Source organism: Dromiciops gliroides, chromosome 6 (genome assembly GCF_019393635.1).
Source record: "Dromiciops gliroides isolate mDroGli1 chromosome 6, mDroGli1.pri, whole genome shotgun sequence".
In the NCBI taxonomy this organism is placed as follows: Eukaryota; Metazoa; Chordata; class Mammalia; order Microbiotheria; family Microbiotheriidae; genus Dromiciops; species Dromiciops gliroides.
The window spans coordinates 259,828,489-260,116,846 of NC_057866.1; the positions used below are offsets into that span (position 1 = coordinate 259,828,489).

The 288,358-nt window shown below is 39.4% G+C and overlaps 1 protein-coding gene across 1 annotated transcript; it reads right to left on the reverse strand.

Annotated features, from left to right (window-relative positions):
- Positions 1-60,333: 60,333 nt before the first annotated feature.
- PARM1 (prostate androgen-regulated mucin-like protein 1) lies at positions 60,334-192,056 on the reverse strand. The gene is made up of 4 exons (XM_043970652.1): positions 191,701-192,056; positions 99,840-100,610; positions 78,936-79,014; positions 60,334-65,909 (listed from the first exon to the last, which is right to left on the reverse strand). Exons 1-4 carry the CDS (start codon positions 191,741-191,743, stop codon positions 65,825-65,827), a joined length of 978 nt encoding a protein of 325 aa, XP_043826587.1. The 5' UTR covers positions 191,744-192,056; the 3' UTR covers positions 60,334-65,824.
- Between the last annotated feature and the right edge of the window lie 96,302 nt (positions 192,057-288,358).

A 288,358-nucleotide genomic window follows, 5' to 3' on the forward strand; every position in this document is an offset into this window, starting at 1 on the left:
TGTTTTGTTTTTTTCAGGGCAATGAGGGTTAAGTGACTTGCCCAGGGTCACACAGCTAGTAAGTGTCAAGTGTCTGAGGCTGGATTTGAACTCAGGTCCTCCTGAATCCAGGGCGGTGCTTTATCCACTGCGCCACCTAGGTGCCCCCTCAATTGAAATTTAAAGGATAATCTCTCCACCTTTTTGGCAACAAACTATGGATTCTTTCAATCAATGCTTTGTTGTTTGAATTCAGAAATTCTAGGCATTTTCTAGTATTTTTTGGGGGGATTTGTAATAGTCATGTGAGATATGTGACCTTCAATCTTTTGGCTTGTAGGGACTTAGTGTGTGGCATGTTAACTTTTATTTTCTTCTGTGATGTTTTCTTCCACTTTCCATATATTTGTGCTCCATATGTTTGTCTCCCTTTCATTTCTTTAGAAGATTCTCCATTCACCAAGAATTGATTTTTTTCAGCCTGATTGTGTTTTGTAATTCTGTATTTTTGGCATTGAGAATACTAATTTTCTGAAATAGATTCATTCCTAACATCTTCTTTTGTGACGTTCATTTTTCTTTTGAGCGCACTGAAGTTTCTTCTTTGTTCCATAGGTTCCATAGGATTCTATCTTTAATTAGGTTCCTTTTCCTTCATATTATAATATTGATTAATGGGATTTTGGTTTCTCTGTAGTTTTGCTCATTTCTCTTTTTGAGTTTTTAGGATCATCTCTGTTTTGTTATTTTATTTTATTTTATTTTTGCATCTGAGCCCTCTTGAAGCTGTTTTCTCTTGATATCTTTGGCGCTTCTGCCTTTTTCTTATATTCCTGGCTGGTCACTTTTTGGTGCTATCTTCTTTACTGGTGCTAAAGAACAGCAAAGGCTGGACTTCTTACCATAGAGGATTCCAGAATGTGTCTGGGCCTTTACCCTTAGTAACCTTTGGTGTAGGGGATCTGGTACCAGTTGGGTTTACGTGTGTGTGTGTGTGTGTGTGTGTGTGTGTGTGTGTGTGTGTGTGTGAGAGAGAGAGAGAGAGACAGAGACAGAGACAGAGACAGAGAAACAGAGAGAGACAGAGAGACAGAGAGAGAGCCCAAGGCAGCATTACACTGCTAAGGGAAAGGATGAAGAAATTCCCTCTTCCGCTTTCCAAACAGACACTAATCTAGAACATTTTCAATCAATCCCATTTATGCCCTTTATTCACTTCCTTTCCTTTGAATTTCTGGGAAGACACTGTCTGCTGCTTCTTGTGGGATGTTAGGTATAGTCATTGAAGCAATAGGGGATGAGGGGGAGTCATACAAATGGTTGAGGTGGATGGGGGAAGAATATTGAATGAATCCTTAACATATTAAAGTTCTCTGGTGTTAATTCATAAGATTTCTATCTTACCTGGGAATATTATATATTCTTATCTTGAGAATTTACCTCTTATTCTATATCTGATGCATAATTCCTTTGTTGCAGAGTCACTAATCCCCCATCTTGCTGGTGACCAGAACCTCATGAATTGAAATGAATTAGCTTATAGAAAGTCATTGGAGAAGCCTGGAAATGCTTCTGCTTAGTGCTAGACCCAGTGCCTAAATTGGAGCTCAGCCCACGTGACAGATTTCCTAAGCAACATAATCAGCAGCTGTCATCCATGAAGAGGTCACAGCTACCACCTGCCTGTGTTTCACATATAAGCTGCAATAATTCATAAACATATAGAATAGAAATAAATAGTAGCCAAAGGGATGCGGATGTTATTCTTACATAATTCAGACTCTCACAACTTCAGTCTTAAGTGCATTGGCAGTTAGAATATTTTTCACTCTCTAGCATTCCTTTCTTGTGTGTGTGTGTGTGTGTTTTCTGCCTTTAAGGCAACCTGAAATCTTTTAATTCCCAAAGGAAATCTACCATCTGGTCATCAAATTTGGGGAAAAAAGGAGCAGCTGTAGTTGCTATATATATCTGCATATGTAAGTGTAGTGAGGGGCCTGATCAGGGGGTCCCTGATTAATTGAGTTCCCCCCAACCCAAGGGGATAGAAGGCACAGGTGACAGGGAAAATGAGGTGTTAGCATCTTTAAGGATGTATAAAGGGGTGTTTTATACTTCATTACTCCTTTAGGATGAAGTTCTCCAATTAACTTTGGATGGAATTATAGGGCAGCTAGCCATTGGCCAGTTGAAGGATTAGCCAGGTCCCCAGTGGCCTCTACAAAAGCAAAATAATCTCTAAGGAATCATAGAGACAGCCAACTCTTAGAAGGGATTCTAGCAGAGTCCAGCAAGTCAGGGAGGGGATTTTTTTCCCTCTCTTATTTCCCCACTTTTCCCTCCCTGTTCCCCATCACTCTTGGCAGTGTTTAGTGGAGGAGATTTGAGCTATGAGTTAAAGCAAGGGACAGCTCTGAGGAGTGACAGCTTTGGCAAGGAAGACTGGCATCAGCAATGGTATCTTATAGGGGAGTTACTCTATCTTTCCTTTTGGTAAACGCCTCTCTCCCCCAATCTATTGTGTCCTTTAGCAGAGTACCACAGGTGAATGCCACACTAGGGGCTTGTACTGTGATTTTAGGAGTGCAGGCCCACAGAGTAGCTTGAATATTGGGTAGGCATCTACCTCCATTAGGCCAAACCATAAGTGCGTGTGTGTGTGTGTGTGTGTGTGTGTGTGTGTGTGTGTGTGTGTGTGTGTGTGTGTGTGTGTGAGAGAGAGAGAGAGAGAGAGAGAGCACCCAAAGGGAGCACTGCACTACCAAGGGGAAGGATAAAGAAATTCCCTCTCCCACTTTCCAAACTCTGCTAGGAAGGAACTCCTAAGAGTTTGCTCTTTTGCCTGGCCCCCTTAGAAAATAGGTGGTTTTAAAAATCCAACAGAAGTATGGCTGATCCTTCAGCCAATCAAGGGCTAGCCATCCTATAATAATATCAAAAAGTTAGTTGAAGAATTTTTCACACTTCCTAAAAGAGTAACTAGAAACATCTAGATGGCACAGTGGATAGAAAGCTGAGCTTGCAGTCAGGAAAACCTGAGTTCAAATCCTGATTCAGATACCTTTATCTGCCTCAGTTTCCTCCACTGTAAAATGAGGATGTTGTTCATCTGGACTAATGGCTCACAGGGGTGATATCTTTTTTTTTTTTTGTGAGGCAATTGGGGTTAAGTGACTTCCCCAAGGTCACATAGCTAGTTAAGTGTCCAAGTGTCTGAGGCCAGATTTGAACTCAGGTCCTCCTGAATCCAGGGCCCGGCGCTCTATCCACTGCACCACCTAGGCTGCCCCAAGGGTGATATCTTGATTTGCTTGTGAATTGGATCTGAGTGGGGCAGAGCTGCACAAAGTCCTCAGTTCTCTCTGCTCCAGAGTCATCCAAGTACAGTGGAAGACAAAGGTCAAGATGACAACAAAATGAGAATAATACTATCACCTATCTCCCGGTGGCATTGTGAAGATACAATGAGCTATATTTATAAAGTACTTTGCAAGCATTTAAGCACTATATAAATGCTAGCTATTATAGTTGTTATTATTATTATTTCTCATTATCTCTCTAACCTGCCCCATACATTTTGCAACAAATCTACATAGGTTGCTTTCTTGGATAATTTTAGGGTGCTGAGCTGAAAGAGAGGCTGTTGGTCTAAAGAGTGCTATTATTTTGAGGGCTTTGACCACAATATTCTGGGATGCCCTCTCTAGGGTCTGGAAGGAGGCATAGTTGATATGGTAGATGTAGTGTAGTCATATTGGCTCAGTATAGATATGTGTTATTCAAAAGAAACAGGTTACATGAAAGGGGAGGGGAGGTAAAATTGTATAGTAAGAAGGTGTATGCATTTGAGGAAATCTGTAAACAAGAGAGGCAAAGAATGGTGTAGAGTATTTGGGTGAAGATCAAAGGAGAGATAAACAAAAGTGATATTGCCATTGAAGTATACCTATAGATTACCTCTACAGAAAGAGGAAATAGATCAGAAATTTGGTTAACAATTCAGACCACGATTCTGAAGATGCATGGAGAATAATGATTGAAGATTTCATTTGCACAGGCCATTTACTGGAGCTTCCAGTCTGCCAAACACAGAGCACCTAAAAACTTCATGACTTGTCATATTTATAATTTAATCCCTCAAAAGGTAAAGAAACCAAAGGGAAAATATTATTTAAAATTGTTTTCCATATAAATATATTATTAATTCCAGTTATCATTTAGAGACAGTTATTCAACAATTGTTTTTTATAAGATTTCTAGTTTCAAATTTTTCTCCCTCCCCTCCCCCCACTCCTTCCCAAGACAGCAAGTAATCTGATATAGATTATATATGTACAATCACATTAAACATATTGGAAAATATTATTTTGAAGTTGATTCTTTATAAAAGGGTAAAATTGGTTGCTCCAGGTGGAAATTATGAGAGCTTAGAGAAAACGATCACTCTGCCTAGAGTTTGTGATAGATGAGAGGAATTTCTGGCATAGATTGACAGCATCCTAGATTTAGGGAAAGCTGATTTCAAGGATTCAGAGAAGAGATAAGCATGAACGCACAGAGTAAAATGCTTCAGGGATGTAAATCTATGAGGAATGGGAAATGCTCAGAGTGAAATTCTGAAGATAACATAAAGGGAAAGAATTCTAGAGAACAATGTAGATGCACAGGGAACTCACTAAACCAGTTTAGGTTTAAAAGAAAAAAATGTACAGAATGAGTGTGTCACAATCCTAAAAATAATAGTGTCAGCACCCTTACTGGTGAGGATAGGATGATAACAACAGAGGGAAAGCTGAGCTGTTCAATTTTTTAATTTGCTTATTTTTTTTTCTGCAAAGGAGAATGGCTTTTTCACTGGAGATAACAGAATAAAATGACTAGCAAGAAATTGCTATCCAAGGAAAAAGAATAGGAAGGGGGGCAGCTAGATACCCTTGATAAATTCAAAAGACTTAGACCCAGATGAATTCCATCCTTAAGTTTACTCAATGAATTGATTGATGGGATTCCTGAGCCACTGTCAGTAATATCTGTATGATCAAGGAAAATAGAAGATGTGCTAGAAGATCAGACAAGGGTAAATGTCCCAATCTTTCAAAAAGTAAGGAGAGCAGGTCCTGAAAAGTATAGATTTGTCTTTGATTCCTGGGAAAAGTATAGAATATCTCATTAAAGAGATGATGGAGTATATCTAGGCAGGAAAGGGATATTTATAAAGTGCTAGAACTATTATCAAGAACAAGTCACACCAGACTAGCCTTGTTTCCTTTTTTGAAGAGTTAAACTAGTGAGAGGAATCATTTTGTTGAAGCATCTTATTTTACTCATGTGAAGAAATATAATTTAAACAATTATACAATCAGATTGCAGCTTGGTGGTACAGTGGTTTGAGTGTTGGAGTTAGAGAGACTTGAGTTCAAATTCTGCACTAGACTGTTCCTAGCTGTGTGACTCTGGGCAAGTCACTTCACTTCTATTTACCTCAGTATCCTCATCTCTAAAATGAAGATAATAATAACACCTAGTTTTCAGGGTTGTCATGAGGATCAAATGAGATAATGTAGGAGAAGTGCTTTGCAAACCTTTAAGTACCATACATATGCTACTTATTATTATACTCATTATTCAGAACTTATTGGATGGCTGAACTCATAGTAAGAATAATAATGATGATGATAGTAATAATACCAGCTAGAATTTTATAGCTCTTAAAAGTCTGCAAAGCACTTAAAATAAATAAAAATACAGTACAACAGATGTTAATTTGTGGTTTTCTAAGTCAATGTGTAGCCCTCAGGGATTAGTTTCTATTAGAGCACTGAGATGTTAAAGGTCTTGCCTCGGATCACTTAGCCAATACGTGTAGTATTTGAAATCAGATCTTCCTGATTTTAATGCTGACCAGTTATTCCCTGTGTGCTGTTGTCTTTCACCAGGTTCAATAGCATGTCTATTTGGGAAAGCTGCCTCAGAGCAGCGAGTCACTTCCTGTATCTCAAGTTTCCATGGAGATACTCAGACTGATGAGTGGGTGGAGTCACACTGGGAACAAAGACGGGGTGTAGCCTAGAGACTCGGGTCTGGGAGGGAAGTACAGAACTTAGAGGTTAGGGAGAGAGATGAAAATGGACATTTGGAGCATAAACAAGTACCGATCTTCTTCACTCATTGGCTACAGCCCATCGTGTTCTCGTTTGGGGGATCTAAGGGCTGACCATACCTCCCTATTCTTTGTAGTAAGATGCAGCTGTGTTGTTGGAGGTGACCCAGGCACCCCGATGGAAATCTACTTCCTGGGACTACCATGGTCACTTCTTCCTGAAGGAGTAAGGAGGGGCCATGGGAGAGGTCTCTAGGGAAGAGATTTTACAATCATCATTCATTCATTCTATGTATTTCTAGGACTTTAAAGGATAGTTCCATCTCCTCATTTTGCATAATAGAAACAACAGCCCAGAGTATCAAATCATTTTACCAATCCAGGTCCTCTAATTACTTTGTAACTACCCACCTTGTATCCAGAACTGTAGGTAGGAGCCCCATGTGAGGTAGTAGGGGTCTTGGCTCCCTTCTTTCAGGGATATTATAGTCTGGTTGGGGAGGCCAGATATGCACCAGTGAAAAACTAATAATACCACAAATTACAAGATGATAATTCCCATATCCTTGGGCCTTCTAGTACAATGTAAACCTCACCAGGGCAGGACCATCTCACTTTTTTGTTTTTGTTTTGTTTGGTTTTTTTTAGTGAGGCAATTGGGGTTAAGTGACTTGTCCAGGGTCACACAGCTAGTAAGTGTTAAGTGTCTGAGGCTGGATTTGAACTCAGGTACTCCTGACTCCAGGGCCGGTGCTCTATCCACTGTGCCACCAGGCTGCCCTCACTTTTTTTTTAAAGTGAGGCAATTGGGGTTGAGTGACTTGCCCAGGGTCACACAGCTAGTAAGTGTTAAGTGTCTGAGGCCAGATTTGAATTCAGGTACTCCTGACTCCAGGGCCAGTGCTCTATCCACTGCACCACCTAGCTGCCCCTCACTTTTTATATTTGTATCCTTAGAGCTTACCCCAGAATGTGGCACCTAGTAAGACCTTAGTAAAAGATTTTTCATTTATTTATTTATTTATTTTCGTGGGGGCAATGAGGGTTAAGTGACTTGCCCAGGGCCACAGTGTCAAGTGTCAGAGGCCAGATTTAAACTCAGGTTCTCTTGAATCCAAGGCCGGCTGCCCTATATATCTTTAGTTAGGGTAATAATTAGTCTGACACAATTGTATACCCCAAAAGCCTTATTCTAAACTTTCACTGCAAATGTGATGGAAACTTGGAAAGTAATAAAGAAAATATTAGGGAAGCATGAAAGGACTCAGCCATTTGGAGAATGATGATGAATGATGGAAACTTTTGCTGCCCATTTGCAGATCTGCCTCTCATTTAAATTGATACCGATTGGAAGGCACTGTGATGATTACTTAATATTTATGTGGTGACATCTGTGTTCAGGACACTGGTTCATAAATAACAATTTTCCTACCCGCTCGGTCTCCTGTAGCTTGGAATTGAAAAAGACATTTCCTTTTATTGAACAGGGTGAAAAATGAAGGATGAGGGCCAGTGTTCATCAACTGGGTGCAGAGATAAGGCATTCAGTAGAAGAATGTGCAAAAGAGGAGCTTTGGGAAAGAAAGGGGAAGACGACCAGCTAGAACTATCTTGAAGGCAGGATAGTTAACCTTGGAGAAAATGGGGGGGGGCAGGGTTGTTTATAGTATCAGAACTTTCCAGCATTAACTGGAGGTTACCATTTTCTCAGTCTTCCCATTGCCTCTTTAAGTCACTGTTCAGTGTTAATAACATGGTCTTTTCAGCAGAACTTTGGATGAGTGGGTCAAGGTGGTCTTGGTGTCATGTCTTAGGACCAAAGGGGCCAGATTAATCCTAGTACTGGCTGCACCGCTGAATACTTCTGGGACCTTACCCAGTCATCTCCTCCTTTGTTTGATACAAAATGGATGGGTTGAGCTGAGCAATGTCTAAGATTCCTTCCACGGCAAAGATTCTGTGATTATTAAATGTTTGGTTCAACATGCCACATTTTAGGAGTAGCATTGAGAAGTTGAAACATAGCCATGATGAGGATGGTGAAGGGACTCGAAGCCATGCCATATACAAAGATCAGTTGATGTAACTAGAGATTTTTAGCCCAGAGCAGACCTGGGGACTTGGGCTGGGAAAGATAGTAGTTATCTGCTAGGATTTGAAGAGAAGAGGGATGTTCTGCTAGGCCCCAGAGGGCAAAATCAAGAATACCACGTGGAAATTTCAGAAGTTTTCAGTAGGATGTAAGGGAAAACTTCCTGATAACTGGAGTTGCTGGAAAGTGGGAAATGCCACTGCAACAGATTGCCTTAGGTTTTCAAGCAGAAACTGAGTAACTACTTATTGGGTAACATATGTTGGAGAGAGGCTCCCTATTCAGGTATGGGTTGGGTTTGTTATGGGGGAAAAAGGGCACGGGGTTGGGGTTAGGGGTTAGGGGTAAGGGGTAAGGGCTTGGGGTTCTTAGGAATTCCTCTTTAAAGAATTACACCCTCTTTCACACAAAAGCAGTTAAAATAAGATGGTAGTTTATTTCAGGGCAAGGGAAAGGAGGGGAAGGGAAACCATGAAAGAAATCCTTGGACTTCTCATGGGGAGAGAGGTATGGCACAAAGCATGTGGCTTTAAGATACCAATCTCCTCGAGCAGGAGGCTGGCAGGTACTTTTATAGAGGACTGATGGTGGGGGGTGGGGTTGGCCATTTGACTGTGGAAAGTTGTTTCAGTGAGGGAGGACCATCCCCCACTGGTGGTGACTGGAGGAATTGGGTGAGGGGTGGCTACAGATTTCTCAAGACATCTCTCTCTTCAGGACACAAAGGCAGCAGCCACACCCAAATTTATCTCCCCAGGGGGTAAGGGAGACCAGAATGAAGGGTGGGGGTCTTGGAGCTAGCTCTGTTCAATCTAGTTCCCCTTATCTCTTTAGGCGTATCTGTCCTCCGGTTTAGTTTCTCAGGGAAGAAGATTCTTTGATGTGCCCCAGAGAACTTCTGGGGTTACTCTGGAACCCCATGACAGGTTAATAGTCTCTGAGGCCGGTTCCAATTCTGAGGTCCTGTGACATTAAATTATGGCTGCTTATTAGGCAGCTTCTCTTTTTCTTTATCCCCAACACATTGCATATAGTGAGTGCTTAATAAATGTTTGTTGAGTGACTATTGGCTTGAAATGTAGCAGAAAAGGAAATACTAAGTGGGTTTTTAAAAGGCCAACATTTGCCTGTATTGTGGCAGTAATAGATCCTAAGCAGGGGTGGGCTGGAGCCAACTCCAACCCACTTATAAAAACCAATTGTCAATTTTTCAGTGTGAACATTTATACCCCAGAAATCAGAAGATAATACAAACCTGGGATTGGTTTTGGGATGAAATAATGGGATTTAGCAGATACTCAAAGACCCCCCTGGAGATTAATCTATACTGATTGAATCAAGTGAGAGTGATTGACTGCTGATTAAGCCTACTTCGAGTTAATTGGATTGTAATCACCCTGGCTATCCCTTAAGAAGGTATTGTTCTCAGGAGCTAGGCTGTGAACTCAACTTGAGAACACCTTCAAACCAATGGATTTGGATGATGCCAACCAATCAGCTTGAAGCAGATGTGTAAGGACCGCCTCTGTTCCAGACCTATAAAAAGCTTCCACAATCAGTTTGCTGGACAGTTGCTGATTAAAGCAGGCTTGTGGAGGAGGACTTCGGGAAGCACCCAACTAGGCTGGAACTCTAGGCTAGGTAGGACTTTTTTTTTTAACTCCTTGTGAATGCCTCTAGGCTTTAATAAATGTTTAATGCCCAAAGATTGGTGCTGAAGCTTCTAAGTTTAAGGCAACCACAATTTAGATTTTAAAACATCACAGTTTATTATTTATTTTTGATTGGGGGGCAGCTAGGTGGTGCAGTGGATAGAGCACCATCCCTGGAGTCAGGAGGACCTGAGTTCAAATCCAGCCTCAGACACTTAACATTAGCTGTGTGACCCTGGGCAAGTCACTTAACCCCAATTGCCTCAAAAAAAAATGAATGAAAGATATTTTTGATTGGGTAGACTTAGGAAAGTGATGGAGAAAGAATTAACGATACAGATTAAACTTAAAGTACATCAGATATACATTTTCCCCCCTGAGAGATCCAGTTGTTAAACATTTACCACCATATTGATGATCCTATGGGAATGGAAAGGTGGTGCAATGGGGGCCTGGTACACACGCAGAGTAACACCATTCATGACATTTGCCCAGGTAATGATCAGGAGGAACCTGCTTCCTGTTTTCAAGTGAGTTGCAATGATGTGGAATCCAAGTGTCTCATTTGTTGTTCCTCTTTGACATCAGGAGGGTGAGATCTTGACTTGCAAGAGAATTGGCTTTAAGTGAGATAGGACTGTGCAAAGTCATCAGCCTTGTTATCTCTTCTAGGGTCATGGGAGCCCACGGATAAGACATAAATCAAGATGATTGGGCTATGGCCCGCCCAAATAGCTTAGAGCGATTGTGAAGCGTGGGCAAACTTTTTGTAACAGGTTCATCAGCTAATCACGTGCTGAACAGGAGGCTCTTTGATTGGCTACAGAGACATTCAAAAACACTTGCCACGTTTAGCCCCTTCCTCTTTGCCTCAGTGCTCTTGGAGTACTCAGTGACTCCTTCAGCTCAAGATGACTAGTGAAAGGAAAGGGTCTAAGAACTTGCCTTCTGAGCTCAAAGGGTGCCCAGGGCGTTCAGGCATTCCAGAGTCCAGGCTTGCCATCGTCGCAGCATTGTTGCTTTGAGGAGCAAGGAGGGATCTTCAGACACCCCCCCCCCCCCCCCCCCCTGCTCCCAGCCCAGCGGGACTCATCTGGTAGCAGTTCTGGCTTTTAAAAAAAGTGTTCAGTTTCCCTTTATGCTGAATTCTTCCAGGAGTGAATTACATCCAGGCTTTGGCTGTGAACTTGTTAGGAATGATGCTTTGGAGGAACTGGGCTGAGCTGTGTTTACTCTCCCTAGAGAAGAAGAGTAGGCCCCTTGAGAGAAAATCATGCCCCCTGAGGTATTAGGGAAATATTTGTCCTTTGCTCTTACTAAATCCTCAGAGTAAATATTGCTTTGGAAAGCTATCCATTGTTAATGGACCAAGGGCACCAGTTTTTTGTCCTTTAATTACGAGATGGGGGCTTGAGTTGATGATAGTTAAGGGCCACCCCACTAGTCACTCAGTGCATCCTAGAACCCTGAAAGGCAGATAGCCCTGGGTCATAGTCAAGAGCTATCCCCTTCTAGTAGGAAAGAATAAAATAATGCCAGTGGAAAAGACTCCAAGGCAGGAGAGAGAGTTAAAGGGAGAACAAAGTACTATATATGATGGGTTTGGCTAATGGAACTTGGATGGGGCCTAAACTTCATTATAAAACTATTCCCACCAGTGGAAGAGGTGAGACCCTAGACTCCATAAGGAGAAAACTACTGAAGGAACTGCTGCATGCCCTGTGCTATAGGGCTTATCTACTTCAGCCTAGGACATCACGTCCTCCAAATTTATACTTGTGCATTTCCCTTCAGTCCATATTATTGAGTTAGCCAAGAAAATCAATTTTCTTTCCTACTGGCTCTCTATAAATCATTAATGCCTCTAGCACACTGTCTTGTTTCCCAGCTTCCTTAAAGCCCTAGCATCTCTCAATGTTCAGCTCAACTGCTTGCTCCAGTACAAGGCCTTTTCTGCTCCCACTGCACTCCAAACGACTGGATTTACTTTTTCCATATGCTATACTTACTTCTAGGTGGACATGTTGTTTCCCTAGTTAGAATTCAAGGTCTTCAAGGGTAGAGACTGTTTCATCTTTGTATTGTGTTCTTAGAACCCAGTATAATGCTTGGTATATTGTACGCCTTTAATAAATGCTTATTGATTGAAATGGATGCAAAGGAGTGTCCCATATAATTAGCTGTTGGTTGAGCAAGAGGTAGTGTTGTCCAGTGGAAAGAACAGGAAGTTTAGAGTCAGAGAACCTGGGTTCAAATCTCACCTCTGCCCCTTTATAACCTGTGGTATCTTGGGTAAATCATGTAATGACTCAGTTTCCTCACATATAAAATGAGTGAATTGTACTAGATGGTTTGTAAAGTCCCTGAGGGATTCAACCTTAGCCCCACACAGCTAGGCAGTTCCCAAATCTTGACTTTCCCTCCTCTGAGCCATCTCTCATATCCTTTGCATTTTCTCTGGGTGGTATAGTGGATAGAACATGGAGTCAGGAAGTTCAAATCCATCTTCAGAAATTTACTTAGCTGTGTGACCCTGAGCTGGTCACTTAACCTCTGTTTGCCTCAGTTTCCTCAACTGTAATATGGAAATAATAACAACAATTACCTCCCAGGGTCATTGTGAGACTGAAATCAATTAATGTTTGTAAAGTGCTTGTGCTTTACAAACCTTAAAACACTTTATAAATTCTAGCTATTATTATTACCACTACTCACATAGCCATTGTCTTATTTTGGGCCTTTCTCATCACCTCTCACCTGGACTATTGTAATAGACACTTAATCAGTCTCCCTGTCACGAGCCTCCACCTTTCCAATCAATCTTTATTGCTGCTAACGTGCTTTTCCTTAAGTGTAGGATTTCTTTTTTCACTTCCCTACTCAATAAACCCCAGTGGCTTCCCATTATCTTTAGAAGAGAAAACGAACTTCTTTGTTTAGGCTTTAAAGTCCTTTACAACCTGGCCTCAATCTGCATCATATGGTCCTGCAGACCCAAGTGGTCTTGCTGTTGTTTCTTTTTTTTTTCTTTTAAAAAAAATTTTTTTAATAAAGTATTTTTTCCAGTTACATGTAATGATAGTTTTCAACTTTTGTTTATACAAGCTTTCCAATTTCTGATTTTTCCCTCTCCCCCCTCCCCCCCTCCCTCCCCTCTCCCCTAGACAGCAGGTAATCTGATATAGGTTATATATATATATATATATATATATATATATATATATATATATAATAACATTAAACATATTTCTGCATTAGTCATATTATAAGAGAAAAATCAGAGGAATGAGGAAAAACCTCAAAATAGAAAAACAACAGCATCAAAACCAAAAAAAATAGTATGGTTCATTCAGCGTCTATACTCCACAGTTCTTTTTTTTTCCCTGGATTTGGAGATCCTCTTCCATCATGAGTCCCCTGGAACTCTTCTGTACCATTGCATTGGTGAGAAGAATATAGTCCAACACACAATGCTGATGATACTGTGTACAATGTTCGTCTGGTTCTGCTCATCTCACTGATCATCAGCCCACACAAGACCCTCCAGGTTTCTCTGAACTCCTTCTGCTCATTGTTTCTTACAGCACAATAGAATTCCATTACATGCATATACCACAACTTGTCCAGCCATTCCCCAATTGATGGGCATCCCCTCAACTTCCAATTCCTTGCCAGCTATAAATATTTTTGTACATGTGGGTTCCTTTCCCCCTTCCATGATCTCTTTGGGAAAAAGACCCAAAAGTGGTATTGCTGGGTCAAAGGGTATGCACTTGCTGTTGTTTCTTATACAAAGTACTTTATCTCCCATTTCTCTCTCTTTGCCTTGGCTAGCCCCACTTCTGGATTCCTTTCCCTCCTTATTCCTACTTCACAAAAATACTTTCTTCAACACTCAGCCCAAGCTTCACCTTCTACATGAAGACCCTCCTAATCACCCCCAGCTGCTGTGTGTCCATTCACACACATCTTTGTGTGTGTGAATACAAAGAGGAAAGAAGTTGTAAAGGAAAAGAACGACTCAGAGCAGGTCTCTGAGCTTTCTATAATTCTGTAGTCAGTTAATTTCTTACCTGGCCAAAGGATTGTTCTATTGAAATGCTAAATGCTTACTTAAAATATTAGATCACAGATAATCAAAATAAAATATGTGATTATCTAATCAAGAGAAATGAAGGGTGATGAAAGTAAGAGCTTCCATTAACACAGAGCTTTATTACACACACACACACACACACACACACACACACACACACACACACACACACACACACACATATATATATATATTTTTTTTTTGCAAGGCACTTGCTCATATTTCCTCTCATTCACATTGCCTCATGGGATTTTCACAACCATATGAGGTAGAGAAGACATCCGGGATAGCCTTATTTTTTCCGTTCTACAGATTGGGAAAATTGAGGCTATGTGAGGTTAAATAGCTCAAATCTCACCTTCTGCAGCAGTCCTTTCCTTACCTCTCCACTCCATGAGAGGCATCTATAACAAAGAAAAATAATTAAGCAAAATTAATAATACAGTGATATCATCTGAAGGTTCATGTGACATTCTACATCTGTAATACCACCATACCTTGCTATTTCTCTTTTTTCTTTTTTTTTTGTGGGGCAGTGAGGGTTAAGTGACTTGCCCAGGGTCACACAGCTAGTAAGTGTCAAGTGTCTGAGGCTGGATTTGAACTCAGGTCCTCCTGAATCCAGGGCCAGTGTTTTATCCACTGTGCTGCCTAGCTGCCCCCTCTCCCCACCTTGCTATTTAAAAAGAAATTACGGACATCTATTTCTCCTTCTCTTTACCTTTCTTCCTCACTCCATTGGGGTTAAAAAAAGAAAACAAATTCCTTTTAATGAATATGCATAGCCAAGCAAAACAAATTTGCTCAAAGGCTGCATAAAAAATATTTATGTCTCATTCTGCCCCTTAAATCCATCACCTCTCTGTCGAAGATAGCATGTTTCATCACCACTCCTCTGGAATAATGAATAGTCATTATATTGATCATAGTTCTTACAGCTCTCAAAGTAATTTAGCAGTGTTATTTAACAACTCAGACTTATTTAACTCTCAAAGCAATTTAACAGTGTTGTCTTTACAGTGGTATTGTCTAAATTGCTCTCCTGGTTCTGCTCATTTCATTCTTCCTCAGTTTAAAAAAAGTCTTCAGAGTTGTTCATTTTTATGGTACTGATGGTATTTTATAAATTGTTCTCCTGATTCTGTCCATTTCATTCTTTTTCATCTTAAAAAAGTCTTCAGAATTGCTCATTTTTATAATGTGGAGAGTATAAATTATTCTTCTGGATCTGTTCACTTCACTCTGAATCATTTCGCATAAGTCTTTCCATATCTTTTTTTTTTTTTAAGTGAGGCAATTGGGGTTAAGTGACTTGCCCAGGGTCACACAGCTAGTAAGTGTTAAGTGTCTGAGTCTGGATTTGAACTCAGGTCTTCCTGAATCCAGGGCCAATGCTCTATCCACTGCGCCACCTAGCTGCCCCTCCATATCTTTTTGAAATCTCCTATTTCCTCATTTCTTATGGCACAACAGGATTCCATCACTTGTCTTTTTCTTTATGGATGATTATACTCCAACCCTCCAGATTTCAAAGGCTCACATTCCTGAAGTCATTCGAATCTTGTGCATCTCCTTCATCCCTCATATCCAGTTAGGTGATTGACCCTGCTCATTATTTCCTTCAAAATGGCTTTCATATCCACTCTCTCTTCATTAATTTCTATTGCCCTTCTTCTAATATAAGCACTTATGACCTTCAACCTGGCTGCTTCTCTACCTCATGGGCTTCCCAGGTGACAAGTTCTTTTCAATCTATACCCTGCTGTTACTTAAATATTATCTAAATGCCACTGTCACTGTGTTAATACCTAGTTTAAATACCTTTAGTAGCCCCCAATTTCTTACCACAACCGATCATGATAAACTCAGAAATCCGAATTTCAAAGTCTTAGGGGTCAACGGATCATAGAGTTAGACCTGTAAGGGACCTAGATAGCACTTAGTCCAACCTCTTCATTTTACACAAGAGGAAACGGAGGTCAGAAAGTCTCCTGACTCCTAGGAAGCTCGGTAGTGCTGTGGATAGAGCACCAGGTCTGGAGTCAGGAAGACTCATCTTCCTTGAGTTTAAATCCAGCTTGAGATCCTAACTGTTCGACCCTAGGCAAGTCACTTAACTCTGTTTGCCTCAGTTTCCTCCTCTGGAAAACGAGCTGGAGAAGGAAATGACAAACTGCTCCAATATCTTTGCAAACAAAATAAAAAATGGGGTCATGAAGAGTAAGACATGATTGAAAAACTACTGAACAAGAACAGCTTCCATCTTTCTCTTACCCTCCACTCCTTCTTTTCTTTCCCATCTCAATAAGACTGATACCTACAGCAATGTTCTTTCACCTGTTGTATTTAAAAAAAACCCCCAATATTAATCTATGTCAGGTGGCATGCATCTGTTTAGAGTTCTGCTGAAATGAATCTCGACTCCACCCAAATGTGGAGGCCAACACCAACGTCGGCTTTCTATACACTATGACAAATGTGAAGGAGACTAGCAGTCTATGTGCTAATCTTCTGCTAGCCTGAAATTGGAAAGAGGGATGAATAAAGAAAGGACACTGACATTGAATTTGAGTTTTAGGATTTCTTGGACTGTCTCCATCAGAGACAACATTATAATCACTGGAATCATCCAGGCCCTTCGAGGAGTCCATCATGCCATCACTGGTCCTATGTGGTCACTGGAGTCTATATGGCATTGAATGACATGATTTTCTTGGTTATTTGCTGGCAATTATAACAGCAGTATTATTAACCCTGGGTGAAGCAAATGAAACAAAGAGTGTTAACCATCACTTAGTAAGCCATAGTCCACAGAATCACATCCCAATTCAATAATCAATTAACCAATCAACCAATGAGCACGTATTAAGCACCTAAGATATACCTAAGGTATTCTAGGAGCTATGCTATGCGCTAAGAAAATATGCACAGAAGATAAAACAATCCCTGCTTTCAAAGAGCTTCCATTCACATGGGTGGAGATAAGTTTATATGTAAGTATATAAATATATATAAGTAGATGCAGAACACATTTATAGAGAAACCACAAATAAATATGAAGTCGTTTGGGAGGTAGGGCACTCACAGTTGGGTGTATCAAGAAAGGCTTCAAACACAAGGTGGAGTTTGAGCTGAGTCAACTAACCAACTGTTGATGGAGAGAAGATATTTGAGATCAACTCCCAGCATGAGTGGATCTCTTTGTAACCCAAACCACAAACCTCAAGCTCTGCGCTGACCTCCAAATCTCTTGTCTCCAACTGCTTTTCAGACATCTTGAACTGGAATGACCAGTAGACATCTTGAATGTCACCAGAAGGTCCAAAATGGAACTTATCTTTCCCCTAAATCCTCAGCCCCAGGTTTGTATCTTAGGTATCATCCTTGACTCTTCACTTTCACTCACCTCCCATATCCAATCTATTGCCTAGGCATGTTGATTTCACCTTTTTGTTATCTCTTAAATCCATCTGCTTCTCTCCTTAGCACCTCATCACTTCATGCTTAGACTATTGCAATAGCCTGCTGGTGGGTCTGCCTGCTTCAAGTGTCTCCCTACTCCAGCCCACCCTCCATTCAGCCACCAAAGGAATTTTCCTAAACCATAGATCGGACCATGCCATCCACATACTCCATAAACTCTAGCAGCTCCCTACAGCCTTCATGACCATATGTAAAACCCTCTGCTTGGTGTTCAAAGCCCTTCTTAACCTAGTGCCCCTGCCCTTTCAAGTTTTCATACACTTTAAACCCTCTTCCCCCCAACCAGCTGCCATATACTATTTGTCAATCCAGTGACACTGGCCTCTGTTGTTCTTTGAATGACACTCCATATCTTGGCTCCCCCATTGTCTCCCACACCTGGAATACACTACCTTCTCATTTGTGATTCCTGTCTTCCCTTGCTTTATTTAAGTCCCAACTAAAATCCCATCTTCTACAGAGACCCTTTCCTAAACTCTTAATTCATTAGGCCTAACAGGGTGGGTCAAAAGTCATGAAGGGGTCTGATGTTTTAATAACTTAAATTTTTTAAATTTTTCACCATTTATGAGATTTGACTTTTCACATGTAATGTAAATTCATTGCCTATTTATACTGTATATGACACTATGGTATTGTAAATTTTTAAAAAATCAAGGAGTTATTAAATATTTGTGACTTTTGGTCCACCCTGTAGTGGCTTCCTTCTATGAATTATTCCTATTTATATTGCACCCAACTTGTTTGTAGAAATGTGTTTGCTTGTTGTCTCTCCCTTTAGATTGTGGGATCCTCAAGAACAGGGACTGTCTTTTGCATTTCTTTGAATTCCCCATCCTTTGAACAGTGCCTGGTACATAGTAGGTGTTAATTAAATACTTATTGATTGACTGCCTCAGTAAGTGTCTTAGAAAGACATTTCACTTTAGTTTCTGTGATTTGTTCGAGTAATATGCTGGGAGGCTACTTCTATTGATTTCTCTTAAAAGGTACGGGGGATTGAGGGAGAAGGTTGAGTTTTGCAATATGTCCAAAGTTTACCTGCAGATCTCATGCCTCTCTACTTCTATTCAGCAGTATCCATTTTCCAATTAGCCTTGAAATGTCTATTATCCAAAGCAGAGTGGCCAGCTGGCCTCCATCTTATTCTTTTCCCTTGCTTTTTTTGGGTCTCCAAAGGCTTAGTGTTAATAGATTGGATCAATCAGGCCCAGGATAAATGAGGCAATATGAAATTAGACACCTGTATTATAGGATTCTAGTTTTTGGCAGACTGGAGATATACAGTGCAAAGAGGCTAAAGACATACTTCGAGCCTGATGAGCACCTCACCAAAGCTGAAGAAAACTATTTTGGGGGGATATTTGCTGCAAATTGTCTAAATATATACAAAAGCAATGACAAGGGGAGCTATGCCTATACAGACTAAGAGACAGAGAAAGAAGAGAGGGGAGAAAGAGACAGAGAGATAGAGATACACGCAGAGTAAGAGACAAAGACAGAGGCAAAAGAGACAGAGAGACAGAGGACAGAGGACAGAGACAGAGATAGACACACAGAGAGAAAAGAGAGACAGAGATAAGAGAGAGACAGATAGAGATGAGAGAGACAGGGACAGAGAGAGACACACAGAGACATTTAGGATGCATTATTTATTATTGTTGTTGTTCATTGTTTCAGTTGTCTGACTCTTTGTGACCCTATTTGGGTTCTTCTTGACAAAGATACTGAAGTGATTTGCCATTTTCTTCTCCAACTCATTTTCCAGATGAGGAAAATGAGGCAAACAGGGTTAAGTGACTTGCCCAGGGACACACAGCTAGTAAGTGATAGAAAGAGAGGAGAGGAGAGGAGAGGAGAAAAGTAGAGAGACTGAGAGAGAGGCAGAGACAGAAAGACAGAGAGAGAGAAGGGGTGGGGAGGTATAGACAGAGCAATATTAAAATCACAATCATTCTTCTTCAGGAAGTCTGACCTCAAGGAGAAAGCAGAAGGACCTCCAAGGATTCTTCCAGTTCCGATGATCTTGTGCAGATGAACTTAGCATTAGGTTCTGCAGATCCGGTCTAGAAGTTAATTCCTTCTGACCTCCTGTGATTGTTGTCAATCTGGTTCTTATTTATTAAGGGAATTTTAATTATATGCATAATGGCTCATGATATCTTATAAAATGAAGCAGCAAAGGAAACAATTATGCAAATAAAGGAGCTTTGTTGTTTCACTAAAAGGTTCTGAGCTTATCAGGCACAAATAAAAATCAACATTCAAGCTTCACTTCCCTAGCAAAACCCTCTGTTCTTCTCCCCTCTCCTCATCACACTGGCATCTTTCCCTAGGGCAGTGGTCCTCGAATCTCTTTCATCACTTCAGTATGCTAGTGGCTATATACTTACATATGTGCACACACATATATACTATAATATATGTGTATATGTAATAGAATATATATGTATATATATAGACATTCAATCATTTAGTCATTTTTCAGTTGTGCTTGACTCTTCATGACCCCATTTTGGGGGTTTTCTTGGCAAAGATACTGGAGTAGTTTTCCATTTCCCTCTCCAGCTCATTTTACAGATAGGGAAACTGAGGCAAACAGGGTGAAATGGCTTGCCCAGGATCACACAGCTTCTAAGTGTATGAAGCTGGATTTGAGTTCAGGAAGATGAGTCTTCCCGACTGTCCCACTTAGCTGCCTCTCTCTCTCTCTCTCTCATTTTATATATATACATATACATATATATACACATATACATATATACACACACATATACATGCATATACATTTTCTATATATATACTCTATGTGTGTATATACACATATACACACATAATTTACATGTAATATTAATACATTGTGTAAAACACTTCTAAAATAAAAGATGAGATAAAGATCTAAACAGTATTTTGAAATTAAAAATATTATTTATCCATAATTCAAAACTATGATACATTCACTTAATAAAGTTACTTGTATATAGATAGATATTTATATATTGCATATATGCTACTAAAATTATATATATTATAAAACTTACATAAAAGGCAAATAATATAATTTTTAAAAATATTGCTTTAATACATACACTTAATAAATACATTTGTATATGTTTTAATTTATATATTATATGTTTTAGTAATATGTTGTATGCATTATAAAACATAAAAACAGGCATTTTAAAAGATGAAAAACAATGTAAACAACATTTAAAAGTAATTGAAAATTGTGTTTGTTAATCGTTCAAAAAACTGTATTTACTCTCTTATTATTGAAAATACTTTAAGATTTGAGAAAATGGTCATGTCATTTCATGGTACAACAATATATTGCACTATGCTGAAAGAGAACAGAGGAAGACCACTACTGTCAACCGCTCCATACTGGAGAACTTCCACTTGCCCCCCAGAATATCTCAAGTACTGAATTCAACGCCCTGGTTGAGTGAGGACAGTGCCAATACCAACCCATATATTCCATATTGGTAAATTGGATTTCTTATTTAATTTTTTATTTGCAACACCTTTTTAATTTTAAACCAGCATTTGTAAATGAGTTTTCCCCAGATGTGTACAGGCATCAGTCATAGCTTGTTCTTGTCACATCCTGTTAATCAGCAGCTGTTGATTTGCTATAAACAAATGCTGGGGACTCATCAGAACCTGGATATGACCATTGGCAAGTGGTGAGCACACGGTGTGTGACAGACATCATTCCATTTGCTTAAGAAAGTCAGGTTATTAGAATTCTGGTCTAGAAAGACAGGTCGATTTGAATGAGCCTCCTTCATTTATTATATCAGCTGTTGTCTCAAATCCCACCATCTACAGGAAGCCTTTCCCAATCCCTCTTAATTGTAATTCCTTCCCTTTGATGGTTAGTTCCTCCTTGTCCTGAATATAGCTTGTTTGTACATAGTTGTTTGCATGTTAACCTCCCCCCCAACTCCCCCTTAGATCATGACCTCCTTGAAGTCAGGAGCTATCTTTCTTTTGTCTTTCTTTGTATCTTCAGTCTTTGGCACAGTGACTAGCACATAGTATGCACGTAATTAATGCTTATTGATTGAAATATAAATGTAGGAACACTATAATAACCATGCTGGAGCACTGTTTTGGGGTTTGCTCATGTAGCCCAAATGGCTCTGTGACATGGAGAAATGAAAGATGGAAGTTGAACACTTCTGATAGAATGTAATCCATTGAATTGTGGTGATGAGAACTGACCACTAGAATTCCAGGAGGAGGGGTTGAGCTAGGATAGCTATAGCTCAAGGAGAGAGAGAGAGAGAGAGAGAGAGAGAGAGAGAGAGAGAGAGAGAGAGAGAGAGAGAGAGAGAGAGAGAGAGAGAGAGAGAGAGAGAGAGAGAGAGAGCTTCTTCTACTAGGGAGAGATGGGAAATCAGTGATCAGAGTGTGTGAGGCATGCCTGGTGCTGGTGAACTTTTTACCCTGGTTGAGAATTCAAATGACTGATGAATCAGCCTCTTTCTATCACTCATTCTTTCTATCTGATAGCACTAGTGTTTAAATCCAAAGTTCTGTTTTTCTTTTATTTGCTGTTTTCAATAACACTTCAAAGCTGACTGTCTCTAGGTAGGCAGTGCTTCAAGGCTACAGATTTCAGAGCAGGTGCCATCTTGTGTTGTTAGAGGGAAATTCCTCCCCTAGAACAAAGGTTCAGCCCTAACTCAAACCCAATTCAATCTCTAGCTAAAGATTAGATCAATCTTGGTTGCTTTGGAGAAGTCTATGTTTTTAATTTTGTAGAGAATGCAAATGAGGGATGCCTGTGGTCAGCTTAAATACTAAGAATTTAAACAGCTCAGAGATTTACATCTCTGGCCAAATGTTAGGGGTTTAATAGCCTGTATTAGTGAGCTCCCTACAATAGCATCATAGAGAATCCATATTAATCTGAAGGCCATCATCCCTAGGGTAAAGTCATGAGGTCTCCTTTTTTTGAGGGGGGGGCAATGAGAATTAAGTGACTTGCCCAGGGTCACATAGCTAGTAAGTGTCCTGTCTGAGACCAGATTTGAACTCAGGTTCTCCTGAATCCAGGGCTGGTGCTTTATCCACTGCGTCACCTAGTGGCCCCTGAGGTCTCTGACTCTTTGCTGTAGTTAAGTTGCTTTAAACCCTGGTGCCCTTAAATACAGCCTTATACAGCACTGTCTTTCATTGATTACCTTATCGTCCTTGTTCAGCCTACCTCTGCTCCCCACCATTGTAACTATACAGCCCTTGGAATGAGGGAGAGACTGACTGGAGGATCACTGTCCTCTCCTCTCATTCCCTGGATGGCTTTTTGGCCTCCAAAGCTGTTCCAGTCCCAGCTTCCTTGAACCTAGTGCTTCTGTCTCAGTCCCTTCTTTTAGCCTCTGAATTGGGCCAGATGGTTCACCTGTCCCCATTCCCTTGTTCAGTCTGCAAAGGTCTTTTTTACTATTACTGCCCAGCCCTGGAAGGATGTGGGGAAGGAGAGGAAAATCAGCAGCCCACCCCTTTGGTGCCTCCACTGGACAGATGATGGAGGGAGCAGGGAGGCCTACAGCTCTTTTGATAGATTTATACCCCTATACCCCCCATTTTGGAGACCACCAGAGTAAATACTATTAAATAACTAAACAGAGAAAGAAAGTTAAGAGCTGAGACTTGGGTTGGGAGTTAAGATCAAAAAAGGTGCCTGCATTGTCACCAGATTTTTCATAGCCTAGTTCACAAATTAACCAGTGGCGGGGCTTCCCTTGATCAGTGTCTCTCTGAACTTGACTTGACAAATTAAAGATCTTGGATATATTTCCCTCCCTCCTTTCCTTCCTTCCTTCCTTCCTTCCTTCCTTCCTTCCTTCCTTCCTTCCTTCCTTCCTTCCTTCCTTCCTTCCTTCCTTCCTTCCTTCCTTCCTTCCTTCCTTCCCTCCCTCTCTCCCTCCTTCCTTCCTTCCTTTGTTCCTTCCTTCTTTCCTTCCTTCCTTCCCTTCTCTATCTACACAGATTCTTTTTTGCTTGTCCTTGTTTCTCCTAGTCATGTAAAGGTAGAATCCAATTCTGAAAGAGATCTTACTTTAGGAGACATCTAGTCCAACTCTGTTACTGTCTCTCCTTCCTTTCCTCTCTTCTTTTTTCTCATTCCCTGTATCTCTTCTCTTTCTCTTTTGCTCTCTAGGCCCGCTTTTTGCCTAATCCTGTCTCTCTATCTATATAACCATTAAGCACTGACAGCTTTGCTATGCTAGGAAGTATGGTAGACAGAAATTATCTTTCTCTAAGAACTTGGAAAAATAGCAGATCTATTGATTGTCATTAAAAAAACAAATCTACCCTGGAATCTATCCAGCCCCCTAAGAACTCATTCTTTGTTTAAATTTGGGTATTGCTTCCATGTGTTTCTGTTTTATTTTTGAAAACTATTTCTTTGAGGGACTATTGAATTTAGGAGAAGGCAGGGGATTTACTAGATGAGGCACAGCATGGGCAGCTTCTGGCTTGCACACCACTGAGAAATTCCTACGGTCAGCTATATTAAGAGTGGAGCCACCTAATATGCATGTGGTAGAGGGGATTTCTGCATCTGTTAAAAAGGCTGGTTTAGATAATCCTGAGGTCTTTTTGAAATTTAAGATTCTCATGGCTGTTGGATATTCTTGTGGCTAATTATCATGGCTAATTGCTAATGTTTCCTCCTTCTCTCCTATCTCTTCTCCAGTCTTCACCTCTAACAGCTTTCCCTCTTTCATCTTTCTCCCTTCGTCTCCTCCTGTGCTCCTTTCTCCCATTTCTTGAACTCTTTTGTTTCTCCTTTTATCTTTTCCCCAATTTTTCTTCTCCCTTGTTTGGAAGATTTCCTTGATTCTCTGAAGATTTTCTTGATTCTAAGACATCTCACATATGTCTTAGGATGTCAGTGGCCTCTAGATAACACTTTGCTCCATGGATGGCCTACTGAGGCCCTCCTTGTGTCAGTTTGCTGCTTTCCTGCATCGTAGGCAAGGGAGAAAATGTTCAGTTCTTCACCCATGGGGCTCTGTTATCATCTCCTTTGCCCTTTCCCCCTCCTTCCTTAGGAGATTTTCTAGGTAGCAGAATATGATGTTTAATGTCCCTTAATAGAGGATTTTTTAAAGCAGAGACTTTTTTTCTGTGCCGGCCACATTTGCAATTTCAACGTCTATTTTGAAGAGAACAAAGGTACTTTGGGTTATGAATTATTGGTCAAATGGTTATGATGGTCTAGGTTACTGAAAAAAAAAAAAAGGAGCTTAAAATAAAAGGAGCTAAAGCCCAAAACTTCCACACTCAAGTCTACTTTCCCTACAAAAGTGTAATGATTTATTTATGTATTTACTTTTGTTTTTTTGGTAGGGCAATGAGGGTTAAGTGACTTGTCCAGGGTCATACAGCTAATAAGTATCAAGTGTCTGAGGCCGGATTTGAACTCAGGTCCTCCTGAATCCAGGGCCGGTGCTTTATCCACTATGCCACCTAGCTGCCCCCAATGTAATGATTTATTAAGAAAACAGCAGAGACATTACTAGGAATTGTTATGCTTGGGGCAAGTACCATGCACTACACATGGGTCAAGTGGCATGAATTGTTCCTAACTGAGAGGAGAATAGGTGGAAGACAGAGCTTAGTACAGTGCCTAGCACATAGTAGGTGCTTAATAAATGTTAATAGGAATGGATTAGATTGCGATAGAGATGAGGTCAAGGATCACTGGAGACAGTCCCAGTAGTACTGCCATGATGTAGTTATTGGAAAGATGGAGTGGATACACCCTAGCCTAACACTTTGTAGATTCCTATTTTAATGAATTGTTCTTGCTTCCTGGGAGAGAAATTCTGTTATTGCTATATTGCTGAAAAATTACAAGTAGAATCTAAGCTTCTAAATTCAGGAATCTAGGACTTATGGCCCCTGCTAGTGTCTCACTCCCATATTGTTTTTGTTGTTGCTGCTTTCAAGATTATCCCGTTGCCATAAGCACTGGAGATAGCTAGGTGGTGCAGTGGCTAAGAGTTCTGGACTTAGAAAGATCTGAGTTCAAACCCCACCTCAGGCACTTACTAGCTGTGTGACCCTGGGCAAGTTAACCTCTCTCAGTCTCAGTTTCTTTACCTTAAATTTGTTGTGAAGATCCAACAAAATCACATAAAATATGTACAGTGCTTTGAAAACTTTAAAGTAATATATAAATGTATTTGTTGTTATTATTACCATTGGATGCTCTGACATGTCTGTACTGGAATATGAATATTTCACAGGAGAGCTTTCCAGGCTTTATTTAAAAAAATATCTCAAATATAACTATAATGTGTGCAAATTGATTGAGTTAAGTCAGTTTCCTTGTTTGTTGAGTGGGGGTCTGCTGTTAATTGACTCTGGCTACTCCCAGGTCCTTAGAAGCTTTCTTGCTTGATGAAAATAACACAGGCACAAGGGACCCTTTGATTCTAAGAGCTTAAAGCATTTTCTCAGCATAGCATTTTGTCAAATCTCTCAAAATCCATGGTAGGTATGGAGTGTGGCAGAAGCAATGATCTTTAAGGTCTATTTTAAGCAAAAAAAGGAAGAGGATGGAGAGAAGAGAGAAAGGTAAGAGTGAAGATGATAGAACAGGGCCAGAGCAAAATTGTGAAATACCTAGTTTTTTCTGGCATTCACTTTCACTTTTGGGGTCCTCCACACCCTTCATATGGCTCCCCATCCTCCCAGAGGAGATACACAACTTTTGATTTCTCCAGATTATCTCAAGAGGCACCCACATTAACCTATCCCTTAAATGGTTGCTAGGTTAGCAGCAGACTTGGAAACCGAGGTAATGACCATCATCTTCTTCCACCCAAGCCTTGTGACCCAGTTCTTATCCATTCTAGTCACCCACTCTTGTCTTGATGCTAAGACCCCATACCCATCTTTCCGGAAAGTAACTAAGAGTCCTATTTCACTTCGACCCTTGTATCCACTACCCTCTTGTCAAGAGTTATTCATCATGGACCATCTGCCTCAACATTGTTCTCCAAGGGCCTCAGGGCCGTGCCATCTGCTTTGCTACTTTTTCTTTCTTTTTCTTTTCTTTTTTTTTTTTTTTGGCCAGATCCTAAGTACACCCTTGTCTTTCCATCTGCCATGAAATGGAGCCTCCATTTATGCATGATCTCACCCAATTAGAATGAGTTCCTTGAGTCTCACTTTTCTATTTGTATCTCCATCACTTAGCTCAGTGCTTGGCAAATAGTGATTGCCAAAGCATGGTAATAAATGTTTTTTCCAATCCATCCATTTACTTCCATTCCTCTGCTATCAAAATGTGCCTATTCTTTGCTTCTATTCCTTTGGGGCCCTGATTTTTACTCAATAATTAAAGGGATGTTACCCACCCTGAGTGCTCTCTCTGTCTTTCCCTTTATTGTTCTCTTTCTTCATTCACGTTATTTTATATCTACTTATTTATTTTACACATCAGCCCTATAGAATGTGAGCTCCTTGGGGGCAGGAATTGTTTAGGGTTGGGGTTTTGTTTTGTCTTTTTCTTTTCTTTTTTTTTTGGTCTTTGCATTCTCAGAACCTAGCACAATGCCTTGCATTTGTAGGCACTTAATATCTATTTGTTGAATGGAATGCTTGCCAATGAGTTAAAATGTAAATTATGTCACCTCCTCCAGATAACAAATTTGCATTTTAATAAGGACTTCTGGGAATAGTGCCTTCTCCCAAAATAACACCTCCCTGGATTTAGCTATCATTTCTATGCAGATGACTCCCAGCTGTATACTGTATGTGTAGCCCTAGTTTTTTCCCCCTGAGCTCTAGTCCCATATTACCAACTGCCTACCATACATTTCCTCCACCTGGATGTTCTGTAGGCATCTTAAACACAACTTGTTTCAAACTGAACTAATTATCTTTTCCCAATCCACTCTTCCTCTTAACTTCTCTATTTCTTCTAAGGATAACACCATTCTTCTAGTCACTCACATTCACAACCTAGTAGTCATACTTGAGGTATCAGTCTTCTTAATTCCATATATCCAATCAATTACCAAGTTTGTTGATTCTTTTTTTTAAAAAAATAAATTTATAATGATGTATTTTTGAAACATTACCATAGTATTCCTCAATATCACCTCTTCTCACAGAGAACCAACACAAACTATTTTCTTAAAGACAAAAAAGAGGGAAAATCAATATAACTGATCAATAAATTGAATATATACATTCAATATAACACATTGAATCAATACATTGGAAATATGTACAATGTCCAACACCTGTGGTCCTTCTAACTCACAAAGGGGTAGAGTGAGGGTGTCTTCCTATATCTCTTCTTTTGATCCATGCACATTCTTTATAATTTTGCAATATTCACTTTGGATTCTTTTTTTGGTGGTTGTTCTTTTCATTTACATTGTTATAATCATTATGTATATCATTTTCCTGGTTCTGCTTACTTCACTCTGCATCAATTCATCTTTCCATACTTTTCTGTATTTATCACATTTGCCATTTCTTAAAGCACAGTAATATTGCATTACATTTAAGTATTGCCATTTCTTTTGCCATGCTCCAATTGAAGGACATGTTCTTTGTTTCCAATTCTTTGCTATTCAAAAAGTGATTCTATAAATATTTTGGTCTATAAGGGGACTTTTGTCTTATCAATGGTCTCTGGAGATAAAAGTCTAGTAATGGAATCTCTAGGTCAAAAGAAATGAAAATTTTAGTTGCTTTATTTATATAATTCCAAATTGCTTTCCAGAATTGTTGTACTGATTCACAGCTCCACCAACAACGCACTAGTATGCCTCTCTTCTTACTACTCCTCCAACGTAGGCTATTGTTGTCTTTTTGCCTTGTCCCCATTTGCAGAGTGTTTTGATGTGCATTTCTCTTACCATTAGGGATTTATAGTCTTTTTTTATATGGTTGTTAATAGTTTGCATCTCTTTTTTGAGAATCATTTTTTTTCATATTCTTTGACCACTTTTCTGTTGGGGAATGGCTTTTGGTGTACATGTTTTGTTAACTCATAAAGATAGCATCCTTGTTCATGCCCTTATCACCTCTAACCTGAACTGTACAATAGTTCTTTAGTTATTGTAACAATATTTTATTTTAACAATAGTTACAATAGCCTCCTATAATTTTGTCTTCCTACTTCCTATTTCTGCCCTCTCCAATTCTTCCTTCTCATGACTGCCAAACTGATATTCCCTCCTCACCTCCACATTATAGAATTCCTCATTTCCCTCAAGACTTAACTCATGTGCCAGCTCCTGCAGAAGCCTATCCCAATATACCCACTTGTTAATGTCTCTCCTTCCAGGAATTACTTTGTCTACATTTTGCATTTACTTCTTCTTCTTCTTCTTTTTTTTTTTAGTGAGGCTATTGGGGTTAAGTGACTTGCCCAGGGTCACACAGCTAGTAAGTGTTAAGTGTCTGAGGCCGGATTTGAACTCAGGTTCTCCTGACTCCAGGACCTGTGCTCTATCCACTGCGCCATCTAGCTGCCCCTGTATTTACTTCTAAAGGAGGTAGGTGGCAAAATAGGGAAAGGAATAAACATTTATATAGCACCTACTATGGGCCAGGCACTTTACAAATATTATCTCATTTGAACAGTGCTGAGAGGCAGGTATTGCCTGAGGCTGGATTTGAACTCAGATCTTCCTAACTCCAGGTCCAGCACTTTATCCACTGTGCCACACTAGCTGCCTCAGAGGGTGGTTCTGGGTAGAGTTCAGGAAGACCAGAGATCAAATCCTACTTCAGACACTTAATGGCTTTCACATGTCATCCAACCTCTAAGCCTCAGCTTTCTCATCTATAAAATGGGAATAATAATAATAATCATCATACCTATTTCATAGGGTTGTTGTTGTGAATCTCAAATGAGATAATATACGTAAAGTACTTTAGAAACCTTAAAGCAATATGGAAATGCTAGTTGTTATTATTATTATTATTATTATTTGTATTGTTTCCCACCAAAAAAATGTAACTTGCTTGAGGGCAGGAATAGTCTCATTTTAGGGTAGCTAGGTGACACAGTGGACTGAGCACTGGCCTTGAAGTTGGGAGGCCCTGAGTTCAAATATGATCTTACACACTTATTAGCTGTGTGACCCAGGGCAAGTCGCTTAACCCCAATTGCCTCAAACATCCAGAGTCATCTCCATTTGTCCTAATGTATATCTTGCCACTGGACACAGATGGTTCTGTAGGAGAGAGTGATGTTCGTGACCTTGCACAGCCCTCTCTCACTTAAATCTAATTCACTGCAAGTTATGACATCACACCAATGTTGTGGTCCTCTTAGAGAACAAAGAACAAACAAGTCTCATTTTAGTTTGCAAAAAATAGATGCTTAATAAATGCTCTAATATAACAGAAACAGAAAACATTGGATGTTGGAGGGGATGTGAGAGAGCTGGGATGCTAATCCACTATTGATGGAGTTGTGAAAAGATCCAACCATTCTGGAGAGCAATTTGGAACTATGCCCAAAGGGCTATATAACTATGTATAGTCTTTGATCCAGCAATACCACTGGCTAGGATTATATTACAAAGACATCCCCCAAAAGGGAAAAAGACCTAGTTGTACAAAAACATTTATAGCAGCTCTTTTTGTGGTGGCTAAGAATTGGAAATCAAAGAAATGCCCACCAACTGGGGAATTGCTAAACAAGGTGTGGTATATGATGGTGATGGAATATTATTGTGCTATAAGAAATGACAAGCAGGATGACTTCAGAAAGGCCTCGAAAGACTTGTATGAACTGATGTATAGTGAAGTGAGCAGAACCAAGAGAACATTGTGCACAGTGACAGCAGTGTTGTTTCATGAACTGTGAACAACTTAACTATTCTTAGCAATGCAATGATCCAAGACAATCCCAAAGGACTAATGATGAAGCAGACCATCCACCTCCAGAGAAAGAACTGAGATTGATGGGACAGACTGAAGCTTGCTATTTTTCACTTTAATTTTTTTCTCTTATTTAAATTTTCTTGTACAAAATGACTAATATGGTAATGTTTTATATAATCTTACATGTATAACCCATATCTGATTGCTTATCGCCTCAGGGAGTGGGGAGGGATAAAAATTTGAACTCAAAACAATAAATAAAAATGTTTATTACTTAAAAGAAAATCAGTGCTCCTCAAGTAAATGAATCCTGTGTTTGTGTCATGTTTTGGACCACTCACCTTGCTTTATTTATTTATTTTTTGCGGGGCAATGGGCGGGGGGGGGGGGTTAAGTGACTTGTCCAGGGTCACACAGCTAGTAAGTGTCAAGTGTCTGAGGCCAGATTTGAACTCAGGTACTCCTGAATCCAGGGCCAGTGCTTTAATCCACTGTGCTCTCTAGCCACCCTCTCACTCGCCTTGCTTTCTAATCCTTTACCCAGTTTTCAGAGGCAGCTTAAGGCACTACGCTGAACCAGTCAGGAATCCTGGAAGCCCCCAAAGTATTTTGGGGGCATAGGACCTTGGAGCACAGTTCTCAGGCCTCTGAGAGGCTGGATCTTTGGGTCTGAAGTCTCACAGCCAGTTGTGACTTGAGGTGTGCCGTCTGACCTCACTGGTTGGGCCTTAGTTAGAGAGAACAGCTGGGGCCCTGCTCCCCTGACTCTAAGCTCTAGAACGGCTTCAAAATCATGCACGACAGCACAGCTTTGACCCTCATCTCTAGCAGTCATCCTGGGAGCTGGGATTAGAACGAGGCCCTTGAGCACCAAACCCCCTAAAGTACAACTGTTATTCTGTCCAAGGCTAAATCCCCTTTGTTCTGCAGCTGTCTCCTCTGGCTCAATTACTACTGCTCATGTTGCTAACAACCTGAGGAAAGGCAGCTGTGCTTTTCAATATTTCTTAATGAACCCCGAGGGGTTGTTCCTATTTAGAATACAACTGTGTCTATTGCTCCTTATAGGCTGCTAGTCGCCTCCCCCTTCACCCCAACATAATGTTCTTAAAGCAGTATTGGTAGGCCAAAAAAAAAAAAAAAAAAGAAGCATTATCTCCTCTAAGAAGACTGATTTGATTGCTCTTAAATCATCTGTAAAATGTTTTGGGCTTTGCCTGTCCTGTGGTTACATGCCACCTCTTTGCAGGTTTTAGGATACCCTAATACCAAGATTCTGTGAGTCCTAGGTTTCGATGCATTTGGTATCCCTATGGAGATGGAAAGGCAAAGCACCATGCCTTGAGAGTATAACTTGGGGGCTTTGGAACCCACTCCCTCCTTTTAATCCAGTTAACACTCCCAACTGAGATTTTTTTGTTGCAAATATTCTCTCCACCAATACATATCACAAACTTTCCATAAGTATTTCTATCCCAGCATATAAATACTGTATACCCAGTATTTCTATCCCAGCATATAAATACTTTATACTAAGTATTTATATCCAAGTATATAAATACTTTATACTAAGTATAAGTAAAAATATCTATTTAGAGCTAGAAGGGACTTTAGTTCAAACTCCTGAAGCTGAGGCTCAGGGAGATTAAGGGGAAGTCATCAAAGAGTTCGGAATTCATCTTGAAAAGGGACTTTCTTCTGATGGCAAAAAGGACTGGTTCCACTTCACAACCATGAGATTGGCAAAAATGGCCAAAAAAGGAAAGTGATAGATGTTGGAGGGGCTGTGGGAAAACAGGCACGCTGATGCTCTATTCTAGAAAGCAACTATGGAATTGTGCTCCAAAAGTCACTAAGCTAAGATCTGTAGATAGCACTACTAAGTCTATACCCCTAAATGATCAAAGAAAATGGAAGAGGGCCTCTATGTTCAAAAATAATGAAAGCAATGGCAAAGAACTGGAAACTAGAAGGGTGTCTATTAATTGAGCAATGTCTGAATAATGTGAATGTAATGGAATTCTACTGTGCTATTAAAAATGATGAAAAGGACAATTTCAAAGAAACTTGGGAAGATTTATATAAAAGAGTGAAATGAGTAGATCCAGGAGAAATTTAAACAACAGAAAGAACAAGGCTGAAAAACTTACCTGTGATCAATGCAATAACAACCTATGATTCCAGATGATGGATACAGCAAGTTACCCTCTTCCTGATAAATTCTGAATTCAGAATGAGACATATTTTGGACATGTCAAGGTGATCATTTGTTTTGCTTGAATGTGCATATTTGTTATGAGGGGTTTGTTTTTGTTTTCCTTTATTTTCTAATAGTGATGGGAGGTGAGAGAAAAAGGGAGAATGGAAAAATTAGAGAATGGAAGGTTATATTGTGCATAGCTGTGGATGGGGGAGGAAAAGGATACCCCTCTAAAATAAAAATAAGGGAAAACAGAAGAAGTCCAGGGGAAAATACTTAAACAGTAGAAAGAATGAAAGGCAGGCAGGACAAAGTTTTTCCTCTGAATATTACATGTTGAATTTATTATATACTTTTATCATTTAAATCAATACTTAAAAAGAAAAAAATATATCAAAAATTCACTGTTTCATCTGAAAACATCTTCTGTTCCACATTGTATATGGAAATGCATTTCTTATTTGTCAAGTTCAAAATAAAAAGAAAATGAAAGGAAAAAATGTATAAAACATGAGTACTATAGGACTACAGACACAGACATTTTTTGTCTCAATTCACACACACACATGCACACTCACACATCATATACATGGACAGATCTTATTATATCTTTAAAAAGTAAATATTGAAATAATTCGGTATTATGTAAAAGAAAAATTTGAACAGTTAAATAGATTAGATAAACAAGAATTAGAAGAAAATTCATGCAATGATTTAGTTTTCAATAGACACAGGAATGCAAAGTTCTAGGGAAAGAACTCTAACAAAAACATATAGGAAAGTTGCAGAGATTTGGTGGAAAATAAGTTCAGACCGCCATCTTGACCATGTGCTATAGTTGTTGTTTGTCCTTTGTTCTTGAAGAGGACTATGACAGATGCCATGACTTGCAATGAATTGGATTTAAGTGAAGCAAGGCTATGCAAGGTCACCAACCTCACTCTGTCCTCTAGAGCCATTCTGGGTTCAGTAGCAAGATATATGACAGGATGACTGGAGGTGACCCTGGATGTTTGAAGAAATTAGGATTAAGTGACTTGTCCAGGGTCACAGAGATAGTAAGTGTCAAGTGTCAGAGACTGGATTCATATTTAGGTCCTCCTGACTCCAGGGCCAGTGCTCTATCCACTGTGCCACCTAGCTGCCCCTATGTGCTATAATACATTCTAAATGGACAAATGATCTAATTTTCTATTAAGTGGCACTTTTAAAGATTAGAGAACGGAAGGTTATATTGTTCACAGCTGTGGATGGGGGCAGGGACAATTAAATACTCAGTGAATAAAGTGCCAGGCCTGGAGTCAGGATGACTCATCTTCATGAGTTCAAATCTGGTCTTAGATATTTATTAATTGTGCGACCCAGGACAAGTCACTCAATCCTGTTTGCCTCAGTTTCCTCATATGTCAAATGAGCTGGAGAAGGAAATGGCAAATAACTCCAGTATCTTTGCCAAGAAAACCCCAAATGGGGTCACAAAGAGTTGGGCATGATTGAAAAATGACTGAACACCAACAGTGGACAGGGGGTGAATTTGTAACCATCTGTCATGTAGGCAATATTATAAAAGAAAGACTTATATGTGCAAAAATAATTATAGTAGCTCTTTTTGTGAAAGCCAAACATTAGAAAGTAATGCTGTATTTTCCTCCTGGGGAATGACTGAACAAATCATGGTATATGAATGTGATGGAACACTATCATGCTACAAGAAATGATGAAATGGGCAGTTTTAGAGAAAACTGGGAAGAGCAGATGCAGATCAAAATGAGTAGGCCTAGAACAATATAGACCATGATAACAACCTCTTTGAAAGACTTTAGACCACTAATCTGAGCCATGATAAACAAATCTAAAACTATGAAGGTGACACTTCTCTCACCATTCACTTGCTGCCTTCACTTTTTTTGTACAGGCTGCCTAATGAAGGCAGAAAAAAATCACACAATTGTTCTGATTGGGTCCACTGCAAGTTTATGTTACACAATGTTAATTGGGCTTTCACTATTACTAGGAAATCCTTTTATAGTTGCCTTGTCAACACACTATCCCTCAAGGATAAGTCAAGGTATCAACCTTGGGATGTTATTGGTCCTCTTTGAGAACAAAGGATGAACAACAATGATAATGATGATGACAACAACAATAACCCTCTACAGAGGCTCTTCTAAACTTTTTCATCCTTCCTCAAATCTCCCATGGCTCCTCTTTCCCATGCCCTATCAACTGAGTACCTGCTCATATTTTACAGAAAAAAATGAGGACATTCACCATGAACTCCCTTTTATGCCCTCTTCCTCATCTCATATCATGCCTTCTGCCCCTGCATCTCCTTCACCCCTGTCTCACACAAAGAGGTGACCTTTGCCAGGAAAACCCTTCAACCTGCACAATGGATCCCATTCCAAACCATCTCCTCCAATAGATTATTTCCTCTGTCATCCCCATTCTCTCACTTATCTTCAATCTCTCTCTGGCCTCTTCCTGACTGCCTACAAATGTGCCCACATCTCCCTCACCGTCATGTGATTCTTTCATCTCTACTAACAATTGTCATTTATCTCCTCTGCCCTTTGAGGCCAAACTCCTTGAGGAGTTCATCTATGATAAGTAGAAATGCCTCCACTTTCTCTCTTTTCAATCCCTTCTTTAACCCTCCATAATCTGACTTCTGACTTTATCATTTCATTATCAGAAAAATCTGGAAAGACTTACATGAGCTGATGCAAAGTGAAATGTACTGTATACAAAATAAAAGCAATATTGTAAGATGATCTGCTGTGAATGACTTGGTTATTTTCAGCAATGCAATGATCCAAGATAGCTCTGAAGGACTTATGAAAAATGCAATCCATCTACAGAGAAAGAACTGATGGTACCTGAATACAGATGGAAGTAAATTTTGTTGTTATTGTTGTTGCTAGTTCCTTTTTCTAAAGTTTTTTGTCAGCTATGTTTTGCACGACTGCAGATGTATAACTTATATTGAATGGCTTGAGTTTTTAAGGGGGGATAGGGAGGAAAGAAGATAATTTGAAACATAAAACTTTAAAAATAGATGTTACAATTTGTTTCTACAGCTAAATAAATAAAGAAGCAGGGGGAAAGAAATAGGTTGTTTTTTCATTACTTGAATAAATCCTTTTTATCCCTTTATGGAAAAAAAGAAAAATAAATAAAGTCAATGATCTCTTAGTTGCCAAATAGAATATCCTCTTCTTGGTTCTCATTCTTATTGGCCTTTCTGAAGTTTTTGATATTGTTGATCATTTTTCTTCTTTGATACTGTCTTCTTTCTAGGTCGTCGGGACACTATTCTCTCCTGCTCCTCTTACCTATCAGACCACTCTTCCTCAGTATACTTTTCTGGGTCCTCATCCAGATTATGTTCTCTGATTTAGGATTCTTTTCTGGGGCCTCTTCTCTTTTCTCTCTAGACTATTTCACTTGGTGAAACCCATGGATTTAATGACCATCTCTGTGATGATAGTTCTCACACCTCCTTATCCAGCCTTAATCTCTCTGTTGACCTCTAATCTGACATATACAATTGCCTTTCAGACATCTCATACTAGATGTCTAGTAGGCATATGTCTAAGGCTGAACTTATCTTGTTTCTTTTTTTTTGAGAGGCAATGGGGGTTAAGTGACTTGCCCAGGGTCACACAGCTAGTAAGTGTTAAGTGTCTGAGGCTGGCTTTGAACTTGGGTCCTCCTGAATCCAGGGCCAGTGCTCTATCCACTGTACTACCTAGCTGCCCTCCTCATCTTGTTTCCTAATCCTCCCCTCTTCCAAACTTCTCTGTTACTGTTGAGGGCATCTCTGTCCTCCCAGACTCCCAGGCTGATAACTTATATATCAACCTTGACTTTTCACTATCTCTCACTTTCAATATTTCATCTGTTGCCAAGACCTCCTCATTTCACCTTTGTAACATTTCTTGAACATCCCTCCTTTGTCTCCACTGCTACTGCCACCATTCTGGTGCAGGCCTTCATCACATCATGCTTGTATAACTGACATTGCCTTCTAGATGGTCTACCTGCCACAAGTCTCACCCCACTCCAATACATCCTTCATTCAGCCACCAAAGTAATTTTGCTAAAGTATAAGTCTGACCATGTCCCCCTCCATCCTTCCCACATCCCATTCAATAAACTCCATTGTTTCTTTATCATTACTAAAATCAAACACATAATTGTCTGGTGTTCAAAGTTCTTCATAATATAGATCTTCTCCACATTTCCACTCTTCTGACACCTTACACTTCTTCCTTCTTTTGCCACATACTCTTCAGTCCAATGCCACTGGCTTCCTTACAAATGTTCCATCTCTGGACTCCAAGAATTTTCTTTCACTGTTTTCTCTCCCTAGAATACTTTTTCTCTTCATCTCTATCTCCTGGGTTGCCTCATCCCAAATAACATCCTACTGTCTCCAGGAAGTCCTCCCCAATCTCTCTTAATTCTACTACCTTCCCTCTTTAAATTATTTCCTGTTTATCCTGTATATAGCTTGTGTGTACATATTTGTTTAGTTGTGGTCTTCACCATTAGACAGTGAGTTCCTTGAGGACAGAAACTGTCTTTTGCCTCTTTTTGTATGCTCAACATTTGGCACAGTGCCTGGGATATAGTAGTTTCTAATAAATGTTTATTGACTAACTGCTCTCTTGACAGAAAGATTATGAACTTAAAATGCAGAAAGAGTCATACATTTTCAAACATGACAAATGTTAAAATCTGTTTTCCTGGACTATTAAGATACATATTGAGGGCTTTATTTGCTTATTTTAAATTTGCTTACTGGATGAAGAGGGAGTGAGAGGGATCAATTAATTAAAAAAATCCAAAGTATGTGATATGCTATGCCATATTTATTTCAATATAATTTATTGTTGTTGAGTGGTATTGCTCTGAATTAGAACTTAGGCATTCAACTAAGTGCCAAAGAGGAGTAGTGAAAATATACTTCATTATCTGGCTACTAAAAAGAAAAGTACTTCAGTGCATGGACTTAATGAGGTAGGACTGTGCTTGATATGTCCTTTATTGGGAATGAATGGGTAGTATTTATTGAAAATATAATGTATTAAGGACACAAGATTGTAAGTGGACACATTTTGTATAGCATATTATTGCTAAAACATATATGCTGTCTAATAAGATAAGCATTCTAAAAGACAAAATAGACATTAGCTATCTAACAATGAAAAGCCTTTGTATAAATGAAATAAATGGGGGGCAGCTAGGTGGCACAGTGGATAGAGCACTGGCCCTGGATTCAGGAGGACCTGAGTTCAAATCTGACCTCAGACACTTAACACTTACTAGCTGTGTGACCCTGGGCAAGTCACTTAACCCCAATTGCCCCGCAAAACCAAAAAACCAAAATAAATAAATGAAATAAATGTAGCCAAAATGAGAAGAGTAGAAATAGATTGGGAAAATCTTTCTATAAAACACATCAGTAGAAGTCGGGCCTCCAAAAAAAATAATAATAAAATAAAAGAAAGTAGCCAAATCCTAATATAGGAGCATACTAGGTACATTGGAAAACAATGTTCTATGTGTGTTTTTTCTCCCTTCTGAAATAAAGCAGATGATGTTTGAAAAAATGAACTGTAGAAGGACATGGAAAAACTACTCCAGTATCTTTGCCAAGAAAACTCCAAATGGGGCCACAAAGAGTCAGACAACACTGAAGAACAACAACAGTGATAGCAGTTCTTCCTGCCACCTGGTATCTTGGGTGAGTACTATGATTGGTTTGTGATGACATCCTGGACATGAGGAAACCAATTTGGTCAGGGACTAAATCTACCTCATCCCTTAACCTTCTGTATATAAGTATCTAATTTACTAAACATTTTAATAAGTTTTCATTGATTTTAAAATTATCATAATTTTAAATGTAGTAATTATGAAAAGAAACATGATATAAAGGAAAGACAGGGAACAAGAAGAGCAAGTGATTTTTCCTCTTCCTTAGTTTTCTCATCTATAAAGTGGGGATAATAATATTTGCAATAATCACCTCATAGGGTTGTTGTGAACATCAACTGAGATAATACGTGAAGAATATTTTTGAAATCTTAAAGAACCATATAAATATCAAGTAATATCACCAACAAGACAATCTTTACAAGGTAAAGGCATAACTCTCACATTCACAATTCTGGTCAGATTTGAACCATTTTTACATCATGATACTTTTGAAATCTCTCTGATCTTTGAAATCTGTGCTCCAAAAAATCTACTTAATTCTAAGTGCCACACACTGTGCTAGGTCCTAAAAATAAAAATTTTTAAAAAATGGAATAATTCCAAGATGACTCTTTTTAGGAGTGTGGCAATGAAAAAGGGAAGAGTTAAAGGGGAACATTTGAGGGGATGGCAAGATCATATGGAGATATGTATGTAGGCAATGCAGAAGGAGACAATGAATAAGGAGAAATTGAGAATAAGAGAATGGGACAAGTGGGAGAAGGGGAAGCCTCATTAAATGATATACCCCAATATGTCTATGTGTGTGTGTGTGTATCTGTGTGAGTGTGTATATGTGTGTGCACATGCGTGGATGTGTGTGTGAGTGTGTGGATGTGTGTGTGTGTGTGTGTGTGTGCAGGACCATCTTGCCCTGTCCCTGTCCTCAGCCTCAGAAAACTCAATTATCAAAATGATCCTCGACTTCCTTCACCTTACCTTTGTCCCACTCTTACCCTGAATTAGTTCACTTGTGTGTATGGTGAAGATTTTTTAGAACCATTCTTTGCTAACTATTAGACATGCTTCAGTGCCATTCCGGGTTACAGACAGCATCCTGGGAATAGGAGGGGTCAGGCAAAGGGATGGGAAAAAGTACCCAGCATATTGGACTCGTGCATTTATTATAGGTTTTTCTATGGAAGGTGAAAACATGATGGCTTTGATTCAATTTCATGAATTTATTAAGTATGCTACTGTGCTTGGCAGAGGTGGGTTGTTTTCTTGAATGTGCACTCTGTTTCACTGATATCCATGACATTTTAAAGGACTTCCCTGTGAGATCTAAGGGGAATGAAAACTCTTGAAGTGAGCCACATTAGCAAGGTTTTAAAAAGTATTTTAAGGACACCTGGAGACCCTCTCAAATGCCAGAGGCTCTTTATTATAGTCCCAAATGCTACTGGCAGCTCAGAGTCACCTTAGACAAAGAGTTTTTGTATCCGTGGCATCTAATTATCTAACACAGAAGTCAACTATTATTGAGACTTAGGATCTTAGAGGGAATATGAAAGAAGAGCAGTTAATTTAGCGCAGAAAGCAGGTTTGGCCAGAGGTTAGTGGCAGAACTTTATAATGGAAGAGGACCTGGGAGGTCACCTAAAACCATCCATTTCTTTTACAGATGTGGAAATTGTTCAAAGATGAGGAACTGGGAAGACACTTCATCTTTCTCTTACACAGTCTAAGTGGAGAAAACAAAAGGTTGTATTCTCTGCCTCAATTTACATTTAAACTATCTCTCCTTTTTTGGGGGGGGGGCAGGGCAATGAGGGTTAAGTGACTTGCCCAGGGTCACACAGCTAGTAAGTGTCAAGTGGCTGAGGCTGGATTTGAAGTCAGGTCCTCCTGAATCCAGGGCTGGTGCTTTATCCACTGTGCCACCTAGCTGCCCCCAACTATTTCTTATTAACCCCAGGCCTCTTTGTGCTTGAGAGAAAAGTTCAGGTTACTTCCAGATTATATTTAATAGATAGCTATAAAGTGGTGAAATAGCAAGCCTTATCTTATAACTTTTAACTGGTGGACTCAAATCTGAGGCTGCTACTCCTTTCTGGTTCAGTTATGGCTGTCTCCACTCCTTCCTTTCCCATACCAGATCTTTGAAATCTCTCTAATTTAAAATATAAATACAGTAGGAGATTGAATACATTTCTGGCATCTCTACTTATCAATCCACTGAAGACTATACTGGCCTAACTCTCCTGTTGAGTTCTTATTTGTTTGGCATCTTTAAGATGAGAATCATTCAAAGGAATGCAAAGAAAAAGAAAATTCAGATAAAATCGAAATTCTTTCCAACACAGGTTAGGTAAGCTTGGAGGCTATGAGAAGACAAAGCTGTCCCAGGATCTGATTGGCCTCAGTTTCTCAGATGCAGCTTTGTTCTTCACCCTCATCTTTGCTCCCTTCCCCAGCTAGCGTGAGGGAGGCCCAGGTCAAAGATACCACATAGACCTGATTGGTCTTGGCTTTCCTGATGGGGCTTCCTGCTTAGCTAGGAGCATGAAAAGTTCTACTCTTGTAGAATCTGGGCCTCTCATATTTGGTAGATGCCTAAGTCTGGTTGTTGCCTAACAAACTATTGATGACTTATTGACCAGATAGATTTCCAAACGGAAATGATGGGGCTCACATCTAGAGAAGCTAAGTTCCAATGTATCCTTTTTGCATATTCTTGCTGTGTTATGGCAAAGTAAACCTTTGTTAAATGTTCAATGACTTGTGAGTACCTCGTTTTGTACTAACATTGAACCTGAATTAAAAGAGCACTGGCAGTAGAGTTATGCCTCCAGAGAAGGCTAGAGTTGTCAAGATAATCACATAGTAAACTCCTGTTCACTGCTTGTAATGCCCTGTTAGTACTTTAGACAGGCAGGAGTTGGTCCTGATTTGTTCAATCTGGGCATGCCAGAGCTATGGTTTCTACCTCCTAAAGAAGGTGGGATTCGAGCTGAGACTAGAAGGAAGACAGGAAAACCAGGAAGTTGAGATTTGGGACCAGAGCATTCCAATAATGGGGGCAGGTGGGTGGGGAGACAGGAAGTGAAAAGAGATGGAGCTGAGACATGTGGAAGAGAAACAGCAAACTTTTATAGCTGGAATTTGTTAATTCAAGAATCTCTCCTGTCATAGCATTGTTCTTGCCGGCTATGTGCCCCTTGTTAATTTGTTTTGCTTAATACCATGTTTTTGTGGAACTAATTAACAATATTAGGCAGAGCATATCTCTATTTATTGAAGCCCTTGAAACTCTTAAAGCTCAAATTTAAGATTGGAAGCTTGAAATATCTTTATAAATTAGGTATCTTAGGGGCAGCTAGGTGGTGCAGTGGATAAAGCACTGGCCCTAGATTCAAGAGGACCTGAGTTCAAATCTGGCCTCAGACACTTGACACTTTCTAACTGTGTGACCCTGGGCAAGTAACTTAACCCTCATTGTCCCACAAAAAATAATAAAATAAGTAAGTAAATTAGGCATCTTTTATATTGATGTTATTGATGTCCCCTCTTCCCCTGCCCTCCACATGACTATCTCACACAGACCCATAACTAATTCTTGTTGACTTCACTCCCTGGGCTCCCAACCTTCTAACTCTAGAACTTAGTATTTCTTTTTGGCTCACGTGCCCACCCCAGATTTATTTTGCAGAAATTTGAATAAAGCTTGACTTTATTTCCCCACATGTGGGCAACAGAATCCCCTCCCACAAAATATACAATATGGGTCTTGATTTCCTCCCTCACAATTAAACACATGACACAAAGGGCTCATGGTCAAACATAGAATTATAAAACATTTGAAAAGTCCATTAGACTCATTCATCTCCCCTGGGAAGGTAAAGACCCTTGGGGGAAAAACTGCTGAACAAATACTTTCCATTTGCCTCATATTTATACTATCTGAGAAACTCCCTGCAATACTATGGAGGTTTGGCAAGGTTCAGGTTTCCTGGCTCCTTCTAGGTTGGCTTTAATTTTCCAGATGTCAGATCTTCCTCCTTGTGGTCTTCTTCCACCAACTAGCAAGCTTTTTGAAGAATTCTTCTTCCTCTGGGAGGTCAGAATTTGACTTGAACACAGCTTCCCTATGAAGTAATTCCAAAGGCTTAAAACCATCCTAAGGATTCCTATGGAGGAGGCCAAGTTATGAATGATTTTGAATGACTGAGGAATTTATTTTTGATCCTGGCAGTGTTAAGGAGCCATTGGAGTTTATTGAATAGGAGGATAACATGGTTAGACACAGGATTAAGAAAGATCAGTTTGACAGTTGAATAAAGGATGGATGAACTGGAGTCAGGAGACACTTGAAGCAGGGAGATCAACCAAGAAGACCATCTTGACAAGGTAAAGACATAACCCTCACATTCACAATTCTGGTCAGATTTTAACCATTTTTTCAGTAGTTCAGATATAATGTGATGAGGGGTTGCACCAGGGTAATGATTGCATCACATATCCTCTTACTGGCTGAGTCTTTGTAAAATCAGTACCTCTTGTATTTTTTTTCCAGGACTCCCTTTCCCTCCCCCTCAAATATGTTAACATACTTCTCTCACATTAAACCCATTTGTTTAGAGGTAGCTATGTGGTGCAGTAGATAGAGGGCTCGACTTAGACTTAGGAAAATCTAAGACCAAATCTGACCTCAGACATTTACTGGCTATGTGATACTGAGCAAGTCACTTAACCTCTGTCTGCCTCAATTTCCTTATCTGTAAAAATGGGGGAAGTAACAGCACCTACCTCCTTGAGAAATATCTTAGGGCTGTTGGGAGGATCAGTGAGATTATACACACACACACACACACACACACACACACACACACACATTTTTATTTTGGAGGGGGCAGTGCAATTAGGGTTAAGTGACTTGCCCAGGGTCACACAGCTGGTAAGTGACAACTGTCTGAGGTTGGATTTGGTGCTTTATCTACTACAGCCCCACCCATTGTCCCAAGTGAGATAATATTTGTAAAGTGCTTTGCAAACCTTAAAATGTTATATAAATGCTAGTTATTTTGGACTCCCTTTTCTGTTGCCTTTTCAGGTACCAAGATGTCAAAGTGAACTCCCGGCTGTGCTGTGATAGAACATGTCAAGCATGACAACATGTAAGAAAACAGCCAGAAGGCATTCCCGTTCTTCCTAAAAGACCCAGACTAAGAAATGTCAACCAGCCAAGAGAATCCCTTAACAATAGCACACCTATGTAGTGCCCTAGAGAGTCAGGCAGGCAGCAGAGGTTTCTTCTGCTTGCAGGAAATCTAGCCCAAATCTTTGTCATTAGGAAACATAGCAGGATGCAGCAGCAAAATGGAGAAGTATTTCCTGAAGCCTCAGAGTGGTCAGACTGTCTATTCAACTTTCTCAGACACAAAAGCACCAACACATTTGACTATAGTGAGTCAATGAGTCTGAGAATCCTGCCTGAGTCTATGAGGGAGTGAGGTGTGCAGGGGGTTTGGGGAGTGCTGGACTTAGTGGAGACAGGAGATGCCTGGGGTTCAAATCCCATGTGGAGCTCTTACTAGCTGTGTGAACTTGTGCAGATCACTTAAAACTTATTCGAATCCCAATCTAAACAAGACTTAGCTCACAGGGCAATTGTGAGGATCAAACAAGATAATATTTACAAAGCACTTAAACCACATAGCCTTTATATACATCAGCTGTCACTATTTCTCAGAGTGCTCAGCCTTTCTTCTTAAAGGTGATATGCAAATATTAGCACAAGCTATGGATAAGAACAGAGAAAGAAGGGAAGTAAGGTGGGAAAAGTTCTTATGATAAAGAGTAGGAGTTCATGTCCAAATGTCATTGAGTCATTATCAGAGTTGTCTCTTTGTGACCTCATTTGGGGTTTTCTTAGCAAAGACACTGGAGTGGTTTGCCATTTCCTTCTCCAGCTCATTTTACAGATGAGGAAACTGGCAAACAGGGTAAATGACTTGCCCAGGGTCACACAGCTAGGAAATGTCTGAGGCCAGATTTGAACTCAGGAAGATAAATATTCCTGACTCCAGACCCAGGATTCTAGCCACCGTATCATCTAGCTGCCCTATGTCCTCTTGCTCATCAATGTTTCCAACTCCAGAATACGGGGGAGATCAGTTAGGGAAGCCTTTAAGATTTTGTGTTAATAGTTATTGTCCCCATATGAAAAAATGCTCTAAATCTCTAATGATTAGAGAGATGCAAATTAAAACAACTCTGAGGTACCACCTGACACCTATCAGATTGGCTAAAATGACAAAAAAGGAAGATAATAAATGTTGGAGAGGCTGTGGGAAAATTGGAACACTAATGCATTGTTGGTGGAGCTGTGAGCTGATCCAACCATTCTGGAGAGCAATTTGGAATTATGCCCAAAGGGCGATAAAGCTGTGCATACCCTTTGACCCAGCAATCCCACTTTTAGGTCTTTTGCCCAAAGAAATCATGGAAGGGGGAAAGGGACCCACATGTACAAAATTATTTATAGCTGCTCTTTATGTGGTAGCAAGGAATTGGAAGTTGAGGGGGTGCCCATCAATTGGGGAATGGCTGGACAAGTTGTGGTATATGAATACAATGGAATACTATTGTGCTGTAAGAAATGATGAGCAGGAAGAGTTCAGAGAAACCTGGAGGGTCTTACATGAGCTGATGATGAGTGAGATGAGCAGAACCAGAAGAACATTGTACACAGTATTATCAACATTGAGTGTTGACCTACTGTGATGGACTATATTCTTCTCACCAATGCAATGGTACAGAAGAGTTCCAGGGAACTCATGATAGAAGAGGATCTCCAAATCCAAGAAAAAAAAAGAAAGAAAGAACTGTGGAGTATAGATGCTGATTGAACCATATTATTTCTTTTGTTTTGGGTGCTGTTGGTTTTTTTTTTCCTATTTTGAGGTTTTGCATCACTGCTCTGATTCTTTCTCTTGTAACAGGATTAATGCAGAAATAGGATTAATGTTATTATGTGTATATATGTGTGTGTGTATATATATATATATATATATATGTATAGAGATATATAGATATAACCTATATCAGATTACCTGCTGTCTAGGGGAGGGAGGAGGGAGGAGTGGGAGGGAGAAAAATCTGAAATTGTAAAGCATGTATAAACAAAAGTTGAGAACTATCTTTACATGTAATGGAAAAAATAAAATACCTCATACATTAAAAAAATAGTTATTGTCCTGGTTCTCTTACTTTTATATTTTATTTTTATATTATTACCCAAGTTATTCTTCTATTGATCCTTTCCAGAGAAGTATATTCTGTAAACCAGGACTCAAGTCCATTTCCACAAGACTCTCCTTCCTGGTGGAGAGAATATTTACAGATATCTCTGCAACATTGAGGGGGCTCTGGGTAGGGAACCCACATGATCTGGAAAATCCACAGAAATATTTTTGGCCCTCCCTTTGTACCAGAGAAATCTGGGCTTTTTTCTGTTTCTTTTATGGTTGTTTACAGTACCTTATTGTAAAATATGGGTTAAGTATTTGGTCATAGGCTATATGTAGGTCAATGTTAAGTAAAAATACTACATGAAAAACAATTTTTCTGTGCCATCTGCCAGCCTTTGTGTGTTGTCTTTGGCTTCCACAAGACTCCCCCAAAATCCCCATTTAATTTCTTATGCTGACTGGCAATATAATGAAACCACAATGGGGAGATTTTCAATGTGGAAGGAAGAACCATATTTCCATGCTCCAAGCTTATGTAATGGGGTGGAGCTTGGGAGAAGAGAGATCCTTGATCTTATGGCTTCCAATTTTGAGAGAAGTTCCAGATTTTCTTCAGGGAGAGATCTCTGAAGGTTGAGAAAGACTTCTGAAAGAAGCCAGTATGCAGTGACTGAGAGCCAGCACACTGATTTTGCCCCTCTCCTTAGCTTACCACACTGGAGAATTTGAGGAATTTCCTTTGGGGTGAGATGTGGAACTCTCTTTTTCTTATGGTTGAGATGAAATATTTTTCTCCCAATGGGAGAACTCATTTTCTCTGTGTATTGTCTGGTGTATTCTCATCTGTATGGCTTCTCTGATTTCTGTTTGCTATCAGTTTGGATAAATGGCTTTATTTGCTATCTGCTATGTGTGATGGTCATTGTAGAACTGGCATTGGTGAGGAGCTAGTCAAGACTTTGGATATATAGTTTGGATCTCCCCTTTTGCATTAAGGAATAGCAACCAGGAAAATGAAAATGGCTAGAAGCTAAAAATTATTCCCCATAAACTAATGATATTTAGGGGATATGTGGAGAGATAAAGCTCCAGGCCAAAGCTTCTTCCCTAAGGAGGCTGTGTAGCCCCAATTTCCTGCTCCCCTTTTCACAGGAATAAGAGTCTCCCTGGGGAGAGGGTAGTTGGAAGAGTCACTAGAGATATCTATTCATACCTCCCTCTGAGTCACATTTATATAAAATCCATCTGGACACACATAACTTATGTGGGGGATACATACCGTGCAATTCCAAAGAAGAAACAGGTTAGAGATAAAGCTTGGAACAGTGATTTCATTGGTATATAGGGAGCACTCCTGGGGAGGAAGCCTCCCTCACCATAGAATAGTAAGGGGGGAAAAGTTCAGCAAAACTAACCAATACATACATACATCATAAGTAAGAGGGTTCCCTTCTTCATCTCAGTTGATGTTGCTACAGAAAGTCCAGGATGTAATCGTAAGGCATTAATAAGTTGTTAAGTTGACTGGTGACCTGTGCCCTCATCTGTTTTTCAGATGGGAACATCTGTACGATTAAGTTGAAAAGGGACCAATATTATTAGATAAGAAAGAAAATTGCCTAAACCTCTTAGGGAGGTTGGAGAAAGTTAAAACTCAGAGCAATTGTAAAATAGAACACATGTTGGGGAGGGAAGGGATTTCTCTGTCCTTTTCCCTCTTCTCCATCATGGCCTTTGCCTGTGGAACAGAAGTTATACCATCCAGAAGATGTTAAATTCTAGAGAATGGGAGAGATTCCAAATCTGTAGATGCCTATGGAATAGACCCCTCCAGGGATGGGGAGGAAGAAATTTCTCTCTCACCCCTTTCCCTTTCCATACCTATGGTAGTATAGCTTTGAAGGGGAGCTACTGAATCCCCAGAAGACATGGCTTCTACTAGGGAACAGACACATTCTAGACATGGATACATAGAGACTGTCTCCTGAAAAAGGAAGAAACGTCAAGGAGTGTGACCCCTGACAATGAGAGATGGGCTGTGGAGAGGAGCTCATTCTGGAAATTTAAGGCAAGGAATCCAAAAAGAGAGAAAGGAAATAAGGTCATGCCTCTGTGACATGTTTATCCTATGCATGTGCCTTGTTATTATTGTTATTTAATATTGAGCTTACTCTTCCTGTGGATGCTCTGTGTATTTGTGGGAAAGTGATCCCAGTTTTAGGAGGGGATTTTTTTTTAACATCTCTTCTTTTTTTTACTTTATTAAAATTTTTATCATAAAAATATTTTATTATTTTCCAGTTATATGTAAAGATAGTTTTCAACATTTGTTTTCATAAGATTTTTAGTACCAAATTTTTCTCCCTCCCTCCATTCCCTCCCCGCTCCCCAAGACAGAAAGCAATCTAATATCGCTTATATATGTACAATCACATTAAACATATTTCTGGATTAGTCATTAGCACCTCTTCTTGCCATACATTTGACTGAATGGATTTGATAGGAGCCACCTGAGTGTAAGGACATCTAGGTGGCACAGTGGATAGAATGGATAGGGCTTGAAATTAGGAAGACATCTTCCAGAATTAAAATCTTGCCTCAGACATTTACTAGCTGAGTGACCCTGGACAAGTCACTTAACCCTGTTTGCCCCTCATCTGTAAAATGAACTGGAAAAAGAAATGGCAAACCACTCCAGTATCTTTGCCAAGAAAACTCCAAATGGGGTCACAAAGAGTCAAAGATGATTGAAATGTTTGAACAACGACAAATTGAGTCTAATGGCTGATTGATAATGGAAAGCACACTGATCTGGGCTTATGAACTATATATAGTGACCTATAGGAATGCAGACCTACAAAGTTACCCCTAGAATCAAAGCTAGCAGCCACTCTTTAGGGACCCAACCTGTAAATCTTTGAGTATAAGTTGGAGAAAAGCCTAGAGAAAATGAGACAAAATCCCCACATTTTATATATGCATCATAACACCAAAAGAAAGCAAACTAGTTTTGTCTCTTATCTCTGTTTATGCTTTTAGTTAATTTATCCAGTGAAATTGCAATTACTAGCACTTCTAGAACTATGTCAAATAACAGTAGTAAAAGGGAACATCCTTGCTTTACTATTATATTTAGTGGGAAAGCTTTTAGATTTTCCTAGTTATAAAATATTACCTTTAGGTATTAAACATAAGCTTTTTATCTCCTTAAAATGTTCCCTCTATGCTTTTTAGAATTAATAAATGAACTTTGTCAAAGATTTTTCTGCATTTATTGATATAATAATATAGCTTAGGATGTTTTTAATGCAATTAAAATGTTCATTATTTTTCTAATGTTGAATCATCCTTCTCTTCCTGATATGAATCCAACTTAATTATAGTGAGTAATCTCTTGGATATCTTGCTGCAGTTTTTTTTGCCTGGATTTTATTTGAAATCTTTTAATTCATTATTTATTCTTTGAATTTATTATTAATGATATGGATCTATAGTTCTCTTCATGTGTTTTATTTTTCCCTGGCTTAGGTAGTTGAACTATATTTGTCTCCTAAAAGGAGTCTTTTCTCCTTTAGAGGAGAGTGTTTTCTTTTGTATTTTTAAGGATAACTTATATATTTATTATTCTTTAAAATTTAGATGTAATTATGCAAATTCTTCTAGATCAAGCTTTTTTCCCCCTCCATGGTAATTTTTTATAGTTAGTTCAATTTCCTTTTGGATTATTTACACTCTCCATGTGGTGTTCTATTAATTTGCTTATTTTTTATATTTGCAGATAGCCATCAATATCTTTTAAATTATCAGTTATCGTGGCATATAACTATGTAAAGTAGGTTCTGATCATTTTTTAAAAAAATGAATGCTTTATTTCACCTTGTCCATCTTTAATTTTATTGACAAATTATTCTCTTTTAAATTACCCAGTTTTATAATTTTTGCTAATCTTTATAGACTTTTAATTTTGATCAATTCTTTAGACTTTGTTTTCTAATATATATTTTTCTTTTAATTTTATTGTTTATATGCATTAATTTTTTTCAATTAATAAGCATTTATTTTCTTTTCTTCCCACCTTATTGAAGGGAAAACCCAAAAGCTTTTGTCATACTCTTTCTTTCCTTTCAAAGTCCTCTTTATGATCCATGGTTAGTTTATTTTGTTTATGACTGATCTCTGGCAAAATATACCCTTCTTTTATTCTTTCTTTTTTCCTTTTTCCCATTTGCTCCTGTTTCCCTGTTTAGTTGTATATATTTCTGGGGCAGCTAGGTGTCACAGTGGATAGAGCACTGGCCCTGAAGTCAGGAAGACCTGAGTTCAAATCTCATCTCAGACACTAGCTGTATGACCCTGGGCAATTCACTTAACCCCAATTGCCTTACACATCTGGAGCCATCTCCAGTTGTCCTGATATATATCTTACCATTGAACCCAGATGACTCTAGAGGAGAGAGTGAGGTTGGTGACCTTGCATAGCCCTCCTTCACTTAAATCCAATTCATTGCAAGTTGTCCTCTTTGAGAATGAAGGACAAACAACAACAATGTATATATTTCCACACCAAACTCCATGTGTGCCTGTGTGTTCCACCCTTTTTGACATATTACCTCTTTTGTCATCTTGTCAAGTCAGGTCACATCAGTAAGCATTTGTTAAGGGCTTATGATGTGTCTGGCACAGTGCTAAATGCTGGAAACACAAATACAAGCAGAAAAAAGGCAGTCCCTGCCCTCAGGGAGCTTACATTCTAATGGGGAAAGACAGCCCATAAAAGGAAACTAAAAAGGATGTAGGATAAGAAGGAAGAGATGCAGGAGAATCAGAAGTGGAGCCTAGAAGAGAATGAAGATATGGTTGGCTTGGGAATCACCCTTAAAATGGAGCTTTTGAGAGGACATCTTGAATCAAAAGAAGTATCTGGAGCAGAGGGTACTTCAAGTGTGAGAAGTCCATGAATAGAATAAGCTTTCCAAGGTAGATAAGATGGGTGTGAGGTAGAACCTCAGCATTGCTTTAATCTCCATTTCTCTTATTATTAGTGATTTGGAATATTTCTCCATATGGTTTTTGACAGATATTCACTCCACCCTTTGCCCTGTTTTTAGGATGCTTGTATGTTGGGGTTTTAATTAAATTTTTCTCTTGATATTTTGGAGTTTTAGTCTGTTCTCTCTCTCTCTATTTCTCTCTCTCTCTCTCTCTCTCTCTCTCTCTCTCTCTCTCTCTCACACACACACACACACACACACACACACACACACACACACACACACACACACACACACACACACTGGTCCTCTCTCTAAGAGTCAAGTTGATGCATCTGCCTCTCAAGCTTGTATGGTTTGGGGGTGTCTTTATTATCATTACCTTGAGTCCCCACCAGCTGTACTTCCCCATATTTTAAGGCACAATGACCAGCACCCCATTTCCCTTTAACCACATCTAGAGGCACATGGAGATTACATGATTTGTGCAAGATCACCCAGTTTGTACCTTTCTGAAGCTGGACTTGAACTCAGGTATTCCTGATTCCAAGTTCCACATTCTTTCCACTGTATCACATAATGTATTGGTTTCTTTATCACCTACTTGCTTCTAAGCTCACTTTCCATTAACTTTATATGTATCTTGTATTTCTCTCTCTTTCTCTGTCTTCCTCTTTCTCTGTCTTTCTCATTGTCCTATTTCTCTGTCCCTGTGTCTGTCTGTCTATCTCTCTTTCTTTGTAATCTTCATTAGAATGTGAGCTCCTGGAGGCTAAGGACTATTTTTGCCTTTATATCCCTAGTATTTAGTGCAGTGCTTGGCACACATTAAGTCCTTAACAAATGCTGGTTGATTAACAGATAACAGTCGTCTGAATGTCAGAGAGAAGAAGATGAGGATGGTGGGTAACAGTTATCCACGTTATCTGTCTTCAGAAACCTAACTTTGTTTCTGGTGACAAAGAAGAAATAATTATAAATTGTCCTGATACCAAGCTGGCTCTGAATTACAGATGAACCTATCTTTTTTAAAATTAATTTTTATGTCATTGATCGACATAGTAGGACACTTTGAAAGTACTACCAATACTTAAAAAAATACTACCACCAACAACTGGCATTTACATAGCATTAAAGTTTTATCAGAAAGTGGGTTAAAGGGATGGCTATTTGGGGGAACTATATAAACCTTATATGTAGTGTGAGCTAGCAGTCCTCTGAATGCCAGTTCAAAAACAATTATTAAAATCTATTGGCAGTGATAGGGTGGCCACAAGCTGGTCACTGTTGGAGAGATGGTGTTTGGAACGAGCACTAGTCACGGAGTGGATGCACCAGAGACCAGGTGAGAAGCTGGTCACTATTGACCAGCTGAGGAGTGATCAGAAACTTGAAGCAAGAGCAGAAGAAATAGTACATCAGAGAGAGAGAGAGGGAGAGACAGAAAGAGACAGAGAGAGAGAGAGAGACAGAGACAGAAACAGAGAAACAGAGAGACAGAGACACAGAGAGAGAAACAGACAGAGAGATTGAGACAGAGAGACAGAGACAGACAGAGAGACAGAGAGATAGAGACAGAGAGATAGAGAAAGAGAGAAACAGAGACAGATACAGACACAGACAAGACAGATACAGAGACATAAAGACAGAGAGAGAGAGAGAGATTGAGACAGAAGGAGACAGTGACAGAGACAGACAGAGAGACAGAGAGAGATAGAGACAGAGAGATAGAGACAGAAAGAGAGAAACACAGGGACAGATACAGACACAGACACAGACAAGACAATTACAGAGACATAAAGATAGACAGACAGAGAGATAGACAGAGCGACAGAGAAAGAGAGACAGTGACAGACAGAGAGGGAGACAAAGAGAGACAGAGAGACGAAGACACAGAAACAGAAGGAGACAGGCACACAGACACAGACAAAGACACAGACTCTGAAAAAAGGAGCGAGTGAATAAGAGAAATTAAGAGCTAAGAGCTTGTCTGATATCATACTCTTTTTGGAGAATAAGGAGTTAATTGGGAATGAGACTAATGCTTCCCCCAGAGACATTCGTGGAGACATGACAGCATATATTTGGAGATAAATGCTGGGAGATTTAATTCTATGGTATTGCCTCTTATTCTGTTGCCTCAAATGCAATTGCTTTGATTTGGAGTCATCCCTTTTGACTTAGTAAATGAGACATCAGTAGGGTTTGTGAGCAGTGGGCTGATATAAAGTGCTGCTCCAATAGTCCCAAGGACCTGGAGGATAACTGAGAAGGGACTATATTGCGAAAGGGCCCTGGGGGCCACATTTGCAAATACTTTATTTGAAATAACTCTGTGAGATAGGTAGTATAGTAATATTGTTCTAGTTTTACAGATAGGGAAAGTGAAAGGGGAAGGTTATACATGCATGGGCTTACAGCTAGTTCTAGTAAGTATATGAACTGGAATTTGTACCTGGTCTCCTAACTTCAGGTGATTTTACTCCAATTGGGGAAGCTGGCTCTGCTTTTTACTTTACACATTATATCTGGGGGACAATCCTAGGCAATGAATGTGATACCATCTTTGTACTTGCTTCCATTGTGCACATTCAACAAGAAAACCAGAAAGCAGTTTGGCATAAAAATGGATTTAAACTAGTATTTCATACCATATACTATAAGTTTCCAATGGATATGCAACATATCATTTTTTAAATAGAGAAATGTGAATGGAGATAATTTTCACAATTATAGCTAGGGGAAAAATTCTTACCTGAACAAAAGATGGCAGATATCACAAAAGATGAAACAGACAATTTTGATTAAATAGAAGTACAAAGCTTTACATAAACAAAATCAATATAATTAGAATAGGAAAAGAAATAGTTGACTGGAGAAAAAGCAAGCATCAACTTTGATAAAGGATTGATATTTAAAATGTATAAGGAATTAACAAATATGTAAGTCTGCCCCCCAGTAGATAAATGATAAAATAATACATGCAAACAGGTCTCAAAAGAATTGCAAATTATTAACCATATCAGAGTTTATTCCAAATTGCTAATCCTAAAAAAAGCAAATTAAAACAAATCATATCAGGGCAGCTAGGTGGCACAGTGGATAGAGCACTGGCCTTGAATTCAGGAGTACCTGAGTTCAAATCCGGCCTCAGACACTTAACACTTACTAGCTGTGTGACCCTGGCAAGTCACTTAACCCCAATTGCCTCACTAAAAAACAAAACAAAACAAAAAACCCAAATCATATCCAACAAATTGTTAAAGATGACAAAAGACAAAAATAACCACTAATGGAATGGGGGTGTAGGAAGACAATCATGCAACTATACCTATTGAGTTTAATCAATTATTCTGGAAAGCAATTTGGAATCATGCACAAAAAAAAAAATGTCTGTACTACTTAACCAAGAGATTCCACTGCTGGACATATAACCCAAGGAGCGAAAATGCAGAAAAACAGTCTATCCGGCCTCAGACACTTGACACTTATTAGCTATGTGACCCCAGGCAAGTCACTTAACTCTCATTGCCCCACACACAAAAAAAGAAAAAACAGTCTAATATATACTAACCTCTTTATAGCTGCATTTCTTATGGTGACAAAGAACTGGAAACAAAGTAGCTGTTCATTAATTGGAAAATATATATTTTAAAAAATGTGTCAAGACCTATCAGATTGACTAATATGACAAAAACCAAAATAATAAATGTTGGAGAAGCGGTGGAAAAAATGGAACACTAATGTTGTTGGTGTCATTGTTGGTGAAGCTGTGAACTGATCCAACCATTCTGGAGAGCAATTTGGAATTATGCCCAAAGGTCTATAAAGCTGTGCATAGCCTTTGACCCAGCAATACCACTTTTGGGTCTTTTTCCCAAAGAGATAATAAAAAAGGGAAAAGGACCCACATGTACAAAAATATTTATAGCTGCTCTTTTTGTGGTGGCAAAGAATTGGAAATTGAGGGGATTCCCATCAATTGGGGAATGGCTGAACAAATTGTGGTATATGAATGTAATGGAATTCTATTGTGCTGTAAGAAATGATGAGCAGGAGGAGTTCAGAGAAACCTGGAAGGACTTGCATGAATTGATGATGAGTGAGATGAGCAGAACCAGAAGAACATTATACACAGTATCATCAACATCATGTGTTGATCAACTGTGATAGACTAGATTCTTTTCACCAATACAATGGTACAAGAAAGTTCCAAAGGCCTAATGATGGAAAAGGCTCTCCAAATCCAGAAAAAAAAAGAACTGTGGAATATGGATGCTGATTGAACCATACTATTTCTTTTGTTCTTGGTGCTGTTGTTTTTCTTTTTTGAGGTTTTTCCTTTTTGCTCTGATTCTTCTCTTATAACATGACTAATGTAGAAATATGTTTAATGTTATTATCTATATATAACCTATATAAGACTACCTGCTGTCTAGGGGAGGGGGAGGGAGGGGAGGGAGGGAGAAAAATTTGAAATTGGAAATCTTATATAAACAAATGTTGAAAACTATCTCTACATGTAACTGGAAAATAATAAAATACTTATATTTAAAAAATTTTTTAAATGCATCAAGGATACAAAATAATATCATTGTATCATAAGAAATGATGAATTTAAGCAATTTGGAGAAATGCAGGAAGATTTGTGTTGCACCCCATGAAATATGTGTGGGAACATTCCAAGTAGTATGCGCCAAACATACCCAGAAACTTTTTGAGAACTCCAGGGACATGTGTGACTCAGCAATGAAGAACTTGGGTTTTCTGACAACAGAGTAATCTCCCTTTTGGCCAGTGAGCAGTTAGGGCTGACGACCCAGTGGACCTTAAAAAGAAATGACTCTGCCCTTCAGTTTTCTTTTTTTCTTCCTTGGATCCTCTAGGTAGAGTTATGCAACTCTGGGACTCCTCATTAGATAGTTCATTCTCATACATGCTCCATGGGGTATTTTTTTAAACTTAGGTGTGCTTCATTTTCTCCACTGGTACTCTGTTAAATAAAGCACCACATATACCTGTACTGCCAGGCCACAGTTGAAGAGGATTCTTTATAGGGATCAAATTTCCTATGGTTGTTTTGTATACAAGTAAACATGATTTTGATGATAAGAACTACTGCAATCTGAGTCAGTATGCTTCTGTTAAAAGATATGAAACTGACACAGAGGCCACCATATTATACACAGTGAAAATGCCATGAGTTTAAATTACATTCTACAGGGCCATGAAACCCTGATCTGCTAGACAGCCATTAAAGAAAGCCACTGCAGTGGCTCTTAATTCCATAAAATGTATCCTTTATCTGAATGCCCTTAAGAAAAGTGTCCTGGAGATGCAAAATTTCTCCTCTGGAGTTCTACCCGACCAAAAATTAAGCCAATAAACCTATCTGGCCTTTCAAACAGAGAGGTCATGGTCTTTGTATGGCCAATTTCTGCCCACACATGTTCTTGAAGATTATTTCTACTACTTGCTTGCATCATCCCAATTTACCATTTGCAAGTCATCATTGGCAAAATTCTGCAATGTTTAAAGGTGCTTAAAACCACTGTATGTCCCTCAGTTACCCTTTATGTTACCTGTGATTCTCAATTCACTTTAATACTTCAAAGATCTATAACTCTATCACTAAAGACATGCTTTTTTCTTTCTTTCTTTCTTTTTAAAATTACATCGTTATTTTCACTAACTTATTCTTCTTCTCCTTTTTTGGGGGGTGGGACAATGAGGGTTAAGTGATTTTCCCAGGGTCATACAGCTAGTAAGTGTCAAGTGTCTGAGGCTGGATTTGAACTCAGGTCCTCCTGAATCCAGGGCCAGTGCTTTATCCACTGCACTATCTAGCTGCCCCCAAGCATGTTCTTTTCTAGCACAGATCAGAAACCTTCTGTGAATTGGTAGATGGTCTTTGGGAGTTATTATGGCTACAAAATGAATCACCCTGGGGCCAAGTTGGTGATCAATATCCCCAATCTTAGCAAGGCTGGTCATTGGACAGCTGACACATAACCATTATTACCATTTGTCATCAAGACATAGTTAAATTTTATTTTTAATTTGAATATGAAAACATAATTTAAGTTTTTCTTGATGACTCAGGGGCATCATTGTTAATATCAATTATTTTCATGTTCTATAATAACATTAACTGCCATAGAGTGCTTTGAGTTTTACAAAGCAAGTCAAATCAACTCAACTCAAGCATTTGTGAAGTCAAATCAACAAGTGTTTATTAAAGTTTGAATATTTGTATGCGTATTTGGATTTTAAGATAATCCTGTGAGCTATGTACTTTAGCTATTAATATTTCCATTTTTTAGATTGTTTAATTGAGGCTCTGAGAGGTTTGGTGACTTGGCTGTGGTCATCTAACTACTCGATTTCAGAGAAAGATTTTGTACCTAAGTCTTTCTGGACTTCTGGCTGATCTCTTTCCAGCTTCTTTGGTTCCTCACTAGTGTGTTTTACCATACTGCCTATCATAGTTAATTGAAATGCATACAGTTATTGATCCCTAAGCTGTAGCTCCAGACTTCTTCTTTTTTTTTGGATTAGTTTTTTTTTGGGGGAAGGGGTCTCCCATCAACATTATATTTTTGTTTCTATATCACTGTCATTTCAAAATATGTTCCTTCCTCATTCCTTATGCAAAGAGGCAATCTTTCTAACAAAGATTAAAAATGAGGCAGGGTGGGGGCGGGGGGGGGGAAGCAGCATTATAAACCTAACCAACACATTGACATTACAAGTATATGCAACTTTCCATACTCTCATAGCTCCCCTTCCCTCCCAACCCATCTATGCAATGAAAGGATAGAGATATTATTTTTTCACTCTTCTCTCTGACCAGCTTTGGTCATTAGAATTATGCATTGTTGAGTTTCTCTTTGGTGCTATTTCTATTTCTATTTTTGTTTTGTAGTCATTAGAAATATTTACTTTACTCTGCTTTAGTTATCATAAGTTTTCCCATGCTTTTCTGTATTGTTTATATTGTGGTTACTCACAGAGCAATAATATTCCATTAAAGTCGTGGTATTTTTTGCTTAGTTATACTTAATCATTCTTCAATCAGCAGTTACCTGCATCATTTCCAGTTCCTTGCTCCTATGGATATTGTGGTGTACATGGGACCTTCCATTCTGTCTTGACTTCTTTGGGGTATATGGCTCAAAGTGGGGTTGATGAATTTGGACATTTTATACACCTTTTTTAGTGAGGCAATTGGGGTTAAGTGACTTGCCCAGGGTCACACAGCTAGTAAGTGTTAAGTGTCTGAGGCTGGATTTGAACTCAGGTCCTCCTGAATCCAGGGCTGGTGCTTTATCCACTGCGCCACCTAGCCGCCCCCTACCTATCCTTTTTGAATAATCGTCCTTCTATGGCTAAATATACTTCTTTTGTTAACTATAATATTATTTATGCCAATACTTCATTTCATGCCAGTATTGAGCCCAAACTACCAAAGAACTGGCCCAGAATATATGCTTTTAAAAAGTGTATAAAATGGGGGCAGCTAGGTGGCACAGTGGATAGAGCACCAGCCCTGGATTCAGGAGGACCTGAGTTCAAATCCAGCCTCAGACACTTGACACGTACTAGCTGTGTGACCCTGGGCAAGTCACTTAACCCCCATTGCCCCGCAAAAACAAACAAACAAAAAAAGGATAGGCATTGAGGAAATCTGGAGTCAGTTCAGCTGTGACATTTCCTTGACTGTGTTATCAATTGTTTTTCTTTAGCCAAGTACCAGAGACAGCACCTGGGACTCCTTATGTCTACTCTTTTTACTCAGGCTACCAGTAGTGATGTCAACAGTGTAGGGGCCACAGCATATTACAACAGCCTAAGCCTTTGATCCCATGAGCCAACCAAGTCTCTGGGGATGATCTCAGTAACATTATAAGGAGAAACTCTTCCACTTTGGTAGGCTAGGATATGGCTTCTACTCCAGAATAATTCCTAATTTACTTCTAAAATGATTGCATTGATTCATAGCTCTACCAATAGTGCATTAGTGTGCCTGTGTTCCTATAGTCCCTTCAGTACTGATGACTTTCAAGTTTGGGGAATCAACTGTATATGAAATGAAAACCTTAGAGTTGTTTTAATTTGCATTTCTCTTTATGGTGTGTGTGTGTGTGTGTGTGTGTGTGTGTGTGTGTGTGTGTGTAGGTGATTTATTCCCCTCCAGTTTAGTTAATTTAATACCAGAAAATACAGAGCTAACTGAAAGACAAGGTGTTAATGTGTTAGAATGAAGTGTAAAGATGGCTTGACACCCAATTACCCTTTCCAAAGTATGAAGAAATTTCCCCACAGGAACTGGAAGGGAAGCTGATTATTGGTTGGCTAAATATTGAACGTGGCTCTGTAGACCCCTAAAAAGCTAAGCCTGTTGACAGCCAAGATATATTAGAAGCAGTTATTCCTTGAAAATGATGAAGAAGATTCCCTCAAGGAACTAGAAGCACTGAGGCTTAGCTATCAGGGGTAGGTCCAGTCTTCTGCCCTTCTAACCCCATTCCTTCATGAAAGGACCACCCCTATGTTGCTCAGTAACTATTGCCTGCCTGGAGTTCTGGAGTCAGGAAGATCTGACTTCAAATCTTGCCTCAGGAACTTACTAGCTATATGACCCTGGGCAAGTCACTTCACCCTGTTTGCCTTTGTTTCTTTATCTGTAGAATAAGGAAATGGCAAACCACTCTAATCTTTGCCAAGAAAACCCTAAATGGGGTCACTTAGAGTCAAACATGACTGAACCAACTGAACAACATCCACAAATGTTGCCTGAGCACAGCAGAGGCCTCATAAATGAAGCCACCCATTGCCAGTCTAGAGACCTGGGGACTATAGGGTAATAGTAATTAATAATAATAATAATAATAATAGATAATAATAACATATGGCATTTATATAACACTTTAAGATTTGCTAAATGCTATCCATGATCTCATTTGACTCTTACAACACCTTTGAACACATACCATAGTGTTACAAAGTAGTGAAACTGTGTTCCTTTAAAAATATCTTGTGGTTTGTAGTTGTGGAAAAATACAGAATTGTCGACAGCAGCTGTGGAGATAACGCTTGTTATTCCATAAGTTGAAAAAATGCACTCATCTAGGGGCAGGTTATCTTGTTCTGGAAACATTCACATGAGAAAAGCTGTGCCCACCCTTCCTGATATCCAGCTGATCTCAAAATTGACCTTTACTTTGATTGGCTTCAGCTATTCTTGCTAATGCTGCCTAAGGGTGCCTAAAAGCAGTGTATAAAAAGAATACATTGATTCGATTCCCTTAGTATCTACCCAGCTAGCTGAATAAAAAACCATTTTGCCTGATCCTCAGATTCCTGCTTACTCACTGACCGCAACTTCATGGACACACTGAGGTTGACCAGGAATGACCCCTGCGGGTCAACTACAAATTTAATACCACCAGACTTTATCAAGCCATGGTCTTCACCTATAAGGAATTCAAGGCTCTGTGTTCAGTATCCATGAATTCTCAGTGAGTTGTTCTTTATTTTATGCCTTGCTTCTGTATCTAAAATTCTATTTGGACAGCCACCTGAATGAATGCATGGATCAGAGACTAATAGCTTTTGAGCTGGGAGGACCTTCGAGATTATGTAGACTACATCAACTTCCCTGTTTTATAAATGAGGCCTTGAGAGATGAAGTGACTAACCCCAGGTAACACTGGAAGTAAGAGGCATCGATGTGATTAGAACCCAGTTCCTGACTCTAAATCCAAGTTCAAACAGCAAAATACTCAGTTCAGACTCTGTATTGTGGTTCTTGATAATAGCTAGAAGGATCTGCACCCAAGATTCAAAGTCTGATGTGAAATGTAAAGTTAAGACAAGAGGAATCACACCAACCAGACAAGCACTTAAAACAACTTTAATAGGTAAGATAATTGGTATGTGGGATGTCTTATGACAAATGTGGTTACAATGACATTAAATATCCAATCAATTTGCCCACTTGCATTCCCAGCTTGCAAGGACAGTTTTTCCCACCCCCAAGAAAAGTAAACCATTTAAAAAAATTTATTTGGTTCTATCCATCATCCATTACAACCACTACTTTTAAAAGCAAGGTGTGAGTGATACATTCATTTGACAAAGGCAAAGAAGGTGAATTATTGTACAAATTAGCATCTGGTCCAGCTAGGATCTGTGCTCTCTTCCGAGAGAAAAAGGATTGAGTCATGCAACTGTGCAAGAATGATGAAGGACAAACAGGTGACGTGGAATCCAAAGAAATCCCAACAAGGACTAGGCAGAAGATGGGATGTTTGTGTCTGTCTTTGGAATTTAGGCTTCCTTGCTGTACTATTTCAGTATCCCTGGACCCTGAAATACTACCTGACAACCCATGTTGATTATGTTCAATGAGGTTACACTTCCATTTGAAGCTAGAGACTGGAATTCAAGGTTGTAGGCTGTCAGTGCCCAGAAGTGGTACCCCAGCAATCTACTTTATGAGGGTAGGACATAGTCATGATGTCTCTTGGATGATGCCAGGATATAGCTATACTTTTGCATTTGGAAGTAGGAACAAGAGATTCATATATCAGCAATTGAGATACTAAAATCACTTACACGCCTACATAATACTTAATATTTATAGTCATTTTTTCCAGAGGCTACAAACACATTGCAGATGTGACCTCATTCACCTCATAATTTATCTGTGAGAGAGGAGGTGATGGGAGGATTGGAGATGAGCATCACCTCCATTGTATGGATAAATAAGCAAAAATACATTGAGTGTGGTCAACTTATGCAGAGTCACATAGAATGTCTCACAAAATGGCACCCATTTCTCCTATGTCTGTCTCAATGATCTAGGCAGGTCAGCCTGTCTGCCTGTTTAATAAACAGCATGACATTTCATGCAAATTATTTCCTTCATGGTTTGTACTATTTATCACCCAGTTGCACTGGTAATGTTCTCCTGATGGTGAAGAGAAGTTAAAAGTCTGTTTCCCTAAACCAGTCATATCAATTGGCTTCATTTCTTTGGTGAGATGACTTAAGTCACACCAATAGTGATGAAAGTCTTTTCTTTTAAGGGACTGGACTTTTTTTTTTGGCAGGGCAATGACGGTTAAGTGACTTGCCCAGGGTCACACAGCTAGTAAGTGTCAAGTGTCTGAGGCTAGATTTGAACTCAGGTCCTTTATCCAATGCTTTATCCATTGAGCCACCTAGCTGCCCCGATGAGATTCTTTATGATCAAATTATCCTATATTACATATAGGAAAAATTATTATTAGGATTTTTCTGAGTAGTCATTCAGTCTGAGGTCTATGTCTCTACCTCCAGGCCCATTGGTGTAAGATCCTCCCTTGTGATTAGGACATCTCAGTCTGAGCAGCCAATTTCCCTGGCTTCCTTCAAGTCTCAGCTAAAACATCATCTTCTCCAAGAAGTCATTCCCAGTGCTCCTCAATGCTAGTACCTTCCTCTGCTGACTGTCACCAGTTTGCATGTTTTCTCATCCCTTTTTTTCTGTGAGTTTCTTAAAAGCAGGAATTGACTTTCACTTTTCTTTGTATCCCCAATGTTTAGCACATAGTAGGTGCTTAAAAATGATTGACTGATGGACTGACTAATATGGGATACAGTTGGGACCCAGCATAAACAACTCTTTGGTTAAAAAAAAAACAGATGCTTCCTGAATCCTATTGACATGAATTGTTACTGTTCCTATGAATTCAACATTTGTATCTCAACATGTTCAAAAAAGAATTCATTATCCCCTCATAAAACTATCCAGCTTTTGAACTTCTCTATTATTGTGAAGGCCACCATTATCCTTCTGGTCCCTCAGGTTCTCAATCTCAGTGTTATTTTAAATTCCTCCCTCATATCCAATGAATTGCCAAATATAGTCATTTGTTTCTCTCTGCCAGTCACATATATTCCCTTCTCTCCACTAACATAGCCTCCAGAATAAGTTGGACCCTCATTGCCTTTCATCTGGACTTTAGAGTCATTTGTTTCCCTGTTTCAAGTCTCTTCCCATTCCAATCCATTATCCATAACAGCTGCCGGAATGATTTTCTTTAAGTTCAAAATGACTTTCTCATGACTCTGATCAAATATAGACTTCTATTTAAAAATTTTTTTTTAATTAAAAAAAATTTTTTTTGGTGAGGCAAGTGGGGTTAAGTGACTTGCCCAGGGTCACACAGCTAGTAAGTGTTAGGTGTCTGAGGCCGGATTTGAGCTCAGGTCCTCCTGAATCCAGGGCCGGTGCTTTATCCACTACACCATCTAGCTGCCCCTAGACTTCTTTATTTGACGTCCAAACCTCTTTCCAACATGGCCCCTTCCTATTTTTCCAGTCATCTAACACATTACTCCCCTCCATATACTCTATGGTCCAAATATACTGGCCACATATATTCTGTCTCCCATCCTTTTTCAGCCTTTTCACTGGAGGAATCCCATACCTGGGATGCTCTTCTTCCCAACCTCCAACTGTCAGAATCCCTGGCTTTCTTTAAGATGTAATTTAAGTGGGGTCAGCTAGGTGGCGCAGTGGATAGAGCACCGGCCTTGGAGTCAGGAGTACCTGAGTTCAAATCCAGTCTCAGACACTTAACACTTACTAGCTGTGTGACCCTGGGCAAGTCACTTAACCCCAATTGCCTCACATAAAAAAAAAAAAAGATGTCATTTAAGTGCTATTTCCTGTAGGAGATTTTTTTTCTGGTTCTATTAGCTGCTAATACTCTATTCTAAGGCTGCCTTCCATCTCTGGATTTATCTGTGTATATATTGTCTCTCTCCCTAGAATGAAAACAGATACTTTTCACTTTTTAAAGATCTCCTCAGGGCGTAGCCCAGTGCTTGGCATATAGTAAGTGCTTAATAAATGTTTGTTGATTGATTCCTTAGCCAGAGTCTGAACTCTCTGGTGGTTATTTAAAATTTCAGGGGCAGAACCCAACGTCCAGAGGAGCTAACATCTCCTGGCTAAAATGCTATATGAGTATCTTGAATGAATTTCCTTGTTTTTAACATGGTCTTTTGTTTCCCAGAGTGGGCTTCTGGTATTCCTTCCTTGCTCCTCAACTGGACAAGAGCCCTGGGAGTCAATGAATAAAGCAGCTAACTACCAATTTATTAAATACCTACTATGTGCCAGTGCACAGTGCTGCGGAGACATAAAGACAAAGGTGAAACAGGCGCTGTCTTCAAGGAACATGTCACATTTAGAACAATGGGGGTTGCTGGGTAAGGAAGACTGGAGAGGAAGAGGTGGGAGTAGAGAAGTGACTAGGAGGGACTATGGCCAGAGAGGCTGTTTGGTCCTTTCTACCTTTTTCTATTAAAGACTCTACAAAGCACATGCAAGAAGCTTCATGGCTGACAAGTAATGTGAAAACTACTGTTTCTATTGTTCCTGAAAAGATGAGAAGATAAAATGGGAAAAAGGATTTGTATTTTTAAAAAATTGTTAGATAGCTAGAGGATAGAGAAATGTTAAACAGAGGTTCTTTGTCTCCTGTTGCCTTTTTAAAGAGTCATCTATACTCTCTAATAAATGCCTCCTGTCTTCTTTATCCCTACTAAACCCTTGCAGTGAAGGGTTATAGTGGCAGAAAACACTCCATTTTGGCACCTGAGAGGTGAGGGGACAGTTCCATTTTGGGGCAGTGGTGGAAGAAAGGACATAAACTGGGATTGTGCCCATTGTCATTGTTTAAGCGTAGAGTACAACATTTTTGGGAGACCAGAGAGGTGGAGAAGAGCCAACAGCTCAGAGTGACTGTGCACCAACCATGTTATCCATCAGCCACAAGGGTTCGATTGCAAGCTCCTTGAGAGCAGGGGCTGGTTTTTTATTTTTATTGACTTTTGCCTTTCTTTGTATCTTTGGAGCTTAGCACACTGCCTGGCACAAGGCAAGTGCTTTAATAGATGCTTGTTGACTGAGTGAAATAATACCTAACTGGGATTCCTCATCCTCTATGTAATTTAGACTGTGCTCATCACAGGAGAGGGGGTGATGACGTGTTTGAAAACAAGTACAAAGTATATTTGTATCTTACCAGGATACTCAAATGTTGTAAAGGTCAGTGTGATGATTATAGCTGTCAAGGGGCAATAACTGTTGTTAACAACAAACAAACAAATCTATTTATCTACAAGGGCCTCATTTTGTCTGAGTGAGCATTGTTCTAGAATAGTTCCACTTCCTTAAAAGGATGCTGGCATTTAATCAAGTTTCTTTATGCAGGAAATAAAATTCATGCCCTGGCTTGTCCATGCGGTGAATAAGAGAGGACCCAGAGAATGCAGGAACTAGGGGACAAGAAATGAGCTGATCCTGCTGTACACTCCCTATCTGGAGGGATGTGGAGCTGAGAAGTTGAAGAAATGACTTTCAGAAGCATCTGCAGTTGACCTTGGTTTACTGAAAGGCAAGAAGGCTGTGGACAGTGACTTCAGGAACCCATGGAGAGGATTCTGTGGATTCTTTCAGGTAAGGTGTAGGCCACAGCCTACCCAGAGTTCTCTGACACTGCCTTTTCTGCATCCCTGCCCCGACTTTCATACCCAAATATCCAGATACTCTCAGAACGCCATATGGGCTGGCATTCTTACCTGTCTCCCTCTCCTGCCTTGAACTAAGTTCACCTTAAAGGACCCTCACTGGGCCCATCAATGAGCTTGCACGTGCACGGGCTTTTCCAAGGGAAGTTGGATGCCTTTGGCATCCTTAATGGGAGACACCTTGTGAAGCAGACAACCAAGGAACACGTCAGGATCTGAAACTCACTTGTTAATTCTGCCCCTCGGCAGGCTCCCTCCTTTCATGCGCCTTCTATTTTGATCATTCCTTAATTAGGAGACGAAAGAGCCTGCAACCATTTCTGCAAAGCTGCAGCTGGGATCCAGGACCAGATAAACAGAGATTAAAAAGGAATCGGAGAAATATGAGCCCCTGCATATGAAAAGTCCTCCAGTGATCATTTTCTCTGGCTTGCTTTTATGGAGATTTAATATGATTTCCCACATAAAAGCCATCCTTACTCCCCACCAAAGTACATCCCTTCTCCAAAGCAGCCAGGGTGGTCTGAACATCCAAGTTGTCTCATTCAGTTGAGATTTAATTTGGATTCACCTAAAAATGATAGCTCTCTTTGTTTGTTTGTTTGTTTGTTTAAAGAGAAGGGAAGCAGAAACCAGAAGAGAAGAAAAATAAAAAAATTTTAAAAACCAAACAAACAATAAAACCAACAAAACAGGCCACAGGATTGTCATTGAATGCATATCAGGTAATTAGCATTAATGCTACTGGATAAGCACTTTTAAATTAAAGAACATAAATGTCTTGTCCCATTCCATGTTCCTCTGTTAGGAGTCATCATAAAGTGGGTTGTTGTAGTTACCCCAGGATCCATAGTCATGGTCGTCCAGCAGCCTTCCGTAGGAAGAATGCCTGGAAGAAAAGAGAAACAAGTGGGTTTGGTTACTTGGAAGTGGTCCCAATTCTCAACTCATCTGTGTCTGCTATGGGGAAATTACAGTCAAGTTCTTGCTGATATCGCTGTCCCTCTTCCATCCTCAAGATTCTACCCTTCCTTATTCTGGGCATGGCTTTGGGGAAACCCTATTTAGAGAATGTACCCATCACCTCCTTCCTCTGGGCCTTTTAGGCTGCTCCCTGCTATCCATTGCCCTCCCTCTCTACCTGGCTTATTTTCTTTTCTGGTCATATATGCCTCTTATGGGGGGCAGCTAGGTGACACAGTGAATAAAGCACTGACCCTGGAGTCAGGAGGACCTGAGTTCAAATGCAACCTCAGACACTTGACACTTACTAGCTGTGTGACCTTGGGCAAGTCACTTAACCCCAACTGCCTTACCAAAAAACGAAAAAAAACCCCAAACCCCCAAACCAAATAAATAAATAAATGAATGAATGAATGAATAAATGAATGAATGATTGAATGAATAAATAAATAAATTTCTCTTATTCTATGTCTCATGTGAATCTGAAAGCTGAGAAAGCGTAAGCCTCTTAGCCCATTCTTTTCACACTTCTTCCCTTCATGACTTCCACACTTCTTGTCTCTAATTCTAGCACTGGCTGTTCTAATATTAGAAATGAAATCAAGATACTCTAATAGGAAATGGGATCCAATGATATTTTTTTAAAAAAGTTATTGGATAGGGGCAGCTAGGTGGTGCAGTGGATAGAGCACCGGCCCTGGAGTCAGGAGTACCTGAGTTCAAATCCGGCCTCAGACACTTAACACTTACTAGCTGTGTGACCTTGGGCAAGTCACTTAACCCCAATTGCCTCACTAAAAAAAAAAAAGTTACTGGATAGAATTATCAAAGTAAGGTGAAAGCCTACAGCAATAAGGCTTCTCCTGTGTTATAAAAAATGAGAAAATTAGTGTAGTGACAATGTCTTTGATCTGATATCCTTGAGACTCCCTGGTCTCAAGAGTAGGTAGGTGGGCCAGTTGATAAAGAGTGATGGACTTGGAATCAGAAAAACTTTAGTTCAAATTCTGCCTCAGAAATTTCCTAGCTGCAGGGGTTACCAGGTGCCACAGTGGATAAAGCACTGACCCTGGATTCAGTAGGACCTGAGTTTAAATGCAGCCTCAGACACTTGACACGTACTAGCTGTGTGACCTTGGGCAAGTCACTTAACCCTCATTGTCCTGAAAAAAAAATGAACAAATAAATGAATAAATAGAAATTTCCTAGCTGTGTGACCCTGGGCAAGATACTTAACAACTGTCTGCCTCAGTTTTCTCATCTGTTAAATGAGAATAATAATAACCTACCTCCAAGGAGTGTTGTAAGGATCAAATGAAATTACATATATATATATATATATATATATATATATATATATATCTTAAAGTGCTATATAAATGCTAGCTATTATTATTATTATTTAAATACAGAACTATAGTTCTTTTTATTATTATTATTATTTTTTTTTGCAGTGCAATGAGGGTTAAGTGACTTTCCCAGGGTCACACAGCTAGTAAGTGTCAAGTGTCTGAGGCCAGATTTGAACTCAAGTCCTCCTGAATCCAAGGCCAGTGTTTTATCTCCTATGCCACCTACATGCTCCCTATTGTTATCTTTAAAATAAAAAATTATTTTCCCCAACTACATGTTAAAACAATTTTAACATTTTTTAAAAAGTTTTGAGTTCCAAATTCTATCTTTCTCCCCGCCCCCCAACCTGCCCCGATGGTAAGCAATCCAATATAGGTTATACATGTATAGTCATGTAAAATATTTCCCTATTAGTCATTTTGTACAAGAAGACTTGAACAAAGGAAGGAAGGAGGGAGGGAAGGAAGGAAGGATGGAAAGAAGGAAGGATGGAAGGAAGGAAGAAAGGGAAAAATAGTATGCTTCAGCGACAATATCATTTGGAAGAAAATAGCATGTTACATCATGAGTCCTTTGGGATTGTCTTGGATCATTATAGTGCTTAGAATAGCCAAGTAATTCAAAGTTGTTCATCCTTCAATATTGCTGTTACAATCTACAACATTTGCCTGGTTCTGCTCACTTCACTTTGCATCAGTTTATGTAAGCCTTTCCAGGATTTTTTCTGAAATCACCCTGCTTGTCATTTCATATAGCACAATAATATTCTATCACAATCATATGCCACAACTTGTTCAGCCATTCCCCAATTGATGGGTATTCCCTTGATTTCCAATTCTTCACCACCACAAAAGGAACTGCTATAAATATTTTATTCAAATAGGGCCTCCAACCACCCCTCTTTTTTGATTTCTTTGGGATGCTAGATCAAAGGGTATGTAGAATGCTATATAGCCCTTTGAGCAATAGTTCCAAATTGCTCTCCAGAATGGTTGGATCAGTTCACAACTCCACCAAAAGTGCATTAGCATTCCAGTTTTCCCACATCCCCTCCAACATTTACTAATTTCCTTTTTTTGTCATATTAGCCAATCTGATAGGTATGTGTGAGGTGGTACATCAGAGTTGTTTTAATTTGCTAGCTATTATTATTTAATCAAGATAGGGAATGTTTTTCATTCCTTGAGAAATCAGAACTGGTGATTAAGCTAGTAAAGAGGTATACTTGGTAAAACTTAGTTATTTTGTTAATGAAAGGAAGTATTAGTTTTCTGAAAAGACCTGTCTTCCCCAAGGGTGTTCCCATTTACCGCTGTTTTCTTTGAAAAATAAAATCAGAAACAATAACTGAAAATGAAATTCTTTTGTTCTTTAATTGGTGTGGAACATATTTATCTTTTGGCGACAAAAGTGACTTATTGCTTGAGACAATGGGATTTTCTAGTTAGCAGGAAGAATTCTGCCCTTCTTCCTTCCCTTTGACATCACCACTACCCTGGTGCAGGATTACCTCATGCCTACACTTTTGCAATAGCCTACAATTTGATATCCCTGCCTCAAGTCTATCCCCACTACAATTCATCCTTCAACTCAGCTGTCAAATTAATCTTCCTAAAGCACAGACTTGATCATATCACCTTTTACTTCAATAAACTCAATGGCTCACTATCACTTCCTAGATAAAACATGAAATCTGTTTTGACATTTGAAGTCCTTTACAACCTAGCCCCCTCTGACCTTTCCAGTCTTTTTAAACATTACCTCCCCTTCATGTACCACTCTATGATCCAGTGTCACTGCATCTTTCACCTCTGGATATTTTCAGTGTCTGTCCCCCATTCTTGGAGTTCCAACTGTCTCACGTTCTATAAGAAACCTTTCCTGATCCCTCTGTTGAATATTTCCAAATTATCCTGTACATAGCTTGTTTATACATAATTATTAGCATGTTCTCCCTCCAGTTTGGCTGACTCTGGGGAGCAGAGCCTGTCTTTCACCTTTCTTTGTATCAGCAGTGCTTAGCCTGGTGCCTAGCACATAGAAGGCATTTAATGAATGCTAATTGACTGACCCACTAGTCCTGATGGTCAGGATCTCTTTTCAGACTCCCACTCCCAGTGGTTGTGCTTTAATAAAATGTGTTTCTGAAAGGTTTAGCTAAAACTCAGAGTGAAGGTTGTTTTTCTCCACCCCATGATATGTAACTTCTCAAAAGAAACCTTATGTGCCAACATGCCTATAAAACAGGATGTACTCACAAGTAGGCTTACTCATGTGACCCTTTCCCCAGCACCCTTTGGTTGTCTACAAGAAATTCCGTTGGAACGCAAATTCTCACAGAGTTAGAATGAAGGCTTGGAGCAGAATTTGTTATGCTTTGTGCAAATTTTTTAAAAGCAGGGCTAACAGTCATGATCTCAAATAAATCCATCATAAAAATAGCTGTATTTGAAAGAGAACAACAGGGACATGAAAGGTACCATAGATATCAAAACTAAATAGTTGGAGAAATGTGCCCCTTTTACATCTAACAGAAAGGTAAAGCAAGGATGTACATTTTCACCAAATTAGTTTTGGTATCAAGATAAGAAAAGGAAATTCAGAGAATTTGAAAAAAAATTGCATAGGCAAAGAGGAAGTGGGCAGTTAGGTGCATAGAGTACAGGAGTCAGGAAGACTTATCTTTGTGAGTTCAAATCTGGCCTTAGACATTTATTAGCTGTGTGACACTGGGCAAAGCACTTAACCCTGTTTGCCTCTAATCTGTAAAACGAGCTGGAGAAGGAAATGGCAAACCACTGTAGTATCTTTGCCAAGAAAACCCCAAATGAGACCACAAAGAGTTCATATGCAACTGAAAAACACTAAAGAATAAAAACAATCAAATATTTGAAGAGATATTATTTGCTCATGGTTGGGTCATGCCAATATGATAAAAAGGACAATACTACCTAAATTAATTTACTTATTCTGTTCCACAGCAATGAAACTATCAAAGGCTTACTTTATAAAGTTAGAAGAAATAATGAGAAAAAATGAAAGAATATTAAAGAAGAAATAATAAGAAAAAATGAAAGTACCAAGGGGTTACTTTAGAGAGTTAGAAGAAATAATAAGAAAATTCCTTAAGGAACTAAAGATAAAGAATTTCATGGGATCTCAAACTATATTAGAAAATAATAACCATACCGCGCCCCGCAATAACTGTTGGTACTAATTAAAAATTAGAAAAGGTGATGAAACATAGAAAGGGAAACAGTAGAAAATGAAAGGATAGATGAATGAAAGTATTTACTAAGCACTAATTGTGCTCAATGCAGGGCATGTAAATACAAAAACTAAGACATTCTTCGTCTACATGGAGCTTAGAATATAAGAGGGAGACAACACATACAGTTTAGTGTAAGCCAGGAAGTAAGTATTATTTTGGAAAGATACAAAGTGTCTGAATTGAGTTGTAAAGGAGTAGATTGACATACTCTTTCTAGTAGTATTGGTTGTATTGATTGGACAATGGAGAGAGAAGGAGAGAGAGGGAGAGGGGGAGAGACAGAGACAGAGAAACAGAGAGATACAGAAAAACAGGGAGACAGAGAGACAAAGAGAGACAGAGAGAGAAAGAGAGAGAATGGGAAGGTGGTTAAAGGAATATAGGGAAAGGGCAGTGCAGATGGTAAGTATGTGGTTGGCAAGGCCTTTGGCAAGGAGATGGCTAGGGAGTAAGGTGAGGCATTGCTGGAACTGGATTGGCCTGACACAGGGCCATGTGAGGTACTCACTAATGACAATGAGCCTTCTGGGTAAGTGTTGGGAAAACAAGTGTTACAGGACATGGTCTCTGCTCTAGGTGGTAAAATGGTTGTCAAGGAAATGCCCAGAGATTAAATTAACATAATAGCATAATGTTCAATAAACCCAAGGACACAAACTTATGGGTTAAGGATTCACTGTTTGAAAAACAAAACAAAATTACTGGAAAATGTTCTTAGAGACTAACACTTTATATTTTGTACCATGATTACCCCAAATTTATACAAGACATACATACAAAAGTAACCAAATTAGAGGATCAGGGAAGGAAGTGCCTGTCATAATTATGGATAGGGAAAGAATCTTTTTTTTTTTTTGATGAGGCAATTGGGGTTAAGTGACTTGCCCAGGGCCACATAGCTAGTAAGTGTCTAGTGGATGAAGCCGAATTTGAACTCAGGTCCTCCTGAATCCAGGGCTAGTGCTCTATGCACTGCGCCACCTAGCTGCCCCCTGGGAAAGAATTCTTGAAGGAGGAAGGGACAGAATGGATCATTGGAGACAAAAGTGGACAATTAGGATTATATAAAATTGATTCTTTTTAGGCTAAACAAATCTGTACAGTTAACTGGGAAAATCTTTATGATAAATTTATTTGATAAAGATATGATATACAAGTTCTATAGGGAATTTGTACAAGCTTTATTTCTATAATTATATATTTGCATAATTTCACATATTTATACAAATATATAAGAACAAAAGTTATTTTCCGACTGATAAATGATCAAAACATATGAATAGGCAGATCTTAAAACAAAGGAAAACTATCAATAATTATTTAAAATCACCAGTAATAAGAGGAATGCACAGTATAACATTCGATCTTATGCCCATCAGATTTACAAAGAAAAAAGTATAATCACCACTTCTGGAGGAGAAGTGGGAAGACTGACACCCTACAGTTGTTGTAGAGATGTGAAATGGACAACCCATTCTGGAATTCAGTTTACATCTATACCCTTTCTCATTCCTCCCACCCCTAAGTCACTAAACTGTACATATTTGATTTTTTCCTGTTCATTTTATATAAGAGAATGTTCATATTTGTGACTATCAGATTTGTAACAAGATTAAAGAAAAAAATTAAAAGGAAAGAATAGGTATATGTTGTATCTGTTTGGGCTACAATTATACTCAGTTATAGTAGCATCGATACTACTGCTGATAGTAAAGGTACTTTTGTGCCCAAGAAGATGAGGTCCTTGGCAGGACTCTTAAAAGAGAGTGGCCATGACCTAAGTCATCGATCAGTGTTAATTAAGGCACCCTTTACAAGGAGGGATGCTGGTTTCTTCCTAAATTGAAAACAGGTCTCCACGTGCAAAGTATTTCAAGACAATGACTGTGACCATCTAAGGTGGGAGTTCATTCCTTGGCATGAAGGAACAGGGCAATGGAAACTCCTTAAACTGTGAGACTTGTACAACGTCGAATCAAAAACAGAGAACTGCCCAAGCACTGGTCTGCCAGGAATATTACCTCTTATGATTTAATTTGTCTCGTCCTTCTCCTCTTCCCTTCCTTTTTTCCCTTCCTTCCTTCCTTGGTTCTTCAGCTCCTCCTCCTTCCTTCCTTTTCCTCTTCCTCCTCCTTCATCTCTACTTCTTTTTCCTTCTTTCTCTTCCTCCTCTACCTCCTCAGCCTCCTCTTCTTCCTCCTCCACCACCTCCTTCTCCTCTTCTCCCTCTTCCTACTTTGGAATTCTTGCTACCTACTGAGCTGCTTTTCTCAAATACTGAGGTATCTATCCTATGGGACCCAATAATAAGTGAGAACCAGGGTTGTTCTTTTCCATGTGCTTCAACCAAATACAGATCAGATTTCAGCTTGGATTTGTTTCCTAATTTAGAAACAAACACTGATAAAAATGGAGGGCAAGATGTAGAAGTTAGGAATATGAATGGGAATATGACAAGAGATGCCTAATGCTTTCGAAACTGTCTCAAGAGGAAGCTGGTATTTGGGAAGAAATTGGCCATCCAAGAGAAGTCAAAAAGCATTTATTAGGCATCTACTACTAGGTTCCAGGCACTGTGCTAGAAAAGATGAGATGGAATGGGATACCTTGTGGCTATAGAGGGGAAAGAAGGAAAGCTGAAAACAGTGGCTATTCTCAAGGAGCCTACAAGTTAATGGGGGATACTGCATACAAACAACTATGTATAAGCAAGATATAAGATCAATTGAAGATAATGACAGAGCAAAGGCACTACTATCAAGGGGAATCAAAAAAGGGAGATGATCTCTTAATCTTGAACCTGAAGAAAGTCAGGGAAACCAGAGGATGGAGAGAGAATTCCAGGTATGGGGGACTGCCAGTGAAACTCTCTGGAGTTAGGAAATGTAGTATCACATGCAAACAAGGAGGCCATGTCACGGGATTGAAAAGTATGTGTTGGAAAGTAAGGTGTGCTGATAAATATTTAACAACCAGCTCTTCACAAGAGCAAACTTTTAAAGTTAATTTGCATTATTAACATTTTCTCTATCACTTCAATCAACAAAACAATGAATCAAAGTCCTGACTTGTAATATTTGCTGATTTCCAAAATGTAAATGTTCATACTAAAAGTTTAAGAATCAACTCTTGCTAGCTGATTCAGGATGACTCCATCACACCCCTGAGGAAAGTGGACCAGCAGGCTACTGCAATAGGCTAAGAGACAAAAGGTAGATCTGTACCAGGGTACACAAGGGAAAACTGAGGCCGACAAAGGTTAAGTGACTTGCCCAGGGTCATAAATATCTGAGGCTGGGGTTTGGATGTGGGCCTTCCTGACTCTAGATCCCGTGTTCTATACACTGAACCAGGTAACACTCTTAAACGTTATTTTCAAGCTGAGTCAAGGTTGAAGTATGTAACAAATGATAATAGGCTTAGAATGGAAGGGACCTTGGAAGTCTTACCATCCAACTATTTTCCTTTGAGGAAACCAAAGTCTGCAGAGGCCACGATACTTACTTCACATCATACTGATAGAAAACAGCCGAGGCAGAATTTGAAATCACAATCTGGGACTACAAGTCCAGGGTTCTATTTGCTATTCAACCCAGCTGAAAAGGTAATATAGTGCAGTGGATCAAAAGTTGGTCCGGGTTTTAATCTTTGCCTCTGATCCATACTAACTATATTACCTCCTCAGTGTGATATAGATTATCCCAAGAAGTTTTATGGACAAAATGCTCATCTGCATTAAAGCAGAGAATTTCCATACTGAGTTTCTCGCATCAGTGAAATCACATGTGTAAACTTAAAAAAAAATTAAAATATGTAGAGCATTTTGTGCACATTATTTCATTTGATTCTCATAACTCTTATGGCATAATTATGCGAATATTATGACAACCCATTTTTACAGATGAAAAAACTGAGGCCCAGAGAGCACAAGAGACTTGAGCAAGAGAGGCAAGCATCAGTAGAAATTAACAGATTTTTTTCCTTTCTCTTTTATTCCTAGGTCAGCAGTATTTTCACTTGGTTGTGGAACAAAGTCACGTTCATTGATCTTTTTGGTATGGAAAATCAGCCGTCATAAACTAAGAAGCCTCAGAAAATAGACTCTCTGCTATGCTGTAGGTTTGCGGGGGGTTTTTTGTACATTTGGGGAAAAGGTAAAAGGGGACTGAACTTCCAATTGAGGCAAGATCTAACTTTAGGGAAAAATACTACTAATAATTTTCCAAGCATTGGATAAAAGCCTATATGGATGAATATCTTCATCTTGATTGGCGATAGGGAGGAGAGGGATAGGGGAAGTCTGAAAGGCTATTAAAACATCACTTGAAGGGATTTTATTTTGGGCTTAAGATCTGTGAGGGTCATTAACCTATTGCTTCTTTTGCCCAAGTTCTTAATAGAGGAGCAGAAAGGGTTTTTTCTTAGGGGATTTCTGTATGAGAGATCTGTTCATTTTAGTTTTCCATGTCAGAGATCAATAATCATACTGCATTTCCATCTCCATGAGAACTGTTATCATCTGAGAAGGAGGGACTGTGCAAGGGAGACAACCAGGACCCAATTCAGATTGATATTTTATTGACCTTTTCTATCTGGGATAAAGTTGGCTCAGAAAAAAAAAACAAAAAACTATTCTGTTCTCTTGGAAATTTTATAAAAATTTAATCAGACATCAGTAGCAGCGAGAACAAATTTAAGTGGTCTGTTAATGAAACTTGTAGATTTTATTTTATGGCCGTTTCTAGTTGGGGTGGGGGGAGGGGTGGCAAATCAACATAGAAGAGTAGAAGAGAATAGCAATTATTATTGTGCTTTCTTGTAGTCCATCAGTCTGATATCCCTAGTCACTGATTCAATACGTCTTGCATTTATCTTTATCCTTGGCTATAGTTGTTACTAAGAATGTTTCCTCTGGGCTAGACCAACACCATAGATTCTACATCAAGAGTTTTGTGTGTGTGTGTGTGTGTGTGTGTGTGTGTTATGGACGCTGTTAGCAGTTTGGTGAAGCCTGTGAACCCAATTTTTAGAATCATTTCTTCAAATGCATTAAATAAAAGAGATAACAAAGGAAACCAATTATATGGAAACACATATAAATATAAAAAGTTAATGGATAGCAATTTAAGAAGTGCTGAGATACATCCTTGGTGGGGCTGTGTGTGTGTGTTTGGTGGAGGGGCTTGAGGGTTCAATCTTGCTGTAGACTCTCCAGGTATGGAAAGTCCTTTCTGGAGATCTGTAAAGATCATAGATTCAGAACTGGAAGGAAGCTTTGAGGATACTTCCTTTATTTTTGCAGAGTTGGACGCTAAGACCCATTGAGTTTTCAGTGACTTGTCATATAGCTAGGAAGTATCTGAGGCACGATATAGATGCTAGGTCCAGGGCTCTATCTACTGTGCTATGTGTTTAGGTTCAGGAAATTCCCAACTAAAAAGTGAGCTGAAAGTTTTTTCTAAGTCTGATGCTTGAAACTTGGAGAGCAGTTTATTATAGAAACTGTTCTAAATAGTAGTTTGGCTCCTGGGGTATTGTTAGAATCCTATTTGACCCAAGTTGTGGCTGAAATGCACTTTCCATGGAAAATATCAGCACACAATAGTGTTACAATATTAATAAGCAGAAAAACAATAGAAGTGAAAGTGACATAAGTTAATATTTATTTTATTATTTATTATTATTCACTTCATTGGTAAATAGTTAAGGAAAATGTTTTGTTTTGTTTTTAGAATTGGAGGAGAAATATTCTCTGGGCACTTTTTTTGGGGGGGGGCAGGCAATGAGGGTTAAGTGACTTACCCAGGGTCACACAGCTAGTAAGTGTCAAGTGTCTGAGGCCGGATTTGAACTCAGGTCCTCCGGAATCCAGGGCCGGTGCTTTAACCACTGCACCATCTAGCTGCCCCAATCTCTGGGCATTTTTTATTTTTATTTTTCATTCAGGTCTCCCCTATCTTGCCCAGGCTAGAATTGTTGTTGCCTCTCAGCTCTCTGTGATCACTCCGCTTTTGTGTCAGATTTGATGCACATACCTCCTGCATCTCCAGAACTCCTGAATTTAAAGCTATCTACCAGCCTCTGCTTCTCTCATAGCAGGGATTACAGATGTGCACCACCATGCTTGATCCTCTGGATACTTTGAAAGAGTCCATTGTTTTCTTTTTGGACTAGACCATTACCATTTTGTTCTCTGCGTTGCAATACAATTTCTTTCTTTTGCAATCCTCTGGATTTTATTTCATCCCTTGAAAAACATGATTCTGAGAAGGCTCCAAAGGTTTCACCCAGTTGCCAATGGGTCCCCAACATGAAAATAGTCAGGGGCTCCAGTAGAATTCCATGATGCCTCTTTTAAAGATTATTAACACTGTTTATTAATTCCAATACTATTTCAAAACTTGTGTGATTCTCAGACTTATTAATCATGATTCAAGCTGATTTGGGGCTCAGAGATGGGATAAAGCTCAGAGGATTGCCTGGAAAGTGCCTTCGAGATTATTTATTCCCTAAGGATGTGTTGGAGCCAGCTGTAATCAGCAGTTGATTATTAAATTTTCATTGTGAGTGTTTTGGCTTGATGTATTGTTTGAGTGCAGATGTAACAAAGTGATGTAAAAAATGTTAATAATGCAGATTTAAAAAAATTTTTTTGGAGGCAGTTGGGGTTAAGTGACTTGTATAGGGTCACACAGCTGGTAAGTGTTTGAGGTTTGATTGAAACTCAGGCCCTCCTGACTCCAGGGATGGTGCTCTATCCACTGTGCCACTTAGCTTTCCTGTAGATTAAATTTAAAAGTGTGTCATGAGAAGAGGGCAGCTAGGTAGCACAGTGGATAAAGCACAGGCCTTGGATTCAGAAGGACCTGAGTTCAAATCCGGCCTCAGACACTTGACACTTACTAGCTGTGTGACCCTGGGAAAATCACTTAACCTTCATTGCTCCACAAAAAAAACAACAACAAACAAACCCCAAACCAAAACAAAAACCCCCAAAAGAAAAGTGTGTCATGAGCACAATTTTTTTGAGAGCTGGTTGTTATATGTTTACCAGCACACCCTTCCTTTGTTCAAACTTTTCATTTTATAGATGAGAAAACAGACCTGGAAAAGTTAAGTTACTTGCCCGAGGTCACATAGTCTTAAGTGGAAAAGCTGTGATTTGAACCTAACTCTTCTGACCCCAGATCCAATATATGTTCCACATTTTCTGAGGTGAACAAGAGTTGAAATAAGAAGAAAAGGAGGAAAAGTATCAAGGATGATAAGGATGTATTGTGATAATGAGTTTTCTGATATGAATGAGTGAAACACATGTTGTTGTTCAGTTGTTTCAGACTCCTTGTGACTCCATTTGGGGTTTTGTTGGCAAAGATACTGTATGGTTTGCTATTTACTTTCCAGCTCATTTTACAGATGAAGAAACTGAGGCAATCAAGGTTAAGTGACTTGCCCAGGGTCACACAACTAGGAAGTGTCTGAGGCCAGATTTAAAATCAGGGAGATGAGTCTTCCTGACTTTGGGCCCTGTACTCTATCCACTGTGATATCTAACTGCCCTTGAATGAGAAATATCCTGAATACTAAATTGTTGAGGAGGCCTTTGGATTACGCAGAATTAATTCTACACAGTAGATGTTTTGATCAATGTTCCTTTAATTGAACTGGTTCTGGGGGGAAACAATGAATGTGCACAACTTTGTGAGGGAGAGAAAAGATAGTTGTGGGGAAAAAAATCTGTGGGCTAATCCATCAATGGTTAGACAGTGGTTTGGCCAGTAGAACGAATGTCCATGGGGTTCACACTGAGGGCCAGCTAGTGTCTAACCTGTATTGGCAGTGGTAGGAATCCCGTTCCAAGCTGAAACCCAACCTAGAGACATTTCCTTTATCTCCATTAAGACAGAAAGACCCTATCTTTCATCCCTTTGCTATAGTATTATCCTTTTATTCTATGCCTACATGGTAAAAGATGAAATGCTAATTTTGGTTTTATTTTAGCACCCTGCCAATGGTCAATTCCTGCTGACATCTCAGGGATCTGAAAAATAAAGAGACTTTAAAGAAACTTAGCCGATATTAGTGCCTTCCCTTTAAGAGGATCTCTAATGTATTCTGGCTATATTTTGTTTGCACATAGCTGTTCACATGTTGGAATATAAGCCCTTTGAGGGTGGGGGCTTATTTTTTTTTAACTTTCTTTGTATACCATCATACGTGGCACACAATAGGTAGTTAGGAAATTATTTTTGGTTGCTTATTATTGACCAGTGGTTCAGAGGTAGGAAACATGGTTCAAATCGTGAGGGAAAATAAGGTAAATGTTACCTGATTTTCAGATAGGCGGCTATTCCAAACACCAGCAATACCACTGCAATCACTGTCACGGTAATGGCTACGATGCTTCCTGCAAAGAAGGAAAAGGATGGAAGGGGAGAAAAAGACAAGGAGTTAAATGCTTTGGGAAAGTACATGACTCTGAACTTTGCCCAATCTCATCATTTTTTCTAGAGAAGGCTCAAGCCAACCAGGTCATATCTGCCATACTGTCTGATGCATCAAGTACAAGACCATAGTGAAGTATGGGTGCATGTTCCCAGTAATCAAGTTCTTCCAAAAGTTGAATGAGGGGTAGTATATGGGCCATGTGCTATGATTCACTGGCTGCCCCCATGCCTGGAATCTTTTGCCTCCTCATTTCCATCTCTTGGCTTTCCCCTAGGTTCTAGCTCAAATCTTACCTTACTAGCCTCTCTTAATTCTAGTGCCTCTTCACAGTTGTTTGTATATGGTTAAGAGAAATGATTATTGGTAACCAGTGATTTGGGGAGATCCAGAATTCTTTCCTTTTTCTTCCTTCCTTCCTTCCTTCCTTCCTTCCTTCCTTCCTTCCTTCCTTCCTTCCTTCCTTCCTTCCTTCCTTCCTTCCTTCCTTCCTTCCTTCCTTCCTTCCTTCCTTCCTTCCTTCCTTCCTTCCTTCTCTCTCTCTCTCTCTCTCTCTCTCTCTCTCTCTCTCTCTCTCTCTCTCTCTCTTTCTTTCTTTTTCTTCTTTTTTTTTGGTGAGGCCATTGGGGTTAAGCGACTTGCCCAGGGTCATACAGCTAGTAAGTGTCAAGTGTCTGAGGCCGGGTTTGAACTCAGGTCCTCCTGAATCCAGGGCTAGTGCTCTATCCACTGCACCACCTAGCTGCCCCCCTTTTTCTAAAGTGCTCATTTCAAAAGCTTGGTCTTTTAAGGTGGAATTAGGTTTCTCCTTAGTCTTGGTCAGAACCCACTCAACCTTCTCTACACAGATTTCGGTGGGAATAAATTCTTTGGATACATTGCCCAAGGTTGGGCAATTTAGAAGTAAATGACATAATCAAAGTTCATTAGAATAGGTCCAGCCCCTCATTGTAATACTCATTTTCTCACTGATTATTAACTAATCAGAGTTGATTGCCATCCTCTGGAACACCCACTTTTCTTTTTTCTTTTTCTTTTTTTGCAGGGCAATGAGGGTTAAGTGACTTGCCCAGGGTCACACAGCTAGTAAGCGTCAAGTGTCTGAGGCCAGCTTTGAACTCAGGTACTCCTGAATCTAGGGCCAGTGCTTTATCCATTGTACCACCTAGCTACCCCTGGAACACCCACTTTTCCAAGGGCATATAAAGCCTGAATCTGCCACCATGATGGTCTTTGGCATTCAAGAGTGCTACTCACCTTTTTTTTTGGTTAATAACATGTCTAATTATTAAAATGATTCAATTACCCATAAACTATTTCTCTCAAACCTTTTAAACATGGTTGTTTGCATGTTGTCTCTCTCATTGGACTGTGAAGTGAGCTCCTTCTTGAGGGCAGAGACTGTCTATTTATTTGTTTGTTTGTTTATTTGGCCTTTCTTTGCATCCTGAGCACCTAGGACAGCTGCTGGCACAAAGTAGGCAGGCACTTAATGCATACTTGTTTACTAACTGATGATGACTGTCTTCCCTGGCCATTAATTAAATATTAGTGATGAAATCAAGCTGTGTGTATGGTCTGGCCCTGGGAGATTAGGAATTGGGAGTACCAGCTCATGTTTCTAATTGTGGCATTGCCCATGTAATTTTGGATTTGTCATTTAAAGTCTCTGGGTGCCAGTATGGCAGAAACTGGGCATAGACCAATATCTTCTGCCATTTACCAAGATGAGGTCAAAATGGATACATGACCTAGATATAGAGACATATTACAAGAAAATTAGAACATGGATCATATTATTTATCAGACTTATGGATAGGTGAACAATTTATGAATAAGCAAGAGAGAGGGAACAAAAATATTAAATTGATAATTGTGATTGCACTAAATTAAAAAGGGGTTTTTGTAAATAAAACAAATGTAGTCAAGATCAGAAGGAAATCAGAAAATTGGGGAAACATTTTTATAGACAGTTTCTCAGATAAAGGTCTCATATCTCAAATATGTAAAGAACTTTGTCAAATTTATAAGACCATGAGTCATTCCCTGGAAGGGCAAGGTAAGAAAAAAAGGGAAAAATTGACACAATAACTTTATTATATATTTAAATGGAATAGTAAGTTGTACATGATAGATTTATAGTTTTATGTGCAATCTTTTTTATGTACTACGGTATGGAAATGCTTGTTTTCTCCCATAAACTAAAAATAAAATAAATTAAAAATTTAAAAAGAAAGAATATTTATAAAAACATTCCTATTTCAATAGTTTTTCAAAGTTGTATTTCCTCAAGCTATATCATGGGTCTGTCACTATGTAATTTGTGAAAACGAGTGAATGCTTTCCTTGAGTTTTGTAACATAATATATTAAAACTTATTTTGTATTTTAAAAAATCTCTGGGTACCTCATTATCTTCATGCATAGACCTTAGTTTGTACTATGACTTGCATATAAAGCAGCTCCAGTGGAAGAGAGGTGGTCTAATGCCTAGCAAAGTGGTTGGTGCATAGTAGGGGTTTAATGAATGCCTATTGATTGATTAGTTACTTATTACGTATGGCTAAAATAATATAACTATTTATCTTAAAAACTATAAACAAATCAGAACTCTCACATCTAGCTGAGTGGGATCTCCATCAAAGGATAGGTAGATAAAACATTTATTAATCACTTTCTATGTGTCAGACATGGCACTAAGTGTTAGAAATACAAATACACATAAGCAAGGCAGTCCTTGACCTCAAGAGTCAGGACATTTGGGAGACCACATAGAGAGAGAATGGAAAGGCAGTGGTGGTAGTGGATTTGAACTCAGGTCTTCCTGACCCCAGGCTGGGTGTTCTATGGCTGGGTGGTCTATCTACTGCGCCCCCTAGCTGAAGGAGAAAACTAAAAAATGCCCAAACTTAGGTGGCAGGAACTTAATAGAATGTCTTTAACATCTTCTTCTTTTTTTTTTTTTTTTGTGGGGCAATGGGAGTTAAGTGACTTGCCCAGGGTCACACAGCTAGTAAGTGTCAAGTGTCTGAGGTCAGATTTGAACTCAGGTCCTCCTAAATCCAGGGCCTGTGCTTTATCTACTGCGCCACCTAGCTGCCCTTAACATTTACTTCTAAACTCACATTTTGTTTCTAGGGGCTCACACACACACACACACACACACACACACACACACACACACACACACGTGCAATCCTCTCTGATTTCTGGTTAAGCATAATTATAAAATAAAATGATCAGAAATGTTCCTGAGGACTCAGCACAAGGATGATTATTTCTTTAGCCTCAGAGGACTATGTCCCTCATTTTAAACCTCTGGCCCTATTTTGAAATGCTGCTTTCTGCTTTGGGGGCAAGGGGAGAAGTCTCCAAAAACAACTGAGAGTTCACTGGTTGAAAAGATGCAGTGCAGTTTTCTAGGTACTTAATGCTTCCTAATGGTTCTTTTCAAGTGCCCTGGAATTTTCATAAGGACAGGAAAGAATGCCTGTAACTTGGAGGGGAGGGAAAGAGGTGACTTAGAGCATGTTGAGGTTCACTGATTACTACTTAGTAATGTAGTTGGGGGGGGGTTTGTTTTGTTTTATTTTGTTTTGGATTTTTTTGGTGGGGCAATGAGGGTTAAATGACTTGCCCAGGGTCACACAGCTAGTAAATGTCAAGTGTCTGAGGCTAGATTTGAACTCAGGTCCTCCTGAATCCAGGACCGGTGTTTTATCCACTGCACCACCTAGCTGCCCTCAAGAAACATAAATAAAAGCAGGAGAAAGGTAAATAAGTACAACTTATCAAGATGCAGTAACTAAGTAATAAAATAAATTATCTCATGTTTATAGGTTATTTAAGAGAAAGATTGTTTTATGGGATAAAAGAAGAAAGAAGGGCCACCAAGGGATAAAAAAGAAAAAAAAAATTAAAGATTTAAGGGGAACTTAAAAAAAATATCCTGGACTTCCCCTAGTTTATTTTGTAATCTCTTTGGTGTATGTGTGGGGGGAGGGGAGTCGGATGTAGTTGGGAAGAGTATAATTAAATGAACGTTAAAGTTACAACATTCATGACTAAGGTTGAAATTAGCAGGTACATCTCACTAGCAAAACATTATGAAAACTTCTAGATTTTTTTTTTTTTGAAAGGGGAGTGGATCAGGGTGGATGTGAGACATGGAAATGAAAGGCTAAATTTGCCACTTGTTTCTACTCCTTAAAAAAATGGAGAACATTTATCTCAAAGCACCAGGTAAAGGCTCTGTGAAAAAAAAAATTGTTCTTAAAACAATGATTCAGGGGCAGCTAGGTGGCTCAGTGGATAAAGCACCAGACCTGGATTCAGGAGGACCTGAGTTCAAATTCGACTTCAGACACTTAACTAGCTGTGTGACCCTGGGCAAGTCACTTAACCCTCATTGCCCCATAAAAAAACAAACAAATAATAATTAAAAATAAAACAAAAAACAATGATTCTTTTCCACCAGGAGATAATCTTTGGAAAACCTCATTTGGAAGGAAGATTTTTACATGGATTTTACTTTAATATTTACCTTTCCATCTCTCTCTCTCTCTCTCTCTCTCTCTCTCTCTCTCTCCCCAAGAGTATAAGAAGCAGGAAGAAAGTTAATATTTGCAGGAGTCTGGTGATGGACCATCCATCGTGGGAGTGACTATGGGAAGGCTAGATGTATGCCTTGCATATCTTCCTTGCAATGGCTGATCTCTTAGGAGCACTCTACAATGGATAGACTTTCTGTAGGAAGGAGCTTTCTACCAACAAGGATCAAAATCATTCCTTAGACCCTCTAAGAGCATGTACTGAATGCTGTGGAACCAACAGAAACATACCTTTGTGCAATGGCTGAAGCAATTCTGAGTAAAAATCAAAATGAAAGTAATTTCTCCTCAAGCTTTGTTCAAAATAAAATGGAAAGTCCCTCCTTGCTTTTATTTTTAAAAGGTGGAAGTGGGCGGAGGAACAAAGAGGAAAGGAGTTAGAGGGGCAGGAGAAAAGGCATGTTAGCCTAAGAACAAGGAAAAGAACATGTTATTTGACCTTTTTTTTCATGAAGTGGTTTAGCTCTTCAGGCAGCTATTGTAGATGCTTCTCCCAGAGACCTGTATATTGTAGACCAGGAGTGTCAAAAACAAGGCCCATGGAGCCAACAACACTACTGTTGTCTAAACTAGATTAAAATGTAATTGGGGAATTTTTAGCAAAAAAAAAAATGCAATAAAATATAGATAATGTTTTGGTTTTCAAAATTAAAATGTACCCCGCAGGGATCCTTATGTATAGTTTAGTGGCCCCCATTTCTACTTGAGTTTGACACTACGATTGTAAACTACCTTGTGATTTATGCAGTAAATCCAACTAAAATTGAGGAAGAATTGAGATGTTTCTATATCACTTACAAATTGTGGTGCCTGGTAAGTCCCTACTTCTACTCTCCCCACAGCTTCCCGAAAGTGTAAGTTGTCCCCATCAGATTAATAGTTTATTTTCTTTTCTCTATTTTTAACTAATATTTTGTGTCAAAGATTTGTAGCAGAAAGAAAAAAGGTCTTTAAATTGAACCCCCTCCTTTTGTTGATGAGGGAATGGAGTTCAAGAGAGGCAAAGGAAGTTGCCTGAGGTCACATAGTTAATGTCTGATGCAGGATTCATACCAAAAGGTGAAAGGCTCTCACATCAGCAAATATACAACCACTCTACTTCTGAACTGTGCTGAACTAGGCAAAGTTAAATGTATGTACATTATAACTTGGATTATACTTCTCATATGCTTTTCATGAATTATTTTGTATTATGGTTACTGGTGTGAAAAACATTAGGGCATAGTGAATAGAAGACCAGCCTTGGTGTCAGGAAGATGTGGGTTCAATTCTTGCCTCTGACATATATAACCTGTGTCACTATGAATAAGTCTCATAACCACTTAGTGCCCTGAGACAACTTTCTGAGGCTATATATTACAGAAGAGTTGCCAATCCTCAATTAGGCATGGGGTTTCCACACGGGGAGTTCTCTATATGGATAAAATCACAGGTTGGAACCTTATCCTTTCTTCAAAACAAATAGTTATTTGTGTAATGGGCTGTCCCTTTTCTATATGACCATTTGATTTACTGAAAAGGACAGGGAAAATGGCATAAGTATGAGAAACACAGAAAAGCTGTTTGAGAGAAAACATAGACAGGTCTGAGAAAACCTGAGGAAAATTAGCCAGCCAGATATCCATGCTTGAAGTGAGACACAGATAATTCTGGGAGGATCTGAGAAAAAACAGTCTCTTGGAGGTCAACATATTTACTGATGGTAAGATGGCTGTGGTACATTGAGATAAATGTGTGTTGACTATCTGAAAGAAATGCAAATTTGGACCTTCTCAATCCAAGATGGCAGTGGGTAGCTACCCCTGAAGAGACCCTGATTTGAGGCATAAGAAGCATGAGAAGCCAGCTTAAGAGCCAAACTATTACAATTAAGAAGGCAAAACACAGAATCCAGAGGAACTGAGAAGAAAAATGGAGAAGGAAGAAGATAATTAACTGTTAACTTCAAACTGAACTCAATTCACTAAAGAGAAACAGTCTTGATTGCTTGCGGTCTCAGGGAGAGGGTAAGGGAGGGAGGAAGGGATGAAATTTGGAACTCAAAACTTTTGAAAAATGTAAAATATTGTTTTAGCCTGTAATTGGGGAACACTAAACTGTTAAAAAAAATAAAAAGAAAAGAAAAGAAAAAGGCTTGGCAGTTGTACTGGGGAGTGGATCTGATTGGAAGAAAAGCACTGTAGCTTGAGAGAGTGGACTGGAGGAAAGGAGACTTTTCTGTGACTGTTACCAATGATCCCTTAAGTGCCAAATCTTAATATTTTAGCTATCATCCTTCTCAATATTTCTACTGCATTTGATATCATTGACTCCCCTTCTCCTCTTGTATATTCTTCTATCTGGGTTTTCATGATGTTGTTGTTTGTCCTTCATTCTTTTTTTTGTGTGTGTGAGGCAGTTGGGGTTAAGTGACTTGCCCAGAGTCATACAGCTAGTAAGTGTTAAGTGTCTGAGGCCGGATTTGAACTCAGGTCCTCCTGACTTCAGGGCCGGTGCTCTATCCACTGTGCCACCTAGCTGCTCCTGTCCTTCATTCTTGAAGAGGACCTTGATATCTGGAGGTGATGCCATGACTTGCAGTGAATTGGATTTAAATGAGGGAGGGCTGTGCAAAGTCACCAGCCTCACTCTCTCCTTCAGACCCATCTGGGTCCAGTGGCAAGCTATACATCAGGACGACTGGAAACAGCTCTGAATGTTGAAGGCAAATGGGGTTAAGTGACTTGCCCAGGGTCACACAGCTAGTAAGTGTCTGAGGCTGGGTTTGAACTCAGGTCCTCCTGACTCCAAGGCCAGTGCTCTATCCACTGTGCCACCTAGTTGACATTACTCTATCCTGGTTCTACTACTTGTCTAGACACTCTCTTTAGTCTTTTTTGATGCTCATTTAGATCACACATGCATATATACATAGACACATGACACAATCTGGTCACTTTCCTTGTCTTTGTTCTCTTGAATACCGTATCTACCTCTCCTAAAAGCTCATATGGGGCTGTGATATTAGGGTCTATGTACAATGGTTCCATTTTCCTTGATGGAGAAAAGTTTCTCTCTCCCATCCATTTCCTATTTTGTCAGAATTCACTTGTTTTAATTCACATTTTTTCTTATTTTTCTTTCTTCTTGTTTTTTTTTAACTAATTCTGATCTTAGATATGAAAAGTAGATAGTCTGACTTCATGGAAAGTATTAAGTGACTATTATGTGTCGGGTACTGTACTAAGAGTTGGGGATACAAAAAAAAAAAAAGCAAGACACAGTCTCTTCCCTCATGGAGCTCGCTATCTAATGGGTGAGACAATGTACAACATTCTGTACATACAAGGTAAATACAGGATAAATAAGAAATAATCAATAGGAGGAAGGTCCTAGAAATGAGAGATACTGGACAAGGCTTCCTATAGAAGGTTTGATTTAAGCTGGGAACTGAAAGAAGCCAGAGAAGTGAAGTGAGGAGGTAGAAATGAGGAAGGATAGCATTCCAGGTGTGGGAAACAGCCAGAGGAAATGCCTGGAGCTGATAGATGTCCTGTTTGGGAAACAGAAGAGAGGTCGGTGTCACTGGATAGAAGTTGATTCATGGAAAATTCCCAAATAAATAACAAGTCCTTTCCAGTCTGTTAAAATATAACCTATTTGAGGGCAGCTAGGTGGCACAGTGGATAGAGCACTGACCCTGGAGTCAGGAGGACCTGAGTTCAAATACAACCTCAGATACTTGACACTTACTAGTTGTGTGACCCTGGGCAAGTCACTTAACCCCAATTGCCTCACCAAAACAAAATATAACCTATTTCATTTTTGTGTGTGTGATGTTATTTGGTGCTCACCATGACCAGAACCTTATTATTATTTCAAAGAGTGTTTTTCTGACATAGACATAAGAGCACAAGCCAGTGTTGGAGCTAGAATCAAGAAGCTTCAAGTTCTGATTCAGTGTTGGACACTAGCTGTGTGTCTTGCCCAAATCACTCAGTCTCCGAATGTCTTCTTTCTTTATTGGTAAAACGGGGGATAACTATCTGCCAGGGTTGTTATGAGGACCAAGTGAAGCAACATTTGTTAAGTGATTCTTTGTCCTCTCTCATTATTCCTTTATGAACCACAAAGACTGTATGGGGTGTTCAGGGAGGACTAGCACTTCTGGTGTGATGCCTTGCAGTAACCTTTTCAGGGCTGCTCATCCACCTTTGGTATCCACCTTTCACCCAATTCTCATCCATTGGCTCCTAAAAGCTGTGGCACCCACCCTGGTAAAACTGACTTGGCAGACTGGCTAAACCAGGTTAAGGCTAACCAACATGCTTTAAACTCATTAATGAGTCAGGGAGATGTCTACTCAAGCGTGTGAAGACTTCTCCTGGTGGAATGGGCTGATGAGAACAATTTGTTCCAATGGCCATGAAGGTGGCTGAAGTACACTCCATGGAGCACTTAGAGCTTAGTCAGCTATAGAAGACACCAAGGTCATCGACTGCATCCTGGACCATCTCCAATCATCCTGACTTTTATCTTGCCACTGGAATTTGATAACTCCAGAAGAGTAAGTGAGGCTGATGACTCCGTGCAACTCTGCCTCACTTCAATCCAATTCATATGTAGGTCAAGACATCTCTCATCCATAATATCATTGGTCAGATGAAGAATGAACAACAACCACCTTTTCCCATCTTTACATGGATGTAACCAAGTATCAGAATTAATTTGATTTGGAGACTCTTCTCAAGTTCTTTCTAGAACTTCTCTGCCTATTCATTCTTTTTTCTTCCCTTTTAAAATTTTTTTTTTTTGGCGGGGCAATGGGGGTTGACTTGCCCAGGGTCACACAGCTAGTAAGTGTCAAGTGTCTGAGGCTGGATTTGAACTCAGGTCCTCCTGAATCTAGGACTGGTGCTTTATCCACTGCACCACCTAGCTGCTCCCTAGAATTATAATTTGATGGCCAAATATCCTATGAAAAATGATTCTCATTGCCTTTGAGCGTACAATAATATACTCTACCAATCTCCTCCCTTCCCCCCTCCTTTTTTTTTTTGCCTCTCCCAAGAGTACCTGTCAGGCATCCTTCCATATAGCCACAAATTCTTTCTTTTCTTCTGGTTTTCCTTATAGAAAGAATGCAAAGATTAATAGGATCCAGCTCTTCCATCAGTATACTCCCTCGTTGGCCACTAGTCAAGGATCTCACATTTAGTGTATCCATAGTCCAATGAAAGTTTCTGCCTAAAGTTTCTGTTTAAAGTCAGTCCAGAGCACCGGCCCTGGATTCAAGAGGACCTGAGTTCAAATCCAACCTCAGCTACTTAACACTTACTATGTGACCCTGGGCAAGTCACTTAACCCTCATTGTCCTGCAAAATAAATAAATAAATAAATAAGTAGATAGATAGATAAATAAGCAAATAAATAAACAAATAAATAAAATAAAATCAGTCTAAAAAACTGTGATTCTTAGTCTCTCCTGATTCCTTTTTTTTTTTTCCCCTCATCAATCAACAAGCATTTATTAAGTTCTTACTCGGTGCCAGGCAATGGGTCAGGCTACTTCCAAGGATTCTCTCTATGGACAGGATAAGACAAAGAAAATGATTTCTGTAGAGGGGCAGCTCAGTGGTGGAGTGGATGGAGCACCAGCCCCTAGAGTCAAGACGACCTGAGTTAAAATATGGCCTCGGACACTTACTAGCTATATGACCCTGGGTGAGTCACTTCACTCTGCTGTAGTTTCCTCATCTGTAAAATGAGCTGGAGAAGGAAATGGCGAACCGGTATCTTTGCCCAGAAAACCACAAATAGGCTCACAGAGAGTTGGACACAACTGAAATGACTGAACAACAAAATAAGAAACCCACTTCCTCCTAAGGAAGAAGATAAAAATGTTTTTTTTTCTTTACTCCCTTTCTCCCTCCCCCATTTCTTTCTCTTTCTCATGCAGGCATCAGCTAAACTACACTGAGGACAGATTTTAAAGGAATAGAAACCATTTTGAATAAGCCTCTGTGGCTTTTGTTTACCAAGGTTATGAAGTAGATACATTTGATTTACAAGTATAATCTACCAAGAGAATGGATGTCCTCTATCTCAGGCATACTTTTGCATTTCTTTCTTTTTTCTTCTTTTTTTAAAATTTCTTTTAACCTATTATAGTGAGTTAACATTTATATACATTTTCTATGCAATTGTTATGCCCATTTTATAGATGTGGAAGAGGCCCAAAGAGGCTTATTAACAGTGAGATTTGGGGTTAGTTAAATAAACTATTTTGTGTTCTGTTAATCTTTATTTTTATAAATATTTATAAATTTTCTTAAAAATATTTTTTGGGGGAGAGGCTTATTTTCCATTGGGCAAAATAGTCAACAAGCATTTATTAAGCATTAAATACAAACCGGGTTTTGCTGAGCAGTGGGGGATACAAAGAAAGGCAAAAACACTCCCTGACCTCAAAGGGTTTCTATTTAATGGGGGGGGGGCAAACTAAAAATAACTATTTACATCCAAGATCTATAAAGTATAAGTACTTGCAGAGGGAAGACATTAACAGTGAGGAGGAAAGAGAGGATACTGGGGAAAAGTTCTTGCCAAAGAGTGGTGGTATTAGGGCTGGTTTCCTTTAATTCATCTTAATTTGTTATTAATTTTGTTAATTTTTAATACAATTTGGTTTTTTCTTCTCAAAAAAATCAGACTGGTTGACTTCATTTTTTTTTTATTTTCATGCTATTTCAGAGAGAGAGAGAGAGAGAGAGAGAGTTGGATTTGCTGCTTTTTTTGGTTCACTTCAAGGCTCTATACTGGTGTGATTTGAGGCTGGTCACTTTACTGAACTGGGTTTCAGTTTCCTTATCAATAAAATGAAGGGGGTTATATGAGATGGAAGCAAGCTAGGTGATTCAGTGGATAGAATGCTGACCCTGGAGTCCAGAAAACTCCTCTTCCTTAGTTCAAATCAGGCCTCAGACACTAGCTGTGCGACCCTGGGCACTCTGTTTGCCTCAGTTTCCTCATTTGTAAAATGAGCTGGAGAAGGAAGTGGCAAATCACTCCAGGATCTTTGCCAAGGAAATCCAAAAAGAGGTCATGAAGGGTTAGACACGACTGCAAAACAAGGATACTAGATGTTCTCTGCTGTCACTTTCAGCTCTCCAGCTGCTGTCCCATGATCCCCTTGCCTAAACCACTTCTAGCCCACTATCCACCATGCTACACTTCCTTGCTTTTCAGGACTCCTGCATCATGTACAATGAACCTTTACTGGTTTTCTAATAATAGCAAGAGGTTTCCTTTTCCTTTCCTTATAGCAGCTAGCCTCAGTCTGATGGATGACAGCACAGAATGGAGAATTCCTCCATGACCTGAGCTGTGGCTACTTTTGAATGCCGTGACTTAAATCTTTGTAAAGCAAAGAGGGAGACATGAATTCAAAGGAGATGCCAAACCTATAGGAAATCTGGAGGGATTGGTAAGGTCCAAGGACCCCTTTACCTCATGTGAAGGAAGTGGTGTTTTCCCCTAAAGACAAGGTTGTTAGTACAATGAATAGAATATTGGACTTGGAGGCAGGAATATGTGAGTTCAAATCCTGTCTTAGATGCTTACTAGCTGTGTGACCCTGTGAAAGTCACTTACCCTCAATCAGCTCAGTTTCCTTATCTGTAAAATGGGGATAATAATAACATCCACCTCCCAGGATTGTCGTGAAGATTAGATCAGATAATATTTGTCAAGTGCTTGAAATAGAACTTGGCACTTGTTTGTTTCTTCCATGGAGAAGTACATTTTAGCTGGCCATGGGCAAATTTCAACATCAGCTGTGAATCAGTGGATTCTTAAGGACTTATTACTTTAGGGATATTTAAAAGAAGACCTATTGTCTGGTAAACGGCATCTGTGAAGTATGTCCATTTCCTCATTAAGGCCACTAGACCCTAATATCTTCATATCAGTTCTTTCTCTGCTCTCATTCTCCTGCCTTTCTGGTTTGGAGGATATACTTAAGCTTCTATCCAGAGAACTACAGCTTAACCTGGGGTGATCTGTGATTTGGTACTAGGACGCTAATGGCAGACCACTATAGCCAACTCAGAGGCAGGGTAACTTGACTCAGCTGAATCAACTCAGGGTGTCCTTAGTGCATATTTATGTTGAACACTTTCACCTGCTATGGGTAAATTGAAAGACTGGAGAGAGATAAAGGGAACACAAACCACCTCCTTAGGGTTCATTCCACAAGAGACAGAAAACGATTGGAGAAGCTTCTTTGGTAAAGGTCCAGTTGTGTCAGAAATTAAAAGATTAGAGACTGAAGTAATATAATTATGAGCTAAAATGGAATTATGGGATAGAGGTAGAAAATGTCCAAAGTATACAATTGTGCCAGCTGTCCAAGATGGAGGTGAGTTACTCCCCAGGTGGAGAAAATTGATACAGGGCTTTGGGGAAAGGGTGAAGAAGGTAGGGGCAGAGAATAGGAAAATGATCTGGGAGCCTAGAGAGAAGTAACAGAGAAATATACCTGGAGTTGGCAAAGAATAGGGAAAAAACCCCCAAACCAGCATGTCTTCTTTTACCCAAAAAGCAAATCTGCTCCCTTCCTTTAAAGGGCTCCCCAACTGTCAACCACCTGATCCTGAGACTGAAGGGCATAAATATAGCCTGGCCAGTAGCCAACATAAAGGAAAAAATAAACTCCTCATCATCTCAGCCTTTGAGGTGAACTTAATATGTTTATCAAGGAGATTGCTACACTTGAAGAGTGGACTCTGGGTTCCTTCTGTTTTGGGGAGAGATTGTCCACCCTCTTTAGAAACTAGGGTTAGAAGCAGAGAAACAAAGGAGACAATTTTGTTTTACATTTATTTTAATTTACATTAAATTGTTATTAGTTTTATTATAACATTTCTCATGATTCATTCATTATTTTATTTAATATTTAATCTTTGTGTTTCTCTTACTTATAACATTTATTTAATATTTATTATATATTTTATTAGTTTTATTTACATTTATTATTCATTTTATTTTACTTAATATTTATCATTCATTTTTATTTAATATTTATTATTTATTTGTCTAGTATTTCTTTTAATTGATATTTATTTTAGTATTAATTATTTTATTCAGCACATATCCATGTTTTATTATTTATTTATACTGTTTAATATTTATTATTATTTTTGTTTACATTTGTTTATTATTACAATGTATTTTATATATTGCATTGGCATTGGGTGTTTTCAGGTACTTGCTAGTTGTTTCTGTAGCACTTGGGAGATGGTGACTGATAATGGCGAAGTCATCATAGGCCCCCTACTCTCCTCCCTCTATTTTCTCTCTTGGCAACCTTCTCAACTCTCATTGGTTTCATTATCATCTTGGAGATGACTCCCAGAACTATATATTTAGCTTTAGTGTCTCCCATCATTCTCCCGTTGGACATTTTAAATTGTCGGTCCTGAGACCAGATCCTGGCACAGTGCTTGATACATAGTAAGCACTTAATAAATGAATGTTGACTGACATTTCAAACTCAACCTGAACTTATTATCTTTCCCCTCAAACCTGCTCCTCTTCCAAGACACTAGTATGCTTTGAGTCTTCCAAATTTGTAAGTATGGTGTTATCCTTACCTTTTTACCCTCCCTCACCCCACGTATTCAATTGGTTGCCAAATCTTGTTTTATTTGACATCATCATTTCTGACCCCTTCTCTCCACTCATGCAGCTAGCTACCACCTTAGTTCAGGCCCTTGTCACCTCATGCCTTGATTGGTAGAAGAGCCTACTACCTGGGTTCCCTGCCTCCTACACTTCAGTCCATTATCCACAGTGCTGCCAAAGCATTTTAACATAACAAAACATATTATTGACATTCTTAGGTATGTCAATATGTCAATGCCACTTCCCTTCCCAATCAACTCCATTGGCTTCCTATTGCCTCTAAAAATTCTTAACTTGGAGTCCTTGAACTTGTTTTTAAAAGCCATATTTTGATACCCGTATTTTAAGGTTTTCTTTAAAAGATTATGTATTTTATTTTATGTGTCTAAAAACCCTATGTTGAGAAGAGGTCTACAGATTTCACTTGACTATCAAAGGAGTCTATGACATTCAAAAAGGTTAAAAAAAATCTTCTGTTTGTCTTTTACAAAGCCATACTTATCCTAGACTCAACCTATCTTTCCAGCCTTGTTGTATATATTCTTCTTCCCATGCTCAGAGATTTAGTCAAACTAGATTACTCTGTTCCTCAAATGTGATATTGCAACTCTTGTCTCAGTGTTTTTGTAGGGGCAACTAGGTGGTACAGTATATAGAGCACTGACCCTGTAGTTAGGGGGACCTGAGTTCAAATCCAGCCTGAGAAACTTGACACTTACTCATTGTGTGACCCTGGGCAAATTGCTTAACTCTGACTGCCTCAAACATTCAGGCCCATCTCCATTAGTCCTGATGTATATCTTGCCACTGGACCCAGATGGCTCTGGAGAAGAGAGTGAGGCTGGTAACTTTCCACAGCAGTTCCTCACTTAAATCCAATTCATTGCAAGTCATGACATCACCTCCCATTGTCATGGGAGAATGAAGGACAAACAACAACAACAACAACAACAACAGTGTCTTTGTATTGGATATCCCCCATGCCTGGAATCCTAGGACAGCTAGGTGGCATAGTGGATAGAGCACCCTGCTTGGAGTTAGGAAGACTCATCTTTGTGAGTTCAAATCTGCCCTCAGACACTTCCTATCTGTGTGATCCTGGGCAAGTCACTTAACCCTATTTGCCTCAGTTTCCTCATCTGTAAAATGAACTGGAGAAGGCAATGGCAAACCACTCCAGTATCTTTGCCAAGAAAATCCCAAATGGAGTCACAAAGAGTTGGACATGACTGAAAACGATTGAATAACAACATATCCCCTTCCCTCCTTGTCTCCCCTTCATAGAATCTTTTTCTTCCTTTAAGACACATCTGAAGGACCAGTTTTGCTGTGATCTTATTCCTAGTCCTTCAAACAACTCATGGCCTCCCATTGAAACAACTTTGTATTTATTTTCTTTGATATATTGATCCCACAAATAGTTACATAAATCCTTGTTGTCTCCCCATTAGAACCTAAGTTCTTTGTGAGTAGGGATGGTTTCCTCCTTTGTATCACCTATATTTAGAACAGTGTCTGGCACATAGTAGGTGCTTTAAAAGTGTTTCTTGACTGATTGATAGAGGCTCCATCTCTGATTTCTTTGGGGTAGGGAGATCCTAGTGAGATACTTGCTTTACCATTTCCCCTTCTCTGAAAGGTAAAGTCTTAGCAGTATGCCTAGAGCAAAAAAAGGTTTCAGTGACACACCTAAAGTCATACAGCCAATATATGTCAGGGGCAAGATGTGAACCCAGGCCTTTCTGGTTCTGAGGCCAGCTACCTATCTGTTGTGTCGGGGGCCTCTCCGTACCTTGTCATCAATCATAGTTAATTGTTTCTTCACATGGCATCCATGAAGTCTGACTACTGGTAGATGGAATTGGAGTGGCAACTTTGATAGCAAACAATTGGATGCTAGACCTGGGAGGGAACTAGGGCTAAATAGTCCAAACCCATTTTTGAGAGGAGGAAACAGAGGCCTCACAATGAGCACTTTTTCTCTTTCAGACAGGTGGTTGAAATTTGACCTTCATCAGGGAAGCACTAGTACCTGCAGAGCAGTCCTCTCCAATCTCATTCACGACTCAGGACAAGCAGCTGAGCAAAGAGAAGGGCCCTCAGTTCTTTAATCTATCTGGTCTCTGGCATTTTGGGATTCAGTGATTTCAAGGCAAAATAAGGGTTCCAGGGGGTGGAAGAGAGGCATTCCTTGGAAGTCATGGTTCCCAGATCTCCCAGGTCTGGGAAAATATTTCTGAGATCTCTGAAATGTAAGCCCTCCCTTTCTCTCTCCTCCCTCTAAGGTCATCTCAGTCCTCTTTTATAACATGTCAAGGGAAAGCATTTAATCAGCAATGCGTCAGGCACTCTGTTAAACACTGGGATACAAAGAATGGCAAAAAGCAAAAAGGCAGTCCCAGCCTTCAGAAAGGTTACATGCTAATGGAGGAGGCAATATGCAAAAAATTTTGTACAAACCCAGTAGTATATCTAGTACAAATTAGAGATAATACTAGAGGAAGGCACTAGCACTAGTAATTTGAGGTGACACAGGTACTGCTTAGCAGACCCAGGAATCCAACCTCACTGCTTTGAAGATCAATCTCACATCCTTTTCCCATTGTACTTACTGCACCATATTTACAAACTCATTATATATAGACAAATCCCTTTGGGAAACCCAAATTATTAAGAGATGTGCTGAAAAGCTTCCCTCCTCTCCTTGTTTGAATTTATCTTGAGATGCCTCTCCTTTCTTCAACTGGAATGCTTCTGCTTCTCATTTGATTTTCCACATTTTCAGCCAGGACTCTCTGCCCAAACCACAGCATTGAGAAAATTTGCAAAGGGCAAACAAACAAAGCAACTCATCAAAGGAAATATCCCTCCTGGCATCCAGAAGGCACGGATATCCCCAGAAAAATCTGAAGGTCCCAGTCCAAACCTTGTCTAGTATAGCATCTACCTTGCAGTATTATTGTGAGGATCAGATGTTATAATGTTTGTAAAAATACTTAGCACAGTGCCTGACACATAGTAGGTACTATATATTCCCTCCACTCCCTTCCCTTCATTGCTGTCACTCCAATTTCCTTGGGCTACTTATGAAATTGTGTTTCCTAGACTTTATGGGTAGGAAAAGGGAGACCATCTACTTTCCCCTGGAAATTAGCTAGTTTGTGTTATAGTTCCTGAAGATCATGTTCCTCTACTGCCCCTGGCTCAATGGATCAGAGTTGAACCTCCCTCCTCCACCTGTTCTACCAATACAATACCAATATAAGAAGCCTATTTTTCATGTAAGTGATGGCTAAGCTTTACAAAACCATATTGATGAATAAAATTATAAGCAGGAAGTTATCCTTGATGAACATCTTTCAAACAGCCAGGTAAAGGTTAGTATTCTTCTAATTCAGGTAATCTTAACCTTTTCTACAGCATGGACTCTTTTGCAGTCTCATGAAGCCTGTAGATCCATTCTTAGAAAAATATTTTTAAATGCATAAAATAAAATACATATGATTGGAAAAGGCAATGAACTATATTGAAATCATTGTGTATTTTTCCCATTCAAGTTAATGGATCCCTTGAAATATCTTCTTAACTCTTTGGGAGTCCATAGACCCCAGATTAAGAACTCCTACCCAAGGGTATATCAGTTCTAGCAAGGGTGACCTTCCTGTTTGGCATTTTCTACAGTCAAAGACAACATAAAATGCAAATGAGGGAGAGAGAAAGAAAATGTTCTAAGGGCCCCAGGCAGGATGCTGACCCGGTAGTTGTCAAACACAAAGCCGATCTATCATTTTCATCACACAACACAGGAGGAGAGCAAAGAATGGCACCCCAGAGTCACCTGCCCCAAAGCTGCAGAGCAGGAGATAAAGAGGTAAAATAATTAGCACTTTCCAAAGATTCAAGAATCTCAAAGGCACCATTGGTTAAATTGAGCCCGCTGGCTATGAAATGAATCACTTTGGTCCCGCCATATTTATTAATCAGCTTTGCAGATGTCCCAGACATTAAATCACACCAGGATTTGAGAATGGAAAATTAGGGGAAGATAAATTCCAACTTTTGGTGCCTGATGAAGAAAGGGGTAGGGCTCATTTTTATGTTCTCTGTCCCAATGGGGGTTTCTGACCCGAGGTCATCCCTAAAGAGATATGAGACCTGGAGAGCAAGTTTATATATAGGTGAAATAATCAACTTAAAATAAACATTGAGGACAGCTTTTAAGACAGAAAAAAGTCATCAGTCCATCAGCATTTGTTAGGTGTATACCATGAACCAGACACTGTGCTAAGCACTGGGTGTATAAAAAGAGGCAAAAGACAGTCCCTGCCCTCAGTCAAATGGGGGAGACAACAAATAAATATATACAAACAAGTTATATACAGGCTAAATAGGAAATATTTTTGGGGTGGGGCAATGAGGGTTAAGTGACTTGCCCAGGGTCACACAGCTAGTATAGTGTCAAGTGTCTGAGGCCATATTTGAACTCAGGTCCTCCTGAATCCAGGGTTGGTGCACTATCTAGCTGCCCCTTAAATAGGAAATAATTAACAGAGGGAAGCCACTAGACTTAAGTGGAATTGGGAGAGGTTTCCTGTAAAAGATGGGATTTTAGTTGGCAGGGAGCCAGGAGGCCAAGAAGAGGAGTAGAACACTCCAAGGCATGTGGGGCAGCCTGAGGAAATGCCAGGAGTCAAGAAATGGAGAGTCTTCTTTGTGGAACAGCTGGGAGGCCATGTCACTGGACTGAAGAGGACGTGCCAGGTATGGAAGGTATGAAGGAGCAGGTTATAAAGAACTTGGAGTGCCAAACAGGGAAGTGATAGGGAACCACTGGGGTTTAGTGAATGTCAGGCTGACATAGTCAGACCTGTGCTTTCAGAAAATCACTTTGGTGGCTGAGGGTGGAATAGAATGGGGAGAGGGAGAGACTTGAGGCAGGCCGACCCACCGGCAGGTTATTGCAATAAGCCAGCTGAGAGGCTATGTGCATCACAGGTGGAGACAGTATCAGAGAAGAGAAATGTATTCAAAAGATGTTGCAAAGGTAAAATTGACAGGCCTTCACAACAGATTGGATATGAGGGGTGAGAGAGAGAGAGAGGGATCCAGGGTGGCATAGATGGTGAGCATGAGGAACTGGGAGGCTGGTATCATCCTCTATAGTCATAGATGTATGTAAGTATGTATAGTAAGGGGCAGTGGTGGTAGGGGTTAGGAGGAAAGAGAATTAGCTCCATTTTGGAGAAGTTGAGTTTAAGATGTCTCCTGGGGGAAGCTAGGTGGTGCAGTGGATAGAGTACCAGCCCTGGAGTCAGGAGGACCTGAGTTCAAATCCAGCCTCAGACACTTGACACTTACTAGCTGTGTGACCCCGGGCAAGTCACTTAACCCCAATTGTCTGACACCCCCCCCAAAAAAAAAGAAAAGAAAAAGAAAAAACAAATGATGTCTCCTGGACACCCAGTTTGAGATTTTCTGTAAGTTATTTAGAGATGCGAGACTGGACATCAGCAGAGAGGTTGGGGCAGGATAGGTATGTTTGGAAATCTTTAGCATAGGGATGATAATTAAATCCATGGGAGCTGATGAGATCACCAATAAAATAGTATAGAAGAGAACGGCACCCAGAGCAGAGCCCTGTGGGTCATCTACAATTAGGGGGTGTGATCTGAATGAGGACCCAGCAAAGGAGACAGAGAAGGAGTGGTCAGATGGCTAAGATGAGACCTAAAGAGGAGAGGTTTTCAAGGAGGAGAGAGTGATCCATAGTGACAAGGGCTGCAGGGGGATCAAGACAATGAGGATTGAGAAAAGACCATTGCTAACTTTGGAGGGAGCAAATTCAGTGGAATAAGGTTGGAAGCTGTATTGTAGAGGATTAAGAAGAGAGTGAGAGGAGAGAAAGTGGAGGCACCTATTGTAGAAAGATGTTTTGAGTTTAGCCACAAAAGGCAGAAGAGATTTAGTACAATAATTTTTCCTTCCTTCCTTCCTTCCTTCCTTCCTTCCTTCCTTCCTTCCTTCCTTCCTTCCTTCCTTCCTTCCTTCCTTCCTTCCTTCCTTCCTTCCTTCCTTCCTTCCTCCCTCCCTCCCTCCCTCCCTCCCTCCCTCCCTCCCTCCCTCCCTCCCTCCCTCCCTTCCTCCCTCCCTCCCTATATAGATAGATAGATTATAGATATATAGATATAGGTGATGTATGTGTATATATATATATATATATATATACACACACACACACATACCTATACATATATGGGAAAGCACATATCTATTAATAGATATAAGGGTCCATGGGATATTTGCAGAAATGGAATTCTGTGTTTCTATGGCTACAAGTAGAGTGTTTACATCCATTTGTCATCCACACTTGCCTAAGATACATCACTCCAAACTCATCACTAATAATTTGACTTTTAACTGGCAATTGAGTTGTTTCCCCTTGCTTGTTATCTTTAAAACTAATTTTCACTGCTATGTATGGTTATGTTCTAATGTTCTGGACTTATTCAACTCACCTGAACTTAATGCATGTTCAACTTCTTCCATGATTATCCGAGGAGACACCGTATTACCATCAGTCCCTTCCACCTCATATGTTGGCACAGTCCCTTGGGAAGTTGTTTCTTCTGTCACAGGCCCAGATGAAGTAGGAAGTATTGGTGTCTCATTGGGAATGAGGTCAGCTCCAGGGGATGTAGCTGTGGGAGTCCCTAAGGGTCCTTCACTGCTCTCTTGGTGGGTCGTACTCTCAGCTGTAATGGAGTCTGTGACGACATTGGTTGGAGATATCTTTGGTGGCAACCAAGATGGTGATGAAGAAGGTGAGACTGACGCCTGAGCTGAAGTGACTGCTTCTGTGTCTGATGGAGGAGGGGAAACTGTCCTTAGAGTATCTGTATCATTACTGACCTCTGGTATTGCAGAGCTAAGCCCAGCAACGCTGGTTGTAAGCTGGTCTTGGCTGCCTGTTGGCAATGTGCTGGCCAAGGACTGGTTTTGGTCTGTTCCTCCTCCCCCCTGAACAATAGCAGTAACTGTTGACTCTTGAATGGAAATTCTGCTGGTGCTCTCTTGGTCTCTTGGTGTTACTGATATATTTTCAGGAAGTGGAGTTATCTCAGTTGACAATGTCACTGTTAATAATGAGTTACTCTGTGTGTTATTACTGGGGGAGATGGTAACATTAAGAATATTTTGTTGAGGATTGGTCTGGATTGAAGGTGATGTGGTTGCCGGAAGAGAAACAGGAAGGGTGGTTGATATAGGCAGACTCTGTACTCTTAAACCTATGAAAGAATCAATAACAGGTTGTTAACATTAAGGTTGGAAAAGTGAACTTGTTATCCTAATTCAATCAATGGTGTGCTGGTAAATATTTAATAACTGGCTTTCCAAAAAAAAGAAAAATAGAAAAGAATAATAAAAGTGTCTATAATATACTTTTAAGTCTAGGTTACATTATTAACATTTACTGTCATTTTAAGTCTAGACAATTAACAAGACAATCCAACTGTGATTTGTAGTATTAGCTGATTTCTGGGGTGTAAGTGCTTACATTGATAATTTAACAATCAGCTCTCCTGAGTTCATTCAAACTGGCTCCTGCTCATCCCTACATATAGTTATATCTATCTCCTCTCCAGTTTTGAAGTGAACTTCATGCTATCCTCTCTTGAGTTTTGCAGAGGAAGTATTTATTTTTTTCCCAGCTCATTTGTCTCCCTTCATGTAATTGTCAAGAGATGGTCCTCTGAAGACTTGGTAAGAGTAGGTAACAATACATGCAAAGCTCTGAAGTGGATGAATAACCACTTATATTCTGTCTTCTTGTAGCTCTGATTTTTCCTTAAGCCTGAATCATGGAAGTCTGATGTGAGAAACTAATATGTAACCTGGTCTTCAGGAATGACTGTTGAGTGTGTTTGGCAAAAGCATTATTCAGTCCTGATGGGGAGAGCAAATTGACTTGGTATTCTTGGTTACAGTTAGTGGGTTACAGGAGGGTGCTCTGTGCTTTACTGAAGGAGGATTGAGAATTTTCCTCTTTGGACATGGGAAGTTCTTTCTGGTTCCCTCCCCTTGTTCTCATTCCATTGAAGGTCATGCATATGAAAGTCCTATTTAATTCTATAGCTGTGAAACATGAAGAAAAAATATATTGAATGAACATTTAGGGGCAGCTAGGTGGCGCAGTGGATAGAGCACCAGTCCTGGAGTCAGACCCTTGACACTTACTAGCTGTGTGACCCTGGGCAAGTCACTTAACCCCAATTGCCTCACTAAAAAAAAAAGAAAGAAAGAAAGAAAGAAAGAAAGAGAGAAAGAAAGAAAGAAAAGAATGAGCATTTATTTAATTATTAATCAGTTTATCTCCTATGGCATTGGGAATTAGAAACACTTGAGAACATAGGTTTTGGGAGCAGGAGAGAGATCTTCAAGTTCATCTATCCCAATTACTTCAGTTTATAAGGGAAGAAGCTGAAATCCATCTAAGATTGTATCACTACTTGTTTGTATCAGGGTTCATACTTGTTGTTTTTGCATGATTTTGGCATGTCACTAAAACTCATTGAACCTCAGTATCTCTATCTGTGAAATGGGTAACATAGTATTTGAACCACTCGCATTCACATGCTTATTGATCATATTTAGGTGAAAATGAATCATGTCCCTAGTGTTCTATATAAATGCTTATTCTTATTCTTATAGTTAGGATTAGGCCCCAGGTTCAATGGCTCCTACACTATTTGTATAGGTTCTTGGAAGACCTATTCCTATGACATCATATAGGTGCTCTTGATTCTTTGAATTTTACTCACAAAGAGTATTTATGATTTCATTTTCTATGCATCATATCCCTCCAATTTTTCTCAAAAACAATACCAGAAGAAATCAAAACAATCTATATTCATATGAAAAAAATACCTGAAATCGCTGAGTAGAAAAATGCGAATTAAAACAACTGAGATACCACCTTAAACCTATAAGCTTAGCTAATATGATAGAAAAAGAAAATGACAAATATTGTAGGGAATGTGGAAAAATAGAAACTCTAATGCACTACTGGTGAAGTTGTAAACTCATCTATCCATTTTGCAGTTGGAATTATGCCGAAGGACTCGGAAACAGCATACTCTTTGAACCAGCAATACCACTACTAGGTTTTGTATCTCAAAGAGAGCAAAGAAAAAGGAAAATGACTTACATGTACAAAAATCTTTAAAGCAACTCTTTTTGTGGTGGCAAAGAATTAGAAATTGAGGGGATGCCCATTAATTGGGGAATGGCTGAACACGTAGTATATGATTGTGATTGAATATTATTGTGCTATAAGAAATGATAAAAAAGGATACTTTAAGAAAGACTAGAAAGACTTATATGAACTGATGCAAAATGAAGTCAGCAGAGCCAGGAGAAAATTATATATCGTAACAGTAATACTGTACAATGATCAATGATGAATGACTTAGCTCTTCTGAGCCATACAATGATACAAAACAATCTCAAAAGACTTATGATGAAAAATACTATCCATCTCCAGAGAAAGAACTGATGGAGTCTGAATACTGTTTGAAGCATACTTTTTAAACACTCTCTTTCTCTTTGTCTTTCTCTCTCTCCCTTTTCTTCCTTTTGTCTATATTTTCTTTTGCAGCATGGCTAATATGGAAATATGTTTTATATGACTACACATGTATAATCTATATCAAATTGCTTGCCTCCTTAAGAAAGGAGAGGGGATAAAGAGAGGGAGATAATTTGGAACTCAAAATTTTTTAAAATGATAAAAAAAATTTACATGTAATTGAGAAAAAATAAAATAAGAGAAGAAAAAGGTACTAAAATTTTTACTAATCCATTCTTTAAAAACAATTTTTATTGATGTCTTTCATTATTACACAGTCATTTCTTGATTTATTTATTCCTGATTCCATACCCCAGCCCTCTTGTATAATAAAGGAAAACAATTAAGTCAGCCCAACTAACCCCCTCCCACAATCTTCTACCTCTTTACAGAGGAGATAAAAACATGGAGGCCTGTGAAAGGGATTCTTTTGACATGAATGACACATTTAAATCAGATACCATTTCAGAGTAAAATGAACAGTCATATCTGCCTTCCTCTCATTTGGTTTACTTCTGTTCCAATCAGCATGCAAAACCTTTCATTATATATTCTATTATTGTTTTTATCACTGACACATGGTGCATTATTTATATCTCTTGTGTAAGGGGCTAAAATTCTAGCTATGAATGTTTAAAATCTAATGAGTGATCACCTTAAATTAGAAGTTGTAGCAAGAGTTTAGACTTTTAAGCATTTATGAAGGTACATTAGAATCTAGTGATCAGAAAGAAAGGGAGTCAGCATCTCTGCTCCAGAAGCCTCTTGTGAAACAGGAAACAGGGCTGTCCACATACACACAGAGTTCCAAGCTAGTTGGTTGGCAGCCCTGATCTACAGAACTAACAGGTGGCTCTACAGATGCAAGTTCCGGACATCAGGCAGCTTCCAGATGCTGGCCAACTTCCAGATGCTAAAGTCACATGGCTTCCAAATCACATGCTCTCTCCTCATGGCGGAGCCTCCCCATTGGAACGGCACCTCTCCAGCAAGGGGTGCCATTCCAATTCTCACACTTGGCTCGACCTACTCTTTGGACTTCTTCACTTGGCCAACCACCTTCCAATCCTGGAGAAACCTTTTCTATGAATCCCCTTTATCCTGATTAGTGACTCTTGTCTGGATCACTGTTTCAGAAGGGGCTTCATCCATGTTCCTCTCCTAGTTTGATCTCCTTCCCTGACTTTTTTTTTTTTTTAGTTGGGGTTAAGTGACTTGCCCAGGGTCATACAGCTAGTAAGTGTCAAGTGTCAGAGGCTGGATTTGAACTCAGGTCCTCCTGAATCCAGGGCCAGTGCTCTATCCACTGCACCACCTAGCTGCCCCCAGTACCTTCTCCTTCTTTCCAGTTCCTATTTATGTGCCATCTTCCTCCTTAGAATGTGAGCTCCCTGAGGCATAAGGACTATTATATTTGCTTAAGTGTGTCTCCTTAATACTTAAGATCTTGTCTAATACATAGTAAGCAGTTAATTCTGTCTCTTTAAAAAAAAGTTTATTTTATTTGTGATATATAATTATATTTTATACACATATCAAACATAGATATAACAATATACACACATATATGGAATACAATATAAATTTTCTACATTATTACATTTAGGTATACCCAGATATATTCTTTGTGTGTGTGTGTGTGTGTGTGTGTGTGTGTGTGTGTGTGTGTGTGTGAGAATGAGACTCAAGTGACTTGCTCAGGGTCACACAGTTGGTAAGTGTTAAGTATCTGAGGCTAGATTTGAACTCAGCTCCTCCTGAATACAGAGTCGGTGCTTTATCCACTGCACCACCTAGCTGCCCCTACCTATGTATATTCTAACATATATAACTTAATATTTTAAATCCTTAAATAACTGTTTGATAAATAACATATGCATATCAATTTATAGAAATAATTTATGACTAATTTGTTAAAATATAATTACTATGTAAATAAGATCTAATTAACTCAAATACAAAATATATATGTATATATTTATGTGTGCGTATATAAATACATATATACCTCCTGTACCCTTCCCAGCATACCCCTCCCCCACCTTTCCAGATTAAACATTTTTATTTATATTTTTTTGTTCTAATCTCTCTACCTCAAAAACTCTGTTTCTATCTCTCAGAATACTGTTTTCTGAGAAACCGTTTATAATCCAGTGTAAATCTGTTTCTTTTCCCTTCTCCATTTTATACCACATGTAAGAAATGGATCACAATAAGATCCAATTCACCTCATAGAGATACCTTTTTGAGCAAAATGGCTTTTCCTTGGATAGATACCATGGCTTGTAAAAACAATAAAGTTTTATGGAATTGTATACCCTACTATTGTCATCTGCATTATCTTTTTTTCCCCCCAAGAGAGATTTGGCCTGTTGACCAGGAATCCAAAACATGGATTTAGTAAGAAGCCAAAATCTCCACTTCTCAGAATCATTTGTATTCCCACACCCTCCCCCCCTGCTTTTTTTTTTTAAACACATCACTAAGAACCTTTAATCTCACCCTACTTAATTCTGTTTTTTTGTTAAGGTCCAGCTAGTTCACAGAGGCGGAACCTAGTTCTATTGTATTTGATTCAAACTGGTTCCTGAGAGAAGTCCTGGTTTTTGTTGTTTTGTGTGGCCAGATTGCTAGAAGTCATTTCCTGTAAGAGAGACCTTGTTTAGGGGGGCAGCTAGGTGGTGCAGTGGATAAAGCACTGGCCCTGGATTCAGGAGGACTTGAGTTCAAATCCAATCTCAGATACTTGACACTTACTAGCTGTGTGACCCTGGGCAAGTCACTTAACCCTCATTGCCCTGCAAAATAAACAAACAAACAAATAAATAAATAAATAAATAAAATTAAGAGAGACTTTGTTTAATCATTTCCTCTTAACTATCGTGGAAAGGATTCTTTGAATTATCTGTCTCAGAAAAATGATCTGTGAAAAGATCTTCATATAGCTCAGAGAGCCCCAACTGGCTTCCCTAGCCTCTCTTCTCTACCTAACCAGTATTACTTATTAGCTATCCAGCCATCTAGGCTATTTTTCACGAAAGCCAGATAGCCAGTGGTTAAGGCTCAGGTCACGTGCATGTTGCAGATTCATTGTCTTGGTCTATCTCTCTTCATCTCCCTGTTTGTGCCTGGTCTTGTGAGCCATCTGTCAGAACTCACCCAGATGCCCACCCCAGCTGATCTTTTCTAAGGGCAGAGTTATACTTTGGTTGCCAATCTCATGGATCAAGTCTCTCCTTGGTGAAGTTGACAGTAGGCTGAGGTAAAAAGAAACAGAAACCCTGAATTTACCCTGAAGAGAATTTCAATTTGTGCATGAACTAATATTTTCTAGAGATTTGTAGTGCAGTTTAGAGAGAGGGTGGGGGGATGGAGAAAGAGGAAAAGATGCTTGATGCCTGAAGTGCTAAATTAAAATAGGAGATGAAAGAGGGGAAAAAAAGAGGGGAGACCCCTCTTTGATGGAAATACAGTAGCTTCCAAAGAGTTCCTAGATTTTAACTTGAGAGTCTTGCTATGTGTTGTAGCAGTCCACTGAATATATGAATATGTGAATGACAGCCAAAGTGTTTGGTTTTGATAAGAACTGTTCAGAGAGAAGAACAAATAGCTTTAAATGAAATTGAAGCCTGCTTCAAAAAGAGTGAAAGCATTTCAGTAAGAAGTTGTTAAATTTCAGAATTGTCTTCTATTTTAGTCAATTTTAAGGAGTTATTTAAGTTACTCTTTTCATACCAAGCTGGCCCAGATGGAAAAATAAAAGATAGTAGGAAATAAAGAAATCTCTCTCTCTGTCTCTCTGTCTCTCTGTCTCTCTGTCTCTCTCTCTCTCGTCTCTCTGTCTCTGTCTCACATATATACACACCTGATTTATTTCATTGACAATAAGAGATTAAATTTATGACTTCACAAAAATATACATGATCATCCGAATATGACTGTAAATTTTATTGGGTAAAAACATTGCATTTTTCTTGGAATTTATTATAGTTTGTTTAATTAGGAATTAAGAACGTTATGTCTGCGATGAGGCTTTTTGCTGAGCTTCAGAATGGAAGGAGGACTTTGACTATTATTTTGTAAGACAAGTGCATTTAAGGGACACTGCTAGAAACTAGAGGTTGCCAGAGTCTTTCTTCTGGCTAGCTCACTGGACAGATCTTTGCATTTCTGAATAATTTGTAGACACTTTTTTGAGCTAATGTTTCTCTTCTAGGAGCCCAAATCTGATTGAATTCTGAAAATTTCATTTTTGTTTTAAAGAAAAACGTACCTATAAGAATGTTATGTAGAATATGATCAGAGAAAAAGGAAAAGAATGTATATGTTCTAAAATATTTCTAGCAGCTCTCTTTGTGGTGGCAAAGAAGTGGAAGTTGAGGGTTGCCCATCAATTGGGGAATGGCTGAATAAGTTGAGGCATATGATTGTGATGGAATGCTATGTCCTGTAAGAAATGATGAGCAGGTTGGTTTTAGAAAAACACAGAAAGACTTGCATGAAATAATGAAGAATGAAATGAGCAGAAGCAAGAGGACAATGTATACAGTAATATTATCCTAAAAATGATTGTGAATGACCAAGTTCCTTTGAGTATTATAAATACTTGAATCAAGTACAAAGGACCTATGAAGGAAGATGTTATCCACCTTCTGCGAAAGAAGTGATAAATACAAGTGTGCATAGTATAGTTTTATACATATTTATAAATCTGTGACAAATAGTAGCCTTCTCTAGTGTGGGGAGGGAAGCAGGGAGACTTAAAATGTTACTCCCCAAATTAAATTAATAAAAAAATTAACTGTATATGGGACCTGGACAGAATCTTTAATGTTCTGATTAGAAATGCCAAAATTGTCATTTCAAAACTGAAATTCAGGGAGCATATCTCATATGACAATATAGACAGCTAGGTGGCACAATGGATAGAGTGTCGGGGCTCAAGTCACGAAGACTTTTCTCCTTGAGCTCAAATCTGACCTCGGACACAAAGGTTGTGTGACTCTGGGCAAGCCACTTAACCCTGTTTGCCTCAGTTTCCTTATCTATCAAATGAGCTGGAGAAGGAAATGGCAAATTCCTCAGAAAACCCTGATTTGGGTCATGAAGAGTTGGACATAACTGAAAATAAATGAACACATCTCAAATATACAAGAGAGTAGATAATTGTACAATTTAATGCATAGAGGTTCTTATAAGCATTAAAAATGTTTTAGTGCTCAGTATTTAGCATCCTCAAATAAGACATATTTTAAAACATGTTGCCACATTCCAAATATTTAGACAAAATGATTGTTTAAGTATTTAAAATGTATACACACTCCTATGGTGAGAGCCACTTTAGGTTTGTTTTTTTTTTTGTTTTTTTTTGTTTTTTAGTAAGGCAATTGGGGTTAAGTGACTTGGCCAGGGTCACACAGCTAGTAAGTGTTAAGTGTCTGAGGCCGGATTTGAACTCAGGTACTCCTGAATCCAGGGCCAGTGCTTTATCCACTGCGCCATCTAGCTGCCCCCACTTTAGTTTTAATAAAGAGCTCTATTGAAAAGACAAATGATGTTAGAAAGTAAGAAATGCCATCACATCATATTGGAATATTTGTGAGAATAGAAAAAGCTTCATCAATGTTAAGATGAAAAAAAAACCCTGAAACCAAAAATGCCCTAAATCTTAATGACCCTTTTAATGTTTGCTGGTCTGCTACACAAGGATTATCAAATTAGCATCTGTATTTTAGAGTTTCAAACTAGAAGACTACATGGATTTTTAAAATGTATAATTTAAATATGAACTTTGGGGGCAAATTTTCCTCTTTGCAGAAAAATAAAGATGTCCGCGTCTCTTGCCCTAGCTAACAGAGTGGGAGACTGAGAATTCTATATAATAGTTTATTGAAATTTGATTTGATTTTAATTTATTTAGAGTATAACTTGAAAATGGCATAATCCATTAGAACTGAGAATTTTGAGAATATAATAAATTTGTGGCATGGAGTTGTTATAAAAGAAGTTATTGGCACAGTGGCTAGAATACCAGACCTGTAGTCAGGAGGAACTGAGTTCAAATCTGGCCTCACACACTTACTAGTTGTGTGACCTTGGGCAAGTCACTTAACCCTGTTTCCTTGGTTTTCTCATTTGTCAAAGGAACTGAAGAAGTAAGTGGTAAACTTCTCTAGTATCTTTGCCAAAAAAAACCCCAAATGGGGTCATGAAGAGTCAGACACAACTGAAAAACAACTGAACAATAACAACCCTCCCCCTAAGCATCCCAAACCCAACCCAACATGGGTTAGCACTTCAAGAGGGAAAAGATTCATGAATTCCGTGAACTCTGGGGCAATTTTTTTATTGTTAGTTTTGTTACTGCTTTGTTGAACTCTATCCTTTTCTGGATTAAAGAATAGGTATGCAGGGGTCACCTGGAAACCGAGGGATTCTTCCACCAACATCCTCAGCTGGCTCTAGCTAGAACTCAGCCAGGATACTGTCTGCCCCATTACCCAACATGACAATTGTGATGAATTTGTGGTATATGCTTATGCTGTAGTTTACTTTTAAAAGTTCGTTCCCCATAATTTGCTTTGTAAAACCCCACAATGCTATGATTTTATTTTGTGATGGTTTATTTTAACAGTTGATGTTTCATTTGCAATATGATGTGAGGGATCTATAGACCTTGTATATACAGATGTGGGAACTGAAAGCTTAGAAAGATGAAAAATGAGCTGACTTCTGGAAAGACCTGACACAAGCCCAAGGAATATGGAAGATGGATAGTTTTAATGGCTATCATGTATTGTGCTACAGCTATAATCAATTCCAAAAATAATAATTAGCATTTATATAGCCTTTTAAAGCTTTGCAGAGAGCACTTAAAAATATCTGATTTGATCCTTATAATCTGTGATCTAGGTGCAATTATTAATGTCTTTTTGCAGGAGGGGAACCTGAGGCAAACTTAGAATAAGTGACTTGCCCAGGGCCATATTGCTAGTCAATGTCAATTCACTTTTTTCTGAGTACAAGTCCACCATTCTGTGAACTGTGCCACATGGCTACCCCAACATCAGCTAGCATTAATGTTAGCTTGAAAACAATTGCTGTACTTTGCTAAATTGTGGGATTTCCTATTGTCAGCTGGAATATTTTGGGAATGCAAATTTGATTTATTTATAATCTTAGTTCAATTCTGGCAAAAATGTTCATCAAGTTGTTCTAGCAAGAGAAAATACCAAAGGACACCTATGGTGAGTGCTACCTAACAACTCCAAATAACCACCAAGTTCTAGATAGATGCAGATTGATGGGAAGTTCAGGGTTATATCCCTTCAAAGGCAGTGGTGAGATTCCCCCCTTATCAACTGGCCCCATTGTTCCGATTCTCTCAGTTGATCAGGAAAGTATCTTTTATTATTCCTCTTGAATGATGTGAAATTTTAAGTTGGCTATTACCAAAAGAATTTTGACCTTTTTCCTAGGATCAAACAGTTAGGGCACCTTGTCCTTACATACCTACCAAAGGTCAATCTGTAACCTTTTGACTCAGCACTGACTAAACAATCTAGTCTTAATTTTCCATTTCCTTTTCCAGTAAATTCTTCTTTTATAGGAAGTCCTTCAAATGGCTTTATGATAAATTTCAAAGTCATCATGGCATCTCTACATCCACAGGCATGAGAATCCAGGGGTGGGGAATAATTCTCATAAAGAAAGTCATTTTCCTAATTTTTGTATTTACTAAAATTTCAGTAATCTCTATGCTCAAGGATGCTATGCTGATACAGGGTATGGAGTCTATGAAAGGAAAGAGCAGATGACCCTTCATCTGTGAACCATTTTGGAGGGTGTTTAGGGCTCCTGCTGATTATAGGACACTTTGCATCATCCTCCATTCAGAGCCATATTTTATTTATTCATGTGGATTATGAGTGAATCCATAGTGTATGTGTGTTTATGACTGATAGTAGAGGACATCAGTAGATTCCAGTTTCCTTTAGCACTGCAACAGTAATGCTTAAAGCATCATAACTTGGGTATAAAATATTGGGAAGCGTGTAACTGGAAATTTCTTCTACTTAGGATAGATGGCAATTTTCTTTGGCAAGAAAATAATCAATGAACATTTATTTATTTTATTTTTTAATATTTAATGTTTTATTTTTCTGCAATTAACAAACATTTATTTAAGTGCTTACTATTTTCCGTAGCACAGTGGGCCTGAAAATACAAAGAGCAAACAAGACAATCCTTATTTTCAAAGAGCTCATAGTTGAATAGGTAATAAATACTACCATAGTTACTAAAAGACTTATTTTTTTGCCAATTATGTGTAAAAATAATTCTTAACATTAGTTTTTTACAATTTGGGGTTCCACTATTTCTCCTTCCTTTCCTTCCTTGCCTTCTTTGTCGAGGAGGCAAGCAATTTGATACAAAAAGACTTTAAAAATAATATATTCCTAAGATTTTTTTGTACCTCTGCACCCATTTTATAGAAGTAATTGTAAGGGTAATATGCGAGGATTTATAGATTTTAAAGCATTCGTAATACTCTTATCACAATGAGTCTGCAGCAAAGGTAGAATGACAAAGATTTATGCCAAGATGAGGCTTGAATGGCCTGATGTTTTCCTATCATTCTCCTGTACTATGAATAGAAAGCAAGGTTTAATATCACATGAGATTCTTATAGTAGGTCGCTGTAGATTTCAGATAGACCTCTAGTTATCCTAAATGGATCTCCAGCTAATAGATGACATTCCAGTGAACTATGTCCAAGTCATAATGAAGTATATCTGTTCACAAAGTATCAGAAGTTTTCCCCCAATTGGCTATTAGCCTGGGATACAACCCAAATCTGAATGACCAGACCTACCTAAAGTCCCATTAATGAGAAAAATGTGCTTCAGAGTCACTTGGAAGAGCCTGGCCCAGATAATGCTAACCACCAACATTACTAGCCACTGTCGGGGCCATCAGAAGATGACATGAGGGGACACCCCACCCTCGGAACTGGATACCTCTGCCTTCTGTTCCCCATCAGGATCAAGGGGAAAAGAAATAAAAAATATGGACACACCAGTTTGTCTCTACACAATCTGGGACCTTCAGGAAGACTCATCTTTATGAGTTCAAATCTGTCCTCAGACACTTACTAGCTGTGTGACCCAGAAAAAGTCATTTAACCCTGTTTGCCTCAGTTTCCTTATCTGTAAAATGAGCTGGAGAAAGCAATGGCACATCACTCCAGTATCTTAATGGGGTCACAAAGAGTCAGATACAACTGAAAGGATCAAACAGCATCAACAATCAATCCTCTTTAACTGCACAGCAACTGACGACACTGTTCCTTGAATTCCTTGACTCAATAGATACCACGTTCTTAATCTGTAACCTCATCCAAGTATTATGTCCTGTAGTCAATGTTCTATCTTTTCCTTACCTTTCAAACCTCCAGGTGCATGACCAGAGAGCTTTACTGTCCCATTGCTAGTAATACTGTCCAATTTCTTTCTCTAACTTTGCTCCAAGTTCCCCAGGCTCCAAGTTGACTTTCATGGAGACTGGAAGCTATGGAAAGCATATAAGAAGGAGGAAAGGATGAAGCCCCAGAAAGAGTGACATGAACAACTTCACCTTTAGACTTGTTCATTTCAGAGAAAGATGAGAAAGCACGTCTACTTCCCTTATTTGGGTCTATCTCAGAGGTATGCTGATAAATGTTTAACAACCCTAGGGGAGGAACACACACTTTCAAGTTTAACCTCCATTATTAACACTTCCTTAAGCATGTCAGTTTCTGAGAAACTGAACAATTGATTCTCAGGAGCCAGTTTGAGCTGGCTATGACCCACGTCTGGTTTATCTCCTCACAGTATACATGCAAGACCTTTCAGAATATGGTCTTATCATTGCCAGTGTTTCTCTTAACACAGTGAAAAACAATATTCTAAACTGTTACAAAAACATCTATCTGAGAATTTCAAGGTTTGATCCTTTTGTTTCTTTGGAGAGAACTTTGCTTTCTTGTACTTAGAGATAGTACAACTCTCTTTAAGTTCTCAATTTCATTTTCTGTCTGCTCTCTCTCTCTCTCTCTCTCTCTCTCTCTCTCTCTCTCTCTCTCTCTCTCTCTCTCTCTCTCTCTCTTTCTCTCTCTCTTTCCCCCCTACCCTGTCTCTCGATTTTTGTCTGTCTGTCTCTGTCTCATTTATTAAGGCTTGATACTGTACTAAGATTTTTAGGTATATATATATATGTGTGTGTGTATACACACACACATATATAGGTATCATATTGTATCACACCATATCGTACTGCATTGCACTGCATCACATCATTTATAGGTATATATTTATATACATGTATATATGCACAAACATATATATATACACACAGATATGTATGTGTATATGTATATATCTATAAATACATGTGAGTGCATTATAGATGTATGTATACACATTATATGCATTTATAAAGAACTGTGAAATAATGAAGAGCGAAATGAGCAGAACCAAGAGAACATTGTATACAGTAATAGCAAAAATGTTTTAAGAACAACTTTGAGCAAATAAGTCATTTTAACCATTATAAATATCCAAATTAACTATAAAGGACATAGGAAGGAAGATGCTATCTGCATCCAGAGAAAGAACTGATAAATAGAAGTATGTATAGGATAATTTTACAAATATATATACATGCACATACATACATATACATACACACACACACACATATACCTATTTGTGTCTAATGGTAGCCATCTCTAGAGTGAAGGGAGGGGGAAAAAAAGAAAAAAATTTACCTGATAAATTTATTATACATTTAAAAGGAATAGCAAGTTGTACATAATAGACTTGCAGTTTTATGTGCAATCATCTTTTTTATTATGCTACATTATGGAAATGTTTGTTTTATTCCATAAATTAAAATAAATAAATGTGAAAAAACAACAACATTGATTCCTGGTGCATATAGGTGTGTGTGTATGTATATGTATATATTTATTTATCTATATAAACATGTGTGTGGGTGTGTTATACAGTAAGAATTGACTCAAAATGAGAAACCACTTCCCCCACAGAAATTTTTCTCTGTGAGTGAAACAGTCTTGTTATTCTGAATCAGCCACACCCCTGTAAACCTTCTGGGCAGTTGGGCTAAACCAGGTTGAGGATAACTAACAGACCTCAAAGCCCTCGGTGTGTTGGCTGGGGAGTGGAGTGGGATGGGTGTCTACCCCAGCATGTAAAAACTTCCCTTGCTGAAATGGGTGCATGAGAACTAATTGTTCCAAGGCAGCTGGAGCAGACACTGGAGCTTTTAGAGCTTGGTTAGATGTAGAAGCTACCAAGGTCTCCCACTGCCGGCGGGGCCATCACCAGTTGTCCTGAATTGTGCCCACCACTGGACTTTGACGACTGGGGAAGAGAGAGTGAGGCTGACGACCTTGTGCATTGAATCCGATTCCTCATAACCTTATTGCACAGTATGCTTATATACCATTGTATTGACCAAGTCTAACATCCCCCACGCTAGCACAATGGCTAGCTAGATGATGATTCAAAGTGAGGCGATTAACCACCCACTACTCAGTCATTACCCAATTGGCTGATACCCACTTTGCTTCCAGAGTTTTGTGCTCTTATAAGTATTCTGCTACATATTGGAGTCTTTCTATCTTTAACCTCCTAGGAATATATAGTACTGTCTATCTAATCTTGAATCAAGAGTGAAAACCATTCAGAACTCAACATTTTTACATGCCTTTGAACAGCTAGGAGGTTCAGTGGATAGAACACTGGGCTTGGCATCAGGAAGACCTGAGTTCAAATACCATTTCAGACATTTACTAGCTGTGTGACCCTGGGCAAGTCACTTAACCTTTGTCTACCTCAGTTTTTTCAACTCTAAAATGTGGATAACATAGCACCAGCTCCCAGGGTTGTTGTGATGATCAAATGAAATAATACTTATAAAACTTTACTACTCCTCCTACTCCTTCTCCCCCTACTACCACCACCACCACTACCATCACCACTACCACCACCACCACCATCACTACTACCACTACCACCACTACCACCACCACTGCTACTACTACTGACAAAGAAGACTGATCTCAAAATGTAGGATAGATTCTTGACAGCTATATCACTGTGGATCTCTTATCCACTTAGAACTATTGGGACAGGATATGAAACAGATCTGTAAGGCACATATGCAGGCAAGAATCAGACCCTCAATTTCAAAGGAATTTGGAAAATTTCCATGGAAACTCCTTTCATCTAGCTATTTAAAAATAGTTTAGCACTGACTTTGCACTATGTTGACACAACTCCTGGGACTTGATAACAAAATGGTGGTGCTCAGGTGGTGTTTATGGTGCAGGGCAGATGCATGAATGAGCTCAGAATCACCTAAGGAGACAAGAACCCAGTGGTCCCAGGGAAAGTTGTGTTGGTTCTGTGTATGGGAGAATCATCAAGTTGGGATAAAAGACAGTTCCTGTTGGAGTGGCTGAATGTATGTATTATAGATATCACTATGGTGCTAAAGTTGTATATGATTTCATTGGTGTGGGAGCTTTCACCCCTGAAGCAGGTCACAAAACCTAAGAGTCTTACAGAATTGCTGGGGAGTTACAGAGGTCTGGGGACTTGCCCATCATCACACAGCTAGTAAGTATCGGAGGTGGGATTTAATCTCACTCCCCAGCTGTAGATTCTGCACTCTAACCATTGTACCACACTGCTAAGAAATGGAATAATTGTTGTTTGAGATAGTTATTGATATATAGTTGCCCTTTTAAAGGGGCAGCTTGGTAGCACAGTGGATAAAACACTGGCCCTGAAGTTGGGAGGACCTGAGCTCAAATCTCACTTCAGACACATACTAGCTGTGTGACCCTGAAAAAGTCACTTAACCCCAATTACTTTTAACATCTAGGGCCATCTCCAGTCATCCTGATGTATATCTTGCTACTGGACCCAGATGGCTCTGGAGGAGAGAGTGAGACTGGTGACTTTGCACAGCCCTCCCTCACTTAAACCCAGTTCAGTGCAAGTCATGACATTTGTCATAGTCCTCCTTGGGAATGAAGGACGAATAACAACACCCTTTAAAAACATTTTTTTTTTACCAGTCCTGTGATATAGGGATGTTTTGGTGAGGAAATTCTCCCTACTAATGAAGACCAGTACCTATGTGCAAATTTTAGTTTTAGAGAATTTCCTGGGGGGTGGAGGGGTGGGCACTAAGAGGTTAAGTTAATTATCCAGGCTCACCCAGCCAGGATTTGTCACAGGCAGGACCTTAAGCAGCATGATGTAATGGATAGAACTCATGCCTTAGAGTCAGCAAGAGTTGGGTTCAAATAAGGTCTCAGACACTTAATAGCTGAGTGACTTTGGGCAAGTCACTTAACCTCTACCTCCGTTTCCTTATCTCTAAAATGGAAACTTCTAAGGTCTCCTTTAGTTCTAAATCTATGTTCCTATGATTCCTGACTGCAAAGGCAGTTCTATCTTTTTACACACGACTTTATTTATTTGGATCCTGAGTTCAGTAAAATTGGCAGATGGGTGTTTGGTTTGCCACAACAATTAACCCATGGGCCAGTAGGGGCTATTCTGTAATTAAAATAATTTTCCTCAAACCAATAATACATGACATTGTGTCAGAGCTTGCCTGAAAATAGACTTTTTTACATGCACAAAGCATTATGGACTACTCCTTAAAGAGGTAGCAAGGCACAGTATTTAGTGATCATGATGATAGCTTGTAATTACATAGCTCTTTAAGGTGTGCGAAGCACTTTACAATGATCACCTCATTTAATCCTCACAACAGCCCTGTGGGACAAGTGCTATAACTTTGCAAGTGGGGAAACTGAGGCTTAGAGTGGTTGTGACTTGCCCAATGTCTGTCCTGAGTCCAGGCCCAGAGCTCTATCCATTGCACCCCCACCACTTTACCTCTTTGGCTTAGATTTTCTCAACTGTAAAACATGAGGGTTGTGCTAGGTAACGTCAAGGGTTCCTTCCACCTCTAACTCTATGACCTGATTGATAGCACTTCAGAATTTGAAAGCAGATACACCTTGTCTGGATGACCTGTTTCCTTAAATGAGGAGTAGAAGGGATATGTGGGTTACAGCTTCATTGAGACAAGTTCTTTTGAGGGCTGCGAGGATTATGTGGCAGGGTGGGACAGGCAGGCAGAGTCCTGATTATTTTCTTGGCATGAGGAAGTTTCTTGGCTTCCAGGACTGGCCTAGTCTCTGCAAAACTGGTTTGCCTATGAACAATGGGTATGCTGAGTTTGGCGATCTTTTGTTACATTCAGTGGGGAATGAGCTGAAGTTACTCCCTCAGGTTGGCATGGTGAGGGATGGCCTCCTTTGGTTTTTATCTGTCATCCCTTGGGGTCCCCTCAACCTGTCAAGTACCAGAGGTTATCTTGATAGAGACAATAGGAAAGGAATTTCAGTTTCTTTGTGAGATTTTCTAAGACTTCAAAAAAGTCATTACAGATAAGAATCTAAAGATATCCGTACACCATCTTGTCTCTCCAGCTAACGTATATCCTTTGTTGTTGTTGCTGTTCAGTTCTGTCTGACTCTTTGTGACCCTGTTTGGGGTTTTCTTGGCAAAAATACTGGAATGGTTTTCCATTTCCTTCTCCAGCTCATTTTATAGATGAAGAAACTGAGGCAAAAAAGCTTAAGTGACTTGCCCAGGGTCACATAGCTAGTAAGTGTTGGAGGTTGGATTTGAACTCAGGTCTTCCTGATTCCAACCCCCCCCCACTCTTTCCACTGTGCCACCTAGCTGCCCAACAATGTATATGCCCATGTACAACCAAAAAGACCAAGGCTATCCAACTTTTAAATGTTCTTTTTTCGTTAACAATTAAATGCATGGGTGATTTTTTTTCTTCCTGGATACCTACCACTGATTCATCTCCATATTTCATACTATGCTCACTTGAGATAAAGTTGCAGCTATTTTTGTAGGTCTATGGACTGGAATGGCTCTTTTTATTTTTATAGCCAGTGGAAAGGACCTGGTTGTGTTGCTACTTGTTGGTCATTTTGAGAAACAGGACATAAACTTTCAGAAGCAGAGACTTTCATTGCCATATTTTCCCAGAAAGGTGATTAATGTGCCCATGGTATACAGCAATGCCCAAGGAAACCCATCCCTTTTTGTCTGGTTGAAGGCTGGGCTTGGCTGACTTCTGGATCTCCATTGTCTTCAAGCATATTTGGCCATTTTCTTCCTCTGTAGGATGCAATCACGACATCCCCAGAATGACCAAGAATCAAGCCTGAGGAACCCAGAGGCACCTGAAGGGGCCCTGAATTCACTGTGTGCTTGAGACTTGGGATAATCAGAAGAGAGGATTTCTTTCTAACCTACTTTCAGTGAGATTCAAATCTAGCAGATATTTGGCGCACTCAGTTGGCTTATGATGATATTTCTGTTTGCTAATAACCTCATTACAGGCCAGCCATCTGCTTATTATATATTACAGATCCCAATGTTTCCTTTAATATGGGGCTGCCTGAGAAAAGATCTCCGGTAAGGAATTCGGACCTTTCTGGGAGACCAAAGCAGTCGAAAAGACATTTTAGATCAGTATCTGGCAAGCCACCAAAGCAGAAGGTATCTGAAAACCACCATCCAGAGCTTGTGCAAACCCACAAATACTAAAGCTATCTGCTTGTGCTTTTTAAAAAAACAATCTAATATTTATATGGCATATTTAGGTTTCCAAAGTTCTTTCTTGTTTCTCTCCAATCCCTACCCATTAACAATTATAATTGTTAGCAGTTATATAGCACCTACTATGTTCTAGGCACTGTGCTAAATACTTTGCAAATAGCTCATTTTATCATCATGACAACCCTGGGAGGTAGTTTTTTCTATTTTACAGATGGATAAACTGAGGCATAGAGCAGTTAAGTGACTTGCCTAGGGTCATACAACTAGCAGGTGTCTAAGGAAGGACTTAAACTCAAGTCAAGCCCAGATTTCTATCCACTGTGCCAACCTGGCTGCCTTTTTCAAAGTAGTAAAACCTAGTCTTGGAAAACATTTCATTTTGTCGAAATGAGAATTTAATTCTGACCTGCAGAGAAAAATAAAGCTCTTACTTTGACTGTGGTTAGAGGGCTGTAGCTGGGGTGAGGAAGACCTGAGTTAGAATCCTGCCTCCCACATATATTAGCTGTGTGACTTTGGACAAGTCACTTTCCCTCATCTGTAAAATGAAGGGGTGTGACTCAATTGATTTCCAGGTCCAGATTTATGAATCTATGAACTTATATCTTTTATGATGATGTAGCAGCAAAGACTCTAAATTCAGAGTTGGACAATCTGGGTTCAAAGATTTACTTTCCTGCTTCCCACCTGTGGGACCTTAGACTAGACATATAGGTCTCGAGGTCTCAGTTTCTTAATTTCTAAAACAGGGGGAGGAGTATGTGTTGACTAAAGTGATCCCTAAGATACCTTCCAACTAAAAACTCCAAACAGCATTCCACCTAGCCAATGCCTGGGGAACAGAGGCAAAGTAAAATAGAACAATAAGATCATATCCCTCTAGGGTTTTGCGACTTTTGAGAGAGGAGCCTCTATGAGCTCCCCCAAAATAACAGCAAGTTCCCTAGGACTTTCTTTCCATCAGATACTGCCCCAATATTCAATTCCTCTGGGCATGGAGACTGCGGTTGGTCAGCCAAGAGAGATTATGATCACCAGTATAGATAGGCATCTAGTCTAGAGTTGGTATTCTAGGTTTCTACAGGTTGGTGGGGGTTGGAGGAGGGAGAGAGAAGGGAAAATAGAGAGACAAGGAGAGAAGAGATAAAGAGAGGGAAAGGAAGAAAAGGAGAGAGAAGGGGGAGAAAGGGAAAAAGAGGAGAGAAAGTGAGGGAGGGACAGAGAAAGAGAGAGGGAGATGGAGTAAGAAAGAGAGATGGATAGAGAGACAGGAGAGAGATGGAGAAAGAGAAAGAGAGAGGGAGAGAGAGAGAGAGAGAGAGAGAGAGAGAGAGAGAGAGAGAGAGAGAGAGAGATTACAGGAAAGATATCATCAGCCATAACCAGCATACTAGTGTGAGTATGGGATTGGGCTGAGGGGGGCAGGGAGAGACTATTAGGTAGGAAGAGGCAGGAGGAAGAGTCTCTTTTGAGTCCTTGCCTGGGGGATCCTTTGTAGTTGCTTCTTCCTGGAATTAATTCAGGGATTTCATGGGGTAAATCCCTACTGGCTATTCCTCATACATAGCTCTTAGTGGTTCTACCAGAATGAGGTACCTTCTGATCTAATGCTCCCGACCAGCCCCAGCTGGTTCTAACTGCCTCTTAGGCAAGGGTATCTCTTGCCAGATTCCACCAGGTCACAAGCTCCTACCCTTCCTCCCCCCTGCCCCCAGGTCATTTTTGGCATCAGGCCCAAGTAGAGGAAAGGTGATGGCATGAATGCCACTGGTGTCAGGATCAGAGAACAGGCCAGGGTCAAGCCAGCCTGTGGGTTGACAGTACTATATTACTGCAAAAATGAATCTTACCTGGTGACATTGTAAATTACAACAGCGTGCAACCATGGGAACCCACAAGGAGCAAACCAGGAGTCCCCAAACAGTAAAAACACCAGCCTAGCACCAAAGAACCTTCTGGTGTGTCCACCCCATGTCTCTGGATGGCCAGATATGGCTATTACTTTCCCAGGTCTGTAGACAAGCATGTTTTCATTAGCACTGGGCAAAAGATTCCAGTCTTGTATACTTGGCTCATCATTTAATACTTTCCCAAGAAGAATTGTGATCAGCAAAAACTCTGAGGCAAACAACCCCCGAGGCCATCTGGCCTTTGTCAGCACAGACCCCAAACCTAAGTTTTCCATTGGTAAGAAAAATGGATTATGTTTCAACTTCTGGATCAATCGTTGATTGATCTTCTGGGAAAAATCTTTGAGCAGCTGAGTTCAGGCCATGAATCTCCTTCTTAATGAAGTGGCTCACTAGCCTGGAATCAGGAAGACCCAAATTCAAATTTGACTACACACATGCTTACTAGTTGTGTGTGACCCTGGGCAAGTCACTTACTCTCAGTTTCTTCATTTGTAAAATGGGAATAATAATAGCACCTGCCTTCCTAGGGTTGTTATGAGGATAAAATGAGACAATATTTGTAAAGCACGTTAAAAATCTTGAAGTATTATACAAATATTAGCTGTGGCCATAGTCACCATCACACTACCACCACTACACTACTTCTATTGCTGCTTCTGCTACCACCAGCACTCCCACCACTCTCATTACTACAATTAGGAAGACAGGGAGACAGACTTAATAGTTGCCAGAAAGCTAACAGCTGGTGTTTTGTTTTTGAGGTAGACATATCATGGACAAGGCAGATCCTTATCCTGGGAAGACTGGATACCAGCAGTGTTGGTTTGATAGCCTAAGAATCACCAACTTCACATTCACTGTATGTACCAAGATGATGTCAGACTTCAGGATGATATCAAAAGTCAGTATCTGATTCAGAATACAAGTATCAGAAAATTCTAGCAGCAATGGGAATTCTGAGGTATGGCCACTGAACTCATGGGGGTTTTTAATGGATACTGAGACATTTGCTCTCGATTCAACCTTGAGAACTCTGGCTATCCTTGAAAATGGTCAAGTTGGTTTTGTTTGTTTGCGGGACAATGGGGGTTAAGTGACTTGCCTAGGGTCACACAGCTAGTAAGTGTCAAGTGTCTGAGGCCGGATTTGAATTCAAGTCCTCCTCAATCCAGGGCCAGTGCTTTATCCACTGCACCACCTAGCTGCCCCTGAGAAAGGTCAAGTTTTGCAAGCTGTTCCCCAGGGGACAGGAACATGAAGAAGTTGATTGGCTGAAAGTAATGAATGTAGCTGCTGCTTGAGTGGACTTAATTCTCATCTCTACCAATTCATTCTACTGTATAGCCACAGACTGGGCTCCTTACCACTTTAGGGTCATTATGGGAAAGGGTTAAACCAAGTGGAGGACACCTGACAAGCCTCAAACTTGTTGGTGAGTTAAGGGGGTATCTACCCCAAGTATGTGAAGACTTCCCCCAGAGGAATGGGTAGATGAGAACACTGCTGAAGCAGGAGCTGTGGAGTACTTAGAAACATGAAAGACCCCCAAGGTCATCTACTGCATCCTGAGCCATCAACAGTTGTCCTGACTTTTGTCCAGCCACTGGACTTCCACGATTCAGGAAGACAGCCTCCCTGTCAAGCCAAGTCAAGACATCACCCACGATGCCATTGGTCCTCTTCCAAAATGAAGGATGAACAACAATAATCCAACCAACCCCCTTATTTGACAGAGGAGAAAACTGGGGCCAGAGAAGTTAGTGACTTACCTCAGATCATACAACCAGTCAGAATCAAGGGGAAGATGGCTCAGTGCTAATACCTCATGGATTTTTCTGAAATGGCCCAACAGTCATAACAACTCACACGTGCATAGGATATTTGCAACCTTTTTCACTTTGATCCTCTAGGCTTATTACTTCCACTTTATGGGCGAGGAACCTGAAGCTGAGATATGTGAAGTCATTTTGCAGAAGGCCTCACAGTTTGTATCAGAGCTAGAACTCAAATTGAAGCTCTCTTTCCATTGCAAAGTTTTAGTATATAATCATATGATGAGATAGCGTGTCATGTTATGGACTCTTGTCTTTGAAAACCGAAATTTAGTCTATCAAGAGGTACCCTTTCACTCCTCTAGAAATGAATTATTTTCCAGTCAATAATGGAACGAGGTGGGGGGTGGCAGCTAGGTGGCGCAGTGGATAAAGCACCGGCCCTGGATTCAGGAGTACCTGAATTCAAATATGACCTCTGACACTTGACACTTACTAGCTGTGTGACCCTGGGCAAGTCACTTAACCCCCATTGCCCTGTTAAAAAAAAAAAAAATTTAAAAATAATGGAACGAGGGGGTCTTAGTTTTTCTACTCTCTATCCTCTTGTCATTAGCCGCCTGCTTCCTGGGGGAGTATGAATTCACTACCCTTTGCCAAACAGACAAATCAATAGATGGTCAACCTCAAAATGTAGTATCTTGGATCTAAGACTGGAAAGGAATTTAAAGGTCATATAGCCCATTGCTCTCCTTTTATAGATAGGAAAAGTGGGGCCCAAAGAACTTATGACTTCCCTAAGGTGGTATTGGTAGGAAGTAGCAGAGAAAAGATTTGAATTCGGGTCTGGTGAGGCCAAGGTATACCATACCATATTACCTCTAAATCTATATGTATATGACATTCGCGCAAAACTCATTAGAAGAATCTACCGATTAAACTCAATTTGTATATCTATTTTACAGTTAAGGAAGTTCTGGGGTTGTTTTCAATTAGTTTTGAAACATGACACATGCCAGAAGACTGAGTGGCTTAAGTAGGTTCAGGTAAGCCAAAGAAAAACAAATGGACAATCAGGGTCATTGTTTTGAGTTGAGCTGAGCCTGGCCCCAGTCTGTGGTTTTGAGGATTATTCACAAATTCACAAAAATGGCTACGTGTTATTATTTTGGCTTCTAAACACTGGCGGGGAAGAAGATCACCTTTTATAAAAAGCAAATAAAGGGAGATTCTCTTTGCTTTGTGTTTGCTTTAGCTCTATGCAATAAGTAACTTGTGGTATTGTATTCGAGGGCCTCTTGCATGGCCCAGGACACTCAACTGCTGACCCATGAATTTCTTCCTCTCTGCAAAGAAGAAGTATTTTGTTCAATGAGGTCATAGGACTGTACCATGCCAGGGCAGGAAAGGCCTTGGGGGTCATTACCTGGCTCACTTCTTTTGGCTGACAGATAAAGAAACCCAGACTCAGAAGTGAAGCAATCTGTTCAAGGTCACAAAGCTAGATGATGGCTGAGATGGGGCTAGAACCCAGCCTCACAATGGTCAGGCTGGTCCTCTTTCTGAACAGGTTTCCCTCCATTTTCATCTCTTACCACATTAGAAGTTTGTGGGGGCAGCTAGGTGGTGCAGTGGATAAAGCACTGGCCCTGGATTCAGGAGGACCTGAGTTCAAATCTGAGCTCAGTCACTTGACACTTACAATCTGTGTGACCCTTGGCAAGTCATTTAACCCTCATTGCCCTGCCAGGAGGAGAAGGAGGAGGAGGAGGGGGGGGGAGAAGAAGAAGGAGAAGAAGAAGGAGGAGGAGGAGGAGGAGGAGGAGGAGAAGGAGAAGGAGAAGGAGAAGAAGGAGAAGGAGAAGGAGAAGAAGGAGAAGGAGAAGGAGAAGAAGGAGAAGGAGAAGAAGGAGAAGGAGAAGGAGGAGGAGGAGGAGGAGGAGAAGGAGAAGAAGGAGAAGGAGAAGGAGAAGAAGGAGAAGGAGAAGGAGAAGAAGGAGAAGGAGAAGAAGGAGAAGGAGACGGAGAAGAAGGAGAAGGAGAAGGAGAAGAAGGAGAAGGAGAAGGAGGAGGAGGAGGAGGAGGAGAAGGAGAAGGAGAAGGAGAAGAAGGAGAAGGAGAAGGAGAAGAAGGAGAAGGAGAAGGAGAAGGAGAAGGAGGAGGAGGAGAAGAAGAAGGAGAAGGAGGAGAAGGAGAAGGAGAAGGAGGAGGAGGAGGAGGAGGAGGAGGAGGAGGAGGAGGAGGAGGAGGAGGAGGAGGAGGAGGAGGAGGAGGAGTAGGAGGAGGAGAAGGAGAAGGAGAAGGAGAAGGAGAAGGAGAAGGAGAAGGAGAAGTAGTTTGTAAAATTCTGCTTTTAGTTCTTTGGTGAATGGCTTAACCTGTACAGTACTGCATGTATTTTTCGGAATCATCATCTGTGTCGTCTCTGTTTATAAATGAAATTTGGGTTTACCTTTGATTTGAGAAGCTGGGAGAATGCTACATGTGTTAGTAGATCAACACCCTAAGTCTAAGTTTGTCCCTCATCAGGCTGTGACACCTAGGGCAAAACCACTTCAAATCTCTGCACCCCAGTTTCCCTGGCTGTAAAACTGTTGTAGCACCCACTTCACTAGTCTGGGAGAGTTGCCAGGGAGATTCAGTACATGAGAAGTAACCTATGACAACTGAGCAGATTTCTCTAGACTTCCAGGACCTGTGACTTCGGCATTAAAATTCTGGGAAGAAGGATGAAGAGAATCCACATTAGCTGACTAATTGGGGGAGGGGATGGACTGGAGTCAGAACGCTGCCTGGCTCTACCAGGCGCTCAGCCCACCTAAGCCAGCAGCATTGTTTGTGTGAATAAGAGAAGAGGCCTAGGGGCTCGTTATGAGAGTATAATTGTGAAGGTATGTATTCATAAAACAGTAAGGAGGTTAAAATGGTAAACTGGGTCAGGATGCAATTCAGTAAAATGAAACCTTTATTAAGCACGTTTTATGGACATCTAAGTCATGGGACCAGCAATACGGCAGATTGGTCACCTTCTCCAAACAACTCAAACTTCCCCTCCCCAGCTCCACTCCAAGGAATTAAGCACCTGAAGTACAGCAATTTTAGTCAAATCCAGAAAGGAGATGGGATCTCTGACAAGGTGCAATATTTTCTGAACGCTAGAAAACTCTAATAGAGAATATATTCAGGGCCTCTTCCCAGTTAACCTCCATTTTTCAGTGACAGGAATATAAGCAAACATGCAGGATTGGACAGGGTCCAACACCCTAGGGTTTCAGTGTCTTTGCAAGAATACCTCCTATATACATACTCTCCCCCCAAAAGTGGAAGATGTTGGCTCTGCCCACCCGTGACAAGGAAAGGAGGAGAATGGAAGAAAACCCTCTGGTTCCTAAACAGGACCATGCTCTGGGGTAGGGACCCCTCAAGAGCCACAATGACTTTGAATGAATACTCCCTGCCCTGTCCACCATCTTGAAAGAACTGGCAGATGCTGGCTCTGCCCCAGCCACATGACAGAACAAAAAGAGTAGCAGAAACTGGGCTCATCGCCAACCTGGGCAGCTGTGGCCAGGCCTGAGAAAAAAGGGACCCAAAATACAACTGGGGCAATCTTTACCTCTTAGGGAGTACTCGGGGCAGGGTCTCAGTAATTACCTTGAGGAGCCTCTGACTTTCTATTTGGCTTAGAATGAATAGAAGAGACCATAGTGCTAATTTTACCTTTCTTGAAAATCAAGGTAACATAATGCAAAACCAGAACAATAGCACTTTCAGTCAGTCCATGAGACTCCTAGTGCTTTCCCTTGTGGCTCAACCTGGTCTCAATCACTTTTTAGGCCAACTTTGTTTTGTTTTGTTTTGTTTTTGGTGAGGCAATGAGGGTTGAGTGACTTGCCTAGGATCACACAGCCAGTGTCAAGTGTCTGAGGCTGGATTTGAACTCAGGTCCTCCTGAATCCAGGGCTGGAACTTTATCCACTGTGCCACCTAGCTGCTTCCCCACCCCAATCACTTTTTAAAAAAAGTGATATATAGAGACCGCTTTCTTGAAGTTACAGTCAACTTCAGGTCAAAGTTAAAGAAAATTCTTAACATATTTCATGGGAAACAGAAGTAAAATTTCAGTAGTAATGGGAATTAAATAGTCATGTGGGGGTCATCCATTTTATTGGGGCAGCTGGGTGGCACAGTGGATAGAACACTGGCCCTGGATTCAGGAAGACCTGAGTTCAAATCTGGCCTCAGACACTTGACACTTACTAGCTGTATGATCTTGGGCAAGTCACTTAACCCTCAATGCCCTGCAAAAACAAAAACAAAAACAAAACAAAACAAAATTATTATTGGAATAGGAGGGTGGGCAAAATAAGTTGATTGAAGGGTTACAACATAATGTTAATTTTTGTTAGTAATGTGATTTTCTAAGTCAATATACTGCTGGGATCTATTTGAGTTTGACATCACCGATTTAGATTATTTATTGATATATTGTTCAATTGTTCCAGCTATCTGACTCTTGGTGACTCCATCTGGGGTTTTCTTGGCAAAGATACTGAAGTGGTTTGCCATTTCCCTCTCCAATTCATTGTATGGATGAGGAAACTGAGGCAAACAGGGTTAAGTGACTTGCCCAGAGTCACACAGATAGGAAGTTCAGATTTGAACTCACTTCTTCCTGGCTCCAGGCTCAGCACTCTATCCACTTAGCCACCTAGCTGCCCTTCTGTTGATGTAATCTAGATAAGATTTACATATTTCATATACAGAACGATTAAAATAGGAACAAAAAATAACAAGATCCAGTACAAAATATATTGGATGAAGAGTCAGGAAACAGGTTCTATTCCTAGGTCTGTCAAACTCAGACTTAGGCAGGCCATTTAATTCCTGTTGGCCTCAGTTTCCTCTTTTTTACATTGAAAAATAGGGCTACATGATCTCCCTCCATGATTAAAAATCCTATGGGTCTATGATACAGTTTTGTGGTTTCAAGCATTAATTCTATGTCAATGACTCTCAAACCCATATACCTCCAGCCCTGAGCTCTCTCTTGCAGTTGTTTCCTGGGGAAAACTCCTGAGTTAGACCCAAATGAGACTACAGTATAATTAAGAGATGTTTAACAAAATAAGTAAAAATATAATACAGCATAGATGATGTTAATTTGTGATTTAATAAGTCAGTGTGCTCTTGGGATCTATTTCAGTTCGATACCACTGATTATTTGTTTAGATTCTGCTATCAACTCACACTCAACAAGGTAGGTGACATTTTCCATATTATCTGATCTGCACTTTGCAATGACTTTGTGAGGTGGATACTACAGGTGTCATTTCCTCCATTTTATAGCTCATAGGATCATGCACCAAGAACTGGGAGAAATCTTAGGTTCCACAGAGTCCAACCCCCTTTACTTTACAAATAAGAAATTTGAGGTTTTAGAAAGGTCAGGTGACTCACCCAAGATGACACTGATGACAAGTATCACGAGAGGGATTCAGACATAAGTTCTCTTTACTCTGTGCCTAGCACTTTATTAACATTTTTATGATCAAAGCCATCATCTTCCCCTTTCTATCATCATTCTCCCAGTTACTCAGGCTCAAACTTTGGAATTTTCTTTCACTGGTTGTCCCTTACTCCAAAAGTCACCAAATTCTCTTAAGTAGTATTTCTTTACCTCCGATCTCTCCTCTGATCTTCAACCCATTTTACACACTGAAATAGAAATTAATGAACATACAATATTATTTCAACCATACTTCTACTTTTCTGAAAAAAAAAAAGCTTTAAAAAAAAATCCGATTATTTTTGCCTTACATGCAAGGTACTCTGGGATCTAGTCACAACTTTCCTTTTCCGGTGTCCTTCACAGACACCCAAAGCTGCAGCCTTGCCCATTGTTTCCTTCTAATGCTTTGAACATTCTTAACACCATATCATTTAAGTTGTTCCCTCTACCTAGAGAGTTCCCTTTCATCTCCTTCCCTGAATTTATCCTAGCCCAGTTCAAGTTTCCCCTCCTCCCCTTAGTCTTATCTGATTAGGCCAGTCCACAACAATATCTCTTCTATTGAATTGCTCCAGCACTTATTATCTATATTCACTGAATACTGAGAATTCTCTTCTTTGTTTGAATGATCTTATGTGTATATGTGCTGTTTCTTTAAATATAAAATGTGATTCCTATCTAATATTTCTTTAAAAGAACAGGAAAGGAGTAGGGATTATGTCTAATACATCTTTTCGACATTCTCCTCTTCACCCAAGCCCCAATGGTACCTTGCTCATTGTATGTCAATACGTCAGGGTTCTATAATTTTGTTGGCATGGGAAATCTTGTATAATTTTTTTTTTCCTTCGATGAGACTGTGTGCAAATAGTTGATGGTATTGGAGAGCTGTCTGAGGCTCAGAGAGATTTCCCTATCATCTCACAGCTAGTATGAGAGGCAGAGTGTAGAGAGAGAGCAGGCCTCAAAGACAGGAATAACTAGATTCAAATCCTGTCTCTGACCCAGCTCTGGGAAACTTTCTAAGACTAAGTTGAAGAGAAGGTGCCAAACTGAATTGATGGAAAGACTTTCCTCCCCACAGAGTTCCCATGAAATCACAGGTTCAGTCCCCATCCTTTATTCCTATCTCTCACAATTAGAGACAGGATCTGAATCCAGCTCCACTTGATTCCAAGTCCAGCATTCCTTACAACAAGAAAATCTATATCTCTTCTTATACATAATAGGGCTCAACAAAAATTAGTGCATTGACAAGCTGAGCACTTCTCTATATTGAGGTAAAGTTATTAATTACTCTAACTTTATAGGAGGTGTATTTTACATCTAAAATCTCATCATTTTATAGGCTTTACTGATCACAAGTCAATAAATATTATATTCAAGAAAGGTCCTTTGAAGAAAGAAATAAACATTAATGGGAGGGGCAGCTAGGTGGCAGTGGATAAAGCACCAGCCCTGGATTCAGGAGGACCTGAGTTCACATCTGAACTCAGCACTTGACACTTACTAGCTGTGTGACCCTGGGCAAGTCACTTAACCCTCATTGCTCTGCAAAAAAGAAAGAAAGAAAGAAAGAAAGAAAGAAAGAAAGAAAGAAAGAAAGAAAGAAAGAAAGAAAGAAAAAAAGAAAGAAAGAAAGAAAGAGAGAGAAAGAAAGAAAGGAAGGAAGGAAGGAAGGAAGGAAGGAAGGAAGGAAGGAAGGAAGGAAGGAAGGAAGGAAGGAAAAGAAAGAAGAAAAAAGAAGAAAAAAGAAAAAAGAAGAAAAAAATTCACACCAAAGAGAGCATTTTGTATTTGATCCTGGAGACAACACACACATGCACATTTATTTATGCACTCTGTTCTTTGGTTATTAAGTAGGGTTTATTTCCTTATTGATTCTATGCTAAGAGTAAAAAAAATGCTAGATCCAGTATTCCAGCATTTACATCAGCTTCTAGAGAAAATCAATTCCATTATGACAAAGTCATTGCAATAATGCAGTCAAATGCATGGCACTAGCAAGGGGTGAGGGGCAATGAGCTAATTTACATTGGATGGCTCTGAAAATCTATACCCCTCTGGACAACCAATGGTGAAACTCATAAAGAGAGGCGTCTCTGGCAACCTTGGAGAACATCATACTAGGCACTTTCACCCCATTGGGGCATGCATTAACTGCCACAGGGAGCATGGAGTTCCCCAGTGGTGTCTGGTAGTTAGGCTTATACAATCCTTTTGCCTTTCTCCCTGGGTCCTGTACTAAATCAAAAAGACCTAGATCCAAATACGGCCAATGCACTTATTAGCTGGGTGACTGGACACACCATTTAATCTCTGTGAAGGGAATTTCCATGTTAGTATTCAGGGAAACCATGAAGTTCTTTGATGTTCAAACTATAGCAACAAAGAAACGGGTTTTTGTGGTTGACAGTGTTAAGGGCTAAAATTCTAGCGAAACTATCTAAAATATCTCATGAGTGGTTGCCAATAAATTATAAGCTTTAGCAAGAGTTAGACTTTTAAGCATTTATTAAGGAGAATAAGAATTTGGTAAAGAGAGAGAGAAAGGCCTAGATTCCTGTCTATTAAAGGGAGAGCGCATTTCTAGCTCTCCTCTCCACCAGCATCCTCAGGAAAGAGAGTGAGCCCAAGCGCCAGTCTCTTCCTTTCTCCTCCCACTAGCCCACGTCACTTCCTGACGCCAAAGAAAAGACTCCTGGTCTTGCCCTCAAAGACCTTCCCTTTTTGGGTGGAACTCTTCTACAGTAAGTCTCCAGCAGGCAGCGTTATTCCAATCATTACAACAGATATACATAATAATGAGGATGTAAAGTGGGTGGATAAAGAACCTTGACTGTTTAGCTTACTGCCTTTTTTTTTTCTGACTCAAATTCATTTGCATTTTAAGGTAGATATGATCTTGGGAATATCTAACTCTAAGTAACATAGTTATCTGGAATAAAGAAGTACAATTCCTATTTAGACACTGAGGTAAAGTGTGCCTCTGGGTAATCTACTAGTCTTTAGTAGCTTGATGTGGTGGTTATGACTAAAGAAAAGTCAGACTGTCCTCAGAAGTTTTAGCCACTGGAGTTGACAAACTGGAGTTGAAATGAAGAGATGAAGCTTAAAAGCTGACAGCAAACAAACCAAGCCAGTAGAGACTACAAGGTCCAGTAGCCACTGCAAGTTCATCTGAGATGGGCAAAGCAACATTTATGCCAAGTAGCTTTCACTTAGCAGCCGCTACAATATTAGTGGAACAATGCCTCCTTAATGGTAACTGGTGGAGTAACATGCTCAGTAGAAATGCTACATTCAGTAAGGAGCAGGTCCAGTGACCAGACTATGATGACATCACCAGAAGACAGTAATGATTTTGCAGTACTGAAGACATAAATTGAACCTTTACACATGTACTGGTGTTTATTGAGTTCCCTAAAAGTGTGACTCATGTTTAATTCCTATGTATGCCCATTCTCCCCATTGATGGAATATATATTTATGAAGAATGTGTCTGTAGGTTTATGGTACAAATGTTTTATTGTGAGTTTTCTTAGGATTTCATTTCATGAAATGTATTTGCTTTGAACTAATTCTGCATTTTGGCTGATGAGAGAAAAAGCAAAGACATTGGTGGGGGCTTCTGATAGATAATTTTGAATAGCCTGGGACACACAAAGTACCTTGGAGCTAAAATAGATATTCTATGACTTCACATACAGGAGCAGGGTGCCTTATTTGTTACATGCAGATTGGGAATAATACCTATAGTACCTACCTCCCAGGGTTATTTTGAAATGCAAATAATATAGAGTATATAAAGTGCTTTGCAAAATTTAAAGCACTATATAAAAGCTATCAGTTATTTCTTTTAAAATCCTGTCTATTCTTTAAAGCAAGGATCAGCAAATCATGGCTAAGAGCTAAATACAGCCCACTGCCTCTTTTTGTATGGCCCATGAGCTAAGAACAGTTTTTACATTTTTACTAAAATGTAATATTTTATTAAAATTGCATTTACATTTTTTTAAAAATGTAAAAACTATCCTTAGCTTGTGGGCCATATAAAAACAAAGAGCCAGATTTGGCCCTCAGGCTATAATTTGCTTTAAAGACTTTAAAATTTCACTCAAGCTTCCTTACCTCCATGAAGTCTTCCCTGATAATTGTGGTGCACACTGACCTTTCCCCTCTCTGAACATCTTTTGCCCTAACACATCTATTATTTAACAGCTTCAAAGAAATGTTCTCTAATTGTTTCACAATAGTACATCTTGTTCCTCCCAACATGACTGTGCCTTAGAGACCTGTTCTTGGCCTTGTATGATTTGACACTCCTTTCTTAATTGCTTGGATAAAGGGATATACATCACAATTGTCAAATTTGCATATGACATAAAGCTGAGGATAGGTAATGCACTGGATAACACAACCCAAAAGTTTCTTGGTAGGGTGGGACACTACGCCAAACCTAATAAGATGAAATTCAATAGGAATAAATGTAAATATTTATCCCTGAGTACAAAAAAATCAACTTCACAAGTACAGGTTGTGGAGGGGATTGATAGAGAGCAATTGTTTTGAAAAAGAGCTATAGGGAAGGAGGTGTGTGGTGTTGGGTAGTGACCTGAGAGCTTAACATGAGTCAGAAGAGTGATGGATGGGGCAGCCAAGAATGTTAATGCAATCCTGAGCTACATTAAAGGACAGATAATTTCTAGGAATAAGGAGGTGATATTCCCATCGTATTTTATCCTCATTAGACCTCCACTGTGGTATGTTTAATTCTGGTGCCACAGTTTAAAAAGGACAATGAGAGGGCAGAGCGTTCAGGATGGTGGAAGATCTTCAGTCTGTGCGATATGAAGCCTGGTTGAAAGAATTAGAGGTATTTAGCCTGGAGAAGACTTGGGAAGGGGGGTACATGAGAGGTAGATTTAACTATTTAAAGGATCACTATGTAGTCAGAAGCAAAACACATTTAAAGATGGACAGGGTGAAAGGAGGGAGAGAGTAAGATAAACAAGGGGGAAAGAGGATGGAGGAAAATACACAAGAATTATAATTGTGGGGGAAAAAACTTTACAGCAAGTTTCTCTGATAAAGGCCTCATTTCTCAGATGTATAGAGAACTGAATTAGCTTTGTAAAAATATGAGCAATTCCCCAATTGAGAAATGGTCAAAGGATATGAACAGGCAGTTTTTAGATGAAATAATTAAAGCTCTCTATAGTCATGTGAAAAATGCTCTCAATCACTATTGATTAGAGAAATACAAATTAAAACAACTCTAAAGTATCACCCCATACCTATCAGATTGGCTAATATGACAAATGTTGGAGGGGATGTGGGAAAATTGAGACATGAATGTACTGTTGGTGTTATAAACTACACTAGCTATTCTGTAGAGCAATTTGGAACTATGCCCAAAGGGCTATAAAACTGTGCAACCCTTTGACCCAGAAATACCACTATTAGGTCCTTATGCAGAGAGATAAAAAAAGCAAAAAGGAAAATAACCTATATGTATAAAAATATTTATAGCAGCTCTTTCAGTGGTGGCAAAGAGTTGGAAATTCAGGGGATGCTCATCACTTGGGGAATGACTGAATAAGTGGTAGTATATGATTGTGATGGAATACCATTGTACTATAAGAAATGATGAACAGGATGCTCTCAGAAAAACCTGGAAAGACTTACATGAACTGATGCAAAGTGAAGTGAGCAGAACTAGGAGAACATTGTACATTGTAACACCAATACTGCACAATGATCTACTGTGGATGACTTAGCTATTCTTAACAATATGGTGATCCAGGACAATTCCAAAAGACTTATGATGAAAAATGCTATCCACACCCAAGTTATTGGAAAAAAAAATTTCAATAAATATATTAGAAATAATAGGGGGCAGCTAGGTAGCACAGTGGATAAAGCACTGGCCTTAGATTCAGGAGGATCTGAGTTCAAATCCAGCCTCAGACACTTGACACTTACTAGCTGTGTGACCCTGGGCAAGTCATTTAACCCTCATTAGCCCCCCCCCCCAAAAAAAGAAAAAAGAAATAATAATAAAAAGAGGATCAACCCGTAGAGGAGGGGTTAGACTCATTTTCTTTGGCCATGGAGAGCAGGACCAGGCACAATAAGTAGAAGTTACAGAGGACCCAATTTATTTGATATCAGGAAAAAATTCTTAACAATTGGAGGTATTTGAAAGTGGATGGACTGACATGAACAAGATGGTGTACAGAACATTTTCTGCAATCTCCAATAACTCTCAGACTCCATCAAAAGAGGAATTATGCACCAGATGGAGAGCAATCACAACTGAATCCACAGGATAAGAAAGCGAGAAGTCCTGAAAAATCTTATGAATTATCATTAGTGAAGTATCCACTGGGCAACTCCCCCCTGGCTACCTCCCAGAAGCCTCTACACTCCAGTAGGTCCCAATGGCTTGTGCTTAGAACCTACTCAGGAATGTGCTCCTGCTGCAAAAACTTTGCCAGTGCTTCCCATCCCCAGTCTTTTCCCAGGAGAATGGAAATCAGAGTCCTCAGAGGCAAGAGTCACTAAGAGATATGGGTAGACATGGTTCCAGAGATGAAAGTACATGACAAATGGGAAGAAAAATCATGGGGAAGTCAGGAAGTAGAATTGGACTGTATAATTGGGGATGTGGGTTAATGTCTCCCATTGGGCAATGCTACTGTTCTCATTACTTCCCTCATGAATTAATACTTCCAGAAGTGGTGCAGAACAGAAAAAATAGGGATGGTGGGGTAAGATTTAAAAAAACCCCAAAACACAATAATGGAGAAACTGACTAGACGGAGCTAAAACTTGGTGCTTTAGAAGCTTTAATTCCATGAAGAACATGAAGTGATTAAGGTATAAATAAGTACATGGACCATGAATCAAAGGATAAATGCTTACAATAGACAGGAGATAGGAACTGATGAAGAGAACAGGGTAAAAGAATTCTTAGAAAAAGAAGCAAAAAGATTTTTAAAAACAAACAAAAAACCCCCCTTAATGGCAACTTTAAGGTAAGGGGATTTTGGAGGAAAAAACCAACACCAAACCTTCTCAACTTATGGGGGTGGGACGGGGAACATATGAAAATGCGCAAGAAGAATCAAATTGCTAAGTGAAATAAAAAAATCCCATAAATTGTATAAAATTCCAAAATTAGGGAAAGGGTTGACAAGAAGTAAAGAGATCTAAAAGGGAGAGAGCCTGTAGGAATAGAATAGCATCAATGTAGATTAAACAAAACTCAATATAGATATAAAATACTGGTTTAAAAGAGGAAGGGGGATGACAAAAATTCAGTAAAAAAATAACACCAGGGAACTTGATGAAAGAAAATGACTGATTGGATAAGAAAATAAAACCCTACAATCTGTTGCTTACATAAAATACATCTCAAAAATAAATGTACACTTGGAATAAAATGAGAAACTGGAACAAAATTTACTGGGCATCAGATGAATTGAAAAGAACACACATTACAATCATGCTATAAGATAAGGCAAAAAAAAAAATCACGATATGAGCCTAGGAAATTTCATTATTCTTAAAGGATTCAGAGGCAATAATGAAATAACAATTAAACTTAGATGTTCCAAATGGCATAGCATCTAAATTTATAAAGGAAATATTAACTGAATTTCAAAAAGATGTACATGGTAATATAATGGTAGTAGAAGACTTTAATGTTCCTCTGTCAAACTTAGACAGACCTAAAAAAAATAAAACAAAAAAAGGAAAATCTAGACTTGAATGAATTGTTGGAGAATTTAGGGTCTAAAAATTATGGCACCATATCTAAATGGGGATATGAAAGAATATACACATGTCAATTTTATGAATGTAGAACATATAGTAGGTCACAAATTGCAAATAAATGAAGTGGATATATTTAAAAAATTATGTAATCAAAAGATATTTAGGGAGCACATACAAACATATAGAACAAAATGAAGCCAATAATAAAATCCAAAATAGTATGTGAGTCAAATAAGAAATCACAGAAACAATGAACAATTATGTGAAAAATGATGATGATGAGACAATATATAAAATTATGTGTGAAAGAACTAAGAAAGGGGAGAGAAAACCCAGTTCCTGATCTCCTGGTCCTGATTAATTTATAGGAGAATACTATCAAACTTTTATTTTTTCCCCTCCATAGGTCACTGTATCCTTATTTTTTCAAATAAATAAAATTTTTTAAAAATCTCATTTTCATTCTTAATTCTCCCTAACCCTTCTCCCACTCATTGAAGGATGATACCCTTTATGTATATGAAGTCATTCAAAACATATTTCCAATTAGCCACGTTGCAAGAGAAAAGTAAAATCGAGAAAAATAAAGTGAAAGAAAATACACTTCAATCTATACTCAGAGTTTATTAGTTCTCTCTCTGGAGTTGGAGAAAAAATTTTCATCATGAGTCCTTTGGAATTGTCGTAGAGTATTGTATTTATCAGAGTAGCTAAATCTCTCATAGTTAATTATACTTACAATGTTGTTACTGCATACTCAGTTTATTTTGCATCAGCTCATAAGAGTCTTCTCAATTTTTTTCTGAAACCATACCTTTGTCATTTCTTACAGGACAATAGTATTCTATCACATATACCAGGGCTTCTTAAAGTTTTTCCACTTGTGACCCCTTTTTGTCTGAGAAATTTTTATGCTACCCTGGGTATATAGGTATATAAAATAGGTATACATAACCTTTTACTGTTGTCAATTTTTTTGGCGACTCCCCATATGGGGTCACAAGCCACAGTTTAAGAAGCTTTGATGTATACCACAACTAGTTTAGACATTAACCACTTTATGTTCATCCTCTCAGTTTTCAATTCTTTGCCACCACAAAAAAAAAAGTTGCTATAAATATTTTTGTACATATGGGTTTCCCCCCTTTTTCTTTGATATCTTTAAGGCATAGACCTAGCAGTAGTATTGTTGGGTCAAAGGATATGTATGCCCAGTTCTATAGCCCTTTGGGCATAATTCCAAATTGTTCTCCAAAATGGTCGGACCAGTTTACAGCTCCATCAATGGTACATTAGTGTTTCTATTTTTCTCCTTCAGTATTTTTCATTTTCTTTTTCTATCATCTTATCCAATCTGAGAGACATGAGGTAGCACCTCAGAGTTGTTTTAATTTATATTTTGTTTAATCAATAGTGGTTTGGAGCATGTTTTCAAATGACTATTGATAACTTTGCTTTTTTCTTCTCAAAACTGCCTATGCATACCCTTTGATCATTTATCAATTGGGGATTATCAGTCTTTTAAAGAACAATTAAATATCTGCAGTACATAAATTATTTTCAAAAACTGAAAAATAGAGCATTCTACCAAACTCCTTTTGAGACAAATACAATCCGAATACCTAATGTAGGAAAGATAAAGCAAAGAAATAGAATTGTTGTAGAACACGATTAGTGAAAATGAATTTAAAGGTTTCATATGTTGTTGTTTGTCCTTCATTTTTGAAGAGCACCAATGACATCATGGAGTGAAGGCTTGACTTGCATGTGAATTGGATTTAAGTGAGGCCAAATTGCACAAAATTGTCGGCCTCACCCTCCTCAAGTAATAGAATCGAATAGAGTGTAGTGATAGAATAGTAATAGAATAGAGAGGCAGGACAAAAGTCAAGGTGACTGACCATGGCTGGGGATGCAGTGGATGACCTTGGGGTCTTCTATGTCTAACCAAACTCTAAGCGATCCATAGCACTAGATTTGACCACCTTCATGGTCATTGGAACAAATTATTCTCACTGACCCATTACACTGGGGGAAATCTTCACCTGCTTGGGGCACACATCCTCCTACCTCACCAATGAGTTTGGGGCCTGTGGGTTATCCTCAACCTGGTTGAGCCTGTCTGTGGAGATGATTTTACTGGGATGTGGCCAGTGTGCAAGCTACAGCTTCATGGAGGCAGAGAGAGAGAGAGAGAGAGAGAGAGAGAGAGAGAGAGAGAGAGAGAGAGAGAGAGCTGGGTGACCATTTGAACACCAAAAGTGGCTGAACAGCCCTAAAAAGGGCTCAGCAAGCCCTCATACCAGAGGTGCTACTCTTCCCTTTATACCTTATATACCCCCAAAGTTTCACATAACACCTTGGCTTGATAATTTTTTTTTCTATAGTCTTTTACCAAGATGTCATATGAAAAAAAAGCTTCATATAACATTTGGGCAAAAGACTATAGCAATAATTTTTTTCAAAAATCAAGCCAAATTATATTCATGCTAAAGATTATTCAACTTTAGAGAAATAACCTAATTAATCATATTAAAAATAAAAAATCCCAAACTGCACAACTATCTCAATAGATGGAGAAAAAGCCTTTGGTATTATACAGATCTCATGGATGCTAAAAACAACAACAACAACAAAAAAAACAAAAAACAAAACATACAAAATAAAGGTATAAGGCATTATATGTAATGGAGAGCACTAGACATTTTCCTGGTAAACACAGGAATATAGCAAAGATGCCCTACTTCCCTGTTATTATTTCTTTATTTCTAGCAATGTCAGTGATGACAATATGACAAGAGAGAGAAGTTAAAGGCATGAAAACAAAGAGGAGAGAAAATTATTTCTATTTGCTAATGTCATATTAATTTACTTAGAAAATCCTAGGGAATGATCAAAGACACTAATTGAGACAAGGTTGCAATAGAAATAAAATCCACAAGATTCAACATTTGTAAAAAAAATTAACAAGATCTAGAAGATAATAGTAAAAGAAGTCCTTCAAAATTACAACACAATGTATAAGATATTGGGGAGTTTAGCTAGCAAAGCACACTGAATATTTATATAGATTCAATTTTAAAATGTCCCTTGAAACTAATAACAACTTGAAAAGCTGGAGAAATAGTGTTTATGACAATAAAATGACAATTCTACCAAAGCTAATTTACAGATTTACTGATATAGCAATAAAACCACTGAAGCTGTGCCTTACAGAAATTGACAAAAATAATATAAAAATTCATTTGGAGAAATAAAAGATCTAAAAGGCAAGGGGAAGTAATGAAAAATGTTAAGAATAAAAGGGAATAGTACTTTCAAACCACATACTGTATGATATAGTTATATGTGAGTTGTATCAGCTGAGGAGAAGAGGGAGCCTTCAGGAAATGGTCTCAATTTTTTCAGTGAAATATGAGGCAAGATGCTATGGGAAAGTTAAGGAGAGATGAAAAGGTTTATAGTAGTCACTGTTGTGGGTGGGATTGTGAATCAATTAGGGAATTATAAAAAGATGGGCTTGCTGCAGTGATGACATCATTGATATTAAATAAATCTTTAGTAGTCTCGGTCCAGTTTTGTGATTTTTTCCCCAGCTCCATTTAGGAACATCTGAATAGGAGCAAATGTAGCAGAGAGTTGGAGTAATCCTAAATTGGGGCTTTGCAAGGCAGGGTCAGCAATCTACCAAAGTGCTGAGATAAGAAAGGGAGGAGTCTGTAGACAGAGCTGGAGTGATGTCCTAGAAATGAGCTGAGTGGTAGAGAGATTGAAGGTCATGATTAACAGAGAGAACAAGGTCACTGGTCAGAAGCTAAGGGGAAAATGTCATGATAAAAGATTATGATCCGATAAAGAAACTTCAGAGTTCATGAACATGAAAGTAGAACACTTGTGGGTAATGACAAGGTCAAGGATATAGAGATCTCTGTGTGTAGCTGAGCTGGAGTGGAGATGGAGGTCCTGGAGATTTGAGAAGAAGGAAGTTCGGAAAAAGGGGAACACAGAAAATCTGAGAAATTGTATTATTATCATGTTAATTTTAAAAAATTTTTTCGGAATTGACTTTTAAAAATTTGTGATATATAATTAAATTTTATATATATATCAAACATAGATATAGTATATACATACATATGTTAAATTTAGTACAAAATTATGAAACAGACAAAATGTACATAACAAAAATTCACACTTTCAAATGTAATCCTATTTTCTGTTCTCCTTTGTTTCAAAATACCATGCTTGTTAAGTTCATCATACTAAAAATAAGAAACTAGGAGGCAGCTAGGTGGCACAGTGGATAAAGCACCATCCCTGGATTCAGGAGGACCTGAGTTCAAATCCCACCTCAGACACTTGACATTTACTAGCTGTGTGACCCTGGGCAAGTCACTTAACCCTTATTGCCCCCCCCAAAAAAAAAGAAAAGAAAAAAGAAAAAAAAGAAACTAAAGAAAAAAAGATGGTAACTTACAAGGAAGGACCAAGGGAAAGTTTTATGGAAAAGGTGGCATCTAAGTTGAATTTTAAAGGTGCGGTAAAAATTCAATTTACCTGAACCAATTTCCACGAAGTTGCTCATGGAAATGGTAAAATTTTGGGTCATCTGAACTCACTCAATTATTGCCACCATCCAGATCCAACTCATGGTGATTTAGCTGGCTGTGTTATGCATCATGTAAAACCCAAGTTGGTGAACCCTCTATGTACTTGTTTTTTTCTCTCCAACCCCTATCCAATGATAACAACAACAACAACAATAATAATAATAATAACAGACATTTATAGAGTGTCCATTATGTGCCTGGTACTGGGCAAAATGCCAAGCACATGCTGGGCACTCTATAAATGCTTTACAAATATTATCTCATTTGATCCTCACAACAACCCAGGGAGGTAGGTGCTGTTGTTATCCTCATTTCACAGATGAGGAAACTAAGGTGACTTGCCCAAGATCAGACACAGCTAGCAAGTATCTGAGGCTGGATTTGAACTCAGGTCCTCTTGACCTCATGATCCAAGCCACTTAGTAACCATCATTTACATTATTAATAAACCTACAGAGTCATAAGACAGTTCTACATCAGTGTTTGTTTCTCAAGCTTTTCCAGTTGGTTACGTACATGTGAAATTAGTGGAATAAAAAGGGACCCACCCCTTGGCCCTCAACCACTTGTCTTTCCAAAAGTCACCGAAGTAGGGTGACTAATAAGACAGACAAAAACCTCATAGTTGAGATATGATGGTGTTATGCTCAGGCAAATATAGATAACTAGTAGTTTATTACCCAGAATGAAATGCATGAGGGAAGCAGCTCTTGGTTTTACACAGAGCAATATCACCTTTGGAGACTTCACTTTGAAATAACAGCTCTTTGGCTCAGATCCCCACCTAGGGTTTATGGGAGTTAGGGAATATCAGAGTTTGGTTCATGCTAGACCTCCAAATCAATTTCCATTCAGGCACTTAGGATATCCCCTTTTAAAGCCAAATTCAAGGACATATGAGCTGAGCATCAATCAATCAATCAGTCAATAATTCTAAATATGATTTTACATGGACAATGGGACTACCCAGAGTCAGATGAGGTCAGCACCTTATCAAAGAGTTGACTTTGTTAAGGAAATAACACCTTGTTAAGGAAACAGGAGAGGGATTCAGGAAAGATTTATTAGGTTCTTTCTGGGCACACCTTCTATAATCATCTTACATGAATCACACATTTTCAAAGAGCTAGAATATATTTAACACTAAAAATATACCAAGCAACATAACTTAATCTTTCTTGGATGATTCTGAAATTGCCTCAGGATCTTGTAATGCCCAAGAGACATCGTTATGAACATGAGTTACTACAGAAAAGACTAATTAGACATGCTAATACCTATGAAGAGAGATTCCCAATTGATAGGATATGGATGACCGCGAGCTTACTATATGGAAAGAGGGTTGATAACTTTTTAAAATTGGGATGCCAAGGTTGGACCATCGGTATTATTATACGCTCCCCATTGGCTTCCATTAGCAATGTGTGGTCATGAGAGTTGGATGAAAGGAAAGCTGAGCACCATAGAATTGATGCTTTCAAATTGTGGTGCTGGAGAAGACTTTTGAGAGTCCCCTGAACAGCAAGGAGGTCAAATCAGTCAATATTTAATGAAATTAATTCAGGCTCTTCACTGGATGGTCAAATACTGAAACTGAAGCTTAAATACTTTGGCCATATAATAAGAAGATGGGATTCGTTGGATGTTAAGAAAGATTGAAAGGGGCAGCTAGGTTGCACAGTGGATAGAGCAGCGGCCCTGGAGTCAGGAGGACCCGAGTTCAAATCCGGCCTCAGACACTTGACACTAACTGTGTGACCCTGGACAAGTCACTTAATCTCAATTGCCTCACCAAAAAACAAACAAAAAAGCAAAAAAAGAAAATAAAGATTAAATGCAAAAGGAAAAGGAGATGACAGAGAATGAGATGGATATACAGTGTCATGGAAGCACCAAACATGAACTTGGGCAGACTTTGAGAGATAGTGGAGGATAGAAGGGCCTTGTATGCTATGGTGACAAGGAGTTAGACATGAGTGACTCAATGACAAAAATAGCAATGCCTCTTGACTGGTTTTATTCTAGGGAAATAAGGCTTCTTGTATTAATCTGAACCTCTCTATGCACTAAAACACATTTATGTCAAAGGGTATCGAGCACATTCTACATAAGAGAATTGATGCCGTCCAGAGTTTGTTTGTTTGTTTGCTTATTTGTTTCTTTTGACCTGAAAGCCCTGGCGTATGTGAGGCAGGAGCAGGATTTCCTTTTTGCTAGGGGGTCAGAAGAAGGGTCCTAGAACAGTATAGGTAGGAGTCTTCTCTGTGCCCCTCAAAAGCCCACCTTTGCTCTGAAACATGAATGTGGCAGGTTGGATTCCATAGGCAGACAGGCTAACCTTCTAACGACTTGAGCTGTTAAAGAGAAGCCTACTGGACCTCCATAGTTTTGGATGGTTTGATGTCACACCTGGGATTTCTCCCACATTTCTCTTGTGGCTATGAGGACTCATTCAGGGTGGATGGTTAGTCAGATGCCCAGGTTGGTAACTGTTTTCAACATCTAGACTTTCTTTAGGTGTCCAGACTGTCCTAGTTTGAAATAGAGAGAACAGTGGAGGAAGGAATTTCCTTCTTTCCAGTGTTCATTGAGGGCACTTTCTGAGCTCCACTGTCTACCTTCTGTATCTTCCTTTGTGAGTCACTTGGTAGTTTGAGGAAATTGGAAGAATGCTCCAGACACCTGGTCTAGAACACTTACCAACCATGTGGCCATGGGCTGAAGCTTACTCAGCCTCAGTTTTTTCATCTGTAAGATGGGAATAATGATACCTTGGGCTGTTGAGATGATCAAATGAAACTAAATTGGTAAAGTGCTTTGCAATCCTTAAAGCACTGTATAAATGCAAGTTGCTGGCTATATCGTGATGTGAATATGAGCACAGCCCTCTAGAAAAGACTCCAAGGAAAGACAGAAACCACTGGATACAGTAATGCTTTAACTGGCTTTTTATATTTCTGGAACTGTGTGAAAGAGCTAACTGCAAGTAAGTCTAGAATATTTGAATAACCCTACTCATTTGGGGAGAGGGTGATGCCTCAGCTCTTCTCTGTGAGGGACCACGATGGCGTGAGAGCTTGGGAGAAGAGAAACATTCTTCTTCTTCCTTGAGAGAAGGATTTGTGGTTTTAGAATCTTTTCAGAGAAAGGTCAATGGAGAGAGGTGTGTGTGTGTGTGTGTGTGTGTGTGTGTGTGTGTGAGAGAGAGAGAGAGAGAGAGAGAGACAGACAGACAGACAGACAGAGACAGAGACAGAGAGACAGAGAGAGAATGAATAGATTTCCATAGGCAGACATATAGAGGAAAGCTTGCCTCTCTGTAGACTTTGGGGACTTTTCCTTTGGGTGAGATTGGGAACTCTAACCCTAACCCTCCCTCCCTCCCTCTTCTCTGTCTCTCTGTCTCTGTTTCTGTTTCTCTCTTGTCTCTGTCTTCCTGTTTCTATCAATCCTCTCTCATGAGATAAATCACTTTAATTCATTTATTAATTTTATTTCATTTATTCTCTGGTATATTCTAATCTTTATAATTTCTCTGATTTCTGGATAACTGGCATTGCGTGGGAAGGAGTCAGCCTTCAGATATAAGTTTGAGGTAAGCTTTTTTCTTAAAGGGAAAACAAGAGGAAAATGGCTTGAACCTTTAAAAAAAAATCCCCCTAGACTTACAAAATTCGGAAGGATAAATATACACACACACATATATGTATGTATAGCTCTATATCTCTATATGTGTCTGTATGTGTATATATACATATGTGTGCACTTTATAAACATATATAATGCAATACCCCTTTCTCTCAGTGGAGAGCAGAGCATCCATTTTCCGGGTCCCTCCTCCTGCTTCCCTCCAGGCAAGAGTCAAAGTCTTCCTGAGAGAGGGGTGGAAAAGAATCCAGAGATATCTTGCGATGTCCCCAAACCCTAAAGTGTGTATCATAGAGAACAGCTTAGACCTGGGAGGATCTCAAGTATAAAGGCAGAGAGAGGGAGATGCTGCTCATCCCAAGGAGGTTTTATACTTGGTAGGAGCATTGAGCTACACAGACTCACAGGATCTCCCCTAGGGGAATTGGAAGAGGCGTACACAAGGGAACAGAAGGTAACTGTGTTTCATCTTCCCCATACCCACCAGACTCCAGAAGGCATAACCTTGCAGGTGTGAGACTGAAACATGGACATAGAAATGTATTGTGGGTTATTTTTGTGCAGCAGTGAGCACTGTCTTTCACTGTGATACAGACCTAGGAGACAGACAGGACTGATCACCCTGCTCACTTTGGCATGAACTGAAGACAGTACCTGTCTGTATGCCCAGGGTGCAAATTACACCCTCCAAGCCAGAAATAGTCCATCAGTCCAGCTCAGTGTCTCTTGCTTGCTGGTTCTTTTAAGAAATTCAGCATTATATTCAGGTTGATTGACAATGAACAGCCACCACCCCAACCTCAACGCCACCCTGCCACCTCTATTCACTGGTCTTTTTTTCATTGTAAATTTCAATAATTCTTCATTTTAGTTTCCATTTTTATCATGACATTCACCACAGTGCATAGCAAAGGCTTCTCTACCCCACCCCACCTCCACACACACACTTTGTAGACTGAGACTTATAAAGGTGATGTAGGAATTGATAATTCCAAAAGTCAAAACCTGGGCTTCCATTTTAATCAATCAACTAATTAACAAGGACTTTCTAGGCACAGTCCTAGGTGCTGGGCATACAAAGACAAAAATAAAATAGTCTCTACCCTCGAGAAGAAGGAATTCTGTCCATCCAAGGAGACACAGATATATGTATATATGTGTATGTGTGTCAATTACTGTGTGACGCTGGGCTGGTCCTTTAATCTCTGGGTGTCTCAGGAAGCTCTCTAGGATATATCTGTTAAGTCCTAGGAAAAGGTGTACTGAAAATAAGTCTTATTACTTTTTTTTTTAAAGATAGTAATAATAAATTTATCAGCTTAGTATGACTGACTCCATTTTGTTCTTTTTGTTTTTGTTTTGTTTTTGCTGGGCAATTGGGGTTAAGTGACTTGCCCAGGGTCACACAGCTAGTAAGTGTTAAGTGTCTGAGGTCGGATTTTAACTCAGGTCCTCCTGAATCCAGGGCCAGTGCTCTATCCACTGCACCACCTAGCTGCTCCTCCATTTTGTTTAAAGTGTCCATTTTGTGTTTGGGCTATTGATTTTTCTTAAGTTGTTTCTGCATAATAAGATAAGTTCTTGTGTGATATGATATAGAAAATGACCTATGCATGTTCTTAACTGATAAACATATGAAGTCCCTCTGACAAGACAGACCACAAATGAAAAAATAAACAACCTTGTCAGTAATTTATGTAGCAAATCACAAATCAAATTATGCAGCAAACAATTTAGGAATGCCCATGGCTATAATAAAAAACCTACTGGAGACCCCAGTCATCAGCCAGTTCCTAAGGGCTGGCCTCTGCATTCCCCAGACTTGAGATTCAAGCTGCCTGTTCAACCGAGAGCAGTGCTCATTGATAGAGACTTGCCAGATGCCCATCTTGGAGGGAGGAGATACACAGCCTCTGGCTGGGCAGAGAGGGAGCCTTGTCATGCATCTGGTATGAAAGAAGCCCATGGGAAGTTTGAAGAGGGCAGGTTAGCAATTAGAGAGTGTCCTTTGTATGTTCTGATGAATAAAGTGTGATTTCAAGCATTGGGAAATGTATGACTAATTAGTGTTCCTGTTGTACTAGTCAACATATATAAGGGTAAATTGTCTATTTGTGTGCTCTATGCATTGTGCAAGGGATCTTAAACTGTGTGTGTGTGTGTATGTGTGTGTGTCTTATACACTTTTTGTATGTTTACCTTATAGACACCCAACAAATTTGGCAGTCTGGTGAAACCTATGAACCTTCCTGCTCAGAATAATGTTTTTAAATATACAGAATAGACAGGGTTATAGAGGGGTCCAATGATATTGAGGCTCACTTAGGTGACATAGTGAATAGAGTATCAGGCCTAGAGTCAGGAAGACCTGAGTTCAAATTTGACCTCAGAGTTTCCTCATCTGTATAATGGTCTAGAGAAGGAAATGACAAACCACTCCAGTAAGGTCATGAAGAGTCAGATATGACTGAAACAACTGAGCAACAATTATATTGAAATATAGTTTTCAAAATATTGGGGGGAAAAGAAGTTCATAAAGCCTGGGATGGGAGACCTTGTCCTAAAAGGCAATAAATTGTAATGTGAATTAGTAAATAAAGTTCTCACACTGGGAGTTCCTGTGCATGACATTGTGCAGTCATTGCATATTCACATGCAATTTTGCATTGCCTACCTTTGCTCAGTCTTTCAAATAATGTCCAGAATAATTTTTTTAAAAGTGCTGAGAGTACTCCACCCTGAAACCACACACACCTGTAGAGACAGTGATAACCTATTTGAACTCCCTCCTTCCCAAACCTTTCCTGCACCCCCAGATCACTCTCAAGTTACTCTCAAGGGCACCATTATTCTCCCAGTCCCTCAGATTAGCACGGGATCTGGTGCTTAATAAATGCTTGTTAACTGACAAACACACTCTTAGTGTGGTATTTTAGGTTCTCTACAACTGTTTTTGCAACCCCATGTTGGCCTAATTTCCTCCTAAAACACTCCAGCCTGCCCCAACTCCACTGCTTGCTGCCCCCTTGTCTCCATGTTTGTGCTTTTGCTAATATTGTCGTTTCCTTTGTCTTGAACGTCCACCCTCACCCTAGCCCCTGCCAGGAAGAATTCTACCCTTTCTTTAAAGCCCAATTCAAATGCTACCTCCTCTGTTAAGTCTTTCCTGGGATCCTTTGCTTAATAATATCTCTCACCCCATCCTCTCCTGCCTCACACCAATCCCACAAAGCATTTTGTTTTCTAGATCTCCTATGCACTTACCATGCATTACCTATTTCTATGATGAAATTATCAAAATTCTATTATGAAAAAAGGACACACACACACATACAACTCTGGGTCCTAAATTTGGACTTTGAGAAAGTAAGTCAGAGAGGGAAAGTGTAAGAGAAAGGAAAGAAAACCCTCTACCAAGACTACAAGCCCCATGAAGTCAGGTACTGTACCTTATAGACACCTAACAAATATTTGTTGAATTGAATGGTCACACCAAGCACCTAGCATAGTGTTCTATATAGAGTAGGTACTTAAAATGTTTCCTTAATTAAACTGAGATGATGTATAAAATGGCTCCAACTCTACTGGGTCTCCTCTAGACATGATCCACAAAAAGGAGGTTTCCCTCCTCCCTCCTTCCCCAACACTGCCCAGAAACTGGCTGAGGATCTCACCCTGCCACAACCAAAGCCCTGCCTGGAGCTTAGGTCATTACTGATTTTTTACATGTGTTAGCAAGTTCCAGGGTTGTTGTGAGGATCAAATGAGATATTTATAAAGCACTTAGTACAGTGTCTGACACATAGTAGGAACTTAATAATTCCCCTTCCCATTCTTCCCTTTACCCCCATAAAGAAACTGAGACTTACTGAGACTTAGAGAGACCAATCAGTTGCCCAATGTCCCACTGAGGTAGTGAGTGTTGGAATCAGGATTCAACACTGAGGTCCTTTCTCTAGCTGAACTGTCAAGCATTACACTTCAGAGTGAAGCTCCAATGGGCTGGCCACGTTGTTTGAATGCTAAACAAACGTTGGTCTAAAAAACTATTCCATGGAAACCTCGCACAAGGTGAGTGCTCACACTGAGGTCAGAAGAAGTGATACAAGGACACTCTCAAGGTCTCTCTGAACAACTTTGGATTCGATGGTGAGACACGGGAGACACTGGCACGGGACTGCCCCACAGGGCAGTCCTGCATCAGAGAAACAAAGCAGAATTGCAACAGCTCAAAAGAAACATAAGATGTACAACTTTAGAGACACCTCCACTCCAACTGTTCATTCGGACTCTTGGGGGGGGGGGGCAGGGAACCTGTGGTAGAGCCTTCTGAGCTCAGATTGGTCGGATCAGCCACAGTCAGATGCACTGTACATTGATCCTGACATAGGGAGGTCATTTTGGTCCTCTTTGAGAATGAGGGAAAACAGCTATTCATTCTTCTGACTGAGTCCAAGGCTCCTTTCTCTCTCTACCAACTGCCCTGTTGACATCTGTCTCCTCTGCCTCCTTACTACATAGACAGGAGAGCTACTTTCAGTCTGTCAATGCCTCTTGTCTTTCAGAGGAAAGGGAGGATCTGATCATTCATATGGAAGGAAGCAAACATTTTCAGCCATGCTCGATGGGATGATTTGTTTTAATTGACTGCGCTTATTTGTTACCAGGGAGGGCTCTATATGTTTGTGATTAGCCTGTGTGTGTACGTGTGTGTGGGGAGTCATTGGGAAGTGTCAGTGATTTAATTTTTTTCTTGGTGGGGCAATGGGGGTTAAGTGACTTGCCCAAGGTTACACAGCTAGTAAGTGTCAAGTGTCTGAGGTGGGATTTGAACTCAGGTCCTCCTGAATCCAGGGATGGTGCTTTATCCACTGTGCCACATAGCTGCCGTCTGTGATGTAATTATAAAGATCATCAATCAAACTTGTTTTAATCTAAAAGAAAGTGGCTTTAGACAATCAGCAGATTATTCTCTCTTGGAACAAACTGTTCTACAAGAAAAAGAGATGGAAGTTTTCACTTTCAAGATAAAAGTTTTGGCTGTTAGCCTTTTTCATGGCCCTGGTTCAGCACAAAATGACCACTGGGCAAATATAAGAAGCTGACCATTATGTTAGCATTGGCAGAAACTTTCAGTGTCTTTTTGTGTGTGTGTATTTTTAATTGGGTCAGGTAGACAGTATATCTTGAAGTCTGCTTGGGTGTAACCTTTACCAGGTGCTATCCTGGAGCCATGCTCTTTGCCCCAGTATTTAAAGTGCTTCCTGGTGATGGGTCAGATGCCTAGGGAGGTGCATTTTTTCCCTTCAAGATACTAAAGATGTTCTTGAAGCATCTAATCACAAAAAAAAGAAGGACTCTCAGGGGACAGGGAGAACCTGGCTCACATATCTGGTTAAAGAGACATGTTTAAGCTGTTCAGTTCAGCTATTCCACACAACCCTGCATTTTCCTACTAGCATTAGCCCCTGTTTATAGGATCCATCCACAAAAAGACCAAAAAATATGTCTTCATTGTTCCTGATGGCAAGATAAGAAGAAAATGTAAAAGGGGTTCATTGATCAGGGGGACTACCTGATCAATTAGATGAGTTCCCCAATTTACCTTGATGAAATGACCAGCCCTTTGTCTGAAGGATACTTCCCATGGAGGTCACCATATGCCCAGGTGCCTTGTGAAGAGAGCTCAGAGAAATCCTGAATAATTCCCCATTATTGAGGTTACACTTTCATCATCACTGGTGATTGAGTCTGAAAAGATCATCTTTATTAGAAAAGATACTTCTCAGGGCAGCTAGGTGGTGCAGTGGATAGACCACCGGCCCTGGATTCAGGAGGACCTGAGTTCAAATTTGACCTCAGACACTTGACACTTACTAGCTGTGTGACCCAGGGCAAATCACTTAACCCCCATTGCCCCCCCCCAAAAAAAGATACTTCTCCCTGTGGTCTATAAAAATGTCTTCTTTTTCTGTCTCTCTCTTTCTCTCTTTGTCTTTGTCTGTTTCTGTCTTTCTCCCTTTCTCTGTTTCTCTTGGACTTCTTTTTTTTTCTTCTTCTTCTTAAACCCCATTGGAATAGAAAAGTATGACTCACCGGAAATACATATGACAAGTTGCATAGTTTCAGTTTTCTTTTTTAAGTACAGGTAAGAGACTAGTTCCTGGAAATGGGCATTTCATGCTGAAAATATTGCAGAGTTTGGGGCACTGACAAAGTTTCTGCAGAGGCACATCATGGTGGCAGCATATGTGGAAATAGAGATTCTAAGAAAGGACTTCCCAGTTGTGGGTAAGGGGCAGCTAGGTGATGCAGTGGATAGAGCATTGGCTCTGTAGTCAAGAGGACCTGAGTTCAAATCTCACCTCCGACACTTACTGTGTGACCCTGGGCAAATCACTTCACCCCAATTGCCTTAAAAAACAACCAGGGGGGCAGCTAGGTGGCACAGTGGATAGAGCACTGGCCCTGGAGTCAGGAGTACCTGAGTTCAAATCTGGCCTCAGACACTTAACCCTTACTAGCTGTGTGACCCTAGGCTAGTTGCTTAACCCCAATTGCCTCACTAAAAAAAACCAAAAACCAAAAACCAAAACCAACTAGGGCCATCTCTAGTAGTCCTAATGTATATCTTGCCACTGGACCTGGATGGCTCTGGAGGAGAGCGGAGGAGAGAGTGAGGTTGGTGACCTTGCAAAGCCCTGTCTCACTTAAATCCAATTCACTGCAAGTCATGACATCACCCAATGTCATGGTCCTCTTCGAGAATGAAGGACAAACAGCAGGAAGAGGTTATTACTATTACATTGCTTAGAAACTACCGACAACAATATTGTTTGAAGTCAAGTTGCAAGTTAAAATTTTGGTCTTCTCTAATAGATTTGTAATAGCCCACCTTTATTAAGGCAAAGCAAAAGAAAGGCCATTTAAGAGAGAAGTTGTGCTGTCTGTCCTGAAAGCAATCTTTAAAAATGTTGCAGAAAACAACCACAAAACATGACTGGGAGGAAATGGATTTCCTGTCTGCCCTTGGCAGGTGGGCTATGCTGAATGATTGGTTGTTTGGTGTGAAACAGACTAAATGATTAGCCCTGCTCTCAAAAGTTTTCTACTCGTAACCCCTTTTCACTGGAGGAATTTTTATATGACTCCAGGTATATAGGCATGTAAAATAGGTAGACATATCCCTTTATTGTTGCCAAATTTTTGCCACCCCCCACATTCGATTTTATACACACACACACACACACACACACACATGTTTTTTTTTTGTAAGGCAATTGGGGTTAAGTGACTTGCCCAGGGTCATACAGCTAGTAAGTATCAAGTGTCTGAGGCCGGATTTGAACTCAGGTTTTCCTGACTCAAGGGCTGGTGCTTTATCCACTGTGCCACCTAGCTGCCCTGACCCCCACATTCAATTAAGTGACCTAAAATTTAAGAAGCTAGAATTTAGAAGTCTGGGTGCCTGCTGTAATTTCTGTAGAGCCACCAACATTAGCCGTTAGGTGGCGCCATGATGCACAGAGCGCCAGGCCAGGAGTCAGGATGCATCTTCCTGAGTTCAAATCTAGCTTCAGACACTTACTAGCTGTGTGACCCTGGGTAAGCCACTTAACTCTGCTTCAGTTTCCTCATCTGTAAAATGAGCTGGAGAGGGAAATGGCAAACCACTCCAGTATCTCTGCCAGAAGAGTCGGACACGACTGAAAAATGACTGAACAAGGAAGCCACTATTAGCGCTAGCCATTATTTTGCTCCTCTCCTTCATATAACCAAGAGAATGAGGATAAAGATGAGGATAATGTGCATTCACATTAAACTCGAAGCTTTCTCTGTCTCCTCTCTACTCAGTGAGGTCAGCAGCACAGAGATTATGATCCCGGAGCTGACTAATGCTAGGACCAAAGGTCAAAGAGCTGGGAGCCAAACCCAGATCTCTAGACCTAGAAGATAATAGCTAGCATTTATATAGCAGTTTTAGGTTTGCAAAGCACTTTCCAGATATTGTCTCATTCAATCCTCCCCCATAGCCCCGGGAGGTGGTGCTGTTTTAATGAACCCTACTTTACAAATGAGGTTTAGAGAGATTAAGTGATTTGCTCAGATTAGCCAAGGGAGTGAGGGCCTGAGGCAGGATTCAGAGTCAGGTCATCCTGACTGGGAAGGCTGGTTCTCCATCCACCAGCTAAAGTAAATTACTAAATGAAATTGCTAACAGGGTTTAAACTTCCTCATAGGACCTTAAATTGTAGAGCCTGAATAGACCTCTTCTCACTTTATAAACCAGGAAACTAGATCAAAGAGCTATGAAAGTCTTTAGCCTAAGGTCACACAAATAGCAGAATCCAGATCTGAACTCAGGCCCTCTGACACAAAAAATCCTAACAGTTGGTTGGTAATGCCTTGTCACCTCTCAGAAGCAAGGATCCAGAAATTTGAGAGACTCGTTATAATTACTATCCACATAATGGCTGGGTACTTAAATTGATTTTTATATGTCCAGATCTGTGAAAAGTCGCTTATTTGTGTAAAATTTTGATTTGTAAAATCTGATCTTGCAGTAATTGGATTTTTGGGGGGAAACAATAAGTCCCGCTCTTAAAAAAATGTTTCTTGTTAAGTTAGAGGCTGTACAAATGCTCTTGTTTTATTTTTGGAGTTTGGGTGACTAATGGGTGATTTATGCCTAACTTCTTTGCTATATTTAGAACAGTTTGTCTTTTCTTTTGTAGGAGACAAAATACAAAAATAGGAGTGGAAGAAAGTCTATCAATATATTATGGTTGGTATAATCTTGAATAGGGCAGATAGGTGGTGCAGTGGATAGAGTGTCAGTCCTGGAATCAGGAAGACTCATCTTCATGAGTTTAAATCTGGCCTCAGACATTTACTAGCTGTGGGACCCTGGGCAAGTCACTTAGCCCTGCTGGCCTCAGTTTCCTCTCTGTAAAATGAGCCGAAGATAGAAATGGCAACAGCTTTAGTATCTTTGCCAAAAAAACCCCAAATGGGGTCATGAAGTGTTGGACGTGACTGAAAATGACTCAACAACAACAACAATGTTGAATATTATAAATTACTAGTCAAACAACAACAAGCATTTGCTAACTGCCTACTATGTGTCATGCACTGTGCTAATCACTGGAGATATAAAGAATAGGAAAAAATAACCCTAGCCCTCAGCTCCAAACCTTTTAGGGGAGACAACATGCTAACTGCTAAGTACAGACAAGAGAGAAAGAGAGAATAAATTGGAGGTAATAAACAAAAGGAAGGTACCAACATTAAGTGGGAGGGAGGGGAGAGGGAAGAAGCCTGGACTTGGTTTCTTGTGGAGGGTGGTATTGATCTCAGATATGAAGAAAGCTAGGTAAACCGGGCAGCGCAGATGAGAAGAAAGAGCATTCCAGACATCTTGGGAAAATGCAGGATTAGGAGATGAGTTGACTTGTATAAACTACAGCAAAGAGGTCAGTGTTACTGGATTGGAGTTTATAATGGAAGGGGATAAAGTGTAAGAAAATTGGAAAGGGAAGAAGAGGCCAGGTTGTGAAGAGCTTTAAAAAATCAAACAGGATTATATACTTGATCCTAGCTGGCAGAGTGGATGGAGTGCCTGCTCTGCAGTCAGGAAGACCTGCTTTCAAATCTGGCTTCAGACACTTACTAGCTATATGACCCTGGGCAAGTCTCTTTACCAGGTTTGCCTTGGTTTCTTCATCTGTAAAATGAACTGGAGAAGGAAGTAGCAAACCATGCCTGTATCTTAGCCAAAAAAAAAAAACCAACCCAAATGGGGTCACAAAGAACCAGGGATGGCTGAAACTACTGAACAAGACAAAGAAGTACCTGCACTTGGTTAGGCCTGTGCAATTTAGGGAGATTACTTTGGTAGCCGAATGGAGAATGGACTGGATTGGGGAGAGATTTGAGCCAAGGAGACCAACCAGAAAAGTACTGCAATAGTTTGGGCATGGTGGGGATGAGGGTCTGCCCCAGAGCGGTGGCAGTTTCAGAGGAGAGAATGGATATATATGAGAAATGGTGCCAAGGTGGAGTCGACAGGACTTTGCAACAGAAGGGATATGGGAGGTGAGAACTAAAAAGAATACTAAAAAGAATATTATAAATTACTAAAAATTAGAAAAATACTAGACATATGTTTGCTTTATTTCAGGATTTGGCTAAGAAATGTCATAAAAATAAGAGCCTTTAAAAAAAGAGACAGCCGAGAAATACTGTGACAGCTGAGAAATAATGCAACACCTTTCTGCCATTCCTTCTCAATTTCAAGAAAATTGTGCTCTGTGTTTGCTGCAATCTTCTCACAGTGCTGGTGCTCCTTAGTCCTCTCCTGTGTGGGTGATTGACTGACCATTTGTCTCTGCACTAAGAGTCAACTCCAGTCATGCCCACCTATCTGTCAGTCCAAACCTTGTCCAACTTTTTCTCCTGCATTTAATAATTCCCAAGAAAAATCTCACGATAAGTGCTAGCTGAGTGAAAGGGCCGCTTGGTGATGGTTCTCTCTGTGTGTTATTCTCTTCTTTCAGCTCCTTTCAGAACTCATTTAAGAATATGTGGGTGAAGAACTCCAGGATCTCATCAGCTTAGAAAATTCTGAGTTAAGAGGTAAAATGAAATCTTCCCTTGCCATCTTCACTATGTTCTTGATAGAGCTAATGTTTTCTCCGTTGTCCCCATGACATAAGGCTAGTAGCCCATCAAGATCTACCTGCAAAGCACACCGAGGCTTAAATTTGAAGGAAGAAAGAAAGAAAAAAGAAGGAAAGAAAGGAAGGAAGGAAGGAAGGAAGGAAGGAAGGAAGGAAGGAAGGAAGGAAGGAAGGAAGGAAGGAAGAGAAAAAATAAGGAAAGGAAGAAAGAAAGAAAAAAGAAGAAAAGAAAAAAGGAAGGAAGAAAAAAGAGAGACAAGGAAAGAAAGGAAGAAAAAAGGAAAGAAAGAAAGGAAGGCAGGAGTGACTGAGTGGTGAAGTGGATAAAGCACCGGCTCTGGATTCAGGAGGACCTGAGTTCAAATTTTACTTCAGACTCTTGACAGTAGCTGTGTGACCCTAGGGAAATCACTTAACTGTCATTGCCCCTCAAAACAAAACAAAACAAACCTGGATGTGAAAGAAAGGCAGAAAGAAAACAGAAGGAAATAAAAAAGAAGGAAAGGAAGAAAGAAAAAAGAAGGAAAAGGAGGAAAGAAGGAAGGAAGGAAGGAAGGAAGGAAGGAAGGAAGGAAGGAAGGAAGGAAGGAAGGAAGGAAGGAAGGAAGGAAGGAAGGAAGGAAGGAAGGAAGGAAGGAAGGAAGCATTCAAACTCCCAATGCTATGTGAATGCAGTGGAATGTTACTTTGCTGAAAGAACTGGGGGGAAAAAAAAGACAGTGTCTGAGGAAATTGGGAAGGCCATCATGAAGCAACTGTTGAGCAGAACTAGGACAGCAATGTATATCATAACAACTTTTCAGAGAAAACAACTTTGAAAGACTATATAGAGGGGCAGCTAGATGACGCAGTGGATAAAGCACCAGCCCTGGAGTCAGGAATACCTGAGTTCAAATCCGGCCTCAGACACTTAACACTTACTAGCTGTGTGACCCTGGGCAAGTCACTTAACCCCAACTACCTCACTTAAAAAAAAAAAAAGACTATATAGAACTCTGAACCAGTCAATGATTAAGTAGGATGCCAGAGGACTGAGATGAAGCCCACAACTGCCCTCCTGCCAGAGAGATGATTGACTTAAAATACAGAACAGGATGCACATTTTGGGAGGGTTTGTTCTGCATGACTCTACACACTTTTATCTGTTTAACCATTTTCTGGGGTATTTTTGTTCATTTTGGGGGAGGGAGGGAACATAAATGCTCATGAATTGGGGGAATGTGTTTCTGAATCTACTTCATTACTTCAGTGATATAACACTGCCTGACGTAGCAGGGCTTATCAATGCAAATGAAAGGGTTTGATACTCAGGGCTCCATGCTCCAGCCTCTTTGTGAAGCCAGTTGCTCTTTAACACTTGGACTGGGATTCCGATGATGTACCTCCCTGCATAGCTCAGGTGCAGTTTGTCCCCAGGAAGCATTAGGCCCCAGGACTCAGATCTTTTCAGGTCACAAGAAGCAAAAGCCATCTGAAACACCCAGGTTCTATCATGACTCCACTGATGGAATGCTCAGGCTCCTGGGAAGTGTGCATGCCACCAGCTAATCTGGAGGGTTGCCCAAATACTCGGCTAATTTTGGTTGTGAAGAAACCACTCACATTGAAACTGGGCTACATCTGAGTGAAGGATGTGTGTTCTGAGACAGGAGGGACTAGGCCAGCCCCACCCACTCATGTGCCAAGCTCGCAGAGAACTGGCTCTTTGCTTTCAGGGCTGAAACCTGATTCTTTTGCAGGTTGTCTTTAAAAAAAATGGTTTATTAAAAATTGGATATAGGAATATAGAGGAATGGAATTGACCTCAGGTCAGTGTCCACTCATGCCAAATGAATTAGAGGGCTGAGACAATTATCTGGAAAAGTCGTATCTCTAAAACCCTGGTATTGGGGTCACCAGAACAGGTGAAGGGGATGGATGAGATCAAAATAATTGCCTGAATGGTGTAGATTGGCTTTCTGCCTTCATCAGGTTCAAAGCATCATGGTTTTACTTCGCATTCACCACTTCACTTTGCTAATTTCCCTTCTCCAGTGCTTACCTAGTTAGAATCAACCACACAGAAAAGAACCTAAAGTCTTCTCGGAAAACTAAAAACCAAAAAGTTGTTCAGTCATTTCTGGCTCTCCATGACCCCATTTGGGGTTTTCTTGGCACAGACACTGGATTGTTTTGTCATTTCCTCCTCCAAGTCATTTTGCAGATGAGGAACTGAGGCCAACAGGGTTTAGTGACTTGCCCAGGGTCACATAGCTAGTAAGTGTTTGAGGCTGGATTTGAACCCAGGACTTCCTTACTTCAGGCCCAGCACTCTATTATCCACTCTACCACAAGATCAAAAAATGAAAGAATTTTATTGGATTACCTCTCTTTTCACTTAATCTAAATTATCTCAAGTTCTTTACATTTTTCTCAGAGGTACTATTTTCCAGCCCTGGAGTGATATACATACATATATACATATATATATATATATACATATATAAACATATACATATACCTATACATATCTATTTATCTATCATCTATCTATCTATCTATCTATCTATCTATCTATCTATCTATCTATCTATCTATCTATCTATCTCCTAAACTATTTATTTGCTTTCCTTTTGACAATAAAGAGGCCTTTGCCTCTTCTCTTACCTATCCTTTATCACAGAATGGTTTCCTCAGGGAAACTGAGACCTGTGAAATTCCTTAGCTTAAAAGGCCAATGTCTCCCACTGCATGGGAGCCCTCTCCAGTTATCCTCATGTATATCTTGTCGTTGGATGCCTATGGCTCTGGAGGAGAGAGTGAGGTTGGTGACCTTGCACAGCCCTCCCTCACTTAAATCCAATTCACTGCACGTCATGACATTACCCTGATGTCAGAGTCCTCTTCGAGAATGAAGGACAAACAACAACAACTCTTTGTCTACTCCATCACAGTACTTCAGTATATGACTGGTAGAGAAAGTGAGTGGCCAGGGGTGGAGTAGTAAATACTAAAAATTCTGATTCTCTGCCTCTGTCCCTGTCTCTGTCCCTTCCTCTGTCTCTGTCTCTGTCTCTGTTCCCTGTCTCTCTGTCATTGTTTCTTTCTCTCATTCTCTATCTCCCTCTTTTTCTATTCTCTTCTTTGTCATGATTGATATTGAAAGAGATAATAGCTAACATTTATATATTGCTTTAAGGTTTGCAAAGTGCTTTCCACATATCTGTGTTATATATGGATATATAAATATATTTCCATATATTATAAGAGAAATTATAATTAGTCAACTCCAAGTGTTGGAAAGGGCAGCTAGGTGGCACAGTGCAGAGCCTTAAGGCAGGAAGACTCATCTTCCTGAGTTCAAATCCAGCCTCAGACACTGTATTCGCCATTGACCCTGGGCAAGTCACTTAACCCTGTTCACCTCAGTTTCCCCATGTGTAAAATGTGCTGGAGAAAAAAATGGCAGACCACTCCAGTATCTCTGCCCAGAAAACCCCAAATGGGATTATGAAGAGTAGGACACCACTGAACAACAACAGAGACTGGAAAAACCACCCTGGGATTTTCCTCACCCATAAAATGAGGTGACTGGATGTGAAGATCGCTAAAATGCTAAATCTAAAAGGGACCTATGATTTTATTAATTTCATTTCTTAGTCATGCTGCCATTTGTGTATCATTAGAAGCAGACTGTTTTTGACCTGACTCCCCCCTATCCACCATCTAACCTGCTTTCACTATCTTATTTTTTCTACTTGAATACAACACAATTTCTTAATGAATGGGATTTTTTATGATGTTTCAATTTAGCCTCCAGAGGTATAATGCCAATAGCATGTAAGTCTGGGAATATATAGCCCTTAAAATCTTAGAACTTCGAAAACCACTCACCCACTTCCTTAATGCCATGTACATGTGCCTTGTAGATATATCACTCAGTCTGAGTGCTCTGGGCCCAAGAGTGCTAGTCTCCTTTCAAGGTCAGGAGGGAGTGGACACTGCAGATAAAGTAGGTTTTGGTTTGGGGAACAGGGTAGTTTAGAAAGCACTGAAAGGTTCCTTCCATACTCCAACTGGGTCTTCGTACCTGCATTGTGTGGGCACAGTATTCTGCCAGCCCTTGATGTATGGAGCTGCATTCGCACCATCTTGCTGCCATGCCCCTTACCCTCCATTTCTTGATCACCTCTAAGGAGAACTTCAAAATCCCTTCCTGGGGCCCATGTTTGCCCAACTGGAACCTAGAACCATAGGACCCTAGAGATGGAGCGAGCAGTAACCTTAGAGATCATCTGTAACTTCATCTTTACAACGAGGAAGCCAAGGTCCGGGAAAATTGGATGGTTTGACCAAATTCACACAGACTGTGTTTGAGGTGAGATCTGAACCCAGTTGCACTGACTCCAGAGCCAGAATTAAGCATCTCGATTGGCCCCAGACCCACTAATCTGAACTCTGGCCGTCTTCCCGTTCTGTTGTTACATTCATACACCGCCCCCTACTTCTCCTCTTCCACCTTTCATTCTGAAAAGAGAAATCAAATCAGCATCACCATTGCTGTGTGGGGGCATGTCATTCAATGCCCCTCTGACTCCATTTAGTAGCTATCCATCCCAGACCAAAATTCCCTCCCACACTACTTCTCTCCCTGTTTTGCCTTTCCCCATTAAAATGTAAGCTCTCTGAGGGAAGGGTCTCTGATGGACTTGTATTTGTATGCCCACCACTCAATATTCATTGTTCATTTTGTCCTTCATTCTCAAAAAGGACCATGACATTGGGGTGTTGTCCTGACTTTCAGTGAATTGGATTTAAATGAGGCAGGGCTGTGCAAGGTCACCAACCTCACTCTCCTCCAGAGCCATCTGGGTCCAGTGGGAAGATATAGATCAGGACGACTGGAGATGGCCTTGGATATTTAAGGCAATTGGGGTCAATGACTTGCCCAGGCAGGCTCACACAGCTAGTAAGTATCTGAGGTGAGATTTGAACTCAGGTCCTCCCAACTTCAGGGCTGATGCTCTATCCACTGTATCACCTAGCTGTCCCAATCACTCAGCATAGTGCCTTGCACATAGGAAGGGCTTAATAAATGCCTTTTTATTCATTCATACACAAAAAGCCACCAAGTTTGGTCTCCAAATTTAATTTCTCATTTGATTATAGATGATGTCCAAGTTTTAAGTAAGTTTAAAACTGAGCTAAGCCTTTTGGGGCATTCTATATTAGGAACACGTAGATGTGACTTTAAAAAAAATGTCTATGATTGACCACTCTAAATTCTAGCAAAAGCCATTTTCTTTCTTACCCTTCCAAAATATCTAGATGTTTTCCAATTTTAATTTTTTTTAGCCATTTATTACTGGCAAGAAGCCTTCAAACAGTTGGGATGTAAAGTCTATAAGATATAAATATTTCTAAGGCATGCTGTTCTTGACCTTCATGTAACAAAGGCACAGTCATTCATTACATGTGTCAAGCTTACCACTCTACCTGCCATATAAGACTGTCAATATTATACAATCGCATGAGGTCCCCATAGTATGCTTGGTGACCCTTAGCCAATGTATTGTAAACACATCAGGAAGCACCCGTGTGGGGCTCTCTCCCTGTGCTCATGTTCCCAGATCAAGCCTTTGGACATCAGCTTTCCTTAGCTGATGGAAGTTATATTTTCAGATTGCTAGCCAATGCCTTCATTTAATCAGCAAAGCTTTGTACCAACTAAAATGGACTGAGAGACGCATGATTTATTTATTTGATTCTGAAGGCTAAAAGATATCCATCTGGGCAAGGATAAAAGAACAGATGGCATTTTGCCAATAAAGAAGAGGCAAGCTCTGGTGCTTGGCCAGTTTGATTCTAAACTAAATGTGGCTGGGAATTCTAAAGATATGTCTCATCTCCTTAAGACTCTCCCCATTCCAGTGGCTTGGGTGAGTAGGAAAGTTCCACATACTTCATGTCCACATATATCTGTAGGTCAAGGACTGCAGGCCTAAAGACATAATGAAGATGGGAATAAAATGCAATAGGAGTTTTCCCTAAAGACATCTAGTCATCTGGTAGAGTTGGAATTAGCTAACATACATTTCCTTGAGCATTTTCTTTTTACAAAAAACATTTTATTGACATATTTTATCTTAGCATACATTCTTGCATGGCTCTGAAAGAGAGAGGGAGACTGACAATTTTGTGCAACTCTGCCTTGCTTAAATCCAATTCACACACAAGTTGAGACATCATCTGGTACTATCCTTGCTTCTCTTCAATTGTCTTGCCAAAAAACAAACAAACAAATAACAACAACAACAACAACAACCAAAAACAAAACTAAAAAATGATAATGAGAACCTATTTTTAGAATTTCCCATTACAGTAGGGATATGATCATACTTTCCCTTGTGTTGGAAAAAAAATCTTCTTTCATTTTATATTTCCATGGCTAAATGCATGTCATTTAGCCATCAAAATGAAAATAAATATGTCATGCATCTTTCAGTATATTTAGTGTATTTAGAAGATGAAATAGTAAAGCCTGATGACAAACATGTCTACCAGATGCCAATCAACTGGGGACTGGTTGAACAAGTTGTGGTATATGATTATGGTGGAATAGTATTGTGTTATAAAAAATGATGAACAGGATGGTTTCAGAAAAACCTGGGAAGACTCATATGAACTGATACAAAGTGAAGTTAGCAGAACCAGAATACTGTACACAGTAACAGCAATATTATAAGGATGATCAACTGTGAATGACTTAAATACTCTGAACAGGACAATAACCCAAGACAATTCCAAAGGATGTGTGATGAAAAAGGCTATTGACAGAGAACTGATGAATTCTCAGTGCAGATAGAAGTACACTCTTTTAGACTCTATTTTTAGTTTTATTTTGTTTGTATTTTCTTTTGCAACATGGTTGATATGGAAATATATTTTGCATGACTTTACATGTATAATCAATATTAAACTGTTATCTCAAAGGTGGGGAGGGGACAGAAGAGAATTTGGAACTCATAATTAAAAAAATAATTGTTAAAATTCTCTTTACATATAGTTGGAAAATATTTAATGAAATAAATAAAAATAATTTAAAAAATCTTTTCCAGTTACTTAATGTCACAAAACTACTTAAGAGAAAGTATGAATATTGGCAAAAGATGATAGAATAATTATTATGCTCCAATGTCTCTTCAATTTCTATTTGCAGGAAAGAAGGAAAAAAAATGGAAGAAATATTATCTTATTTTGCTTCAAATCGCACTACTGCCCCTGATGAGAAACGCCATGGTTCCCTTCTCTGAATGATTATTATATTTTATTCTGGAAAGAACACCTGCAAATCTATAGAACTCAGGAAATCAGTTGCAAGAGCTGTTTTTGTTGGGTACAGAATTAAACTGAGTTTTTACAACCTCCCCACAATGTGGAGAAAGACTCTGAACTTAACAAAATACTTCTTTAAACTTTGGTCCCAGACAACATTTTTTTGGTCTTTCCATTACATTTCTTGCATATAATCTGGTTAATGGGGGAGATAACATGAAAATGACTGTGTTCAAAAATAATATATACAGGATGAATTCATTGGAAATAATCAATAGCATCAAGGCACTAGAATTAAGAGGGATTGGGAAAAGCCTCCCGTAGGAGGTAGGATTTTAGCTGGGACTTGAACAAAGCCAGGGAGAGAGGCAGAGTATTTCAGGAATGGGGAATAGCAAATGAAAGTGCCCAGAGTTAAGAGGCAGAGTTTCTTGTTGAAGAAAGGAAGCTGATTACCACTGGATCCCAGAGTACTTGGGGTGTGCGTGTGTGTGTGTGTGTGTGTGTGCTTGTGTGTGAAGTGTAACAAAATTTCAATGGGGAAGGGGCAGGTTATGATGGGTTTTACACATCAGAGGATGTTTTTGTTTGATCCTGGGGGTGACAGGGAACCACTGGCTTTTTCTGAATGAGGGCTAACGTGTGACATGATAAGAACTGCTCTTTAGGAAGATCACTAATAGCTGAATGGAGGATGAGCCAGAGTGAGAGAGAGAGACTTATGGTAGGAAGGGCCAACCAGTGGACAAATGTCATGGTTCAGGTCTGTGGTGATAAGGGCCTATACCAGAATAGTGTCAGCATCAGAGGAGAGAAAGCAGTGTGTGTGAAAGGCAGGTCTTGGCAACAGATTGGATGTGGGGAGTGAGCGAGAGAGAGGAGATGAAGATGAAATCTAGCTTTCAAGTCTGAGTGACTGGGAGGATGATGGTGCCCTCAACAATAATAGAGAAGTTCGAAAAGAGGGGAGGGTTTTGGAGAAAGAGAATAATTTCAATTTTGAACACATTGAGCCCAGGATGACGACAGAACATATAGTTTGAGATGTCCAATAGGCAGTTGAAGATGTGAGACTGGTGGTCAGAAGAGACTATATGGCAGGATGAGTCTATCTGAGAATTGTGAGCATAGAGATGGTGACTGAAAGGAGCTGAAGAGATGACCAAGTGAAGTAGTATAGAGGGAGAAGAGAAGGGGGCCCAAGACAGAGCCCTGTGGGACACCCATGTGCTCTGCGTGGATGAAGATTTGGCAAAGAATACTGGGAAGGAAAGGTCAGACAAATAGGAGAACCAGGAGAGAGTAATGTCAACAAGAACTAGATTATTGGACAGCTAGGTGGCACAGTGGGTAAAGCACCAGCCCTGGATTCAGGAGGACCTGAGTTCCAGGCTCACCTCAGACACTTACTAGCTGTGTGACCCTGGGCAAGTCATTTAACCCTTATTGCTCAGCACGCACGCACACACAAGAACTGGATTATTAAGCAAAGAATGTCAGGGCTGAAAAGGACTCTAAAGACTATGTAAGCCCTTGATCTAGCAGATTAGGAAACTGTCCCAATGTCCAAATCCTTTAAGATAAATGTATTCAAAATTGATTTTATGTGAGCGATCTATGTATGGTCTGATATATCCAACCCCTTATCAGAAGGCTACATTCACCATTCAACTCTGTTAGGGCCCAGGGAATTAGGTTTTCATTCAAAGTCATGAGGCATAGCCCTTGTGAATGGAAATCTTATGCTCTAGGGCTGAAGCTTAAATTCTTCACTGTTTTGATTTGTAAATAAGAGTTTCTGTATTTGCAGAATACAAGCTAGTTACCCATACTTCCCTGCAGTCCTCAAATTAAAAAGAAAGAAGTTTGAATTTAATCTAGTACAAAGATAAGAAAAATATTTTTAATAAAATCTTGGAAAAGGAATGAAAATTAGGGTTAAACAATAAGAATTTTAATTTCCAGATTTATCGGTTCAGTTTGCTACTGGGCACTTGGGGGTCTATTATTTTTCCATTTCCAAGACCAACCTAAATCCCAATACAGAAGATGCAGTGTTAATTAATTTCTTTTCAAGCTAGCAAACACTGCCATGCATGAGATGAGAATCAGTAAGTAGAATTCTAGATTCTTCAGCAAATTCAGATCTACCAATTGCCCTCCATGAAATTGCTGAGGTTGGGCATTTCGATGGGTGGTTAGAAGTCAGTCACTGTTTACAAATGATTAGTATTAAAAATCTCTGGTTATGAAAAAATCTTGAAACATATAGTGCAAGCTGACCAAAAATACCGTCTGTCAAATTTGGGCACCTACCATTAGTAAGAGAAAGACTTTGCTTAACTGGGTTCAAGAAACAAGCTAAAGTATGTTAATTAATTACCAGTCATTTATTGATGCCATATGTAAAGGCCTGTGGGTGAGACAAAGATAAATAAGGCTCAATTTCTGCCACCTGTTAGACTTTGCTCCTAGTGTACATAGGAGATAAATTGTGTGGCCAAGAACTACAAAGCTTGAATGGCAGGTTGGGGGTCAACTTCTATGTTTTCCTTAGTTTTATAGACACCTTTCCCCTTGGATGATGGTTGCTGGTTCTACCGGTCTTCATTGTTTTTGGTTAATGGGGTAGGTGAGCTTCGTTTACCTCACTTTTTGCTGTAGGCAGAGATATCAGTCCATAAAATCATCTGGCACTCTAGTCGTGCCAAGCTACGGCCCAACAAGGCTGCAGTTGGGTGAGTTTCCCCACCTCTTAGGGAACCTCAGATTTCCTGATGGATGGAATTAATGGTAATTGTTAAATATCAAACCTCCTGGGCACCAAATGCTGATTCCAGACTGCTTCAGCACAGTTTTCGTCAAAACAATAGCATTCTCTGGGATTTAAAAAAAATATAATGAGACTGTTGATCTGCTTCCTGGGTCTTTATCTCAGCATGAAGTCAGTTCTCATTAAAAAACAGCAACTCTTTGTTTGTAGGATCAAATCTTTCTAAAATGTTTCTTCTTTTTCTTTGCTTTTTTTAACCAATAGGGCTTTGACACAGAAGTCCTACTTTTCTTGGAAAATTACTCCTATCTATATCAGGGAACTGATCTAAGTAATGATCTCTTCTATCATAGGGATTTTAGGGAATTGATTTCAGGTTGAAAGGAGGCTTTGGGGGGGGCAGGGCAATGAGGGTTAAGTGACTTGCCCAGGGTCACACAGCTAGTAAGTGTCAAGTGTCTGAGGCCAAATTTGAACTCAGGTCCTCCTGACTGGACTGGTACTTGGAAAGAAGGCTTTTTGAACAGGTAACGCTACGTTCTGTTGTTATTCATGAGACAATACGCAATGTCCAATAAATATTAGGTAGCCGTCACATTCTGCACATGTATTTTGTATGTTCTAGCAAATGAAACACTTTGTTATGGGGGGGTAGACATGTACATACATATGCTTATGATGATGATGGTATTTATCTAGCACCTACTATGTGGCAGGTGCTACGCACAGCCCTTTACAATGATGACCTCATTCGATCTTCCCAGTGACCCGTGAGGTGGGCGCTATTATCATCCCCGTTTTATAGATGAGGAAATTGAGGCGGAGGTTAAATGACTTGCCCAAGCTAAGGCAGCTATTAAGTGTCTGAGGCCAGATTTGAATTCAGGTCTTCCTGACTAGCTCCAGCACTCTATCCACTTGCCATCTATCTGTAAGGTATTTGTACACAGACATACTATATATTCCATCTATCTGTTTATCCATACACGCATATGTCTACGGATAGATGGACAGAAACAGAGAAGGCAGGGACAGACACAGACACAGAGACAGAGAGACATACAGAGAGCAGAGACAGAGACAGAGAGACAGACAGAAACAGAGACAGAGACAGAGAGACATACAGAGACAGAGACAGAAACAGAAACAAAAACAGAGACAGAGACAGAGAGACATACAGAGAGCAGAGACAGAGACAGAGACAGAGACAAAGAGACAGAGAGAGGGAGGGAAGGGGAAAGAGGGAGGGAGGGAGAGGCAAAGACACAGACACATAGAGAGAGTGTCTCTGGGCTTCTAAAGATCCTCAGATACATCTAGAGAGGGGGGTTGCTTACACCCCTAGGAGATTACAGAGTAAACTGGCCCTTTATCAAGGAGAAAACTGCAGCGTACTAGTCAGATTTGTGTGATATCTTGTATTGGAGGTGGTAGAGGTCTCTAGACCCAACAGCTGGTAGGTTTAGGACTAGAGCCACCATAGTCATGCTCTAGACTACAAACTTGGCATAATCTGAAAAACACATGCTAAAGCAACTGCTTGGAATATTTTGTGTGGCCTTTAGAAGGCCATTGGGTGGGATGCCATGTTGATGTTGTTGAGGTAAAATTGCCTGATTCTCCCTGGGAGCCCAGAGGCTTTTCTGGCATAAAAGACAGGGACAAATGTGGCAGGAGGACTCCAGTTGGTTTGCTGAGGACAGGGATGTGCTTCACCAGTGTAAAAAGTTCAGAGAGAGAGAGAGACAGCTTCCTCTTTCACTCCTGAATTATCCATATGAACCATAATTCTTTCTGAGCCTTTGTATCTCTATCCCTTTCTCTGGCTTTATCTCTGTCTCTGCCTCAGTCTTTCTCTTTCTGTCCTAGATGGTCAAGACTAGCTTTTTGAGGGCTGGGGCTGTCTTTGACCTCTTTTTGTAGCCCCAGGGCTTAGCACAGTCCCTGAAGCACAAAAGGCACTTTAAAAAGGTTGATTTCTCTCTCTCTCTCTCTCTCTCTCTCTCTCTCTCTCTCTCTCTCTCTCTCTCTCTCTCTCTCTCTCTCTCTGTGCCTCCTGCCTGTCTGTCTCTCTCCTCTTCCCTCCCTTCCCTCCTCTCCTCTCCCCCTCCCTCCCTCTCTCTTTCTCTATGTCCCTTCTTTCCCTCCCTCTTTTTCTCTACTTCACTTCTTTCTATTTCTCTCCTCTTTCTTTCTGTCTACTGTTCTCTTTCCTTTTCTTTCCCTTCTTTTCCTTCCTTCCTTCCATCCTCCCTCCCTCCCCTCCTCCCTTCCTTCCTTCCTCCCTCCCTTCTGTTTATTTGTATATGTCTTTCCAGTACTTAGCCCAGTGCCTGGTACATAGTAAACATTTAATAAATTCTGTCTCTAACTGTATTTCTTATCTCTGAGCTTCACACACTTAGCACTGGGTGATCAAGATGTTAGGAACTCCTGGGTCTCTTGGGGGTGGGGCCAACTGACAGCCGGAGGACTTTTCTGCATTGGACAGGATGACCACTGACATTCAGGAAGAGGGACACAAGCCCTGGCAAGATCAGCTGAAATCCCTTGGAGTTGCCCAAGCTCTCCCACATGGTTGTTGTTGATCTCACCAACTCTGGGGACCAGCCTGGGTCTAGCTGCACTCCCTGGCCTCCAGTGCCAGCCTGGCAGAGGGGGGCAGAGTCAAGTTCCAGCAGTGGCAGTTGTCTTTCCCTGGCACAGGATCTGGAGACATCATTCAGCAAGGGGACTGCCCTTGACTCTGGCCAAGCGGACAGCAGGGTAGGTGACAGAGGGAGCAGTTAGTGGCACAGGCCCCTAAAGCAGTGGCAAATGGCAGAGACTGATGGGAGTGGACTGCTCTGCTGTACAGGCAATTCAGCTAGATTGCAGAATTTGCTTTGCCTTTGATCTTGAAGGGGAAGGAGAAGAAGGAAGCCACAGCTAGTAGGAATTCACCAAACAACCAAACACCACGCATTTTCTTAAGCCCCTCCTATGTGCCAGGAAAGGTAGCTAAATGACCCAATGGATAGAGCACTGGGCATGGAGTCGGGAAGACTTCAATTCAAATCTGGCCTCAGACAGATTGTTGTTATATATCCTTTGTTCTTGAAGAGGATCAATGACATCAGGAGGGGATGTCTTTACTTGCAAGTGAATTGGATTTAAGTGAAGCAGGGCTGTGCAAAGTCATCAGCCTCACTCTCTCCTCTAGAGACATTGGAGTCCAGTGGCAAAACATATGTCAAGATGACTAGACATGACCCTGAATGCAGGAGACCTTGGCCTTTTAAACCTAATGTCTTTCCCAGGTCTCAGTTCGTCTGAGGCAACAGCCCTTTAGTAATTCTTAATTACTGAATTGGCCTCAGACTCTTACTAGCTTGTGTGACCCTGGGCAAGTCACTTAACCTCTGATTGCCTTAATCCATTGGACAAGGAAATGGTAAACCACTCAAGAAAACCTCATGGACAGTATTGGTCTGCCATGGTCCATGGAGAGTCAGATATCACTGAATTACTGAACAACAACAAATGTGCCAGGCAATGTGCAAAACACTGCAGATAAAAAGAAATGGGGAAGGGTGAGGAAAGGTGGGGGGAGGGGGGGGAACCAGTCCTTGCTCTCAAATAGCTCCCAATCTAATTGGAGAGAGAACATACAAAGAGCTATGTACAAACAAGATCTATACGGGAAAAATCAGAAACCATCCCCAGAGAGAAGGCAGTAAGGTTAAGGACCACCAGGAAAGACTTCTTGCCAAAGGGGAGACTTTACCTGAGAAGGCAGAAATGAAGAAGGAGAGATCTCCCGCTCTGGGGGCCAGCCAGTGAAAATACACAGATTTAGAAGATGGAGGGTCTCATCTGAGGAACAAGGAAGCCAGTATCACTGGCTTATGGAGTAATCTGAGGAAAGGAAGGCAGAAAAAGACTGGAAAGGGAGGAGGGGAACAGGTAATGAAGAACTTTGAAAAACAAACCAAGGATTTTATTTTTTATGCTGGAGGTAATAGAGGCCACTGGAGTTTATTCAATGTTTGTGATGTGATGTGATCAGACCTGCTCTTTAGGAAGATCAATTTGACAACTAAGTAGAAGATGGACTAGAAGTGGAGAAGAGAAATTTCCTCCTTCTCATTGAAGATTTGAGGTCTCTGGGCATGGGAGAGGAGAGGGATATATTGGGAAAAAGATGATATGTATGTATATGTGGGTATGTAGTGTATGTGTATGTGGGTATGTGTGTACATGTACTGGACATACATACACACATACATGTGTATGTATATACATGTGTGTGTAAATATTATTTAAAATTATCTAAGGGTTACAAGTGAAGGGGAGGGGAGATGAATATATTGGGAAAAAGATGATTTTAAAAACAAAATATATTAATGCTTTTTAAAGAAAGATTGACTTATAAATCAAGTGTTAAAAGCTATCTTTACATGTAACCGGAAAATAATAAAATACTTTTATGATTAAAAAAAAAAAGAAAAAGAACGAGGCTCTCTAACTTCCCCGGATAGGAAGTGCAGGGGGCAGTATCAGAATGGTGTACTCTGCTCTGGGCAGTCTCAGTATCCCCCTGAAATACAGGGAGCTACTTGGCAGGTTACTGCTGTGACACTGGAGGATGGGCGGTAGGGGAATGGACCAGAGATTACTGGGAACTGACAGGCACGTTGGTAAGATTGTCCTGCTGGGAGCCAGCCACCTGGGTTCTTTGCTCCTTCCTGCTGCCCACTTAAACAGGTGTAGCTCAGAATCCCTAACTGGCAGCTGAACCAAAGGATGATTGATTCCTGGTCTCCCTTCTGCCCAGTGAGGGGAAGAAGAGAGGAAGAAAAGACAGACCTAGTGATCTGTCCACCCTGGGCTGTCAGCCAAAAGAGGCCAGTGCTTACAATTTATTTGCCTTGACAATTCACCTTTTCAATACTGATGTTCTCTCTCTCTCTCTCTCTCTCTCTCTCTCTCTCTCTCTCTCTCTCTCTCTCTCTCTCTCACACACACACACACACACACACACACACACACACACACATCTCTCTGGCTCTCACATATATGTATATATATACATATACATGTACATATACACATACATACACACATATGTTAAGCTGATGGTCACCAAAACCCCCGGTGGTTTGATTTAATGAACAGTAGCTTGGCATAAGACTTGGGAAAAGTTTTGCCTTTAAAGAGACAGGAAACATTTTTACCCTCCAGCAGGAGCTGAGGTGAGGTGGGAAGAGGAGGGAAGCCCATGTATCTTCACAGGAGAGAGATGGTATGTAAGTCACAGTCATCCTGAGGTCAGAGGTATCACAGGAGTACTGCCAGAATTAGATTAAAATGTAATTGAGAAATATTTAGCAACAGAAATAAGATGCAATAGAATACAGATGGTGTTAATATGTGGTTTTCTAGGTCAATATGTACTGGCTTCACTTCTATTTGAATTTGATACCACTGGGGGCTGCTAGGTGGCACCACAGTGGATAGAGCACTGGGCCTGGAATGGGGAAGACTCATTTTTTTTTTAGTTCAAATCCAGCCTCAGACACAGTTACTAGCTGTGTGATCCTGGGCAAGTCACTTAACCCTCTTTGCTTCAGCTTCCTTATCTGTCAAATGAGCCAGAGGAGGAAATGGCAAACTACTCCAGTATCTCTACCAAGAAATCCCCACGTGGGGTCACAAAGAGTCAGACACAATTGAAAAACAAATGAACAAGAACCACTGCCCAAAATGACTAAAAGAAACCCTGGAGACCATTTTACCCTCATTCCTAGGACCAGCATTATTGAAACATTTAGTGTCCCCTACTGCTCTTTTGACTGTGCATATATTTTGCTAAACCCCTATCGTAATCTACTTAGTGATGACTAAGCACCCTGGGAGCATCATGGGACAGTGGAAAGAGCAATGACTTTGGGATCAGAGGGCCTGGGCCAGTATATGATCCTGAGCAAGTCAGTTTTCTCATCTATACAATAAAGGAGCTGGACTAGATGACCCCCCGAAGTGCCTTCCCATTCTAAATCTATGACCCCATGATTAAGTCGTTAATTATTGCTCATATATAGATAAGTGGACTTTCACATGGGCAGTTTAGAAGTAAATGAAAAAAAATCAATACTATTGGTTTCTCTTTGTCCTAGATTTGTTTGATTGGCTTTGTCCAAGACAGACAGCAAGATTTGGGGCACATGGCCTGGTAGGCTATATTTGATGTCAGCAGCAAAGAAAAGGTGGGAAGAGACACATGGGACAACTTATATGAACCAACAGATGCAGAATGAAATAAGGAAAGCAGTATACACAATGACCACAGCAGTTTAAATGGAAAGAATAAACAACAACAAAAACAAAACAAAAATCTGTTTAATAAAAAGGACTATGCCTGTCTCAAACAAACAGATGAAAAAAATGAACCCCCCTTTCAGTGGAGAAGAGGAAGACTATGAGTGTGGAATATAGAATAAATTGTCAGATCCACTTGTGTGCTGGTCTTGTCAAACTACTTTTTTTCTCTTTTTTTTCTTTATATTATTCTTCCTAGGGGTTACAAAGACTCTTTGGGCAGGGGAGAGGAGAGGGATATATTGGAAAAAGATGATTTAAAAAATAATGCCTATTAATAATTTATTTTTTCTGAGGATTATTAGTGATAGTCCTCTGGGAAGGGAAGGGGAGAGGAATATAGTGGGGGAAAGACAATTTTAAGAACAATACACATGCATATATTTTAAAGATCGAGGATCTCTAATTTCCCCAGATGGGAACTCTGATCTGCTCAGTTTGGGATCTGGCCCAGACAGTCTCTCCTTAGGGAAGCTGGTGGCTCCCAGGGTGCCCCTCGGCTCCCAGAGGCTCACTGTTTTATCTCTGAACTTAGTTCAGACATCATATCGCCTTAGTGTCTTGCAGCTCAAAGGTCCCCAGATCAAGAGATGTCAGTGTCAGGCTCTCAGACAGTTGGGATTACAGGTATATGCCACCACGCCCTGCAATAAAGATTTTAAAACTTAGAAGATGGGAGAAAGAGGGTGGGAGGGCCTCCCCTCTCCCATACAACAAGGGCACATCTTATTTTAATGCATTTCTTGGTTCAGTCTGATTCTTTGTGCCCTCCCAGGTTCAAAGGTACCCCAGACACTGCCTTATTGGTACCATTTTTGCCACTCTTTTTTGGGGATTGCTCTTAAGTGATTGCTTGAGGAAAAGAGCCAGGACCAGCTGTTTGAAGACTGTAATTAATTTTTATATGGGAAGTTTGTTAGGAGGAACCCATGTTTATTGGGCTAGTAAACGCTGTATTCTGACAACAAATTTCAAAGGTTAAACTGTGGATTGCAAATGTTAAAATGAGAAAAACTGCAAACAGCCCGTGATGACAGAGGGATAAAAATTCATTCTCAAGTCATCATAATCTAGTAGAATGAAGGTTGGACTTGGAGTCAGGAAGACTTTCCTCAGACATTTACTATGTGACCTTGGTCAAGATGCTAATTTTCTCTGGGATTCAGTTTCCTCATGTGTAAAAACAAGGGAATTGGACCCAATAGACTTTAAGGTTTCAGCTCTAGATTTTCTCAGGGGACTAACTAACCCTCACACTCACCCCTAAAACAGCAGTTCCACTACCACCGAATACCACATTGTGAAACACAACAGGGCAGGATGAGACTATATCCCCGTTTCCCACCAATGTGGTGTTTATACCTTCCTTCGACACCCCACTTCCCAGTATTTGGTTAGTGTTTCAGAACTTGATTTTTTTCAAACAATACAAACATGAACATCCATCTTTGAGAAAGGTAGTATGGAGATGGACAGGGAATAATAATAATAAGCAACAACAACAACAACAATAATAATAACACCTCATATTTATATAGTGCTTTAATGTTTGCCAGTGAAGGTTCTTGAGCAGGTGAGTGACATGTTCAGATCTCTACAAGGAAAGAGGTTGAGGTCTTAGGCTCAGAAGAAATAGATTCAAATCCTGCTGGACATTGGGCATATTATTTGACCTCCATCAACTTTGGTTTCTTTAACTTTAAAATGACAGTAATAATTCTTTCACTACCTACTCCCTTCTTCCCTTCTTTCCTCTCTTCTTCCCTTCCTTCCTTCCTTCCTTCCTTCCTTCCTTCCTTCCTTCCTTCCTTCCTTCCTTCCTTCCTTCCTTCCTTCCTTCCTTCCTTCCTTCCTTCCTTCCTTCCTTCCTTCCTTCCTTCCTTCCTTTCCTTCCTTTCTTCCCTTACATTTGGGAGGGAGGGGTGGGTGATGGTGAAGGTGCTTTTTTCATGAATTTCTCTTTAACATTTAAGAGAGTCGGGGCAGTTAGGTGGTGCTATAGTGGATAAAGCACTGGCCCTGGATTCAGGAGGACCTGAGTTCAAATCCAGCCTCAGACACTTGACTAGCTGTGTGACCCTGGGCCAGTCACTTAACCCTCATTGCCCCACAAAAAAACAAAAACATTTAAGAGAGACCTTCTACATGCCTTTCAGTGAACTGTAAGAACAAACGCTATTGTCATGGCCCTCTTTGAGAATGAAGGACAAAGAACAACAACCCTCCCCATGCCCCCGCCCCAAATTCTCAGGTAATGCAATCATGCAAGTCTAAGAGAAAACCCTTCAAAGTGCTTTAAACACTGATGAGATAACCTGGAACTGCTCAGATGACTTCCATGTTATTATTTTGATCAACAGTCTATGGATCATTTTGGATTTGCAAAATGCTTTATTCCAATTCACCAAATCAATGTCTACACAGAAAACTCATCAGCACTAATGGTGGTGATCTTCTGTGACAGCCTCACTTAGCTGAGCTATACCTAGAGTCAGAAAGGCCCGAGTTTCAGTTCTGCCTCAGGTACTTTATGGCTATGTGACCTTGGACAAGTCACTTCACTTTTGCCTGCCTCAGTTTCCTCATCTGTAAAAATGGGGAAAATAATAGCACCTACCTCCCAGGGTTGTTATGAGGATCAAATGAAATAATATTTACAAAGTGCCATATAAATACTAGCTATTATTATTATTCTTAATTAATATCATCATCATCATTGTTGTTGTTGAAGGTGTAGTTATATGTATATTTTATACATACATAGCTATACACATATGTGTGTATGTATGTATGTATGCATGCATGCATGTATTTTGCAACAAATTCTTTGGATCAAAGTAGCCACCTATCAGTTAACATAACCAAAGTTAATAATGGAGAAAAGGTTAACAAAACTATTTTAAAAGTGCTATTTTATTTTTATGCAAAATATTAGCATCCCTTCAAAATTATATTCAGCCTTTTTTTTGAAGTGACAAAGTACTATATTTTCTCAGGCAAGTATTACCCTGATATATTTTCATTTAGAGTGACATTCTCTTCCTAAAGGTCTCATTGAGAAATCAGAGACATAGGGTATATATGCACACATATATACATATATACATCTATAATATACATCTATATGTATATGTATATTGTGTGTTATGTATGTATAAGACACAGTTATATTGTTATAGTTACATTGCCACATAGTTGTAGTACTTATTATTTCCACCTTTCTTATCCAGTGATAAATCATTCATTGGGCAATGGGAAGGGAATATGGTGTCCCAACACAGGCAGAGGAGAATGGCTTACTATTACACAGCAGAACTTTCTGCTCCATGGCTTGTCATGACGGGGGGCCGTGCACTGATGGCCTCACACAAGCCACCGAATTAGCTTGTTGTTGTTGTTTGTCCCTTGTTCTTGAAGAGGACCATGTCACTGGAGTGATGTCATGACTTGCAGTGAATTGGATTTAAGTGAGGCGGGGCTGTGCAAAGTCACCAGCCTCATTCTCTCCTCTAGAGCCATCTGGGTCCAGTGGCAAGATATACATCAGAACAAGTGGAGATGGTTCTGGATGTTTAAGGCAATTGGGGTTAAGTGACTTGCCCAGGGTCACACAGATAGTATCTGAGATGAGATTTGAACTCAGGTCCTCCCGACTTCAGGGCTAGTACTCTATCCACTACAACATTTAGCTGCCCCTACCAAGCTAACTAACCATTCTCTTGATGTGCTTCCCTAGAGGGAGTACATTAATGTGTCCTTGCTAGCACTTCTCTTCTTAGTCGAACCTATGGCACCTCCAGATGTGCTGCCCACATTCCAACCTGTAAAATGGGTGTCAGATAATCAGTGAGGAGCACATTTTTGATAACAAAGGATAGATCCATTTCCTTTTCTCTGATGGTAACAGGGGTGCCTTGTCCACATTGAAAACTAATTCAAGTCAAGTTGATAACACAAGATTTTTCCATGTTTATAATGGTCTCAAAGATATTGGCTAATTATACTTTTTTTCAGCCCCTAATCTTGTTGGCAGCCACTCAATAATTAAACATGCCTTCATTAAATGAGGTGGAGGTTAACATGAGGACTTTTTGAATGACAGAAACCTGGGAAGAAGCCAGTGACTTTGACACTGGCCATATTCACCAGTGTCAGCACACATCCAAGAATGATAGCCAAGTCCTCCACGACAGGACATAACACTATACCCAGTCATCAATTCATGATTATATAGTCTTCAGGATCAGGAAACCATGCAGGACTTCATGATTCCCCACCAGGTAGGCTCAAACTTTCACACATTCTCATTAAATGTTTTAGCTTAACTGCCAGCCAAATGGCAGTGTGAACAGAGGTAGACCATCCAGTTCCCACACACCTATTTTAGCAAAAGCCTAATAATAGCACTGAACTGAATAATGATCATAAAATCCAATGAGAGATTACAAAAAGTGACTACTTTCACCCCAGAACTACATAAAGTTAGCTAGAAGCCCACAGGAGATTAAAACAAAAGGGATCCTAGCCAGCAAAAGAAGTACCAGCATAGACACTGATTAAGAAAATGAGACTCCCCAAAGGGGAAATGACTTCCCTATCATCCCAAAGGTAGAAAGTAGAGAGACCAGGATTTGACTCCAAATTCAGTCTCCTTTCCCCTTCACTATACTGATAGCTCAACTTTGATTTGGGGTTGCAAACAATTTTGCTATCACTCACTGCTACCGTCAAAGGCTTAAAACTCATTTGATGGAGGAGATGTAATTTATAAGTTAGTAGGTCCTTTGGGCATGTTCCCTTTTGTATGTGAAAATAGCTTACTGACAGGAATTGTGTGAATCTTGTGGCTGGAAAGACTGATGTGTGACCTGGAGCAGCATGTAGAAATAAGTCAATTAAATGGAAGAGTCATTGCAACTTAACTGATATTTAGCAAACAGCAGTAGTGAGACTATACATAATACAATATAACCCTTACACAGGAAAATTATATTAATCAATAAAAAAATTATTAAATACCCTCTATTTTGCTAAGCACAGTCCTAGGGATACAACCCCCCCAATCAAAATAGTCCCTGCCCTCAAGGATCGTATATTCCATTAGATGAGGCAACTACATATAAGTATATATTTACAAAATACATGTAAAATAAAGACAAAGCATGGAGCCTGCAGGGGTGGTCATAATTCTTGCTTCTTCCCATTTCTGCTCTTACTAAAGAATACAACATTGGTGGGGCAGCTAGGTGGCACTGCAGTGGATAAAGCACCGGCCCTGGATTCAGGGGGACCTGATTTAAAATTTGAGCTCAGACACTTGACACTTACTAGCTGTGTAATGCTGGGCAAGTCACTTAACCCTCATTGCCCTGACAAAAAAAAAAAAAAAAAAAGGAACACAACATTGGTACATAGCCAGAACCTTGTTATGGGATCATTAAAACAGGGAACAATCCAGTGGCTTCCTCCTGTCTACTTCTGTGGCTACTTGTTGGCTATTCCAAAGAAAAGTGAATCTATTTTTAAAGGAGATAACAGTTAATACTGAAGTACTGGGGATACAGTGGCAGGTGACCAATGCGATCAGAAATGCAGTTATATTTTGTGAAGGCACAGAGCCCAAGATAATGACGTTGTTCCATATTCAATACTTTGAGCATTTCCATAATGACATGTAAGAAATGTCTAATGCCTCATAATCAGTCGGTAGTCTGAGTGGCATTTATTGAGGTTTACAATGATGGAGGAAAAAGAAAAAAAAACCCACCAGCTTTCCCTGGTGAACTTGATTCCTCTCCATACATATCCATTATACTTTTACATGTTGTTATTTTGATGGTGATGATGATGTACTTTAAGTAGTCACCCTCACACTGTCTTTAAATATTCTGGAGGGAGTCTATCAGGCTATTGGAGTGATTTATACTTCTGAACTTAGTAATGCTTATAAGTTCATTGTGTTTTATGAATTTTTTTGGTGGGTGAAATGGAGGCTGTCCCATACCTAATGCATACCTTATAGTCTGAGTGACTATGCAAGAGTTGGGGATCCCCTTACTGACATTTGGGGGAAAACTACAATTAGTTATACCTAGGTTTTATTTTGGAAATGCCCCTTGAGTTTCAGGGCTGCAGTCAAGAGCTAAAGAGAAAATGACCTTCTTAGAGTCAAGACCCATGACTGAATCTGGTCTTTGTGTTAATAGTATTGGTTGGGTTAGGGGAATGGGAGACTGAGGCCCAAGTGCATATACTTTGTATTTAATTTCCATATAAATAAATGTTGTTTTCTCCCAATAAACCATAAGCTACTTGAAGTCAAAGACTGTTTCATTTTTGTCTATGCATCCCCAGGGACTAGGAAACCGTAGGCTTGTTGGTGAATTAAATTTCAGCTATGTTGACTTTCTCCAGTGACACAGATTGGAACACCATTATATCTTAGCAGATTACCATCATCATGAACACTATTACAGGGGCAGCTAGGTGGTGCAGTGGACAAAGCACCGGCCTTGGATTCAGGAGGACCTGAGTTCAAATCCAGCCTCAGACACCTGACACTTACTAGCTGTGTGACCCTGGGCAAGTCACTTAACCCCAATTTCCCCGCCCCCCTCCAAAAAAAAAAATCATAGTTTAAATAAATAAACACCATCACTGCCACCACTGTCACCACCACCACACTATTACTGCTGTTGCTTCTACTAATAGCTCACCTTTACATAATAAGTCATGGAAAATCTCAGCAACCTAGTAATCTCTCTAAGACTCTAAGTCATAGAACAGATATTGGCCTGCATTAATAGAGTGAGTTTTTTCACTGGGAATTCCCTATACCAATGAAATTGTAGGACCAAGTCAACATTGCTACCAATGTCTTGTGTTTATATGGTGCTTTCACACATTATTTCATGCATTATCTATTCTGATCCATTTAATCCAACATTTATTAAGGAACTGCTACATTTCAGGACCTATGCTAATAGATGGGGAGACATAATAAAAGAAGACTTAATCTGTGCCCACAGAGGGGATTGGCAATGCGGGAGAAGATATAAAAGAGATATGCAGAAAGCCACAAAATTACAAAAGAAAGGTACAGGGTGGTATAAGGGATTCAGAGAGGGAAAGATCATTTCTACTGGGGAAGTTCAGAGAAGGATGCATAAAAAAGGTAGCAGGTGAGGATGCCCTTGAAAAGAAGGCAAGAGTTTCAAAGTGTGTGTGTGTGTGTGGGGGAGGTAACCTATTCCAAATGTGGAGCAGGCACATGTGCAATGTCCTTAAGAGCACCAGGAATTGGTTGGAGTAGGAATTATCTTTCCCCTTTTCCAAAGGAACAAACTGAGGCTCAGCCCATTGTCCCAGTGCCATGAAACAAGGAAATGAAGACTGAAAAACAAGGTCTTTTGTGCTTTCTCCAACAGCCAATCCTCTTTTAGTATTTTTTTTCTAGGTGTTTGACTTAGCACCTTGACTGACAGGAAAGATGCTCCAAAATTATTTAATCATGCATTTTACCTTAGGCATATATTTCATCACAATGTAAGCTCATCGGGATAGGGCCTGTTTCATTTTTTTTGTACCTGTATACCCAAGGTGTAGCCCAGTGCCTGAATGGTAGGCATTCAAGTAATATTTCTTGTCTGGTACTCTCACATGGTTAAAGGTTTCAGGTTGCCAAACAACTGCAACACTCAAGTGATGACAATCTGTGCTTCAAGTATCTCATATAAATCATTCTTATTTAACATTGATGAAGAGTTTTGAAATCTCAGCATTAAAATGAACATAATAGAGTCAAAACAATTCCTCACCATTTTAATTTTCTTTTCTTTTTTTGCAGGGCAATGAGGGTTAAGTGACTTGCCCAGGGTCACACAGCTAGTGTCAAGTGTCTGAGACTGGATTTGAACTAAGGTCCTCCTGAAGCCAGGGCCAGTGCTTTATCCACTGTGCCACCTCGCTGCCCCTTAATTTTCTTCAAAACTGAGAGTTGAGGTCTAGAAGGCTTCTCTTGGTACAAATTCTTAGTACTAAACAGTTAATACCTTTTATTTAACATTTTTTTTGTCAGAAAAAAATGAAGTGTCAAAGGGTACTGGCTGTTTTCAATTTTTTCTCTTTTTTTATTTTCAAAATTTCTATTCTTGTGTTTATTTATTTTTACTTCCCATTTATATTTGTTTAAAAAAGTTGTGTCCCTAACTCATTGATTTGTTTTTTCTCTTCTTTGTTGATGAAAGTGTTTAAAGATAGACATTTTCTCCTAAGGACTATGTGATAGGAACAATGTTCTAACTCCTTCCTCTATGCAAATCAAGTTAGTTCCTCCTTAAAAAAAAGTATTGAAGCCATCCTCCAGACTTAGTTCATTCAGTGGTCTAAAAGCTCACCATGATAAGCTATTATATAAAATACCCATGATGAGCTCCAGGTTACCTTTCATGTTTGGTAGACTATGATGGGGAACTCAGGCTAGGATGCTTCATTCAGCTGCATCAGCTGTATCAACTCAATGCCTATAATTGCTGAATGGCTTTCACCTGCTATGACTTAATAAATCTCAGTTTTTTCTAGTATCCAGTCCCAACTACCAGGAAACTGTCCTTAGGTCCAGCTCAGAAAAGACTGCTTTGATTTTATCCAACAAGTTTGCTATGTTGTCTTATTCATGTCATTTTCTTTAATGAAATTGCTAAGTTTGTGTTATTATTTGAATTACCAATTCTTTAGGATTAAATTATTTAGTCTGCATTTAGGTTTGAAACCTTCCCTCGATTGACTATAATTTTATTGCCTTGTTCTGTAAAAGACATTTATTAGTATTGATTTTTGTATTTGTTTATGAGTTTTTTGTTTTTGTGTGTGTGAGGGAATTGGGGTTAAGTGACTTGCCTAGGGTCACACAGCTAGGAAGTGTTAAGTGTTTGAGACTGCATTTGAACTCAGGTCCTCCTGACTCCAGAGCCTATACTCTATCTACTGAGCCACCTAGCTGCCCCTGCTCATGAAGTTTTACTGCTCTAGCAAATGGTCACTTCTTTGTAGATTTGCCATGCACAGTTAAATAATATTCATATTTCTTTCTGTTTTCATTAGAAATCATCAGAGCGATCATTTTAAATTTTTCTAAAATTCCATTTTGTTCCTTAACTTTTTCTTATTTAACTTTCTATTAAATTCATGTAGTTATGAAAGGGGCAAATTGATTTTCCCAGCTATTATAATAATTTTGCTGTTTCTCCTTCTAATTTAATTTTTACTTCAAAAACTTAGATGCTATTTCATTTAGTATGCATATACAAATATGTATATTTATATATACATCTATGCATTTATGTATATACATGCATATATACAAAGTAATGGGATTATTTCACTAGCTATTGTGTCTTTATTCATAATGTATTTGCTTATCTCTTTCAATCATGATGATTTTCCCTACTGCCTTTCCTGATATCATGATTTCTATCACTCTCAATTCATGATTTTAACTCTTTAAGCTTTAATTTTTAAATCTCTAATTTTAAATGTGTTTTTGGTAAACAACATATCAATGGATTTAGGGTTCTAATCTATGCTTCTATCCTTCTTCATTTTATGGGTGAGTTCATCCCACTCACACTCATTGTTATGATTGTTAATTGTATATTTTTCTCCATTCCATTCCCTTGCACTTTTTCCTTTTTTTCTTCCTAATAGTCCTGTCTTTACAAAGAAGAAGGGGGTAGGAAAAGAGAAGGAATCTCAAAAGACTAGTAATTGAGGATTGAAGTGGCCTGTTCCTATTCTTCTGCCCATCCATTCTTTACTGTGCTCACACCCTTATCTGTGTTTCTTAAACTTTATTCTTTCTTTTAAATTCCTGCTTTATGATCAGTCCTCTGAAGTTGAAGTCTGTTTTGCCACTATTTTTTCCTAACTCTGATTTTCTTCCTGTCACTTATACTTCCCTTTCTCTGTCCTTATTGTAATTCTACAGTAAAGTGTGTATGTGTGTGTGCGTGTGTGTTCAGTCCTCCTTTACCCAGTTCAAATAAGTTAGGTCATGAGAGGACTACATCCCCTCCATATTTGTATACTCATTGTATACACCATTCATGAGAAATGGTTAGTTCTTCTCATTTCTTCTGTAGTATATTTTTTTTATATCCCTTTCCCTTATTTTCTTAAAACTAACAAAACAGGGCAAATTCACACCCAGACCACATGTTTGCTTTAACTCCCCCTGTGATCCTTGACGACATTAGGATTCTGAAAGGATATTTGTCTCTTTTCCCTTCCCCCCATTAGAATAATAGTCCTTTTATCATTGCTTAGCCTCTCCATATTAATCAAATGCATTTTTCTTTTTAGATTTCTCTTGTCTCTTGCATCTGCCATTCAAAATTTATAGTAACCTCTAGTATTTTCATTGGGAATGCTTGAAAGTATTGTATTTGATTGAAGTTATTTCTCATTAGGCACTTCTTACAATACCTTGATTGGGGTGTTTCAGACCATCCCATTGCTTTGTCTAATGGGTCAGATTAGTGTCCTGTTCTTGTCATAATCAGCTCTTTGTCTCAAACTAAACTAGGTGGGAGACCAGAGTTGGTTCAGGAGGGTGAGATCACAGTCTCATCATGCTGCATATCTCAACTGCTAGTCCATCTATGGAACTGCAATGGAGCAAGGTCAGGGCACCTTTGGGAGATCCACCAATTTGTTCCTATATTAGCCTCTTCCTTGAATAACTACCATCCCTGTGTGGCAGTGCTGCTTTGGGAATAGCTCTCTCCCTCTTTGCCCTGCAGATTAGAAGAGATCTGGGCTATTTTCTTTCATGATTTAAAATATGATGTCTTTTTTTTTTTTTTAATAGTCATGGTTTCCAGGGAGTCTGAAGCTTCTTAGATGATGTCTCTTTGGTCTCTTTCTCCTCTTTGCATCGTCCTCAATCAAGAGCATTCTGACCCCTGTGGTATGGCTGCCACTTCCTGTGGGATGGCCGAGGTCACATAAGACTTAGGCATCCTGCACAGCAATTCAGGTGTGGACTAATGATCCTCATTTGGCTTTGTCTCTTGCTGCAATTCCCAGTACTGAAAACAGTGAGCAGCCTGCCTTTTTCAAACGGATGGGGACTGATTAATTCTGTTTGGCTTAAAAATGCCACAGTGCACTGGGGCTGAAGTCAGGAAGACCTGAGTTCAAATCCAGCCTCAGACACTTACTCGTTATGGCACCCTAGGCAAGTCACTGAACCTCTGTTAAATTCAGTTTCCTCAACTGTATAATAGAACCTAGCTCCCAGGTTACTGTGTGAATCAAAAAAGATAATATTTGTAAAGTGCTTAGTACAGTCCCCGGCTCTAGGCTTACTCCGCCCTGTTCCTCCACTCCCCAAAGCAGTATAAATATTTTGAAAATATTTTCCTTGTGAAAACACTGGTCAATTAGGTCAAGTATAGAGAGAAGCTAACACTGGGAGAGGATAAAGAATTTACTGCCTATTAAGGGCAAATCAAGATTTTTACAGGATCTCAAAGCTTGTTTTTGACATGAATCATCTAGACTATTATGGATTTATAGAGATGATCCTAAGATGTAAGATGATGTACACATCTCCATGCTCTGGAAAGATACGATCAGTCTTCAAAAGAAGAAAGAACAAATTTTCAATAACTGGGGAAAAAATGGTCCAAATCACCAAGAGAAAGGAACTGAGGTTTTAACTCACACCAACTAATTTGGAAGGATGTAAATCACTGATGTTGGAGGAGCTATTTCAAGGCAGGCACTCCAATATTCTGTTGATAAAGCTTTGAATTGCTTTGACCATTCGGGAAAATAATTTGGAATTGTTTGAGGAAAAAGTCAATAACTTTTGACCTTGTGATCCAACCGACCGTTCATTTTCACAAAGACAGAAAGTCCCATAAGTACTCTTTGTAGAAAAAAAAAGAAAAAAGTAGACAAAGAAAGTGCCCATGGTGGAGGAAAGGGACAATGGCTAAACAAATTGAGTTTTGTTAATGTAATGGAATTAAATTGGGGTTTAAGAATCGATGCTGAAGAAATTAGAGAAATATAGGAAGATTTTTATGAACTGATAGAAATAAAATACAACCATGAGAATATAGAGGCTGCATGTTTCAAAGGAAAGAGCAGCAGATCTGGAGTTAAGTTCTGGATTCAAATCCCACCTTTGGTATTTAATACCTGGATGACTTTAATCTCTCTCTGTTTTGGTTGCTTAATTTGTAAGTGTGTGTGTGTGTGTGTGTGTGTGTGTGTGTGTGTGTGTGTGTGTGTATGAGAGAGAGAGAGAGAGAGAGAGAGAGAGAGAGAGAGAGAGAGAGAGAGAGAGAGAGAGAGAGAGAACCAGATGGCCCACAAGGTTGGCTCTAAATCTATGGTTTAAAGACTTAAGAGAATGTGCTGACTACAAAAATATAATGACAACAACACTTAAAGACCTTATTCAAATTACATACACTGCCTAATCTCGATCTTAAAGGACTGATGATGAGCTATATAGTGTCAGACATGGCCAATGTGTTGATTTATTTTTTTTCTTTTATATTTTTTCTTTTTTTATATATTTTCTTTTTTTTTTTGCTACAAGGAAGGTGTGGGGAGAAGATTAGTGGGTAGTGTTAGATGTGGAAAAAAAAGGAGAACAGCAACAAGAATATATTTTTTTACAAAGCATAAAAGGAGGGGGAAAAGTGTAGAAGGAGACACAGTTGGAATAATTTTGTTACTACCTTTATAAATTTAATGTATTTAACTGGGTGGGCTTATTGTTGCTGCTGTTCAGTCATGTCTGACTCTGTGATCTCATTTGGGGTTTTCTAGGCAAAAATACTGGAATGGTTTGCCATTCCTTCTCTAGCTTATTTACAGATGGAGGAAACTGAGGCACACAGGGCTAAGTGACTTGCTTAGGGTCACACAGCTGATAAGTGTCTGAAGCTGGATTTAAACTCAGGGAGATGAGTTTCCTGGACTCTAGGCCTGGCGCTCTATCCACTGCACCAATTAGCTGCCCCCAGTGGGATGGTACACCCCTATAATCCCTACTACTAGGGAGCCTGAAGCTGGTGGATAGGTTGAGTTTAGGATTTTTGAGCTGCCCTGGGCTAAGGGGATCAGGTGTCAACAGTAAGTCTAGCACCAAAGTAGTGGTGAGATCCTTGGTGCAGGGAGCCATGAGACTGCCTAAGAGGGGAAACTGCCCAGTTTGGAAATGGAGCAGGTCAAAACTCCCCTGCTAATCAGTGGTGACTTGTGAGTGACCACTGTTCTTCTAGGGTGGGAAAGATATGGAGACCCAGCATTGGTAGTGGTAGTGATGAATGTATATGTTTCTTTAAAATAAACTATATGTAAAAGAAGTTTGTATAAGTCCATATTTTCCTATAGGAACTTCTTTCTTTTTCTTCATTGTATATGAAAAGATTTGTTTTTATTAATGATCAAGTTCACACTGAAAATTTAAAAAAATAGGTCCTTCCTTCTCCCCATAGATGGGTGGTAGATATAGGTGTAGATTTACATGGTGCTAGGTAGAGTATCATGATGCTTCCCTTCATCAGAATTGTCTTTGGTTCTTCCTTTCCCCTAATGCTCCATATCTAATCAGTTGCCATATTGCCAGCACTTAGAAAGACAACTTTCCACTCATATGGCCATTATCTTAGGTCAGACCCTTCTCACCTCTCATCTGCACTATTGTAAAATCCTTCTTCTTCTTCTTCTTCTTCTTCTTCTTCTTCTTCTTCTTCTTCTTCTTCTTCTTCTTCTTCTTCTTCTTCTTCTTCTTCTTCTTCTTCTTCTTCTTCTTCTTCTTCTTCGTGTGGGGCCGTGAGGGTTAAGTGACTTGCCCAGGGTCACACAGCTAGTAAGCATCAAGTGCCTGAGGTCAGATTTGAACTCAGGTCCTCCTGAATCCAGGGCTGGTACTTTATCTACTGCACCACCTAGATGCCCCCTATAATAGCCTCTTAATTGGTTTCCCTGACTCAAGTTTCTCCCCTCCCACACATCCTCTTCCACAGGAAATAACTGACAAAACTTTTGGTAGGATTGTAAAGAATTCTTAACCTTTTTCTTTTCTTTTCTTTAGTAGGGCAATGCGGGTTAAGTAACTTGCCCAGGGTCACACACCTAGTAAGTGTTTGAGGCTGGATTTGAACTGAGGATGTCCTGAATCCAGGGCTGGTCCTTTATCTACTTTGTCACCTAGCTGCCCCCAATTCTTAACTTCTTAGGACAGTTGAAATGTAAACGAGAGTGCCAATACTGTCATATTTCTAGCTCTGTCTATACAGTCCAAGTGAAGAGTTGAGTAACATATACATACATATATGTATGTGTATATATATTATATATTCATACACACAAATATATAGACATATACATGTGTATGTGATAGTAATATTATAGTAACAAATCAGGTTAAAACCACTCCACACTCTGTATTATTAAGGAGGGTGTTTTATAAAAAAATTCTGAGACATTAAGGTTGGCTTCAACATTAATCAAATCTGTGAGAGTTTTTAAATTCTTCAAATACATTAACCAATTTAACAATTCAATCATCAAGAACCTATTATATATAAAGTGTTCTGCTTTGGTTCTTTTGGTGTAGAAACCACACAAGTTTTCTTTCTTTTTTTAAAAGTGAAAAGGAAATGCAAAGGCCCATTTGTGACGTTGTTGAAAATAGATATCTATTTTCAGTGTGTATAAAAATGTCAGCATGAAGAAATGAAGGGGAAATGCTCTAGATATAGAGTTAGGATTGGTTCCCAGTTTTAAAAAAAAAGCCTCTCTATATATCCCTTTCCCTTTTCCTAGAATTTGAATATTCAATCTCATTTTTTTTTTAAAGAGTTGGTTTCCTGAAATTTTCTTAAAACAAACAAAAAAAGGATGGGGAGGTATGGCAGAACTGCAGAGAGAAGAAAAAATAATGGCTGATAAAATAATTCCTTTTTCCATTCTTTACAACTCCCTCCAAATCATTCTCTCCAATGTAAGCATAAATGATTTATGATCCGGTACTTTTCTTTTTTTTTTTCTTTTTTTGGTGGGGCAGTGAGGGTTAAGTGACTTGCCCAGGGTCACACAGCTAGTAAGTGTCAAGTGTCTGAAACTGGATTTGAACTCAGGTCCTCCTGAATCCAGGGCCCATACTTTATCCACTGCACCACCTAGCTGTCCCCCCCCCCCCCTACCCAGTACTTTTCTGATAGAGATAATCACCCAGGATATTTTTTGGTCCTAATGGACATTCCTCTTGGTTGAAAACAATCTTAGGGGATAATTGGATTAATTAAAATTTTTTTCCAGGTGCAATAGACTTAAATTCCAGACAAATTGCACTCCCAACTACCGCCAAAGTACAAACTCAGAACTTTAAAAAAAAATACCCTGTTATTTCCAGTGATTCTACTCAACTCTTACCTATGCTTGTACAAATGAGGTGAGTAACAATAAAAAAACTCATATGTTGATGGCATCTTAAGATTTGTAGCACACTTTATAACAACCTTATGAAGAAAGTATTACAAGCTTTATTATTTATATTTTAGAGAAGAGGGAACTGAGGCTTTGAGAGTTTTAGTGACTTGATCAGGTCCCACAGCTAGTTAATGTTGAATCAGGGATTGTAACCCAGGTCTCTGGCTCCAGACTCAATATTATTTTCTTACTATACCACATTACCTCTCAAAAACAAGCTAGATCCCAGCACTGGTCTTTAAGAATAGAATGGGGGTCAGAACCAGTCCTCAAAGGTCACTATGTAGGGCTGATGTGTGCTGCACCAGCTCTTTCAAGCTATGGCCCATGGAGCATTTACATCTTGGATATCAGTAAAAGCTTCAGACCAAAGCTTCATTCACTCATTCACTCACTCATTTACTCACTCGCTCAAGCATTCATTCATTCATGTCTTAAGAAAATTATTGAGAAAATGTTAATAGTTCAGATTAAATTTAAAAGTATGTCAAATATACATTTTATTTTCCTGGAAAGCCAGCTGTCAAACATTTACTAGCACACCCTTATAGGTCTCACCTGGAAACTGTGAACACAATATGACACAAAGTAAATTTAGCATCTAGACATCTGATACCAGGTCTGATACCAGGGTCTGTACAGGGGGTCTATAATCCCCAACATCCTAGTGGGGTTTGCCAGTGTTAAACCAGGGATTGTAACAAACTCCCATTTGAGAATTGTACAAAGAGGGAAAAGAGACCTGTTGAGGAGAATTTTATGAATCATTGGGATTCTGTTTATTAATCACAGAGGAATTATATAAATAAAGCTATAAACTACAAAAATAAAGGAAGACAGTTGGAAAGGTATGAAATGTTCATGATTGGGCTGTGCTAAAAACATACTCTAAATTAATTTACAAATTTAGTTCCATACCAACTATACCAACAAAGGGTTACTTTCTAGAGCTAGACAAAATGATGAAATTCATCTGGAGGAACAAAAGGTCAAGAACTTTATGAATATAATGAAAAAAATGTAAGGAGAAAGGCAGATCTCAAACTATACCATAAAGTAAAAATCATGACAATAATCTGAAGCATCTGGGTGGTACCATGGCTAGAGTGGCAGACTTGAAGTCAGAAAGGCCTGAGTTTGAATTCTGCTGCATGATCCTAGGAAAGTCCCTTAATTTTTTTTCTCAGTTTCCTCATTGATAAAATGAGGTTAAGAATAGCACTTAACTGGATAGAGCACCGGCCCTGGAGTCAGGAGTACCTGAGTTCAAGTCCAGCCTCAGACACTTAACACTTACTAGCTGTGTGACTCTGGGCAAGTCACTTAACCCCAATTGCCTCACTAAAACAAAAAACAAAAAACAAAAAAAGAATAGCACTTAACTTACAGCATTATTGTATCATAAGAGATAAAATACACAAAGGCTTTGCAAACTTTAAAGTGTTATATACAGGCTAATGCCATTATTATTATTATTATTATTATTATTATCTAGTTAAAAATAGAAAAGCTGATGAATGGAATAGATTAGGTTAACAAGATCCAGGAGCAATTCAACATATTACCATAGTATTCAAGGACATAAATGACTAGGGTTGAGATTCAATATTCAACAGAAACTGCTGGGAAATTGGAAAGCAGTCTGAGAGAAATTAAGCTTAGATCAACAATTCATGCTATACATAATAAACCCCAAAAAGACATATGACCTAGATATAAAAGTCCATATCTTTTCTTAAAGGAGGAAAATGGAAACATCCCTTTCTCATTTATGGACAGGGGAAGAGTTCTTGACATAACAAAGGGTGAACATGATCACAGAAAGTAAAATGAACAGTTTTGATTGCACAAAACTGAAAAGTTTGTGTATAAACAAAATCAATGCAGTTAGAAGGAAAAGTGTTAATGTAAAAAGTTTTGTGGGAAATTTCCCTGATAAAGGTCTGAGATTTAACATATGTGGAATTGATATAAGTATATAAGTATATGTATGTATGTATGTATGTATGTATGTATGTATATAAAGAGCCACACTCCAGGAGATATATGGTCAAAGGATGTGAACAGGCAATTCTCAAGGGAAAAAATGCAAGTTATCAGTAACTTAATAAAAAAGATTCCAAATCATGAATAATTAGAGAAATATCCAGTAAACAAATTCTGGTATCCTGCCTCATGTCTATCAGATGGCAAAGTTAACAAAAGAAGAAAATTACCATTGTCAGAGGGATTGTGGTAGGACAGTCACACTAATGTTCCTTTGGTGGAACTTTGAATTGGTCCAGCCATTCTGGAAAGCAATTTGGAGTTATGGTCTGTCAAATGACTAAATTGTGTATACCCTCTGGCCCCTTGATCCAAAGGGATCAAAATCAGAGGGAAGGATTCCTATATGCAAAAATATTTATAGAAGCACATTTTATGGAAGCAAAGAACTGAAAAGAAAGTGGGTATTCATCAATTGGGAAATGAGTAATTTCTTCTATATGAAGGTAATGAAATACCATTTAACCATAACAAATGAAGAAAAGTGACCAATTCAAAGGAATCTGGGAGTCAGACAGCATGAACTGATATTGAGTATAGTCAACAGAGCCAGGGGAATTATTTATGCAAGGACCAAAATGTTACAAATGAAAAAAATTCTGAAAGACTTAAAAACTAAGCAATGCAATGACCAATTATGATCCCAAACTACTGCTGATAAAATATGTCTCCACCTCTTGGCGGAGGGGTAATGGACTGTAGGCACAGAATAAGCAACATTTTCAGACAATACGGATATGACACAAATGTGTTTTTCTTGACTGCACTTAATAGTTATAAGGAAAGGTTTTTGGGGGTGGTTGGAGGAGAGTCTGGGAGGTAGTGATCATGATGCACAAAAACAAAAGAAAAGAACATTCAATATTTTTTAAATGCACAGAGGAAAGCAGAAGGCAGTTCTGAAGGGGAAACAAACAAGGGCAATTTCAATACCATAATACAAAATATATATGTATGTGTGTGTATATATATGCAGTATGTAATTGATCATATGCCATTGATTTCTTAAATTCTCTTTTTATGATCTGGGATTCTTTTTTTATGGCTTTTGGATAAAGAAATGTTTCTTTTGTGAATGATTTTCCAGTTGCTAATAAAAGAATTAAAGAATCATATGACTCTTACTATTTTTGCTGCTATGGTTCCTTAGAATGGAATCTCTCCCATATTCAGAGAAACCTATGCCTCCTTCCTCCTGTTTTGCTGCAAATGGCTAGCCAACAGAGTGCCCAAATATATATCAATTAACTAGCGATATATAGATACGACTAAGGGCGGAAAAGCAGCCATTGAAGCCTTCCTGAGTGCAGAAGGCACAGGGTTTTGTGGTCTGAAGTCACCTTCAAACGACCATTTTTGTCCTCAGTGAACTAGGAGTTAGGAAACCACTATTTCTGCCCCAAATCTGCTCTGCACTAGTTGTGTGACTTTGGACAAGTCGCTTCAAGTTTCTGGGACTCAGTTTCTTTCTCAGGAAAATGAAAGGGTTGGACAGTTGTTCTCTAAAATCCCTTCTTCCTTTAACAATCTCTGAAAGCCTCCGATTTTAAAATTGGGCCTAAAATTCTACTTGCCAATTTAATAAAAGGCAGGGAATAGAGTACTAGACTCAGAATCGAGAGGCTGTGAGTTCAAATTGGACCTCAGACTCTTACTAGCTGTGAGTCCCTAAGCAGCCATTGAACTTCTGCCTGCCTCAGTTTCCTCATCTGTAAAATAGGATAATAAGAGCACCTCCCTTCCCAGGATTGTGGGTGAGAATCAAATGAGATATTTGCAAATCCTAAAGCACTCTACACGTGCTACCTCTCATTAATAACCGACGAGAAAAGATTGGCCCAAGAATGAAGGAAGTTGAAGTATTATCTAGGCTTGTCCCAAGTTGATCATATCAATCACACCTCTTGGAGGTAGAAGGGACCTAAGAGATCATTAACGCCAACACCCTCCTTTTACAGAGAGGAAGCAGGCAGAAGTCACACAGGGAGTTAAGTGGCTCGGGAGGAATTTGAAAGTTGGTGGGTTGACTCCTGACTCAGCGCTATCCTCTGAAGTCCTCCAGCGCATAACTTTCTGGTTATTGTTTTCGGTTTGGGGTTTTTCCCTCATCTACCCGAAGGTAAGAGACCGGCTTCCTTTGCTATTTCTCAGAGAAGTACGACCCACTCGGCTCTTAATTAGCTGTTATTTTCCTGGGCTTTAGCTTGCCCACCCCGTCCGTATCTAGCGAGCTCTTCTTAGCCGGCAGAGGCAGGTAGGGATGGTGCGGGTGGTTCCCCAGGCTCGGGAGAGGGCGGGGAGTGGGAGGTTGGGCTGGGGGGGGGGGGGAGGCGCTGGGAGGAGGGGGAGAGGGCAATGACTTAGTGCGCTGTCCTGCTTGTACCGAGCCCGTAAGTGGAAGGACCTCTCCCCCTCTGAGATAGGCAACCGCAATTCTCGCTTCCTTCTCTCCTACGGTTCTCAGGGAGCTGCTGCTCGGCTTCAGTATCGGCAGCCCCAAGAGTCAAGGCGGGAGCCGGCAGCCCCTGGGAACGGCGGAGCCTGGCCCTTCGGATCCCATGCCATCGCCCTCCCTGGCCGTCCCATCCCCTCCTATAAGGGAGGAAACTTCTCGCACCCACGCCGTCCCAGGTAGTAGAGGCGCCTCATCTTTGCCCGCTTCGCTCCGCGATGTGACGGCCCATCCCCGCCTCCATGCCCCCCGCTGCCGGCCCCGGGGAGCCCACGCAGTCTCTGGGCTCTGGGAATGGAAGTCGCGCGGGTGAGCGCCCACCTGTTCTTTCTTCCCTGGGCCAGTCTGTCCTAAGTATCCACTATGTCAATGTCACAGCCAGTCCTCAAATACCCAGACTCGGGTACAGACCGAAGTTCAAGTCTACCCCCATTCTGCCTTGGTCGCCCCCCCCCCCTTTCAGGTCCAAGCGTGCACACACACACACACAGACACACAGACACACGCCTCTGTGCACACGCACGCCGAGATCCTAGACACGCGAAGGAAAATAGAAGCGAATTTGTACGTGGCGGAGTTCATTTCACCGCCCCCAAAACCCTAACCCATCTCTTTCCCCAGAGAACTTAAGCCAAAGTACCTGTCGCGAAGACGAGCAGGGTAAAGAAAGTGTGGCAGACCATGGTACCCCTAGAGCTCTGGCCTGGGCTCCTCTCAGAGCTCCAGCTCTTCTTCCTCCGTGGAGTGAGGCGCCCCCTGAGAGAGACTGGCCACGGGAGGCAGGTTGCTTCCCTAGTCCCGAGCGATCTCGTCTGCGCGCACAGTCCAAAAGGCTCGGGGCTCAGGTCCGCGGCAGCGGGCGCACTCAGTGATCTGCCCTCCGGTGCCCGGCGAGCTTCTGCTCCATCCCAGCCCAGCACTGGCTCCGCCGCTGCCTCTGCCGCCGCCGCCGCTCTGCTGCAGTGAAACCCCTCCCACTCGCCAGTCCCTCCCGCTGGCCTGGACTGTGATGACAAAGTCAACCCGATCCTTTCTCTCCTCTCCCGGTCCTGCGCTCCCGTCCCCTCCCCTCCCGAAGACGCCTGGGTCCCGGGAGCTCCGGCCCAGGGCGGCCTCTGCTGGACAGTGAGGATGCAGGTCCCTGGCTGGGCTAGGGACTCCTGTCCGTCCTTGCCCTGTCACTGAGCCTCCACCTGGGGGGCTTCTCTCACGTGGATGTGATCCATTCAACACAAACCTAGCATTCCTTTCTGTACAGTCCCTGTCTCTTGTACACTTTCTTCTTTCGAGCGTCCCAGACCTTTCCATTCACCCAGGTCCCAGGACATTTGTTTGCCTGCTTTGCATTTCACATTTTCTCAGGGTCATCTGGTCAGATGCAGAGTCCTAGGTGCACAGTCCCCAACTCAGCTGATCACCTGCTGTCCACCAATACGCCAAGATCATTGCAGTACTCTATTTATGCATAATAAATGTTCACACAAGCAGCCAGATGCACTACCAGTCATTACTGCTGCAGTGTTTGTCTAGTGAAACGGAGGCACTAAAGGATCTTCCTTCCTGAAGGAGGGAACAAATCGCTGTCCGGAGGAAAATGCAATTACATTGTGCTAGAGGCTTCTCCTTTCCAATGCGGTCTCCCACCAAGGAGCACATGCAGAGTTTGGAGAAAGAGTCTTGGGTCCCAAGGCCCATGCGTGGGCAAGCTGGTGAGGAAAACAGATGACCCTCCGAGCAGATTCATCTTGGCAGGTTGAAGATGCTTCTGGAAATAGGATTCTGCATAGAACTTGGCACATTTTCCTCTATTTCCATTGTAATCCATATTTTCAGGAGGGGCACAGGCTGGCCAGTGTCCACTGCCCTCTTGGCTTTGCTTCTGATTTATTGGACTTGGCGGGCAGTTTTTCAGCTGTTTCAGTACTTGTGATCTCCTCACCCTGAAATATCCCTGCACCATGCTGGTCCCCATTCTCCAACTGGTGAGGTGGGACATGGGGAGCTTCATTTTGTGAGTGCCCTAGGTTATTCATCATTTTTTTTGGTCTGACTTTTCAACTTGGACGCCATGCCCCCGTGGTGGTACGTCCCCACCCCAATCCCTTTAAAGCTCCCTTTTGTGTGCTGTTTTTTTTTCCCCCCATTAGTGCAAGGCTTCTGGAGGACAGTGACATCTTGTATTTGGCATGTCCAATGCTCAGCACAATAAGTCTAAATTCTTAATGCCTTACCTTAAATATCACTTTCATTTCCCAAAATAACTCACCCCTCCCACTTTCAGAGCCATCCTTTATAAAATAAAAGAAAAAAATGAGAAAAAATCAGCAAGTCAATAAAACCATTCAGCTCATCAATCAAGTCCATTGGCATAAGCCATATAGTCCACATCCAGAGTCTCTCCTAGGTAAAGAAAACAGGAAAGTACATTCTCATATTTCTTAACATCATGTAGCATTAAGCTTTGATTTTTGTTGCCTTTTTTTCTGCTTGCATCTTGTAGTTTTTGTTTTTCTAGTTTTGCTGACTTCACCTTCTCTGAGTTCATAAGTCTTCCTATGACTCCTTGTATTCTTCATATTCATAATTTCTTACATCATTTTTATGTACCAGGTTTGCTTAGCCATTCACCGATCAAAGGATACCTACTTTGTTTCCAGTTCTTTGCTTCTATAAAAAGTATTTCTATATTTACTGCAGGACATCTGGGACCTTTCTATGTTGGATCTCCCACGGTCACGTCCAAAGGACTCCTGGACCTTGTCAACTGCCACTACATCTTCAAGACCACATGGCCTTTCCATCTGCCCTGAATCTGAACTCTGCTGTATGCATCGTTTCCCCTAATTAGAATGTGAACTCCCTTAGAGCATGGGCTGTTTCATTTGCATTCCCAGAACCTAGCACTTAATACATGCTTTTCCATTCCATTGGGTATATTATAGCTTCACCTTGAAACCTCTGGGCTAAAGTTTATGAGTACTTTCTTAGCATAATTCCAAATTGCTGTCCAGAATGACTGGACCAATTCAGAGCTCTACAGAATGAATCTGTGTTCTTTTCTCTCTACAGCCCCTCCAATACCTAATATTCTCATTTTGGGGGTAATCTTTGACAATTTGGTAGGTGTGAGCTGAATCCTCAAAGCTATTGTGATTTTCACTTATCATTAGTGATTCAGAGCCATCTTTTATATGGTTATTAGTACTTCACATAATTTTTAAAAATGTTTTTATTCTTTATTCTCTGATAGGGAATGGCTTTTTGGTATTATGTGTTTGTATCACTTTCCTATATATTTTAGTTAGCTGAATTTTATCAGAGATATTTGATGCAGATAAAATGCATTACTTCTATGCTTATCTTAGATAACTGATTTTGTTCTTGTAAAACTTTTACAATTTTATGGTTAGCAGGGGTTTAGGAATTAGTCCTTAGGAACTATATCCACCATCGATTTCACTTTTCAGTCACCTCCTCATTCCAGTTATATTTAATCCCATCATCCTGAGTTATAGAATAATCCAGGACTATGTTTAGATATTTGGTCAATAATTAATATAATTTCAACATCTTTTACAGCTAATAAAATAAGCTCAGAGTCCCACTCTAGCTCACCAAATATTAAGTATTTGGTAATCTGGAGAAAACTTCTTTTCTGTAAGTAGTTACTCCTATCTCTAAACATTAAAATCCTGACTCTTTCAGCATTAAATAATTAAATCAATAGCTTAATAATTAAATATGCAATTTATTAACAATTAAATAGCAAACAAGTACAATATTTTAGCTGTGAGAAAGATGTTATTACAAATTGTATTACTGTAATTGCAGATGTGTTCTCTTCACTTCTGGAAGTAGTCCAACAATATTTTGTTCATTTGACTTACCAAAGAAAATCTCATTGCAAGAATTCTATTCAACCTCTTCAAAAGATAAAGGTTACAATAGTTTGATAAAGAAAGAATGCGCTTATGTTTTCTCTGTCCTCTCCAGATTCTCTCTATTTATCATTCTTAAAAGTCTTTATGAGATTCCCTTTATAATATCTCTTTATCAAAGAACAGTTGACAGTTCTTCTAAGAAAATTTATCTTTACTCTTTTTTCTGTCATTTCCATTGTTTCTCTCTTCTCAGTTGCTATAAAGACTGACAGCTCAAACTGCCCAATCCTACACATTCTATTCAATCAATCAGTCAATCAATCAATCAATGAATGAATCAATCAATCAATCAACACTCTGATGCATGTGCTATGTGTCAGACAATGTGCTCTGCATTGGGGATTCAGAAAGAGGCAAAAGGTAGCCCCAGCCCTCAAGTTGCTTATAATCTAATAGGGGAGACAACGTGCAACTAAATATGTACAACCAGGGTATGTACAGGATAAATAGGACATAATTAAGAGAACAAAAGCACTGGATTTAAGAGGGGTTGGGGAAAGCTTTTGGCAAAAGGTGGGATTTTATGGCTTCTATTGGGGACACTTGAAAAAGAATTTACACATATCAGGTGTGGGGTTTTTTTGGGGGGGTGAGGGGGAGAAGTTACACATATCATCAAAACTATGTTTTCTAATCCTTGTTTGGTTAGGAATTTTTCCCTAGCCATCACTATGTGTGACATGTGATTTGTTCTCTTCCATTTTTTTTTAAGTAGTGTGAACTTATTGTGGTATATGCTGTAAGTTGTTGGTCTAAACCTAGTTTCTGTTAAAATTTTCCATTTTTCCTACTAATTTTAATCAATTAGTAAGTTCATCCTTGAGTGATTTCTATTCTTAAATTTATTGAACACTACTAGGTTAGGTTCGATTGAGTATAAGTCATCATTATCTAGTCTGTTTTACTGATCAACTTTTGTGTTGTTGGTGCTAACTTTTAAACCAATACCAAAGGGTTTTGATGTTTATTGATTTATAAAATTTGAGTTTTGGAAGCAGTAGTCCCTCCTCTAGAACTTTTATTCATTCATGGATTTTATTATTTTATCTAATGCTATGAAATATTCCTTTGACAGTTTAATTAGTATAGCATTAAATCTGAAAGTTAATTTAGGTACATTAAAAAAAAATACTGTTGTAGCTTAGCCATTAGCATTGAATATCTCTCCAGTTATTTATATCATCCTTTATTTCTTTAAGGTGAATTTTAATTGTACCCATGTAGCTTTTTGAGTGTACCTTGGTAGTTTGACTTCCAGATGTTTTATGTATTTTGTAATTAATTTAAATGAAATTTCCATTTTATATAATTTTTTCCTGGGTTTAATTATTGCTATGTAGAAATGTTATCAATGCAGATATTTTCTTAGTCTAATTTCTTTGTTGATTCTCTAGTATTTTCTACATAAACTTCATTGTCTTCAACAAATAGAAATAGTTTTGCCTTCTCTTTGACTACACATATACCTTTATTTTTTAAAAACTATTTCTGGCATCTCAATAACTATGTCAAACAACAACAGGGAAAGGAGTGTCCTTACTTTGCTCCTATATTTATTGAGAAAACTACTGTCTGCCCATTTCATTTGATCCTAGCTTTTGGGTTTGGATATAGTGTTATTATGACTTTAGAAAGGCATTCTTTGTTTATATTTTTGTATTTTTAAAAGCATACATGATTGTTAAAATTTTTATTTGCTTCTGTTGATATAAGTATGTGGGTTTGGAAGATCTTATATGTTTATTTATATTGTTTTCATACTGTTGAACCATCCTTGATTATATGTATAATAAATTCAGTTTTATGATAATGACTATTTTTTGGGTATTTTGCCAAGTCTTTCTGTCAATATTTTATATAAAATCTTTGAATCAATATTAATTAGTGATATTAATCTATATTTCTCTTTCTTTGTTTTATCCTTCCCTTTTTTGTAGGAACAAAACAAACTAAGATCTCTGGCATGTAGACGATACTAGATTCTTACTAAAAAGCAGTGAAGCCATCCTCAAGTTTGATCTGATCCTGGGGACCAAGGCTTAAATAAATCATTAATTTACCTTCCTGGTTGCTTCAGTACAAAAGCACAATGCATGAGTAATTGAGGGCTCCCCAGGATTGACATATATATACTGCTGACTAGATATACTATTGTGACATAGCAGAGGAATTGTGCCTAAGTAAATCAGTGACATATCTTTGCTGGATATCTTTTGCATGCTACTGTTAAGCAAACTTTGTATATATATATGTATATATATATATATATATATTTATATGTGTGTGCATGTATATACATGTATATGTATGTATGTTAGTCTGCTAGAATCTCATTTAAGTCTGATACTGAGCTTAAAACAACAGATTGGCCTCACTCAGGTATGGCTGAGACCACTTGGTTAGTAGGGTTTTAATAGGGGAATTACTCAACAGAGGCCAAGTCCATTGAGCAAATGCTGTTAGCTTTGCCTGGTTTCAAGGCATGTGGTAATTGTTGTAGTGACCTATAGTGAGATGTAGTGACCTGCCCCAATTCAGAACATGTTTAGGTATTCTTCTCTGAATGTTTCTGGTCTGCTTACTGTCTGATGAGGAAAAGTTTTAAAATAGTTACTGAAAGAGAACCCAATGGATATACAAAAGACACTAATTGGCTACATTTCTCTCTCTGCAATAGAGGAAGAAATGGCTACTAACTTGGTGCTGTTGGTTTTGGCATGGTTGTGTCTAATTCTTTTCTCTTCTTAGAATAATGAGTATATGAGATGTAAAGTACCAGGGAATGAAAGTTTACCCTGTTTTATTTTTTTTTTTGGGGGGGGGAAGGGTGGTATTGAACTTCTGTGCTATATCTTTTCAGTAAATGTCCATTTGAAAAAGCTAATTTGAGAGACCAGCCAAGAAAGAAGTATAGCTGAGCTCTCCTCTATAACTAATCCAGAAAACTTCACAAAATGCTGGGAGATCTGAGGAAAAAAAAATCACAGTGAATCATTTTTCCAGCTCAAGTACCATAGGGAGACAGATAGAAAGGTTTATTGACACTGGGATTGAGGGTCTAGCCAGGAGCAAATAGCACCCTCATCTCTAACATGTTCACTCAAGTGCTCTCTCCCCTCACTACCCACCTTGTGGCTACACAAGCCAACTGACCCACAGAGTTGCTACAGAACCCCACCCTACCCACCTCTTCCCAATGCTTTAGAAATAAAAAGGCGGAGGCTTGTTCAGGCTGTGATATCAGTGTATAGTGTGCAGGGCTCTGTGCTACAACAGAGCTCAGTGAGAGAACTGAGATGTAGAGAGAACTGGGGCAATATGGCACTCGACTAAGCCAGAAGGAAAGACTCTAGCATCCAGACAAGACCATTTGTATCTTACTAAAAGTTACTTGGGGGGCGGCTAGATGGCGCAGTGGATAACGCACTGGCCCTGGATTCAGGAGTACCTGAGTTCAAATCCAGCCTCAGACACTTGACACTTACTAGCTGTGTGACCCTGGGCAAGTCACTTAACCCTCATTGCCCTGAAAAAAAAAAAAAGAAGTTACTTGGGTCAGAGACCACAGCTTGCGAACCATGAATAGTCTAGTATGGGAGGAAGCTGACGTAGCTTTGAGGTCAGGACCCTAGTGGAATTATGCTTGAAGGGAAAGGAGTCAGAAAGTGAGCAATAGGAGACTAAAAGGTGAAAAAAGGAAGAAAACTCAATTAAAGACCTTGAATATGAGCAGAAAAACAAACAGGAAAGATATTAATAACAGAAGGGAATATGGCTTCTAGATCCGGTAAAAGATCCCAGAAATCTATGAATAAATATTGCAAGACAAAGGAAAATTACTCAACATGTGATAAGGCAGAAGAACCTGTGAATTCTCAAGATATAATGGAAAGATGTTTCTGAATATGTTTAAAAGAGAAATAAAAATTGTAAAAACAGAACTTATGGCTCACACATCAGAAATAATTGGCAGAATAGAAAGACTTGAATCCATGGTGGCATGTCTCACCAAAGAAACAAAAGAGAAGATAACTGATTGATAATATAAATAAAATAAGTAAGGAATAATCTGGAAGAGAAGCAAAGAGCAATAGCATTGAAAGAAAATATCTCCATAGAAATAAAATATATTGGGGCAGCTAGGTGGCACAGTGGCTGGCTAGCAATCAGTAAATTGACGGTCAGTGGTTTCTCTTGGTAACAAAAGTTACCAAGGGAGATTCTGAAATGCCTTAAACCAGATGTGTACCTTCTCAGAGGAATTCAGGGGCACTAACAAGTGTATTCCAAGTCTGATTGGTGGACATTTAATGAGGAGGTAGGCTAAAAGTCTTTAGCTCCTCCTGCTGAGAATGTGGTTAGATGGTGAGGTTCAGTAGCCTCAAGGCATCTTTCAGAGGAAGCCATTTCTATCTGAACATCTCTGGGTAGTTTTCTCCTTCAAGAGTTGGGTTGACCTAAATGCTAATAGAGGGGATCCAGGACAAAGAGACAAGGAGGCTGGCTTTTGTTTACAAAGTAAAGAAAAAGCAAGGATCTCTAACCAGGTAGATGCCTTGGGGCTGGGAGATTACCTGACTCAGTTACACTCTTCTAAAACTGCCTGACCTATTCAGGAGTTGGGTCTTAACAGAAATAGGAGGAAAAATTAATCACATATTAAAATAATAGTATAATATTAATTTCTCTCAATGGAGAATTTTAAGAAATGTCTTTCTCAATGCACACAAGAAGGCAAAGATGAAAGCAGAAGTCAAATCAAAGTAATGGTGGACATGTGGACCTGAAACAGACCCAAAACACTATGGATTAAGCTTCACATAATTGCCTACATGGGAATAAGTTTCTCTTATGTAAAAAGCTAAAAATAATAAATATGTCACCTAAGGACTATAATGCAATAAAACAAATTTTCGGTTCAGGGAGCACAGACAAAATACCTAGACCCAAATGGAGGCTCAATAATGAAATCCTAAATCATGAGTGGATGAAAGAATAAATCATAGAAGTAATCATAACTGTGAATATAAATGGGGTGAACTCACCTATGAAGCAAATTATTTCCATCTTTTATGAGTATTTTAAATTGGTTTATTTGTTGACTTTCCAGTTATTTTATATGCTTTTCAAGATTACACATACATTATTTTATGTTTTTCACAATAACTTCATAAATTAGGTAGAACAGATGTTATTTTATTTTTAAAAAGAGTCAATCTATTTTAGAAGTGGTTGGGTACCTTGTACCCAGGCAGGAATCTAGATCTTTTGACTCTTGCTTTAATGATGTATGAATTATATAATGTTGTCTACAAAAGCAAGGGATGGTGATGAAAGATCACCCATGGGAGTTCAGACTTTGCCAAGGTTGGTATTGCAAGTATATATGTGCCAAGATATTCTTCAGTCATTTATTACTTTGCTCAGATGGTCATGGACTCTCACCAAGGCTACCAGAAGGCTAAAGGAAGTTGGATATTAGAGTATTGAATGGCTATATCACAATTCATTCTATAGGATTATGTCAAAATGCAGGGGCTCGGGACTCATACTAATACTACTTTTGCCATGAAGCAAATAATTGGATAGTATTTTCTTCTTTTTTGTTTTTGTTTTTAATCTTTTGTTCTTTAATTTAGCAGCTACTTATGCAGGTATATCTCTGATACTTTCCTGTTTCTGTTGATAGAGCTACCCAATTGAAACCTCATAATTGTTTTCCTTCCTCCATTTCACCCTAACTTTTTTTTTTTTTTTTGGTGAGGCAATTGGGGTTAAGTGACTTGCCCAGGGTCACACAGCTAGTACGTGTCAAGTGTCTGAGGCCGGATTTGAACTCAAGTCCTCCTGACTCCAGGGTCGGTGCTCTATCCACTGCCCCACCTAGCTTCCCCTCACCCTAACTTTTTAAGCTCAGTCTCTTCTACCTCCTCAGTATCTTTCACTTTCAGAATCAGGCCCTGAGCTCAAGCCCTAATCACCTATCACCTGGACTCCCAATTTGCTTTCATTTTTTTCTTTCTCCAAAACATCTTGTGCATAGCTGCCAGAATAATTTTCCTGAGTCCTGGATCTCATCACATCTTGTCCCTTCTTCTTTCTTGTTTATGCATTCCATACCCTAATGCCTGAAATATGTTTCCTCCACCTCTCTGCCAATTGAAGTCTTTTGCTTCTTTTATGTCCCAGCTCAGATAATATCCTGACCATGATCCCTTCCGGGATTGGCCCCATTGGAAAGTGATTTCTCCTTCCTTTTATTTTCTTAGAGCACATTATCTTTATCTTTTCTTTCCCTTTATCCCATCCCATCTTGTATCACAGTTATCTCCTTAATGAGATTATGAGCATCTTGAAAGATTATTTTTCATCTTTGTAACTCCAGCACTTTGAGCAATGCCAGGCACATAGTAGATGGTTAATGAATGATAACCGAACCGAACTGATTTAGTTCGTGTGTTTTGTCCTTGCTCAGGAAGAATGGATGGTGTAGGATAAAAAGAATTAGCTTGGGAGTCAGAAGTCCTAGGTTTCAATACTCATTCTCCTTTGTCATTTACTATATCCATAGCTATTTCCCCTATCTCTCTAAGGTCCTTTCTAGCTCTAAATTCCATGATGCTATCTCCCATTCTCAGAAAGCTGTATATACAAATTTTGTTGTTGTTCTTTTGTTTCCATTAATTCCTCATTTTCTTTTGGGAGGGAGAAACAGTACAACCCATAAATGGCAATTCTTCCACTGGCTTCCTGGTGAGACTTTGTAAATTCAATTTGCTAATCAAGTCTCTCCCCCCGCCCCCCAAATGCTTGGACCCTTGTGTCCCTGTGTTTTTTAATCTAATCAGCACGGTGACTGAGGGCCTTAGCATCTCTACTTTGGTTGCCATGGAGGCAGAGACCATATACTTAGGGGATAATTATGGCATTCTTTAATGCAATGTAAGTTTATTTAGGGCAATTTCAAATAGGTTAGTTTATGTCATGAAGTATCTGAAAAGCACTTTGGCACTTGATTTCTTGGAGGATATTTTTTTAGTCTAAGTACAGGTTTTAGAAATCATTTTACCTTGAGGGTTACCCAGACAATGTTTGTAGTTCAGTTGTTAGTGCCAATTAAGTGTCTATACCTTCCACTTTACAGTTGTGACTCTGATATAATGATATGTGTTACTCAAAGTTGACTAGCATATTTTCTTTCTGTCTTTTATCAGGGGTTCTTAACCTGGAGAGTAAGAATTTGTAAATTTGTATGTGTGTTTTTTAAGTATTTAGATAACTGTATTTCAGGATAATTGGTGTCCTTTGTAATCCTATGTGTTTTGTTTTATGCACCTACAAACATTATTCTGAGGTTTCCATAAGCTTGACTAGACTTCCAATGTGGACCATGACCCTAAAAAGGTTATAAACTCCTATTTTAGATGCAAAGCAGTGTTGAAGTGCCCATAAAGGCTGTCACAACTGTATTAGGTGAGAGATAGTTTTATTGGCTGAGTGTAATGAGAACACCTCATATCTTTAGATTCAGAATGACAGTTTAAGTGTGCTGTTTTCACAATATGGAGATATTTATGAACCATGATGATCTCATTGTACTTTTCTATTCCAAAAGAACTTCGAGTTTTGTAGGCTGGATTGAAAGCTATTCCTTTGCTTTAAATGATGATTTAAAAAAAAAAGACTAACATCTCACATTTTTTTTTTTATTAGGGAGGGGGTAGGCTGGAAGAAGTGTGATTTCATCAATATATGGAACTTCATCTTCTGCCAATGCAAATAATCAACTGCTTTGCTACTTCCAGAGTTGTTTAAGAGATTAGGTCATATAGCCAGGATGTATCATTGGAGATTTGAATGTAGGTCTTCCTGAGTCTAAAGCCAACTCTCTTACCACATGGCTGTTGGAGAAAGGGCAGGCATGAGAGTTAGGAACTTAGAGGTGCAAGTTCTGGTTCTAACTCCTATTAGCTATGTGACCCTGAGCAAATCACTTAGCCCCTGGGTGCCCTAGGCAACTCTCTAAAACCATAGATTATACTCAGCTGTCCTCCAATTCCAAACCCAAAGGAGTCAATTCTGACCCGATAAATTCATTGTTGGAATTTACCCAGAAGGCAGTAATCAACAATTTTTTTTTTTGGTGGGGCAATGTGTGACTTGCCCAGGGTCACACAGCTAGTAAGTGTCAAGTGTCTGAGGCTGGATTTGAACTCAGGTCCTCCTGAATCCAAGGCCAGTGCTTTATCCACTGCGCCACCTAGCTGCCCCCTAGTAATCAATGATTTTAAAAAGAGTTACTTGTTCAAAGATTTTCATAGCAGATGAATTTTATGTAATTGAAAATTAAAAAAAGAAAATGGAACCCAAATATGTGGAGGAAGAGAACATGAGGAACGGTTAGATGAATTGTGGTCCCATGATGTAATACAATGCTACAGGGTGGGCCAGAAGTCAGGAAGGGGGTTCAATACTTAATAACTCCTTTATTTTTTGTTTTTAATTTACAATACCATGGCATCATGTACAGTATATGTAGGAAATGAATTTACATTATGTGTGAAAAATCAAATCTTGTAAATGGTGAAAAATAAAGAAAAAATAATTTTCAAAAAGTTATTAAAACATTGTGACTTTTGGCCCACCCTATATAATCCCATTTTGACTGATACATGAAAAGTACAAGATGTTTTGGGCCATGCCTGACTTATTGGTTCAGGTTTGAGGTTAGAACCAGATGGAACATTCATAAGTTACATAATATGCAACTAAAATCGGTTTACTTAACAGTACGGAAAGGATATGCAGCAAGATGCAGCATTAGTTGCATGCGGCTCTCCTGACTCTATAATTAAAAAAAAAAAAGCTCTTCATGCTGACTTTACTGTCCAGGAAATAGTGGCATTATGGGCTCCCAGGACACTTACCACCTTCCATTAGCTGCTGAAGCTGTCAATATCTGGAGTTAGAAGATGCACTTGTCAGAAGATGCACTCAATGTGTCTCATCGCTGAAGCACTGGACCTCTGATTTTGCTGATAAAGGGAATTCCCCTCTATCACTGCAGGTTGGCACTTTCTCTGCAACTTATATTTTTTAGACTTGCCCAAAGTCAGTCAGAGGTGTGGCAAATAAAACTATATATGGTCGCCCTATTTCTGTTCCAAGCGCAGGGAAAATTAACTGGGGTTTATCATATATTTGTTACTTAGAAATTAGAGGCTACTGCACCAGTTTGGGGGCATTAAGCATTTATTAAAATATATTAAATATTAGTAAAGAGATAGAGAACATGGCTCAGAAAGATAAGAAGCCCCACATACCTAGGATAGAGGGGAAAGAGAAAACAGTGTGGGAGAGGGAAGAGTGTGCCCAGAGAGCCCCCTCTCCAGGGTTTTTAACCTGTCCCAGTTAGAGGTGGGTCACTCCACCTTAATCCAAGCTAATTGGCTGATAACATTCAAGTCCATTGATTGACATAACTTGAAGGTGGTCTTTAGTTAACTTCCTTTAGTTAGTTAGGAAGGTCAATCTACATTTCCTTTTGAAATTCTCCTCACTCTGGGCCGGCCCTTCAAAACCAGCCATAGCTTCTCCTTTCTTTCTCTGTCTCTCTCTGTCTCTGTCTCTGTCTCTCTCCTCTCTCTCTGTCTCTCTCTCTCTCTGAATCCCCAAAACCCCATTATTTTCTCACAGAGGTAAGACTTGAACTTGGGTCTTCTCAGCTCCCAGTTCTCTAGCCACTATTCCATCCTGCCTATCTTGCTTTAGAAAGAACCATTTATTTTTTTCTTTAACCATGCGGATAAATAACCTTGATGAAAAATTAAAAAGTTTCTCTGCAAGGCACATCCCTCTGGGAACTCAATGTTTACAAGTCTCTAAGATACGTTTGTAAGGTATTGTTTTTACCAAGAGAAGAAAAACTCTTAGAACATTTTGGAAAGAAAAAAAATCCCTGGTTTACCTCATTGAATAGGGTTAGTTTGTTTCTGGAAGGCAAAAATTGGTCACCCAGGAGATTAGAACTCTTGGTGTGAGCATTCCCTCCTTTAATGTAAATCAACTCTTGGCACAGTGCCTGGCACATAGCAGGCACTTAAATGTTTATTGACTGAATTACTCTCTCTTCTGTTGCAATTTATAATCTTAAAAAGTGGCTTCAGGAACTAAAAGATTAAGTGACATGGGCACATAAGTCAAGAGCAGTATTTGAATCCAGCTCTTTCTGACTCTTCACTATCCATTCTGTCTCAGTGTCACTATAGTTTAATGGAACTGTTTATTTAGCACACTAGCTTCAAAAGCCTCTCCCACAGAGACTAGCTAATGTTGCTGTGTCTTTTAAAGGCAAGGGGATCTTGGAGAGTGAGTTTAACTGTCATTCCATGAAAAGTATGCGAGGAGACTGAGAATTAACTGTCATCCTAGAGAGACTGTTAAATGTGATGGTGGAATAGAGGACAAAGAAAAAAAAACCCAAGAAAATGTGTTTTCTGATATAATCGAGATTAACTCTTATCTCGCAAAGAAGCATTATATCTATGTGAGCAAAAACATTATCCACAAATACATTTAACTGGAGTTAGTCAGTCAGTTGACTAGCATTTATTAAATACCCAATATTTTCCAGGCAATGTGCAGAGAAAGGAAAACAAAAATCCCTCTCTCAATCATAATCTCAATCATAAACATGTATTAAGTGTCTACTATGTGCCAAGCATTCTACTAAGTGCTAGGGATATAAGAGAGGGGAAAAAAGAATCCCTCTCTCACTCAATTCAACATTTATTAAGTGCCTACTATATGACAAGCATTGTACTAAGAGCTAGGGATACAAAAAAAGGGAAAAAAGAATCCCTCTCTCTCTCCCTCTCTCTCTCCCTCTCTCCCTCTCTCTCTCTCTCTCTCTCTCTCTCTCTCTCTCTCTCTCTCCCTCTCTCTCTCTCCAGGGCAATGAGGGTTAAGTGCCTTGCCCAAGGTCACACAGCTAGTAAGTGTCAAGTGTCTGAGGCTGGATTTGAACTCAGGTCCTCTTGAATCCAGGGCTAGTGCTTTATCCACTGCACCACTTAGCTGCCCAAGAATCCCTTTATCAATCAATCAAACAAACAAACAATAAACATTTATTAAGTGTCTACTATGTACCAGGCACTATTCTAAGCACTGAGGATACAAAAAGAAGCCAAAGACAGTCCTTGCCTGCAAGGAGCTTACAACCATTACACATTAGTGTAAGTTCTTTCAAGGAATTTATAGGGACAGCCTACAAATAGTCATGTACAGCTATGTACAAACAAGATATAGACAAAATAAATTGGGGTAGTCAGAGGGAAGGCATTATGGGAAATGCTTCTTGCAAAAGGTTAGACTTTAGCTGAGACTTAAGGGAAGTCAGGAGGTGGAGATGAGGCGGGAGAAGATTCCAGGCATGGGAAGCAGCAAAGGAATAATTTTTTTTTTTTAATTAGAAAGTCTAAAAATTAGTATCCCAAATAAATGTGTCATTGTCTTCTTCCCTGGTATTCCAGTTTATCTCTCCAGGTTCCCACAAGCAAAATTAAGGAAAATAGCTCAATGCCTTGGTGGTCCTGAACCCTGTCACTTATCATACTTGGCCATCACTGTAGCCTGGCTGCCCTGCTCTGCTACCTTCTCTTGTCGTAATTGGTAGCCTGCCCAGAAGTCAATCATTGCTTCTATTCTGCCTGATCATCCAGTCCTCTGTTCCAGCTCTGCTCTGCTCTGTGGGTAGAAACATCTTGCTATCTCCATTGTCTGGGCTGGCTTAGACTTTCTTCTCCAAGCTTGAGCTACCTCTGTGTTGCTGATGACATTCCTCTGGCCAAGTCTTCTCATGAACCTCAGTCCCTTCCCCATCTCTTAAGATTGGAGACATGGTAGCTAGGAAGGGCCTGTGCTTATTGTATGGCTCCTTAGAACCCCTGTCACATGTATATAAGTAATCCCCCTCCTAGAGTATAGGCTCCGTGGGGGCAGGAACTTTCTATCTTCCCCAGGGTCTATCACAGTCCTCTAGACATAAAAGACTGTGTCGTGAGATCTTTCCTCCCTCCCCGTCCTATTTGATTGGCAAAGAAGAATGAATATTGCTCTACTCTGAGGATAGTTGGGGTGATGTATAAGTGTTGGTAACTGCTAAAAACTGAGGGAAGTGGGGTATTGACAAACAGGGAAAAAGGAAAGACTGGAGGCTTGGCTTTCATTTTGCATGGAGGAGATGGTACTGTAAGATGAGATGATATCCAACACTCTCCCTGATCTTGGCCGTGAAACTGGTGAAGCAGTAGTACTTAGAGATGTAGGAGTCAGTGTGAAGCTGAAAAAGGGGAACAAAAGAAATGTCTACTGTCTTCTTCTGGCAGAGGAAAGGAGCTTGCTTCCACCAGACTTATTGGGCGTGGGCTTGGGAAGGGGATCCCATTTTGAGGGTGTACTTCTATCTTTGGGATTAATAGTTTCTGTTTTCTTTTCATCCATCTTTTAATAAATGTGTCTGCTGTCATGGACTTGGAAACAGATTGAATGTGAGGGATAAGGGAAGGGCAAGAGGTAAAGAGAGCTTTGAGGCTTGAGACTTGGGTGACTAAGAAGTTGGTGGTGCCAAGGATGTAGAATAGGGGACTGAGAAAAGGTCAATGAGGTACCAGTTTTTAGAACATGCACAGGATTCTCTTCTATAATATTCACTTGGAGGTTTGGCAGGCAAACTTCTGGGAATTGGTGATGGAGGAAGTCTTTCCCTTCCCTACTTCAGAGTATTCACAGGTGTGAATGTGTGGTGACAAAAAAGGGAGGGGGAGCTCTTTACTTGGCTGTTGAGTGGGAACTGAGGTTATAATAAGGCTCTAGTTGACAAACTCTCCCTCTTCCCTCCTGGCAAGTCAAGGACTATTTATTGCAAGCCTCCGGGTGAAGGGAGATGTAGCATGTGGCCACAAATGCACGGTGCTGGTGTTTCTTTTGTGTCTTTATTCTTTCTTGACTTTAGGTGAATGAGTATCAGAGTTGGAGTAGATCAGGTTATGAGCTTTCAAAGGTCAGGATAGCCTTCAGAGATCCCAAACCTTGGACTGGTGGCTGCTGTGCCTGAGCCTGGTGAGGCACCAACCTTCAGGAGCGAACTGCTTGACCCAGATCAGCAGTGAATGAACCCAGCGTCTGAGACGTCACACTCTATAAGCAAGGGAGAGGCTTGTTCTTCTGTATTACCACTCATAGAATTAAATGTTGTGGGAAGAATATTTTGTTGCAATCTTTTTAAGAGTTTGCTCTTCCTGGGGTTGTACTTTGCTTCTTACTATACCTTCTTACCCTCTGCCTGCCTCAGTTTTCTCAATAGTACAATGGGAATAGTGACAGTATAAGGTTGCTGTGAGTATCAAGTGAGATCATATTTGTAAAAGTGCTTAACCCAGTGCTTGGAACATAGTAGGTGGTTGATAAATGCTTCTTCCCTTCCCCTTGATAAAGATCCTTTTGCAAAAGTTAATTGGCAGGGCAGCTAGGTGGCACAGTGGATAGAGCACTGGCCCTGGAGTCAGGAGGACCTGAGTTCAAATCTGACCTGAGACACTTGACACTTACTAGCTGTGTGATCCTGGGCAAGTCACTTAACCCCAATTGCCTCACAAAAATAAAAAGTTAATTGACATCAATTGGTTAATTGATATTGGGGAGATATTAATTGGAAATTAATATGGGGGAGAACACACTGGATTGGGACCATAAGTAGTAGTAAAAGAAAGCCCCACAAGGTCACCCCAAGAACATTGAGAGGAGAAGCAGCCTATCCCTGGGGACCTGACCTACCAGTCCCACTTTGAGTCTTTTTAATTAAAAAAAATATTCCGTTGCTGCTTTCTTAGGCCTATAACTCTCTCCCTTCTCATCTTTACTTCCTTGATTCCTTAGCTTGCATGCTATAAGCAGACAGAAGGATGTCAGGAGGAATGGCACATTTTGGGGTCAAGTGATGGATATTTTGAGTTGGAGGTACCAGGGGGATCTCTCATGTGGAGCCCACATTAGAAGGTGTTTGCTCAGTGAATACTGCTAAGAATGTAGGAGTCTCTGCTACCTAAACCTTACAAAACAGCTCATCAATGTCTGGGTGAGTCTATCAGTGATTGGCTGAAGCACACAGCCAATCTGTTTTCTGAGGCAGCCTAGCTACAATAAATTAGGTGTGGGTTAGTGAGTGATGAGCATTCTAACATATCTGTAGCAATTAAACAGGATGCCTTGATCTATACCAATGTCTTGGAGCAGCTGAGGTTGTCATAATTGCCCAGGGTCATAGGATCACCATCAACCTGCTTGGATGATAAATGCAACAGATCTGACTCCAGTTTATTGTGGTTCCTTAAGAACATTATCTTGCAAAGACTTTCAGCATGGCTGTATTGAAATAGGAATCAGTACCTTGTTTCCCTACTGATATCTAATGAGAACATGACCCCCAATAAATTCATGTCAAATACTATGGAGAAAGATTCTACTGGTCTATTTTTTGTGTGTTGAAACTTGCTCTTGTTTGAGTCATACTTTATTGCTTGGGAAAACCACCAAAGGAGAATATATCACTAATTTCTTTCTGACATAGAGTTCACTTGCATCAATTAGAGACTCTGGTATAATTTCTTTTCCTTGATTTAAGAGGGAAAGAAAATAAAGCATTAAACTAAGGTTGGAAGAACCAGTGCTTATGTTATTTGAATTATTTATGCTCAGAGAGATGGATTTAGGCTTAGATACCATCTCTAGTTGCTTTCTGCCTGTGTGATCTCAGAGAAGTCCCATCCTCTGTGGACCTCAGTTTCTTCAACTGTAAAGTGAGGACTTTAGACTAAATGGCTTCTGAAGTAGGTTCCTTGCATCTCTATCCTATGGATATTCAGCTAGATAGACCACCTCAAGTTACAGGCTTGGTCATCAATTAAGGTTAGACCTGGAGGTGATATAGGTGGGAGATTTCTCAGCCAATGTAACCTTTTTTTTTTCTTTTTAAAGTATTTTATTATTTTCCAGTTACATGTAAAGATAGTTTTCAACATTTGTTTTCATAAGATTTTTAGTTCCAAAATTTTCTCCCACCCTCCCTTCCCTCCCCCCTCCCCAAGATGAAAAGCAATCTGATATAGCTTATATATTTACAATCACCTTAAACGTATTTCTGCATTAGTCATATTATGAAAGAAGAATCAGAACACAAGGGAAAAGCCTCAAAAAAAAAAAAAAACATCCCAAACAGTAGAAACCATATGGTTAAATCTACATTCAGAATCCATAGTTCTTTTTTCTGCATGTGGAGAACATTTTCTATCATGAGTAGTTTGAAATTGTTTTGGATCATTGCACTGCTAAGAAGAGCTAAGTCTACCACAGCTGATAATCACACAATGTTGATGTTACTGTGTACAATGTTCTTCTGGTTCTGCTCCTCTCACTCAGCATCAGTTCTCGCAAGTCTAGGCTGAGTGGAGGATGGGTTAGAGTCAGAGAGAGACAAGGCAGGAAGATTAACGAGAAGACTTGTAATAGTCCATGTGTAAAGTGATGAACACTGTGAAAATATTTTAAATGACTAGCCTAATTTGGGGGGCTAAACTGTGGAAGACTAATCTGGGGACTGTTGACTAACTGGCTATCTGACTGCATTTAATTTAATATGGGCCATTTATGAAGTTCCACCACACTGCTCTACTCCCAAATTGATAAGCAAAATATTAAGAAGCCTCTTAACCAAATAATCAAAGCAGGGTTTATTTATGAGATACTATTGAAAATTAAGAATACAGGGAAATAAAATGTACAACCTGACTGCTTTCCTGTGGTCTCTTTCCCACCTGCTAGGCTTCCAACTTTTTTGTAATACAATAAGGGCCTTAGCCACCTCTTGCCTCAGGGTATTCAGGTCCTTTATTCTAACTCCGAGCCCCTCTCACTTTGTAAATCCCCTTGCTTCTAACTTTCCTCTCCTTACTGCCACCACTGAACCCCTGTGTTTCTCACCGACCTTCTGTCTGTCTGCTCTGTCAGTCTGCCCTTCGGCCTCTCTTTCCTCTGCTCCTAGTCCTTCTCGTCTTCTCCTGCGTCCTTGTAGACCCGTCTCTAGTCTCCAATCTTTGCCGTCATCTTTGTCCTCAGCAACCTCTTGACCTCTTCTTGTCCGTCCTGTCTCATCCCCCCTCCTGAGTCTAACCCCCAGGTCTCTCTCTCTCTCTCTCTCTCTCTCTCTCTCTCTCTCTCTCTCTCTCTCTCTCTCTCTCTCTCTATATATATATATATATATATATATATATATATATATATATATATCTTTCTTATCTCCACTCAAATCTCGGGGCTTCCTGCGCCCCCACAGACCAAGCTAATCCGCCAGCCAGAGCTGCGGCTGGTGGTGGTGGTGGTGGGGTGCACTACAGCTTCATGTGCCTCAGCACAGGCTACACCAGAGCGCAGTATCTCTCAGATACCTCCGCTCAGGTCGGAGGGAGCTGTGGGCTTTTCCCCCCAGCTGTCTAATCTGGCATTTTGTACAGCCTATGGGGCTTTTTGGCTCAGCTGAAGCTGAGGAGGAGGGGCACCAGCCCCTCCCACACAGAAGAGACCCTGAGGGCCTAAGGCTTTCCAATCTCAGCCCAAAGGTAGGGTCCCCAAATCAAAATAAATTTCCACAACACCTATATTAGGGTGATGGCAGTGTCAGAAGGAAGACATATGAGAGGTATTGCAAAGGTAGAATCACTAGGACTTAGCAACAGATGGGATATGGTGTGTGTGTGTGTGTGTGTGTGTGTGTGTGTGTATCAGAGACAGAGACAGACAAAGAGAAATTGAGGATGACAGGTTACAGTGAATGTACTGAAATCTAAATATGTTATATTAGAAAAACTATAACATAATATAATAAAGTTAGTAAAGTTTTTAGAGAAATTTTAATAAGCTACAGACTTCACTTCTTAATAATTCAAAACATGAGGTAAATCAAAATGAGACCATCTGCTTTCACAACCAAAGGGAAGCAGAGAATTGGGCAATTAGCTGGCAAAAGAAGTAAGTAGAGAAGACCAGATTGGATAATTTCTACCCCAAAGTGGGATTTTTGGCTTGGACTGGTTGATTATACTTCCTTACTTAGATAAATGCTCAGTCCTTTGTGTTTCTTTGGCTGTAGGAACTGTGATTTCTCAAGATAATTTTCAATGTATTTATCCTCTTTTAGATAGATACTATCACTAGCCCTTTCTTAGGACATGTGATATCATTGTAGCACAATTCGTCCAAAGCTGAGGATAATTTGAGTAAATAAGCTTTGACCTTACTATCTTCACACACCAACTAGACCTTTCTAAAGTAAAGTGTTGACTATAATGATTAATATGAAAAATCAGAATTAATTACTTTGCTTATTGCAGTTATAATGAGCTGATTGACATGTGGAATTGTGAGGATGCTCACATGGTTCTTTCTCCCTCCCTTTCTTCCTCCATCCCCCCTAGTGAGTTTTCCTATTAGCCAGAAGCCCCTGGGATATTGGCTGCTAGAAATATTTGTAGGAGAATTTTGACAGCTCACTTGTACCCACCCACACACACACATTCCTTCCCCCATCCCCCAACACATATTCAAAATCATTTGCTTGGAAAAATCCTGGCTGAATCTGTGTAAACATTTCTGAAAATGTGTCTCTTGTGATACTTCCTTTACTGTTAAAATTCCACACTGAACTCCCTTGCCATGTTGCTGTAGGGTTAGCACATCTCAAAGGTAGAGGTAAGGCCAGTGAAATTGTGATATTTTGTGAAAGGATCAAGTTCAAATGAGCTCAGAGGAAAGACTGAATTTTCATTTCTGCCCTCTTCAGATTGATCTGATTCCATAACATCACATAGAAAATGTTTTGGGGCAGCTAAATGGATAGAGCTGCAAGGCTGGAGTCACCAAGACTCATCTCCCTGATCCGGATTCAGGCACTTATGAGCTGTGGGACCCTGGTTAAGTCACTTGTTGGCCTCAGTTCCCTCATCTGTAAAATGAGCTAGAGAAGGAAATGGCAAACCACTCTGGCATCTTTGCCAACACAACCCCAAATAGGGTCATGAAAAGTTGGACATGCCTGAAAACAACTGAACAACAGACATATTGAAAGGTAAGTTTGTAGCACAACCAAACCTGGAATCTCTGTATTCTGATTTCTACTCCAGTATGTTTTCCATGCATTACATTGAATCAATTGATCAATTAATCAATGAGTAAGTTCCAAGCACTAGACACCCCCCTCCTTCCTTCCACTGGATGTACTTTATACTTAAGTAGCAAGCAAGGTCTATGCATGAAGAAAATGAAGCAACTAGAGATTTTAAGTGATGAGTCCAAAATTATGTGGGCAGTGCCATTGTTAGAAATGAGCTAATAATCCTGAGGGTTGTTCTCAGGCTGCCCAGGGCAACCTGTGCATTTCATTGCTAGTACTTAATTAATGGCCAAGAAAGATAATCATAGTCAGTCAATGGACAAGCACGTATTAAATACCTACTATGTGCCACATGCTGTTCTAGGGACTGGGGATATAAAGACATACATCAGACCATCTCTGGCCTCAAGGAATTGATGTGCTCTCAGGGGATAAAACATGAGCATATATAAATATAGATCAAATAAATAAAACATAGTTTGGGGGATGAGGGCCCTTGTAACCATGGGAATAAGGAAAGACTTCATGTCTGAGATGTTTTGAAGGAAATAACCTTTTCTGAAAAGGGAATAGGGAGAAGCACATCTTAGGGATAGGGAACAGACAATGCAAAGACCAGAGATGAGGGATTGAGTAAATGTGGGCTGGACAGCAATGTATAACAAGGCTAAAGTTCAGTTAGGGCCAAGGCTTTCAGAAACAAAAGCAACCCCTCCAAAACAAACCCAAAACAAAACAAAAAAAAACCTCCACCCCATAGAAGTTGATATTGGATCCTTGAGGCAATAGGGAGCCACTGGAGTTTAATGAGCAGGGGAGTGACATAGTTAGAACTGTGCTTTAGGATCATTGGATAATAGGTATAAGGCGAGAAAGAACCTCAGAAGTCATCTTGTACAGCCCTCTCATTTTGCAGGGCTAGCTAAGTGGTGCAGTGGATTGAGCACCAGCCCTGGAGTCAGGAGGACCTGAGTTCAAATCCAGCCACTGACACTCGACACTCACTAGCTATGTGTGGCCCTGGGCAAGTCACTTAACCCTGATTGTCTCTCAAAAAAAAAATCCCAATTGATAAATGGTCAAAGATATGAACAGGCAGTTTTAAGATTAATAAATTAAAGCTACCTATAATCTTATAAAAATGTTCTAGATCACTAATCACTATTTATTAGAGAAATACAAATCAAAACAATTCTGAGGTACCACATCATAGCTATCAGATTGGCTAATATGACATAAAAGGAAAATGATAAATGTTGGAGATGTGGGAAAATTGGAACACTAATGGTTGTGAAGTTGTGAACTGATCCAATCATTCTGGAGAGAAATTTGGAACTATGCCCAAAGGGCTTTAAAAGTCTGTATATCCTTTGATCCAGGAATACCACTGCTACATTTATATCCCAAACATATCCAGAAAAGAGAAAAGGACTTATTTGTACAAAAATATTTATAACTGCTCTTTTTGTGGTGGCAAAGAATTAGAAATTGAGGGGATGCCCATCGATTGGGAAATGGCTGAACAAATTGTAGAATATGAATGTAATAGAATACTATTCTGCAATAAGAAATGATGAGCAGGCATATTTCAGAAAAATCTGGAAAGACTTACATGAACTGATGCTGAGTGAAGTGGACAGAACCAGGAGAAAAGTGTACATAGTAACAACAACATTGTGTGATGATTAACTATGATAGACCTAGCTTTTTTCAGCAATACTATGATTTAAGACAATTCCAAAAGACTCATGATGGAAAATGCTTTCCACATACAGAGAAAGAACTATGGAGTCTGAATGCAGATGGAAGCATATTATTTCACTTTTTTTTCTTTCTCATGTTTTTTGCCTTTTGTTCTGATTCTTTTATCACAGAATGACAAATGGAGAAATTTGTTTAACATGATTGTACATGTGCCTATCAGATTGATTGCTGTCTTGAGGAGGGAGAGAAGGGGGGAGGGAAGGAGAAAAATTTGGAACTCAAAATCTTATAAAAAATGAATATCGAAAACTAAAAAAAAAAAAGAGGAGCAAAAAAGGAAGGATTAGACAGAAGTACAAAGAAGCAGAATAGCTTGGAGACTGATGTGTAGAATTTATTATATAATTTTAAAAAACAAGCAGAATTCAATGGAGATTCATAATTTTATATAGGAACTTTTTTATGTTCTTTTTGTAATTATATAGAAATTCCTTTTACTTTTGGTTTTTGAATTCAGAAAAGAAAACAATTTAAGAACAGAATAGGGTTAGGAGAATAAAGCATAGAGAGAAAGATGGAATTATTAGAGGTTGTAATCTGATAAAGAGGTTGTGGAATTTTTGATCATGAGAATAAAATATGTGGGATCTTGAGATCAAGGGTGTGACTATCCTTATGCATAGCCAAGTTTCAGTGGAAATGAAAGGTCATGGGATTTGAAAATACTGAGAAACTCGGGAGTTAGTATAACATGCAGGTTGAAGTATTCTAGTAGAAGAGCAGAAGCCAGTGTAGAGACTAGTTCTGTGGGCCAGGTACTGATCTCCTTGAGAAAGAAGGGGGAATGACCTGGGGTCAAGTAGATGACTACCATGAAGATATGGATTGGGCGATAAGTTTAGATAGCATGAAGTGTGATGGCCACAAAGAGAGTCAGGAAAGTCACCGAGACAATCAAGGAGTATTATGACTCTTCCCAGGACTACCAATAGGGAGGTATCAGAGAAAGTACAGCCACTGTTGGCAAGAGTAATCTGGGGGGCGGCTAGGTGGTGCAGTGGATAGAGCACCGGCCCTGGAGTCAGGAGGACCTGAGTTCAAATCCGGCCTCAGACACTTGACACTTACTAGCTGTGTGACCCTGGGCAAGTCACTTAACCCCAATTGCCTCACTAAAAAACAAAAACAAAAACAAAAACAAAACAAAACAAAAAAAAAGAGTAATCTGGGATCCAGTGCCATCTGGAGGAAACAATGTGTCTCTGTGAGTGCCAAAAGATGAATTGAATATGAGAGGAAGGGATCTAAAATGAGGGGAAATTCATTAATTATGGAATGGAAATTCTAGAGGACACAATGAAAGGGGCTCGAAGGAGTAGAGTGGAACGTGGGACTGGCAGAGTTGAAGTGGATGGTGCTGAGAGAATGGCAATATGATCTGGGGAGAAGAGTAGCCTATTCCAGAACTTAGGAAGCTGGCGCTTAAGTATCATAGTCAGGCTGCATTCCCTGGAATTTCAAGCTTATGATTTTTCCTAGTGGTCTTTTGTAGGTTTGATTACTCAGTGCTTGTTGTCTCTATTCAAAAACTACACTGTTTTCTTATGGTATTAGCTCATCATGGTATTCAGATTATTGATCTGTGATCTTCTAGGAGACGTAGGATTCTTAAGTATTCTCTGTGTATGCTGTTTTTTGTTTTGTTGTTGTTGTTGTTTTGTTTTTTTTTTTGTTTATTTTTTACATATAACTTATTTTATTTTTTCTGTTACATGTAAAGATAGTTCTCAACTTTTGTTTATACAAGCTTTACAATTTCAGATTTTTCTCCCTCCCCCCTCCCCTAGACAGCAGGTAATCTGATATAGGTTATATCTATATATCTATATACATATATATAGATAGATATCTATACACACACATATATATGTGTATGCTGTTTTAAAGTTGGTTACTTTGACTTGTATAGAATTCATTTTTTATATAAAAATTGTTACCTTTTGTCTTCTGACAAATTTTCTTCCACTCTAGTATTTTTGTTTTCTAAGTCTGCTGTTTTTTTTTTCTCCCAGAGCTTCTAATCATTTGGAGATATTTTCCATCATATCCTCTAAGTTCAGCAACTGCCTATGACAGCAGAAAATGTACCAGATGTAAAATTAGAAGACATGATTCATTATTTATTTAATATTTTATTTTCCCCAAATTACATGTAAAAACAATTTTTAACATTCTTTTTTTTTCCCCCAGGGCAATGAGGGTTAAGTGACTTGCCTAGAATCACACAGCTAGTAAGTGTCCAGTATCTGAGGCTGGATTTGAAGTCAGGTACTCCTGAATCCAGGGCCGGTGCTTTATCCACTGTGTCACCTACCTGCCCCATAACATTCATTTTAATCCTTCGAGTTTCTAATTCTCTCCTTTCTTCCCTCCTCCACCCTCATTGAGAGGGCTAGCAATTCAATATGGGTTATACATTTGTAGTCATACAAAACATATTTCTATATTAGTCATACAGTGAGAGAAAGCATAGACCAAAAAGATCCTCGAGAAAAAAAAAAAGTTTAAAAAGTATGCTTCAATCTGTATTCACACACCATTAGTTCTTTCTCTGGGGATGGATAGCATTTTTCATCATAAGTCCTTCAGAGTTGTCTTGGATCATTCATTGTATTGCTGAGAATAGCTGAGTCCTTCCCAGCTGATTATCTTACAATATTGCTGTTACTTTGTTTTTGTTTTTTGTTTTTCTGTGAGACAATTGGGGTTAAGTGACTTGCCCAGGGTCACACAGCCAGTAAGTGTTAAGTGTCTGAGGCTGGATTTGGACTCAGGTACTCCTGACTCCAGGGCCGGTGCTCTATCCACTGCGCCATCTAGCTGCCCCTACTTTGTACACAGTATGTTTCACTTTGCACCAACTCATGTAAGTCTTCACAGGTTTTTCTGAGAGCATCCTGTTCTTCATTTCTTATAACACAATAGTATTCCATCACAATCACATAGCAGTTTGTTCAGCCATTCCCCAATTGATGGGCATCCCCTCAATTTCCAATTCTTTGCCACCAGAACCTTTCTGTTTTTTTAATCTCTTTTTGGATACAGATCTAGTAGTGGTATTTCTAGGTCAAAGGTTATACATGGTTTTATAGCCCTTTGGGTATAATTCCAAATTACTCTACAAAATAGTTGAATCAGTTTACAACTCCAACAATGCATTCATGGAGACAGGATTTCTAATCTCCTCTCTGACACTTGTTAGCCATGTAGTAAGTCACCTAATTCCTCTGAGCCTCAATTCTCTCATTTATAAAATGAGAATATTAAGACTAGATTGCCTCTAAGGTTACTTTCAGATATAAATCTATGATTCTATACCTTGTTTGTCTTTTAAAATTCTGCATTATAAGCTCTGATTGCTGATCTAATTTAATTTCTATTACTTTCTTTTAAAATTTTATTTCCCTTTAGAGTCATTTTGGAGTTTCTTTATGTGAGTCTATGGTCTCTGGGAAGTCTCCAAAGAACAGAAATTTTGGTTAATTTTTTTTCCTATTATATAGCCAACATAAACTCTGAGAATTCTTATCCCAACTCCCACTCCCACTGATGAATTAAGTCCTCAGAGCATGACTACATCTCCCCGTGAGGGGGAGGGAATACCCTTGAAGGGTCTGGAATGATCTCTGCCACCAGCTCAACCTCCTCATTGGTCTACTTTCCGACACAATTATCAGTTGAGAATCAATTTAGTCAGCCAGTCTTATGTAGCTTTTTGAAAGGGAAGTACAAGTAAGAACAGTTACTAAGAATAATTACAGGCAGTACAGTAAGAACATTTACTACAAAACATCACCCCCCCACCAAAAAAAAAATACACACTTTCCCATAAATATATACAGAGGGGAGGTAGCTAGGTGGGACAGTGGATAAAGCACCAGCCCTGGATTCAGGAGGATCTGAGTTCAAATCTGGCCTCAGACACTTGACACTTGTTGGCTGTGTGACCCTGGGCAAGTCACTTAACCCTCATTGCCCAGCAAAAGAAAAAAAAAAGAAATATATAAAGAGTCTGAAGGAAAGTGGTCTCAATCAAAATCCTTTTATCCTGTTTGTGGTGTGGGGACCAATTTTTAATTGGGGAGTGCTAGCTAAGCGGCTCACTGCAATATTGGGGCAAGGAAGGAGACCGGCAGCCTCCCTCAAAACAGAACAAGATTTATTTTAACAAGAACGAACTTAAAAAAAAAAACCAAAACAAAACAAACAAAAAAAAAAACCACAAACAGGATCAGTAGGATCAAGGGAAAGGAAATAAAATGGGGAAAGGGAAATTATAATACCTGAAAAAATACCACCGCCCAGGAATCAGCAGAATGCCTGTTGATTTCCAACTTCCACCTAGAATGAGCAATTCTCCTCCCCCAAACCACCCCACACAGCCCCAGCCAATGGGATGGCCGCTCTGACAGTCACATGACTGCCCTCACTAGGCTTCCAATCATTATAATTTTGCCAGGCCCATGTAGGCATAGCGTGGTGATGACGTGAGGTACCAGAGCCCTGGCTACAGCTACAACCAATGGGTGGAGCACCGTGCGGTTTACAGAGCCCCAGGCCAGTGCTAAAAACCTCAAATAACAATTAATTCTTTACAGTGGGAATACTCAAGAAGTTCTTAAGCATGAGGAATTTATAACCATCTTTATCTGTATCCATACTGCTGCCAGCCAATCAGGGAACATAACTAGGACACTTCTGGGGCACCAATGGTAAGACGGGAGTTACTGCTGTCTTAAGGGTAAGATGTTTGGACACTAATTGGGAAAATGGAAACATCCTGCAGGCTGAATTTTCTTTTCTTTTCTTTTTTTTTTGGCAGGGCAATGAGAGTTAAGTGACTTGCCCAGGGTCACACAGCTAGTAAGTGTCAAGTATCTGAGGCCGCACTTGAACTCAGGTCCTCCTGAATTCTGGGCTGGTGCTTTATCTACTGTACCACCTAGCTGTCCCCGGTAGGCTGAATTTTCAAAGCTGAGTCATTATCCTCAGTTTAAGGGGGGGTGGGGTGAGGGAAGAGACCTGACCAAGAATGAAGCTGAGATCTCTCTTTATTGTGTCCCCACCTTTCCTCTCCCAGGCAGTTCTTCCTTTGAGATCTAATGGAACACCAAATGTATCAATTTCTGGAGTCTCTTCCCGTTCCATCTAACTGGATGCTTTTATACTGGACCAAGAAGATATAAGGCAATTCCATAGCCAATCAGAAGAAATATCTTGTCTGTTATCATTTTACATCAAATAATTTTTAAGTACTTTTCACAGCAACTCTTTTGATTGAGTGATGTTCTCGCCTAGCTAAGGTATCAGGCTAAAATGAATTGGGGGTGCTTTGGGTTCTAACATTACAATTGCATAATGTGTCTATGTCTGTTTTGACATCTTTTGGAGTTTTACTCACTTTTTTCTTTATTATTCATGGAGCTTTCTACTGAATTATCTTCTTATAAGCTAGTTTTATACTTAGGCTTTCCCCCTGGGACTTTTGGATTTTCTCCTTTTTCTTGTATCCCAGGAAATCTCTGATTTCCTTCCTTGGTCTTTGGTTTCCTCCCCTTTTTATTTATTTATTTTTTATTATTTAAATTTTTTGTGTGTGGGGGGCAATGGGGGTTAAGTGTCCTGCCCAGGGTCACATAACTAGTAAGTGTCAATTGCCTGAGGCCAGATTAGAATTCATATCCTCCTGAATCCAGGGCCAGTGCTTTATCTACTGTGCCACCTAGCTGCCCCCTCCTCCCCTTTTTATTATTGCAAAGGTTCCCTTGACACTAAGCTTCCTCTGACTTGTGCTGGGGAGCTTGGAAGTCTGGCCTGGATGCCTACCCAGAGTGAACTCTGAAGGTAGAGGATGGTTGCAGCTGGGCTCTTCATCCATTTTCCCTGAGTCAGAATGTTTTCTCCCTTCTGATTGACCACAGCTCCTCTCCTTTCCCCTCCCTGACTTTCCTTTCCTACATGCACCTGTTACTTCTTCTGGGGTAAGGGAGAATTCAGGCAGATACAGGAGGAGAGTGGGCTAGTTAAGACCCCCACATGGCTAGACCCAGAAATCCAAACCAGAAACCTTTTTGTTTGACCTACTGTGTGGGTAGGAAGATGGGTTAGTTCTAAGTATTTATAGTCTCTGATATTATTCCACAGTTTTATTTTACTTATTTATCTTTTGATTTATTCTTTCATGTATCTATTTATGGACTCATTTGTTTCTGTTTGCTTCTTTCACCTCGTGTGGTGTTTATATCTTCTTATCTTGTAGAGGTTTTGGGCAGCCAATCAGACATTTTTCAGAAAGCAGCTACTCTACTGAATCGCCCATCCCATTGTTTCCCCTTTATTTTTTATTTTTTTTTAGTGAGGCAATTGGGGTTAAATGACTTGCCCAGGGTCACACAGCTAGTAAGTGTTAAGTGTCTGAGGCTGGATTTGAACTCAGGTCCTCGACTCCAGGGCCAGTGCTCTACCTACTGCGCCAACTAGATGCCCCTTCCCCTTTATTACTAAAAGGAATGTTTTGTAATTATATTTGTGAAATCTCACATATATCTTTAGTTTATCCATCCACTAAATATTGTGTGTGTAGCATGTTGATTCTCTGGCTCTGGTCTCTGAATCCTATAATCTGAGGTCCAGGTCTGTTACATTTTAAACTCCTCTACCAGGGTCCTTAAACCAGCTCCTATAGGGTATCTATAGTCTGAATGTGTGTGTGTGTGTGTGTGTGTGTGTGTGTGTGTGTGTGAGGTTCAGGAAACTCCAGCACCCCTGGTTTGAAGGCTTGCCAAGCCCTTTTCAGGGTTGCTCATCCACCTTTGATGTCCACCTTCACCCAACTCTCACCTGCAGCTCCAAATAGCTGGTGCATGTGCAGCAGGCACACCCTTGGCAGACAGGCTAAACCAGGTTGAGGGTAACTAACAGGTTTCAAACCTGTTGACTAGTTAGGGGGATGGATGTCTGCTCCAAACATGTGAAGACTTCCCCTGGTAAAATGGGCAGATGAAAACAATTTGTTCCAACAACCATAAAGGCAGCAGAAACAGGCTCTGTGGAGCACTAAGAGCTTGGTCAGACATCAAAGATGCTAAGATCAGCTACCGCATCCCGGGCCATCACCGGTTACCTTGACTTTTGTCCTGCAATTGGACTTTGATGACTCAGGAAAAGAGAGTGAAGCTGATGACTCTGTGTAATTCTGTCTCACTTAAATCCAATTCAGGTACAAGGCATTCATCACCTGCCATGTCATTAGTCCTCTTCAAAAATTTAGGATGAACAATAACACCAGGTTTCTCTGATACTCTGAAGGGGTTGAAGATTGGGGAGTCATTTTTCTCTGCTATTGGCTTCATCCTCCAACAATTGTGTCCCCGTATTTTTAGAAGTCCAATGATTCGTTCCCCTAGTTCCATTTAACCACTCAGCACTGTATTAATGTGGACAGACTTCCAAAGATAGTGAAGGATAGAAGAGTTTGCCATGCACTGGTTCATGGAGTCCCAAAAGTTTGGAAAGAACTGAACATCATCTTTGGTATTTACTGAGCCCGTTACAAATATCATATTATTTGACCCTCACGATAATTTTGGAAGGTCCTATTTTTACAGATGAGGAAACTGAGACAGGTTAGATGACTTGCCCAGGGCTACCTAGCTAGTAACTTTCTGAAGTTGGATTTGAACCTAGGTCTTCCTGACTGTAGGGCTAGTGCTTTTTGCACGGTGCTACCTAGCTGCTGTTAAAGAAGGGCCTTTCTGTGGCTATGCTGTTTAAAGTTTTTGATACAAATAAGTGCTATATTTTGTCAAAGGCTTTTTTTCCCTGATTTTATTGAAATAAACGTATAGTTTTTGTTGATTTTATGATTTATTATAGGAATGATTTTTCTATTATTGAATAACCTTAGTATTAGTCCAACTTGGTCAAATCTGAATGTATTGCTGTAGTCTCTTGTCTTACATCTTATTGAAAATTTTCACATCTATGAAAATATATGTCTATATTCACTGGTTCATAGTATCACACATCTTCATGTTGTTTAGTCATGTCCAAATCTTCATGAGCCTATTTGGGTTTTCTTGGCAGAGATACTGGAGTGGTTTGCCATTTCCTTCTCCAGCTCATTTTACAGATGTGAAAACTGAGGCAAACAGTGTTAAGCAATTTCCCTAGGGGTCACATAGATAGTAAGTATCTGAGGCCAGATTTGAATCATATCTTCCTGACTTCAGGCAGGGCACTCTAGTCATTGTGCCACTTAGCTGCCCCCACTATATTTTTAGCTTGCTTTAAAAAATAAATGTCTGTTGTTTAGGATCAAAATTTCTTGTTTTGTTCATTTGTGTATTTTATAGCTATTCATCCAATCCTTTTGAATTTTAAATTTTGTTAGTATGTAATCATTTATATAAATTTCTAATAATTTTCTTGATCTCCATTTGCTATAAACTCAATTTTTCATTATTTTTATCTTGGTAATTTGTTTTTTCTTCTTTATCAAGTTACCTAATGTTTTATTAATTTGTTGGAAAATCAAAAAAGCTCTTATTTTTGTCAACTCTAGCCTTTTTATTTCCATTTCTTTATTTCTCCTCTAATTTTCAAGATTTTCTCTTTTGTACTCATTTAGAATTTTTTAGTCAAAGGATATGAGCAGGCAGTTTTTCAATGAAGAAATCAAAATAATATAGACATATGAAAAAATGATCTTAATCATTATTGATTAGAGATATGCCTAGTTAATTGATCCACTCCCTATTTCTTTCTTTCTTTCTTTCTTTCTTTCTTTCTTTCTTTCTTTCTTTCTTTCTTTCTTTCTTTCTTTCTTTCTTTCTTTCTTTCTTTCTTTCTTTCTTTCTTTCTTTCTTTCTTTCTTCATTTCTTTTTTTGCAGAGCAATGAGAGTTAAGTGACTTCCCTAGGATCACAGAACTAGTAAGTGTCAAGTGTCTGAGGCTGGATTTGAACTCAGGTCCTCCTGAATCCAGGGCTGGTGCTCTATCCACTGCACCACCCAGCTGTCCCACTCCCTATTTCTTATGGAAAAGATAGAGAGGTGGACTAGTTGATAGTACAATGAGAAAGTTTCAGAATTGGTTGAATGGTTGGACCAAAAAAACAGGTATTATAATTAATGGAAGTAAACTTGAAAAAAAGGTCTTCAGCAGAGTGCCCTAGACATTTGTGCTTGACCACTTTACTGTTTGCCATTTTGACCAGTGACCTGCATAAAGGCATGGGTGGCATTATTATTACACTTGTAAATGATCAAAAACTGGAGAGAAAGCTAATATGCTAGATGGTAGGTTGTAAAGATACTATGACAGATAGACTCCATAGAATAAGATTAAATTTAGTAGGGTTCCTATTAAGATGGTCATATGAAAGGCCACTGAGAAGCCCAACTGTCTCATACATAGTCTTGCAAGGATCTAAAAGAGAATGAGATCCAACAGTGATCAAGAAATCAAGAGGAACAACAGTTGAGTGCCTTCATCCAGCCTGGGACTGCATAAGAAGACTTCTAGCATACGCTAATTAGAGGGGTCTTTCCAGGGAAGTGAGTAAGCTCAGGTATAGAGGTTAGAAGCCGGCCAATGTTCAGACCAAGGATGCTCCAGAGCCACCCGAAGCCTGTCCACAGTGCCATTAAGAAGAATCTCCAGAGGGGCAGCTAGGTGGCGCAGTGGATAGAGCACTGGTCCTGGAGTCAGGAGGACATGAGTTCAAATCCAAGCTCAGACACTTGATACTTACTAGCTGTGTGACCCTGGGCAAGTCACTTAACCCCAATTGCCTCACCAAAAACCTCAAACAAATGAACAAACGAAACAAAAGAAGAATCTCTAGGAAGATTGGAAGCCCATGGGGCTTTTCTCTCAGAAGGTGCAGGGGGCATTAGAAGCTGTCAGTCTGCTATACTCCAATGTGTCTGGAAGTCTGCAGCACGCTAATCTGAGACGCTTAAGGGGCCTAATCTGACCAGGACCAGTCCAGTGGGACTTGATGATCATAGCATTCAGGATGGATGAGGGAAAGGAAAGATGAAATGAACATAATTCTAAGCCCATTGAATCAAGGTCAGGACCAATATGCCTGATCTCTCCATCTAAGAATCGAGAGGAGAGGGCGGGCCCTGGCCTCAACACAAAATCCCAAACCAAAAACTGAGGGTGCAAATATTAATAAGTAGAAGACAAGCCTACACAATGAAGAAATACTATGGGTCAAGAGACATGCAAGAAGTAGACCACCCCCACCTCGCTACCCTGAGTGAGAAAACCCACAACTACCCAAAACCCTCAGAAAAAAAGATGTTGTGACCACAAGGACTACAAGAGTAGCTGGGAGAGATGAAGGAAGAGACATAAAACTAAAGAGACTTAAGAAATGAAGTCATTAAGAAATGAAGAAAGAGACTTAGAAAAAATGCAATCACAGCTCTGGAGGCAAAAAGTTGAAATGAGGATAAGAGTTTAGAACAGAAGATAGAAAACCTTCCCAAAATAGGGGACGCCCTGAAAATATGAAATGCAATAAATACAGTTAGGTTCTAACCAGTGCAAATAATGAATCCTATGAAGTAGTTGCATTATCTGAATTTGTTCTATTTGAATTTAAAAATATGTGATAATACCCAATGTAAATATTCAATGAGGGAATTTTAATCAAATTTTTTAAAAAGTCTGTTTATGAATGTTATATAAAAGGAAAGGATAAGAAACATTTTCTTCATACAAGTTTATTATGAGCAAAGTAATAGAGTAGTCAGAGAAAGTAAAATTTAAACAAATTTAAATGACTGAATATTATATTTCAAAATAACCCTCCACTGGCAATATGACAAAACCAATGTTATTGTCATTTAAAATATTTTAGCAGCATAGATTGGACTGTCTTATCTGTATTTAAACTTGCTTTCTTCTGCTGATCAGTGCAAAGAGCTTTACCCACATCTCAGTGTATTTGCAGGCTCACATTCTCACACAATGAATCAAATGAAGTTGGATTACCTGGGGCATTATCTAAAATCAGTAATATATTAAATGGGATATTGTTGTCCTTGCAATAGTTTTCTACAGCTAGGCTAAAATAACTTGAAAACCTGCCTTTTAAAACAGCTTCAGTCACCCAGGCTTTCTTATTTGATCACCAAACAGCTGGAAGAGATCAATGGTTGTAGACTCCCGGAACAAAAGGTGTGTTGTTGCTTGTCTTTCCATCTTGAAGAGGACCATGACATGGGGAGGTGATGTCATGACTTGTTAGTGAATGGGATTTAAGCGAGGGAGGGCTGTGCAAAGTCACCAGCCTCACTCTTCTCCTGAGTCATCTGGATCCAGTGGCAAGATAATGATCAGAATGACTGGAGATGGCCCCTACCACTTTTGGCATAGTGGATAGAGCTCTAGGCCTGGAGTCAAGAAGACCTGAGTTCATTCCAGCCTGAGACATGTACTAGCTGTGTGACCCTGGGCAAGTCATTTAACCCTTCTTGCAAGTCATTTGACCTTGTTTGGAGCATGACTGAACAACAACAAAAGCATTGTGGGGTGTTTTTTTTTCTTTTTTTTGGTGGGGTGATGAGGGTTAAGTGATTTGTCCAGGGTCACTCAGCTAGTAAGTGTCAAGTGTCTGAGGCTGGATTTGAACTCAAGTCCTCCTGAATCCAGGGCTGGGTGCTTTATCTACTGTGCCACCTACCTGCCCCAAAAGCTTTGGTTGTAATTTAAAATCCCCCTTGGTCAAAATGACAAACAGTTAAGTACTCAAATGTCCAGTACACTCAGCTGAAGCTCTTTTGTCAAGTTTACCTCCATTAATTAATGCCTCCTCTTTTGGTCCAACCATTCAACTAATTCTGGAACCTTCTCATTGTATTATCAACTAGTCCACCTCTCTATCTTTTTTAAAAATTAATAAAGTCTTTTATTTTTTTCCCATTACATGTAAAGATAGTTCTCAACTTTTGTTTATACGAGCTTTCCAATTTCAGATTTTTCTCCCTCCTTCCCCTCCCTCCCCCCCTCCCCTAGACAGCAGGTAATCTGATATAGTATATATATATATATACACATAATAACATTAATCCTATTTCTGCATTAGTCATGTTATAAGAGAAAAATCAGAGCAATGATGAAAAACCTCAAAAATAGAAAAAACAACAGCACCAAGAACAAAAGAAATAGTATGGTTCATTCAGCATCTATACTCCACAGTTCTTTTTTTTTTTCTTGGATTTGGAGATCCTCTTCTATCATGAGTTCCCTGGAACTCTTCTGTATCATTGCATTGGTGAGAAGAATATAGTCCATCAAAGTAGATCAACACTCAATGTCGATGATACTGTGTACAATGTTCTTCTGGTTCTGCTCATCTCACTCATCATCAGCCCACACAAGACCCTCCAGGTTTCTCTGAACTCCTGCTCATCGTTTCTTACAGCACAATAGTATTCCATTGTATTCATATACCACAACTTGTCCAGCCATTCCCCAATTGATGGGCACCCCCTCAACTTCCAATTCCTTGCTACCACGTAAAGAGCAGCTATAAATATTTTTGTACATGTGGGTCCCTTTCTCCTTTCCATGATTTCTTTGGGCAAAAGACCCAAAAGTGGTATTGCTGGGTCAAAGGGTATGGACAGCTTTATTGCCCTTTGGGCACAATTCCAAATTGCTCCAATGTTCCAATTTTCCCACAGCCTCTCCAACATTTATTATTTTCCTTTTTTGTCATTTTAGCCAATCTGATAGGTGTCAGGTGGTACCTCAGAGTTGTTTTAATTTGCATCTCTCTAATCATTACAGATTTAGAGCATTTTTTCATATGGGAATGGGTAGCTTTGGTTTCGTCATCAGAAAACTGCCTGTTCATATCCTTTGACCATTTCTCAATTGGGGAATGACTTGGATTCTTATAAATTTGATTTAGTTCCCTATATATTTTAGAGATGAGGCCTTTATCAGAAGTACTGGTGACAAAAATTGTTTCCCAGCTTTCTGCCTCCCTTCTAATTTTGGATGCATTGCTTCTGTTTGTACAAAAATTTTTTAATTTAATGTAACCAAAATCATCCATTTTGCATTTTATAATATACTCTATCTCTTGTTTGGTCATAAACTCTTTTCCTTTCCAAAGATCTGATAGGTAGACTATTCCTTTCTCTCCTAATTTACCTATGGTATCACCTCTTATGTCTAAATCATGTATCCATTTTGACCTTATTTTAGTATAAGGTATAAGATGTTGGTCTATGCCTAATTTCTGCCATACTATCTTCCAGTTTTCCCAGCAGTTTTTGTCAAATACTGAATTCCTATCCCAGAAGCTGGAGTCTTTGGGCTTATCAAACACTACATTACTAGTGTCATTTACTACTGCATTTCTTGTGCCTAGCCTATTCCATTGATCTACCACTCCATTTTTAAGCCAGTACCAGATAGTTTTGATGACTGCTGCTTTATAATAAAGCTCCAAGTTTGGTACCGCTAACCCATCTTCCTGTGAATTTTTTTTCACTATTTCCCTGGATATTCTTGATTTTTTGCTTTTCCAGATGAATTTTGTTATTATTTTTTCTAGCTCTATAAAATAATTTTTAGGTAGTCTGATTGGTATGGCACTGAAGAAGTAAATTAATTTAGGCAGTATTGTCATTTTTACTATATTAGCTCTGCCTATCCATGAGCAATTGATATCTTTCCAATTATTTAGATCTGATTTGATTTGTGTGAAGAGTGTTTGGTAGTTGTGTTCATAGAGTTTCTGGGTTTGTCTTGGCAAATAGACTCCCAAGTATTTTATATTATCTACCGTTACTTTAAATGGAATTTCTCATTCTATCTCTTGCCACTGGATTTTGTTAGTCATGTATAGAAATGCTGATGATTTATGTGGATTTATTTTATATCCTGCTACTTTGCTAATGTTGTTAATTGTTTCAAGCAATTTTTGAGTTGATTCTCTAGGATTCTTTAAGTATACCATCATATCATCTGCAAAGAGTGATAGTTTTGTTTCCTCCTTGCCTATTCTAATTCCTTTAATTCCTTTCTCTTTTCTGATTGCTAAAGCTAACATTTCTAGTACAATATTAAATAATAGGGGTGATAATGGACATCCCTGTTTCATCCCTGATCTTATTGGGAAGGCCTCTAATTTATCTCCATTGCATATAATACTTGCTGATGGCTTTAGGTAGATACTGTTTATTATTTTAAGGAAAGCTCCACCTACTCCTAAACTCTCTAGAGTTTTTATTAGGAATGGGTGTTGTACTTTGTCAAAAGCTTTCTCTGCATCTATTGAGATAATCATATGATTTTGGCTGGTTTTCTTATTGATGTGGTTGATTATGTTAATAGTTTTCCTAATCTCGAACCAGCCCTGCATTCCTGGTATAAATCCCACCTGGTCATAGTGTATTATCCTGGTGATCACTTGCTGTAATCTCCTTGCTAGTATCTTATTTAAGATTTTAGCATCAATATTCACTAGGGAAATTGGTCTATAATTTTCTTTCTCTGTTTTTGCTTTGCCTGGTTTTGGTATCACCACCATATTTGTGTCATAAAACGAATTTGGTAGAACTCCTTCTTCACCTATTTTTCCAAATAATTTGTATAATATTGGAATTAATTGTTCTTTAAATGTTTGGTAAAATTCACCCGTAAACCCATCTGGCCCTGGGGATTTTTTCTTAGGGAGTTCATTAATGGCTTGTTCAATTTCTTGTTCTAATATGGGTTTATTTAAGGATTTTATTTCTTCTTCAGTTAACCTGGGCAGTTTGTGTTTTTGTAAATATTCATCCATTTCATTTAGATTGTCAAATTTATTGGCATACAGTTGGGCAAAATAATTCCTAATTATTGATTTAATTTCCACTTCATTGGTAGTAACATCACCCTTTTCATTTTTGATACTGGTAATTTGGTTTTCTTCTTTCTTTTTTTAAATCAAATTAACCAATATTTTATCTATTTTATTGGTTTTTTCATAAAACCAGCTCTTAGTTTTATTGATTAATTCCATAGTTTTTTTGCTTTCAATCTTGTTAATTTCTCCTTTAATTTTCAGGATCTCTAGTTTATTATCTAATTGGGGATTTCTAATTTGTTCTTTTTCTAGCTTTTTAAGATGCATGCCCAATTCATTAATCTCCTCTTTCTCTTTTTTATTCATGTAAGCATTTAGAGCTATAAATTTTCCCCTAAGTACTGCTTTGGCTACATCCCATAGATTTGGGTATGTTGTCTCATCATTGTCATTCTCTTGGATATAGTTATTGATTGTTTCTATGATTTGTTGTTTGGCCCATTCATTCTTTAGAATGAAATTATTTAGTTTCCAATTGATTTTCATTCTACTTTTCCCTGGCTCTTTCTTACATGTAATTTTTATTGCATCATGATCTGAGAAGGATGCATTTACTATTTTTGCCTTTCTACATTTGACTATGATGTTTTTGTGCCCTAATACATGGTCAATTTTTGAAAATGTGCCATGTACTGCTGAGAAAAAAAGGTATATTCCCTTCTATCCCCATTCAATTTTCTCCAGACATCTATCATGTCTAACTTTTCTAGTAATCTATTCACCTCTTTCACTTCTTTCTTATTTATTTTTTGGCTAGACTTATCTAATTCTGAGAGGGAGAGATTCAGATCCCCCACTAGTATAGTATTACTGTCTAATTCCTCTTGTAATTCATTTAACTTCTCCTCTAAGAATTTGGATGCTACACCACTTGGTGCATACATATTTAATATTGATATTACTTCATTATCTATAGTATCTTTTAGCGAGATGTAATATCCTTCCTTATCTCTTTTAATGAAATCTATTTTTGCCTGTGCTTTGTGTGAGATAAGGATTGCTACCCCTGCTTTTTTTTTACTTTAGTTGAAGCATAATATATTCTGCTCCAGCCTTTTACCTTTACTCTGTGTGTATCTCTCTGCTTCAAATGTGTTTCTTGTAAACAGCATATTGTAAGATTCTGGTTTTTAATCCACTCTGCAATTCGCTTCCGTTTTATAGCAGTGTTCATCCCATTCACATTCACAGTTATTATTACTGATTGTCTATTCCCCTCCATTCTATTTACCCTCTTTGTACTTCCCCCCCCCCTTCTTTCACCCTATTCCTCCTCAGTGATGTTTTACTTCTTACCCCTGCTTCCCCCAATCTGCCCTCCCTTTTTATCACTCCCTCTCTTTTCTTTACCCTTTTCTCCCTTGCTTTTGTCCTCCATTCTATCAGTCCCCCCCATTTCCCTTCCCCTTTTGCTTCCCTAAAGAATGAGCTAAGTTTCTTTATCCCAATGAACGTATATGTTATTCCCTCTTTGAATCAAATCTAATGAGAGTAGGGTTGAAACAATGTTCACCCCTCCTTTCTTTCCCTCTATTGTAATAGGTTTTTTTTTTTACCTCTTCATATGATATAATTCACCCCATTCCACCTCCCCTCTCCTCTCCTCCCCATAGACTCCCTTTTTAACCCCTTAGTTTTCTTTGTATCATCACATCAAAGACAATTTATATTTATACCCTCTGTGTCAAGTCCTTCTCTCTGCCCAAATACATTTACAGTTCTTAAGAGTTATGAGTATTATCTTCCCCGTGTAGGGATATAAACAGTTTAACCTAATTGAGTAACTTTTTTGTTTCCCTCTGTTTACCTTTTTCAACGTCTCTTGAGTCTTGTATGTTAAGATTGAATTTTCTATTCAGTTCTGGTCTTTTCATCAGCAATGATTGAAAGTCCCCAATGTCATTAAATGTCCATCTTTTCCCCTGAAAGAGAATGCACATTTTTGCTGTGTAATAGATTCTTGGCTGCAATCCAACCTCCTTTGTCTTCCAGAATATCATATTCCAAGCCTTGTGGTACTTTAATGTTGAAGCTGCCAGGTCCTGAGCAATTCTGACTGTGGCTCCATGGTATTTAAATTGCTTCTTTCTGGCTGCTTGGAGTATTTTCTCCTTCACCTGATAATTCTGGAATTTGGCTACAATATTCCTTGGAGTTTTCCTTTTGGGGTCTCTTTCAGGAGGTGATCGGTGGATTCTTTCAATGATGATTTTATCCTCTGATTCTATGATATCAGGGCAGTTCTCCTTAATGATTTCCTGGAATATGGTGTCTAGATTCTTTTTCTGGTCATGGCTTTCAGGTAGTCCAATGATTCTCAAATTGTCTCTCCTGGATCTGTTTTCCAGATCAGTTGTCTTTCCAATGAGGTATTTCACATTTTCTTCTATTTTTTCATTCTTTTGATTCTGCTTGACTGATTCCCGGTGTCTCATGGATTCCTTATCTTCCAACTGTCCAATTTTATTTTATTTTATTTTTTGGTGAGGCAATTGGGGTTAAGTGACTTGCCCAGGGTCACACAGCTAGTAAGTGTTAAGTATCTGAGGCTGGATTTGAACCCAGGTACTCCTGACTCCAGGGCCAGTGCTCTATCCACTGTGCCACCTAGCTGCCCCCCAATTTAAATTTTTAAGGCATTGTTTTCTTCAGTGAGATTATGCACCTTTTTTCCATTTGGCCAAATGAATTTTTTAAGGCATTGTTTTCTTCAGTGAAATTATGCACTTTTTTTTTTCCATTTGGCCAGTTGAATTTTTTAAGGAATTGTTTTCTGCAGTCAATCTTTGTGCTTCCTTTTCCAAGCTGCTGATTCTTTTTTCATAGTTTTCTTGTTTTGCTTTCATTTCTCTCCCCATTTTTTCTTCTACCTCTCTCAATTGATTTTTGAAATCCTTTTTGAGCTCTTCCAGGAAGGCTTTTTGTTCTTGAGACCAATTCACCTTCCCTCGTGACACTTCACATGTAGGCAATTTGGGGGTATTGTCTTCATCTGAGTTTGCGTTGGCTTCTTCCCTATTGATACAGAAGCTCTCAATGGAGAGGGCTCTTTTTTGCTTCTTACTCATTATTGCAGCTTATTTATTTATTTTTTAAATTGAGGTCTGCTCTGGGGGCACCAGGGTCCCTGTTTTGGGCTTCTTGTGCAGGGGTATAGGTGCCATGTGACCGGCTTTTTATTCTGAGGCCTTTATAGTGTGTGCAGTTTGCCCCCCTGCACTTCCTGTCTAAGTGGGCTCGGCCAGGTGCCAGATTCCGCCTGTCCTGCTGGCAACCTGCCCTCCTGGACGGTGCAAGTAGGTTTTTTCACTGTCCTTCTTGGCCACCAGATTTTTTGAGCTAGGTTCCAGGGGCCTCAGTTGTTCAGCTGTGGCCCGCAGCTCCTGCTGACTTGCCCCGACTCCCTTGGTGCTGGGCTGCTGCCCTGCGCTGGTCCTCCCTTTTGCCTGAATCAGACCGACCTTTTCCTGAAGTCTTCTAAATTATCTCTGGTTGGAAGACTGTGTCTCTCTGTCTCTTTGCAGGTTCTGTTGTTTCAGAATCTGTCCAGAGGCCTGATTCAATGTTCTTTTTGAGGGAACAGAAGGAGAGCTCAGGAAGCTTGCTGTTTCCTCTCCGCCATCTTGACTCCACCTCCCTATCTTTTCCATAAGAAATAAAGAGTGGATCAATTAACTAAGCATATTGCTAATCAATAATGATTGAGAGCATTTTTTCATATGACTATAAAATATTTTGATTTCTTCATTGGAAAACTGCCCGTTCATAGGAAGTCCTTCATTTAAATCCAGTGTGTCAAGATAATGAACTTTATAGACTGTACCACCTAGCTGCCCCCAGAAATATGAATTCTTGAAGACATCCTTTTCCAGAATAAAGTTGTTTCACCCACATTAAAATTTTGTTGATAAATGTAGCCACCTTTTCCCATTGTTATTTAGTAGTGTCTGACTCTTCATGACCCCATTTGAAGTCTTCATGGTGGAGATACTGGAGTGGTTTGCCATTTTCTTCTCCCACTCATTTTACAGTTGAGGAAACTGAGGCAAACAGGGTTAAGTGACTTGCCCAGGATCACACAGTTTGTAAGTGTCTGAGGCTGGATTTGAGCTTAGGATGTACTGACTCCAGGCCTGGTGCTCTATCTACTCTGCCACCTAGCTGCCCATTATTTTCTTTAAAATATAAGGATATTTAGCAGCTCTGTCCTCATCTGACTAGCCGCCTCTCCCGGAACTTTAATGTTATGGAACTGAACTTAATTTTCAAAACGACTGAGCCAACGAATGCTTTCAGTTAAAGTTTCTGCACTATCTATTTCACTTTCATTTTCTTTCATAGCCTAAAATAAACTTGAAGCTTTTATCTGCTTTGCTCAGAGAAATATATTGATTGCAATCATCAATCCATGCAGCTTAAAGACACTCCATTTCTCTCGTTGTAACATTTCTATTTCTTGCATTGCTTGCAAACCACAAAAGCTGATGTAATTTGGCCTTTTTAAAAATTTCACCTATTTGTTTGATAGTATTACCTGCTGTAGGTTCAGACACTCCGATGGATGAAAGTCCTCCTTTAAAGTCACTAAGATCAGTTGCATGTCGTTCAATTTCTTTCTTTCTTTCTTTTTTTTTTTTTTTGGTGAGGCAATTGGGGTTAAGTGACTCACCCAGTGTCACACAGCTAGTAAGTGTTAAGTTTCTGAGGCTGGATTTGAACTCAGGTCCTCCTGACTCCAGGGCCACCTAGCTGCCCCAATTTCTTTTTTTTAATCATAAAAGTATTTTATTATTTTCCAGTTACATGTAAAGATTGATTTCAACACTTGTTTTCAAAAAAATTTTAGTTCCAAATTTTTCTCCCTCTTTCCCTTCCCTACCCCTTCCCCAAGACAGAAAATAATCTAATATAGGTTACATATGTACAATCACATTAAACATAAATCTGCATTAGTCATGTTGTGAAAGAAGAATCAGAACACAAGGTAAAATCCCCCCCAAAAGAAAAAAAACAGCCAAAAAAGTAGAAACAGTATGGTTCAATCTGCATTCAGAATCCACAGTTCTTTTTTCTGCATATGGACAACATTTTCTATCATGAGTTCTTTGGAATTGTCTTGAATCATTGCACTGCTGAGAAAAGCCAAGTCTATCACAGTTGATCATCACACAATGTTGCTGTTATTGTCTACAATGTTCTCCTGGTTCTGTTCAATTAAGCATCAGTCCACTTAAGTCTTTCCAGGTTTTTTTGAAATCTGCCTGCTCAACATTTCTTACAGCACAATAATATTCCATTACATTGATATGCCACAGCTTGTTCAGTCATTCCCCAGTTGATAGGCATCCCCTCAATTTCCAATTCTTTGCACCACAAAGAGAGCAGCTATAAATATTTTTTGTATACATGGATCCTTTTCCCTTTTCTTCAATTTCACCAAATTTTTGTTCCAACATGCTAACAAGCTTGGGTTTTTTTTTTTTGTTTGCTTGTTTATTTGTTTGTTTGTTTGTTTTGGGTGCTAGCAGGATTTCCATCTGAAGTATCCTTTCTTTGTTTAAATTTATTAAGGGTTCTCTTTAAAAAATTAATAGAATTGATATAAAGCAATTGAATTTTGACTCACATTTAATGTGATCTGATATCATTATATAATGCACATAAAATTGATTCTCACATTATTCAAATTCCCATTAATCACAATGTAGCTTTATAATTCAATGACTCTCAGGAATAATAACAAATACTAGAACAAAGCCTAGTGATTGGGAAAAGTCAAGGAGATGAAAAGTATCTTTTATCAAACACCAAATGACCTCGAAAGAGATACATCAGTACCTTAATGAACCACATGGAGTCAATGTTGTATGGCCTGCTTTTGTCATCATGGGAGTAAGATTTAAAGAGTATTATGACCTTCAAAAAAATCTTTTGGTGTTTAAAGTTATGTCACCATTCTCAATAAACAGGACACTAAATCACAATCTCCCCTCCTCCCATGGTTTTTATAGTGTGTTAAGGCAACAAAAAGAGGGAAAAACACTGAAACTTTCCAATACCCCCATAAAATAATCTATTTATTATTGTAATGATGGTGATGATTATTTGTTATGTGTTGTGTTTTCTTTTCGAATGGTTGTAATTTTCGCAAATTATAACATGCCCTTGTAACTCTCAACGCTTGAACATTTCAGCACCTTATTCAGAGCTAGAAAGATTCCTCTCAATCTCTTGGTACTCCACTGGATTCTGTATTCACAAATGCAGTTCTATAAGATTTCGAAGCAATGAGAATCTTTTTGAATTGACTTCTTCCATTTATTGTCAGTTCCTGACTCACATTTTTGGCTCTAACCAAACAAACCTATAACTTATGTTCCCAACTTGTTACTCACTCTCTCTTCCTGAATATTTTCTATTCCCCTTTTGCTAAATCTCCTTCAAATCTCTTCTCTACATCTTTGTGAATCCTTCCCAGACTAATTGTAGAGATTGTAATCCAATGGGTTGGAAGGGATTCTAGAATAGCAGCAATGACAACGACAACAACAAAATCAGCAACTAGCATTTATATAGAACTTTTAAAGTTTTCAAAGCACTTTTATTTCATCTTATTTATTTAATTTTAATTTAATATTATTTCATTTTATCTCATTTTATCCTGGCAAATAGATGCTATGTTTATCCCCATTTTGTTGCATTTTTTTAGGTTAACAAGTGCCTAATTGCTTTTTTTTGGGTGGGGGCAGAGCAATGAGGGGTAAGTGACTTGCCCAGGGTCAAACAGCTAGTGTTTGAGGCTGGATTTGAACTGAGGACCTCCTGAATCCAGGGCTGGTGCTTTATCCACTGCATCACCTAGCTGCTCCCTCCCATTTTGATGAAAATGAAAATAGTAATTAGAATCTTTTAGAATAATTATTATATTCCAGGTGGAGATACTGGGGCAGCCAGAGGTCAAGTGACTTGCTCAGGGTTACATAGCTAATAAGTGTTTGAGGTGGATTTGAACTCAGATCTTTTTGACTCTAAAGCCAGCACTCCAAACACCTTCTTTGCCATTTATAATTTTCTTTCTTCATCATGTTCCCTATGGGAAACTTGAACTTCATTTTTTTCCAGGTTAGTTCTAAACTGTTTTTTTTTTTTAATTTTGTTACTGTGCCCATGATGTCCAGTATCTTGCCAAGAAAACCCCAAATGGGGGCATGAAGAGCCTGGCATGAATGAAATGACTCAACCACCACCACCACCACCACCTGCCCATTCCCTTGGTTGGCCCTCTTGTCTGTATGCATTTTTAGTCCTGCAAGGCAGTTAATACCTAACTTGGAACAGATATCATCAAAGCCCTGAAGGCAAAGTTCCCTTCCTCTCCCCTCCCCTACCCCCACTCACAGTTCCACAGCCAGATCACATTGTGGTTACTTCATGTATCCCCTTAGGGAATGTGCTCCGTGGTCTGGGGCAGTGGCTGGTGAGTTAGAACATCAATTTTGCATTTTCAATTTTTCTGTGGAAAAGAGTAAGTCACACAGGATGAGCACATATGAATGGTTACTAATGTTCACTGTAGCTCTCATTTTCCCCTCAAATCCACTCCTCTTCTGAACCTTCCATTTCTGTGTAGGGCACCACCATCCTTCTAGTCTTACAGGTTCCTAACCCCCTTGTTAACCCTGACACTTCATTCAGCTGAAACTAGCCTCTTCAAAGTTACCAATGATCTCTTAACAATTTTTTGTTTTGTTTTGTTTTTGGTTAGGCAATTGGCGTTAAGTGACTTGCCCAGGGTCACACAGCTAATAAGTGTCAAGTGTCAGGTTGTGGATTTGAACTCAGGTCCTCCTGACTCCAGAGCCAGTGCTCTATCCACTGCTCCACCTATCTGCCCCCAGTGATCTCTTAATTTCCAGATCTAATGCCTTTTCTTAATCCTCATCCTTCTGTTAGCCTCTGAGACTCCTGAGCAACATCTTCTCTTGGATACTCTTCTTCCTGCATTGCTAAAAATGATTTAGGTTGTCATCTCCAAAAACTCTTATATTTGCACACTTAAATAACTACAGAGGCAGAATTTTCTAGACTGTTAAAATTTTTCCTGAATGAAGAATTTTCAGTTTCTCAAAAATCTATTTGTCATAAAAATAAAAATTCAACACCTTCCAATTAGTTTGTAAAAACAGCTATTTGGTATAAAGGAAGAGGGAAATGTACTGATTGAGTTTCAATAAAACCTTTGTAAAATTATTGGATGTGATAAATAAGAGTCATGGTTTAGTAAATATAGACAATGGTGCTCCCCTTTCCAATTGGATCTAAGTATCTTTTCAAGATGGTTTTTTCAGCAATATCAGCGATGTTGAACTCAATCAAATTTAGAACCAGACCATCAGAATGCTTTCTTACATAGAGTAAAACTAAGATTTAAAAAATAACAAAGCAGATATGTGATAATTCACATTACTTTCATTTGAATTATCATTAATAATAATTTTAAGCAAAAAGGTACTTTCAATGAAATATTTTCACAATATTGTAACACCTTTATCTTATCCTCAAAATTTTCTATTTTTTGCATTTTATAACATATACACTATTAGCACAGTAGTGCATATATCTAATTTATAAAAATGCAAACAAATACATAAACAAAAATTTAAAAACAAACAAATAAATAAATACATATTGAATATTTGTGCTCATTTTTTTTTTTAAGTTTTGCTTCACTGAAAAGTTTGGAGACAATTGTAGAGACTATTAAAGAAAGGGGGAGAAACAGGAAACTGCATGACCTGTCCGGTATCAATCAGCCAGTATGTGTCAAAGGTGGGACTTCGACCTACATCTTCTTCACTTTGAGCCTAGCTTTTTTTATGCTATGTCATGCAGCATCAAAAGTGATTTAGCGTTACTAAATATGGCCTATAATCACATTCTTCTGAAGCAATAAGTCCCTTTGAGCTCTCAAGGAATAATTTCTCTTACATTTGGAAAAGAAATGCTTTTGTATATTCATCATTTATGAAAGGCTAATTTCTATACAAAAACCAGAAAAATAATCTATTCCTGTGTTTTCATGAAGTTCTCAAAATGTTTTCAAAGTTAAATTTGTTTCATTATATAGTTATGTGTGTACATATATATGTATATGTGTGCATATACACACATACACATACATACAAACATACATACACACACATATATACATACATACACACACACACACACACACACACACACACACACACACACATATATATATATTTCTAGCATCTTTGGGGAGTGATTGAGAAAAACCAGGGATTTCTTTAGCACCAGACAAAGCCAGCCTGTCTGGCCAAAGTGCACATACAACCACTCCCTTCTCCCCTGCATTCCCTCCCCCCAAAAAAAAAACAACCAACCAGCATCCCAGGTGAGCAGGCAAAGCAGTCACAGAGCAGTGGAACTAGCAGCCCCAAGATAACCTCAGATGATATAAGCAGTTATTCCCTCTTCCCCACCCCCTAGTGTGCTTGGATTTCTAGCTGTTTTTATTGCTCTCTAGTTCTGGGCTATGATTGGGACTCATACACTCTGGAAGGTTATGAAAATAGTACATACTCTTCTATCAGCTTGGTCCCTTGGTTCTCACCACCCTCCACCCCCACTCACCAAATTGAGAGAGACAGATAGACAGACAGAGACAGACAGAGATACAGAGACAGAGACAAACAGAGACAGAGAGACAGAGACAGAAACAGAGAGACAGAGAGACAAAGAGAGACACAGAAGGACACAGAGAGACAGAAGCAGAGGCAGAGATAGAGAGGCAGAGAGGCAGAAATACAGAGAGACAGAGACAAAGACAAACAGAGAAAGAGAGAAACAGAGGCAGAGACAGAGACAAAGAGAGACAGAGAAAGAAACATACACAGAGACAGGGAGAGACAGAGAGAGACAGACAGACAGAGAGACAGAGACAGAGAGACAGATACAGAGAAAGAGACATGGAGAGACAAAGACCAAGAGACAGACAGAGAGAGAGACAGAGAGACAGGCAGATATAGAGGCAAAAACACACACACACAGATTCTTTCTCTTTCTTGCCCAACATAATCAAATTTATGGTCATCTATTTTAAAAAATTTATTTTATTTTCTCCCAAATTACATGTTAAAACAATTTTCAAACTTTAAAAAAATGTTTTGAGTTCCAAATTCTATCCCTCCGATCTCTCCCCGCCCCCTTCCCTGAGATGGTAAGCAATCAGATATAGGTTATACATGTGCAATCATGTAAAACACTTTCATATTAGTCATTTTGTACAAGAAGACTTGAAAAAAATAATGAAAGAAAGATGGATAAACAAGAAGTGGTCATTTAGGGGTTTTGTGGGTCATTTAGTTTGAACAACTTCAAATAGCATAATAAAATGAGAGACGAGATGTCACAACAAAAATAACAAATAACAAAAATGAGCAATCAGGGAATAATTTAAGTAGGCTCTATGGGATTGTAAAAAAGACCAGAAAAAAACTGGCTATTCTCTCCCTCTCTCTTCTCATACTTGTCATGAGGAAGCAACAAGACTTAATTTGGTAAAAGAGAATGGGGGGAAAGAAGTGGAAAAGTAAGGTCTTAGGAACTAAGATCTAGTCTCAGCAGTTCCTCTATGGATCTGTTGACCCTGCTGTTGTGTGCAATCTCATTTTGTTCTTCAGTCATGCCAGACTCTTCATGATCCCTAGCGAGGTTTTCTTGGCAAAGATATTGGAGTGGTTTGCCATTTTATTTTCCAGCTCATTTTACAGATGAGAAACAGGGTTAAGTGACTTATACAGGGTCACCCATTTAGTCAGTGTCTGAGGCTAGATTTGAACTCAGGAAAGATGAGTCTTGACTTCAGACCCAGCACTCTATTCACTATGCCATTCAATCTCATTTGCTCTCCACCTTTCTCTGCTATATTCTTCTCAGAACTATGGATTCCATGGTCTCTATGCGTTCATTAACTTGTGATGGCTACCAGGCATTATTTGTCCAGAATGAACACCCATCTGAGGCTCTGTTTGGACCTCCAGTCTCTTCAGTATGGACACTACTGCCTTTCCCTGGAAGTTCATTCAAGATCAGTAAAAGACACAGGAACTTGGGGAACACTGGGTAATATCTTGGGGAATACCACATAAAACTTGTTTTTTCATTTCCCTATGGTAATGATACAGATAAGCCCATAGTTACATGTTTAAATGTTATGTAATACATTAAAGAGGAAGTAAATGTATTCAAATACTGACATGGCCTCCAATTAGAGGCTCTGTGGTATGGTGGAATGAGAGCTAGATTTGGGGACAGAGAATCTGGGATCAAAACCCATCTTTCTCACCTGCTTTGGGGATGTCACTTAAACTCTCTGTTTCTTGCTCTATAAAATGTAGAGGATGGATTAGCTATATAAAGTCCCCTCTGGACCATCAGAGAACTTGGATGTTAAACTGAGGACCACATGGAAGTAAGGCTTCTCTATAGGTGTGTGAGGGAAGGATTTTGAACACTTTACAGCTCCCAGGAATGGAATGGACATGTTACAAATACATGTGATGACATATGTAACTGAACACTTTAGGTTCTGGAATATTGCTAATGAAATGATGACTCTTGCTACCTAGGGAACTAGATTTAGACTAAGATCTAGCTTCTGAGTCATGGCAAAAAAAAAAAAAAATGGGATCTACTTCCAGAGAAAGAACTGATGGAGTCTGGATGCAGATTGAAGCAATTTTTTTAAACTTTATTTTTCTTGAGGTTTTTTTTTTTTGGTCTGTGTTTTCTTTTACACTATGACTAATATGGAAATATGTTTTGCATGACTGCACATGTAAAATCTCTATCAAATTGCTTGTCTTCTCAATGAGGGGGAAAGAGAGGGAGGAAGGAAGAGAATTTGACTCAAATTAAAAAAAAAGAATGTTAAAGTTGTTTTTACATGTAAGGGGAAAAAATATATTTTTAAAAGAACTAGCTTCAGGGCAACTAGGTGGCACAGTGGATAGAGCACCGGCCCTGGATTCAGGAGGACATGAGTTCAAATCCAGGCTCAGACACTTGACATTTACTAGCTGTGTGACCCTGGGCAAGTCACTTAACCCCAATTGCTTCACTTAAAAAAAAAAAAAAAGAACTAGCTTCCCAGTGTTGTTGAACTAAAATACTTAAAGCAATGAGGACAATGGAGGATATTTCACCTGCAGAAAAGAAGACATAGGAAGGACATAGAAACGGCCTTCAAGTATTGAAAGGGCTAGGAAGGTAGCATTGGATGGGATTTGTTTGGCCCCAGAGAGAACAACCAGGAACAATGGCTAAAATTGGAAAAAGGTGCATCTAGCCTAAAATGAAGAAGGAAAAATTGATCCAAAGTGAAGGAAGCTTCCTCAAGGGGTGCCAAATTTACTTTCCTTGGAGGTCTTCATGCAGTGACTGGACCCTTTTGTTTATGTTGCAGTGGAATTTCCTTGTGTCTTGGCTGGACTGGATTCCAGCTGATGCAACTTCCAATCATAAACATCTGTGATTCTATGAACTCCAAGGGGTATGAGATGAAGGAATTAGGTCCTGCAAGTGATGTTTTTCCCTTTTCCTCCTTTACCCTCACTGCCTCCCCTGCCTCAGTGGCAATAAAATGAACTAAGACCTCTCAATCCTCATAAAAGTCTCTGAGAGCAGTCTTGGTTTTTTTTTCTTCTTTTTTTTTTCTGGGGCAATGGGGGTTAAGTGACTTTCCCAGGGTCACACAGCTAGTGTCAAGTGTCTGAGGCTGGATTTGAACTCAGGTACTCCTGAATCCAAGGCCAGTTCTTTATCCACTGCGCCACCTAGCCGCCCCGAGCTATTTTTAAAAAAAAATTATTCTTTTTGAACTCAAATACAACCCCCCAAAACATTTTCATATACACAGTATCACCTAAAAAGAGAATTCAATATAAAATCACGAATTTCCATTTTACATGGTTTACTTTTCTTGAAAAACAATGTAATGAATACTACATGTCATTTTCAAAACTACCCTGCTTTTCTGAGCTTCCTTTTAACTTTTCTTTTGTTCTCTGCTGTGCACTTTTAATTTTTTTCTCCTTTCCTCCCCACTCCCCACTTTAGAGAAGACTACCATTAGACACAAATATGCATATGTATATGCATTGTGTATATATACATATGTACATACATGCACCCTCATACACACATGCATACAAGACGCACATAAATATATGTGCAATGCATATACACACTCATACACTTACATACATTTTATACACATGTAGAACCATACATATAACTGTATATTTACACATCTGTACACATAGATACATATTTGCAATACACAAAACCATAAATACACATGTACATACACACATGTGTACACCTGTTGTGCATGTATCCGTGTATATACATTTTTACAATTTATATACATATATACCTTTTTACACACATATATGTAAAACCATACTATATATACTTTTATTAATCAGTTCTTTCTCTAGATGGGGATGGCATCTTACTTCATAGGTCCTTTGTAATTGATTTGAATATTTATAATACTCAAAACAACTTAGTTGTACAAGGCTGTTCTTAGAACAGGATTGCCATTACTGTATACAATGGTATCTTGGTTCTGCTCATTGCACTCTTCATTTTTTGTGTAAGTCTTTCTATGTTTTTCTAAAACCATCAATCTCAGCATTTCTTATGGCACAGTATCCCACAGCCATTCTTAACAGGGAGGGCTTTCCATTGATTAAGACAGTACATGTGCCTCTTGGCTCAGGTATTAACATTACCACTTATTTGCATGCTGATCCTCCCACTCCCCCCCAAAACAAATACATAATGTTCAGGATTCCTCCTATAGAATTACCTTTCTTCAGTTTATCACCTCCTCTCCTGCTCCCTCAGTAAGAGAGAATCTTCCAAGAGGGTCTTAAACCCAATGGTATTATCTATACATTGATATAATAAATCCACAAGTCAATTAACAAGCACTTACTAAATTCCTACTCTGCTCAGTTCTGCAAATACAAACCCCAAAGTGAAGCAGTTCCTCCCCTAAAACAATGGTGATTGCATTCCATCTGGTGAGACAACACGTACAAATTTAAGTATAAATTTTTAAAGCATATCGATGTAAAGATGGAGCTTGGGAGGCAGCTAGGTGGCACAGTGGATAAAGCACAGGCCCTGGATTCAGGAGGACCTGAATTCAAATCTGGCATCTGATACTTGACACTTACTAGCTGTGTGACCCTGGCCAAGTTACTTAATCCTAGTTGCCCTGCCCCAAAACAACAACAACAAAAAAAACACAGGAACAAAGAAATGAATGAATGAATGAATGAATGAATGAATGAATGAATGAATACATAAAAAAGATGGAGCTTGGTTGAGCCCATTAAGCAATTCACTTCAAATAACTGGCAAAAATACCCTGACCCTCTATTATCAGGTGAGGACATCTCTGTGGAATCTATAGCACTGAGTTAACCTATGCTCTATTCCATCCTGTGGGTCTTCTATAAATCGGCAAACAAATTTGGAACCCATCTAGCAGCTTAGAGGAGAGAACAGACATACCCAAGCCTCTAAAAATCAGCTAGCTGGTACAATAGGGAAAGGTAAGTAAGGATGTGCAGTCAAGAAGACCTGAGCTCAAATCCTGCCTGAAACACTTGCTAGCTATATATATGACCATGGGCAAAGTCACTTCACTGCTGTTTGCCTCCATTTCCTCATCTGAAAATGGGGGTGATAATATTAGCATTTGCCTCACAGAGTTGCTGTGAGGATCATATATGGGTAAGATATGTGTGTTGTTCATTCATTTCAGGTGTGCCTGACTCTCCAGGACCCCATTTGGGGTTTTCTTGGCAAAGATATTGGAAGTTTGCCATTTCCTTCTCCAGCTCATTTTATAGATGAGGAAACTGAGGCAAACAGGGTTAGTTGACTTGCCCAGGGTCACATAGCTAGTAAGTGTCTGAGGCTGGATTTGAACTCAAGTCTTCCTGCACTCTATCTACTGCACCACTTAACTGCCCCGACATATGTATAGAGCTTTGCAAACTTTAAAGGACTCTATAAATACTAGTTATCATTTTCATCATCACAGAGTGGGGGTGAGGGGAGGATCATAGACTCTGTCTCCTCCCCTCCCTTGATAAAAGGACGGCCTTGTGAACTTTGGAAAGTCAGAGCATTTGGAGATCTCCTTTGCATGCTAAAAGCACCCTGGGAATAGCTATGACCGGTGGCAGTATCTACACTGAGAACCAAAGCCAAAGCAGATACATGAGAGAAGGCAGCCTCAGAACTCTACAAAGAGCCCAGTCCAAAGCTTCGTCTGCCCCTAGGGGGAACATTGTGAGGACCCCAGAAAAGGCATTTGCAGGAGCTTTGCTACAGCAACTCCAAACTTGATCCCATCATCCCCTGGACTCAGTATGCACTTGTGGGAGGGTACATCATAAACTTTGGGGAGTCAGGATGTTTTGTTTTGTTTTGTTTTATTTTTTTGTGGGGTAATGGGGGTTAAGTGACTTGCCCAGGATCACACAGCTAGTAAGTGTCAAGTGTCTGAGGCCGGATTTGAACTCAGGTCCTCCTGAATCCAGGGCTGGTGCTTTTGTCAGGGTGTTTTATGCCACTTGTTCTTACTATATAACTTTAGTAAATACTTATTTCTAGACACTGGTTGTTTGGCTGACTAATTGACATAGCTGATAATCAATGAGGGGAACATGCCAGTGGGGGGTCATGAGTATTAATTACAAAAACATCCTTAAGCTCCTCAGGAACCCCTAGAATCCTGAGGAGAGCAGTAGTAAAAGATCTCCAAGGATGCAACTTTTCAATTTACTACAGGTTGGGAGAATTAGCCAAGAACATAAGGGGTGGGGATACACAGGGGATGGGGAGGAAACAGTAGCAATGGGAGGGAGCTTCATGGGGAAGTTGGCATCTGAGATGAGCTTGGAAGAAAATTAGGGATTTTAAGAGATGGGAGAAAGGAGAGAGGGCATTTAGGACACAGGAGAAAAGCATTGGAAAGAACTGAGCATTTTTGTATAGCAAAAGCAGATTTATAATGTCAGGATGCTCAGCTTGCCCCATCAACATGATTGCTGAAAGGAGTTGGAGGTTACTATTGGGAAAGGCAGTTCAGAAATGGAGTGAGGACCTCAGGGTCCAGGATATTCCTTGGGAGAGGGGATAGCACACCTCCAAAGTCTCACCTCATTCATTCAGCCACACATTCATTTATTCATTGAATAACCATCAGTACACATTACTGTTCTAGTGTGGTGGTGGAGGGGAAATTGAGATATCATGAAAAGGAAATGCATCTTTCTTAGACCTCTTTCTCTTGTCTTTTTAAGCCCAAACAATACAACAGTTTCCCAACCAGTTTCCACTGGAGACCCAAATCCATGGTGGGGAGGAGATTTACTTACTTATTTATGCCTGGGATTCCTTGTGTTGGTTTATGGGTGGAGAATGGAGAGGGAAAGGCAAGGGTGCATGAATAGAGGAAGATATTGACTTGAAACCAAGTTTGAAGAGATTTTTGTTTCTTTACCAAGAAAGATAGTCAATGAATGGGATCTAAATATTTATAAAAATCACTTAATCCATTTGTTACCTTAAAATCAGAGAAAATATTCATCTTTGTAAAAGCGTTCATCTTATTGTATGCATGGTGACGCCATTCTGATTGTTTATAGAGTACATTTACTCTCTGCTCTCCTATGTTGTTTTTGGTGAGATTTGGTTAGCATTGACATTTGGATCCCAATTCAGCCCTAAATTTTAGCACAAGACTGAAAACTGCTTTGAGGTTGGGGATTCTTTCTATTGAAGATAACTAGATGCTTGCTTAACCATACTGCCTAGGTCAACCATGATGTCTTCCCCTAAGTTGGTGAAAGCTGATTCCTTTTAATTTAATACAATTAAATTCAATAACCATATGCTTGCCTAACATGTGTCAGGCATTTTACTAGGCACTGGAGAAATAAATACAAAAAATAAATTGATCCCTACCCTAAATAAACTTATATTTTACTTGGGGGTGGGGAACAATATATAGATAAGTGTATTTTCTCTCTCTCTTTCTGTCTGTCTATCTCTGTCTTTCTCCATTTTCCCCTCCTCCTTCTCTCTCCCTCACACACTTCCCTAATACACAGGTGCATTATGGAACTTTGTAAAAGTCCTCCTTGGCAGTGATATGATAAACTTGGTCTGACTCTTGCTTCATTATTTTCCTAGGTTACTAATGAACTGTTGGGCTGACATCATACCTGACTTCTTAAAAAATTCCAGTTATTTGGGATGATGTCTCTGGGATAATAATATCTTTACTCTCAAGAAAGTAATGGATCCTTGTCGAGATTGATTTCTCTCTGTTACCCAAGGATCCCTTGTTTATCACTTTGGTTTACTGTTTTTTGAGGAAGGGAGAGGAGTTTTGGTGAAACTCAATTATCTCAATTATTCCTTAAGTTCCTTCTCCCTGCCTGCAGTTTCTCATTTTGGGGGCGGTAGTGGTGGTATTTATATCTCTACATATGCATTCACCCTCACTCAATTTTTATGTACCAAATAAAAACCTGATTTTCTTAAAAAAAAATCCATCCAGAATGAATGTTCTGAGAATTGATAGCCAGAGTTCCATCTCTCTCAATCCAGTTCCCTACAACATTTAGTGAGCTGGCATTCATCAGACAGAAACTGTCAGGGTGACTAATTGTCAAGTCCAGAGTGCTTCTCTTCCCAGCAGTGAACATTTTTCAGATCGTTTCCCTTTGAACAATTTTTGTTTTTCACCTCTCTCCTTAAATTCTAATAGAAATGGAGAGGAGTGGGAAGTGAAGTACATCATAACAAGCAGACAGTTAATTATGAGTCAATTGGGGTAGCTAAATGTTGCATTGGGTAGAGCACTGGCCCTGAAGTTGGGAGGACCTGAGCTCAAATCTCAGCTCAGACACTAGCTGTGTCACCCTGGGCAAGTCACAACCCCAATTTCCTTAAACATCTGGGGCCATCTCCAGTCATCCTGATGTATGTCTTGCCAATGGACCCAGATGACTCTGGAGGAGACAGTGAGGTTGGTGACCTTGCACAGGCCTCCCTCACTTAAATTCAATTCAATGCAAGCCATATCACCTCCTGATGTCATGGTTCTCTCCCAGGACAAAGGACAAAAAACAAGAACAACTACAAGTCAATTGTGATAAGGAACTCCTAGGTGAAGAAATTCCTTCCACTGATGCAAGTTGGCACCTCTGCTAATGTCTTAGTGAGTTGCCTAGAGCAGGGCTTAAACTTTTTCCACTCATGACCCCTTTTTGCCCAAGAAATTTTTATGCAATCCCAGGTATATAGGTATATAAAATAAGTATATATAACCTTTTACTGTTGACAAATTTTCCATGGCCTCCCACATTCAGTTATACATCCCCATATGGGGTGATGACCCACAGTTTAAGAAGCTGGGGCTTAGAGTACTAAGAGGTTAAGGAACTTGCCCAGGGTTACACAGTCAGTGGGCATAAGAAGTAAGACCTGTGTTTCAGGTCTTCCTAGCTCTAAGGTTACCTCTTGACACATTTTCTCTCATAAGTCAATAATGTTCCCTGAACCAGACAGAATACTACTATTTTTAAAATTCTAGGAGGGTGTACTGGCTCATTCTCTCAAAGTCAAGCAGGCTACATTCCCTTTTGGGTTACAAGGTACATTAAAGGATTTGTGGGTGGCTTTTTTCAACTGTCATTGGACTGAGCCCCAACTCATTGTGATCCCCTCATTTGTTAGGGGCCTATGTCTTGCATTCCAGTTCTATTTAACTACTTTATAATGTGTAGCTATTACAAAAATGTATTTGCTTCATGGATATGGTGTGAGATTTAAAATTGGATATTAGATCATAAATCTCCCCTACTTAACCCTTCCCTTAATTTATCTCCCAGACTAGTAAATGGAAGAAGCTTCTGGTTTTCTAGATAGAGCCTTTATTGTATATAAGGTGTTGTTGATTAGAAGGATAGGAAAATAGAAATACAGTACAAATCGTCTTAAATCTAGGCTTAGTCTATATTCCTTATAAAAACTCACCAAACCGATTTAGGCCACCTTTGGAGTGAGTCAGACCGTCTGTCCCGCGCCGCCAGGAGTCCCGCCAAGCCGGCAAAAAAGGCTACTCCCCTTTTCTCCACCCCGGAAGTCAAAAAACCCGGCAGGCAGTCTGACATGCGCAGCAGGCGCACTGTACCTGGCAGGCAGTCTGACATGCGCAGCAGGCGGACTGTACCCGGCAGGCAGTCTGACATGCGCAGCAGGCGGACTGTTCATCTCCTCCCCAAAAGGGTGGTCCTTGAAAAACTGGCGTCTTTCAGTTATCCTAACCGACTGTTAAAAACTTTCATATTTTACCACATTTCCCCCCTTTGCTTCCTCAAGAAACGGAATGTTTCCTTGATGGAACAGTAAAAAGAATATAATAACTTTTGCTGACTAATAATATGCGAACAACAATACAGAAAAGGAAGAGAGGAAAGTTTTGTCCAGAGGGGCGATTTTTTTTTTTTCCTCATGAACCGACGCTTTGACATTAGTCTTGCAAAGGGAGAGCCTCTGCAGAGAGTACATGTTACAGATAGTATATAACAGAAAGGAGATAGTAAAAGCTAATAAAGCAAAACAGTTCATATAAAGTCTCTGAGTTCTCTTGTCTTCTTGAAGTGGTAAGATGTCATCAGGAGGAAACTGGATTCTGGTCTGGAAAACTGGATTCTGGACTCTGGTCTGGATTCTGGATTCTGGTCAGAAGCTCAAGGAACAGCAGGGGAGGTATCCAAAATCCCCTCTGACATTCCTGAGTCTTTATGGGCCTCATCCCCTAATGAGGTGGGGCTCCTTAAGTCTGCCATGCCTGTTACCTTTAAAGTTAAGGGGGGACCACCCCCCTCCATTCCACAGTATCCATTGTCTAGGGAAGCAATAGAAGGGATCACCCCTATAATTGAGGCTTTGAAAAGCCAGGGTATTATTATTCCATGTCATCACTCTCCATGCAATACTCCCATTTTGCCAGTTAAAAAACCCAAGCCTGGGCCAGATGGTAAACCTGTTTATCGTTTTGTGCAAGATCTTAGAGCGATTAATAATTATGTTATTCCTAGACATTCCATAGTTCCAAACCCGGCTACGATAATTTCCTCGATTCCCTATGAATCTACATGTTTCACAGTGGTAGACCTTTGCTCTGCCTTTTTCTCCATACCAGTACATGAGGACTTCCAATATTTATTTGCTTTTACCTGGAAAAATAGACAGTGGACCTGGACTAGACTCCCACAGGGATTTGTAGACAGTCCCACATTATTTTCCCAAATTTTACAGCAGGATCTGGCCTCTATTACCTTTAAGGGCTCTTTCCTGGGGACGCTGGCGGAGAAGGGAGCTAGAAATGTGCTCTCCCTTTAATAGATAGGAATCTAGGCCTTTCTCTCTCTTTACCAAATTCTTATTCTCCTTAATAAATGCTTAAAAGTCTAACTCTTGCTAAAGCTTATAATTTATTGGCGACCACTCATTAGATATTTTAGACAGACTAGCTAGAATTTTAGCCCTTAACAATGGCAAGAACAAATGCACAAGCATTTTCCCCAACATCTCCAGGACATAATCCTCCTTAGACCACCTGGATCTGGGATGGGTGTTGGAGGAGGATTAGACTCACAATTTAGCTCATTTTCTATTGGTCCTACCAAGTTATTGTCCACAGCTGTCACCACAGCTGGATGAATCTGTACTAAGCTTTTTCCTGGGCTACAGTGCTGAAGGTCATTCCCTAAGCTCTCTCCTTTTTCCTCAGGTCATCAATACTTTGCCTATGGAACCCAGACTCTGGAGCAATGGAATGGGGAGAAAAGTTCCATTCCTTACATACATTGATTCTGTGCTAGCTGGACTGCCAAGGAGCCCCCTGGGTCTTTTGAGTTCATGAGATCATAGACTCTACTTTCCCCACTGGTCCATGGACTTCTCCTTCTAAGGGTACTGAGGAAAAGAGACCATAGCTGAATCTGATAGAACATTTTGAATGACTTTATCTCCAATGAAATAGTCTGCTCTTCAACATGTGTTGAGCTGTCTAAAACACAGTCCATAGTTTACTTCTCCAAGATACTTCCTTGCTACTTGATCCTTGGTATTAATTCTTTAGAAAGCAGCTGCCTAACATCTTCCATCTGGAGATATGCCATCTTTTCCCTAGTGTCCTCCATGTGGAAATGCCAAGTGAACTACTCTGGGCATGTGTCAGAGCACCATTCTATATACACATGTGGTAAATTTCAGAAAAGAGGAAACTCAGATGACATAGAAGTGGCAATATCACCTTGTGTGTATGTAAAGGAAGAAGACTGGAGACTTTGGTTCTATGATCAGGGAAATGGTAGAGTCTACACATGCATTCTTAGTACCTTCTCTAAATGGTGCAATGCTTTAGCTTTAAAAGGATTTTATTTGATTTTTTGAATTCATTGATTAGTCTATAGTTCTTCATTGCTTTAGCCTTCATTGGTTTAGCTATTAGTACAATATTCATTTCATAAAAGAAGTTTGGTAATTTTTTTTTCAAATTTTAGACTAATTTTTATAGTTCTGGTGTCAGGGCTGGGATTAATATTAACTGTTCTATAAACTTTTTTTTTTGTGGGGCAATGAGGGTTAAGTGACTTGCCCAGGGTCACACAGCTAGTAAGTGTCAATTGTCTAAGGCTGGATTTGAACTCAGGTCCTCCTGAATCCAGGGCCAGTGCTTTATCCACTATGCCACCTAGCTGCTCCCTCTATAAACATTTGATAGAATTTGTCTGCAAATCCACTTGGACAGGAGCTTTTTTCCTCCTTTTGTAGTTTATAGCTAGTTTTAGTTCCTCTTCTGAGAATGGAATATTTAATATTTCTAGTTAGTTGGTAGCATTTATAATGTAAGGTTACAAAATGTTTTACAAATATAATCTCGGCATAACTCTGGGAGCTAAGTGCTATTATTATACCTCTTACCTTGTCTCTCCTCCCCTTTTTACCTCTCTTCTCTTCTCATTCCTTATGCTCTCCTTTTCTTCTGTCTTTCCCTTCTCTTCTCTTCTCAGCAACACATGGAAGTAGAAAACAAAATTCTTCTACTACTTCTTCTCCTCCTCTTTCTTCCTCTCTTTGAAGTGTATTCTTTTACCTCCCTATCTCCCTGGTTCCTCTTTTGAGAGATTTCAAATTATTCTATCACTAGGCCTTTATCAAGTAAAGTATATTTGTCTAAAAATCATGAAAGTTTTCCTTTTTAAATCATTATTTCTTTTCTTTAATCTTCCTTGATCCGCAATCCTCCTTTATCTTCTTTAACCTTGTCTCATAGCAACCAAAAGCAGAATCTGGATTTGGAGATTGTTTTTCAAATTTTCCTTAATTTATCTCAAAATTTTCTCCCAAATTCTTCCAGTTCTCCCAAATACAATCACTGGACTTTTCCTTATTCATGTCAAGTCCTTTCCTATTCTGATCTCTTCGGTACAACCTCTTCCCATAGAAGGTGGAAACAAAATGATAGCTGTGTCCCAGAGGGATCGCAAACCCAGCATGTCCAAAATCAAATTCATATTTTCCCTAAAAATTACCTGACTTACCTATTCCTTTCTCTCCCCCTCCAATCCATCCTTCACAATCTGTCAAAAGAATTCTCTAAAGCTCCAATTTTACCAGTTCACTTCCCTGCTAAAGAAAAATTAGTGAGCAAAGAAAATCACTTGTCCTTTGCCCCTGTCCAAGGACCAATCTTCCCCATTTTTATTGATGGGACCGCTATTCTTCCAGGAATCCAAATTCATTGCCTTTAAGTCATCCCTGACTCTTCCTTGTCTTTTAACTTCTGAGTCCAATTAGTTGCCAAGTTTTATGGATCCTAACTCTACTGCATATCTTAAGTCTATTCCCCTTCTTTCAACTTACCTACCTTATTCCTACCTTATTTCAAAATCTAGTCATTGTTTGACTGGAGTATTGCAATAATCTCCTAATTGGTTTTCTTGGCTCCACTCTTTCCTCTCTCCAATCCATTTCCCACATATCTGCCAAACTGATATTCTTAAAACACAGAACTATGTCATTTCTTTCCCCCTACCCCTAATTAAAATATTTTATGGCTCTCTATTGCTTCTTGGATAAAAAACAAAATTCTCAGCCTGGCATTCAAAGCACTTCACCATCTGGTCCCCACCTACCTTATAGTATTATTTCATATTATTCCTCTTCATTCTCATTCCATTCCATATCCTGCTAATCAATTTTTGTTGAATTGAACTGAATGTTGATGGACAGTACTAAATTTTGACACAGAAGAGGCTGTTTTTCAAGCCCTCATTTCATAAATCTTTAATTTAACTAAACAGAAATTTATTAAGTGGATACTGCGTGGTGTGTACTATGTTGTACAATGGGAATACAAAGCCATTCCTGTTCTTAGGGAACTTTCAGGTTGAATAATATGCATATAAATAGCTGTCATATAAGGGAAAAAATGAGAAGTGCAAAGGAGAAATCCAGACAAAATACCCTGAAATTTCAAGAGCAAAAGGTTATTTTCGATTGGGTAGATCAGGAATGGTTTAATGCAGAAGATGAATTGCCCTTGAAAGAAGAGAAGGGATGCAACAAAGAAACAGCCATTAAGCACAGTTTCATTGGAGTGCCATATACTTGTAGTATGGCCAGTGGTAGAAGAGGCTGGAAAGAAAGGTTAGATCTGCATTGTGAAAAGACATGAATATAAGTTTAAGGGGTTTCTATTTTATCTTGCAGAGAACTGTTGGAAGTATTGTTGTTTGCTTATTAATGTTTGTCTAGCAGGGCAGTGATCTGGTGAAATTTGAGTTTTAGAGAATTCTTTTGGATGATGTGTGAAGGATGGATGGAAGAGGGGAGAGACTGGAAGTAGATAAATTAGTTTAGGTCTATATGCATACCCTTTGACCCAGTAATACTGCTACTAGGTCTGTATCCCAAAGAGATCATAGAAAAGGGAAAAGGACCCACATGTACAAAAATATTTCTAGCAGCTCTCTTTGTGGTGGCAAAGAATTGGAAATAGAGGAGATGCCCATTAATTGGGGAATGGCTGAACAAGTTGTATATGAATGTAATGGAATGCTATTGTGCTGTAAGAAATGATGAGCAGGCAGATTTCAGAAAAATCTGGAAAGACTTAAGTGGACTGATGTTGAGTGAAGTGAGCAGAACCAGCAGAACATTGTAGACAGTAACAGCAACATTGTGTGATGGTCAACTATGATAGACTTGGTTCTTCTCAGCAGTGCAATGATTCAAGACAATTCCAAAAAACTCAGGGTGGAAAATGTTTTCCACATGCAGAAAAAAGAACTATGGATTCTGAATGAAGATTGAACCATACTGCTTCTACTATTTTTTTCTTTTTTGAGGTTTTACCCTTTTGTTCTGATTCTTCTTTCACAATATGACTAATACAGAAATATTTTTAATGTGATTGCATATATATGTATATATTTCTCTCTCTCTATATAACCTGTATCAGACTGCTTTCTGTCTTGCGGAGAGGGGAGGGAAGGGAGGGGGGGAGAAAAATTTGGAAATAAAAATCTTATGAAAACGAATGTTGAAAACTATCTTTACATGTAACTGGAAAATAATAAAATACTTTTATGATAAAAAAAATCAGGTAAGTCTGACTAACGGTGGTGGCAGTGTATGGAGAGGAGGCAAAGAATATAAGTAGTATTGTGGAGGATGAAATGGAAGAGTTTAGTGAGTGATTGGAAAGAGGGAGTAATTACTCTAATTGCTGTTGTAGCTTCTCACAGTCCTACTTGAGTCACTTGGAACCCAGAATCTTTGGATTTTTTTTTTCCTATGGGCCTAACTTTTTTCCTTCATTTTTTTTTTTTTTTAGTGAGGCAATTGGGGTTAAGTGACTTGCCCAGGGTCACACAGCTAGTAAGTGTGTGTTAAGTGTCTGAGGCTGGATTTGAACTCAGGTACTCCTGACTCCAGGGCCAGTGCTCTATCCACTGAACCACCTAGCTGCCCCCCTTCATTTTTAAAAACACTTTTATTTAAAATTTTGAGTTCCAAATTCTATCTCTTCCTTATTCCTTCCCCTCCCCCCTCCCTGATATGGTAAACAATCAGATATAGGTTATACATATGCAATTGTGTAAAACATTTCCATATTAGTTATTTTGTACAAGGAGATGAATTGAAAAAATGAAAGTAAAAAAAAATAGCATTCTTTAGTCTTTATTCCATCAATATCAATTCTTTTTTTTGGAGGTAGATAGTATGCTTCATCATCAGTTCTTTGGGATTGTCTTGGATCATTGTATTGCTGAAAATAGCTGTCATTCATAGTTCCTTATCAAATAACATTGTTGTTACTATGTACAATTCTCTCCTGGTTCTATTAACTTCACTATGCATCAGTTCATGTAAGTCTTTCCAGGTTTTTCTGAATTCATCCTGCTTGTTATTTCTTATAGCACAATAATATTCCATTACAATTATATACCACCACTTGTTTAGCTATTCCCCAAATGATGGGTATCCTTTTTATTTCCAATTCTTAGCCACCAAAAAAGGAACTGCTATGAATATTTTTGTACAAATATAAGCCTACTTTTAAATAAACCATCTTTTTGACCTCAGAAAGGAGACTTGCTATTTGAATATAGTCATCTCTGACAGTCAGCCTTAAGAGAATTTTAAAAAATAGTATTCTAGCTGGTTTTTAGCTAGAGTATAAAATCTTGTTTCCTTGTTTAAAGCAAATGGATCTGGATGATTTAAGGAGAATCCTTGTGTGATGAACAAAGTCATTTAAAAATGCTTCATTGATGATTAAATTTTTTATACTAGTCACTTTTGTTAATATTTGCCCTCTACCTAAGAAGCAACTCGATTATATTAAAGATAAACAGTTAAGCAAAACCAAAAGATAACCTATAGCAGCTTATAGAACATTCAACATTACCTCTTTACATAGAGGAGGGAAATATCCTCCATTATAAGTCCTCTGAAAAGGTCAATTTTATTAAAATATCTGGGCAGGAGATCTCATGAAATTAACCTAGGAAAGAATTTAACTCTGAGATTGTTGGAAAGGGATGAAGTCCATGAAGCTAAGACACTGAAAAATATCTAAAAGAGAAGTTCCAGAAAAGATGGACAGATTTATCAAGCATTCCACATTGTGGAAGTTAGGGACATAGCACTCCTGCTGTCTGGAACATCCACATAAAAGTTTTCGACCCTCCCTTTGTATCAGAGAAGAAGAAATTATGTATATTTATGATATTAAAAGACAAAATGTGTTGATGTTATATAATATTATACATATATTTTATTAATTTCTGAGTTTCTAAACTTTTTTTGTGTCATCTGCTCACCTTTGGGTGTCATTTGCTGCTTCCACAAAACTGCCCACAAATTCCTATTTAATTTCTTTCTTTTTTAAAAATAATTTTTGTGGGACAATGAGGGTTAAGTGACTTGCCCAGGGTCACACAGCTAATAAGTGTCAAGTGTCTGAGGTCAGATTTGAACTCAGGTCCTCCTGAATCCAAGACCAGTGCTTTATCCACTGCACCACCTAGTTGCCCCCCCCCCCATTTAATTTCTTATGCTGACCCAGGATATATTGAAAATGTTATGGGGAATGTCACAATATGGAAGGCATAACTGTATGAATTATTTATTATATGTCAACATTGTGCTAAGAGCTGGAGACACAAAGATGAAAATGAAATAGTCCCTGACCTCAAGTATCTTAAAATCTATTATGTAAACTAACAAAACAAAACCCCTCAAAAAAAAAAACCACAATGAAATCGTGGGCATAGAAAGTTAATTTTTATTCTTTTGGGATTAGATCTATGATTCTACAGGCAGAAGACAATCCTAATACACAGGTGGTATCTGCTCTTCAATTTAAGAGTCTTAGCAAGTTGCCAGGGGCATTGAAAAGTTAAGAGACTTGCTTACATATCCAGTATGTATCAGGTATAATTTGAACCCAGTTCTTCCTGTCCTGTCACCCTCCTATTTGATGAGAAGTTAAATGATGATATTCAGCATACAAAAATAGGACAAAAGTCATAAAAAGTCACATGGACAGTTTTTAAGCTTTTCACTCTACTAGTAAAATGAAAAAGCAATGTGCATTTTCTCTGGAGAGTCATTTCTTTTTATGAAATAGCCTGATTAATCTTTGAAATGGAGACATCCTGCCTGGAATTCAGCTAATGGTGGCATCTATGGGCTTTCTCAGATGGTCCTTGCATCATTCTGGAAGATAGTTTTACCATTTATTACTCAACCACAGTTGTTTATTTCTGATGATCATTGAGTGAGATTTAAAAATTAGGTCAGTCCTGGGGGCTCTTCTGAAGTTTTATTTAAACTATGAACATGCATTTTTGGATTTTAGAACATGAATTGCTTTTTTCTTAAAGAAAATTTTGTTTAAAAATAAAATTGCTTTTAGTATAGGCAAATGTGTGGCACAGTAAATAGAGCACTGGACTTTAAATCTGAAAGACCTGAGTTCAAATCCAGCCTCAGACACTATTTATGTGGCCTTGGGCAAGTCACTTAACCCTGTTTGCCTTGCTTTCCTCATCTGTAAAATGAACTGGAGAAGGAAATGGCAAACCATTTCGGTATCTTCACCAAGAAAACCACAAATGGGGTCACAAAGAGTTGGACGTGACTGAAACAACTGTACAACAAATATGATAGCTATGTAATGACGTGTCCCCGAGGACTATCCTGGAAGGATGTAAACAAAAGACATTGTTAAATCGAAATCCTCTCTGTTGAGAGGAGGATTCAGAGATATGTAATAGTCATACTTTGTTTACTGCCATACTACTGATAAAGAGGAATGAAAGATCTCAATGAGAGGCCAGGGAGGTCTTTGCTTATAAGTCTCAGAGCTGGGAAAAAATACAAGTTTAGAAGTATGACCAGACCTATGATGTTTGTCTTGGAGAAATGAGAAATTTTTTTAACTTGGGAAAAGTGAGCTGATACACAGAGAATTAAGTAAGAGATTGAGGAAAATGATATTTCAGTGAAAATAAAGTAACATCTTGATGATAGAACATGTAAGGCTAATGTTCTTATGTATTTGAACTTGGTATAAATCTATTATGTTTATTGGGAAACTGTAGAACTTGATCTTTACCACTATAATCCCATACTTGACCTTTTTCAGTAGAGAGGACCATGTTTAACTGAGGGTTTGTTGTTCAGTTGTTTTTCATTGTGTGAATCTTCTTGACCCCTTTTGGGGTTTTCTTGGCAAAGATGCCAGAGTGGTTTGCCTTTTTCTTCTCTAGCTCATTTTACAGATGAGGAAACTGAGGCAAACAGGGTTAAGTGACTTACCCAGGGTTCACACAGCAATAAGTATCTGAGGTCAGATTTGAACTCAGGAAGATGAGTCTTCCTGTCTCCAGACGTGGCACTTTATCCACAGAAGCACCACCTAGCTGCCCTGACTGAGGATTAGTTCACAGGAAAGACTTCATTCAAACAAATAAACAAAACCCCCACTTTATTTTGAAGTGTATGCTAGCTCTGGCAGACCTGGTTGGTCATGAGTCAAAAGTGTTTTAATTCATTTTTACATAAGCAATCATCGTGCCTTCTCATTGGTGAGCTTGCTACTGAAACAAAAGGACATGAGTGGGTGTTACCACAGTCACAGACATCTCCAGTTGTGACTCAAGATACAGTTTTAAAGTTCAATTCTAATTGCAGAGTGTTGTTTTCTGCTTCTGATGGAGCTGTTGTTCTGATAGCTAATATAATTCCCCTGCTTTCTTCATTCTTCTACAAGATGACAGCCTCTTGTTTGGGGACAGCACTGTTGTTAACTGATTGTTAGAACCTCAGTACACAGCAGAATCTCCTAAATGAGATCCATGAGTACTCAAACGACTTTACCAATAATTAAGTTTTAGCTAAAATCTGACCTTTGGCATGAAGCCTCTCCCTAAGCCCCCTTAAAACTATTGCCTTTCCTTTGTTGATGATTTCATTCAATCAACTGATCAACAAGCATTTATTAAGCACTTACTATATATCCGGTACTGTGCTAAGCTCTGTCTCTAATTTAGCACTGTCTTCATTTTTTCCTTCTTACCTAGTTGTTTGCATGTTGTTTTCCCCATTCGATTGTGTGTTTGTTTTTTTTCTTTTCTTTGTTTCTTTTTTTTTTGGTGGGGCAATGGGGGGTTAAGTGACTTGCCCAGGATCACACAGCTAATAAGTGTCAAGTGTCTGAGGCCAGATTTGAACTCAGGTCCTCCTGAATCCGGGGTCAGTGCTTTATCCACTGTACCACCTAGCTGCCCCCAGATTGTTTGTTTCTTGAGGTGATTGTTTCTTTCTAGATCTAGCACTTAGAACTGGAATGTAGTAGGCACTTAATAAATCCTTTTTTTGTTTTCTTTGGTCCTGACAGGGTAGCTAGGTGATACAGCAGATAGAGTGCTGGGCCTGTCAGGAAGACACATCTTCCTGAGTTCAAATCCAGGCTCAGACACTTCCTAGCTGTGTGACTCTGGTCAAGTCATTTAACCCTGTTTGCCTCAGTTTCCTCATCTGTAAAATGAGCTAGAGAAGGAAATGGCAAACCATCCTATTATCTTTGCCAAGAAAACCCCATATGGGGTCACTGGGAGTTGGATATGACTGAAATGATGCAACAACAGTAACAACAAAGTGTTGACTTGACTGATCAGAGATTAAAAGCATCAATTTAAAATTATATGAAATACAAATAAAGCACTACCTTTCTCCTCTAAAGATATAACAGCAAATAGAGAGATCAGGAAGGTAGAGCCCCACATAAACTTCTGACACCAAGTTTCACTTTGGTGGGTCTTTTTATAGTTGGTAAAACAAACAACTTTCCTGGATCCTTGGGTAAGTCAGGGCTAGGGTGAGAAGGGGGCCCTCTCTAGTGAAGGATGGCCCCACCACCCCACCACCCACCCATATCCCTGGCACATCCACCAAAAATAGCCACAATATAAGTGTTGCAACTATAGGGGAAATTTAATTATATTCACATGTGATCAGCCATGCAGAGATATAAATGGATTAAAGTAATAATAGTAAATACAGAAATTCAAGCATTATTGTCCCTATTTTTGGGGAAATGGAGGCCCACAAAAGTTAAGGTGATTTACTCAAGGTTGTCCAGCTAGTAAGACAGCTGGGACTAGAACCCATATTTGTACACATGGGGCTCCCTCCTTCTACTAAGTCATAATTGACTCATTAATTGATTGATGGATGCAAAGCAAAGGAAAAACAGATGCCTAGATAGGATAGGCTATAATTATTCTATTCACTATTCCTCTTCGTATTTAAGTATATGTCTATGCTACATATATACATACACACATTATATATTTAATTTCACCTGTAATTTAATTGGTTTAGAGAACTCCAACTGAGGAAACCCTCTCTACCAATGAAGATCAATATCTGGTCTACAACACAATCTTAGAGAGTAACCTAGGGGCATAAGAAACCTCTTCATGACTTACCCAGGTTTTCACAGCTAGGATGGTGGGACTTGAACCCAGGTATTCTTGATTCCAAAGCTGACTCCCTATCCACTATGCAATACTTTGTCTTCTTCTTGTTCTTCTTAATTTTTTTCTTCTCCTTTTTCTTCTCCTCCTTTTCCTCCTTCTCTTCCTCTTCTTCTCTCCGTCTCTATATTACATATTAAATTTAGTCTTAGACATAATATACATGTTTTGCTTCATATTTTTACCTTAGACATGTGGTAAAAAAAAATATGAAAGTTTTTTAACAGTCGGTTAGGATAACTGAAAGACTCCAGTTTTTGAAGGACCACCCTTTTGGGGAGGAGACCAACAGTCCGCCTGCTGCGCACGTCAGACTGCCTGCTATGCACTCGACTTCCGGGGTGGAGAGAACGGAAGTGGAGCTTTTTCCTGCTCCACTGGTCTCCTGGCTACACTGCACAGACAGACACGGACTGGAGTTTGACTTGGCCCAGCTCTCGGTTAACAGCACGCGCTTGACTCGGTCTCTTTCCCCAAAAGTGGCCTTGGGTTTTGGTGAGTGTTATACAGAATATAGACTAAGCCTAGACGTAAGACAATTTGTATTGTATTTCTACTTTCCTATCCTTCTAATCAACATCACCTTGTGACTACCGTACAATAAAGGCTCTATCTAGAAAACCAGAAGCTTCTTCCATTTACTAGTCTGGGAGATAAATTAAGGGAAAGGTTAAGTAGGGGAGATTTATGATCTAATATCCAATTTTAATCTCACAGACATTTACTAAACATATGATATATATAATATCTCATATATATTTATGCCTTATATATTTTACAAAATTTTAATTTATTTTAAAAAGTCAGTGCTTCCAGGAATCATGATCTCATCAATTTGGGCATTCCCATGAAGGAACCCATCTATGAATATATTCTCCTACCCATCCATCATCCATCCTTCCATCCATCCATCCATCCATCCATCCATCCATCCATCCATCCATCCATCCATCCATCCATCCATCCACCTGTCCATCCATCCATCCCTTCATCCATCCATCCTCTGTGCAGGACTGAAACCATGCCTCGGAAGCCTATTTACTTTGTTCAATGATGCTTTAATGGGGCAGCTAGGTGGTGCAGTGGATAGAACACCGGCCCTGGATTCAGGAGGACCTGAGTTCAAATCCAGCCTCAGACACTTAACACTTACTAGCTTTGTGACCCTGGGCAAGTCACTTAACCCCAATTGCCCCGCAACCCCCCCCCCCAAAAAAACAAACAACAATCCTTTAATGATCACTGTCAAGTGAGGTAACAGGAAGGTGAGCATACCAAAGATATTTTCAATCCATGGAGGGTCTCACATAGAATTCAAGTGGAAAGGGAGTGACATTTTGCTCATTATATCAAATTCCAGAATTCTACTAGGTTTCCTTAATGAGATATTTGAGCACTGGAAACAAATTGCCCAACAATCCATGTAGGAGAAAAGCCAGCTAAGATATATCATTGTATGCCCAGCATATTGTTTAGTCCATCAGTAGTTAAATCCAGGGTAGCTAGGTAGCACAGTGGATAGAGTGCTGGGCCTAGAGTCAGAAAGACCCATCTTCCTGAGTTCAAATCTGGCCTTAGACACTTCATGACTCTGGGCAAGTCACTTAACCCCCTTCACCTCAGTTTCTTCATCTCTAAAATGAGCTGGAGAGAGAAGGCACAGCATTCCATTTTCTTTGTCAAGAAAACCCCAAATTGGGTCATGAAGAGTTGGACACGCCTGAAAAACAACTTAACAACACCATCGGTCCTGCGCAGGAATTTTCTTGCAACTGACCACAAAAGATGTCTCTGACATTTGTCCTGCTGAGATGATAATCTCCCTGTCGACACCAGTTATTTAGAACTCGATAATCTTCCCTGAAAGTGAAGTTAAAAAGAAAGCTGTGAAATGAAGCCCTGCCTTAGTGATAAGTAGCTTTTAGAAGGCATTTTAAGATTTCAAAGAACTTTGGAGACATCATTCTATTTGACCTCAGAACCCTGTTAGATGAGGACTGTTATTATGTAGAAGCATTTTGAGCACCATGCTTCCTCCCCAGCACCTCCCATTTCCCCTCTTTAGACTCTGTAATGTAAAATAACATCTCCAGGAGTGCTCATGGCTGCCTATAATCCCAGCTCCTCAGAAAGCAGAAGATGGCAGATCTCTTGAGCCTGGGGTTTTGAGCTTCGCAGGGATAAGCTGATTTTTATAAAATGCTTCTGTCTGGCTGGTTCCTAAAACAGAGAGTACAGAATTTCCTTCCATAATTAGCTCCATTTCACAAGCTAGGAAACTGAGACTAAAACATTAAATTATGTACAGCAATGAATTGTCTGAAGTAGAATTTAAATTCAGGTCTCCCAGCATTTGTTATGCTATTACAGTTGATTTCAGTCTTTAAGTATTTATTAAGTGCCTACTAAGTGCCAGGCACTGTGCCTGACAGAGAGAGAGAGAGAAGGGGGTGTGTGTACGGTGTAATAAAACTGGAAAGGTTCAGTGTAGGGCAGCATTTTGTATTTGATTGTAGAGTTAATAGGAAGCCACTGGCATTCACTGAGCAAGGGTAGGAGTGGGGAGGAGGGAGTGACCACCTAGTTGCTTATTTCCATGTACTCACTACTTTCCCACACCCCCAAAGGAGTGGCAAGCCTCTTGTAAAAGCTCTTTCTGTATATACCAGCTCCTATGAGCTGGACTTAACAGTTGGGACTAAACCTGTAGCTGCAGTTAAGGCTCCTCATTTTTGGACACTAGGGGGCACCGTTGCCCTTCCTTTACCACAAGTGTCCAAAAGAATACTTGCAGACCAGACTTAACGCCTCATGGAATCCCCTAAGTGATGGCTTTCCTACAGTCTTCTTTTCCTCCCTTTAGTTACAAATTATTAGGGTAGCTTCCTTTCTGTCTTTCTTCAGTCTTAATCCCCAGGCTATTGGACTGGGTAAAATCTGTGGAGTCACCAATCTCTGAGGGAAGGATGGGATGGTGTGGCTCTGTGAAAATGGTTCTCAATTTGGCAGTCCATGCTCTGAGTTCGAGCATCAGCCTTGCTAAAGGCTACCTGTGCGACTTTGGTCAGATCACTTAACTGCCTTGTGCCTCACTTTCTTCATCTGTAAAATGAAGGGGTCAGTCTAAATGATGTCTAAGGACCTGAGCTTAAACCTCTAGAATAATGGTATCATGGCTCTTGGAACCACAATAATCCTCATCATCACCACTGTCATTGTCATCATCACTGTTGTCGTCATCTTCATCATCACCGCCACCACAATAAAAAAAAATAATAATAATAAACATTTATATAAAGTATATATTTGTTAGTTGATTTTATCTTCCCAACAACCCCAAGAGAGGATTATTGACCATATTGTTATTATTTACATGAATATCAATTGATCAATTATTCTACTAATCAATCAAATAATTACTAAAATTCCATCAAAAATTATCAAAGTATAATAAATGATGAATATATCAATGGACAACATTATTGATAGTATTATTATCTCCATTTTAAAGATAAGAGAAATAAGAGCAAGGGGATTGGAGTGATTTATGTGGAATCATACAGCTATTAAGTGTCTGAGGCTGGATTTAAAGTCAAATCTTCGCTCCAAGCCCAGGACTCTTACCTACTATATCCCCTAGAAGCATCACAGTAGTTAATAGATACTGCTAGACTGATTCTGTGAGGTATCTAATTTTATTATCACTTTTTTGGGGGTTTTGTTTTGTTTCGTTTTTGTTTTGTTTTGCAGGGCAATGAGAGTTAAGTGACTTGCCCAGGGTCACACAGTTAGTAAGTGTCAAGTGTCTGAGGTTGGATTTGAACTCAGGTCCTCCTGAATCCAGGGCCAGTGCTTTATCCACTGTACCACCTAGCTGTCCCCTATTATCACTTTTCAATATTTCTTTTCACATTCTAAACACATGAATAATTGAAATAATATAGTAGCTTTTATGCCATGTATGTCAAGGGAATCATAGAAAAATCTCTATTTTTAGTTTCTTTCTCTCCACTAAGCTCACTACTTCTTCATGGGAGACAATAATTATTGCAGTGGCTTACGTACCTGACCCAGAATCAAAGGACCTGAATTCGAGATCTTTAGTATGACTGTGGGTAAGTGATTTAACCACTAGGAACCTCAGTTTCTTCATCTAAAAAAGGGGAGATGATTCTTATAGTATCTGACACAAAGAGTGGTTGTAAATGTGGCATTTCACAAAAATGAGTGTTCAACACTAATTAAAAACAGTATTTTGTAAGAATACCTCCTCATTTCACCTAAAACTGACAAGGTAGCATATGATAACTAATACAGTCTTCATAGGCAGCAAACAACAATGGAATGCATAAATTTTGAGAGAAATGCCATTTGATTCCCCCCCACCCCCACCCCAGAGCCCTGGAACAAAGGTGGGTATGACATCGTCAGCTTCAGTATTCCAGGACACAATGTTCTTGCTTCTTCCAGCAGAAGTCTGAGCATTCCAAACTAAAAGTGGTCAAGCTGTCCTCAAAAGGATAGTGCAATGCTTTATAGCAAGTAAGCTTTTAGAGTTCCTTTGGCAGAACTTCTATAATCAATTTTTAAAAAATGATCTTTTTGAAATGCCTGGCTCCAGATGTCGAACTGAAAGCCACTGAAAATGTGTGGGTGCCACAAGTGACCCTGAGCTCAATAGGTCTTTTATTCAGCAGAGATGTATCACTGTTTTAGACTATATAGGAAATACAAGGCTTGGCCCCTGAGCTTTAGCATCTCACAGTCTAGTTTTTGTGTTGCTCACTTTAAGTCTTCATTACGGTCATTGCCGATTTCATATTCAAGTCAGGCAGCAGATGAACAGGTAGTTTTCAGATGAAGAAATTAAAGCTATCTATATTCATGTTTAAAAAGTGTTCTGAATCACTACTGATTAGAGAAATGCAAATTAAAACAACTCCGAGATACCACCTCACACCTATCAGATTGGCTAATATGTCAAGGTAGGCAGCTCCCTTCTCTCAAAACCAAAAAGAAAAAAGAAAATGGTGTGTTGACTTCTTTATCAGCTCATCTCATTGAGTTCAGTCACCAGAGTTGAGTTGCCAGGCAACTGTGGAAGGATAGTTTTGATGCTGTCCCTAGGAGGACGTATTCCCCAATTGGGGAAAAGACTGAGCAAGAAGAACGGCTAAAGGCACCCCATTATTTCCTTCTGAAATGGTGCCTTGGATTTTTTGTGTGTGTTTGTTTTGTGGGGCCATGAGGGTTAAGTGACTTGCCCAGGGTCACACAGCTAGTGTCTGAAGCCAGATTTGAACTCAGGTCCTCCTGAATCCAGGGCCAATGCTCTATCCACTGCACCACCTAGCTGCCCCTGTGCCTTGGATGGTTTTTTTAAAATTAATAAAGTATTTTATTTTTTTTTCTGTTACATGTAAAGATATTTCTCAACCTTTGTTTATACAAGCTTTACAATTTCAGATTTTTCTCCCTCCCTCCCCTCCCTCCCCCCTCCCCTAGACAGCAGGTAATCTGATATAGGTTATATATATGTATATATATATATACACATATATATATATATATACACACACATAATAACATTAATCCTATTTCTGCATTAGTCATGTTATAAGAGAAAAAAATCAGAGCAATGATGGAAAACCTCAAAATAGAAAAAAAACAACAGCATCAAAAACAAAAGAAATAGTATGGTTCATTTATTATCTATACTCCCCAGTTCTTTTTCTTTTTTTTTTCCTGGGTTTGGAGATCCTCTTCCATCACGAGTTCCCTGGAACTCTTCTGTGCCATTGCATTGGTGAGAAGAATATATATAGTCCATCACAGTAGATCAACACTCAATGTTGATGTTACTGTGTACAATGTTCTTCTAGTTCTGCTCATCTCACTCATCATCAGCCCACGCAAGACCCTCCAGGTTTCCCTGAACTCCTCCTGCTCATCGTTTCTTATAGCACAATAGTATTCCATTGTATTCATATACCACAACTTGTCCAGCCATTCCCCAATTGATGGGCACCCCCTCAACTTCCAATTCCTTGCCACCACGTAAAGAGCAGCTATAAATATTTTTGTACATGTGGGTCCCTTTCCCCTTTCCATGATTTCTTTGGGAAAAAGACCCAAAAGTGGTATTGCTGGATCAAAGAGTATGCACAGCTTTATCGCCCTTTGGGCATAATTCCAAATTGCTCTCCAGAATGGTTGGATCAGTTCACAGCTCCACCAACAATGGATTAGTGTTCCAATTTTCCCACAGCTTCTCCAACATTTATTATTTTCCTTTTTTGTCATTTTAGCCAGTCTGATAGGTGTCAGGTGGTACCTCAGAGTTGTTTTTATTTGCATCTCTCTAATCATTAGAGATTTAGAGCATTTTTTCATATGGGAATAGATAGCTTTGGTTTCTTCATCAGAAAACTGCCTGTTCATATCCTTTGACCATTTCTCAATTGGGGAATGACTTAGGTTCTTATAAATTTGATTTAGTTCCCTATATATTTTAGAGATGAGGCCTTTATCAGAAGTACTGGCCTCAAAAATTGTTTCCCAGCTTTCTGCCTCCCTTCTAATTTTGAATGCATTGCTTCTGTTTGTACAAAATTTTTTTAATTTAATGTAATCAAAATCATATACTTTGCATTTTATAATATACTCTCTTGTTTGGTCAAAAACTGTTTTCCTTTCCAAAGATCTGATAGGTAGACTATTCCTTTCTCTCCTAATTTACCTATGGTATCACCTCTTATGTCTAAATCATGTATCCATTTTGACCTTATTATAAGGTATAATAATAATAATATAATAATATATAATATAATAATAATAAGGTATAAGGTGTAAGATGTTGGTCTATGCCTAATTTCTGCCATACTATCTTCCAGTTTTCCCAGCAGTTTTTGTCAAATACTGAGTTCCTATCCCAGAAGCTGGTTTAACAAACACTACATTACTAGTGTCATTTACTACTGCATTTCCTGAGCCTAGCCTATTCCATTGATCTACCACTCTATTTTTTAGCCAGTACCAGATAGTTTTGATGACTGCCGCTTTATAGTGGAGCTCCAGGTTTGGTACCGCTAACCCATCTTCCTGTGAATTTTTTTTCATTATTTCCCTGGATATTCTTGATTTTTTGTTTTTCCAGATGAATTTTGTTATTATTCTTTCTAGCTCTATAAAATAATGTTTAGGTAGTCTGATTGGTATGCCTGTGCCTTGGATTTTATAAGTGGAGCCTCAGTGTTTGGGCAGCGATTTATTCCAGGGGAAACAACAATGACAATAACAACTAACATTTGTTAGTTAAGTGCTTACTATGTGCTAGGCACTGTGCTATGCACTGGGGGCACAAAGAAAGGGGACAACAGTCCCCTCTCACGAAGCTCATAGCCTAATGGGGGAGACAACATGTAAACAATATGTACAAACAAGAATAAACTGGAAATAATCAACAGAGGGAAGGCACTAGCATTAAGGGAGATCAGACAGGGATTCTTGCAGAAGGTGGAGTTTTAACTAAGATTTGAGGGAAGGGGGCAGCTAGGTGCTACAGTGGATAAAGCACCAGCCCTGGATTCAGGAGGACCTGAGTTCAAATCCAGCCTCAGACACTTGAGACTTACTAGCTGTCTGACCTTTGGCAGGTCACTTAACCCTCATTGCCCCACCACCCAAAAGAGATTTGAGGGGAGCCAAGAGACAAAGATGAGGAGGGAGAGCATTTCAGGCATGGGAGTCACCCAGTAAAAATGTCCAGAGTTGGCAGATGGAGTGTCTTGTGCAAGGAGCCACAAGAAACCAGTGTCATAGGATCTCATAGTATGTGGAGGGGAGTAAGATGCCAGAAGACTGGAAAGGTAGGAAGGGGCAAAGCAGAGGATTTTATATTTCTTCCTGGAAGTAAAAAGGAGCCATGAGGTTTTTTTTTATTGGGGTATGGTTGGTGATGTGGTCAGATTTGGACTTTAGGAAGGTCACTTTGGCAGCTGAATAGAGGATGGTTTGGAGTGGGGAGAGACTTGAGGCAGGTAGATACCCTCCTCCCTCCTGCAGCTATTGCAATAGTCCGGAGGTGAGGTGAGGAAGGCCTTCAATAGGGGAATGGCACTGTCCAAAGAGAGATATTCAAGAGATGTTACAAAGGTAGATCAACAGGCCTTGGGAAATGATTGAATATGGGGGGGGGTGATGAGAAAGAGTGAGGACACAAGGATGACACCTAGGTTTAGAGACTAAGTGACTGGAAAGATGGTGGAGCCCTCAAAAATAATAGGATGAGGGGGGCAGCTAGATGGCACAGTGGATAGAGCACCGGCCCTGGAGTCAGGAGTACCTGAGTTCAAATCCGGCCTCAGACACTTAACACTTACTAGCTGTGTGACCCTGGGCAAGTCACTTAACCCCAATTGCCTCACTAAAAAAAAAAAAAAACCCAACCAAACAAAAAAAAATAGGATGAGGAGAGGGGTTGGGGGACGTGGGGATAACGAGTTCAGTTTTGGTTATTGAGTTCAAGTTGTCTTTAAGATATCCAGTTTGAAATGTGTGACAGGTGACTAGAGGTAAGGAGGTAGGTTAGGGCTGGATAAATACATCTGAGAATGATCTATACAGAGATGATAATTGATTCCACTAGATTAAATAGTATAGAATGAGAAGAGAACAGTGCCCAGGACAGAGCCCTGTGGGACCCCCAAGGTTAGTTAGCATGACCTAGATGAAGATCAGCAAAGGAGATTGAAAAGGAGTAGTCAGGCAGGTAAAAAGAAAAGTAGGAGAGGGCAGTGCTGTGAAAAACTAGAAAGGAGAGATTATCAAAGAGAAGAAGGTGCTTAATGATGTCAAAATCTGTAGAGAAATAAAGAAGGATGAAGACTGAGAATTTGATCTGGCAATTATGGTTGAATGATGAAGTTGGAATCCAGAATATAGAGAATTAAGAAGGGAGTGGAAAAAAAAGTAAATGGAGGCACTCATTGTAGATGACCTTCTCAAGGAGTTGAACTATAAAAGGGAAGAGAAATATGGGATGATATTTAATGGCAAATGACAGATTGAAAGGTTTTTTTTAGGATGGGGAGATAGTAGGCAACTGGGAAGTAGGCAGTAGACAGGGAGGGAATGAAGATTAGTGAGAGAATGGAGACAATGGAGAGAGAAATCTGTTGTAGAAGGTAGGATGGAATGGGAATCTCTGAATATCCCCTCGTTGGAAAAATTCTTTCTCTGACATAAGGAGGTGATCTTCCATAGAGGTTTTTTTTTTTTTTTTTTTTTTTTTTTTTTTTTTTTTTTAGTGAGGCAATTGGGGTTAAGTGACTTGCCCAGGGTCACACAGCTAGTAAGTGTTAAGTGTCTGAGGCCGGATTTGAACTCAGGTACTCCTGACTCCAGGGCTGGTGCTCTATCCACTGCACCACCTAGCTGCCCCTTCCATAGAGTTTTGATGATGAATTTATTCAGAGGGTAGTGATGGACTTTAAAGTTCAAAAATGACGACCAGGGAGGATAGAGATAGGTCTCTAGGTTGGCCTGGGCTCCTCTAGATCAAAAGGCAAGAGAAATTACCTGGCCACTGTGGGAAAAACAATTTCTGTGGCCATTTTCAGTTGCTATGACCCCTTTGGTCCCAGAAAGTTTGGCTAAGTATTGCTGCTTCTCACACACAATACTCAGTTTCCCATCTCCTGACCTTTGCTTTGGCTACATGAAGCCTTTCCTGATCCCCCCCAAACTGTTGCCTCCTTTCTCCCCAAATTCCCTTTTTATTTTGTAAATATAATCTCTCTATATTTATTTATGTACATGCTTTCTCTCTTTGAGAGAAGGGCCTTTGTATTCCCTGTGCCCAATATGGTACCTGATAAATGCCTGATCATTGATTGAACTTTTCGAAGGAAGCTACAAATCCATAAAATCATGGATCTTTGTGCGTATCTGTGAGATTAATTTTTTTTTGTATTAACATCTGCAATATGGGTTAATCTGGTACATCTCTGAATTAATGAAACAAGTCACAGTAAGAGATATGTATGCATATATGCGTGCATGCATACACGTATATGTATATATTGGCAAAAGATGCAAGAGATATGGAATACACTGCAAAATTTTTTTTGCAGCACTCTAAACTCAAGTACTAGATAAAAATGCAAACATTTCACCCTGAAGTATTTATTTGGCAAATTCTAACCAGACGAACAACTTCCAAAGTCCTGTTCTCCCCAAAAGATGCCAACTTTTTTGTGCACACAAAGATGGTCTGGTAATTTCCAGAAAGTGCTTTTTTAAAGAGTGGTCAAATTGTAAGATGGTTATTTTTCTCTGATTGACAAATGACTGAGATTTTCTGACCCCTTTCAATGATGACAAGTAAGATCAGTAGTATTTCACACAACAAGTATTTAAAAATAATCATACTTAACCTGTCTTTTCAAAGGGAAGGAGTTTTAAATCATGTCTTGCAGGCTTAGAATATGGTATATATGTCATGGTATGATATGGTAGGCAAGATATGATAGAAAAATCCATAATTTGTCAGGAAAGAAATAGCCAAAGGTAGAATGGGCTGCCTCTTGGGCTTGTGTATTTTTTTCTTCATTGGAAGTCTTCACTGGAGGCTGGATAAGTACTTTTTGGGTATTTTATATTGAGAATTCTTTTTAGGTATAGGTTGGATGGGATGACCAATGTGGTCCCTAATAACTTTAAATTCTGTGAAGAAAATATCCTCAAGGAGCCATGCTTAGCATCAGCACCAACCAATATTTGTTAAGCACCTACTGTATGCAAGATGCCATGTAATTGACTGGAGATGCTAACTGTATAGATTGTAACTTATCTAGATTTACCTTGGCTTCTTCTGACTTAGGAACATTTGACAGGGTTGCTCTTCATCCTTGACACTGCTCTCTGCTTTCTCAGTCATTCAGTCCATTTCTTGATAAACTCCTTTGCATCATTTCTTTATAAACCCCTTGCTTGTAATGTGTTTATTGAAGTCTATCCAAACCTAAGCTTCTACTTTATCCTTTGAATGATCCTTGACTTCAGTTCTTTGAAGACTGCTGGGTTCTGTTCTATGACTTGCAGCCATTTGGACAATGATGATAAAAAGGTGGGCCTTTGATGCAGGGAGAAACTTTGAGTCACTAAAACAATTTTATAATTTATGAAAAGTATCTTCAACCTGTTCTCTTCCTACTCAGTCCTGGGGATGCTAAAACAAAACAATCCACTCAAAGAATATACATTCTACTTGTGGGAAATCAGAGATACAAGCATTAAGAGAAAAAACCAAAAATAAAAAAAAACAGAGAAAAACCTAAAACTGCCTTACAGATATAGCAGTGCCCTTTAACAGCAGAACTCCCTGACATTTTCCTTTACTGTTTCTTTCCAAGGCACTTAATTAGTTATCCAGACACAAGGTTCCCTGAATAGATGCCTCTTTAGTTGGAGATATGTAAAAAAAGTGTTTCTGAAGCTCTAATCCCAATTAGTGTAATTAACAAGATGCTATATCTCTAATATGCCTTTTTGATTGAATTGCAGAATCAATCAAATGTGTAAACTAGGAGTGAAACAATTTATAGCCACCTTTTCTGAATCAAGCAAACAAACAAACAAAAAAGAGGTTAAACTAGGCTCTAAGAAGGAAGGTAGATGGCACAGTGGATAGGGTACCAGGTTTGAAGTCAGGAAGACTCATCTTCCTGAGTTTAAATCTGGCCTCAGACATTTACTAGTTGTGTGACCCTGAGCAAGTCACTTAACCCTGTTTGCCTCAGTTTTCTCATCTGTAAAATGAGCTGGAGAAAGAAATGTCAAACCACACCAATATTATTGCCAAGAAAACCCCAAATGGCTGAAATAGCTGAACAAGGTACTAAGAGTGACTGCTTCAAGCATTTAGATGAAATTTTATGATGTAATGTATTGGTAATAATAGTATTAGACACATATCTGGACTTTTGTATGTCAGATAAAGATGTACCAGCAGAAACAGTGTTCCGGCAACTGCTTTGAGGGTTAAGCTTTGGGAGTCCTTTGGGGAACCAGACCCTTGTTCCTATAACCAGGGAGCAGCAAGGGAGGGTAAGTAGAATGAACTCAAAGAGAATATCACACTCCCTTCCCCATTCCACTGACCGTCTCATCAGAGATGTTCAGCAACATATAATGAATTCAGCCAGGAGCAGAGAGATGACAACCTCAGGGAGTGTGACTTATTTGGGGAAGAAAGAAATGGAAATGCAAGACTTTATAAGGACTCCAACCTTATGGATCCACCAGGGAGTCACACACACACACACACACACACACACACACACACACACACACACCTACTTCAGAGGATTTTAATGAGGAATCTCGAAAGGGAGAAAAGAAATTAATTCCATCCAAGTATGAAGTATGAATTACCACTTTGCCCAATGGAATCTCTAAGTTTGAGCCCATATTTCCTTGCATTCTGTATATATTTGTAGTAGAATGTGACCTAGACTTTGGGAAGAGGGAAAGATGTTTCATACCAATTCTTCTTATTATATCAATTTAACAATATCCTTAACTAAAGCTAATTACTTCTGGCTGGCTGGCTAAGTGACAGCTAATTAACCAAATAATGAATGGAGAACATACCAGTGGGAACTCATGATGGATAATATTAGAAAACCACTCTACAAGTCTTCAGAGTGACCATTAGAACCCCAAGATGAGAAGTAGTCAGTTACTTTCTGAGGACTGATATAAATGGGAATTATCAAAGTAGCTCTGAAAGGGGTGCTAAAAATTTGATTGTTAACATCTAAGTGTGCAAGGATATCTCTGTGGTTTCTGTGCAGTTGGTGAGGCATGGCAATTTAGAGCTTTTACTTTGGGAAATCACAAATAACCAAAAGCCATGCGAGATCTCTTTGTCTCTGGGTCTGCCCCTTTTTTCAGATTGTCTTTGTTTATGTCTAAATGGGCAGGATTCCTTGGTTGAGGATCTGTCAGTTGTGTTTGTGTATGGACAAGATGGGGACTGGTGTAAAGGAGGGCCCAGGTATCAGCTAGAGCAGACTGTGATCTGACAGTTGTGAGAAAGTGATAAAACCAAGTATGAACTCCACTAATGAGTGTGTGTCTGATGAAGCATTTCTGCAGTTTATTCTTGTTCTACTCTTGTGATACACAAACAGCAAAGTGAGCATTTCCTCACACTTTTTTGCTAGTTAAGGTTCCTGTATCAGTAGAGCTGAAGTAGGTATGTATTTTTAGCACAAAGGTCATTGGTATTCGGGTAAGTAACAAAGCTTTTTCAATTGCCCATCCTGATGATTGGTTATTAAAGACCACAAAACCCCACTTCTCACAGCTGTACAAATCTCACTGTTCCCACTCCTATTTCCAAGGTGACAGATTTGTTTCTTTTTATTTGGTTACCTAGAGCAGCAGCAGCAATTGTGACCTTTCTATCCTTCCTGGAAATTTCTTTGTGAAACACAGATGTCCAGGTAACTTGAGAGATCGGGCAAATTTACACATACCTAACTTGGTTTAATGGTGGTAGGCTGAATTACACTGGGCTTGTCAATGTCCTTTGGGGTCATTGCATTCTTTGCATTCTTGTGAAAGATCACCCAAATTCAGTTCAACATTCCAAGGGAAGGAGCATCTTGGAATAATAGAGCAAAAGAATAGAAATTTGAGCTTTTACCCTTTAACCCTGTGTGCACGAAAGATGACCCACCATACAAAGTCTTACTCAGGTTTTTGTCATAGCGGCCACCTCACCTGGAGACAATACATTGAGGAAGAGATTAAGGCTGGGCTGGATTTCTGGGAACTTCTGTTAGCAGTGGGTCAAAGGGGGGATAATATCATTTATTGTAAATCATTGTATTCTCAACACAGTCCACATAAGAAAGGGATAAAAGGTTATCACATTGTACCCCACCATAGAATTTCTAGCCATCCTTCATGGGCAGCTTAAGAGCTGGGAGACTCAGATCTTTTCCTAGAAGGTTGGGGTAATTGGTGTGTGGAAGGTAACAGCCTGCTCCTCATCTAGGTGAGTCATGAGTACAAATAATCAGCTGTCATTGGTACTTTCCATCGCTGCCATTGCTCTAGGGTGGCTGTTTCATCGTAATCTAATCATTCTTGTCTTGCCTTGTCTTGCAGCAGAGGAAAACCGTAAATTTGTCTGCCTAGGATTTGGCATAGCAGCTCCTTCCACTTCCTAATCGATCCAGACTCATAACTCTATAGTTCTGAAAAAGAACAGGAATAAAATGATTCTTATGACTGAGGAAAAGAGGCTTTATAATTACCATTATAAAAATATTAATTGGACAATGGCACCAGAGAGAACATGAGGAAATGTTTTATGTTGTTCGTACCTGGTCCCTTACTATAAAGAGCCTACAATCTGATTCTTCAATCTATAATCCTATTATTGGGGAAACTGGGTCTGAATACCATCATTCTGTTGCAAGCATAAACATTGCTGCTACTGGAGTCTCCCCCCCACAAAAAGTCAAGGACTTGGGGTTAGAGGGCATCTTAAAAAGGCCAACCCAAAGTCAATAGAGGCTATAGGCTCTGTGTCACAAGAGTCCATAGCTCAATTCACATGAGACAAGGATTTTTTAATCTAAGGTCTGTGAATTTGTTCTCCTTTCTTCACTCCCTCTCCCTCTCTCACTATGTATATGTATGTATGTGTATGTGTATTTGTGTGTATGTGTATATGTGTGTATGTGTATGTGTATTTGTGGTAGCTAGGTATTGCAGTGGATAGACCACTGGGCCTGGAGTCTGGAAGACCTGAGTTCAAATTTGGTCTTAGAAACTTACTACTTCTGTGGCCCTGGCAAGCCAACTGTTTGCCTCAGTTTCTTCATCTGTAAAATGTGTTGGAGAAGGAAATGGGAAACCAAGAAAACCCCAAATGGAGTCACAAAGAGTAACATGACAACACGACTGAAACAATTGAACAACAACATATATGTCTGTCTGTCTGTCTATCTGTCAGCCTCTATACCTCTATCTTAAGGTCTTCCTTCCTTCCCTCCCCCCTTCCTCCTTCTCTTCCCGTAGTCTGGTAAATCCCATGGACCTCATCTCAGAGGAATGTTCTTGAGAAAATAAAGTAAGTGCTCAATTTCTGTTAGAGGTTAGTGAAAATAAAGAAGTAATGTTTTCTTCATCCAAATTCATGCCCCCCTCTCCTGAAATCTATCTAGGGACCCCAGGTTACACCTCTGCTCCAAATGGATTTCAGGGTATGGGTTATGCCTCAGACTTCTTTGGCATTTTTATGGTAAATAGTACCACAAACATACTAGACACAAATAGATGCTTGATTATTGAGCAATATTCATACATGAGCATTAATTCTATCCTAAATGCATTGTAGTCTTATCTTTTTTCAGGATTGTAGGAGAAGAAGGCAGTGAAGAGCAGAAAGCTCCAGTTGATAGCTGGTTCATCCTAATGGCACCTTTCTGGGTCTACACCAGCTTATTTGATCCACTGCGCACACCTCCTTGTTATGAAGCTTTATCCACCAAACTCCAAGCCAACTATTGCTACTGATGGATGATTGCCAGCCCTGCATCCTTCTGACCTAAATCAATAATTTTTACACTATTCTCCATACCCTATATGCTTGAGAATATTAATCTTTGGGGAAATCAAGAAAAGGTTGCTAGGTGATGCAGTTAAGTTCTCTAATAACCTATGACACGGTGTCCTGAATTAGACTTAATTCAACTCATGTTGGAGTTTAAAAAGTTGACAATGTTTTTGGAACATGGCTAAGATCTGAACTTGTATTCATATATGTGGAAGCATATGGAGGCTACCTCAGGGGTACAGTAAATGCCAGCGAATCAGATACATGGGAAAGGAGGGTCAATATGGCTGTGCACATGTATTGGCTTTCATAGGGAATGCTGGTGCCAGATTTTAGTTTGTTAATAGTGATGGAAAGGTATGCTTTCAGACTTGTACTTGTCATTTGTGAAGTGACATTAAGACATAAATCAGATGTGAATGAGCTTGCTTGAAAGTTGGAACAATGATGACTTTTTTGGGTAGTATTTCCTTGATCAATAATCAAATTTCCTTTGAAATTCTCAAATTAATGCCAGTCAATTCAAACCCTTCAAAGACAGTCCATAGAACAAAAGCAAAATGTGCTTAAAGTGGATTTCCATTATACTGGGATAGGACAGCAAGCAAAACCATAGAATTTACAAAATAATAGAAGTAGCTAGAGCACCAGGCCTGGAGTCAGGAACTCTTTTTCCTGAGTTCAAATCTGGCCTCAAACACCTACTAGGTGTGTGATCCTGAGCAAGTCACTTAAGCCTATTTGTCTCAGTGTCTTCATCCATAAAATGAGCTAGAGAAGGAAATGGCAAACCATTCCAGTATCTTTGCCAAGAAAACTCCAAATAGGCTCACAAAGAGTCAGACACAGGTGTAATGACTGAACAATGACAACAAAGAGAGGAATCAGTCTTGATTGAGCTCTTTTTTTTGGCAGGGGTGGGGGGGTTAGTTGGTGGCTCAATGAATAGCATACAAGGCTAAGAGTCAGGAAGACTTGAGTTCAAAGCTGGCCTCAGACACCTATTAGCTGTGTGATGTTGGGCAAGTCACTTAACCTTTATTTGCCTTAATCAACTGGAAGAGGGAACTAAACCCCTTCAGTATCTTTGCCAACAAAACCCCATGAACAATATAATACACAGGATCATTACGAGATGGACGCAAAAGAAAGATAAGAAACAGTTCTTAAAGAGGCAGATGATCACCCTTAGGACAAGAGATGGGAGAGGTCTCAAAGTGAAAAGATTTTGGTCCTCATGAGATGAATTGTATGGGTTCTCAACATTTGCTCTCTCCTTAATGCCCCACTGATCTTAATAAGAAAATTTGCTTTTGTCTTTTTTTTCCTTAAATTTTTTTGAATAGTACCTAGGATGTTTTCTTGATCTGTTAACTTTTCACTTTCTCTTGTTACTCTGGTGACTAATGGTGACTTCCTTCCTTTCTTTTTCCAAAATTCTGTGGCAGCTGCTACGGAAGCTTTCACCTGTGAGTCAGCCTCCGAAAGGGGTAATGGTGCCAAGAGGCTGATTCACTACCCTGAACTTAGAGAAAAGGACAAGCTCTGCTCTGCATAGTCAAAGAGGAAATTCATGACTGTATCTTGGGAGAGTGGGATTGGGGGGTGGAGGTGGTGTTACAGCATGTAAACTCACTCACTACTTCTGACAGGAAATTTGCCCCTTTTTGCGGTGGGGTTGGGGGGTGGGTGGACACTTCAAAAAGTGCATACTTTCTCTTGCTCATACAAGTTTGGATCTAAATCTTATCTGATTGGGGATGGAGGTGAAAGGGAAAAGTGATTTGTATGCTGACCTTTTTAGTTCTTTCTAGATGAGGCACAAAATTGGGGGATATGGAAAACTACCCTAAAACTGATTACCACCCCCATGCCCCTCAGAGCAAGTCCGACTGCCATAGGAACAGGCCATGCGTGAAGAGAATTAGGATGGTCAAACCATAGTGTCTTTAACCACCAGATATTCTGAGGACTGCATATTTCTCTGGGTCTCAACATGTGATTTAATCAATGTAGGGAACTCTAAGTAAGGTAACTTATGAAATTTAAAAGAGTTGCCTAGGTAGAGGTATCAAATACATGGTCTGTGCAGCTCATAATATTCCCAAGTATGGCTTGAACCAGATTAAAATGTAATTCCTATCTGATTTTAATGTGTTGATGTATTAATACAAATATATGTTTATATATATCATATAATCATAAATGTTATATTATAGAATACACACACACACACAATATGTGATTTTCTAAGTCAAGATATGGCCTATGGGGTTTAGTGGCTCCTATTCCTTTCTTTTTAAAACCATTTAAAAAACCATTTTAAAATAAAATTTTGAGTTACAAATTTTCTACTTTCTTCCCTACCCTTTCTCCTTTCTAAGACAGTAAGCAATTTCATATAGGTTATATATGTGCAATCATGTAAAACATTTCCATATTAATCATGTTGTGAAAGAAAAAACAACAAAAGGAAAAAAACTATGAAAAAATAAAATGAAAATAGTATTTTTATGTGCATTCAGAGGCTGTCAATTCTTTCTCTGGATGTGGAGAGCATTTTCATCAAACTAGAATTATCTTGGATCATTGTACTGTTGAGAAGAAGTCAATTATAGACAATCATTGTACAATGTTGCTGTTATTGTATACAATGTTCTTCTGGTTCTGATCACTTCACTTTGCATCAGTTCATATAAGTCTTTCTATGTTTTTCTGAAATCTGCCTGCTTGTCATTTCTTATTGCACAATAGTATTCCATTACATTCATATACTACAACTTGTTCAGCCATTCCCCAATTGATAGACACCATTGAGTTGACTGAAGAACTTCTTCATACCTTCCTTATACTTCCTTATACTCCTTTACAAACGTTGTCTACTTATTGCCAATGCTATTTCACAGTATTATGAAATTTACACCAACTTTACAAATTATTATGGATTTGCATTAACTGATTGGATGGATCTATCCTTGTGCCATGAAATACAGTGGAAGAAGGACTGTTGGCTCATTCTTCTACATATTTGCCAAATTCTTTTTTTTTTTTTTGGTGAGGCAATTGGGGCTGAGTGACTTGCCCAGGGTCACACAACTAGTAAGTGTTAAGTGTCTGAGGACGGATTTGAACTCAGGTCCTCCTAAATCTAGGGCTGGTGCTTTATCCACTGCACCACCTAGCTGCCCCTATATTTGCCAAATTCTAAACAGATTTACCTGAGATCTCAGAGTACATACTAAGTCCAACTGTATGTAGTAAAATAGAGGTGTCAAACTCCTTGTCTTCAAAACTCTGTATTACTGAGAACCAGAATAAAATGTAATTGAGAAATAAATGTTCAACAAAATAAATATACAACATAGATATTGCTATTTTTTGGTGTTCTAGGTTAATTTGCAGTCATCCATTTCTATTTGAGTTTGGTATCACTATAGAAAAGTATCTTCCTATTGTGATGAGTAAAACTAAATATGTGGTCACCTTATTCCTGTCCCCAGTGTAGGCAAAGCTGGCTAGGGTTTACTTATAAATTAGAAGCTTTAGCACCAGTTTATGCATTAAGCATTTATTAAAATGTAAAGAGAGAACACGCAGAGTTCAGAAAGATAGGGAGATAAAGGTTCAGCCTGGCCTGGTTCTTCTCCAAGTATTCTGCTACCACCATGAGGTTGTCCAAGCAATGAACTGAGAGAGAGGAAGCACCTCCTGCGTCTCCTGGAAGAGGCCATCCTTATACACTGCTTCAAGCTGATTGGTTAGCATCACCCAAATCCATTGGTTCATTGTACTTGAGGGTGGTCTCATTTTGATGTCATAGTCTACAGCCTCTGTGAACACTCCCTCTTGGGAGTCAGGCAGATGTGGTTTTGATCAAGTCAACTTTAAGTGAGTTAATCAGTAGAGTCAGTCAGTCTCAATTCAATCAATCCAAATCAATCTCCTCTGGTTGGGGCCTTTGGGCATTGGCAAAAACCCATTATTTTTTTCACTATTCAATAGAAGTGGAAATATACCATCATTTATTGCCTAATAGGATCATAGGGAAAGCCCATTCCTGATGACTGATACAAGAGAGAAAGAAGATAAATGAAAAAATATGTAGAAATGGAAATAGCGAATAGTGACACCTCAAGGTAATAAGCCTAGAGACAAGCTCCTGGGGAATAAGAATAGAAAACATTTAAGAAGAAAAGTTTGGGCCTACTTCCCATACAAATAAAGCAACAGTGAGGAGCATAAAAACAAAAGGGAAAATGAGCATTTGGGTCTTAAACAAGGACACAACACAATGAAGAAATATAATGAGTTAAAAGTAGTAAAAAATTCTACCAAAATCATTTTATGAGACAAATATAGTTCTGTCTCTGAACCAAGCAAGGACAAAAGAAAGAAAGAGAACAAGAGATCAATAACAATGTATATTGATTTAAAATTATGAATAAAATTCGGAGAAAAAGCTATGGCAACATACCAGAAAATTCACCATGATAAATTCGGATTATTAAAATTTGGAGAGGAAAACCTTAGGAAAATAAATGACAATCATATTAAAATATAAATATTCCAAACTACATAACTTTATCAAAACATTCAGAAAAAACCATTGCCAACCCCCAACACTCATTTATGCTAAGAACACTACAAAAGACAGGCACAGAAGGATACTTTTTAATGCCAAAAGCAATCATTCTATATGCAAGATTTGGACTTCCCAGGTAGGTTACGTATGGTCACATGGTTTGTTTAAGTGCAGCTTAAGGCAAGGAATTATTAGATATCTGTGGAATCTTGCCTATCCTTCTCCAAGTGAAACTGCAATTCTTGTTTTAAGGGCTGCAAAAGAAGTCATGAGATAGACCACTCAATTATAGACCATTCTGTTTTCTAGTCAATAATGGGATATTAGATTAGAATTCTCTCTACCTGCCTCCCTGCACAATAATGATCTAGATACACAATTTATTCATGGCAAAAAAGTCACTTTCTGGGTTGTCTCTTAAGTGGAGCATTCCAAGTTTATATCCATATATTTTTATATATATCCTTCCTACTAAATGCTAGCCGCACAAAAGACCATCATAATAGTGAATAGAAAGAAACTGCATTTATCCAAATAAATAACAAACCCAAAATGAAAAAAGTTAGAAAAGATTATATCAGAAAATACATTAGTGGGCAGTTTTCTGATGAAGAAATCAAAGCTATCTATTCCCATATGAAAAAATGCTCTAAATCTCTAATGATTAGAGAAATGCAAATTGAAACAACTCTGAGGTACTACCTGACACCTATCAGATTGGCTAATATGACAAAAAAGGAAAATAATAAATGTTGGAGAAGCTGTGGAAAAATTGGAACACTAATGCATTGTTGGTGGAGTCGTGAACTGATCCAACCATTCTGGAGAGCAATTTGGAACTATGCCCAAAGGGCTATAACGCTGTGTATAACCTTTGGCCCAGTAAAACCACTATTAGATCTTTTCCCCAAAGAGATCATAAAAAAGGGAAAAGTACCCGCATGTACAAAAATATTTATAGCTGCTCTTTTTGTGGTGGCAAGGAATTGGAAATTGAGTGAAAGTCCATCAATTGGGGAATGGCTGAACAAGTTGTGGTATATGAATGTAATGGAATACTATTGTGCAGTAAAAAACGATGAGCAGGCAGATTTCAGAGACACTTGGAAGAACTTACGTGAACTGATGCTAAGTGAGATGAGAAGAACCAGGAGAACATTGTACACAGTATCAACAACATTGTGTGTTGATCAACTGTGATAGACTTGACTCTTCTCAGCAATACAGTGGTCCAAGAGAGTTCCAAAGGACTCATGGTGGAAAATGCTCTCCAAATCCAGAAAAAAAAGAACTATGGAATCTAGAGGCAGATTGAACCATACTATTTCTATTTTTTCATTTTTATTTTTTGAGGTTTTTCCTTTTTGCTCTGATTCTTCTTTCACAGCACGACTAATGCTGAAATGTTTAATGTGATTATACATATATAACCTATATCAGATTGCTTGCTGTCTTGGGGAGGGGGGAGGGGGGAGGGAGAAGAGGGAGGGAGAAAAATCTGAAAGTAGAAATCTTATAAAAACAAATGTTGAAAACTATTTCTACATGTAAGGAAAATAATAAAATACTTTTAGGGAAAAAAAAGAAAATACATGAGTGAACAAACTCTTTAAAGGGGAGTGATATCATCCCATTAAACCAAGAGAGAGGCTCTGATCTCTCCTAAGGGGAAATTCCCTGAAGTTTGTAGGGAAGCAAGCTAGAATTCAAGACATGTTGAGGCTCCAACTTTCTTGTAAGTTCTGCCTTCCAATTATTCTCTCTTTCTTTATACATTTTGAATCAGTTCCCAAGAAAGTATAAAACTCAAAAAGACTCTGCTGCTTCAAAGAATGGATGATGAATGTCTTTCCTCTCCAAATCTCTTATACCAACTCCACCCCTCGTGTAGTCATTAGGGTCAACCCAACATTCTCTCCATCAGTCTGAAATTGAGTTATATGGTCAGAGTGTACCACAAGACTGTCCCTCTCCCACCAAGCTTAGTTAGTAGTTGGGTTACATATACAATGAGAAAACCAAAAATCTTTCCCAATAAATATAAGAGGGAAAAAGAATAAGTATTTACATAGTGCTTGCCATATATGATCCCTGCAAATATTATCTTATTTGACCTTCATAATATCCTGGGAGGTAGGTGCTATTCTTGTCCCTGGGGAAACAAGCAAACAGAAATTAAGTGATTTGCCCAGGGACACACAGCTAGTAAGTGTCTGAGGGGAGATTTGAACTCAGGTCTTCCTGACTCCAGGCCCAGTACCTTATCCACCGTGCCACCTAGCTACACACAAAGCATGGATTCCTTTTCCTCTGATATTATTGAACATAGTTCTAGAAACGCTAGCATTTAAAAAGATGCCAAGAGAAAGAAATCAAACATTTAAAGCTAGGCAAAGAGGTGACAAACTATCCCTATTTGCTGATGACATGCTAGTTTACATAGAAAATCCTAGTCATTCACCGGGACTTTAGACATACCTTCTATTCTGGACCTGACTTGACTAAGGCTAGTCTGGTGAGTCAGACTAAGGAATGGAACAAAATGACTTACTTGTAAACCACATTACATTGTGGGGGAAAGAAAGGAATTTACTAAACAATAGCAAGGAAAAGATATTTGACAAGGCTTTAGCATTAATTCAGTTAGGTTTAGCTCCCATTACCTCCATATTTGCTACAGGTGGTATACCAGCTCATGAAGGGGTGTCAAATCTGAGGAATTCTGATGTCAGGCTTTAATTCTAACCAGGAAGTTCCATCCAGGGTTTGAGGTTTTGTCCCTTGTAATAATCAAGTCTTAATCTCAAGACTTTTTTTATTGTCTTTTAGGGGGAAAAACGCAACCTGACTTATATGGGGTAGATGTTATCCTATCCTATAACTAACAAAACTTTGGGCCTATTTACTCTTGGTCTGCATTAGTCAATAAGCATTTATTAAGACCCTAAAAAAGAAAAGAAAATCCTAGTCAATCAGCAAATGAATTGTGAGAAAATAACAGCTTTAGTTATAGTAACAGGATAAAATATAAACCCACAAATTCAATAGCATTTCTATATAGCAAAATCCAAAAGGTAAGTCCCAACATTTGGGAGTGGGGAAGAGACAGGGACTTCAAAATATTTTTCTCCAACCTTCTCTATCCCCAGAAAGGAAGAGGCATCTTAGCAGATCACCTCTGCTAAGAAAGTGTTGAATTTCTCAAGATTTCATAACATCAGTAACAATGGGGAAGTATGGGCATGGTCATATGGGATAGCCTGCATCCAGAGTCATAGAGGCAACATATAACAAGAGGCAGGATATATTTGCATTAGGAAGGATATACATTAAAGACAGTAGGTGGGGTCAAACCTCACAATTCTAGAAACAGAATGATTCCCACCTCACCATACTGCTTCCTTCATGAATCAACATTTTTAGAAGGAAGATACATCAGAATTAGAGCTAGTAACACTGCCCCCCCCCAAACACACACAAAGAAATACAGGAAGATAGAAAGGTGGGTGAGATCAACAAATATATTAATGTACAAATGAGATAGAAGAGAGTGTGCTACTTTTGCATTACAGGAGCCTGACATTTCATGAGGAACATAAAGAAAGTAAAAAAGAGGCCCATAAATCTAATACACATGACTGAGAGAACAGAAATTAGAATGTTCTAGATAGGAATAAGAATATGGAGGCCAAACTAAATGGACATTTTTTTTTTTAAGTGAGGCAATTGGGATTAAGTGATTTGTCCAGGGTCACACAGCTAGTAAGTGTTAAGCGTCTGAGGCTGGATTTGAACTCAGATACTTCTGATTCCAGGGCCGATGCTCTATCCACTGAGCCACCTAGCTACCCCCTAAATGGACATTTTTTAAAGAAGGTTTGATTGGGCATCTAGGTGGCGCAGTGGATAAAGCACTGGCCTTGGATTCAGGAGGACCTGAGTTCAAATGTGGCCTCAGACACTTGACACTTACTAGCTGTGTGACCCTGGGCAAATCACTTAACCCTAATGAGGTTTTTTGCCCTGCAAAAAAAGGCACTGTTGAAAATGACATGAGGAAGCTAGGTGACTTGGTGGTTAGAATGTTGGATCTGGAGTCAGGAGGACCTGAGATGAAAGTCAGCCTCAGATGCCCAGCAGCTGTGTGATCTTTGGCAAGTCACTTAATCTTGTTTGCCTCAACTTCCTCATCTGTAAAATGAGCTGGAGAAGGAAATGGCAAACTACTCTAGCATCTTTGCCAAACACCTTGGACAGCATGGTCCACAGAGTCACAAAGAGTTGGACACTACTGAACAGCAACAACCTTGAGTTGGGGCATCTTGGTGGTACAGTGGATAGAGCACTGGACCTGGAGTCAGAAGGACCTGAGTTAAAATCTGGTCTCAGATATTTACCAGCTGTGTGACCCTGGGCAAGTCACTTAACCCTCATTGCCTCCGAGAAAAAAAATTATGTAGTACTTTTATACTTATAAGCCATGTGCTTCAGCACATAGGGATTAGAAATAGAAAATAAACAAAATATTTAAATAAATAAATTTAGTGTAATAAAAATTATCCAATTAATCTTTTACCATCTCTTCTAAGCCATGTCTGGTTCTCTGCCCAAAGTCATAAGAGAGAACTCCTTCCAATCACTTAACCTCTGCCTGCCTCAGTTTACTCAATTGTAAAATGAGGGTAACTAAATAGTGCCAACTTCCCACAGTTGTTGAGAGGATGGAATGAGATAATATTTGTAAAGTATTTAGCATAGTATCTGACATATAATAGGCACTTAATAAATACTTTCTCATCCTTTTTTTTCTTTTGGTAATGTGACCTTTTACATATAGGTTCAGAAATACACATTTAATGTTTAACAATTGGCTTTCGGGAGGGGGGGAATATTGTACAAACAACACACTTTTCATTTTAATCTGCATTATTAATTCTTTCTCTAACATTTTCTTAAGTCTAATCAATCAACAAAGTGATAATAAACCAAGCCCCGATTGATAGCGTCTTTCAATTTCTGAAGTATAAATCCTATATGAATTTAAAACTTATTTGCGATATATAGTAAAGGATAATAAACTAAACCCATAGTTTGCAAAACTGCTTTACAATTTCCCCAGATTCCTAGGGAAAATTATATTCTTTGGTTTGTTTAATACTGCGTTGTTTCTGATTCTCGCTTATTTAGTTTGTTCTGCCAATTTATTGTAGCACACTAACTATTTTCCTGACATACCATCTAAGCCTACACTTGTGGGATTACCTATTCCCAATTAGATTTCTACCTCTTACCAAGAACTGTGCTGAATGGTGAGAATTTACTGCCTTTAGCCAGTGTAGCAACCCAACCAATCCATATTTTTTCCAAGTCAGTCTGCAAATAACACTCTATCCTCATAGCCCCATCCCTACTTTCTACCTCTTGCTCTAGGTACAATGACATTCTTTGGCACCTCAAAAAAGAACTATAAATATTTTTGTGCTTCTTTAGAGTTTGTTTTGTTTAGGACGAGACTCTCATAATCTATCCTCCCTCTAATTCAAAGATACATTAAAACATTAGGTTTTGAATCTAATAGTCAACAAATAGGCAAAAAGATTGTAAAAGATGAAGATAGTGTTTCAAGGGGCTGGAGAAAGATGGGTATTGAAAGCTGTGAATTGGTCTGACCATTGTGGAAAACAATTTGGAATTGTTTTTAAAAAGATCCTGAAGTGGCCACTTCCTTTGGTCCCCATATCCTATAATTAGACATATATCCCAGAAAGTTCAAGAAAAGAAAACCCCATATATGCAACAACAACAGTAGCTAGTATTCATATAGTGCTTTAAGGTTTGCAAAATGCTTTGCAAATATTATTTTATTTGATCCTAATAGCAACCCTGAGAAGTATGTGCTATTGTTATTCCCACTTTATAGATGAGGAAACTGAGGCTGAGAGTGGTATGAAGGGACTTGCCCAGGGTCCCACAACCAGTAAATGCATCTGAGATGGGATCTGAGTTCAAGTCTCCCTTATTTCAAATCTAGTACTTTGTCAATCGAGTCACCTGGTTGCCTCTGTATATTAGCTCTTTTGGGGTTAACAAGGAATTGGAAACAGAGTAGGAATACACCAATTGGGGAATGACTAAACAAATTTTGACACAACATGTATAACCCATAACTGATTGCCTAGGGAAGGGGGAAGAGAAAGAGGGAAGGATAGAATTTGGAACTCAAAACTTAAAAAACCCCAATTAAAAATATATGTATATTATATATATGTATATAACATAATATATATGTATATAACATAGTGTCATGAACACATTACTAAATTTGGCGACCACAAAGGGATCTTAAGGACCCTTCCGCCCTCCCTAGTTTGGCCACGAGCCAGCTAATTTGGTGGACTTTCTCTTACTCCCCCCCCCCCCACTGACTTTCCCTCATTTGCCCAATCAGTGGCTCCTTTTTCTTATTGGTCTGTGAGATATATCTATCTATCTATCTATCTATCTATCTATCTATCTATCTATCTATCTATCTATCTATCTATCTATCTATCTATATATATATATTTAAAGGGGGAGATTAATGCTCCATATATCCAATTTGGCTCTCACAGTAGGTCTCACAGACCTACTCTATGGCAAGTTAGCCCCAGGCCAAAGACCTGCTGGACGCCCCCAGCTTCACTACAGAGATGTATGCAAGCGAGACTTGAGGGCTCTTGGAATAGATACCAGCAGCTTGGAGGAGATGGCCAAGGACTGCGTCCGATGGAGTTCAGTACTCAGTAGCAGCTTGTGTGCAGCTGAGACGGGCTTCCAAGCTCTGGAGGAAGAAAAACGAATGAGATGCAGGAACTGACGGGCAACAGAGAGTGCAATTTTCCGATGTCCTCATTGCAGCAGGAGCTGTGGACTGCACGGCCACACTGTGGCCTGTGGCTCTTCAAGGTGCTGATCCATGGTCGTCTGCGACTGGTGGAAACCTGCTACTATATAACATGATGGGGGAAATATTATTCAAATAAAAATTATGGCACGTAAATGTAATAGGATATTATTGACTTGTAAGAAAAGGAAAATATGAGGAAATATGGGAAAATATCACCTGAACTAATAGAAACTGCCAGAAAACAGTAGAAATGGCTAAAACAATGTAAACAAAAAGAATACAATTAGACTGAACATGACAATTATAATGACCGAAATGGACTGCAGAGAAGATAAGGAAATTCACCATCCTCTTTTCATTGGAGAGATGAGGGACTACTTGTGTGTAATTTTTCATATATTGTTAAACATATTCAATGTGTGGATTGCTTTTACCTGTTTGGAGTGCCTGGCTTACCCATTCATTTGGCTCATTGCTTCCCTCTGCTGGCCATTGAAAAACTTAGCACTGTCCAAGTTAACTCAAGGTGCCCCTGATTTCTGCTTCCTCTTCTGGCATGTAATTAACTGAAGATAGGCAATGATGGCATGAGTTAAATAAAAGAACACAAAGAGGTGTGTGCTGGAGCCAGTTGATA

Bases quoted from the DNA above. Each gene is read 5' to 3' on its own strand.
- PARM1 (XM_043970652.1), bottom strand. From the start codon at position 191,743: ATGGTCTGCCACACTTTCTTTACCCTGCTCGTCTTCGCGACAG. The intron at 79,015-99,839 runs GTGAGTTGAATA...CCTTCTTTGCAG, and splicing joins TGAACATGCATTAAGTTCAG to GAAGCATCGTAGCCATTACC. The intron at 65,910-78,935 runs GTAACATTTACC...CTTTTCTTCCAG, and splicing joins GCCGCCTATCTGAAAATCAG to GCATTCTTCCTACGGAAGGC.